Source organism: Rissa tridactyla, chromosome Z (assembly GCF_028500815.1).
Source record: "Rissa tridactyla isolate bRisTri1 chromosome Z, bRisTri1.patW.cur.20221130, whole genome shotgun sequence".
NCBI classification, from domain to species: domain Eukaryota; kingdom Metazoa; phylum Chordata; class Aves; order Charadriiformes; family Laridae; genus Rissa; species Rissa tridactyla.
Window position 1 is genome coordinate 39006663 of NC_071497.1, and position 278244 is coordinate 39284906.

Below are 278244 nucleotides of genomic sequence, written 5' to 3' on the forward strand. Positions count from 1 at the left end.
TGGTTCCTGCTTTTCAGTGCAGCTCTCACGTGAGTGTTAGCAAAGAGACAACCTGAGCAGCGAGAGCGGTTCCTTGAGACAGTGAGGAGAAGCCCCACTTTTCCCTCCTGGCTCTTTCTATGTGGGAGGAACCTCCAATGGTTCCTGCTTTTCAGTGCAGTTCTCACGTAAGTGTTAGCAAAGAGACAACCTGAGCAGCGAGAGCAGTTCCCAGAGACAGTGAGAACAAGGCCCACTTTTCCCTCCCGGCACTTTTTGTGTGGGAGCAACCTCCACACAGTTCCGGTTTTCAGTACAGCTCTAAAGAGAGTGTGAGCACACCAGTTCCCTGCACACTGAAAGCAGTTCCTAGAGACACTGAGAACAAGCCTTCCTTTTCCCTCCCGGGGCTTTCCATGTCGGAGATATCCCCAGATGTTTCTTTCTTTGTTTGTTGGTCTGTAGGACCAGGACCGCTCTCTGGAGAGGGTTAGCCCAGAACTGCCTGAACCAGTGAGAGCAGTTCCTAGAGACCCTGAGAAGAAGCCCTACATTTCCCTCCGGCCACTTTCCATATGGGAGCAATTTCCTTGTTTTGCTGCTTTTGTGTGCAGCTCTTTGCAGAGCGTAACAACTGAGGTTACTGGGACGGTGCAAGCCGTTCCTAGAGACAGTGGGAAGAAGCCCTACAAGTCCCTCTTGGCACTTCCCATGTGGGAGATCTAGCAAGGTGGTTGTTGGTTTTGCGCCTAGCTCCGAGGAGAGTGTAAGCAAAGTGAGAAGTGGAAGTAGTTTCTGGAGACAGCGAGAAGGAGATCCACTTTTCCCTCTTGGCACTTTCTGGAGGAGCCAGGAGGGAAAAGTGTGGCTTGTTCTAAAGCTCTCTGGGAGCGGCTTGCATGGCCCCACAGACCTTGGGGCTGCGCGTTTCCCTGCCGCCTCCGACCGCAAAAGTACCCATTCTCTCATGTCGAAGGACCCGTTTGAAAAATCGGCATCTATCCGGCAATCTGTTTTTAGGGCAGCTCTTCTGGGAGTGACAGCATAGATGTAGCTGGTGCAATTGGATAGAGTTTGCGGAGACAGTGAGGAGAAGCCCCACTTTTCCCTCCTGGCTCTTTCTATGTGGGAGGAACCTCCAATGGTTCCTGCTTTTCAGTGCAGCTCTCACGTGAGTGTTAGCAAAGAGACACCTGAGCAGCGAGAGCAGTTCCCAGAGACGGTGAGGAGAAGCCCCACTTTTCCCTCCCGGCACTTTTTGTGTGGGAGCAACCTCCACACAGTTCCGGTTTTCAATACAGCTCTAAAGAGAGTGTGAGCACACCAGTTCCCTGCACACTGAAAGCAGTTCCTAGAGACACTGAGAACAAGCCTTCCTTTTCCCTCCCGGGGCTTACCATGTGGCAGATATCCCCAGATGTTTCTTTCTTTGTTTGTTGGTCTGTAGGACCAGGACCGCTCTCTGGAGAGGGTTAGCCCAGAACTGCCTGAACCAGTGAGAGCAGTTCCTAGAGACCCTGAGAAGAAGGCCTACATTTCCCTCCGGCCACTTTCCATATGGGAGCACTTTCCTTGTTTTGCTGCTTTTGTGTGCAGCTCTTTGCAGAGCGTAACAACTGAGGTTACTGGGACGGTGCAAGCCGTTCCTAGAGACAGTGGGAAGAAGCCCTACAAGTCCCTCTTGGCACTTCCCATGTGGGAGATCTAGCAAGATGGTTGTTGGTTTTGCCTGAACCAGTGAGAGCAGTTCCTAGAGACACTGAGAACAAGCCTTCCTTTTCCCTCCCGGGGCTTACCATGTGGCAGATATCTCCAGATGTTTCTTTCTTTGTTTGTTGGTCTGTAGGACCAGGACCGCTCTCTGGAGAGGGTTAGCCCAGAACTGCCTGAACCAGTGAGAGCAGTTCCTAGAGACCCTGAGAAGAAGCCCTACATTTCCCTCCGGCCACTTTCCATATGGGAGCACTTTCCTTGTTTTGCTGCTTTTGTGTGCAGCTCTTTGCAGAGCGTAACAACTGAGTTTACTGGGACGGTGCAAGCCGTTCCTAGAGACAGTGGGAAGAAGCCCTACAAGTCCCTCTTGGCACTTCCCATGTGGGAGATCTAGCAAGATGGTTGTTGGTTTTGCCTGAACCAGTGAGAGCAGTTCCTAGAGACCCTGAGAAGAAGCCCTACATTTCCCTCCGGCCACTTTCCATATGGGAGCAATTTCCTTGTTGTGCTGCTTTTGTGTGCAGCTCTTTGCAGAGCGTAACAACTGAGGTTACTGGGACGAGGCAAGCCGTTCCTAGAGACAGTGGGAAGAAGCCCTACAAGTCCCTCTTGGCACTTCCCATGTGGGAGATCTAGCAAGATGGTTGTTGGTTTTGCGCCTAGCTCCGAGGAGAGTGTAAGCAAAGTGAGAAGTGGAAGTAGTTTCTGGAGACAGCGAGAAGGAGATCCACTTTTCCCTCTTGGCACTTTCTGGAGGAGCCAGGAGGGAAAAGTGTGGCTTGTTCTAAAGCTCTCTGGGAGCGGCTTGCATGGCCCCACAGACCTTGGGGCTGCGCGTTTCCCTGCCGCCTCCCACCTCAAAAGTACCCATTCTCTCATGTCGAAGGACCCGTTTGAAAAATCGGCATCTATCCGGCAATCTGTTTTTAGGGCAGCTGTTCTGGGAGTGATAGCATAGAGGTAACTGGTGCAATTGCATAGAGTTTGCGGAGACAGTGAGGAAAAGCCCCACTTTTCCCTCCTGGCTCTTTCTATGTGGGAGGAACCTCCAATGGTTCCTCCTTTTCAGTGCAGCTCTCACGTGAGTGTTAGCAAAGAGACAACCTGAGCAGCGAGAGCGGTTCCTTGAGACAGTGAGGAGAAGCCCCACTTTTCCCTCCTGGCTCTTTCTATGTGGGAGGAACCTCCAATGGTTCCTGCTTTTCAGTGCAGCTCTCACGTGAGTGTTAGCAAAGAGACACCTGAGCAGCGAGAGCAGTTCCCAGAGACAGTGAGAACAAGGCCCACTTTTCCCTCCCGGCACTTTTTGTGTGGGAGCAACCTCCACACAGTTCCGGTTTTCAGTACAGCTCTAAAGAGAGTGTGAGCACACCAGTTCCCTGCACACTGAAAGCTGTTCCTAGAGACACTGAGAACAAGCCTTCCTTTTCCCTCCCGGGGCTTTCCATGTGGCAGATATCTCCAGATGTTTCTTTCTTTGTTTGTTGGTCTGTAGGACCAGGACCGCTCTCTGGAGAGGGTTAGCCCAGAACTGCCTGAACCAGTGAGAGCAGTTCCTAGAGACCCTGAGAAGAAGCCCTACATTTCCCTCCGGCCACTTTCCATATGGGAGCACTTTCCTTGTTTTGCTGCTTTTGTGTGCAGCTCTTTGCAGAGCGTAACAACTGAGGTTACTGGGACGGTGCAAGCCGTTCCTAGAGACAGTGGGAAGAAGCCCTACAAGTCCCTCTTGGCACTTCCCATGTGGGAGATCTAGCAAGGTGGTTGTTGGTTTTGCGCCTACCTCCGAGGAGAGTGTAAGCAAAGTGAGAAGTGGAAGTAGTTTCTGGAGACAGCGAGAAGGAGATCCACTTTTCCCTCTTGGCACTTTCTGGAGGAGCCAGGAGGGAAAAGTGTGGCTTGTTCTAAAGCTCTCTGGGAGCGGCTTGCATGGCCCCACAGACCTTGGGGCTGCGCGTTTCCCTGCCGCCTCCGACCGCAAAAGTACCCATTCTCTCATGTCGAAGGACCCGTTTGAAAAATCGGCATCTATCCGGCAATCTGTTTTTAGGGCAGCTCTTCTGGGAGTGATAGCATAGAGGTAACTGGTGCAATTGCATAGAGTTTGCGGAGACAGTGAGGAAAAGCCCCACTTTTCCCTCCTGGCTCTTTCTATGTGGGAGGAACCTCCAATGGTTCCTGCTTTTCAGTGCAGCTCTCACGTGAGTGTTAGCAAAGAGACAACCTGAGCAGCGAGAGCAGTTCCCAGAGACAGTGAGAACAAGGCCCACTTTTCCCTCCCGGCACTTTTTGTGTGGGAGCAACCTCCACACAGTTCCGGTTTTCAGTACAGCTCTAAAGAGAGTGTGAGCACACCAGTTCCCTGCACACTGAAAGCAGTTCCTAGAGACACTGAGAACAAGCCTTCCTTTTCCCTCCCGGGGCTTTCCATGTCGGAGATATCCCCAGATGTTTCTTTCTTTGTTTGTTGGTCTGTAGGACCAGGACCGCTCTCTGGAGAGGGTTAGCCCAGAACTGCCTGAACCAGTGAGAGCAGTTCCTAGAGACCCTGAGAAGAAGCCCTACATTTCCCTCCGGCCACTTTCCATATGGGAGCAATTTCCTTGTTTTGCTGCTTTTGTGTGCAGCTCTTTGCAGAGCGTAACAACTGAGGTTACTGGGACGGTGCAAGCCGTTCCTAGAGACAGTGGGAAGAAGCCCTACAAGTCCCTCTTGGCACTTCCCATGTGGGAGATCTAGCAAGGTGGTTGTTGGTTTTGCGCCTAGCTCCGAGGAGAGTGTAAGCAAAGTGAGAAGTGGAAGTAGTTTCTGGAGACAGCGAGAAGGAGATCCACTTTTCCCTCTTGGCACTTTCTGGAGGAGCCAGGAGGGAAAAGTGTGGCTTGTTCTAAAGCTCTCTGGGAGCGGCTTGCATGGCCCCACAGACCTTGGGGCTGCGCGTTTCCCTGCCGCCTCCGACCGCAAAAGTACCCATTCTCTCATGTCGAAGGACCCGTTTGAAAAATCGGCATCTATCCGGCAATCTGTTTTTAGGGCAGCTCTTCTGGGAGTGACAGCATAGATGTAGCTGGTGCAATTGGATAGAGTTTGCGGAGACAGTGAGGAGAAGCCCCACTTTTCCCTCCTGGCTCTTTCTATGTGGGAGGAACCTCCAATGGTTCCTGCTTTTCAGTGCAGCTCTCACGTGAGTGTTAGCAAAGAGACACCTGAGCAGCGAGAGCAGTTCCCAGAGACGGTGAGGAGAAGCCCCACTTTTCCCTCCCGGCACTTTTTGTGTGGGAGCAACCTCCACACAGTTCCGGTTTTCAATACAGCTCTAAAGAGAGTGTGAGCACACCAGTTCCCTGCACACTGAAAGCAGTTCCTAGAGACACTGAGAACAAGCCTTCCTTTTCCCTCCCGGGGCTTACCATGTGGCAGATATCCCCAGATGTTTCTTTCTTTGTTTGTTGGTCTGTAGGACCAGGACCGCTCTCTGGAGAGGGTTAGCCCAGAACTGCCTGAACCAGTGAGAGCAGTTCCTAGAGACCCTGAGAAGAAGCCCTACATTTCCCTCCGGCCACTTTCCATATGGGAGCAATTTCCTTGTTTTGCTGCTTTTGTGTGCAGCTCTTTGCAGAGCGTAACAACTGAGGTTACTGGGACGAGGCAAGCCGTTCCTAGAGACAGTGGGAAGAAGCCCTACAAGTCCCTCTTGGCACTTCCCATGTGGGAGATCTAGCAAGATGGTTGTTGGTTTTGCGCCTAGCTCCGAGGAGAGTGTAAGCAAAGTGAGAAGTGGAAGTAGTTTCTGGAGACAGCGAGAAGGAGATCCACTTTTCCCTCTTGGCACTTTCTCGAGGAGCCAGGAGGGAAAAGTGTGGCTTGTTCTAAAGCTCTCTGGGAGCGGCTTGCATGGCCCCACAGACCTTGGGGCTGCGCGTTTCCCTGCCGCCTCCGACCGCAAAAGTACCCATTCTCTCATGTCGAAGGACCCGTTTGAAAAATCGGCATCTATCCGGCAATCTGTTTTTAGGGCAGCTCTTCTGGGAGTGACAGCATAGATGTAGCTGGTGCAATTGGATAGAGTTTGCGGAGACAGTGAGGAGAAGCCCCACTTTTCCCTCCTGGCTCTTTCTATGTGGGAGGAACCTCCAATGGTGCCTGCTTTTCAGTGCAGCTCTCACGTGAGTGTTAGCAAAGAGACACCTGAGCAGCGAGAGCAGTTCCCAGAGACGGTGAGAACAAGGCCCACTTTTCCCTCCCGGCACTTTTTGTGTGGGAGCAACCTCCACACAGTTCCGGTTTTCAGTACAGCTCTAAAGAGAGTGTGAGCACACCAGTTCCCTGCACACTGAAAGCAGTTCCTAGAGACACTGAGAACAAGCCTTCCTTTTCCCTCCTGGGGCTTACCATGTGGCAGATATCCCCAGATGTTTCTTTCTTTGTTTGTTGGTCTGTAGGACCAGGACCGCTCTCTGGAGAGGGTTAGCCCAGAACTGCCTGAACCAGTGAGAGCAGTTCCTAGAGACCCTGAGAAGAAGCCCTACATTTCCCTCCGGCCACTTTCCATATGGGAGCACTTTCCTTGTTTTGCTGCTTTTGTGTGCAGCTCTTTGCAGAGCGTAACAACTGAGGTTACTGGGACGGTGCAAGCCGTTCCTAGAGACAGTGGGAAGAAGCCCTACAAGTCCCTCTTGGCACTTCCCATGTGGGAGATCTAGCAAGATGGTTGTTGGTTTTGCCTGAACCAGTGAGAGCAGTTCCTAGAGACACTGAGAACAAGCCTTCCTTTTCCCTCCCGGGGCTTACCATGTGGCAGATATCTCCAGATGTTTCTTTCTTTGTTTGTTGGTCTGTAGGACCAGGACCGCTCTCTGGAGAGGGTTAGCCCAGAACTGCCTGAACCAGTGAGAGCAGTTCCTAGAGACCCTGAGAAGAAGCCCTACATTTCCCTCCGGCCACTTTCCATATGGGAGCACTTTCCTTGTTTTGCTGCTTTTGTGTGCAGCTCTTTGCAGAGCGTAACAACTGAGGTTACTGGGACGGTGCAAGCCGTTCCTAGAGACAGTGGGAAGAAGCCCTACAAGTCCCTCTTGGCACTTCCCATGTGGGAGATCTAGCAAGATGGTTGTTGGTTTTGCCTGAACCAGTGAGAGCAGTTCCTAGAGACCCTGAGAAGAAGCCCTACATTTCCCTCCGGCCACTTTCCATATGGGAGCAATTTCCTTGTTTTGCTGCTTTTGTGTGCAGCTCTTTGCAGAGCGTAACAACTGAGGTTACTGGGACGGTGCAAGCCGTTCCTAGAGACAGTGGGAAGAAGCCCTACAAGTCCCTCTTGGCAGTTCCCATGTGGGAGATCTAGCAAGATGGTTGTTGGTTTTGCCTGAACCAGTGAGAGCAGTTCCTAGAGACCCTGAGAAGAAGCCCTACATTTCCCTCCGGCCACTTTCCATATGGGAGCAATTTCCTTGTTTTGCTGCTTTTGTGTGCAGCTCTTTGCAGAGCGTAACAACTGAGGTTACTGGGACGAGGCAAGCCGTTCCTAGAGACAGTGGGAAGAAGCCCTACAAGTCCCTCTTGGCACTTCCCATGTGGGAGATCTAGCAAGGTGGTTGTTGGTTTTGCGCCTAGCTCCGAGGAGAGTGTAAGCAAAGTGAGAAGTGGAAGTAGTTTCTGGAGACAGCGAGAAGGAGATCCACTTTTCCCTCTTGGCACTTTCTGGAGGAGCCAGGAGGGAAAAGTGTGGCTTGTTCTAAAGCTCTCTGGGAGCGGCTTGCATGGCCCCACAGACCTTGGGGCTGCGCGTTTCCCTGCCGCCTCCGACCGCAAAAGTACCCATTCTCTCATGTCGAAGGACCCGTTTGAAAAATCGGCATCTATCCGGCAATCTGTTTTTAGGGCAGCTCTTCTGGGAGTGACAGCATAGATGTAGCTGGTGCAATTGGATAGAGTTTGCGGAGACAGTGAGGAGAAGCCCCACTTTTCCCTCCTGGCTCTTTCTATGTGGGAGGAACCTCCAATGGTTCCTGCTTTTCAGTGCAGCTCTCACGTGAGTGTTAGCAAAGAGACACCTGAGCAGCGAGAGCAGTTCCCAGAGACGGTGAGGAGAAGCCCCACTTTTCCCTCCCGGCACTTTTTGTGTGGGAGCAACCTCCACACAGTTCCGGTTTTCAATACAGCTCTAAAGAGAGTGTGAGCACACCAGTTCCCTGCACACTGAAAGCAGTTCCTAGAGACACTGAGAACAAGCCTTCCTTTTCCCTCCCGGGGCTTACCATGTGGCAGATATCCCCAGATGTTTCTTTCTTTGTTTGTTGGTCTGTAGGACCAGGACCGCTCTCTGGAGAGGGTTAGCCCAGAACTGCCTGAACCAGTGAGAGCAGTTCCTAGAGACCCTGAGAAGAAGCCCTACATTTCCCTCCGGCCACTTTCCATATGGGAGCAATTTCCTTGTTTTGCTGCTTTTGTGTGCAGCTCTTTGCAGAGCGTAACAACTGAGGTTACTGGGACGAGGCAAGCCGTTCCTAGAGACAGTGGGAAGAAGCCCTACAAGTCCCTCTTGGCACTTCCCATGTGGGAGATCTAGCAAGATGGTTGTTGGTTTTGCGCCTAGCTCCGAGGAGAGTGTAAGCAAAGTGAGAAGTGGAAGTAGTTTCTGGAGACAGCGAGAAGGAGATCCACTTTTCCCTCTTGGCACTTTCTCGAGGAGCCAGGAGGGAAAAGTGTGGCTTGTTCTAAAGCTCTCTGGGAGCGGCTTGCATGGCCCCACAGACCTTGGGGCTGCGCGTTTCCCTGCCGCCTCCGACCGCAAAAGTACCCATTCTCTCATGTCGAAGGACCCGTTTGAAAAATCGGCATCTATCCGGCAATCTGTTTTTAGGGCAGCTCTTCTGGGAGTGACAGCATAGATGTAGCTGGTGCAATTGGATAGAGTTTGCGGAGACAGTGAGGAGAAGCCCCACTTTTCCCTCCTGGCTCTTTCTATGTGGGAGGAACCTCCAATGGTGCCTGCTTTTCAGTGCAGCTCTCACGTGAGTGTTAGCAAAGAGACACCTGAGCAGCGAGAGCAGTTCCCAGAGACGGTGAGAACAAGGCCCACTTTTCCCTCCCGGCACTTTTTGTGTGGGAGCAACCTCCACACAGTTCCGGTTTTCAGTACAGCTCTAAAGAGAGTGTGAGCACACCAGTTCCCTGCACACTGAAAGCAGTTCCTAGAGACACTGAGAACAAGCCTTCCTTTTCCCTCCTGGGGCTTACCATGTGGCAGATATCCCCAGATGTTTCTTTCTTTGTTTGTTGGTCTGTAGGACCAGGACCGCTCTCTGGAGAGGGTTAGCCCAGAACTGCCTGAACCAGTGAGAGCAGTTCCTAGAGACCCTGAGAAGAAGGCCTACATTTCCCTCCGGCCACTTTCCATATGGGAGCACTTTCCTTGTTTTGCTGCTTTTGTGTGCAGCTCTTTGCAGAGCGTAACAACTGAGGTTACTGGGACGGTGCAAGCCGTTCCTAGAGACAGTGGGAAGAAGCCCTACAAGTCCCTCTTGGCACTTCCCATGTGGGAGATCTAGCAAGATGGTTGTTGGTTTTGCCTGAACCAGTGAGAGCAGTTCCTAGAGACACTGAGAACAAGCCTTCCTTTTCCCTCCCGGGGCTTACCATGTGGCAGATATCTCCAGATGTTTCTTTCTTTGTTTGTTGGTCTGTAGGACCAGGACCGCTCTCTGGAGAGGGTTAGCCCAGAACTGCCTGAACCAGTGAGAGCAGTTCCTAGAGACCCTGAGAAGAAGCCCTACATTTCCCTCCGGCCACTTTCCATATGGGAGCAATTTCCTTGTTTTGCTGCTTTTGTGTGCAGCTCTTTGCAGAGCGTAACAACTGAGGTTACTGGGACGGTGCAAGCCGTTCCTAGAGACAGTGGGAAGAAGCCCTACAAGTCCCTCTTGGCAGTTCCCATGTGGGAGATCTAGCAAGATGGTTGTTGGTTTTGCCTGAACCAGTGAGAGCAGTTCCTAGAGACCCTGAGAAGAAGCCCTACATTTCCCTCCGGCCACTTTCCATATGGGAGCAATTTCCTTGTTTTGCTGCTTTTGTGTGCAGCTCTTTGCAGAGCGTAACAACTGAGGTTACTGGGACGAGGCAAGCCGTTCCTAGAGACAGTGGGAAGAAGCCCTACAAGTCCCTCTTGGCACTTCCCATGTGGGAGATCTAGCAAGGTGGTTGTTGGTTTTGCGCCTAGCTCCGAGGAGAGTGTAAGCAAAGTGAGAAGTGGAAGTAGTTTCTGGAGACAGCGAGAAGGAGATCCACTTTTCCCTCTTGGCACTTTCTGGAGGAGCCAGGAGGGAAAAGTGTGGCTTGTTCTAAAGCTCTCTGGGAGCGGCTTGCATGGCCCCACAGACCTTGGGGCTGCGCGTTTCCCTGCCGCCTCCGACCGCAAAAGTACCCATTCTCTCATGTCGAAGGACCCGTTTGAAAAATCGGCATCTATCCGGCAATCTGTTTTTAGGGCAGCTCTTCTGGGAGTGACAGCATAGATGTAGCTGGTGCAATTGGATAGAGTTTGCGGAGACAGTGAGGAGAAGCCCCACTTTTCCCTCCTGGCTCTTTCTATGTGGGAGGAACCTCCAATGGTGCCTGCTTTTCAGTGCAGCTCTCACGTGAGTGTTAGCAAAGAGACACCTGAGCAGCGAGAGCAGTTCCCAGAGACGGTGAGAACAAGGCCCACTTTTCCCTCCTGGCACTTTTTGTGTGGGAGCAACCTCCACACAGTTCCGGTTTTCAGTACAGCTCTAAAGAGAGTGTGAGCACACCAGTTCCCTGCACACTGAAAGCAGTTCCTAGAGACACTGAGAACAAGCCTTCCTTTTCCCTCCTGGGGCTTACCATGTGGCAGATATCCCCAGATGTTTCTTTCTTTGTTTGTTGGTCTGTAGGACCAGGACCGCTCTCTGGAGAGGGTTAGCCCAGAACTGCCTGAACAAGTGAGAGCAGTTCCTAGAGACCCTGAGAAGAAGCCCTACATTTCCCTCCGGCCACTTTCCATATGGGAGCACTTTCCTTGTTTTGCTGCTTTTGTGTGCAGCTCTTTGCAGAGCGTAACAACTGAGGTTACTGGGACGGTGCAAGCCGTTCCTAGAGACAGTGGGAAGAAGCCCTACAAGTCCCTCTTGGCACTTCCCATGTGGGAGATCTAGCAAGATGGTTGTTGGTTTTGCGCCTAGCTCCGAGGAGAGTGTAAGCAAAGTGAGAAGTGGAAGTAGTTTCTGGAGACAGCGAGAAGGAGATCCACTTTTCCCTCTTGGCACTTTCTGGAGGAGCCAGGAGGGAAAAGTGTGGCTTGTTCTAAAGCTCTCTGGGAGCGGCTTGCATGGCCCCACAGACCTTGGGGCTGCGCGTTTCCCTGCCGCCTCCGACCGCAAAAGTACCCATTCTCTCATGTCGAAGGACCCGTTTGAAAAATCGGCATCTATCCGGCAATCTGTTTTTAGGGCAGCTCTTCTGGGAGTGATAGCATAGAGGTAACTGGTGCAATTGCATAGAGTTTGCGGAGACAGTGAGGAAAAGCCCCACTTTTCCCTCCTGGCTCTTTCTATGTGGGAGGAACCTCCAATGGTTCCTGCTTTTCAGTGCAGTTCTCACGTAAGTGTTAGCAAAGAGACAACCTGAGCAGCGAGAGCGGTTCCTTGAGACAGTGAGGAGAAGCCCCACTTTTCCCTCCTGGCTCTTTCTATGTGGGAGGAACCTCCAATGGTGCCTGCTTTTCAGTGCAGCTCTCACGTGAGTGTTAGCAAAGAGACACCTGAGCAGCGAGAGCAGTTCCCAGAGACGGTGAGAACAAGGCCCACTTTTCCCTCCCGGCACTTTTTGTGTGGGAGCAACCTCCACACAGTTCCGGTTTTCAGTACAGCTCTAAAGAGAGTGTGAGCACACCAGTTCCCTGCACACTGAAAGCAGTTCCTAGAGACACTGAGAACAAGCCTTCCTTTTCCCTCCCGGGGCTTACCATGTGGCAGATATCCCCAGATGTTTCTTTCTTTGTTTGTTGGTCTGTAGGACCAGGACCGCTCTCTGGAGAGGGTTAGCCCAGAACTGCCTGAACCAGTGAGAGCAGTTCCTAGAGACCCTGAGAAGAAGCCCTACATTTCCCTCCGGCCACTTTCCATATGGGAGCAATTTCCTTGTTTTGCTGCTTTTGTGTGCAGCTCTTTGCAGAGCGTAACAACTGAGGTTACTGGGACGAGGCAAGCCGTTCCTAGAGACAGTGGGAAGAAGCCCTACAAGTCCCTCTTGGCACTTCCCATGTGGGAGATCTAGCAAGATGGTTGTTGGTTTTGCGCCTAGCTCCGAGGAGAGTGTAAGCAAAGTGAGAAGTGGAAGTAGTTTCTGGAGACAGCGAGAAGGAGATCCACTTTTCCCTCTTGGCACTTTCTCGAGGAGCCAGGAGGGAAAAGTGTGGCTTGTTCTAAAGCTCTCTGGGAGCGGCTTGCATGGCCCCACAGACCTTGGGGCTGCGCATTTCCCTGCCGCCTCCGACCGCAAAAGTACCCATTCTCTCATGTCGAAGGACCCGTTTGAAAAATCGGCATCTATCCGGCAATCTGTTTTTAGGGCAGCTCTTCTGGGAGTGACAGCATAGATGTAGCTGGTGCAATTGGATAGAGTTTGCGGAGACAGTGAGGAGAAGCCCCACTTTTCCCTCCTGGCTCTTTCTATGTGGGAGGAACCTCCAATGGTGCCTGCTTTTCAGTGCAGCTCTCACGTGAGTGTTAGCAAAGAGACACCTGAGCAGCGAGAGCAGTTCCCAGAGACGGTGAGAACAAGGCCCACTTTTCCCTCCCGGCACTTTTTGTGTGGGAGCAACCTCCACACAGTTCCGGTTTTCAGTACAGCTCTAAAGAGAGTGTGAGCACACCAGTTCCCTGCACACTGAAAGCAGTTCCTAGAGACACTGAGAACAAGCCTTCCTTTTCCCTCCTGGGGCTTACCATGTGGCAGATATCCCCAGATGTTTCTTTCTTTGTTTGTTGGTCTGTAGGACCAGGACCGCTCTCTGGAGAGGGTTAGCCCAGAACTGCCTGAACCAGTGAGAGCAGTTCCTAGAGACCCTGAGAAGAAGGCCTACATTTCCCTCCGGCCACTTTCCATATGGGAGCACTTTCCTTGTTTTGCTGCTTTTGTGTGCAGCTCTTTGCAGAGCGTAACAACTGAGGTTACTGGGACGGTGCAAGCCGTTCCTAGAGACAGTGGGAAGAAGCCCTACAAGTCCCTCTTGGCACTTCCCATGTGGGAGATCTAGCAAGATGGTTGTTGGTTTTGCCTGAACCAGTGAGAGCAGTTCCTAGAGACACTGAGAACAAGCCTTCCTTTTCCCTCCCGGGGCTTACCATGTGGCAGATATCTCCAGATGTTTCTTTCTTTGTTTGTTGGTCTGTAGGACCAGGACCGCTCTCTGGAGAGGGTTAGCCCAGAACTGCCTGAACCAGTGAGAGCAGTTCCTAGAGACCCTGAGAAGAAGCCCTACATTTCCCTCCGGCCACTTTCCATATGGGAGCAATTTCCTTGTTTTGCTGCTTTTGTGTGCAGCTCTTTGCAGAGCGTAACAACTGAGGTTACTGGGACGGTGCAAGCCGTTCCTAGAGACAGTGGGAAGAAGCCCTACAAGTCCCTCTTGGCAGTTCCCATGTGGGAGATCTAGCAAGATGGTTGTTGGTTTTGCCTGAACCAGTGAGAGCAGTTCCTAGAGACCCTGAGAAGAAGCCCTACATTTCCCTCCGGCCACTTTCCATATGGGAGCAATTTCCTTGTTTTGCTGCTTTTGTGTGCAGCTCTTTGCAGAGCGTAACAACTGAGGTTACTGGGACGAGGCAAGCCGTTCCTAGAGACAGTGGGAAGAAGCCCTACAAGTCCCTCTTGGCACTTCCCATGTGGGAGATCTAGCAAGGTGGTTGTTGGTTTTGCGCCTAGCTCCGAGGAGAGTGTAAGCAAAGTGAGAAGTGGAAGTAGTTTCTGGAGACAGCGAGAAGGAGATCCACTTTTCCCTCTTGGCACTTTCTGGAGGAGCCAGGAGGGAAAAGTGTGGCTTGTTCTAAAGCTCTCTGGGAGCGGCTTGCATGGCCCCACAGACCTTGGGGCTGCGCGTTTCCCTGCCGCCTCCGACCGCAAAAGTACCCATTCTCTCATGTCGAAGGACCCGTTTGAAAAATCGGCATCTATCCGGCAATCTGTTTTTAGGGCAGCTCTTCTGGGAGTGACAGCATAGATGTAGCTGGTGCAATTGGATAGAGTTTGCGGAGACAGTGAGGAGAAGCCCCACTTTTCCCTCCTGGCTCTTTCTATGTGGGAGGAACCTCCAATGGTGCCTGCTTTTCAGTGCAGCTCTCACGTGAGTGTTAGCAAAGAGACACCTGAGCAGCGAGAGCAGTTCCCAGAGACGGTGAGAACAAGGCCCACTTTTCCCTCCTGGCACTTTTTGTGTGGGAGCAACCTCCACACAGTTCCGGTTTTCAGTACAGCTCTAAAGAGAGTGTGAGCACACCAGTTCCCTGCACACTGAAAGCAGTTCCTAGAGACACTGAGAACAAGCCTTCCTTTTCCCTCCTGGGGCTTACCATGTGGCAGATATCCCCAGATGTTTCTTTCTTTGTTTGTTGGTCTGTAGGACCAGGACCGCTCTCTGGAGAGGGTTAGCCCAGAACTGCCTGAACAAGTGAGAGCAGTTCCTAGAGACCCTGAGAAGAAGCCCTACATTTCCCTCCGGCCACTTTCCATATGGGAGCACTTTCCTTGTTTTGCTGCTTTTGTGTGCAGCTCTTTGCAGAGCGTAACAACTGAGGTTACTGGGACGGTGCAAGCCGTTCCTAGAGACAGTGGGAAGAAGCCCTACAAGTCCCTCTTGGCACTTCCCATGTGGGAGATCTAGCAAGATGGTTGTTGGTTTTGCGCCTAGCTCCGAGGAGAGTGTAAGCAAAGTGAGAAGTGGAAGTAGTTTCTGGAGACAGCGAGAAGGAGATCCACTTTTCCCTCTTGGCACTTTCTGGAGGAGCCAGGAGGGAAAAGTGTGGCTTGTTCTAAAGCTCTCTGGGAGCGGCTTGCATGGCCCCACAGACCTTGGGGCTGCGCGTTTCCCTGCCGCCTCCGACCGCAAAAGTACCCATTCTCTCATGTCGAAGGACCCGTTTGAAAAATCGGCATCTATCCGGCAATCTGTTTTTAGGGCAGCTCTTCTGGGAGTGATAGCATAGAGGTAACTGGTGCAATTGCATAGAGTTTGCGGAGACAGTGAGGAAAAGCCCCACTTTTCCCTCCTGGCTCTTTCTATGTGGGAGGAACCTCCAATGGTTCCTGCTTTTCAGTGCAGTTCTCACGTAAGTGTTAGCAAAGAGACAACCTGAGCAGCGAGAGCGGTTCCTTGAGACAGTGAGGAGAAGCCCCACTTTTCCCTCCTGGCTCTTTCTATGTGGGAGGAACCTCCAATGGTGCCTGCTTTTCAGTGCAGCTCTCACGTGAGTGTTAGCAAAGAGACACCTGAGCAGCGAGAGCAGTTCCCAGAGACGGTGAGAACAAGGCCCACTTTTCCCTCCCGGCACTTTTTGTGTGGGAGCAACCTCCACACAGTTCCGGTTTTCAGTACAGCTCTAAAGAGAGTGTGAGCACACCAGTTCCCTGCACACTGAAAGCAGTTCCTAGAGACACTGAGAACAAGCCTTCCTTTTCCCTCCTGGGGCTTACCATGTGGCAGATATCCCCAGATGTTTCTTTCTTTGTTTGTTGGTCTGTAGGACCAGGACCGCTCTCTGGAGAGGGTTAGCCCAGAACTGCCTGAACCAGTGAGAGCAGTTCCTAGAGACCCTGAGAAGAAGCCCTACATTTCCCTCCGGCCACTTTCCATATGGGAGCACTTTCCTTGTTTTGCTGCTTTTGTGTGCAGCTCTTGGCAGAGCGTAACAACTGAGGTTACTGGGACGGTGCAAGCCGTTCCTAGAGACAGTGGGAAGAAGCCCTACAAGTCCCTCTTGGCACTTCCCATGTGGGAGATCTAGCAAGATGGTTGTTGGTTTTGCGCCTAGCTCCGAGGAGAGTGTAAGCAAAGTGAGAAGTGGAAGTAGTTTCTGGAGACAGCGAGAAGGAGATCCACTTTTCCCTCTTGGCACTTTCTGGAGGAGCCAGGAGGGAAAAGTGTGGCTTGTTCTAAAGCTCTCTGGGAGCGGCTTGCATGGCCCCACAGACCTTGGGGCTGCGCGTTTCCCTGCCGCCTCCGACTGCAAAAGTACCCATTCTCTCATGTCGAAGGACCCGTTTGAAAAATCGGCATCTATCCGGCAATCTGTTTTTAGGGCAGCTGTTCTGGGAGTGATAGCATAGAGGTAACTGGTGCAATTGCATAGAGTTTGCGGAGACAGTGAGGAAAAGCCCCACTTTTCCCTCCTGGCTCTTTCTATGTGGGAGGAACCTCCAATGGTTCCTGCTTTTCAGTGCAGTTCTCACGTAAGTGTTAGCAAAGAGACAACCTGAGCAGCGAGAGCGGTTCCTTGAGACAGTGAGGAGAAGCCCCACTTTTCCCTCCTGGCTCTTTCTATGTGGGAGGAACCTCCAATGGTTCCTGCTTTTCAGTGCAGTTCTGACGTAAGTGTTAGCAAAGAGACAACTGGAGCAGCGAGAGCAGTTCCCAGAGACAGTGAGAACAAGGCCCACTTTTCCCTCCCGGCACTTTTTGTGTGGGAGCAACCTCCACACAGTTCCGGTTTTCAGTACAGCTCTAAAGAGAGTGTGAGCACACCAGTTCCCTGCACACTGAAAGCAGTTCCTAGAGACACTGAGAACAAGCCTTCCTTTTCCCTCCCGGGGCTTTCCATGTCGGAGATATCCCCAGATGTTTCTTTCTTTGTTTGTTGGTCTGTAGGACCAGGACCGCTCTCTGGAGAGGGTTAGCCCAGAACTGCCTGAACCAGTGAGAGCAGTTCCTAGAGACCCTGAGAAGAAGCCCTACATTTCCCTCCGGCCACTTTCCATATGGGAGCACTTTCCTTGTTTTGCTGCTTTTGTGTGCAGCTCTTTGCAGAGCGTAACAACTGAGGTTACTGGGACGGTGCAAGCCGTTCCTAGAGACAGTGGGAAGAAGCCCTACAAGTCCCTCTTGGCACTTCCCATGTGGGAGATCTAGCAAGATGGTTGTTGGTTTTGCCTGAACCAGTGAGAGCAGTTCCTAGAGACACTGAGAACAAGCCTTCCTTTTCCCTCCCGGGGCTTACCATGTGGCAGATATCTCCAGATGTTTCTTTCTTTGTTTGTTGGTCTGTAGGACCAGGACCGCTCTCTGGAGAGGGTTAGCCCAGAACTGCCTGAACCAGTGAGAGCAGTTCCTAGAGACCCTGAGAAGAAGCCCTACATTTCCCTCCGGCCACTTTCCATATGGGAGCAATTTCCTTGTTTTGCTGCTTTTGTGTGCAGCTCTTTGCAGAGCGTAACAACTGAGGTTACTGGGACGGTGCAAGCCGTTCCTAGAGACAGTGGGAAGAAGCCCTACAAGTCCCTCTTGGCACTTCCCATGTGGGAGATCTAGCAAGATGGTTGTTGGTTTTGCCTGAACCAGTGAGAGCAGTTCCTAGAGACCCTGAGAAGAAGCCCTACATTTCCCTCCGGCCACTTTCCATATGGGAGCAATTTCCTTGTTTTGCTGCTTTTGTGTGCAGCTCTTTGCAGAGCGTAACAACTGAGGTTACTGGGACGGTGCAAGCCGTTCCTAGAGACAGTGGGAAGAAGCCCTACAAGTCCCTCTTGGCACTTCCCATGTGGGAGATCTAGCAAGATGGTTGTTGGTTTTGCGCCTACCTCCGAGGAGAGTGTAAGCAAAGTGAGAAGTGGAAGTAGTTTCTGGAGACAGCGAGAAGGAGATCCACTTTTCCCTCTTGGCACTTTCTGGAGGAGCCAGGAGGGAAAAGTGTGGCTTGTTCTAAAGCTCTCTGGGAGCGGCTTGCATGGCCCCACAGACCTTGGGGCTGCGCGTTTCCCTGCCGCCTCCGACCTCAAAAGTACCCATTCTCTCATGTCGAAGGACCCGTTTGAAAAATCGGCATCTATCCGGCAATCTGTTTTTAGGGCAGCTCTTCTGGGAGTGACAGCATAGATGTAGCTGGTGCAATTGGATAGAGTTTGCGGAGACAGTGAGGAGAAGCCCCACTTTTCCCTCCTGGCTCTTTCTATGTGGGAGGAACCTCCAATGGTTCCTGCTTTTCAGTGCAGCTCTCACGTGAGTGTTAGCAAAGAGACAACCTGAGCAGCGAGAGCGGTTCCTTGAGACAGTGAGGAGAAGCCCCACTTTTCCCTCCTGGCACTTTTTGTGTGGGAGCAACCTCCACACAGTTCCGGTTTTCAGTACAGCTCTAAAGAGAGTGTGAGCACACCAGTTCCCTGCACACTGAAAGCAGTTCCTAGAGACACTGAGAACAAGCCTTCCTTTTCCCTCCCGGGGCTTACCATGTGGCAGATATCCCCAGATGTTTCTTTCTTTGTTTGTTGGTCTGTAGGACCAGGACCGCTCTCTGGAGAGGGTTAGCCCAGAACTGCCTGAACCAGTGAGAGCAGTTCCTAGAGACCCTGAGAAGAAGCCCTACATTTCCCTCCGGCCACTTTCCATATGGGAGCACTTTCCTTGTTTTGCTGCTTTTGTGTGCAGCTCTTTGCAGAGCGTAACAACTGAGGTTACTGGGACGGTGCAAGCCGTTCCTAGAGACAGTGGGAAGAAGCCCTACAAGTCCCTCTTGGCACTTTCTGGAGGAGCCAGGAGGGAAAAGTGTGGCTTGTTCTAAAGCTCTCTGGGAGCGGCTTGCATGGCCCCACAGACCTTGGGGCTGCGCGTTTCCCTGCCGCCTCCGACCGCAAAAGTACCCATTCTCTCATGTCGAAGGACCCGTTTGAAAAATCGGCATCTATCCGGCAATCTGTTTTTAGGGCAGCTCTTCTGGGAGTGATAGCATAGAGGTAACTGGTGCAATTGCATAGAGTTTGCGGAGACAGTGAGGAAAAGCCCCACTTTTCCCTCCTGGCTCTTTCTATGTGGGAGGAACCTCCAATGGTTCCTGCTTTTCAGTGCAGTTCTCACGTAAGTGTTAGCAAAGAGACAACCTGAGCAGCGAGAGCGGTTCCTTGAGACAGTGAGGAGAAGCCCCACTTTTCCCTCCTGGCTCTTTCTATGTGGGAGGAACCTCCAATGGTGCCTGCTTTTCAGTGCAGCTCTCACGTGAGTGTTAGCAAAGAGACACCTGAGCAGCGAGAGCAGTTCCCAGAGACGGTGAGAACAAGGCCCACTTTTCCCTCCCGGCACTTTTTGTGTGGGAGCAACCTCCACACAGTTCCGGTTTTCAGTACAGCTCTAAAGAGAGTGTGAGCACACCAGTTCCCTGCACACTGAAAGCAGTTCCTAGAGACACTGAGAACAAGCCTTCCTTTTCCCTCCTGGGGCTTACCATGTGGCAGATATCCCCAGATGTTTCTTTCTTTGTTTGTTGGTCTGTAGGACCAGGACCGCTCTCTGGAGAGGGTTAGCCCAGAACTGCCTGAACCAGTGAGAGCAGTTCCTAGAGACCCTGAGAAGAAGCCCTACATTTCCCTCCGGCCACTTTCCATATGGGAGCAATTTCCTTGTTTTGCTGCTTTTGTGTGCAGCTCTTTGCAGAGCGTAACAACTGCGGTTACTGGGACGGTGCAAGCCGTTCCTAGAGACAGTGGGAAGAAGCCCTACAAGTCCCTCTTGGCACTTCCCATGTGGGAGATCTAGCAAGATGGTTGTTGGTTTTGCGCCTACCTCCGAGGAGAGTGTAAGCAAAGTGAGAAGTGGAAGTAGTTTCTGGAGACAGCGAGAAGGAGATCCACTTTTCCCTCTTGGCACTTTCTGGAGGAGCCAGGAGGGAAAAGTGTGGCTTGTTCTAAAGCTCTCTGGGAGCGGCTTGCATGGCCCCACAGACCTTGGGGCTGCGCGTTTCCCTGCCGCCTCCGACCTCAAAAGTACCCATTCTCTCATGTCGAAGGACCCGTTTGAAAAATCGGCATCTATCCGGCAATCTGTTTTTAGGGCAGCTCTTCTGGGAGTGACAGCATAGATGTAGCTGGTGCAATTGGATAGAGTTTGCGGAGACAGTGAGGAGAAGCCCCACTTTTCCCTCCTGGCTCTTTCTATGTGGGAGGAACCTCCAATGGTTCCTGCTTTTCAGTGCAGCTCTCACGTGAGTGTTAGCAAAGAGACAACCTGAGCAGCGAGAGCGGTTCCTTGAGACAGTGAGGAGAAGCCCCACTTTTCCCTCCTGGCACTTTTTGTGTGGGAGCAACCTCCACACAGTTCCGGTTTTCAGTACAGCTCTAAAGAGAGTGTGAGCACACCAGTTCCCTGCACACTGAAAGCAGTTCCTAGAGACACTGAGAACAAGCCTTCCTTTTCCCTCCCGGGGCTTACCATGTGGCAGATATCCCCAGATGTTTCTTTCTTTGTTTGTTGGTCTGTAGGACCAGGACCGCTCTCTGGAGAGGGTTAGCCCAGAACTGCCTGAACCAGTGAGAGCAGTTCCTAGAGACCCTGAGAAGAAGCCCTACATTTCCCTCCGGCCACTTTCCATATGGGAGCACTTTCCTTGTTTTGCTGCTTTTGTGTGCAGCTCTTTGCAGAGCGTAACAACTGAGGTTACTGGGACGGTGCAAGCCGTTCCTAGAGACAGTGGGAAGAAGCCCTACAAGTCCCTCTTGGCACTTCCCATGTGGGAGATCTAGCAAGGTGGTTGTTGGTTTTGCCTGAACCAGTGAGAGCAGTTCCTAGAGACCCTGAGAAGAAGCCCTACATTTCCCTCCGGCCACTTTCCATATGGGAGCAATTTCCTTGTTTTGCTGCTTTTGTGTGCAGCTCTTTGCAGAGCGTAACAACTGAGGTTACTGGGACGGTGCAAGCCGTTCCTAGAGACAGTGGGAAGAAGCCCTACAAGTCCCTCTTGGCACTTCCCATGTGGGAGATCTAGCAAGGTGGTTGTTGGTTTTGCCTGAACCAGTGAGAGCAGTTCCTAGAGACCCTGAGAAGAAGCCCTACATTTCCCTCCGGCCACTTTCCATATGGGAGCAATTTCCTTGTTTTGCTGCTTTTGTGTGCAGCTCTTTGCAGAGCGTAACAACTGAGGTTACTGGGACGGTGCAAGCCGTTCCTAGAGACAGTGGGAAGAAGCCCTACAAGTCCCTCTTGGCACTTCCCATGTGGGAGATCTAGCAAGATGGTTGTTGGTTTTGCGCCTAGCTCCGAGGAGAGTGTAAGCAAAGTGAGAAGTGGAAGTAGTTTCTGGAGACAGCAAGAAGGAGATCCACTTTTCCCTCTTGGCACTTTCTCGAGGAGCCAGGAGGGAAAAGTGTGGCTTGTTCTAAAGCTCTCTGGGAGCGGCTTGCATGGCCCCACAGACCTTGGGGCTGCGCATTTCCCTGCCGCCTCCGACCGCAAAAGTACCCATTCTCTCATGTCGAAGGACCCGTTTGAAAAATCGGCATCTATCCGGCAATCTGTTTTTAGGGCAGCTCTTCTGGGAGTGATAGCATAGAGGTAACTGGTGCAATTGCATAGAGTTTGCGGAGACAGTGAGGAGAAGCCCCACTTTTCCCTCCTGGCTCTTTCTATGTGGGAGGAACCTCCAATGGTTCCTGCTTTTCAGTGCAGCTCTCACGTGAGTGTTAGCAAAGAGACACCTGAGCAGCGAGAGCAGTTCCCAGAGACAGTGAGAACAAGGCCCACTTTTCCCTCCCGGCACTTTTTGTGTGGGAGCAACCTCCACACAGTTCCGGTTTTCAGTACAGCTCTAAAGAGAGTGTGAGCACACCAGTTCCCTGGACAGTGAAAGCAGTTCCTAGAGACACTGAGAACAAGCCTTCCTTTTCCCTCCCGGGGCTTACCATGTGGCAGATATCCCCAGATGTTTCTTTCTTTGTTTGTTGGTCTGTAGGACCAGGACCGCTCTCTGGAGAGGGTTAGCCCAGAACTGCCTGAAACAGTGAGAGCAGTTCCTAGAGACCCTGAGAAGAAGCCCTACATTTCCCTCCGGCCACTTTCCATATGGGAGCACTTTCCTTGTTTTGCTGCTTTTGTGTGCAGCTCTTTGCAGAGCGTAACAACTGAGGTTACTGGGACGGTGCAAGCCGTTCCTAGAGACAGTGGGAAGAAGCCCTACAAGTCCCTCTTGGCACTTCCCATGTGGGAGATCTAGCAAGGTGGTTGTTGGTTTTGCCTGAACCAGTGAGAGCAGTTCCTAGAGACCCTGAGAAGAAGCCCTACATTTCCCTCCGGCCACTTTCCATATGGGAGCACTTTCCTTGTTTTGCTGCTTTTGTGTGCAGCTCTTTGCAGAGCGTAACAACTGAGGTTACTGGGACGGTGCAAGCCGTTCCTAGAGACAGTGGGAAGAAGCCCTACAAGTCCCTCTTGGCACTTTCTGGAGGAGCCAGGAGGGAAAAGTGTGGCTTGTTCTAAAGCTCTCTGGGAGCGGCTTGCATGGCCCCACAGACCTTGGGGCTGCGCGTTTCCCTGCCGCCTCCGACCGCAAAAGTACCCATTCTCTCATGTCGAAGGACCCGTTTGAAAAATCGGCATCTATCCGGCAATCTGTTTTTAGGGCAGCTCTTCTGGGAGTGATAGCATAGAGGTAACTGGTGCAATTGCATAGAGTTTGCGGAGACAGTGAGGAAAAGCCCCACTTTTCCCTCCTGGCTCTTTCTATGTGGGAGGAACCTCCAATGGTTCCTGCTTTTCAGTGCAGTTCTCACGTAAGTGTTAGCAAAGAGACAACCTGAGCAGCGAGAGCGGTTCCTTGAGACAGTGAGGAGAAGCCCCACTTTTCCCTCCTGGCTCTTTCTATGTGGGAGGAACCTCCAATGGTGCCTGCTTTTCAGTGCAGCTCTCACGTGAGTGTTAGCAAAGAGACACCTGAGCAGCGAGAGCAGTTCCCAGAGACGGTGAGAACAAGGCCCACTTTTCCCTCCCGGCACTTTTTGTGTGGGAGCAACCTCCACACAGTTCCGGTTTTCAGTACAGCTCTAAAGAGAGTGTGAGCACACCAGTTCCCTGCACACTGAAAGCAGTTCCTAGAGACACTGAGAACAAGCCTTCCTTTTCCCTCCTGGGGCTTACCATGTGGCAGATATCCCCAGATGTTTCTTTCTTTGTTTGTTGGTCTGTAGGACCAGGACCGCTCTCTGGAGAGGGTTAGCCCAGAACTGCCTGAACCAGTGAGAGCAGTTCCTAGAGACCCTGAGAAGAAGCCCTACATTTCCCTCCGGCCACTTTCCATATGGGAGCAATTTCCTTGTTTTGCTGCTTTTGTGTGCAGCTCTTTGCAGAGCGTAACAACTGCGGTTACTGGGACGGTGCAAGCCGTTCCTAGAGACAGTGGGAAGAAGCCCTACAAGTCCCTCTTGGCACTTCCCATGTGGGAGATCTAGCAAGATGGTTGTTGGTTTTGCGCCTACCTCCGAGGAGAGTGTAAGCAAAGTGAGAAGTGGAAGTAGTTTCTGGAGACAGCGAGAAGGAGATCCACTTTTCCCTCTTGGCACTTTCTCGAGGAGCCAGGAGGGAAAAGTGTGGCTTGTTCTAAAGCTCTCTGGGAGCGGCTTGCATGGCCCCACAGACCTTGGGGCTGCGCGTTTCCCTGCCGCCTCCGACCTCAAAAGTACCCATTCTCTCATGTCGAAGGACCCGTTTGAAAAATCGGCATCTATCCGGCAATCTGTTTTTAGGGCAGCTCTTCTGGGAGTGACAGCATAGATGTAGCTGGTGCAATTGGATAGAGTTTGCGGAGACAGTGAGGAGAAGCCCCACTTTTCCCTCCTGGCTCTTTCTATGTGGGAGGAACCTCCAATGGTTCCTGCTTTTCAGTGCAGCTCTCACGTGAGTGTTAGCAAAGAGACAACCTGAGCAGCGAGAGCGGTTCCTTGAGACAGTGAGGAGAAGCCCCACTTTTCCCTCCTGGCACTTTTTGTGTGGGAGCAACCTCCACACAGTTCCGGTTTTCAGTACAGCTCTAAAGAGAGTGTGAGCACACCAGTTCCCTGCACACTGAAAGCAGTTCCTAGAGACACTGAGAACAAGCCTTCCTTTTCCCTCCCGGGGCTTACCATGTGGCAGATATCCCCAGATGTTTCTTTCTTTGTTTGTTGGTCTGTAGGACCAGGACCGCTCTCTGGAGAGGGTTAGCCCAGAACTGCCTGAACCAGTGAGAGCAGTTCCTAGAGACCCTGAGAAGAAGCCCTACATTTCCCTCCGGCCACTTTCCATATGGGAGCACTTTCCTTGTTTTGCTGCTTTTGTGTGCAGCTCTTTGCAGAGCGTAACAACTGAGGTTACTGGGACGGTGCAAGCCGTTCCTAGAGACAGTGGGAAGAAGCCCTACAAGTCCCTCTTGGCACTTCCCATGTGGGAGATCTAGCAAGGTGGTTGTTGGTTTTGCCTGAACCAGTGAGAGCAGTTCCTAGAGACCCTGAGAAGAAGCCCTACATTTCCCTCCGGCCACTTTCCATATGGGAGCAATTTCCTTGTTTTGCTGCTTTTGTGTGCAGCTCTTTGCAGAGCGTAACAACTGAGGTTACTGGGACGGTGCAAGCCGTTCCTAGAGACAGTGGGAAGAAGCCCTACAAGTCCCTCTTGGCACTTCCCATGTGGGAGATCTAGCAAGGTGGTTGTTGGTTTTGCCTGAACCAGTGAGAGCAGTTCCTAGAGACCCTGAGAAGAAGCCCTACATTTCCCTCCGGCCACTTTCCATATGGGAGCAATTTCCTTGTTTTGCTGCTTTTGTGTGCAGCTCTTTGCAGAGCGTAACAACTGAGGTTACTGGGACGGTGCAAGCCGTTCCTAGAGACAGTGGGAAGAAGCCCTACAAGTCCCTCTTGGCACTTCCCATGTGGGAGATCTAGCAAGATGGTTGTTGGTTTTGCGCCTAGCTCCGAGGAGAGTGTAAGCAAAGTGAGAAGTGGAAGTAGTTTCTGGAGACAGCAAGAAGGAGATCCACTTTTCCCTCTTGGCACTTTCTCGAGGAGCCAGGAGGGAAAAGTGTGGCTTGTTCTAAAGCTCTCTGGGAGCGGCTTGCATGGCCCCACAGACCTTGGGGCTGCGCATTTCCCTGCCGCCTCCGACCGCAAAAGTACCCATTCTCTCATGTCGAAGGACCCGTTTGAAAAATCGGCATCTATCCGGCAATCTGTTTTTAGGGCAGCTCTTCTGGGAGTGATAGCATAGAGGTAACTGGTGCAATTGCATAGAGTTTGCGGAGACAGTGAGGAGAAGCCCCACTTTTCCCTCCTGGCTCTTTCTATGTGGGAGGAACCTCCAATGGTTCCTGCTTTTCAGTGCAGCTCTCACGTGAGTGTTAGCAAAGAGACACCTGAGCAGCGAGAGCAGTTCCCAGAGACAGTGAGAACAAGGCCCACTTTTCCCTCCCGGCACTTTTTGTGTGGGAGCAACCTCCACACAGTTCCGGTTTTCAGTACAGCTCTAAAGAGAGTGTGAGCACACCAGTTCCCTGGACAGTGAAAGCAGTTCCTAGAGACACTGAGAACAAGCCTTCCTTTTCCCTCCCGGGGCTTACCATGTGGCAGATATCCCCAGATGTTTCTTTCTTTGTTTGTTGGTCTGTAGGACCAGGACCGCTCTCTGGAGAGGGTTAGCCCAGAACTGCCTGAAACAGTGAGAGCAGTTCCTAGAGACCCTGAGAAGAAGCCCTACATTTCCCTCCGGCCACTTTCCATATGGGAGCACTTTCCTTGTTTTGCTGCTTTTGTGTGCAGCTCTTTGCAGAGCGTAACAACTGAGGTTACTGGGACGGTGCAAGCCGTTCCTAGAGACAGTGGGAAGAAGCCCTACAAGTCCCTCTTGGCACTTCCCATGTGGGAGATCTAGCAAGGTGGTTGTTGGTTTTGCCTGAACCAGTGAGAGCAGTTCCTAGAGACCCTGAGAAGAAGCCCTACATTTCCCTCCGGCCACTTTCCATATGGGAGCAATTTCCTTGTTTTGCTGCTTTTGTGTGCAGCTCTTTGCAGAGCGTAACAACTGAGGTTACTGGGACGGTGCAAGCCGTTCCTAGAGACAGTGGGAAGAAGCCCTACAAGTCCCTCTTGGCACTTCCCATGTGGGAGATCTAGCAAGGTGGTTGTTGGTTTTGCGCCTAGCTCCGAGGAGAGTGTAAGCAAAGTGAGAAGTGGAAGTAGTTTCTGGAGACAGCGAGAAGGAGATCCACTTTTCCCTCTTGGCACTTTCTCGAGGAGCCAGGAGGGAAAAGTGTGGCTTGTTCTAAAGCTCTCTGGGAGCGGCTTGCATGGCCCCACAGACCTTGGGGCTGCGCATTTCCCTGCCGCCTCCGACCGCAAAAGAACCCATTCTCTCATGTCGAAGGACCCGTTTGAAAAATCGGCATCTATCCGGCAATCTGTTTTTAGGGCAGCTCTTCTGGGAGTGATAGCATAGAGGTAACTGGTGCAATTGCATAGAGTTTGCGGAGACAGTGAGGAGAAGCCCCACTTTTCCCTCCTGGCTCTTTCTATGTGGGAGGAACCTCCAATGGTTCCTGCTTTTCAGTGCAGCTCTCACGTGAGTGTTAGCAAAGAGACACCTGAGCAGCGAGAGCAGTTCCCAGAGACAGTGAGAACAAGGCCCACTTTTCCCTCCCGGCACTTTTTGTGTGGGAGCAACCTCCACACAGTTCCGGTTTTCAGTACAGCTCTAAAGAGAGTGTGAGCACACCAGTTTCCTGGACAGTGAAAGCAGTTCCTAGAGACACTGAGAACAAGCCTTCCTTTTCCCTCCCGGGGCTTACCATGTGGCAGATATCCCCAGATGTTTCTTTCTTTGTTTGTTGGTCTGTAGGACCAGGACCGCTCTCTGGAGACGGTTAGCCCAGAACTGCCTGAACCAGTGAGAGCAGTTCCTAGAGACCCTGAGAAGAAGCCCTACATTTCCCTCCGGCCACTTTCCATATGGGAGCACTTTCCTTGTTTTGCTGCTTTTGTGTGCAGCTCTTTGCAGAGCGTAACAACTGAGGTTACTGGGACGGTGCAAGCCGTTCCTAGAGACAGTGGGAAGAAGCCCTACAAGTCCCTCTTGGCACTTCCCATGTGGGAGATCTAGCAAGATGGTTGTTGGTTTTGCCTGAACCAGTGAGAGCAGTTCCTAGAGACACTGAGAACAAGCCTTCCTTTTCCCTCCCGGGGCTTACCATGTGGCAGATATCTCCAGATGTTTCTTTCTTTGTTTGTTGGTCTGTAGGACCAGGACCGCTCTCTGGAGAGGGTTAGCCCAGAACTGCCTGAACCAGTGAGAGCAGTTCCTAGAGACCCTGAGAAGAAGCCCTACATTTCCCTCCGGCCACTTTCCATATGGGAGCAATTTCCTTGTTTTGCTGCTTTTGTGTGCAGCTCTTTGCAGAGCGTAACAACTGAGGTTACTGGGACGGTGCAAGCCGTTCCTAGAGACAGTGGGAAGAAGCCCTACAAGTCCCTCTTGGCACTTCCCATGTGGGAGATCTAGCAAGATGGTTGTTGGTTTTGCCTGAACCAGTGAGAGCAGTTCCTAGAGACCCTGAGAAGAAGCCCTACATTTCCCTCCGGCCACTTTCCATATGGGAGCAATTTCCTTGTTTTGCTGCTTTTGTGTGCAGCTCTTTGCAGAGCGTAACAACTGCGGTTACTGGGACGGTGCAAGCCGTTCCTAGAGACAGTGGGAAGAAGCCCTACAAGTCCCTCTTGGCACTTCCCATGTGGGAGATCTAGCAAGATGGTTGTTGGTTTTGCGCCTAGCTCCGAGGAGAGTGTAAGCAAAGTGAGAAGTGGAAGTAGTTTCTGGAGACAGCGAGAAGGAGATCCACTTTTCCCTCTTGGCACTTTCTGGAGGAGCCAGGAGGGAAAAGTGTGGCTTGTTCTAAAGCTCTCTGGGAGCGGCTTGCATGGCCCCACAGACCTTGGGGCTGCGCGTTTCCCTGCCGCCTCCGACCTCAAAAGTACCCATTCTCTCATGTCGAAGGACCCGTTTGAAAAATCGGCATCTATCCGGCAATCTGTTTTTAGGGCAGCTCTTCTGGGAGTGACAGCATAGATGTAGCTGGTGCAATTGGATAGAGTTTGCGGAGACAGTGAGGAGAAGCCCCACTTTTCCCTCCTGGCTCTTTCTATGTGGGAGGAACCTCCAATGGTTCCTGCTTTTCAGTGCAGCTCTCACGTGAGTGTTAGCAAAGAGACAACCTGAGCAGCGAGAGCGGTTCCTTGAGACAGTGAGGAGAAGCCCCACTTTTCCCTCCTGGCACTTTTTGTGTGGGAGCAACCTCCACACAGTTCCGGTTTTCAGTACAGCTCTAAAGAGAGTGTGAGCACACCAGTTCCCTGCACACTGAAAGCAGTTCCTAGAGACACTGAGAACAAGCCTTCCTTTTCCCTCCCGGGGCTTACCATGTGGCAGATATCCCCAGATGTTTCTTTCTTTGTTTGTTGGTCTGTAGGACCAGGACCGCTCTCTGGAGAGGGTTAGCCCAGAACTGCCTGAACCAGTGAGAGCAGTTCCTAGAGACCCTGAGAAGAAGCCCTACATTTCCCTCCGGCCACTTTCCATATGGGAGCACTTTCCTTGTTTTGCTGCTTTTGTGTGCAGCTCTTTGCAGAGCGTAACAACTGAGGTTACTGGGACGGTGCAAGCCGTTCCTAGAGACAGTGGGAAGAAGCCCTACAAGTCCCTCTTGGCACTTCCCATGTGGGAGATCTAGCAAGGTGGTTGTTGGTTTTGCCTGAACCAGTGAGAGCAGTTCCTAGAGACCCTGAGAAGAAGCCCTACATTTCCCTCCGGCCACTTTCCATATGGGAGCAATTTCCTTGTTTTGCTGCTTTTGTGTGCAGCTCTTTGCAGAGCGTAACAACTGAGGTTACTGGGACGGTGCAAGCCGTTCCTAGAGACAGTGGGAAGAAGCCCTACAAGTCCCTCTTGGCACTTCCCATGTGGGAGATCTAGCAAGGTGGTTGTTGGTTTTGCCTGAACCAGTGAGAGCAGTTCCTAGAGACCCTGAGAAGAAGCCCTACATTTCCCTCCGGCCACTTTCCATATGGGAGCAATTTCCTTGTTTTGCTGCTTTTGTGTGCAGCTCTTTGCAGAGCGTAACAACTGAGGTTACTGGGACGGTGCAAGCCGTTCCTAGAGACAGTGGGAAGAAGCCCTACAAGTCCCTCTTGGCACTTCCCATGTGGGAGATCTAGCAAGATGGTTGTTGGTTTTGCGCCTAGCTCCGAGGAGAGTGTAAGCAAAGTGAGAAGTGGAAGTAGTTTCTGGAGACAGCAAGAAGGAGATCCACTTTTCCCTCTTGGCACTTTCTCGAGGAGCCAGGAGGGAAAAGTGTGGCTTGTTCTAAAGCTCTCTGGGAGCGGCTTGCATGGCCCCACAGACCTTGGGGCTGCGCATTTCCCTGCCGCCTCCGACCGCAAAAGTACCCATTCTCTCATGTCGAAGGACCCGTTTGAAAAATCGGCATCTATCCGGCAATCTGTTTTTAGGGCAGCTCTTCTGGGAGTGATAGCATAGAGGTAACTGGTGCAATTGCATAGAGTTTGCGGAGACAGTGAGGAGAAGCCCCACTTTTCCCTCCTGGCTCTTTCTATGTGGGAGGAACCTCCAATGGTTCCTGCTTTTCAGTGCAGCTCTCACGTGAGTGTTAGCAAAGAGACACCTGAGCAGCGAGAGCAGTTCCCAGAGACAGTGAGAACAAGGCCCACTTTTCCCTCCCGGCACTTTTTGTGTGGGAGCAACCTCCACACAGTTCCGGTTTTCAGTACAGCTCTAAAGAGAGTGTGAGCACACCAGTTCCCTGGACAGTGAAAGCAGTTCCTAGAGACACTGAGAACAAGCCTTCCTTTTCCCTCCCGGGGCTTACCATGTGGCAGATATCCCCAGATGTTTCTTTCTTTGTTTGTTGGTCTGTAGGACCAGGACCGCTCTCTGGAGAGGGTTAGCCCAGAACTGCCTGAAACAGTGAGAGCAGTTCCTAGAGACCCTGAGAAGAAGCCCTACATTTCCCTCCGGCCACTTTCCATATGGGAGCACTTTCCTTGTTTTGCTGCTTTTGTGTGCAGCTCTTTGCAGAGCGTAACAACTGAGGTTACTGGGACGGTGCAAGCCGTTCCTAGAGACAGTGGGAAGAAGCCCTACAAGTCCCTCTTGGCACTTCCCATGTGGGAGATCTAGCAAGGTGGTTGTTGGTTTTGCCTGAACCAGTGAGAGCAGTTCCTAGAGACCCTGAGAAGAAGCCCTACATTTCCCTCCGGCCACTTTCCATATGGGAGCAATTTCCTTGTTTTGCTGCTTTTGTGTGCAGCTCTTTGCAGAGCGTAACAACTGAGGTTACTGGGACGGTGCAAGCCGTTCCTAGAGACAGTGGGAAGAAGCCCTACAAGTCCCTCTTGGCACTTCCCATGTGGGAGATCTAGCAAGGTGGTTGTTGGTTTTGCGCCTAGCTCCGAGGAGAGTGTAAGCAAAGTGAGAAGTGGAAGTAGTTTCTGGAGACAGCGAGAAGGAGATCCACTTTTCCCTCTTGGCACTTTCTCGAGGAGCCAGGAGGGAAAAGTGTGGCTTGTTCTAAAGCTCTCTGGGAGCGGCTTGCATGGCCCCACAGACCTTGGGGCTGCGCATTTCCCTGCCGCCTCCGACCGCAAAAGAACCCATTCTCTCATGTCGAAGGACCCGTTTGAAAAATCGGCATCTATCCGGCAATCTGTTTTTAGGGCAGCTCTTCTGGGAGTGATAGCATAGAGGTAACTGGTGCAATTGCATAGAGTTTGCGGAGACAGTGAGGAGAAGCCCCACTTTTCCCTCCTGGCTCTTTCTATGTGGGAGGAACCTCCAATGGTTCCTGCTTTTCAGTGCAGCTCTCACGTGAGTGTTAGCAAAGAGACACCTGAGCAGCGAGAGCAGTTCCCAGAGACAGTGAGAACAAGGCCCACTTTTCCCTCCCGGCACTTTTTGTGTGGGAGCAACCTCCACACAGTTCCGGTTTTCAGTACAGCTCTAAAGAGAGTGTGAGCACACCAGTTTCCTGGACAGTGAAAGCAGTTCCTAGAGACACTGAGAACAAGCCTTCCTTTTCCCTCCCGGGGCTTACCATGTGGCAGATATCCCCAGATGTTTCTTTCTTTGTTTGTTGGTCTGTAGGACCAGGACCGCTCTCTGGAGACGGTTAGCCCAGAACTGCCTGAACCAGTGAGAGCAGTTCCTAGAGACCCTGAGAAGAAGCCCTACATTTCCCTCCGGCCACTTTCCATATGGGAGCAATTTCCTTGTTTTGCTGCTTTTGTGTGCAGCTCTTTGCAGAGCGTAACAACTGCGGTTACTGGGACGGTGCAAGCCGTTCCTAGAGACAGTGGGAAGAAGCCCTACAAGTCCCTCTTGGCACTTCCCATGTGGGAGATCTAGCAAGGTGGTTGTTGGTTTTGCCTGAACCAGTGAGAGCAGTTCCTAGAGACCCTGAGAAGAAGCCCTACATTTCCCTCCGGCCACTTTCCATATGGGAGCAATTTCCTTGTTTTGCTGCTTTTGTGTGCAGCTCTTTGCAGAGCGTAACAACTGAGGTTACTGGGACGGTGCAAGCCGTTCCTAGAGACAGTGGGAAGAAGCCCTACAAGTCCCTCTTGGCACTTCCCATGTGGGAGATCTAGCAAGATGGTTGTTGGTTTTGCGCCTACCTCCGAGGAGAGTGTAAGCAAAGTGAGAAGTGGAAGTAGTTTCTGGAGACAGCGAGAAGGAGATCCACTTTTCCCTCTTGGCACTTTCTGGAGGAGCCAGGAGGGAAAAGTGTGGCTTGTTCTAAAGCTCTCTGGGAGCGGCTTGCATGGCCCCACAGACCTTGGGGCTGCGCGTTTCCCTGCCGCCTCCGACCGCAAAAGTACCCATTCTCTCATGTCGAAGGACCCGTTTGAAAAATCGGCATCTATCCGGCAATCTGTTTTTAGGGCAGCTCTTCTGGGAGTGATAGCATAGAGGTAACTGGTGCAATTGGATAGAGTTTGCGGAGACAGTGAGGAGAAGCCCCACTTTTCCCTCCTGGCTCTTTCTATGTGGGAGGAACCTCCAATGGTTCCTGCTTTTCAGTGCAGCTCTCACGTGAGTGTTAGCAAAGAGACAACCTGAGCAGCGAGAGCAGTTCCCAGAGACAGTGAGAACAAGGCCCACTTTTCCCTCCCGGCACTTTTTGTGTGGGAGCAACCTCCACACAGTTCCGGTTTTCAGTACAGCTCTAAAGAGAGTGTGAGCACACCAGTTTCCTGGACAGTGAAAGCAGTTCCTAGAGACACTGAGAACAAGCCTTCCTTTTCCCTCCCGGGGCTTACCATGTGGCAGATATCCCCAGATGTTTCTTTCTTTGTTTGTTGGTCTGTAGGACCAGGACCGCTCTCTGGAGAGGGTTAGCCCAGAACTGCCTGAACCAGTGAGAGCAGTTCCTAGAGACCCTGAGAAGAAGCCCTACATTTCCCTCCGGCCACTTTCCATATGGGAGCAATTTCCTTGTTTTGCTGCTTTTGTGTGCAGCTCTTTGCAGAGCGTAACAACTGAGGTTACTGGGACGGTGCAAGCCGTTCCTAGAGACAGTGGGAAGAAGCCCTACAAGTCCCTCTTGGCACTTCCCATGTGGGAGATCTAGCAAGGTGGTTGTTGGTTTTGCCTGAACCAGTGAGAGCAGTTCCTAGAGACCCTGAGAAGAAGCCCTACATTTCCCTCCGGCCACTTTCCATATGGGAGCAATTTCCTTGTTTTGCTGCTTTTGTGTGCAGCTCTTTGCAGAGCGTAACAACTGAGGTTACTGGGACGAGGCAAGCCGTTCCTAGAGACAGTGGGAAGAAGCCCTACAAGTCCCTCTTGGCACTTCCCATGTGGGAGATCTAGCAAGATGGTTGTTGGTTTTGCGCCTACCTCCGAGGAGAGTGTAAGCAAAGTGAGAAGTGGAAGTAGTTTCTGGAGACAGCGAGAAGGAGATCCACTTTTCCCTCTTGGCACTTTCTGGAGGAGCCAGGAGGGAAAAGTGTGGCTTGTTCTAAAGCTCTCTGGGAGCGGCTTGCATGGCCCCACAGACCTTGGGGCTGCGCGTTTCCCTGCCGCCTCCGACCGCAAAAGTACCCATTCTCTCATGTCGAAGGACCCGTTTGAAAAATCGGCATCTATCCGGCAATCTGTTTTTAGGGCAGCTCTTCTGGGAGTGATAGCATAGAGGTAGCTGGTGCCATTGCACAGAGTTTGCGGAGACAGTGAGGAGAAGCCCCACTTTTCCCTCCTGGCTCTTTCTATGTGGGAGGAACCTCCAATGGTTCCTGCTTTTCAGTGCAGCTCTCACGTGAGTGTTAGCAAAGAGACACCTGAGCAGCGAGAGCAGTTCCCAGAGACAGTGAGAACAAGGCCCACTTTTCCCTCCCGGCACTTTTTGTGTGGGAGCAACCTCCACACAGTTCCGGTTTTCAGTACAGCTCTAAAGAGAGTGTGAGCACACCAGTTCCCTGCACACTGAAAGCAGTTCCTAGAGACACTGAGAACAAGCCTTCCTTTTCCCTCCCGGGGCTTACCATGTGGCAGATATCCCCAGATGTTTCTTTTTTTGTTTGTTGGTCTGTAGGACCAGGACCGCTCTCTGGAGAGGGTTAGCCCAGAACTGCCTGAACCAGTGAGAGCAGTTCCTAGAGACCCTGAGAAGAAGCCCTACATTTCCCTCCGGCCACTTTCCATATGGGAGCAATTTCCTTGTTTTGCTGCTTTTGTGTGCAGCTCTTTGCAGAGCGTAACAACTGAGGTTACTGGGACGGTGCAAGCCGTTCCTAGAGACAGTGGGAAGAAGCCCTACAAGTCCCTCTTGGCACTTCCCATGTGGGAGATCTAGCAAGATGGTTGTTGGTCTTGCCTGAACCAGTGAGAGCAGTTCCTAGAGACCCTGAGAAGAAGCCCTACATTTCCCTCCGGCCACTTTCCATATGGGAGCAATTTCCTTGTTTTGCTGCTTTTGTGTGCAGCTCTTTGCAGAGCGTAACAACTGAGGTTACTGGGACGAGGCAAGCCGTTCCTAGAGACAGTGGGAAGAAGCCCTACAAGTCCCTCTTGGCACTTCCCATGTGGGAGATCTAGCAAGATGGTTGTTGGTTTTGCCTGAACCAGTGAGAGCAGTTCCTAGAGACCCTGAGAAGAAGCCCTACATTTCCCTCCGGCCACTTTCCATATGGGAGCAATTTCCTTGTTTTGCTGCTTTTGTGTGCAGCTCTTTGCAGAGCGTAACAACTGAGGTTACTGGGACGGTGCAAGCCGTTCCTAGAGACAGTGGGAAGAAGCCCTACAAGTCCCTCTTGGCACTTCCCATGTGGGAGATCTAGCAAGATGGTTGTTGGTTTTGCGCCTACCTCCGAGGAGAGTGTAAGCAAAGTGAGAAGTGGAAGTAGTTTCTGGAGACAGCGAGAAGGAGATCCACTTTTCCCTCTTGGCACTTTCTCGAGGAGCCAGGAGGGAAAAGTGTGGCTTGTTCTAAAGCTCTCTGGGAGCGGCTTGCATGGCCCCACAGACCTTGGGGCTGCGCATTTCCCTGCCGCCTCCGACCGCAAAAGTACCCATTCTCTCATGTCGAAGGACCCGTTTGAAAAATCGGCATCTATCCGGCAATCTGTTTTTAGGGCAGCTCTTCTGGGAGTGATAGCATAGAGGTAACTGGTGCAATTGCATAGAGTTTGCGGAGACAGTGAGGAGAAGCCCCACTTTTCCCTCCTGGCTCTTTCTATGTGGGAGGAACCTCCAATGGTTCCTGCTTTTCAGTGCAGCTCTCACGTGAGTGTTAGCAAAGAGACACCTGAGCAGCGAGAGCAGTTCCCAGAGACAGTGAGAACAAGGCCCACTTTTCCCTCCCGGCACTTTTTGTGTGGGAGCAACCTCCACACAGTTCCGGTTTTCAGTACAGCTCTAAAGAGAGTGTGAGCACACCAGTTCCCTGGACAGTGAAAGCAGTTCCTAGAGACACTGAGAACAAGCCTTCCTTTTCCCTCCCGGGGCTTACCATGTGGCAGATATCCCCAGATGTTTCTTTCTTTGTTTGTTGGTCTGTAGGACCAGGACCGCTCTCTGGAGAGGGTTAGCCCAGAACTGCCTGAACCAGTGAGAGCAGTTCCTAGAGACCCTGAGAAGAAGCCCTACATTTCCCTCCGGCCACTTTCCATATGGGAGCACTTTCCTTGTTTTGCTGCTTTTGTGTGCAGCTCTTTGCAGAGCGTAACAACTGAGGTTACTGGGACGGTGCAAGCCGTTCCTAGAGACAGTGGGAAGAAGCCCTACAAGTCCCTCTTGGCACTTCCCATGTGGGAGATCTAGCAAGATGGTTGTTGGTTTTGCCTGAACCAGTGAGAGCAGTTCCTAGAGACCCTGAGAAGAAGCCCTACATTTCCCTCCGGCCACTTTCCATATGGGAGCACTTTCCTTGTTTTGCTGCTTTTGTGTGCAGCTCTTTGCAGAGCGTAACAACTGAGGTTACTGGGACGGTGCAAGCCGTTCCTAGAGACAGTGGGAAGAAGCCCTACAAGTCCCTCTTGGCACTTCCCATGTGGGAGATCTAGCAAGATGGTTGTTGGTTTTGCGCCTAGCTCCGAGGAGAGTGTAAGCAAAGTGAGAAGTGGAAGTAGTTTCTGGAGACAGCGAGAAGGAGATCCACTTTTCCCTCTTGGCACTTTCTCGAGGAGCCAGGAGGGAAAAGTGTGGCTTGTTCTAAAGCTCTCTGGGAGCGGCTTGCATGGCCCCACAGACCTTGGGGCTGCGCATTTCCCTGCCGCCTCCCACCTCAAAAGTACCCATTCTCTCATGTCGAAGGACCCGTTTGAATAATCGGCATCTATCCGGCAATCTGTTTTTAGGGCAGCTCTTCTGGGAGTGACAGCATAGAGGTAGCTGGTGCAATTGGATGGAGTTTGCGGAGACAGTGAGGAGAAGCCCCACTTTTCCCTCCTGGCTCTTTCTATGTGGGAGGAACCTCCAATGGTTCCTGCTTTTCAGTGCAGCTCTCACGTGAGTGTTAGCAAAGAGACACCTGAGCAGCGAGAGCAGTTCCCAGAGACAGTGAGAACAAGGCCCACTTTTCCCTCCCGGCACTTTTTGTGTGGGAGCAACCTCCACACAGTTCCGGTTTTCAGTACAGCTCTAAAGAGAGTGTGAGCACACCAGTTCCCTGCACACTGAAAGCAGTTCCTAGAGACACTGAGAACAAGCCTTCCTTTTCCCTCCCGGGGCTTACCATGTGGCAGATATTCCCAGATGTTTCTTTCTTTGTTTGTTGGTCTGTAGGACCAGGACCGCTCTCTGGAGAGGGTTAGCCCAGAACTGCCTGAACCAGTGAGAGCAGTTCCTAGAGACCCTGAGAAGAAGCCCTACATTTCCCTCCGGCCACTTTCCATATGGGAGCACTTTCCTTGTTTTGCTGCTTTTGTGTGCAGCTCTTTGCAGAGCGTAACAACTGAGGTTACTGGGACGGTGCAAGCCGTTCCTAGAGACAGTGGGAAGAAGCCCTACAAGTCCCTCTTGGCACTTCCCATGTGGGAGATCTAGCAAGATGGTTGTTGGTTTTGCCTGAACCAGTGAGAGCAGTTCCTAGAGACCCTGAGAAGAAGCCCTACATTTCCCTCCGGCCACTTTCCATATGGGAGCACTTTCCTTGTTTTGCTGCTTTTGTGTGCAGCTCTTTGCAGAGCGTAACAACTGAGGTTACTGGGACGGTGCAAGCCGTTCCTAGAGACAGTGGGAAGAAGCCCTACAAGTCCCTCTTGGCACTTCCCATGTGGGAGATCTAGCAAGATGGTTGTTGGTTTTGCCTGAACCAGTGAGAGCAGTTCCTAGAGACCCTGAGAAGAAGCCCTACATTTCCCTCCGGCCACTTTCCATATGGGAGCACTTTCCTTGTTTTGCTGCTTTTGTGTGCAGCTCTTTGCAGAGCGTAACAACTGAGGTTACTGGGACGGTGCAAGCCGTTCCTAGAGACAGTGGGAAGAAGCCCTACAAGTCCCTCTTGGCACTTCCCATGTGGGAGATCTAGCAAGATGGTTGTTGGTTTTGCGCCTAGCTCCGAGGAGAGTGTAAGCAAAGTGAGAAGTGGAAGTAGTTTCTGGAGACAGCGAGAAGGAGATCCACTTTTCCCTCTTGGCACTTTCTCGAGGAGCCAGGAGGGAAAAGTGTGGCTTGTTCTAAAGCTCTCTGGGAGCGGCTTGCATGGCCCCACAGACCTTGGGGCTGCGCGTTTCCCTGCCGCCTCCCACCTCAAAAGTACCCATTCTCTCATGTCGAAGGACCCGTTTGAAAAATCGGCATCTATCCGGCAATCTGTTTTTAGGGCAGCTCTTCTGGGAGTGACAGCATAGAGGTAGCTGGTGCAATTGGATGGAGTTTGCGGAGACAGTGAGGAGAAGCCCCACTTTTCCCTCCTGGCTCTTTCTATGTGGGAGGAACCTCCAATGGTTCCTGCTTTTCAGTGCAGCTCTCACGTGAGTGTTAGCAAAGAGACACCTGAGCAGCGAGAGCAGTTCCCAGAGACAGTGAGAACAAGGCCCACTTTTCCCTCCCGGCACTTTTTGTGTGGGAGCAACCTCCACACAGTTCCGGTTTTCAGTACAGCTCTAAAGAGAGTGTGAGCACACCAGTTCCCTGCACACTGAAAGCAGTTCCTAGAGACACTGAGAACAAGCCTTCCTTTTCCCTCCCGGGGCTTACCATGTGGCAGATATTCCCAGATGTTTCTTTCTTTGTTTGTTGGTCTGTAGGACCAGGACCGCTCTCTGGAGAGGGTTAGCCCAGAACTGCCTGAACCAGTGAGAGCAGTTCCTAGAGACCCTGAGAAGAAGCCCTACATTTCCCTCCGGCCACTTTCCATATGGGAGCAATTTCCTTGTTTTGCTGCTTTTGTGTGCAGCTCTTTGCAGAGCGTAACAACTGAGGTTACTGGGACGGTGCAAGCCGTTCCTAGAGACAGTGGGAAGAAGCCCTACAAGTCCCTCTTGGCACTTCCCATGTGGGAGATCTAGCAAGATGGTTGTTGGTTTTGCCTGAACCAGTGAGAGCAGTTCCTAGAGACCCTGAGAAGAAGCCCTACATTTCCCTCCGGCCACTTTCCATATGGGAGCACTTTCCTTGTTTTGCTGCTTTTGTGTGCAGCTCTTTGCAGAGCGTAACAACTGAGGTTACTGGGACGGTGCAAGCCGTTCCTAGAGACAGTGGGAAGAAGCCCTACAAGTCCCTCTTGGCACTTCCCATGTGGGAGATCTAGCAAGATGGTTGTTGGTTTTGCGCCTAGCTCCGAGGAGAGTGTAAGCAAAGTGAGAAGTGGAAGTAGTTTCTGGAGACAGCGAGAAGGAGATCCCCTTTTCCCTCTTGGCACTTTCTCGAGGAGCCAGGAGGGAAAAGTGTGGCTTGTTCTAAAGCTCTCTGGGAGCAGCTTGCATGGCCCCACAGACCTTGGGGCTGCGCGTTTCCCTGCCGCCTCCCACCTCAAAAGTACCCATTCTCTCATGTCGAAGGACCCGTTTGAAAAATCGGCATCTATCCGGCAATCTGTTTTTAGGGCAGCTCTTCTGGGAGTGACAGCATAGAGGTAGCTGGTGCAATTGGATGGAGTTTGCGGAGACAGTGAGGAGAAGCCCCACTTTTCCCTCCTGGCTCTTTCTATGTGGGAGGAACCTCCAATGGTTCCTGCTTTTCAGTGCAGCTCTCACGTGAGTGTTAGCAAAGAGACACCTGAGCAGCGAGAGCAGTTCCCAGAGACAGTGAGAACAAGGCCCACTTTTCCCTCCCGGCACTTTTTGTGTGGGAGCAACCTCCACACAGTTCCGGTTTTCAGTACAGCTCTAAAGAGAGTGTGAGCACACCAGTTCCCTGCACACTGAAAGCAGTTCCTAGAGACACTGAGAACAAGCCTTCCTTTTCCCTCCCGGGGCTTACCATGTGGCAGATATCCCCAGATGTTTCTTTCTTTGTTTGTTGGTCTGTAGGACCAGGACCGCTCTCTGGAGAGGGTTAGCCCAGAACTGCTTGAACCAGTGAGAGCAGTTCCTAGAGACCCTGAGAAGAAGCCCTACATTTCCCTCCGGCCACTTTCCATATGGGAGCACTTTCCTTGTTTTGCTGCTTTTGTGTGCAGCTCTTTGCAGAGCGTAACAACTGAGGTTACTGGGACGGTGCAAGCCGTTCCTAGAGACAGTGGGAAGAAGCCCTACAAGTCCCTCTTGGCACTTCCCATGTGGGAGATCTAGCAAGATGGTTGTTGGTTTTGCCTGAACCAGTGAGAGCAGTTCCTAGAGACCCTGAGAAGAAGCCCTACATTTCCCTCCGGCCACTTTCCATATGGGAGCAATTTCCTTGTTTTGCTGCTTTTGTGTGCAGCTCTTTGCAGAGCGTAACAACTGAGGTTACTGGGACGGTGCAAGCCGTTCCTAGAGACAGTGGGAAGAAGCCCTACAAGTCCCTCTTGGCACTTCCCATGTGGGAGATCTAGCAAGATGGTTGTTGGTTTTGCGCCTAGCTCCGAGGAGAGTGTAAGCAAAGTGAGAAGTGGAAGTAGTTTCTGGAGACAGCGAGAAGGAGATCCACTTTTCCCTCTTGGCACTTTCTCGAGGAGCCAGGAGGGAAAAGTGTGGCTTGTTCTAAAGCTCTCTGGGAGCGGCTTGCATGGCCCCACAGACCTTGGGGCTGCGCATTTCCCTGCCGCCTCCCACCTCAAAAGTACCCATTCTCTCATGTCGAAGGACCCGTTTGAAAAATCGGCATCTATCCGGCAATCTGTTTTTAGGGCAGCTCTTCTGGGAGTGACAGCATAGAGGTAGCTGGTGCAATTGGATGGAGTTTGCGGAGACAGTGAGGAGAAGCCCCACTTTTCCCTCCTGGCTCTTTCTATGTGGGAGGAACCTCCAATGGTTCCTGCTTTTCAGTGCAGCTCTCACGTGAGTGTTAGCAAAGAGACACCTGAGCAGCGAGAGCAGTTCCCAGAGACAGTGAGAACAAGGCCCACTTTTCCCTCCCGGCACTTTTTGTGTGGGAGCAACCTCCACACAGTTCCGGTTTTCAGTACAGCTCTAAAGAGAGTGTGAGCACACCAGTTCCCTGCACACTGAAAGCAGTTCCTAGAGACACTGAGAACAAGCCTTCCTTTTCCCTCCCGGGGCTTACCATGTGGCAGATATTCCCAGATGTTTCTTTCTTTGTTTGTTGGTCTGTAGGACCAGGACCGCTCTCTGGAGAGGGTTAGCCCAGAACTGCCTGAACCAGTGAGAGCAGTTCCTAGAGACCCTGAGAAGAAGCCCTACATTTCCCTCCGGCCACTTTCCATATGGGAGCACTTTCCTTGTTTTGCTGCTTTTGTGTGCAGCTCTTTGCAGAGCGTAACAACTGAGGTTACTGGGACGGTGCAAGCCGTTCCTAGAGACAGTGGGAAGAAGCCCTACAAGTCCCTCTTGGCACTTCCCATGTGGGAGATCTAGCAAGATGGTTGTTGGTTTTGCCTGAACCAGTGAGAGCAGTTCCTAGAGACCCTGAGAAGAAGCCCTACATTTCCCTCCGGCCACTTTCCATATGGGAGCACTTTCCTTGTTTTGCTGCTTTTGTGTGCAGCTCTTTGCAGAGCGTAACAACTGAGGTTACTGGGACGGTGCAAGCCGTTCCTAGAGACAGTGGGAAGAAGCCCTACAAGTCCCTCTTGGCACTTCCCATGTGGGAGATCTAGCAAGATGGTTGTTGGTTTTGCGCCTAGCTCCGAGGAGAGTGTAAGCAAAGTGAGAAGTGGAAGTAGTTTCTGGAGACAGCGAGAAGGAGATCCCCTTTTCCCTCTTGGCACTTTCTCGAGGAGCCAGGAGGGAAAAGTGTGGCTTGTTCTAAAGCTCTCTGGGAGCAGCTTGCATGGCCCCACAGACCTTGGGGCTGCGCGTTTCCCTGCCGCCTCCCACCTCAAAAGTACCCATTCTCTCATGTCGAAGGACCCGTTTGAAAAATCGGCATCTATCCGGCAATCTGTTTTTAGGGCAGCTCTTCTGGGAGTGACAGCATAGAGGTAGCTGGTGCAATTGGATGGAGTTTGCGGAGACAGTGAGGAGAAGCCCCACTTTTCCCTCCTGGCTCTTTCTATGTGGGAGGAACCTCCAATGGTTCCTGCTTTTCAGTGCAGCTCTCACGTGAGTGTTAGCAAAGAGACACCTGAGCAGCGAGAGCAGTTCCCAGAGACAGTGAGAACAAGGCCCACTTTTCCCTCCCGGCACTTTTTGTGTGGGAGCAACCTCCACACAGTTCCGGTTTTCAGTACAGCTCTAAAGAGAGTGTGAGCACACCAGTTCCCTGCACACTGAAAGCAGTTCCTAGAGACACTGAGAACAAGCCTTCCTTTTCCCTCCCGGGGCTTACCATGTGGCAGATATTCCCAGATGTTTCTTTCTTTGTTTGTTGGTCTGTAGGACCAGGACCGCTCTCTGGAGAGGGTTAGCCCAGAACTGCCTGAACCAGTGAGAGCAGTTCCTAGAGACCCTGAGAAGAAGCCCTACATTTCCCTCCGGCCACTTTCCATATGGGAGCAATTTCCTTGTTTTGCTGCTTTTGTGTGCAGCTCTTTGCAGAGCGTAACAACTGCGGTTACTGGGACGGTGCAAGCCGTTCCTAGAGACAGTGGGAAGAAGCCCTACAAGTCCCTCTTGGCACTTCCCATGTGGGAGATCTAGCAAGGTGGTTGTTGGTTTTGCCTGAACCAGTGAGAGCAGTTCCTAGAGACCCTGAGAAGAAGCCCTACATTTCCCTCCGGCCACTTTCCATATGGGAGCAATTTCCTTGTTTTGCTGCTTTTGTGTGCAGCTCTTTGCAGAGCGTAACAACTGAGGTTACTGGGACGGTGCAAGCCGTTCCTAGAGACAGTGGGAAGAAGCCCTACAAGTCCCTCTTGGCACTTCCCATGTGGGAGATCTAGCAAGATGGTTGTTGGTTTTGCGCCTACCTCCGAGGAGAGTGTAAGCAAAGTGAGAAGTGGAAGTAGTTTCTGGAGACAGCGAGAAGGAGATCCACTTTTCCCTCTTGGCACTTTCTCGAGGAGCCAGGAGGGAAAAGTGTGGCTTGTTCTAAAGCTCTCTGGGAGCGGCTTGCATGGCCCCACAGACCTTGGGGCTGCGCGTTTCCCTGCCGCCTCCGACCGCAAAAGTACCCATTCTCTCATGTCGAAGGACCCGTTTGAAAAATCGGCATCTATCCGGCAATCTGTTTTTAGGGCAGCTCTTCTGGGAGTGATAGCATAGAGGTAACTGGTGCAATTGGATAGAGTTTGCGGAGACAGTGAGGAGAAGCCCCACTTTTCCCTCCTGGCTCTTTCTATGTGGGAGGAACCTCCAATGGTTCCTGCTTTTCAGTGCAGCTCTCACGTGAGTGTTAGCAAAGAGACAACCTGAGCAGCGAGAGCAGTTCCCAGAGACAGTGAGAACAAGGCCCACTTTTCCCTCCCGGCACTTTTTGTGTGGGAGCAACCTCCACACAGTTCCGGTTTTCAGTACAGCTCTAAAGAGAGTGTGAGCACACCAGTTTCCTGGACAGTGAAAGCAGTTCCTAGAGACACTGAGAACAAGCCTTCCTTTTCCCTCCCGGGGCTTACCATGTGGCAGATATCCCCAGATGTTTCTTTCTTTGTTTGTTGGTCTGTAGGACCAGGACCGCTCTCTGGAGAGGGTTAGCCCAGAACTGCCTGAACCAGTGAGAGCAGTTCCTAGAGACCCTGAGAAGAAGCCCTACATTTCCCTCCGGCCACTTTCCATATGGGAGCACTTTCCTTGTTTTGCTGCTTTTGTGTGCAGCTCTTTGCAGAGCGTAACAACTGAGGTTACTGGGACGGTGCAAGCCGTTCCTAGAGACAGTGGGAAGAAGCCCTACAAGTCCCTCTTGGCACTTCCCATGTGGGAGATCTAGCAAGATGGTTGTTGGTTTTGCCTGAACCAGTGAGAGCAGTTCCTAGAGACCCTGAGAAGAAGCCCTACATTTCCCTCCGGCCACTTTCCATATGGGAGCACTTTCCTTGTTTTGCTGCTTTTGTGTGCAGCTCTTTGCAGAGCGTAACAACTGAGGTTACTGGGACGGTGCAAGCCGTTCCTAGAGACAGTGGGAAGAAGCCCTACAAGTCCCTCTTGGCACTTCCCATGTGGGAGATCTAGCAAGATGGTTGTTGGTTTTGCGCCTAGCTCCGAGGAGAGTGTAAGCAAAGTGAGAAGTGGAAGTAGTTTCTGGAGACAGCGAGAAGGAGATCCCCTTTTCCCTCTTGGCACTTTCTCGAGGAGCCAGGAGGGAAAAGTGTGGCTTGTTCTAAAGCTCTCTGGGAGCAGCTTGCATGGCCCCACAGACCTTGGGGCTGCGCGTTTCCCTGCCGCCTCCCACCTCAAAAGTACCCATTCTCTCATGTCGAAGGACCCGTTTGAAAAATCGGCATCTATCCGGCAATCTGTTTTTAGGGCAGCTCTTCTGGGAGTGACAGCATAGAGGTAGCTGGTGCAATTGGATGGAGTTTGCGGAGACAGTGAGGAGAAGCCCCACTTTTCCCTCCTGGCTCTTTCTATGTGGGAGGAACCTCCAATGGTTCCTGCTTTTCAGTGCAGCTCTCACGTGAGTGTTAGCAAAGAGACACCTGAGCAGCGAGAGCAGTTCCCAGAGACAGTGAGAACAAGGCCCACTTTTCCCTCCCGGCACTTTTTGTGTGGGAGCAACCTCCACACAGTTCCGGTTTTCAGTACAGCTCTAAAGAGAGTGTGAGCACACCAGTTCCCTGCACACTGAAAGCAGTTCCTAGAGACACTGAGAACAAGCCTTCCTTTTCCCTCCCGGGGCTTACCATGTGGCAGATATCCCCAGATGTTTCTTTCTTTGTTTGTTGGTCTGTAGGACCAGGACCGCTCTCTGGAGAGGGTTAGCCCAGAACTGCTTGAACCAGTGAGAGCAGTTCCTAGAGACCCTGAGAAGAAGCCCTACATTTCCCTCCGGCCACTTTCCATATGGGAGCACTTTCCTTGTTTTGCTGCTTTTGTGTGCAGCTCTTTGCAGAGCGTAACAACTGAGGTTACTGGGACGGTGCAAGCCGTTCCTAGAGACAGTGGGAAGAAGCCCTACAAGTCCCTCTTGGCACTTCCCATGTGGGAGATCTAGCAAGATGGTTGTTGGTTTTGCCTGAACCAGTGAGAGCAGTTCCTAGAGACCCTGAGAAGAAGCCCTACATTTCCCTCCGGCCACTTTCCATATGGGAGCAATTTCCTTGTTTTGCTGCTTTTGTGTGCAGCTCTTTGCAGAGCGTAACAACTGAGGTTACTGGGACGGTGCAAGCCGTTCCTAGAGACAGTGGGAAGAAGCCCTACAAGTCCCTCTTGGCACTTCCCATGTGGGAGATCTAGCAAGATGGTTGTTGGTTTTGCGCCTAGCTCCGAGGAGAGTGTAAGCAAAGTGAGAAGTGGAAGTAGTTTCTGGAGACAGCGAGAAGGAGATCCACTTTTCCCTCTTGGCACTTTCTCGAGGAGCCAGGAGGGAAAAGTGTGGCTTGTTCTAAAGCTCTCTGGGAGCGGCTTGCATGGCCCCACAGACCTTGGGGCTGCGCATTTCCCTGCCGCCTCCCACCTCAAAAGTACCCATTCTCTCATGTCGAAGGACCCGTTTGAAAAATCGGCATCTATCCGGCAATCTGTTTTTAGGGCAGCTCTTCTGGGAGTGACAGCATAGAGGTAGCTGGTGCAATTGGATGGAGTTTGCGGAGACAGTGAGGAGAAGCCCCACTTTTCCCTCCTGGCTCTTTCTATGTGGGAGGAACCTCCAATGGTTCCTGCTTTTCAGTGCAGCTCTCACGTGAGTGTTAGCAAAGAGACACCTGAGCAGCGAGAGCAGTTCCCAGAGACAGTGAGAACAAGGCCCACTTTTCCCTCCCGGCACTTTTTGTGTGGGAGCAACCTCCACACAGTTCCGGTTTTCAGTACAGCTCTAAAGAGAGTGTGAGCACACCAGTTCCCTGCACACTGAAAGCAGTTCCTAGAGACACTGAGAACAAGCCTTCCTTTTCCCTCCCGGGGCTTACCATGTGGCAGATATTCCCAGATGTTTCTTTCTTTGTTTGTTGGTCTGTAGGACCAGGACCGCTCTCTGGAGAGGGTTAGCCCAGAACTGCCTGAACCAGTGAGAGCAGTTCCTAGAGACCCTGAGAAGAAGCCCTACATTTCCCTCCGGCCACTTTCCATATGGGAGCACTTTCCTTGTTTTGCTGCTTTTGTGTGCAGCTCTTTGCAGAGCGTAACAACTGAGGTTACTGGGACGGTGCAAGCCGTTCCTAGAGACAGTGGGAAGAAGCCCTACAAGTCCCTCTTGGCACTTCCCATGTGGGAGATCTAGCAAGATGGTTGTTGGTTTTGCCTGAACCAGTGAGAGCAGTTCCTAGAGACCCTGAGAAGAAGCCCTACATTTCCCTCCGGCCACTTTCCATATGGGAGCACTTTCCTTGTTTTGCTGCTTTTGTGTGCAGCTCTTTGCAGAGCGTAACAACTGAGGTTACTGGGACGGTGCAAGCCGTTCCTAGAGACAGTGGGAAGAAGCCCTACAAGTCCCTCTTGGCACTTCCCATGTGGGAGATCTAGCAAGATGGTTGTTGGTTTTGCGCCTAGCTCCGAGGAGAGTGTAAGCAAAGTGAGAAGTGGAAGTAGTTTCTGGAGACAGCGAGAAGGAGATCCCCTTTTCCCTCTTGGCACTTTCTCGAGGAGCCAGGAGGGAAAAGTGTGGCTTGTTCTAAAGCTCTCTGGGAGCAGCTTGCATGGCCCCACAGACCTTGGGGCTGCGCGTTTCCCTGCCACCTCCCACCTCAAAAGTACCCATTCTCTCATGTCGAAGGACCCGTTTGAAAAATCGGCATCTATCCGGCAATCTGTTTTTAGGGCAGCTCTTCTGGGAGTGACAGCATAGAGGTAGCTGGTGCAATTGGATGGAGTTTGCGGAGACAGTGAGGAGAAGCCCCACTTTTCCCTCCTGGCTCTTTCTATGTGGGAGGAACCTCCAATGGTTCCTGCTTTTCAGTGCAGCTCTCACGTGAGTGTTAGCAAAGAGACACCTGAGCAGCGAGAGCAGTTCCCAGAGACAGTGAGAACAAGGCCCACTTTTCCCTCCCGGCACTTTTTGTGTGGGAGCAACCTCCACACAGTTCCGGTTTTCAGTACAGCTCTAAAGAGAGTGTGAGCACACCAGTTCCCTGCACACTGAAAGCAGTTCCTAGAGACACTGAGAACAAGCCTTCCTTTTCCCTCCCGGGGCTTACCATGTGGCAGATATTCCCAGATGTTTCTTTCTTTGTTTGTTGGTCTGTAGGACCAGGACCGCTCTCTGGAGAGGGTTAGCCCAGAACTGCCTGAACCAGTGAGAGCAGTTCCTAGAGACCCTGAGAAGAAGCCCTACATTTCCCTCCGGCCACTTTCCATATGGGAGCAATTTCCTTGTTTTGCTGCTTTTGTGTGCAGCTCTTTGCAGAGCGTAACAACTGCGGTTACTGGGACGGTGCAAGCCGTTCCTAGAGACAGTGGGAAGAAGCCCTACAAGTCCCTCTTGGCACTTCCCATGTGGGAGATCTAGCAAGGTGGTTGTTGGTTTTGCCTGAACCAGTGAGAGCAGTTCCTAGAGACCCTGAGAAGAAGCCCTACATTTCCCTCCGGCCACTTTCCATATGGGAGCAATTTCCTTGTTTTGCTGCTTTTGTGTGCAGCTCTTTGCAGAGCGTAACAACTGAGGTTACTGGGACGGTGCAAGCCGTTCCTAGAGACAGTGGGAAGAAGCCCTACAAGTCCCTCTTGGCACTTCCCATGTGGGAGATCTAGCAAGATGGTTGTTGGTTTTGCGCCTACCTCCGAGGAGAGTGTAAGCAAAGTGAGAAGTGGAAGTAGTTTCTGGAGACAGCGAGAAGGAGATCCACTTTTCCCTCTTGGCACTTTCTCGAGGAGCCAGGAGGGAAAAGTGTGGCTTGTTCTAAAGCTCTCTGGGAGCGGCTTGCATGGCCCCACAGACCTTGGGGCTGCGCGTTTCCCTGCCGCCTCCGACCGCAAAAGTACCCATTCTCTCATGTCGAAGGACCCGTTTGAAAAATCGGCATCTATCCGGCAATCTGTTTTTAGGGCAGCTCTTCTGGGAGTGATAGCATAGAGGTAACTGGTGCAATTGGATAGAGTTTGCGGAGACAGTGAGGAGAAGCCCCACTTTTCCCTCCTGGCTCTTTCTATGTGGGAGGAACCTCCAATGGTTCCTGCTTTTCAGTGCAGCTCTCACGTGAGTGTTAGCAAAGAGACAACCTGAGCAGCGAGAGCAGTTCCCAGAGACAGTGAGAACAAGGCCCACTTTTCCCTCCCGGCACTTTTTGTGTGGGAGCAACCTCCACACAGTTCCGGTTTTCAGTACAGCTCTAAAGAGAGTGTGAGCACACCAGTTTCCTGGACAGTGAAAGCAGTTCCTAGAGACACTGAGAACAAGCCTTCCTTTTCCCTCCCGGGGCTTACCATGTGGCAGATATCCCCAGATGTTTCTTTCTTTGTTTGTTGGTCTGTAGGACCAGGACCGCTCTCTGGAGAGGGTTAGCCCAGAACTGCCTGAACCAGTGAGAGCAGTTCCTAGAGACCCTGAGAAGAAGCCCTACATTTCCCTCCGGCCACTTTCCATATGGGAGCAATTTCCTTGTTTTGCTGCTTTTGTGTGCAGCTCTTTGCAGAGCGTAACAACTGAGGTTACTGGGACGGTGCAAGCCGTTCCTAGAGACAGTGGGAAGAAGCCCTACAAGTCCCTCTTGGCACTTCCCATGTGGGAGATCTAGCAAGGTGGTTGTTGGTTTTGCCTGAACCAGTGAGAGCAGTTCCTAGAGACCCTGAGAAGAAGCCCTACATTTCCCTCCGGCCACTTTCCATATGGGAGCAATTTCCTTGTTTTGCTGCTTTTGTGTGCAGCTCTTTGCAGAGCGTAACAACTGAGGTTACTGGGACGAGGCAAGCCGTTCCTAGAGACAGTGGGAAGAAGCCCTACAAGTCCCTCTTGGCACTTCCCATGTGGGAGATCTAGCAAGATGGTTGTTGGTTTTGCGCCTACCTCCGAGGAGAGTGTAAGCAAAGTGAGAAGTGGAAGTAGTTTCTGGAGACAGCGAGAAGGAGATCCACTTTTCCCTCTTGGCACTTTCTGGAGGAGCCAGGAGGGAAAAGTGTGGCTTGTTCTAAAGCTCTCTGGGAGCGGCTTGCATGGCCCCACAGACCTTGGGGCTGCGCGTTTCCCTGCCGCCTCCGACCGCAAAAGTACCCATTCTCTCATGTCGAAGGACCCGTTTGAAAAATCGGCATCTATCCGGCAATCTGTTTTTAGGGCAGCTCTTCTGGGAGTGATAGCATAGAGGTAGCTGGTGCCATTGCACAGAGTTTGCGGAGACAGTGAGGAGAAGCCCCACTTTTCCCTCCTGGCTCTTTCTATGTGGGAGGAACCTCCAATGGTTCCTGCTTTTCAGTGCAGCTCTCACGTGAGTGTTAGCAAAGAGACACCTGAGCAGCGAGAGCAGTTCCCAGAGACAGTGAGAACAAGGCCCACTTTTCCCTCCCGGCACTTTTTGTGTGGGAGCAACCTCCACACAGTTCCGGTTTTCAGTACAGCTCTAAAGAGAGTGTGAGCACACCAGTTCCCTGCACACTGAAAGCAGTTCCTAGAGACACTGAGAACAAGCCTTCCTTTTCCCTCCCGGGGCTTACCATGTGGCAGATATCCCCAGATGTTTCTTTTTTTGTTTGTTGGTCTGTAGGACCAGGACCGCTCTCTGGAGAGGGTTAGCCCAGAACTGCCTGAACCAGTGAGAGCAGTTCCTAGAGACCCTGAGAAGAAGCCCTACATTTCCCTCCGGCCACTTTCCATATGGGAGCAATTTCCTTGTTTTGCTGCTTTTGTGTGCAGCTCTTTGCAGAGCGTAACAACTGAGGTTACTGGGACGGTGCAAGCCGTTCCTAGAGACAGTGGGAAGAAGCCCTACAAGTCCCTCTTGGCACTTCCCATGTGGGAGATCTAGCAAGATGGTTGTTGGTCTTGCCTGAACCAGTGAGAGCAGTTCCTAGAGACCCTGAGAAGAAGCCCTACATTTCCCTCCGGCCACTTTCCATATGGGAGCAATTTCCTTGTTTTGCTGCTTTTGTGTGCAGCTCTTTGCAGAGCGTAACAACTGAGGTTACTGGGACGAGGCAAGCCGTTCCTAGAGACAGTGGGAAGAAGCCCTACAAGTCCCTCTTGGCACTTCCCATGTGGGAGATCTAGCAAGATGGTTGTTGGTTTTGCCTGAACCAGTGAGAGCAGTTCCTAGAGACCCTGAGAAGAAGCCCTACATTTCCCTCCGGCCACTTTCCATATGGGAGCAATTTCCTTGTTTTGCTGCTTTTGTGTGCAGCTCTTTGCAGAGCGTAACAACTGAGGTTACTGGGACGGTGCAAGCCGTTCCTAGAGACAGTGGGAAGAAGCCCTACAAGTCCCTCTTGGCACTTCCCATGTGGGAGATCTAGCAAGATGGTTGTTGGTTTTGCGCCTACCTCCGAGGAGAGTGTAAGCAAAGTGAGAAGTGGAAGTAGTTTCTGGAGACAGCGAGAAGGAGATCCACTTTTCCCTCTTGGCACTTTCTCGAGGAGCCAGGAGGGAAAAGTGTGGCTTGTTCTAAAGCTCTCTGGGAGCGGCTTGCATGGCCCCACAGACCTTGGGGCTGCGCATTTCCCTGCCGCCTCCGACCGCAAAAGTACCCATTCTCTCATGTCGAAGGACCCGTTTGAAAAATCGGCATCTATCCGGCAATCTGTTTTTAGGGCAGCTCTTCTGGGAGTGATAGCATAGAGGTAACTGGTGCAATTGCATAGAGTTTGCGGAGACAGTGAGGAGAAGCCCCACTTTTCCCTCCTGGCTCTTTCTATGTGGGAGGAACCTCCAATGGTTCCTGCTTTTCAGTGCAGCTCTCACGTGAGTGTTAGCAAAGAGACACCTGAGCAGCGAGAGCAGTTCCCAGAGACAGTGAGAACAAGGCCCACTTTTCCCTCCCGGCACTTTTTGTGTGGGAGCAACCTCCACACAGTTCCGGTTTTCAGTACAGCTCTAAAGAGAGTGTGAGCACACCAGTTCCCTGGACAGTGAAAGCAGTTCCTAGAGACACTGAGAACAAGCCTTCCTTTTCCCTCCCGGGGCTTACCATGTGGCAGATATCCCCAGATGTTTCTTTCTTTGTTTGTTGGTCTGTAGGACCAGGACCGCTCTCTGGAGAGGGTTAGCCCAGAACTGCCTGAACCAGTGAGAGCAGTTCCTAGAGACCCTGAGAAGAAGCCCTACATTTCCCTCCGGCCACTTTCCATATGGGAGCACTTTCCTTGTTTTGCTGCTTTTGTGTGCAGCTCTTTGCAGAGCGTAACAACTGAGGTTACTGGGACGAGGCAAGCCGTTCCTAGAGACAGTGGGAAGAAGCCCTACAAGTCCCTCTTGGCACTTCCCATGTGGGAGATCTAGCAAGGTGGTTGTTGGTTTTGCGCCTACCTCCGAGGAGAGTGTAAGCAAAGTGAGAAGTGGAAGTAGTTTCTGGAGACAGCGAGAAGGAGATCCACTTTTCCCTCTTGGCACTTTCTCGAGGAGCCAGGAGGGAAAAGTGTGGCTTGTTCTAAAGCTCTCTGGGAGCGGCTTGCATGGCCACACAGACCTTGGGGCTGCGCGTTTCCCTGCCGCCTCCCACCTCAAAAGTACCCATTCTCTCATGTCGAAGGACCCGTTTGAAAAATCGGCATCTATCCGGCAATCTGTTTTTAGGGCAGCTCTTCTGGGAGTGACAGCATAGAGGTAACTGGTGCAATTGCATAGAGTTTGCGGAGACAGTGAGGAGAAGCCCCACTTTTCCCTCCTGGCTCTTTCTATGTGGGAGGAACCTCCAATGGTTCCTGCTTTTCAGTGCAGCTCTCACGTGAGTGTTAGCAAAGAGACAACCTGAGCAGCGAGAGCAGTTCCCAGAGACGGTGAGAACAAGGCCCACTTTTCCCTCCCGGCTTTTTTTGTGTGGGAGCAACCTCCACACAGTTCCGGTTTTCAGTACAGCTCTAAAGAGAGTGTGAGCACACCAGTTCCCTGCACACTGAAAGCAGTTCCTAGAGACACTGAGAACAAGCCTTCCTTTTCCCTCCCGGGGCTTACCATGTGGCAGATATCCCCAGATGTTTCTTTCTTTGTTTGTTGGTCTGTAGGACCAGGACCGCTCTCTGGAGAGGGTTAGCCCAGAACTGCCTGAACCAGTGAGAGCAGTTCCTAGAGACCCTGAGAAGAAGCCCTACATTTCCCTCCGGCCACTTTCCATATGGGAGCACTTTCCTTGTTTTGCTGCTTTTGTGTGCAGCTCTTTGCAGAGCGTAACAACTGAGGTTACTGGGACGGTGCAAGCCGTTCCTAGAGACAGTGGGAAGAAGCCCTACAAGTCCCTCTTGGCACTTCCCATGTGGGAGATCTAGCAAGATGGTTGTTGGTTTTGCCTGAACCAGTGAGAGCAGTTCCTAGAGACCCTGAGAAGAAGCCCTACATTTCCCTCCGGCCACTTTCCATATGGGAGCACTTTCCTTGTTTTGCTGCTTTTGTGTGCAGCTCTTTGCAGAGCGTAACAACTGAGGTTACTGGGACGGTGCAAGCCGTTCCTAGAGACAGTGGGAAGAAGCCCTACAAGTCCCTCTTGGCACTTCCCATGTGGGAGATCTAGCAAGATGGTTGTTGGTTTTGCCTGAACCAGTGAGAGCAGTTCCTAGAGACCCTGAGAAGAAGCCCTACATTTCCCTCCGGCCACTTTCCATATGGGAGCACTTTCCTTGTTTTGCTGCTTTTGTGTGCAGCTCTTTGCAGAGCGTAACAACTGAGGTTACTGGGACGGTGCAAGCCGTTCCTAGAGACAGTGGGAAGAAGCCCTACAAGTCCCTCTTGGCACTTCCCATGTGGGAGATCTAGCAAGATGGTTGTTGGTTTTGCGCCTAGCTCCGAGGAGAGTGTAAGCAAAGTGAGAAGTGGAAGTAGTTTCTGGAGACAGCGAGAAGGAGATCCACTTTTCCCTCTTGGCACTTTCTCGAGGAGCCAGGAGGGAAAAGTGTGGCTTGTTCTAAAGCTCTCTGGGAGCGGCTTGCATGGCCCCACAGACCTTGGGGCTGCGCGTTTCCCTGCCGCCTCCCACCTCAAAAGTACCCATTCTCTCATGTCGAAGGACCCGTTTGAAAAATCGGCATCTATCCGGCAATCTGTTTTTAGGGCAGCTCTTCTGGGAGTGACAGCATAGAGGTAGCTGGTGCAATTGGATGGAGTTTGCGGAGACAGTGAGGAGAAGCCCCACTTTTCCCTCCTGGCTCTTTCTATGTGGGAGGAACCTCCAATGGTTCCTGCTTTTCAGTGCAGCTCTCACGTGAGTGTTAGCAAAGAGACACCTGAGCAGCGAGAGCAGTTCCCAGAGACAGTGAGAACAAGGCCCACTTTTCCCTCCCGGCACTTTTTGTGTGGGAGCAACCTCCACACAGTTCCGGTTTTCAGTACAGCTCTAAAGAGAGTGTGAGCACACCAGTTCCCTGCACACTGAAAGCAGTTCCTAGAGACACTGAGAACAAGCCTTCCTTTTCCCTCCCGGGGCTTACCATGTGGCAGATATTCCCAGATGTTTCTTTCTTTGTTTGTTGGTCTGTAGGACCAGGACCGCTCTCTGGAGAGGGTTAGCCCAGAACTGCCTGAACCAGTGAGAGCAGTTCCTAGAGACCCTGAGAAGAAGCCCTACATTTCCCTCCGGCCACTTTCCATATGGGAGCACTTTCCTTGTTTTGCTGCTTTTGTGTGCAGCTCTTTGCAGAGCGTAACAACTGAGGTTACTGGGACGGTGCAAGCCGTTCCTAGAGACAGTGGGAAGAAGCCCTACAAGTCCCTCTTGGCACTTCCCATGTGGGAGATCTAGCAAGATGGTTGTTGGTTTTGCCTGAACCAGTGAGAGCAGTTCCTAGAGACCCTGAGAAGAAGCCCTACATTTCCCTCCGGCCACTTTCCATATGGGAGCACTTTCCTTGTTTTGCTGCTTTTGTGTGCAGCTCTTTGCAGAGCGTAACAACTGAGGTTACTGGGACGGTGCAAGCCGTTCCTAGAGACAGTGGGAAGAAGCCCTACAAGTCCCTCTTGGCACTTCCCATGTGGGAGATCTAGCAAGATGGTTGTTGGTTTTGCGCCTAGCTCCGAGGAGAGTGTAAGCAAAGTGAGAAGTGGAAGTAGTTTCTGGAGACAGCGAGAAGGAGATCCCCTTTTCCCTCTTGGCACTTTCTCGAGGAGCCAGGAGGGAAAAGTGTGGCTTGTTCTAAAGCTCTCTGGGAGCAGCTTGCATGGCCCCACAGACCTTGGGGCTGCGCGTTTCCCTGCCGCCTCCCACCTCAAAAGTACCCATTCTCTCATGTCGAAGGACCCGTTTGAAAAATCGGCATCTATCCGGCAATCTGTTTTTAGGGCAGCTCTTCTGGGAGTGACAGCATAGAGGTAGCTGGTGCAATTGGATGGAGTTTGCGGAGACAGTGAGGAGAAGCCCCACTTTTCCCTCCTGGCTCTTTCTATGTGGGAGGAACCTCCAATGGTTCCTGCTTTTCAGTGCAGCTCTCACGTGAGTGTTAGCAAAGAGACACCTGAGCAGCGAGAGCAGTTCCCAGAGACAGTGAGAACAAGGCCCACTTTTCCCTCCCGGCACTTTTTGTGTGGGAGCAACCTCCACACAGTTCCGGTTTTCAGTACAGCTCTAAAGAGAGTGTGAGCACACCAGTTCCCTGCACACTGAAAGCAGTTCCTAGAGACACTGAGAACAAGCCTTCCTTTTCCCTCCCGGGGCTTACCATGTGGCAGATATCCCCAGATGTTTCTTTCTTTGTTTGTTGGTCTGTAGGACCAGGACCGCTCTCTGGAGAGGGTTAGCCCAGAACTGCTTGAACCAGTGAGAGCAGTTCCTAGAGACCCTGAGAAGAAGCCCTACATTTCCCTCCGGCCACTTTCCATATGGGAGCACTTTCCTTGTTTTGCTGCTTTTGTGTGCAGCTCTTTGCAGAGCGTAACAACTGAGGTTACTGGGACGGTGCAAGCCGTTCCTAGAGACAGTGGGAAGAAGCCCTACAAGTCCCTCTTGGCACTTCCCATGTGGGAGATCTAGCAAGATGGTTGTTGGTTTTGCCTGAACCAGTGAGAGCAGTTCCTAGAGACCCTGAGAAGAAGCCCTACATTTCCCTCCGGCCACTTTCCATATGGGAGCACTTTCCTTGTTTTGCTGCTTTTGTGTGCAGCTCTTTGCAGAGCGTAACAACTGAGGTTACTGGGACGGTGCAAGCCGTTCCTAGAGACAGTGGGAAGAAGCCCTACAAGTCCCTCTTGGCACTTCCCATGTGGGAGATCTAGCAAGATGGTTGTTGGTTTTGCGCCTAGCTCCGAGGAGAGTGTAAGCAAAGTGAGAAGTGGAAGTAGTTTCTGGAGACAGCGAGAAGGAGATCCACTTTTCCCTCTTGGCACTTTCTCGAGGAGCCAGGAGGGAAAAGTGTGGCTTGTTCTAAAGCTCTCTGGGAGCGGCTTGCATGGCCCCACAGACCTTGGGGCTGCGCATTTCCCTGCCGCCTCCCACCTCAAAAGTACCCATTCTCTCATGTCGAAGGACCCGTTTGAAAAATCGGCATCTATCCGGCAATCTGTTTTTAGGGCAGCTCTTCTGGGAGTGACAGCATAGAGGTAGCTGGTGCAATTGGATGGAGTTTGCGGAGACAGTGAGGAGAAGCCCCACTTTTCCCTCCTGGCTCTTTCTATGTGGGAGGAACCTCCAATGGTTCCTGCTTTTCAGTGCAGCTCTCACGTGAGTGTTAGCAAAGAGACACCTGAGCAGCGAGAGCAGTTCCCAGAGACAGTGAGAACAAGGCCCACTTTTCCCTCCCGGCACTTTTTGTGTGGGAGCAACCTCCACACAGTTCCGGTTTTCAGTACAGCTCTAAAGAGAGTGTGAGCACACCAGTTCCCTGCACACTGAAAGCAGTTCCTAGAGACACTGAGAACAAGCCTTCCTTTTCCCTCCCGGGGCTTACCATGTGGCAGATATTCCCAGATGTTTCTTTCTTTGTTTGTTGGTCTGTAGGACCAGGACCGCTCTCTGGAGAGGGTTAGCCCAGAACTGCCTGAACCAGTGAGAGCAGTTCCTAGAGACCCTGAGAAGAAGCCCTACATTTCCCTCCGGCCACTTTCCATATGGGAGCACTTTCCTTGTTTTGCTGCTTTTGTGTGCAGCTCTTTGCAGAGCGTAACAACTGAGGTTACTGGGACGGTGCAAGCCGTTCCTAGAGACAGTGGGAAGAAGCCCTACAAGTCCCTCTTGGCACTTCCCATGTGGGAGATCTAGCAAGATGGTTGTTGGTTTTGCCTGAACCAGTGAGAGCAGTTCCTAGAGACCCTGAGAAGAAGCCCTACATTTCCCTCCGGCCACTTTCCATATGGGAGCACTTTCCTTGTTTTGCTGCTTTTGTGTGCAGCTCTTTGCAGAGCGTAACAACTGAGGTTACTGGGACGGTGCAAGCCGTTCCTAGAGACAGTGGGAAGAAGCCCTACAAGTCCCTCTTGGCACTTCCCATGTGGGAGATCTAGCAAGATGGTTGTTGGTTTTGCGCCTAGCTCCGAGGAGAGTGTAAGCAAAGTGAGAAGTGGAAGTAGTTTCTGGAGACAGCGAGAAGGAGATCCCCTTTTCCCTCTTGGCACTTTCTCGAGGAGCCAGGAGGGAAAAGTGTGGCTTGTTCTAAAGCTCTCTGGGAGCAGCTTGCATGGCCCCACAGACCTTGGGGCTGCGCGTTTCCCTGCCGCCTCCCACCTCAAAAGTACCCATTCTCTCATGTCGAAGGACCCGTTTGAAAAATCGGCATCTATCCGGCAATCTGTTTTTAGGGCAGCTCTTCTGGGAGTGACAGCATAGAGGTAGCTGGTGCAATTGGATGGAGTTTGCGGAGACAGTGAGGAGAAGCCCCACTTTTCCCTCCTGGCTCTTTCTATGTGGGAGGAACCTCCAATGGTTCCTGCTTTTCAGTGCAGCTCTCACGTGAGTGTTAGCAAAGAGACACCTGAGCAGCGAGAGCAGTTCCCAGAGACAGTGAGAACAAGGCCCACTTTTCCCTCCCGGCACTTTTTGTGTGGGAGCAACCTCCACACAGTTCCGGTTTTCAGTACAGCTCTAAAGAGAGTGTGAGCACACCAGTTCCCTGCACACTGAAAGCAGTTCCTAGAGACACTGAGAACAAGCCTTCCTTTTCCCTCCCGGGGCTTACCATGTGGCAGATATTCCCAGATGTTTCTTTCTTTGTTTGTTGGTCTGTAGGACCAGGACCGCTCTCTGGAGAGGGTTAGCCCAGAACTGCCTGAACCAGTGAGAGCAGTTCCTAGAGACCCTGAGAAGAAGCCCTACATTTCCCTCCGGCCACTTTCCATATGGGAGCACTTTCCTTGTTTTGCTGCTTTTGTGTGCAGCTCTTTGCAGAGCGTAACAACTGAGGTTACTGGGACGGTGCAAGCCGTTCCTAGAGACAGTGGGAAGAAGCCCTACAAGTCCCTCTTGGCACTTCCCATGTGGGAGATCTAGCAAGATGGTTGTTGGTTTTGCGCCTACCTCCGAGGAGAGTGTAAGCAAAGTGAGAAGTGGAAGTAGTTTCTGGAGACAGCGAGAAGGAGATCCCCTTTTCCCTCTTGGCACTTTCTCGAGGAGCCAGGAGGGAAAAGTGTGGCTTGTTCTAAAGCTCTCTGGGAGCAGCTTGCATGGCCCCACAGACCTTGGGGCTGCGCGTTTCCCTGCCGCCTCCCACCTCAAAAGTACCCATTCTCTCATGTCGAAGGACCCGTTTGAAAAATCGGCATCTATCCGGCAATCTGTTTTTAGGGCAGCTCTTCTGGGAGTGACAGCATAGAGGTAGCTGGTGCAATTGGATGGAGTTTGCGGAGACAGTGAGGAGAAGCCCCACTTTTCCCTCCTGGCTCTTTCTATGTGGGAGGAACCTCCAATGGTTCCTGCTTTTCAGTGCAGCTCTCACGTGAGTGTTAGCAAAGAGACACCTGAGCAGCGAGAGCAGTTCCCAGAGACAGTGAGAACAAGGCCCACTTTTCCCTCCCGGCACTTTTTGTGTGGGAGCAACCTCCACACAGTTCCGGTTTTCAGTACAGCTCTAAAGAGAGTGTGAGCACACCAGTTCCCTGCACACTGAAAGCAGTTCCTAGAGACACTGAGAACAAGCCTTCCTTTTCCCTCCCGGGGCTTACCATGTGGCAGATATCCCCAGATGTTTCTTTCTTTGTTTGTTGGTCTGTAGGACCAGGACCGCTCTCTGGAGAGGGTTAGCCCAGAACTGCTTGAACCAGTGAGAGCAGTTCCTAGAGACCCTGAGAAGAAGCCCTACATTTCCCTCCGGCCACTTTCCATATGGGAGCACTTTCCTTGTTTTGCTGCTTTTGTGTGCAGCTCTTTGCAGAGCGTAACAACTGAGGTTACTGGGACGGTGCAAGCCGTTCCTAGAGACAGTGGGAAGAAGCCCTACAAGTCCCTCTTGGCACTTCCCATGTGGGAGATCTAGCAAGATGGTTGTTGGTTTTGCGCCTAGCTCCGAGGAGAGTGTAAGCAAAGTGAGAAGTGGAAGTAGTTTCTGGAGACAGCGAGAAGGAGATCCACTTTTCCCTCTTGGCACTTTCTCGAGGAGCCAGGAGGGAAAAGTGTGGCTTGTTCTAAAGCTCTCTGGGAGCGGCTTGCATGGCCCCACAGACCTTGGGGCTGCGCATTTCCCTGCCGCCTCCGACCGCAAAAGTACCCATTCTCTCATGTCGAAGGACCCGTTTGAAAAATCGGCATCTATCCGGCAATCTGTTTTTAGGGCAGCTCTTCTGGGAGTGATAGCATAGAGGTAGCTGGTGCAATTGGATAGAGTTTGCGGAGACAGTGAGGAGAAGCCCCACTTTTCCCTCCTGGCTCTTTCTATGTGGGAGGAACCTCCAATGGTTCCTGCTTTTCAGTGCAGCTCTCACGTGAGTGTTAGCAAAGAGACAACCTGAGCAGCGAGAGCAGTTCCCAGAGACAGTGAGAACAAGGCCCACTTTTCCCTCCCGGCACTTTTTGTGTGGGAGCAACCTCCACACAGTTCCGGTTTTCAGTACAGCTCTAAAGAGAGTGTGAGCACACCAGTTTCCTGGACAGTGAAAGCAGTTCCTAGAGACACTGAGAACAAGCCTTCCTTTTCCCTCCCGGGGCTTACCATGTGGCAGATATCCCCAGATGTTTCTTTCTTTGTTTGTTGGTCTGTAGGACCAGGACCGCTCTCTGGAGAGGGTTAGCCCAGAACTGCCTGAACCAGTGAGAGCAGTTCCTAGAGACCCTGAGAAGAAGCCCTACATTTCCCTCCGGCCACTTTCCATATGGGAGCAATTTCCTTGTTTTGCTGCTTTTGTGTGCAGCTCTTTGCAGAGCGTAACAACTGAGGTTACTGGGACGGTGCAAGCCGTTCCTAGAGACAGTGGGAAGAAGCCCTACAAGTCCCTCTTGGCACTTCCCATGTGGGAGATCTAGCAAGATGGTTGTTGGTTTTGCCTGAACCAGTGAGAGCAGTTCCTAGAGACCCTGAGAAGAAGGCCTACATTTCCCTCCGGCCACTTTCCATATGGGAGCAATTTCCTTGTTTTGCTGCTTTTGTGTGCAGCTCTTTGCAGAGCGTAACAACTGAGGTTACTGGGACGAGGCAAGCCGTTCCTAGAGACAGTGGGAAGAAGCCCTACAAGTCCCTCTTGGCACTTCCCATGTGGGAGATCTAGCAAGATGGTTGTTGGTTTTGCGCCTACCTCCGAGGAGAGTGTAAGCAAAGTGAGAAGTGGAAGTAGTTTCTGGAGACAGCGAGAAGGAGATCCACTTTTCCCTCTTGGCACTTTCTGGAGGAGCCAGGAGGGAAAAGTGTGGCTTGTTCTAAAGCTCTCTGGGAGCGGCTTGCATGGCCCCACAGACCTTGGGGCTGCGCGTTTCCCTGCCGCCTCCGACCGCAAAAGTACCCATTCTCTCATGTCGAAGGACCCGTTTGAAAAATCGGCATCTATCCGGCAATCTGTTTTTAGGGCAGCTCTTCTGGGAGTGATAGCATAGAGGTAGCTGGTGCCATTGGACAGAGTTTGCGGAGACAGTGAGGAGAAGCCCCACTTTTCCCTCCTGGCTCTTTCTATGTGGGAGGAACCTCCAATGGTTCCTGCTTTTCAGTGCAGCTCTCACGTGAGTGTTAGCAAAGAGACACCTGAGCAGCGAGAGCAGTTCCCAGAGACAGTGAGAACAAGGCCCACTTTTCCCTCCCGGCACTTTTTGTGTGGGAGCAACCTCCACACAGTTCCGGTTTTCAGTACAGCTCTAAAGAGAGTGTGAGCACACCAGTTCCCTGGACAGTGAAAGCAGTTCCTAGAGACACTGAGAACAAGCCTTCCTTTTCCCTCCCGGGGCTTACCATGTGGCAGATATCCCCAGATGTTTCTTTTTTTGTTTGTTGGTCTGTAGGACCAGGACCGCTCTCTGGAGAGGGTTAGCCCAGAACTGCCTGAACCAGTGAGAGCAGTTCCTAGAGACCCTGAGAAGAAGCCCTACATTTCCCTCCGGCCACTTTCCATATGGGAGCAATTTCCTTGTTTTGCTGCTTTTGTGTGCAGCTCTTTGCAGAGCGTAACAACTGAGGTTACTGGGACGGTGCAAGCCGTTCCTAGAGACAGTGGGAAGAAGCCCTACAAGTCCCTCTTGGCACTTCCCATGTGGGAGATCTAGCAAGGTGGTTGTTGGTTTTGCCTGAACCAGTGAGAGCAGTTCCTAGAGACCCTGAGAAGAAGCCCTACATTTCCCTCCGGCCACTTTCCATATGGGAGCAATTTCCTTGTTTTGCTGCTTTTGTGTGCAGCTCTTTGCAGAGCGTAACAACTGAGGTTACTGGGACGGTGCAAGCCGTTCCTAGAGACAGTGGGAAGAAGCCCTACAAGTCCCTCTTGGCACTTCCCATGTGGGAGATCTAGCAAGATGGTTGTTGGTTTTGCGCCTACCTCCGAGGAGAGTGTAAGCAAAGTGAGAAGTGGAAGTAGTTTCTGGAGACAGCGAGAAGGAGATCCACTTTTCCCTCTTGGCACTTTCTGGAGGAGCCAGGAGGGAAAAGTGTGGCTTGTTCTAAAGCTCTCTGGGAGCGGCTTGCATGGCCACACAGACCTTGGGGCTGCGCGTTTCCCTGCCGCCTCCGACCGCAAAAGTACCCATTCTCTCATGTCGAAGGACCCGTTTGAAAAATCGGCATCTATCCGGCAATCTGTTTTTAGGGCAGCTCTTCTGGGAGTGACAGCATAGAGGTAGCTGGTGCAATTGGATAGAGTTTGCGGAGACAGTGAGGAGAAGCCCCACTTTTCCCTCCTGGCTCTTTCTATGTGGGAGGAACCTCCAATGGTTCCTGCTTTTCAGTGCAGCTCTCACGTGAGTGTTAGCAAAGAGACACCTGAGCAGCGAGAGCAGTTCCCAGAGACAGTGAGAACAAGGCCCACTTTTCCCTCCCGGCACTTTTTGTGTGGGAGCAACCTCCACACAGTTCCGGTTTTCAGTACAGCTCTAAAGAGAGTGTGAGCACACCAGTTCCCTGCACACTGAAAGCAGTTCCTAGAGACACTGAGAACAAGCCTTCCTTTTCCCTCCCGGGGCTTACCATGTGGCAGATATCCCCAGATGTTTCTTTTTTTGTTTGTTGGTCTGTAGGACCAGGACCGCTCTCTGGAGAGGGTTAGCCCAGAACTGCCTGAACCAGTGAGAGCAGTTCCTAGAGACCCTGAGAAGAAGCCCTACATTTCCCTCCGGCCACTTTCCATATGGGAGCAATTTCCTTGTTTTGCTGCTTTTGTGTGCAGCTCTTTGCAGAGCGTAACAACTGAGGTTACTGGGACGGTGCAAGCCGTTCCTAGAGACAGTGGGAAGAAGCCCTACAAGTCCCTCTTGGCACTTCCCATGTGGGAGATCTAGCAAGATGGTTGTTGGTCTTGCCTGAACCAGTGAGAGCAGTTCCTAGAGACCCTGAGAAGAAGCCCTACATTTCCCTCCGGCCACTTTCCATATGGGAGCAATTTCCTTGTTTTGCTGCTTTTGTGTGCAGCTCTTTGCAGAGCGTAACAACTGAGGTTACTGGGACGGTGCAAGCCGTTCCTAGAGACAGTGGGAAGAAGCCCTACAAGTCCCTCTTGGCACTTCCCATGTGGGAGATCTAGCAAGGTGGTTGTTGGTTTTGCCTGAACCAGTGAGAGCAGTTCCTAGAGACCCTGAGAAGAAGCCCTACATTTCCCTCCGGCCACTTTCCATATGGGAGCAATTTCCTTGTTTTGCTGCTTTTGTGTGCAGCTCTTTGCAGAGCGTAACAACTGAGGTTACTGGGACGGTGCAAGCCGTTCCTAGAGACAGTGGGAAGAAGCCCTACAAGTCCCTCTTGGCACTTCCCATGTGGGAGATCTAGCAAGATGGTTGTTGGTTTTGCGCCTACCTCCGAGGAGAGTGTAAGCAAAGTGAGAAGTGGAAGTAGTTTCTGGAGACAGCGAGAAGGAGATCCACTTTTCCCTCTTGGCACTTTCTCGAGGAGCCAGGAGGGAAAAGTGTGGCTTGTTCTAAAGCTCTCTGGGAGCGGCTTGCATGGCCCCACAGACCTTGGGGCTGCGCGTTTCCCTGCCGCCTCCGACCGCAAAAGTACCCATTCTCTCATGTCGAAGGACCCGTTTGAAAAATCGGCATCTATCCGGCAATCTGTTTTTAGGGCAGCTCTTCTGGGAGTGATAGCATAGAGGTAACTGGTGCAATTGCATAGAGTTTGCGGAGACAGTGAGGAGAAGCCCCACTTTTCCCTCCTGGCTCTTTCTATGTGGGAGGAACCTCCAATGGTTCCTGCTTTTCAGTGCAGCTCTCACGTGAGTGTTAGCAAAGAGACACCTGAGCAGCGAGAGCAGTTCCCAGAGACAGTGAGAACAAGGCCCACTTTTCCCTCCCGGCACTTTTTGTGTGGGAGCAACCTCCACACAGTTCCGGTTTTCAGTACAGCTCTAAAGAGAGTGTGAGCACACCAGTTCCCTGCACACTGAAAGCAGTTCCTAGAGACACTGAGAACAAGCCTTCCTTTTCCCTCCCGGGGCTTACCATGTGGCAGATATCCCCAGATGTTTCTTTTTTTGTTTGTTGGTCTGTAGGACCAGGACCGCTCTCTGGAGAGGGTTAGCCCAGAACTGCCTGAACCAGTGAGAGCAGTTCCTAGAGACCCTGAGAAGAAGCCCTACATTTCCCTCCGGCCACTTTCCATATGGGAGCAATTTCCTTGTTTTGCTGCTTTTGTGTGCAGCTCTTTGCAGAGCGTAACAACTGAGGTTACTGGGACGGTGCAAGCCGTTCCTAGAGACAGTGGGAAGAAGCCCTACAAGTCCCTCTTGGCACTTCTCATGTGGGAGATCTAGCAAGATGGTTGTTGGTCTTGCCTGAACCAGTGAGAGCAGTTCCTAGAGGCCCTGAGAAGAAGCCCTACATTTCCCTCCGGCCACTTTCCATATGGGAGCAATTTCCTTGTTTTGCTGCTTTTGTGTGCAGCTCTTTGCAGAGCGTAACAACTGAGGTTACTGGGACGGTGCAAGCCGTTCCTAGAGACAGTGGGAAGAAGCCCTACAAGTCCCTCTTGGCACTTCCCATGTGGGAGATCTAGCAAGATGGTTGTTGGTTTTGCCTGAACCAGTGAGAGCAGTTCCTAGAGACCCTGAGAAGAAGCCCTACATTTCCCTCCGGCCACTTTCCATATGGGAGCAATTTCCTTCTTTTGCTGCTTTTGTGTGCAGCTCTTTGCAGAGCGTAACAACTGAGGTTACTGGGACGGTGCAAGCCGTTCCTAGAGACAGTGGGAAGAAGCCCTACAAGTCCCTCTTGGCACTTCCCATGTGGGAGATCTAGCAAGATGGTTGTTGGTTTTGCGCCTAGCTCCGAGGAGAGTGTAAGCAAAGTGAGAAGTGGAAGTAGTTTCTGGAGACAGCGAGAAGGAGATCCACTTTTCCCTCTTGGCACTTTCTCGAGGAGCCAGGAGGGAAAAGTGTGGCTTGTTCTAAAGCTCTCTGGGAGCGGCTTGCATGGCCCCACAGACCTTGGGGCTGCGCGTTTCCCTGCCGCCTCCCACCTCAAAAGTACCCATTCTCTCATGTCGAAGGACCCGTTTGAAAAATCGGCATCTATCCGGCAATCTGTTTTTAGGGCAGCTCTTCTGGGAGTGACAGCATAGAGGTAGCTGGTGCAATTGGATGGAGTTTGCGGAGACAGTGAGGAGAAGCCCCACTTTTCCCTCCTGGCTCTTTCTATGTGGGAGGAACCTCCAATGGTTCCTGCTTTTCAGTGCAGCTCTCACGTGAGTGTTAGCAAAGAGACACCTGAGCAGCGAGAGCAGTTCCCAGAGACAGTGAGAACAAGGCCCACTTTTCCCTCCCGGCACTTTTTGTGTGGGAGCAACCTCCACACAGTTCCGGTTTTCAGTACAGCTCTAAAGAGAGTGTGAGCACACCAGTTTCCTGGACAGTGAAAGCAGTTCCTAGAGGCACTGAGAACAAGCCTTCCTTTTCCCTCCCGGGGCTTACCATGTGGCAGATATCCCCAGATGTTTCTTTCTTTGTTTGTTGGTCTGTAGGACCAGGACCGCTCTCTGGAGAGGGTTAGCCCAGAACTGCCTGAACCAGTGAGAGCAGTTCCTAGAGACCCTGAGAAGAAGCCCTACATTTCCCTCCGGCCACTTTCCATATGGGAGCACTTTCCTTGTTTTGCTGCTTTTGTGTGCAGCTCTTTGCAGAGCGTAACAACTGAGGTTACTGGGACGGTGCAAGCCGTTCCTAGAGACAGTGGGAAGAAGCCCTACAAGTCCCTCTTGGCACTTCCCATGTGGGAGATCTAGCAAGATGGTTGTTGGTTTTGCCTGAACCAGTGAGAGCAGTTCCTAGAGACCCTGAGAAGAAGCCCTACATTTCCCTCCGGCCACTTTCCATATGGGAGCAATTTCCTTCTTTTGCTGCTTTTGTGTGCAGCTCTTTGCAGAGCGTAACAACTGAGGTTACTGGGACGGTGCAAGCCGTTCCTAGAGACAGTGGGAAGAAGCCCTACAAGTCCCTCTTGGCACTTCCCATGTGGGAGATCTAGCAAGATGGTTGTTGGTTTTGCGCCTAGCTCCGAGGAGAGTGTAAGCAAAGTGAGAAGTGGAAGTAGTTTCTGGAGACAGCGAGAAGGAGATCCACTTTTCCCTCTTGGCACTTTCTCGAGGAGCCAGGAGGGAAAAGTGTGGCTTGTTCTAAAGCTCTCTGGGAGCGGCTTGCATGGCCCCACAGACCTTGGGGCTGCGCGTTTCCCTGCCGCCTCCCACCTCAAAAGTACCCATTCTCTCATGTCGAAGGACCCGTTTGAAAAATCGGCATCTATCCGGCAATCTGTTTTTAGGGCAGCTCTTCTGGGAGTGACAGCATAGAGGTAGCTGGTGCAATTGGATGGAGTTTGCGGAGACAGTGAGGAGAAGCCCCACTTTTCCCTCCTGGCTCTTTCTATGTGGGAGGAACCTCCAATGGTTCCTGCTTTTCAGTGCAGCTCTCACGTGAGTGTTAGCAAAGAGACAACCTGAGCAGCGAGAGCAGTTCCCAGAGACGGTGAGAACAAGGCCCACTTTTCCCTCCCGGCTTTTTTTGTGTGGGAGCAACCTCCACACAGTTCCGGTTTTCAGTACAGCTCTAAAGAGAGTGTGAGCACACCAGTTCCCTGCACACTGAAAGCAGTTCCTAGAGACACTGAGAACAAGCCTTCCTTTTCCCTCCCGGGGCTTACCATGTGGCAGATATCCCCAGATGTTTCTTTCTTTGTTTGTTGGTCTGTAGGACCAGGACCGCTCTCTGGAGAGGGTTAGCCCAGAACTGCCTGAACCAGTGAGAGCAGTTCCTAGAGACCCTGAGAAGAAGCCCTACATTTCCCTCCGGCCACTTTCCATATGGGAGCAATTTCCTTGTTTTGCTGCTTTTGTGTGCAGCTCTTTGCAGAGCGTAACAACTGAGGTTACTGGGACGGTGCAAGCCGTTCCTAGAGACAGTGGGAAGAAGCCCTACAAGTCCCTCTTGGCACTTCCCATGTGGGAGATCTAGCAAGATGGTTGTTGGTCTTGCCTGAACCAGTGAGAGCAGTTCCTAGAGACCCTGAGAAGAAGCCCTACATTTCCCTCCGGCCACTTTCCATATGGGAGCAATTTCCTTGTTTTGCTGCTTTTGTGTGCAGCTCTTTGCAGAGCGTAACAACTGAGGTTACTGGGACGGTGCAAGCCGTTCCTAGAGACAGTGGGAAGAAGCCCTACAAGTCCCTCTTGGCACTTCCCATGTGGGAGATCTAGCAAGATGGTTGTTGGTTTTGCGCCTACCTCCGAGGAGAGTGTAAGCAAAGTGAGAAGTGGAAGTAGTTTCTGGAGACAGCGAGAAGGAGATCCACTTTTCCCTCTTGGCACTTTCTGGAGGAGCCAGGAGGGAAAAGTGTGGCTTGTTCTAAAGCTCTCTGGGAGCGGCTTGCATGGCCACACAGACCTTGGGGCTGCGCGTTTCCCTGCCGCCTCCGACCGCAAAAGTACCCATTCTCTCATGTCGAAGGACCTGTTTGAAAAATCGGCATCTATCCGGCAATCTGTTTTTAGGGCAGCTCTTCTGGGAGTGACAGCATAGAGGTAGCTGGTGCAATTGGATAGAGTTTGCGGAGACAGTGAGGAAAAGCCCCACTTTTCCCTCCTGGCTCTTTCTATGTGGGAGGAACCTCCAATGGTTCCTGCTTTTCAGTGCAGCTCTCACGTGAGTGTTAGCAAAGAGACACCTGAGCAGCGAGAGCAGTTCCCAGAGACAGTGAGAACAAGGCCCACTTTTCCCTCCCGGCACTTTTTGTGTGGGAGCAACCTCCACACAGTTCCGGTTTTCAGTACAGCTCTAAAGAGAGTGTGAGCACACCAGTTCCCTGCACACTGAAAGCAGTTCCTAGAGACACTGAGAACAAGCCTTCCTTTTCCCTCCCGGGGCTTACCATGTGGCAGATATCCCCAGATGTTTCTTTTTTTGTTTGTTGGTCTGTAGGACCAGGACCGCTCTCTGGAGAGGGTTAGCCCAGAACTGCCTGAAACAGTGAGAGCAGTTCCTAGAGACCCTGAGAAGAAGCCCTACATTTCCCTCCGGCCACTTTCCATATGGGAGCACTTTCCTTGTTTTGCTGCTTTTGTGTGCAGCTCTTTGCAGAGCGTAACAACTGAGGTTACTGGGACGGTGCAAGCCGTTCCTAGAGACAGTGGGAAGAAGCCCTACAAGTCCCTCTTGGCACTTCCCATGTGGGAGATCTAGCAAGATGGTTGTTGGTTTTGCGCCTAGCTCCGAGGAGAGTGTAAGCAAAGTGAGAAGTGGAAGTAGTTTCTGGAGACAGCGAGAAGGAGATCCACTTTTCCCTCTTGGCACTTTCTCGAGGAGCCAGGAGGGAAAAGTGTGGCTTGTTCTAAAGCTCTCTGGGAGCGGCTTGCATGGCCCCACAGACCTTGGGGCTGCGCATTTCCCTGCCGCCTCCGACCGCAAAAGAACCCATTCTCTCATGTCGAAGGACCCGTTTGAAAAATCGGCATCTATCCGGCAATCTGTTTTTAGGGCAGCTCTTCTGGGAGTGATAGCATAGAGGTAACTGGTGCAATTGCATAGAGTTTGCGGAGACAGTGAGGAGAAGCCCCACTTTTCCCTCCTGGCTCTTTCTATGTGGGAGGAACCTCCAATGGTTCCTGCTTTTCAGTGCAGCTCTCACGTGAGTGTTAGCAAAGAGACACCTGAGCAGCGAGAGCAGTTCCCAGAGACAGTGAGAACAAGGCCCACTTTTCCCTCCCGGCACTTTTTGTGTGGGAGCAACCTCCACACAGTTCCGGTTTTCAGTACAGCTCTAAAGAGAGTGTGAGCACACCAGTTTCCTGGACAGTGAAAGCAGTTCCTAGAGACACTGAGAACAAGCCTTCCTTTTCCCTCCCGGGGCTTACCATGTGGCAGATATCCCCAGATGTTTCTTTCTTTGTTTGTTGGTCTGTAGGACCAGGACCGCTCTCTGGAGACGGTTAGCCCAGAACTGCCTGAACCAGTGAGAGCAGTTCCTAGAGACCCTGAGAAGAAGCCCTACATTTCCCTCCGGCCACTTTCCATATGGGAGCAATTTCCTTGTTTTGCTGCTTTTGTGTGCAGCTCTTTGCAGAGCGTAACAACTGCGGTTACTGGGACGGTGCAAGCCGTTCCTAGAGACAGTGGGAAGAAGCCCTACAAGTCCCTCTTGGCACTTCCCATGTGGGAGATCTAGCAAGGTGGTTGTTGGTTTTGCCTGAACCAGTGAGAGCAGTTCCTAGAGACCCTGAGAAGAAGCCCTACATTTCCCTCCGGCCACTTTCCATATGGGAGCAATTTCCTTGTTTTGCTGCTTTTGTGTGCAGCTCTTTGCAGAGCGTAACAACTGAGGTTACTGGGACGGTGCAAGCCGTTCCTAGAGACAGTGGGAAGAAGCCCTACAAGTCCCTCTTGGCACTTCCCATGTGGGAGATCTAGCAAGATGGTTGTTGGTTTTGCGCCTACCTCCGAGGAGAGTGTAAGCAAAGTGAGAAGTGGAAGTAGTTTCTGGAGACAGCGAGAAGGAGATCCACTTTTCCCTCTTGGCACTTTCTCGAGGAGCCAGGAGGGAAAAGTGTGGCTTGTTCTAAAGCTCTCTGGGAGCGGCTTGCATGGCCCCACAGACCTTGGGGCTGCGCGTTTCCCTGCCGCCTCCGACCGCAAAAGTACCCATTCTCTCATGTCGAAGGACCCGTTTGAAAAATCGGCATCTATCCGGCAATCTGTTTTTAGGGCAGCTCTTCTGGGAGTGATAGCATAGAGGTAACTGGTGCAATTGGATAGAGTTTGCGGAGACAGTGAGGAGAAGCCCCACTTTTCCCTCCTGGCTCTTTCTATGTGGGAGGAACCTCCAATGGTTCCTGCTTTTCAGTGCAGCTCTCACGTGAGTGTTAGCAAAGAGACAACCTGAGCAGCGAGAGCAGTTCCCAGAGACAGTGAGAACAAGGCCCACTTTTCCCTCCCGGCACTTTTTGTGTGGGAGCAACCTCCACACAGTTCCGGTTTTCAGTACAGCTCTAAAGAGAGTGTGAGCACACCAGTTTCCTGGACAGTGAAAGCAGTTCCTAGAGACACTGAGAACAAGCCTTCCTTTTCCCTCCCGGGGCTTACCATGTGGCAGATATCCCCAGATGTTTCTTTCTTTGTTTGTTGGTCTGTAGGACCAGGACCGCTCTCTGGAGAGGGTTAGCCCAGAACTGCCTGAACCAGTGAGAGCAGTTCCTAGAGACCCTGAGAAGAAGCCCTACATTTCCCTCCGGCCACTTTCCATATGGGAGCAATTTCCTTGTTTTGCTGCTTTTGTGTGCAGCTCTTTGCAGAGCGTAACAACTGAGGTTACTGGGACGGTGCAAGCCGTTCCTAGAGACAGTGGGAAGAAGCCCTACAAGTCCCTCTTGGCACTTCCCATGTGGGAGATCTAGCAAGGTGGTTGTTGGTTTTGCCTGAACCAGTGAGAGCAGTTCCTAGAGACCCTGAGAAGAAGCCCTACATTTCCCTCCGGCCACTTTCCATATGGGAGCAATTTCCTTGTTTTGCTGCTTTTGTGTGCAGCTCTTTGCAGAGCGTAACAACTGAGGTTACTGGGACGAGGCAAGCCGTTCCTAGAGACAGTGGGAAGAAGCCCTACAAGTCCCTCTTGGCACTTCCCATGTGGGAGATCTAGCAAGATGGTTGTTGGTTTTGCGCCTACCTCCGAGGAGAGTGTAAGCAAAGTGAGAAGTGGAAGTAGTTTCTGGAGACAGCGAGAAGGAGATCCACTTTTCCCTCTTGGCACTTTCTGGAGGAGCCAGGAGGGAAAAGTGTGGCTTGTTCTAAAGCTCTCTGGGAGCGGCTTGCATGGCCCCACAGACCTTGGGGCTGCGCGTTTCCCTGCCGCCTCCGACCGCAAAAGTACCCATTCTCTCATGTCGAAGGACCCGTTTGAAAAATCGGCATCTATCCGGCAATCTGTTTTTAGGGCAGCTCTTCTGGGAGTGATAGCATAGAGGTAGCTGGTGCCATTGCACAGAGTTTGCGGAGACAGTGAGGAGAAGCCCCACTTTTCCCTCCTGGCTCTTTCTATGTGGGAGGAACCTCCAATGGTTCCTGCTTTTCAGTGCAGCTCTCACGTGAGTGTTAGCAAAGAGACACCTGAGCAGCGAGAGCAGTTCCCAGAGACAGTGAGAACAAGGCCCACTTTTCCCTCCCGGCACTTTTTGTGTGGGAGCAACCTCCACACAGTTCCGGTTTTCAGTACAGCTCTAAAGAGAGTGTGAGCACACCAGTTCCCTGCACACTGAAAGCAGTTCCTAGAGACACTGAGAACAAGCCTTCCTTTTCCCTCCCGGGGCTTACCATGTGGCAGATATCCCCAGATGTTTCTTTTTTTGTTTGTTGGTCTGTAGGACCAGGACCGCTCTCTGGAGAGGGTTAGCCCAGAACTGCCTGAACCAGTGAGAGCAGTTCCTAGAGACCCTGAGAAGAAGCCCTACATTTCCCTCCGGCCACTTTCCATATGGGAGCAATTTCCTTGTTTTGCTGCTTTTGTGTGCAGCTCTTTGCAGAGCGTAACAACTGAGGTTACTGGGACGGTGCAAGCCGTTCCTAGAGACAGTGGGAAGAAGCCCTACAAGTCCCTCTTGGCACTTCCCATGTGGGAGATCTAGCAAGATGGTTGTTGGTCTTGCCTGAACCAGTGAGAGCAGTTCCTAGAGACCCTGAGAAGAAGCCCTACATTTCCCTCCGGCCACTTTCCATATGGGAGCAATTTCCTTGTTTTGCTGCTTTTGTGTGCAGCTCTTTGCAGAGCGTAACAACTGAGGTTACTGGGACGAGGCAAGCCGTTCCTAGAGACAGTGGGAAGAAGCCCTACAAGTCCCTCTTGGCACTTCCCATGTGGGAGATCTAGCAAGATGGTTGTTGGTTTTGCCTGAACCAGTGAGAGCAGTTCCTAGAGACCCTGAGAAGAAGCCCTACATTTCCCTCCGGCCACTTTCCATATGGGAGCAATTTCCTTGTTTTGCTGCTTTTGTGTGCAGCTCTTTGCAGAGCGTAACAACTGAGGTTACTGGGACGGTGCAAGCCGTTCCTAGAGACAGTGGGAAGAAGCCCTACAAGTCCCTCTTGGCACTTCCCATGTGGGAGATCTAGCAAGATGGTTGTTGGTTTTGCGCCTACCTCCGAGGAGAGTGTAAGCAAAGTGAGAAGTGGAAGTAGTTTCTGGAGACAGCGAGAAGGAGATCCACTTTTCCCTCTTGGCACTTTCTCGAGGAGCCAGGAGGGAAAAGTGTGGCTTGTTCTAAAGCTCTCTGGGAGCGGCTTGCATGGCCCCACAGACCTTGGGGCTGCGCATTTCCCTGCCGCCTCCGACCGCAAAAGTACCCATTCTCTCATGTCGAAGGACCCGTTTGAAAAATCGGCATCTATCCGGCAATCTGTTTTTAGGGCAGCTCTTCTGGGAGTGATAGCATAGAGGTAACTGGTGCAATTGCATAGAGTTTGCGGAGACAGTGAGGAGAAGCCCCACTTTTCCCTCCTGGCTCTTTCTATGTGGGAGGAACCTCCAATGGTTCCTGCTTTTCAGTGCAGCTCTCACGTGAGTGTTAGCAAAGAGACACCTGAGCAGCGAGAGCAGTTCCCAGAGACAGTGAGAACAAGGCCCACTTTTCCCTCCCGGCACTTTTTGTGTGGGAGCAACCTCCACACAGTTCCGGTTTTCAGTACAGCTCTAAAGAGAGTGTGAGCACACCAGTTCCCTGGACAGTGAAAGCAGTTCCTAGAGACACTGAGAACAAGCCTTCCTTTTCCCTCCCGGGGCTTACCATGTGGCAGATATCCCCAGATGTTTCTTTCTTTGTTTGTTGGTCTGTAGGACCAGGACCGCTCTCTGGAGAGGGTTAGCCCAGAACTGCCTGAACCAGTGAGAGCAGTTCCTAGAGACCCTGAGAAGAAGCCCTACATTTCCCTCCGGCCACTTTCCATATGGGAGCACTTTCCTTGTTTTGCTGCTTTTGTGTGCAGCTCTTTGCAGAGCGTAACAACTGAGGTTACTGGGACGAGGCAAGCCGTTCCTAGAGACAGTGGGAAGAAGCCCTACAAGTCCCTCTTGGCACTTCCCATGTGGGAGATCTAGCAAGGTGGTTGTTGGTTTTGCGCCTACCTCCGAGGAGAGTGTAAGCAAAGTGAGAAGTGGAAGTAGTTTCTGGAGACAGCGAGAAGGAGATCCACTTTTCCCTCTTGGCACTTTCTGGAGGAGCCAGGAGGGAAAAGTGTGGCTTGTTCTAAAGCTCTCTGGGAGCGGCTTGCATGGCCACACAGACCTTGGGGCTGCGCGTTTCCCTGCCGCCTCTGACCTCAAAAGTACCCATTCTCTCATGTCGAAGGACCCGTTTGAAAAATCGGCATCTATCCGGCAATCTGTTTTTAGGGCAGCTCTTCTGGGAGTGACAGCATAGAGGTAACTGGTGCAATTGCATAGAGTTTGCGGAGACAGTGAGGAGAAGCCCCACTTTTCCCTCCTGGCTCTTTCTATGTGGGAGGAACCTCCAATGGTTCCTGCTTTTCAGTGCAGCTCTCACGTGAGTGTTAGCAAAGAGACACCTGAGCAGCGAGAGCAGTTCCCAGAGACAGTGAGAACAAGGCCCACTTTTCCCTCCCGGCACTTTTTGTGTGGGAGCAACCTCCACACAGTTCCGGTTTTCAGTACAGCTCTAAAGAGAGTGTGAGCACACCAGTTCCCTGCACACTGAAAGCAGTTCCTAGAGACACTGAGAACAAGCCTTCCTTTTCCCTCCCGGGGCTTACCATGTGGCAGATATCCCCAGATGTTTCTTTTTTTGTTTGTTGGTCTGTAGGACCAGGACCGCTCTCTGGAGAGGGTTAGCCCAGAACTGCCTGAACCAGTGAGAGCAGTTCCTAGAGACCCTGAGAAGAAGCCCTACATTTCCCTCCGGCCACTTTCCATATGGGAGCAATTTCCTTGTTTTGCTGCTTTTGTGTGCAGCTCTTTGCAGAGCGTAACAACTGAGGTTACTGGGACGGTGCAAGCCGTTCCTAGAGACAGTGGGAAGAAGCCCTACAAGTCCCTCTTGGCACTTCCCATGTGGGAGATCTAGCAAGATGGTTGTTGGTCTTGCCTGAACCAGTGAGAGCAGTTCCTAGAGACCCTGAGAAGAAGCCCTACATTTCCCTCCGGCCACTTTCCATATGGGAGCAATTTCCTTGTTTTGCTGCTTTTGTGTGCAGCTCTTTGCAGAGCGTAACAACTGAGGTTACTGGGACGGTGCAAGCCGTTCCTAGAGACAGTGGGAAGAAGCCCTACAAGTCCCTCTTGGCACTTCCCATGTGGGAGATCTAGCAAGATGGTTGTTGGTTTTGCCTGAACCAGTGAGAGCAGTTCCTAGAGACCCTGAGAAGAAGCCCTACATTTCCCTCCGGCCACTTTCCATATGGGAGCAATTTCCTTGTTTTGCTGCTTTTGTGTGCAGCTCTTTGCAGAGCGTAACAACTGAGGTTACTGGGACGGTGCAAGCCGTTCCTAGAGACAGTGGGAAGAAGCCCTACAAGTCCCTCTTGGCACTTCCCATGTGGGAGATCTAGCAAGATGGTTGTTGGTTTTGCGCCTACCTCCGAGGAGAGTGTAAGCAAAGTGAGAAGTGGAAGTAGTTTCTGGAGACAGCGAGAAGGAGATCCACTTTTCCCTCTTGGCACTTTCTCGAGGAGCCAGGAGGGAAAAGTGTGGCTTGTTCTAAAGCTCTCTGGGAGCGGCTTGCATGGCCCCACAGACCTTGGGGCTGCGCGTTTCCCTGCCGCCTCCCACCTCAAAAGTACCCATTCTCTCATGTCGAAGGACCCGTTTGAAAAATCGGCATCTATCCGGCAATCTGTTTTTAGGGCAGCTCTTCTGGGAGTGACAGCATAGAGGTAGCTGGTGCAATTGGATGGAGTTTGCGGAGACAGTGAGGAGAAGCCCCACTTTTCCCTCCTGGCTCTTTCTATGTGGGAGGAACCTCCAATGGTTCCTGCTTTTCAGTGCAGCTCTCACGTGAGTGTTAGCAAAGAGACAACCTGAGCAGCGAGAGCAGTTCCCAGAGACGGTGAGAACAAGGCCCACTTTTCCCTCCCGGCTTTTTTTGTGTGGGAGCAACCTCCACACAGTTCCGGTTTTCAGTACAGCTCTAAAGAGAGTGTGAGCACACCAGTTCCCTGCACACTGAAAGCAGTTCCTAGAGACACTGAGAACAAGCCTTCCTTTTCCCTCCCGGGGCTTACCATGTGGCAGATATCCCCAGATGTTTCTTTCTTTGTTTGTTGGTCTGTAGGACCAGGACCGCTCTCTGGAGAGGGTTAGCCCAGAACTGCCTGAACCAGTGAGAGCAGTTCCTAGAGACCCTGAGAAGAAGCCCTACATTTCCCTCCGGCCACTTTCCATATGGGAGCACTTTCCTTGTTTTGCTGCTTTTGTGTGCAGCTCTTTGCAGAGCGTAACAACTGAGGTTACTGGGACGGTGCAAGCCGTTCCTAGAGACAGTGGGAAGAAGCCCTACAAGTCCCTCTTGGCACTTCCCATGTGGGAGATCTAGCAAGATGGTTGTTGGTTTTGCCTGAACCAGTGAGAGCAGTTCCTAGAGACCCTGAGAAGAAGCCCTACATTTCCCTCCGGCCACTTTCCATATGGGAGCACTTTCCTTGTTTTGCTGCTTTTGTGTGCAGCTCTTTGCAGAGCGTAACAACTGAGGTTACTGGGACGGTGCAAGCCGTTCCTAGAGACAGTGGGAAGAAGCCCTACAAGTCCCTCTTGGCACTTCCCATGTGGGAGATCTAGCAAGATGGTTGTTGGTTTTGCCTGAACCAGTGAGAGCAGTTCCTAGAGACCCTGAGAAGAAGCCCTACATTTCCCTCCGGCCACTTTCCATATGGGAGCACTTTCCTTGTTTTGCTGCTTTTGTGTGCAGCTCTTTGCAGAGCGTAACAACTGAGGTTACTGGGACGGTGCAAGCCGTTCCTAGAGACAGTGGGAAGAAGCCCTACAAGTCCCTCTTGGCACTTCCCATGTGGGAGATCTAGCAAGATGGTTGTTGGTTTTGCGCCTAGCTCCGAGGAGAGTGTAAGCAAAGTGAGAAGTGGAAGTAGTTTCTGGAGACAGCGAGAAGGAGATCCACTTTTCCCTCTTGGCACTTTCTCGAGGAGCCAGGAGGGAAAAGTGTGGCTTGTTCTAAAGCTCTCTGGGAGCGGCTTGCATGGCCCCACAGACCTTGGGGCTGCGCGTTTCCCTGCCGCCTCCCACCTCAAAAGTACCCATTCTCTCATGTCGAAGGACCCGTTTGAAAAATCGGCATCTATCCGGCAATCTGTTTTTAGGGCAGCTCTTCTGGGAGTGACAGCATAGAGGTAGCTGGTGCAATTGGATGGAGTTTGCGGAGACAGTGAGGAGAAGCCCCACTTTTCCCTCCTGGCTCTTTCTATGTGGGAGGAACCTCCAATGGTTCCTGCTTTTCAGTGCAGCTCTCACGTGAGTGTTAGCAAAGAGACACCTGAGCAGCGAGAGCAGTTCCCAGAGACAGTGAGAACAAGGCCCACTTTTCCCTCCCGGCACTTTTTGTGTGGGAGCAACCTCCACACAGTTCCGGTTTTCAGTACAGCTCTAAAGAGAGTGTGAGCACACCAGTTCCCTGCACACTGAAAGCAGTTCCTAGAGACACTGAGAACAAGCCTTCCTTTTCCCTCCCGGGGCTTACCATGTGGCAGATATTCCCAGATGTTTCTTTCTTTGTTTGTTGGTCTGTAGGACCAGGACCGCTCTCTGGAGAGGGTTAGCCCAGAACTGCCTGAACCAGTGAGAGCAGTTCCTAGAGACCCTGAGAAGAAGCCCTACATTTCCCTCCGGCCACTTTCCATATGGGAGCACTTTCCTTGTTTTGCTGCTTTTGTGTGCAGCTCTTTGCAGAGCGTAACAACTGAGGTTACTGGGACGGTGCAAGCCGTTCCTAGAGACAGTGGGAAGAAGCCCTACAAGTCCCTCTTGGCACTTCCCATGTGGGAGATCTAGCAAGATGGTTGTTGGTTTTGCCTGAACCAGTGAGAGCAGTTCCTAGAGACCCTGAGAAGAAGCCCTACATTTCCCTCCGGCCACTTTCCATATGGGAGCACTTTCCTTGTTTTGCTGCTTTTGTGTGCAGCTCTTTGCAGAGCGTAACAACTGAGGTTACTGGGACGGTGCAAGCCGTTCCTAGAGACAGTGGGAAGAAGCCCTACAAGTCCCTCTTGGCACTTCCCATGTGGGAGATCTAGCAAGATGGTTGTTGGTTTTGCGCCTAGCTCCGAGGAGAGTGTAAGCAAAGTGAGAAGTGGAAGTAGTTTCTGGAGACAGCGAGAAGGAGATCCCCTTTTCCCTCTTGGCACTTTCTCGAGGAGCCAGGAGGGAAAAGTGTGGCTTGTTCTAAAGCTCTCTGGGAGCAGCTTGCATGGCCCCACAGACCTTGGGGCTGCGCGTTTCCCTGCCGCCTCCCACCTCAAAAGTACCCATTCTCTCATGTCGAAGGACCCGTTTGAAAAATCGGCATCTATCCGGCAATCTGTTTTTAGGGCAGCTCTTCTGGGAGTGACAGCATAGAGGTAGCTGGTGCAATTGGATGGAGTTTGCGGAGACAGTGAGGAGAAGCCCCACTTTTCCCTCCTGGCTCTTTCTATGTGGGAGGAACCTCCAATGGTTCCTGCTTTTCAGTGCAGCTCTCACGTGAGTGTTAGCAAAGAGACACCTGAGCAGCGAGAGCAGTTCCCAGAGACAGTGAGAACAAGGCCCACTTTTCCCTCCCGGCACTTTTTGTGTGGGAGCAACCTCCACACAGTTCCGGTTTTCAGTACAGCTCTAAAGAGAGTGTGAGCACACCAGTTCCCTGCACACTGAAAGCAGTTCCTAGAGACACTGAGAACAAGCCTTCCTTTTCCCTCCCGGGGCTTACCATGTGGCAGATATCCCCAGATGTTTCTTTCTTTGTTTGTTGGTCTGTAGGACCAGGACCGCTCTCTGGAGAGGGTTAGCCCAGAACTGCTTGAACCAGTGAGAGCAGTTCCTAGAGACCCTGAGAAGAAGCCCTACATTTCCCTCCGGCCACTTTCCATATGGGAGCACTTTCCTTGTTTTGCTGCTTTTGTGTGCAGCTCTTTGCAGAGCGTAACAACTGAGGTTACTGGGACGGTGCAAGCCGTTCCTAGAGACAGTGGGAAGAAGCCCTACAAGTCCCTCTTGGCACTTCCCATGTGGGAGATCTAGCAAGATGGTTGTTGGTTTTGCCTGAACCAGTGAGAGCAGTTCCTAGAGACCCTGAGAAGAAGCCCTACATTTCCCTCCGGCCACTTTCCATATGGGAGCACTTTCCTTGTTTTGCTGCTTTTGTGTGCAGCTCTTTGCAGAGCGTAACAACTGAGGTTACTGGGACGGTGCAAGCCGTTCCTAGAGACAGTGGGAAGAAGCCCTACAAGTCCCTCTTGGCACTTCCCATGTGGGAGATCTAGCAAGATGGTTGTTGGTTTTGCGCCTAGCTCCGAGGAGAGTGTAAGCAAAGTGAGAAGTGGAAGTAGTTTCTGGAGACAGCGAGAAGGAGATCCACTTTTCCCTCTTGGCACTTTCTCGAGGAGCCAGGAGGGAAAAGTGTGGCTTGTTCTAAAGCTCTCTGGGAGCGGCTTGCATGGCCCCACAGACCTTGGGGCTGCGCATTTCCCTGCCGCCTCCCACCTCAAAAGTACCCATTCTCTCATGTCGAAGGACCCGTTTGAAAAATCGGCATCTATCCGGCAATCTGTTTTTAGGGCAGCTCTTCTGGGAGTGACAGCATAGAGGTAGCTGGTGCAATTGGATGGAGTTTGCGGAGACAGTGAGGAGAAGCCCCACTTTTCCCTCCTGGCTCTTTCTATGTGGGAGGAACCTCCAATGGTTCCTGCTTTTCAGTGCAGCTCTCACGTGAGTGTTAGCAAAGAGACACCTGAGCAGCGAGAGCAGTTCCCAGAGACAGTGAGAACAAGGCCCACTTTTCCCTCCCGGCACTTTTTGTGTGGGAGCAACCTCCACACAGTTCCGGTTTTCAGTACAGCTCTAAAGAGAGTGTGAGCACACCAGTTCCCTGCACACTGAAAGCAGTTCCTAGAGACACTGAGAACAAGCCTTCCTTTTCCCTCCCGGGGCTTACCATGTGGCAGATATTCCCAGATGTTTCTTTCTTTGTTTGTTGGTCTGTAGGACCAGGACCGCTCTCTGGAGAGGGTTAGCCCAGAACTGCCTGAACCAGTGAGAGCAGTTCCTAGAGACCCTGAGAAGAAGCCCTACATTTCCCTCCGGCCACTTTCCATATGGGAGCACTTTCCTTGTTTTGCTGCTTTTGTGTGCAGCTCTTTGCAGAGCGTAACAACTGAGGTTACTGGGACGGTGCAAGCCGTTCCTAGAGACAGTGGGAAGAAGCCCTACAAGTCCCTCTTGGCACTTCCCATGTGGGAGATCTAGCAAGATGGTTGTTGGTTTTGCCTGAACCAGTGAGAGCAGTTCCTAGAGACCCTGAGAAGAAGCCCTACATTTCCCTCCGGCCACTTTCCATATGGGAGCACTTTCCTTGTTTTGCTGCTTTTGTGTGCAGCTCTTTGCAGAGCGTAACAACTGAGGTTACTGGGACGGTGCAAGCCGTTCCTAGAGACAGTGGGAAGAAGCCCTACAAGTCCCTCTTGGCACTTCCCATGTGGGAGATCTAGCAAGATGGTTGTTGGTTTTGCGCCTAGCTCCGAGGAGAGTGTAAGCAAAGTGAGAAGTGGAAGTAGTTTCTGGAGACAGCGAGAAGGAGATCCCCTTTTCCCTCTTGGCACTTTCTCGAGGAGCCAGGAGGGAAAAGTGTGGCTTGTTCTAAAGCTCTCTGGGAGCAGCTTGCATGGCCCCACAGACCTTGGGGCTGCGCGTTTCCCTGCCGCCTCCCACCTCAAAAGTACCCATTCTCTCATGTCGAAGGACCCGTTTGAAAAATCGGCATCTATCCGGCAATCTGTTTTTAGGGCAGCTCTTCTGGGAGTGACAGCATAGAGGTAGCTGGTGCAATTGGATGGAGTTTGCGGAGACAGTGAGGAGAAGCCCCACTTTTCCCTCCTGGCTCTTTCTATGTGGGAGGAACCTCCAATGGTTCCTGCTTTTCAGTGCAGCTCTCACGTGAGTGTTAGCAAAGAGACACCTGAGCAGCGAGAGCAGTTCCCAGAGACAGTGAGAACAAGGCCCACTTTTCCCTCCCGGCACTTTTTGTGTGGGAGCAACCTCCACACAGTTCCGGTTTTCAGTACAGCTCTAAAGAGAGTGTGAGCACACCAGTTCCCTGCACACTGAAAGCAGTTCCTAGAGACACTGAGAACAAGCCTTCCTTTTCCCTCCCGGGGCTTACCATGTGGCAGATATTCCCAGATGTTTCTTTCTTTGTTTGTTGGTCTGTAGGACCAGGACCGCTCTCTGGAGAGGGTTAGCCCAGAACTGCCTGAACCAGTGAGAGCAGTTCCTAGAGACCCTGAGAAGAAGCCCTACATTTCCCTCCGGCCACTTTCCATATGGGAGCACTTTCCTTGTTTTGCTGCTTTTGTGTGCAGCTCTTTGCAGAGCGTAACAACTGAGGTTACTGGGACGGTGCAAGCCGTTCCTAGAGACAGTGGGAAGAAGCCCTACAAGTCCCTCTTGGCACTTCCCATGTGGGAGATCTAGCAAGATGGTTGTTGGTTTTGCCTGAACCAGTGAGAGCAGTTCCTAGAGACCCTGAGAAGAAGCCCTACATTTCCCTCCGGCCACTTTCCATATGGGAGCACTTTCCTTGTTTTGCTGCTTTTGTGTGCAGCTCTTTGCAGAGCGTAACAACTGAGGTTACTGGGACGGTGCAAGCCGTTCCTAGAGACAGTGGGAAGAAGCCCTACAAGTCCCTCTTGGCACTTCCCATGTGGGAGATCTAGCAAGATGGTTGTTGGTTTTGCGCCTAGCTCCGAGGAGAGTGTAAGCAAAGTGAGAAGTGGAAGTAGTTTCTGGAGACAGCGAGAAGGAGATCCCCTTTTCCCTCTTGGCACTTTCTCGAGGAGCCAGGAGGGAAAAGTGTGGCTTGTTCTAAAGCTCTCTGGGAGCAGCTTGCATGGCCCCACAGACCTTGGGGCTGCGCGTTTCCCTGCCGCCTCCCACCTCAAAAGTACCCATTCTCTCATGTCGAAGGACCCGTTTGAAAAATCGGCATCTATCCGGCAATCTGTTTTTAGGGCAGCTCTTCTGGGAGTGACAGCATAGAGGTAGCTGGTGCAATTGGATGGAGTTTGCGGAGACAGTGAGGAGAAGCCCCACTTTTCCCTCCTGGCTCTTTCTATGTGGGAGGAACCTCCAATGGTTCCTGCTTTTCAGTGCAGCTCTCACGTGAGTGTTAGCAAAGAGACAACCTGAGCAGCGAGAGCAGTTCCCAGAGACGGTGAGAACAAGGCCCACTTTTCCCTCCCGGCTTTTTTTGTGTGGGAGCAACCTCCACACAGTTCCGGTTTTCAGTACAGCTCTAAAGAGAGTGTGAGCACACCAGTTCCCTGCACACTGAAAGCAGTTCCTAGAGACACTGAGAACAAGCCTTCCTTTTCCCTCCCGGGGCTTACCATGTGGCAGATATCCCCAGATGTTTCTTTCTTTGTTTGTTGGTCTGTAGGACCAGGACCGCTCTCTGGAGAGGGTTAGCCCAGAACTGCCTGAACCAGTGAGAGCAGTTCCTAGAGACCCTGAGAAGAAGCCCTACATTTCCCTCCGGCCACTTTCCATATGGGAGCACTTTCCTTGTTTTGCTGCTTTTGTGTGCAGCTCTTTGCAGAGCGTAACAACTGAGGTTACTGGGACGGTGCAAGCCGTTCCTAGAGACAGTGGGAAGAAGCCCTACAAGTCCCTCTTGGCACTTCCCATGTGGGAGATCTAGCAAGATGGTTGTTGGTTTTGCCTGAACCAGTGAGAGCAGTTCCTAGAGACCCTGAGAAGAAGCCCTACATTTCCCTCCGGCCACTTTCCATATGGGAGCACTTTCCTTGTTTTGCTGCTTTTGTGTGCAGCTCTTTGCAGAGCGTAACAACTGAGGTTACTGGGACGGTGCAAGCCGTTCCTAGAGACAGTGGGAAGAAGCCCTACAAGTCCCTCTTGGCACTTCCCATGTGGGAGATCTAGCAAGATGGTTGTTGGTTTTGCCTGAACCAGTGAGAGCAGTTCCTAGAGACCCTGAGAAGAAGCCCTACATTTCCCTCCGGCCACTTTCCATATGGGAGCACTTTCCTTGTTTTGCTGCTTTTGTGTGCAGCTCTTTGCAGAGCGTAACAACTGAGGTTACTGGGACGGTGCAAGCCGTTCCTAGAGACAGTGGGAAGAAGCCCTACAAGTCCCTCTTGGCACTTCCCATGTGGGAGATCTAGCAAGATGGTTGTTGGTTTTGCGCCTAGCTCCGAGGAGAGTGTAAGCAAAGTGAGAAGTGGAAGTAGTTTCTGGAGACAGCGAGAAGGAGATCCACTTTTCCCTCTTGGCACTTTCTCGAGGAGCCAGGAGGGAAAAGTGTGGCTTGTTCTAAAGCTCTCTGGGAGCGGCTTGCATGGCCCCACAGACCTTGGGGCTGCGCGTTTCCCTGCCGCCTCCCACCTCAAAAGTACCCATTCTCTCATGTCGAAGGACCCGTTTGAAAAATCGGCATCTATCCGGCAATCTGTTTTTAGGGCAGCTCTTCTGGGAGTGACAGCATAGAGGTAGCTGGTGCAATTGGATGGAGTTTGCGGAGACAGTGAGGAGAAGCCCCACTTTTCCCTCCTGGCTCTTTCTATGTGGGAGGAACCTCCAATGGTTCCTGCTTTTCAGTGCAGCTCTCACGTGAGTGTTAGCAAAGAGACACCTGAGCAGCGAGAGCAGTTCCCAGAGACAGTGAGAACAAGGCCCACTTTTCCCTCCCGGCACTTTTTGTGTGGGAGCAACCTCCACACAGTTCCGGTTTTCAGTACAGCTCTAAAGAGAGTGTGAGCACACCAGTTCCCTGCACACTGAAAGCAGTTCCTAGAGACACTGAGAACAAGCCTTCCTTTTCCCTCCCGGGGCTTACCATGTGGCAGATATTCCCAGATGTTTCTTTCTTTGTTTGTTGGTCTGTAGGACCAGGACCGCTCTCTGGAGAGGGTTAGCCCAGAACTGCCTGAACCAGTGAGAGCAGTTCCTAGAGACCCTGAGAAGAAGCCCTACATTTCCCTCCGGCCACTTTCCATATGGGAGCACTTTCCTTGTTTTGCTGCTTTTGTGTGCAGCTCTTTGCAGAGCGTAACAACTGAGGTTACTGGGACGGTGCAAGCCGTTCCTAGAGACAGTGGGAAGAAGCCCTACAAGTCCCTCTTGGCACTTCCCATGTGGGAGATCTAGCAAGATGGTTGTTGGTTTTGCCTGAACCAGTGAGAGCAGTTCCTAGAGACCCTGAGAAGAAGCCCTACATTTCCCTCCGGCCACTTTCCATATGGGAGCACTTTCCTTGTTTTGCTGCTTTTGTGTGCAGCTCTTTGCAGAGCGTAACAACTGAGGTTACTGGGACGGTGCAAGCCGTTCCTAGAGACAGTGGGAAGAAGCCCTACAAGTCCCTCTTGGCACTTCCCATGTGGGAGATCTAGCAAGATGGTTGTTGGTTTTGCGCCTAGCTCCGAGGAGAGTGTAAGCAAAGTGAGAAGTGGAAGTAGTTTCTGGAGACAGCGAGAAGGAGATCCCCTTTTCCCTCTTGGCACTTTCTCGAGGAGCCAGGAGGGAAAAGTGTGGCTTGTTCTAAAGCTCTCTGGGAGCAGCTTGCATGGCCCCACAGACCTTGGGGCTGCGCGTTTCCCTGCCGCCTCCCACCTCAAAAGTACCCATTCTCTCATGTCGAAGGACCCGTTTGAAAAATCGGCATCTATCCGGCAATCTGTTTTTAGGGCAGCTCTTCTGGGAGTGACAGCATAGAGGTAGCTGGTGCAATTGGATGGAGTTTGCGGAGACAGTGAGGAGAAGCCCCACTTTTCCCTCCTGGCTCTTTCTATGTGGGAGGAACCTCCAATGGTTCCTGCTTTTCAGTGCAGCTCTCACGTGAGTGTTAGCAAAGAGACACCTGAGCAGCGAGAGCAGTTCCCAGAGACAGTGAGAACAAGGCCCACTTTTCCCTCCCGGCACTTTTTGTGTGGGAGCAACCTCCACACAGTTCCGGTTTTCAGTACAGCTCTAAAGAGAGTGTGAGCACACCAGTTCCCTGCACACTGAAAGCAGTTCCTAGAGACACTGAGAACAAGCCTTCCTTTTCCCTCCCGGGGCTTACCATGTGGCAGATATCCCCAGATGTTTCTTTCTTTGTTTGTTGGTCTGTAGGACCAGGACCGCTCTCTGGAGAGGGTTAGCCCAGAACTGCTTGAACCAGTGAGAGCAGTTCCTAGAGACCCTGAGAAGAAGCCCTACATTTCCCTCCGGCCACTTTCCATATGGGAGCACTTTCCTTGTTTTGCTGCTTTTGTGTGCAGCTCTTTGCAGAGCGTAACAACTGAGGTTACTGGGACGGTGCAAGCCGTTCCTAGAGACAGTGGGAAGAAGCCCTACAAGTCCCTCTTGGCACTTCCCATGTGGGAGATCTAGCAAGATGGTTGTTGGTTTTGCCTGAACCAGTGAGAGCAGTTCCTAGAGACCCTGAGAAGAAGCCCTACATTTCCCTCCGGCCACTTTCCATATGGGAGCACTTTCCTTGTTTTGCTGCTTTTGTGTGCAGCTCTTTGCAGAGCGTAACAACTGAGGTTACTGGGACGGTGCAAGCCGTTCCTAGAGACAGTGGGAAGAAGCCCTACAAGTCCCTCTTGGCACTTCCCATGTGGGAGATCTAGCAAGATGGTTGTTGGTTTTGCGCCTAGCTCCGAGGAGAGTGTAAGCAAAGTGAGAAGTGGAAGTAGTTTCTGGAGACAGCGAGAAGGAGATCCACTTTTCCCTCTTGGCACTTTCTCGAGGAGCCAGGAGGGAAAAGTGTGGCTTGTTCTAAAGCTCTCTGGGAGCGGCTTGCATGGCCCCACAGACCTTGGGGCTGCGCATTTCCCTGCCGCCTCCCACCTCAAAAGTACCCATTCTCTCATGTCGAAGGACCCGTTTGAAAAATCGGCATCTATCCGGCAATCTGTTTTTAGGGCAGCTCTTCTGGGAGTGACAGCATAGAGGTAGCTGGTGCAATTGGATGGAGTTTGCGGAGACAGTGAGGAGAAGCCCCACTTTTCCCTCCTGGCTCTTTCTATGTGGGAGGAACCTCCAATGGTTCCTGCTTTTCAGTGCAGCTCTCACGTGAGTGTTAGCAAAGAGACACCTGAGCAGCGAGAGCAGTTCCCAGAGACAGTGAGAACAAGGCCCACTTTTCCCTCCCGGCACTTTTTGTGTGGGAGCAACCTCCACACAGTTCCGGTTTTCAGTACAGCTCTAAAGAGAGTGTGAGCACACCAGTTCCCTGCACACTGAAAGCAGTTCCTAGAGACACTGAGAACAAGCCTTCCTTTTCCCTCCCGGGGCTTACCATGTGGCAGATATTCCCAGATGTTTCTTTCTTTGTTTGTTGGTCTGTAGGACCAGGACCGCTCTCTGGAGAGGGTTAGCCCAGAACTGCCTGAACCAGTGAGAGCAGTTCCTAGAGACCCTGAGAAGAAGCCCTACATTTCCCTCCGGCCACTTTCCATATGGGAGCACTTTCCTTGTTTTGCTGCTTTTGTGTGCAGCTCTTTGCAGAGCGTAACAACTGAGGTTACTGGGACGGTGCAAGCCGTTCCTAGAGACAGTGGGAAGAAGCCCTACAAGTCCCTCTTGGCACTTCCCATGTGGGAGATCTAGCAAGATGGTTGTTGGTTTTGCCTGAACCAGTGAGAGCAGTTCCTAGAGACCCTGAGAAGAAGCCCTACATTTCCCTCCGGCCACTTTCCATATGGGAGCACTTTCCTTGTTTTGCTGCTTTTGTGTGCAGCTCTTTGCAGAGCGTAACAACTGAGGTTACTGGGACGGTGCAAGCCGTTCCTAGAGACAGTGGGAAGAAGCCCTACAAGTCCCTCTTGGCACTTCCCATGTGGGAGATCTAGCAAGATGGTTGTTGGTTTTGCGCCTAGCTCCGAGGAGAGTGTAAGCAAAGTGAGAAGTGGAAGTAGTTTCTGGAGACAGCGAGAAGGAGATCCCCTTTTCCCTCTTGGCACTTTCTCGAGGAGCCAGGAGGGAAAAGTGTGGCTTGTTCTAAAGCTCTCTGGGAGCAGCTTGCATGGCCCCACAGACCTTGGGGCTGCGCGTTTCCCTGCCGCCTCCCACCTCAAAAGTACCCATTCTCTCATGTCGAAGGACCCGTTTGAAAAATCGGCATCTATCCGGCAATCTGTTTTTAGGGCAGCTCTTCTGGGAGTGACAGCATAGAGGTAGCTGGTGCAATTGGATGGAGTTTGCGGAGACAGTGAGGAGAAGCCCCACTTTTCCCTCCTGGCTCTTTCTATGTGGGAGGAACCTCCAATGGTTCCTGCTTTTCAGTGCAGCTCTCACGTGAGTGTTAGCAAAGAGACACCTGAGCAGCGAGAGCAGTTCCCAGAGACAGTGAGAACAAGGCCCACTTTTCCCTCCCGGCACTTTTTGTGTGGGAGCAACCTCCACACAGTTCCGGTTTTCAGTACAGCTCTAAAGAGAGTGTGAGCACACCAGTTCCCTGCACACTGAAAGCAGTTCCTAGAGACACTGAGAACAAGCCTTCCTTTTCCCTCCCGGGGCTTACCATGTGGCAGATATTCCCAGATGTTTCTTTCTTTGTTTGTTGGTCTGTAGGACCAGGACCGCTCTCTGGAGAGGGTTAGCCCAGAACTGCCTGAACCAGTGAGAGCAGTTCCTAGAGACCCTGAGAAGAAGCCCTACATTTCCCTCCGGCCACTTTCCATATGGGAGCACTTTCCTTGTTTTGCTGCTTTTGTGTGCAGCTCTTTGCAGAGCGTAACAACTGAGGTTACTGGGACGGTGCAAGCCGTTCCTAGAGACAGTGGGAAGAAGCCCTACAAGTCCCTCTTGGCACTTCCCATGTGGGAGATCTAGCAAGATGGTTGTTGGTTTTGCCTGAACCAGTGAGAGCAGTTCCTAGAGACCCTGAGAAGAAGCCCTACATTTCCCTCCGGCCACTTTCCATATGGGAGCACTTTCCTTGTTTTGCTGCTTTTGTGTGCAGCTCTTTGCAGAGCGTAACAACTGAGGTTACTGGGACGGTGCAAGCCGTTCCTAGAGACAGTGGGAAGAAGCCCTACAAGTCCCTCTTGGCACTTCCCATGTGGGAGATCTAGCAAGATGGTTGTTGGTTTTGCGCCTACCTCCGAGGAGAGTGTAAGCAAAGTGAGAAGTGGAAGTAGTTTCTGGAGACAGCGAGAAGGAGATCCCCTTTTCCCTCTTGGCACTTTCTCGAGGAGCCAGGAGGGAAAAGTGTGGCTTGTTCTAAAGCTCTCTGGGAGCAGCTTGCATGGCCCCACAGACCTTGGGGCTGCGCGTTTCCCTGCCGCCTCCCACCTCAAAAGTACCCATTCTCTCATGTCGAAGGACCCGTTTGAAAAATCGGCATCTATCCGGCAATCTGTTTTTAGGGCAGCTCTTCTGGGAGTGACAGCATAGAGGTAGCTGGTGCAATTGGATGGAGTTTGCGGAGACAGTGAGGAGAAGCCCCACTTTTCCCTCCTGGCTCTTTCTATGTGGGAGGAACCTCCAATGGTTCCTGCTTTTCAGTGCAGCTCTCACGTGAGTGTTAGCAAAGAGACACCTGAGCAGCGAGAGCAGTTCCCAGAGACAGTGAGAACAAGGCCCACTTTTCCCTCCCGGCACTTTTTGTGTGGGAGCAACCTCCACACAGTTCCGGTTTTCAGTACAGCTCTAAAGAGAGTGTGAGCACACCAGTTCCCTGCACACTGAAAGCAGTTCCTAGAGACACTGAGAACAAGCCTTCCTTTTCCCTCCCGGGGCTTACCATGTGGCAGATATCCCCAGATGTTTCTTTCTTTGTTTGTTGGTCTGTAGGACCAGGACCGCTCTCTGGAGAGGGTTAGCCCAGAACTGCTTGAACCAGTGAGAGCAGTTCCTAGAGACCCTGAGAAGAAGCCCTACATTTCCCTCCGGCCACTTTCCATATGGGAGCACTTTCCTTGTTTTGCTGCTTTTGTGTGCAGCTCTTTGCAGAGCGTAACAACTGAGGTTACTGGGACGGTGCAAGCCGTTCCTAGAGACAGTGGGAAGAAGCCCTACAAGTCCCTCTTGGCACTTCCCATGTGGGAGATCTAGCAAGATGGTTGTTGGTTTTGCGCCTAGCTCCGAGGAGAGTGTAAGCAAAGTGAGAAGTGGAAGTAGTTTCTGGAGACAGCGAGAAGGAGATCCACTTTTCCCTCTTGGCACTTTCTCGAGGAGCCAGGAGGGAAAAGTGTGGCTTGTTCTAAAGCTCTCTGGGAGCGGCTTGCATGGCCCCACAGACCTTGGGGCTGCGCATTTCCCTGCCGCCTCCGACCGCAAAAGTACCCATTCTCTCATGTCGAAGGACCCGTTTGAAAAATCGGCATCTATCCGGCAATCTGTTTTTAGGGCAGCTCTTCTGGGAGTGATAGCATAGAGGTAGCTGGTGCAATTGGATAGAGTTTGCGGAGACAGTGAGGAGAAGCCCCACTTTTCCCTCCTGGCTCTTTCTATGTGGGAGGAACCTCCAATGGTTCCTGCTTTTCAGTGCAGCTCTCACGTGAGTGTTAGCAAAGAGACAACCTGAGCAGCGAGAGCAGTTCCCAGAGACAGTGAGAACAAGGCCCACTTTTCCCTCCCGGCACTTTTTGTGTGGGAGCAACCTCCACACAGTTCCGGTTTTCAGTACAGCTCTAAAGAGAGTGTGAGCACACCAGTTTCCTGGACAGTGAAAGCAGTTCCTAGAGACACTGAGAACAAGCCTTCCTTTTCCCTCCCGGGGCTTACCATGTGGCAGATATCCCCAGATGTTTCTTTCTTTGTTTGTTGGTCTGTAGGACCAGGACCGCTCTCTGGAGAGGGTTAGCCCAGAACTGCCTGAACCAGTGAGAGCAGTTCCTAGAGACCCTGAGAAGAAGCCCTACATTTCCCTCCGGCCACTTTCCATATGGGAGCAATTTCCTTGTTTTGCTGCTTTTGTGTGCAGCTCTTTGCAGAGCGTAACAACTGAGGTTACTGGGACGGTGCAAGCCGTTCCTAGAGACAGTGGGAAGAAGCCCTACAAGTCCCTCTTGGCACTTCCCATGTGGGAGATCTAGCAAGATGGTTGTTGGTTTTGCCTGAACCAGTGAGAGCAGTTCCTAGAGACCCTGAGAAGAAGGCCTACATTTCCCTCCGGCCACTTTCCATATGGGAGCAATTTCCTTGTTTTGCTGCTTTTGTGTGCAGCTCTTTGCAGAGCGTAACAACTGAGGTTACTGGGACGAGGCAAGCCGTTCCTAGAGACAGTGGGAAGAAGCCCTACAAGTCCCTCTTGGCACTTCCCATGTGGGAGATCTAGCAAGATGGTTGTTGGTTTTGCGCCTACCTCCGAGGAGAGTGTAAGCAAAGTGAGAAGTGGAAGTAGTTTCTGGAGACAGCGAGAAGGAGATCCACTTTTCCCTCTTGGCACTTTCTGGAGGAGCCAGGAGGGAAAAGTGTGGCTTGTTCTAAAGCTCTCTGGGAGCGGCTTGCATGGCCCCACAGACCTTGGGGCTGCGCGTTTCCCTGCCGCCTCCGACCGCAAAAGTACCCATTCTCTCATGTCGAAGGACCCGTTTGAAAAATCGGCATCTATCCGGCAATCTGTTTTTAGGGCAGCTCTTCTGGGAGTGATAGCATAGAGGTAGCTGGTGCCATTGGACAGAGTTTGCGGAGACAGTGAGGAGAAGCCCCACTTTTCCCTCCTGGCTCTTTCTATGTGGGAGGAACCTCCAATGGTTCCTGCTTTTCAGTGCAGCTCTCACGTGAGTGTTAGCAAAGAGACACCTGAGCAGCGAGAGCAGTTCCCAGAGACAGTGAGAACAAGGCCCACTTTTCCCTCCCGGCACTTTTTGTGTGGGAGCAACCTCCACACAGTTCCGGTTTTCAGTACAGCTCTAAAGAGAGTGTGAGCACACCAGTTCCCTGGACAGTGAAAGCAGTTCCTAGAGACACTGAGAACAAGCCTTCCTTTTCCCTCCTGGGGCTTACCATGTGGCAGATATCCCCAGATGTTTCTTTTTTTGTTTGTTGGTCTGTAGGACCAGGACCGCTCTCTGGAGAGGGTTAGCCCAGAACTGCCTGAACCAGTGAGAGCAGTTCCTAGAGACCCTGAGAAGAAGCCCTACATTTCCCTCCGGCCACTTTCCATATGGGAGCAATTTCCTTGTTTTGCTGCTTTTGTGTGCAGCTCTTTGCAGAGCGTAACAACTGAGGTTACTGGGACGAGGCAAGCCGTTCCTAGAGACAGTGGGAAGAAGCCCTACAAGTCCCTCTTGGCACTTCCCATGTGGGAGATCTAGCAAGATGGTTGTTGGTTTTGCCTGAACCAGTGAGAGCAGTTCCTAGAGACCCTGAGAAGAAGCCCTACATTTCCCTCCGGCCACTTTCCATATGGGAGCAATTTCCTTGTTTTGCTGCTTTTGTGTGCAGCTCTTTGCAGAGCGTAACAACTGAGGTTACTGGGACGGTGCAAGCCGTTCCTAGAGACAGTGGGAAGAAGCCCTACAAGTCCCTCTTGGCACTTCCCATGTGGGAGATCTAGCAAGATGGTTGTTGGTTTTGCGCCTACCTCCGAGGAGAGTGTAAGCAAAGTGAGAAGTGGAAGTAGTTTCTGGAGACAGCGAGAAGGAGATCCACTTTTCCCTCTTGGCACTTTCTCGAGGAGCCAGGAGGGAAAAGTGTGGCTTGTTCTAAAGCTCTCTGGGAGCGGCTTGCATGGCCCCACAGACCTTGGGGCTGCGCATTTCCCTGCCGCCTCCGACCGCAAAAGTACCCATTCTCTCATGTCGAAGGACCCGTTTGAAAAATCGGCATCTATCCGGCAATCTGTTTTTAGGGCAGCTCTTCTGGGAGTGATAGCATAGAGGTAACTGGTGCAATTGCATAGAGTTTGCGGAGACAGTGAGGAGAAGCCCCACTTTTCCCTCCTGGCTCTTTCTATGTGGGAGGAACCTCCAATGGTTCCTGCTTTTCAGTGCAGCTCTCACGTGAGTGTTAGCAAAGAGACACCTGAGCAGCGAGAGCAGTTCCCAGAGACAGTGAGAACAAGGCCCACTTTTCCCTCCCGGCACTTTTTGTGTGGGAGCAACCTCCACACAGTTCCGGTTTTCAGTACAGCTCTAAAGAGAGTGTGAGCACACCAGTTCCCTGCACACTGAAAGCAGTTCCTAGAGACACTGAGAACAAGCCTTCCTTTTCCCTCCCGGGGCTTACCATGTGGCAGATATCCCCAGATGTTTCTTTCTTTGTTTGTTGGTCTGTAGGACCAGGACCGCTCTCTGGAGAGGGTTAGCCCAGAACTGCCTGAACCAGTGAGAGCAGTTCCTAGAGACCCTGAGAAGAAGCCCTACATTTCCCTCCGGCCACTTTCCATATGGGAGCACTTTCCTTGTTTTGCTGCTTTTGTGTGCAGCTCTTTGCAGAGCGTAACAACTGAGGTTACTGGGACGAGGCAAGCCGTTCCTAGAGACAGTGGGAAGAAGCCCTACAAGTCCCTCTTGGCACTTCCCATGTGGGAGATCTAGCAAGGTGGTTGTTGGTTTTGCGCCTACCTCCGAGGAGAGTGTAAGCAAAGTGAGAAGTGGAAGTAGTTTCTGGAGACAGCGAGAAGGAGATCCACTTTTCCCTCTTGGCACTTTCTGGAGGAGCCAGGAGGGAAAAGTGTGGCTTGTTCTAAAGCTCTCTGGGAGCGGCTTGCATGGCCACACAGACCTTGGGGCTGCGCGTTTCCCTGCCGCCTCTGACCTCAAAAGTACCCATTCTCTCATGTCGAAGGACCCGTTTGAAAAATCGGCATCTATCCGGCAATCTGTTTTTAGGGCAGCTCTTCTGGGAGTGACAGCATAGAGGTAACTGGTGCAATTGCATAGAGTTTGCGGAGACAGTGAGGAGAAGCCCCACTTTTCCCTCCTGGCTCTTTCTATGTGGGAGGAACCTCCAATGGTTCCTGCTTTTCAGTGCAGCTCTCACGTGAGTGTTAGCAAAGAGACACCTGAGCAGCGAGAGCAGTTCCCAGAGACAGTGAGAACAAGGCCCACTTTTCCCTCCCGGCACTTTTTGTGTGGGAGCAACCTCCACACAGTTCCGGTTTTCAGTACAGCTCTAAAGAGAGTGTGAGCACACCAGTTCCCTGCACACTGAAAGCAGTTCCTAGAGACACTGAGAACAAGCCTTCCTTTTCCCTCCCGGGGCTTACCATGTGGCAGATATCCCCAGATGTTTCTTTTTTTGTTTGTTGGTCTGTAGGACCAGGACCGCTCTCTGGAGAGGGTTAGCCCAGAACTGCCTGAACCAGTGAGAGCAGTTCCTAGAGACCCTGAGAAGAAGCCCTACATTTCCCTCCGGCCACTTTCCATATGGGAGCAATTTCCTTGTTTTGCTGCTTTTGTGTGCAGCTCTTTGCAGAGCGTAACAACTGAGGTTACTGGGACGGTGCAAGCCGTTCCTAGAGACAGTGGGAAGAAGCCCTACAAGTCCCTCTTGGCACTTCTCATGTGGGAGATCTAGCAAGATGGTTGTTGGTCTTGCCTGAACCAGTGAGAGCAGTTCCTAGAGGCCCTGAGAAGAAGCCCTACATTTCCCTCCGGCCACTTTCCATATGGGAGCAATTTCCTTGTTTTGCTGCTTTTGTGTGCAGCTCTTTGCAGAGCGTAACAACTGAGGTTACTGGGACGGTGCAAGCCGTTCCTAGAGACAGTGGGAAGAAGCCCTACAAGTCCCTCTTGGCACTTCCCATGTGGGAGATCTAGCAAGATGGTTGTTGGTTTTGCCTGAACCAGTGAGAGCAGTTCCTAGAGACCCTGAGAAGAAGCCCTACATTTCCCTCCGGCCACTTTCCATATGGGAGCAATTTCCTTCTTTTGCTGCTTTTGTGTGCAGCTCTTTGCAGAGCGTAACAACTGAGGTTACTGGGACGGTGCAAGCCGTTCCTAGAGACAGTGGGAAGAAGCCCTACAAGTCCCTCTTGGCACTTCCCATGTGGGAGATCTAGCAAGATGGTTGTTGGTTTTGCGCCTAGCTCCGAGGAGAGTGTAAGCAAAGTGAGAAGTGGAAGTAGTTTCTGGAGACAGCGAGAAGGAGATCCACTTTTCCCTCTTGGCACTTTCTCGAGGAGCCAGGAGGGAAAAGTGTGGCTTGTTCTAAAGCTCTCTGGGAGCGGCTTGCATGGCCCCACAGACCTTGGGGCTGCGCGTTTCCCTGCCGCCTCCCACCTCAAAAGTACCCATTCTCTCATGTCGAAGGACCCGTTTGAAAAATCGGCATCTATCCGGCAATCTGTTTTTAGGGCAGCTCTTCTGGGAGTGACAGCATAGAGGTAGCTGGTGCAATTGGATGGAGTTTGCGGAGACAGTGAGGAGAAGCCCCACTTTTCCCTCCTGGCTCTTTCTATGTGGGAGGAACCTCCAATGGTTCCTGCTTTTCAGTGCAGCTCTCACGTGAGTGTTAGCAAAGAGACACCTGAGCAGCGAGAGCAGTTCCCAGAGACAGTGAGAACAAGGCCCACTTTTCCCTCCCGGCACTTTTTGTGTGGGAGCAACCTCCACACAGTTCCGGTTTTCAGTACAGCTCTAAAGAGACTGTGAGCACAACAGTTCCCTGCACACTGAAAGCAGTTCCTAGAGGCACTGAGAACAAGCCTTCCTTTTCCCTCCCGGGGCTTACCATGTGGCAGATATCCCCAGATGTTTCTTTCTTTGTTTGTTGGTCTGTAGGACCAGGACCGCTCTCTGGAGAGGGTTAGCCCAGAACTGCCTGAACCAGTGAGAGCAGTTCCTAGAGACCCTGAGAAGAAGCCCTACATTTCCCTCCGGCCACTTTCCATATGGGAGCACTTTCCTTGTTTTGCTGCTTTTGTGTGCAGCTCTTTGCAGAGCGTAACAACTGAGGTTACTGGGACGGTGCAAGCCGTTCCTAGAGACAGTGGGAAGAAGCCCTACAAGTCCCTCTTGGCACTTCCCATGTGGGAGATCTAGCAAGATGGTTGTTGGTTTTGCCTGAACCAGTGAGAGCAGTTCCTAGAGACCCTGAGAAGAAGCCCTACATTTCCCTCCGGCCACTTTCCATATGGGAGCAATTTCCTTCTTTTGCTGCTTTTGTGTGCAGCTCTTTGCAGAGCGTAACAACTGAGGTTACTGGGACGGTGCAAGCCGTTCCTAGAGACAGTGGGAAGAAGCCCTACAAGTCCCTCTTGGCACTTCCCATGTGGGAGATCTAGCAAGATGGTTGTTGGTTTTGCGCCTAGCTCCGAGGAGAGTGTAAGCAAAGTGAGAAGTGGAAGTAGTTTCTGGAGACAGCGAGAAGGAGATCCACTTTTCCCTCTTGGCACTTTCTCGAGGAGCCAGGAGGGAAAAGTGTGGCTTGTTCTAAAGCTCTCTGGGAGCGGCTTGCATGGCCCCACAGACCTTGGGGCTGCGCGTTTCCCTGCCGCCTCCCACCTCAAAAGTACCCATTCTCTCATGTCGAAGGACCCGTTTGAAAAATCGGCATCTATCCGGCAATCTGTTTTTAGGGCAGCTCTTCTGGGAGTGACAGCATAGAGGTAGCTGGTGCAATTGGATGGAGTTTGCGGAGACAGTGAGGAGAAGCCCCACTTTTCCCTCCTGGCTCTTTCTATGTGGGAGGAACCTCCAATGGTTCCTGCTTTTCAGTGCAGCTCTCACGTGAGTGTTAGCAAAGAGACAACCTGAGCAGCGAGAGCAGTTCCCAGAGACGGTGAGAACAAGGCCCACTTTTCCCTCCCGGCTTTTTTTGTGTGGGAGCAACCTCCACACAGTTCCGGTTTTCAGTACAGCTCTAAAGAGAGTGTGAGCACACCAGTTCCCTGCACACTGAAAGCAGTTCCTAGAGACACTGAGAACAAGCCTTCCTTTTCCCTCCCGGGGCTTACCATGTGGCAGATATCCCCAGATGTTTCTTTCTTTGTTTGTTGGTCTGTAGGACCAGGACCGCTCTCTGGAGAGGGTTAGCCCAGAACTGCCTGAACCAGTGAGAGCAGTTCCTAGAGACCCTGAGAAGAAGCCCTACATTTCCCTCCGGCCACTTTCCATATGGGAGCAATTTCCTTGTTTTGCTGCTTTTGTGTGCAGCTCTTTGCAGAGCGTAACAACTGAGGTTACTGGGACGGTGCAAGCCGTTCCTAGAGACAGTGGGAAGAAGCCCTACAAGTCCCTCTTGGCACTTCCCATGTGGGAGATCTAGCAAGATGGTTGTTGGTCTTGCCTGAACCAGTGAGAGCAGTTCCTAGAGACCCTGAGAAGAAGCCCTACATTTCCCTCCGGCCACTTTCCATATGGGAGCAATTTCCTTGTTTTGCTGCTTTTGTGTGCAGCTCTTTGCAGAGCGTAACAACTGAGGTTACTGGGACGGTGCAAGCCGTTCCTAGAGACAGTGGGAAGAAGCCCTACAAGTCCCTCTTGGCACTTCCCATGTGGGAGATCTAGCAAGATGGTTGTTGGTCTTGCCTGAACCAGTGAGAGCAGTTCCTAGAGACCCTGAGAAGAAGCCCTACATTTCCCTCCGGCCACTTTCCATATGGGAGCAATTTCCTTGTTTTGCTGCTTTTGTGTGCAGCTCTTTGCAGAGCGTAACAACTGAGGTTACTGGGACGAGGCAAGCCGTTCCTAGAGACAGTGGGAAGAAGCCCTACAAGTCCCTCTTGGCACTTCCCATGTGGGAGATCTAGCAAGATGGTTGTTGGTTTTGCCTGAACCAGTGAGAGCAGTTCCTAGAGACCCTGAGAAGAAGCCCTACATTTCCCTCCGGCCACTTTCCATATGGGAGCAATTTCCTTGTTTTGCTGCTTTTGTGTGCAGCTCTTTGCAGAGCGTAACAACTGAGGTTACTGGGACGGTGCAAGCCGTTCCTAGAGACAGTGGGAAGAAGCCCTACAAGTCCCTCTTGGCACTTCCCATGTGGGAGATCTAGCAAGATGGTTGTTGGTTTTGCGCCTACCTCCGAGGAGAGTGTAAGCAAAGTGAGAAGTGGAAGTAGTTTCTGGAGACAGCGAGAAGGAGATCCACTTTTCCCTCTTGGCACTTTCTCGAGGAGCCAGGAGGGAAAAGTGTGGCTTGTTCTAAAGCTCTCTGGGAGCGGCTTGCATGGCCCCACAGACCTTGGGGCTGCGCGTTTCCCTGCCGCCTCCGACCGCAAAAGTACCCATTCTCTCATGTCGAAGGACCCGTTTGAAAAATCGGCATCTATCCGGCAATCTGTTTTTAGGGCAGCTCTTCTGGGAGTGATAGCATAGAGGTAACTGGTGCAATTGCATAGAGTTTGCGGAGACAGTGAGGAGAAGCCCCACTTTTCCCTCCTGGCTCTTTCTATGTGGGAGGAACCTCCAATGGTTCCTGCTTTTCAGTGCAGCTCTCACGTGAGTGTTAGCAAAGAGACACCTGAGCAGCGAGAGCAGTTCCCAGAGACAGTGAGAACAAGGCCCACTTTTCCCTCCCGGCACTTTTTGTGTGGGAGCAACCTCCACACAGTTCCGGTTTTCAGTACAGCTCTAAAGAGAGTGTGAGCACACCAGTTCCCTGCACACTGAAAGCAGTTCCTAGAGACACTGAGAACAAGCCTTCCTTTTCCCTCCCGGGGCTTACCATGTGGCAGATATCCCCAGATGTTTCTTTTTTTGTTTGTTGGTCTGTAGGACCAGGACCGCTCTCTGGAGAGGGTTAGCCCAGAACTGCCTGAACCAGTGAGAGCAGTTCCTAGAGACCCTGAGAAGAAGCCCTACATTTCCCTCCGGCCACTTTCCATATGGGAGCACTTTCCTTGTTTTGCTGCTTTTGTGTGCAGCTCTTTGCAGAGCGTAACAACTGAGGTTACTGGGACGGTGCAAGCCGTTCCTAGAGACAGTGGGAAGAAGCCCTACAAGTCCCTCTTGGCACTTCTCATGTGGGAGATCTAGCAAGATGGTTGTTGGTCTTGCCTGAACCAGTGAGAGCAGTTCCTAGAGGCCCTGAGAAGAAGCCCTACATTTCCCTCCGGCCACTTTCCATATGGGAGCAATTTCCTTGTTTTGCTGCTTTTGTGTGCAGCTCTTTGCAGAGCGTAACAACTGAGGTTACTGGGACGGTGCAAGCCGTTCCTAGAGACAGTGGGAAGAAGCCCTACAAGTCCCTCTTGGCACTTCCCATGTGGGAGATCTAGCAAGATGGTTGTTGGTTTTGCCTGAACCAGTGAGAGCAGTTCCTAGAGACCCTGAGAAGAAGCCCTACATTTCCCTCCGGCCACTTTCCATATGGGAGCAATTTCCTTCTTTTGCTGCTTTTGTGTGCAGCTCTTTGCAGAGCGTAACAACTGAGGTTACTGGGACGGTGCAAGCCGTTCCTAGAGACAGTGGGAAGAAGCCCTACAAGTCCCTCTTGGCACTTCCCATGTGGGAGATCTAGCAAGATGGTTGTTGGTTTTGCGCCTAGCTCCGAGGAGAGTGTAAGCAAAGTGAGAAGTGGAAGTAGTTTCTGGAGACAGCGAGAAGGAGATCCACTTTTCCCTCTTGGCACTTTCTCGAGGAGCCAGGAGGGAAAAGTGTGGCTTGTTCTAAAGCTCTCTGGGAGCGGCTTGCATGGCCCCACAGACCTTGGGGCTGCGCGTTTCCCTGCCGCCTCCCACCTCAAAAGTACCCATTCTCTCATGTCGAAGGACCCGTTTGAAAAATCGGCATCTATCCGGCAATCTGTTTTTAGGGCAGCTCTTCTGGGAGTGACAGCATAGAGGTAGCTGGTGCAATTGGATGGAGTTTGCGGAGACAGTGAGGAGAAGCCCCACTTTTCCCTCCTGGCTCTTTCTATGTGGGAGGAACCTCCAATGGTTCCTGCTTTTCAGTGCAGCTCTCACGTGAGTGTTAGCAAAGAGACACCTGAGCAGCGAGAGCAGTTCCCAGAGACAGTGAGAACAAGGCCCACTTTTCCCTCCCGGCACTTTTTGTGTGGGAGCAACCTCCACACAGTTCCGGTTTTCAGTACAGCTCTAAAGAGACTGTGAGCACACCAGTTCCCTGCACACTGAAAGCAGTTCCTAGAGGCACTGAGAACAAGCCTTCCTTTTCCCTCCCGGGGCTTACCATGTGGCAGATATCCCCAGATGTTTCTTTCTTTGTTTGTTGGTCTGTAGGACCAGGACCGCTCTCTGGAGAGGGTTAGCCCAGAACTGCCTGAACCAGTGAGAGCAGTTCCTAGAGACCCTGAGAAGAAGCCCTACATTTCCCTCCGGCCACTTTCCATATGGGAGCAATTTCCTTGTTTTGCTGCTTTTGTGTGCAGCTCTTTGCAGAGCGTAACAACTGAGGTTACTGGGACGGTGCAAGCCGTTCCTAGAGACAGTGGGAAGAAGCCCTACAAGTCCCTCTTGGCACTTCCCATGTGGGAGATCTAGCAAGATGGTTGTTGGTCTTGCCTGAACCAGTGAGAGCAGTTCCTAGAGACCCTGAGAAGAAGCCCTACATTTCCCTCCGGCCACTTTCCATATGGGAGCAATTTCCTTGTTTTGCTGCTTTTGTGTGCAGCTCTTTGCAGAGCGTAACAACTGAGGTTACTGGGACGGTGCAAGCCGTTCCTAGAGACAGTGGGAAGAAGCCCTACAAGTCCCTCTTGGCACTTCCCATGTGGGAGATCTAGCAAGATGGTTGTTGGTTTTGCGCCTACCTCCGAGGAGAGTGTAAGCAAAGTGAGAAGTGGAAGTAGTTTCTGGAGACAGCGAGAAGGAGATCCACTTTTCCCTCTTGGCACTTTCTGGAGGAGCCAGGAGGGAAAAGTGTGGCTTGTTCTAAAGCTCTCTGGGAGCGGCTTGCATGGCCACACAGACCTTGGGGCTGCGCGTTTCCCTGCCGCCTCCGACCGCAAAAGTACCCATTCTCTCATGTCGAAGGACCCGTTTGAAAAATCGGCATCTATCCGGCAATCTGTTTTTAGGGCAGCTCTTCTGGGAGTGACAGCATAGAGGTAGCTGGTGCAATTGGATAGAGTTTGCGGAGACAGTGAGGAAAAGCCCCACTTTTCCCTCCTGGCTCTTTCTATGTGGGAGGAACCTCCAATGGTTCCTGCTTTTCAGTGCAGCTCTCACGTGAGTGTTAGCAAAGAGACACCTGAGCAGCGAGAGCAGTTCCCAGAGACAGTGAGAACAAGGCCCACTTTTCCCTCCCGGCACTTTTTGTGTGGGAGCAACCTCCACACAGTTCCGGTTTTCAGTACAGCTCTAAAGAGAGTGTGAGCACACCAGTTCCCTGCACACTGAAAGCAGTTCCTAGAGACACTGAGAACAAGCCTTCCTTTTCCCTCCCGGGGCTTACCATGTGGCAGATATCCCCAGATGTTTCTTTTTTTGTTTGTTGGTCTGTAGGACCAGGACCGCTCTCTGGAGAGGGTTAGCCCAGAACTGCCTGAACCAGTGAGAGCAGTTCCTAGAGACCCTGAGAAGAAGCCCTACATTTCCCTCCGGCCACTTTCCATATGGGAGCAATTTCCTTGTTTTGCTGCTTTTGTGTGCAGCTCTTTGCAGAGCGTAACAACTGAGGTTACTGGGACGGTGCAAGCCGTTCCTAGAGACAGTGGGAAGAAGCCCTACAAGTCCCTCTTGGCACTTCCCATGTGGGAGATCTAGCAAGATGGTTGTTGGTCTTGCCTGAACCAGTGAGAGCAGTTCCTAGAGACCCTGAGAAGAAGCCCTACATTTCCCTCCGGCCACTTTCCATATGGGAGCAATTTCCTTGTTTTGCTGCTTTTGTGTGCAGCTCTTTGCAGAGCGTAACAACTGAGGTTACTGGGACGAGGCAAGCCGTTCCTAGAGACAGTGGGAAGAAGCCCTACAAGTCCCTCTTGGCACTTCCCATGTGGGAGATCTAGCAAGATGGTTGTTGGTTTTGCCTGAACCAGTGAGAGCAGTTCCTAGAGACCCTGAGAAGAAGCCCTACATTTCCCTCCGGCCACTTTCCATATGGGAGCAATTTCCTTGTTTTGCTGCTTTTGTGTGCAGCTCTTTGCAGAGTGTAACAACTGAGGTTACTGGGACGGTGCAAGCCGTTCCTAGAGACAGTGGGAAGAAGCCCTACAAGTCCCTCTTGGCACTTCCCATGTGGGAGATCTAGCAAGATGGTTGTTGGTTTTGCGCCTACCTCCGAGGAGAGTGTAAGCAAAGTGAGAAGTGGAAGTAGTTTCTGGAGACAGCGAGAAGGAGATCCACTTTTCCCTCTTGGCACTTTCTCGAGGAGCCAGGAGGGAAAAGTGTGGCTTGTTCTAAAGCTCTCTGGGAGCGGCTTGCATGGCCCCACAGACCTTGGGGCTGCGCATTTCCCTGCCGCCTCCGACCGCAAAAGTACCCATTCTCTCATGTCGAAGGACCCGTTTGAAAAATCGGCATCTATCCGGCAATCTGTTTTTAGGGCAGCTCTTCTGGGAGTGATAGCATAGAGGTAACTGGTGCAATTGCATAGAGTTTGCGGAGACAGTGAGGAGAAGCCCCACTTTTCCCTCCTGGCTCTTTCTATGTGGGAGGAACCTCCAATGGTTCCTGCTTTTCAGTGCAGCTCTCACGTGAGTGTTAGCAAAGAGACACCTGAGCAGCGAGAGCAGTTCCCAGAGACAGTGAGAACAAGGCCCACTTTTCCCTCCCGGCACTTTTTGTGTGGGAGCAACCTCCACACAGTTCCGGTTTTCAGTACAGCTCTAAAGAGAGTGTGAGCACACCAGTTCCCTGCACACTGAAAGCAGTTCCTAGAGACACTGAGAACAAGCCTTCCTTTTCCCTCCCGGGGCTTACCATGTGGCAGATATCCCCAGATGTTTCTTTCTTTGTTTGTTGGTCTGTAGGACCAGGACCGCTCTCTGGAGAGGGTTAGCCCAGAACTGCCTGAACCAGTGAGAGCAGTTCCTAGAGACCCTGAGAAGAAGCCCTACATTTCCCTCCGGCCACTTTCCATATGGGAGCACTTTCCTTGTTTTGCTGCTTTTGTGTGCAGCTCTTTGCAGAGCGTAACAACTGAGGTTACTGGGACGAGGCAAGCCGTTCCTAGAGACAGTGGGAAGAAGCCCTACAAGTCCCTCTTGGCACTTCCCATGTGGGAGATCTAGCAAGGTGGTTGTTGGTTTTGCGCCTACCTCCGAGGAGAGTGTAAGCAAAGTGAGAAGTGGAAGTAGTTTCTGGAGACAGCGAGAAGGAGATCCACTTTTCCCTCTTGGCACTTTCTGGAGGAGCCAGGAGGGAAAAGTGTGGCTTGTTCTAAAGCTCTCTGGGAGCGGCTTGCATGGCCCCACAGACCTTGGGGCTGCGCGTTTCCCTGCCGCCTCTGACCTCAAAAGTACCCATTCTCTCATGTCGAAGGACCCGTTTGAAAAATCGGCATCTATCCGGCAATCTGTTTTTAGGGCAGCTCTTCTGGGAGTGACAGCATAGAGGTAACTGGTGCAATTGCATAGAGTTTGCGGAGACAGTGAGGAGAAGCCCCACTTTTCCCTCCTGGCTCTTTCTATGTGGGAGGAACCTCCAATGGTTCCTGCTTTTCAGTGCAGCTCTCACGTGAGTGTTAGCAAAGAGACACCTGAGCAGCGAGAGCAGTTCCCAGAGACAGTGAGAACAAGGCCCACTTTTCCCTCCCGGCACTTTTTGTGTGGGAGCAACCTCCACACAGTTCCGGTTTTCAGTACAGCTCTAAAGAGAGTGTGAGCACACCAGTTCCCTGCACACTGAAAGCAGTTCCTAGAGACACTGAGAACAAGCCTTCCTTTTCCCTCCCGGGGCTTACCATGTGGCAGATATCCCCAGATGTTTCTTTTTTTGTTTGTTGGTCTGTAGGACCAGGACCGCTCTCTGGAGAGGGTTAGCCCAGAACTGCCTGAACCAGTGAGAGCAGTTCCTAGAGACCCTGAGAAGAAGCCCTACATTTCCCTCCGGCCACTTTCCATATGGGAGCAATTTCCTTGTTTTGCTGCTTTTGTGTGCAGCTCTTTGCAGAGCGTAACAACTGAGGTTACTGGGACGGTGCAAGCCGTTCCTAGAGACAGTGGGAAGAAGCCCTACAAGTCCCTCTTGGCACTTCCCATGTGGGAGATCTAGCAAGATGGTTGTTGGTCTTGCCTGAACCAGTGAGAGCAGTTCCTAGAGACCCTGAGAAGAAGCCCTACATTTCCCTCCGGCCACTTTCCATATGGGAGCAATTTCCTTGTTTTGCTGCTTTTGTGTGCAGCTCTTTGCAGAGCGTAACAACTGAGGTTACTGGGACGAGGCAAGCCGTTCCTAGAGACAGTGGGAAGAAGCCCTACAAGTCCCTCTTGGCACTTCCCATGTGGGAGATCTAGCAAGATGGTTGTTGGTTTTGCCTGAACCAGTGAGAGCAGTTCCTAGAGACCCTGAGAAGAAGCCCTACATTTCCCTCCGGCCACTTTCCATATGGGAGCAATTTCCTTGTTTTGCTGCTTTTGTGTGCAGCTCTTTGCAGAGCGTAACAACTGAGGTTACTGGGACGGTGCAAGCCGTTCCTAGAGACAGTGGGAAGAAGCCCTACAAGTCCCTCTTGGCACTTCCCATGTGGGAGATCTAGCAAGATGGTTGTTGGTTTTGCGCCTACCTCCGAGGAGAGTGTAAGCAAAGTGAGAAGTGGAAGTAGTTTCTGGAGACAGCGAGAAGGAGATCCACTTTTCCCTCTTGGCACTTTCTCGAGGAGCCAGGAGGGAAAAGTGTGGCTTGTTCTAAAGCTCTCTGGGAGCGGCTTGCATGGCCCCACAGACCTTGGGGCTGCGCGTTTCCCTGCCGCCTCCGACCGCAAAAGTACCCATTCTCTCATGTCGAAGGACCCGTTTGAAAAATCGGCATCTATCCGGCAATCTGTTTTTAGGGCAGCTCTTCTGGGAGTGATAGCATAGAGGTAACTGGTGCAATTGCATAGAGTTTGCGGAGACAGTGAGGAGAAGCCCCACTTTTCCCTCCTGGCTCTTTCTATGTGGGAGGAACCTCCAATGGTTCCTGCTTTTCAGTGCAGCTCTCACGTGAGTGTTAGCAAAGAGACACCTGAGCAGCGAGAGCAGTTCCCAGAGACAGTGAGAACAAGGCCCACTTTTCCCTCCCGGCACTTTTTGTGTGGGAGCAACCTCCACACAGTTCCGGTTTTCAGTACAGCTCTAAAGAGAGTGTGAGCACACCAGTTCCCTGCACACTGAAAGCAGTTCCTAGAGACACTGAGAACAAGCCTTCCTTTTCCCTCCCGGGGCTTACCATGTGGCAGATATCCCCAGATGTTTCTTTTTTTGTTTGTTGGTCTGTAGGACCAGGACCGCTCTCTGGAGAGGGTTAGCCCAGAACTGCCTGAACCAGTGAGAGCAGTTCCTAGAGACCCTGAGAAGAAGCCCTACATTTCCCTCCGGCCACTTTCCATATGGGAGCACTTTCCTTGTTTTGCTGCTTTTGTGTGCAGCTCTTTGCAGAGCGTAACAACTGAGGTTACTGGGACGGTGCAAGCCGTTCCTAGAGACAGTGGGAAGAAGCCCTACAAGTCCCTCTTGGCACTTCTCATGTGGGAGATCTAGCAAGATGGTTGTTGGTCTTGCCTGAACCAGTGAGAGCAGTTCCTAGAGGCCCTGAGAAGAAGCCCTACATTTCCCTCCGGCCACTTTCCATATGGGAGCAATTTCCTTGTTTTGCTGCTTTTGTGTGCAGCTCTTTGCAGAGCGTAACAACTGAGGTTACTGGGACGGTGCAAGCCGTTCCTAGAGACAGTGGGAAGAAGCCCTACAAGTCCCTCTTGGCACTTCCCATGTGGGAGATCTAGCAAGATGGTTGTTGGTTTTGCCTGAACCAGTGAGAGCAGTTCCTAGAGACCCTGAGAAGAAGCCCTACATTTCCCTCCGGCCACTTTCCATATGGGAGCAATTTCCTTCTTTTGCTGCTTTTGTGTGCAGCTCTTTGCAGAGCGTAACAACTGAGGTTACTGGGACGGTGCAAGCCGTTCCTAGAGACAGTGGGAAGAAGCCCTACAAGTCCCTCTTGGCACTTCCCATGTGGGAGATCTAGCAAGATGGTTGTTGGTTTTGCGCCTAGCTCCGAGGAGAGTGTAAGCAAAGTGAGAAGTGGAAGTAGTTTCTGGAGACAGCGAGAAGGAGATCCACTTTTCCCTCTTGGCACTTTCTCGAGGAGCCAGGAGGGAAAAGTGTGGCTTGTTCTAAAGCTCTCTGGGAGCGGCTTGCATGGCCCCACAGACCTTGGGGCTGCGCGTTTCCCTGCCGCCTCCCACCTCAAAAGTACCCATTCTCTCATGTCGAAGGACCCGTTTGAAAAATCGGCATCTATCCGGCAATCTGTTTTTAGGGCAGCTCTTCTGGGAGTGACAGCATAGAGGTAGCTGGTGCAATTGGATGGAGTTTGCGGAGACAGTGAGGAGAAGCCCCACTTTTCCCTCCTGGCTCTTTCTATGTGGGAGGAACCTCCAATGGTTCCTGCTTTTCAGTGCAGCTCTCACGTGAGTGTTAGCAAAGAGACACCTGAGCAGCGAGAGCAGTTCCCAGAGACAGTGAGAACAAGGCCCACTTTTCCCTCCCGGCACTTTTTGTGTGGGAGCAACCTCCACACAGTTCCGGTTTTCAGTACAGCTCTAAAGAGACTGTGAGCACACCAGTTCCCTGCACACTGAAAGCAGTTCCTAGAGGCACTGAGAACAAGCCTTCCTTTTCCCTCCCGGGGCTTACCATGTGGCAGATATCCCCAGATGTTTCTTTCTTTGTTTGTTGGTCTGTAGGACCAGGACCGCTCTCTGGAGAGGGTTAGCCCAGAACTGCCTGAACCAGTGAGAGCAGTTCCTAGAGACCCTGAGAAGAAGCCCTACATTTCCCTCCGGCCACTTTCCATATGGGAGCACTTTCCTTGTTTTGCTGCTTTTGTGTGCAGCTCTTTGCAGAGCGTAACAACTGAGGTTACTGGGACGGTGCAAGCCGTTCCTAGAGACAGTGGGAAGAAGCCCTACAAGTCCCTCTTGGCACTTCCCATGTGGGAGATCTAGCAAGATGGTTGTTGGTTTTGCCTGAACCAGTGAGAGCAGTTCCTAGAGACCCTGAGAAGAAGCCCTACATTTCCCTCCGGCCACTTTCCATATGGGAGCAATTTCCTTCTTTTGCTGCTTTTGTGTGCAGCTCTTTGCAGAGCGTAACAACTGAGGTTACTGGGACGGTGCAAGCCGTTCCTAGAGACAGTGGGAAGAAGCCCTACAAGTCCCTCTTGGCACTTCCCATGTGGGAGATCTAGCAAGATGGTTGTTGGTTTTGCGCCTAGCTCCGAGGAGAGTGTAAGCAAAGTGAGAAGTGGAAGTAGTTTCTGGAGACAGCGAGAAGGAGATCCACTTTTCCCTCTTGGCACTTTCTCGAGGAGCCAGGAGGGAAAAGTGTGGCTTGTTCTAAAGCTCTCTGGGAGCGGCTTGCATGGCCCCACAGACCTTGGGGCTGCGCGTTTCCCTGCCGCCTCCCACCTCAAAAGTACCCATTCTCTCATGTCGAAGGACCCGTTTGAAAAATCGGCATCTATCCGGCAATCTGTTTTTAGGGCAGCTCTTCTGGGAGTGACAGCATAGAGGTAGCTGGTGCAATTGGATGGAGTTTGCGGAGACAGTGAGGAGAAGCCCCACTTTTCCCTCCTGGCTCTTTCTATGTGGGAGGAACCTCCAATGGTTCCTGCTTTTCAGTGCAGCTCTCACGTGAGTGTTAGCAAAGAGACAACCTGAGCAGCGAGAGCAGTTCCCAGAGACGGTGAGAACAAGGCCCACTTTTCCCTCCCGGCTTTTTTTGTGTGGGAGCAACCTCCACACAGTTCCGGTTTTCAGTACAGCTCTAAAGAGAGTGTGAGCACACCAGTTCCCTGCACACTGAAAGCAGTTCCTAGAGACACTGAGAACAAGCCTTCCTTTTCCCTCCCGGGGCTTACCATGTGGCAGATATCCCCAGATGTTTCTTTTTTTGTTTGTTGGTCTGTAGGACCAGGACCGCTCTCTGGAGAGGGTTAGCCCAGAACTGCCTGAACCAGTGAGAGCAGTTCCTAGAGACCCTGAGAAGAAGCCCTACATTTCCCTCCGGCCACTTTCCATATGGGAGCAATTTCCTTGTTTTGCTGCTTTTGTGTGCAGCTCTTTGCAGAGCGTAACAACTGAGGTTACTGGGACGGTGCAAGCCGTTCCTAGAGACAGTGGGAAGAAGCCCTACAAGTCCCTCTTGGCACTTCCCATGTGGGAGATCTAGCAAGATGGTTGTTGGTTTTGCCTGAACCAGTGAGAGCAGTTCCTAGAGACCCTGAGAAGAAGCCCTACATTTCCCTCCGGCCACTTTCCATATGGGAGCAATTTCCTTCTTTTGCTGCTTTTGTGTGCAGCTCTTTGCAGAGCGTAACAACTGAGGTTACTGGGACGGTGCAAGCCGTTCCTAGAGACAGTGGGAAGAAGCCCTACAAGTCCCTCTTGGCACTTCCCATGTGGGAGATCTAGCAAGATGGTTGTTGGTTTTGCGCCTAGCTCCGAGGAGAGTGTAAGCAAAGTGAGAAGTGGAAGTAGTTTCTGGAGACAGCGAGAAGGAGATCCACTTTTCCCTCTTGGCACTTTCTCGAGGAGCCAGGAGGGAAAAGTGTGGCTTGTTCTAAAGCTCTCTGGGAGCGGCTTGCATGGCCCCACAGACCTTGGGGCTGCGCGTTTCCCTGCCGCCTCCCACCTCAAAAGTACCCATTCTCTCATGTCGAAGGACCCGTTTGAAAAATCGGCATCTATCCGGCAATCTGTTTTTAGGGCAGCTCTTCTGGGAGTGACAGCATAGAGGTAGCTGGTGCAATTGGATGGAGTTTGCGGAGACAGTGAGGAGAAGCCCCACTTTTCCCTCCTGGCTCTTTCTATGTGGGAGGAACCTCCAATGGTTCCTGCTTTTCAGTGCAGCTCTCACGTGAGTGTTAGCAAAGAGACACCTGAGCAGCGAGAGCAGTTCCCAGAGACAGTGAGAACAAGGCCCACTTTTCCCTCCCGGCACTTTTTGTGTGGGAGCAACCTCCACACAGTTCCGGTTTTCAGTACAGCTCTAAAGAGACTGTGAGCACACCAGTTCCCTGCACACTGAAAGCAGTTCCTAGAGGCACTGAGAACAAGCCTTCCTTTTCCCTCCCGGGGCTTACCATGTGGCAGATATCCCCAGATGTTTCTTTCTTTGTTTGTTGGTCTGTAGGACCAGGACCGCTCTCTGGAGAGGGTTAGCCCAGAACTGCCTGAACCAGTGAGAGCAGTTCCTAGAGACCCTGAGAAGAAGCCCTACATTTCCCTCCGGCCACTTTCCATATGGGAGCACTTTCCTTGTTTTGCTGCTTTTGTGTGCAGCTCTTTGCAGAGCGTAACAACTGAGGTTACTGGGACGGTGCAAGCCGTTCCTAGAGACAGTGGGAAGAAGCCCTACAAGTCCCTCTTGGCACTTCCCATGTGGGAGATCTAGCAAGATGGTTGTTGGTTTTGCCTGAACCAGTGAGAGCAGTTCCTAGAGACCCTGAGAAGAAGCCCTACATTTCCCTCCGGCCACTTTCCATATGGGAGCAATTTCCTTCTTTTGCTGCTTTTGTGTGCAGCTCTTTGCAGAGCGTAACAACTGAGGTTACTGGGACGGTGCAAGCCGTTCCTAGAGACAGTGGGAAGAAGCCCTACAAGTCCCTCTTGGCACTTCCCATGTGGGAGATCTAGCAAGATGGTTGTTGGTTTTGCGCCTAGCTCCGAGGAGAGTGTAAGCAAAGTGAGAAGTGGAAGTAGTTTCTGGAGACAGCGAGAAGGAGATCCACTTTTCCCTCTTGGCACTTTCTCGAGGAGCCAGGAGGGAAAAGTGTGGCTTGTTCTAAAGCTCTCTGGGAGCGGCTTGCATGGCCCCACAGACCTTGGGGCTGCGCGTTTCCCTGCCGCCTCCCACCTCAAAAGTACCCATTCTCTCATGTCGAAGGACCCGTTTGAAAAATCGGCATCTATCCGGCAATCTGTTTTTAGGGCAGCTCTTCTGGGAGTGACAGCATAGAGGTAGCTGGTGCAATTGGATGGAGTTTGCGGAGACAGTGAGGAGAAGCCCCACTTTTCCCTCCTGGCTCTTTCTATGTGGGAGGAACCTCCAATGGTTCCTGCTTTTCAGTGCAGCTCTCACGTGAGTGTTAGCAAAGAGACAACCTGAGCAGCGAGAGCAGTTCCCAGAGACGGTGAGAACAAGGCCCACTTTTCCCTCCCGGCTTTTTTTGTGTGGGAGCAACCTCCACACAGTTCCGGTTTTCAGTACAGCTCTAAAGAGAGTGTGAGCACACCAGTTCCCTGCACACTGAAAGCAGTTCCTAGAGACACTGAGAACAAGCCTTCCTTTTCCCTCCCGGGGCTTACCATGTGGCAGATATCCCCAGATGTTTCTTTCTTTGTTTGTTGGTCTGTAGGACCAGGACCGCTCTCTGGAGAGGGTTAGCCCAGAACTGCCTGAACCAGTGAGAGCAGTTCCTAGAGACCCTGAGAAGAAGCCCTACATTTCCCTCCGGCCACTTTCCATATGGGAGCAATTTCCTTGTTTTGCTGCTTTTGTGTGCAGCTCTTTGCAGAGCGTAACAACTGAGGTTACTGGGACGGTGCAAGCCGTTCCTAGAGACAGTGGGAAGAAGCCCTACAAGTCCCTCTTGGCACTTCCCATGTGGGAGATCTAGCAAGATGGTTGTTGGTCTTGCCTGAACCAGTGAGAGCAGTTCCTAGAGACCCTGAGAAGAAGCCCTACATTTCCCTCCGGCCACTTTCCATATGGGAGCAATTTCCTTGTTTTGCTGCTTTTGTGTGCAGCTCTTTGCAGAGCGTAACAACTGAGGTTACTGGGACGGTGCAAGCCGTTCCTAGAGACAGTGGGAAGAAGCCCTACAAGTCCCTCTTGGCACTTCCCATGTGGGAGATCTAGCAAGGTGGTTGTTGGTTTTGCCTGAACCAGTGAGAGCAGTTCCTAGAGACCCTGAGAAGAAGCCCTACATTTCCCTCCGGCCACTTTCCATATGGGAGCAATTTCCTTGTTTTGCTGCTTTTGTGTGCAGCTCTTTGCAGAGCGTAACAACTGAGGTTACTGGGACGGTGCAAGCCGTTCCTAGAGACAGTGGGAAGAAGCCCTACAAGTCCCTCTTGGCACTTCCCATGTGGGAGATCTAGCAAGATGGTTGTTGGTTTTGCGCCTACCTCCGAGGAGAGTGTAAGCAAAGTGAGAAGTGGAAGTAGTTTCTGGAGACAGCGAGAAGGAGATCCACTTTTCCCTCTTGGCACTTTCTGGAGGAGCCAGGAGGGAAAAGTGTGGCTTGTTCTAAAGCTCTCTGGGAGCGGCTTGCATGGCCCCACAGACCTTGGGGCTGCGCGTTTCCCTGCCGCCTCCGACCGCAAAAGTACCCATTCTCTCATGTCGAAGGACCCGTTTGAAAAATCGGCATCTATCCGGCAATCTGTTTTTAGGGCAGCTCTTCTGGGAGTGATAGCATAGAGGTAGCTGGTGCCATTGGACAGAGTTTGCGGAGACAGTGAGGAGAAGCCCCACTTTTCCCTCCTGGCTCTTTCTATGTGGGAGGAACCTCCAATGGTTCCTGCTTTTCAGTGCAGCTCTCACGTGAGTGTTAGCAAAGAGACAACCTGAGCAGCGAGAGCAGTTCCCAGAGACAGTGAGAACAAGGCCCACTTTTCCCTCCCGGCACTTTTTGTGTGGGAGCAACCTCCACACAGTTCCGGTTTTCAGTACAGCTCTAAAGAGAGTGTGAGCACACCAGTTCCCTGCACACTGAAAGCAGTTCCTAGAGACACTGAGAACAAGCCTTCCTTTTCCCTCCCGGGGCTTACCATGTGGCAGATATCCCCAGATGTTTCTTTTTTTGTTTGTTGGTCTGTAGGACCAGGACCGCTCTCTGGAGAGGGTTAGCCCAGAACTGCCTGAACCAGTGAGAGCAGTTCCTAGAGACCCTGAGAAGAAGCCCTACATTTCCCTCCGGCCACTTTCCATATGGGAGCAATTTCCTTGTTTTGCTGCTTTTGTGTGCAGCTCTTTGCAGAGCGTAACAACTGAGGTTACTGGGACGGTGCAAGCCGTTCCTAGAGACAGTGGGAAGAAGCCCTACAAGTCCCTCTTGGCACTTCCCATGTGGGAGATCTAGCAAGGTGGTTGTTGGTTTTGCCTGAACCAGTGAGAGCAGTTCCTAGAGACCCTGAGAAGAAGCCCTACATTTCCCTCCGGCCACTTTCCATATGGGAGCAATTTCCTTGTTTTGCTGCTTTTGTGTGCAGCTCTTTGCAGAGCGTAACAACTGAGGTTACTGGGACGGTGCAAGCCGTTCCTAGAGACAGTGGGAAGAAGCCCTACAAGTCCCTCTTGGCACTTCCCATGTGGGAGATCTAGCAAGATGGTTGTTGGTCTTGCCTGAACCAGTGAGAGCAGTTCCTAGAGACCCTGAGAAGAAGCCCTACATTTCCCTCCGGCCACTTTCCATATGGGAGCAATTTCCTTGTTTTGCTGCTTTTGTGTGCAGCTCTTTGCAGAGCGTAACAACTGAGGTTACTGGGACGGTGCAAGCCGTTCCTAGAGACAGTGGGAAGAAGCCCTACAAGTCCCTCTTGGCACTTCCCATGTGGGAGATCTAGCAAGATGGTTGTTGGTTTTGCGCCTAGCTCCGAGGAGAGTGTAAGCAAAGTGAGAAGTGGAAGTAGTTTCTGGAGACAGCGAGAAGGAGATCCACTTTTCCCTCTTGGCACTTTCTCGAGGAGCCAGGAGGGAAAAGTGTGGCTTGTTCTAAAGCTCTCTGGGAGCGGCTTGCATGGCCCCACAGACCTTGGGGCTGCGCGTTTCCCTGCCGCCTCCGACCGCAAAAGTACCCATTCTCTCATGTCGAAGGACCCGTTTGAAAAATCGGCATCTATCCGGCAATCTGTTTTTAGGGCAGCTCTTCTGGGAGTGATAGCATAGAGGTAGCTGGTGCCATTGGACAGAGTTTGCGGAGACAGTGAGGAGAAGCCCCACTTTTCCCTCCTGGCTCTTTCTATGTGGGAGGAACCTCCAATGGTTCCTGCTTTTCAGTGCAGCTCTCACGTGAGTGTTAGCAAAGAGACAACCTGAGCAGCGAGAGCAGTTCCCAGAGACAGTGAGAACAAGGCCCACTTTTCCCTCCCGGCACTTTTTGTGTGGGAGCAACCTCCACACAGTTCCGGTTTTCAGTACAGCTCTAAAGAGAGTGTGAGCACACCAGTTCCCTGCACACTGAAAGCAGTTCCTAGAGACACTGAGAACAAGCCTTCCTTTTCCCTCCCGGGGCTTACCATGTGGCAGATATCCCCAGATGTTTCTTTTTTTGTTTGTTGGTCTGTAGGACCAGGACCGCTCTCTGGAGAGGGTTAGCCCAGAACTGCCTGAACCAGTGAGAGCAGTTCCTAGAGACCCTGAGAAGAAGCCCTACATTTCCCTCCGGCCACTTTCCATATGGGAGCAATTTCCTTGTTTTGCTGCTTTTGTGTGCAGCTCTTTGCAGAGCGTAACAACTGAGGTTACTGGGACGGTGCAAGCCGTTCCTAGAGACAGTGGGAAGAAGCCCTACAAGTCCCTCTTGGCACTTCCCATGTGGGAGATCTAGCAAGGTGGTTGTTGGTTTTGCCTGAACCAGTGAGAGCAGTTCCTAGAGACCCTGAGAAGAAGCCCTACATTTCCCTCCGGCCACTTTCCATATGGGAGCAATTTCCTTGTTTTGCTGCTTTTGTGTGCAGCTCTTTGCAGAGCGTAACAACTGAGGTTACTGGGACGGTGCAAGCCGTTCCTAGAGACAGTGGGAAGAAGCCCTACAAGTCCCTCTTGGCACTTCCCATGTGGGAGATCTAGCAAGATGGTTGTTGGTCTTGCCTGAACCAGTGAGAGCAGTTCCTAGAGACCCTGAGAAGAAGCCCTACATTTCCCTCCGGCCACTTTCCATATGGGAGCAATTTCCTTGTTTTGCTGCTTTTGTGTGCAGCTCTTTGCAGAGCGTAACAACTGAGGTTACTGGGACGGTGCAAGCCGTTCCTAGAGACAGTGGGAAGAAGCCCTACAAGTCCCTCTTGGCACTTCCCATGTGGGAGATCTAGCAAGATGGTTGTTGGTTTTGCGCCTAGCTCCGAGGAGAGTGTAAGCAAAGTGAGAAGTGGAAGTAGTTTCTGGAGACAGCGAGAAGGAGATCCACTTTTCCCTCTTGGCACTTTCTCGAGGAGCCAGGAGGGAAAAGTGTGGCTTGTTCTAAAGCTCTCTGGGAGCGGCTTGCATGGCCCCACAGACCTTGGGGCTGCGCATTTCCCTGCCGCCTCCGACCGCAAAAGTACCCATTCTCTCATGTCGAAGGACCCGTTTGAAAAATCAGCATCTATCCGGCAATCTGTTTTTAGGGCAGCTCTTCTGGGAGTGATAGCATAGAGGTAACTGGTGCAATTGCATAGAGTTTGCGGAGACAGTGAGGAGAAGCCCCACTTTTCCCTCCTGGCTCTTTCTATGTGGGAGGAACCTCCAATGGTTCCTGCTTTTCAGTGCAGCTCTCACGTGAGTGTTAGCAAAGAGACACCTGAGCAGCGAGAGCAGTTCCCAGAGACAGTGAGAACAAGGCCCACTTTTCCCTCCCGGCACTTTTTGTGTGGGAGCAACCTCCACACAGTTCCGGTTTTCAGTAAAGCTCTAAAGAGAGTGTGAGCACACCAGTTCCCTGGACAGTGAAAGCAGTTCCTAGAGACACTGAGAACAAGCCTTCCTTTTCCCTCCCGGGGCTTACCATGTGGCAGATATCCCCAGATGTTTCTTTCTTTGTTTGTTGGTCTGTAGGACCAGGACCGCTCTCTGGAGAGGGTTAGCCCAGAACTGCCTGAACCAGTGAGAGCAGTTCCTAGAGACCCTGAGAAGAAGCCCTACATTTCCCTCCGGCCACTTTCCATATGGGAGCACTTTCCTTGTTTTGCTGCTTTTGTGTGCAGCTCTTTGCAGAGCGTAACAACTGAGGTTACTGGGACGAGGCAAGCCGTTCCTAGAGACAGTGGGAAGAAGCCCTACAAGTCCCTCTTGGCACTTCCCATGTGGGAGATCTAGCAAGGTGGTTGTTGGTTTTGCGCCTACCTCCGAGGAGAGTGTAAGCAAAGTGAGAAGTGGAAGTAGTTTCTGGAGACAGCGAGAAGGAGATCCACTTTTCCCTCTTGGCACTTTCTGGAGGAGCCAGGAGGGAAAAGTGTGGCTTGTTCTAAAGCTCTCTGGGAGCGGCTTGCATGGCCACACAGACCTTGGGGCTGCGCGTTTCCCTGCCGCCTCTGACCTCAAAAGTACCCATTCTCTCATGTCGAAGGACCCGTTTGAAAAATCGGCATCTATCCGGCAATCTGTTTTTAGGGCAGCTCTTCTGGGAGTGACAGCATAGAGGTAACTGGTGCAATTGCATAGAGTTTGCGGAGACAGTGAGGAGAAGCCCCACTTTTCCCTCCTGGCTCTTTCTATGTGGGAGGAACCTCCAATGGTTCCTGCTTTTCAGTGCAGCTCTCACGTGAGTGTTAGCAAAGAGACACCTGAGCAGCGAGAGCAGTTCCCAGAGACAGTGAGAACAAGGCCCACTTTTCCCTCCCGGCACTTTTTGTGTGGGAGCAACCTCCACACAGTTCCGGTTTTCAGTACAGCTCTAAAGAGAGTGTGAGCACACCAGTTCCCTGCACACTGAAAGCAGTTCCTAGAGACACTGAGAACAAGCCTTCCTTTTCCCTCCCGGGGCTTACCATGTGGCAGATATCCCCAGATGTTTCTTTTTTTGTTTGTTGGTCTGTAGGACCAGGACCGCTCTCTGGAGAGGGTTAGCCCAGAACTGCCTGAACCAGTGAGAGCAGTTCCTAGAGACCCTGAGAAGAAGCCCTACATTTCCCTCCGGCCACTTTCCATATGGGAGCAATTTCCTTGTTTTGCTGCTTTTGTGTGCAGCTCTTTGCAGAGCGTAACAACTGAGGTTACTGGGACGGTGCAAGCCGTTCCTAGAGACAGTGGGAAGAAGCCCTACAAGTCCCTCTTGGCACTTCCCATGTGGGAGATCTAGCAAGATGGTTGTTGGTCTTGCCTGAACCAGTGAGAGCAGTTCCTAGAGACCCTGAGAAGAAGGCCTACATTTCCCTCCGGCCACTTTCCATATGGGAGCAATTTCCTTGTTTTGCTGCTTTTGTGTGCAGCTCTTTGCAGAGCGTAACAACTGAGGTTACTGGGACGAGGCAAGCCGTTCCTAGAGACAGTGGGAAGAAGCCCTACAAGTCCCTCTTGGCACTTCCCATGTGGGAGATCTAGCAAGATGGTTGTTGGTTTTGCCTGAACCAGTGAGAGCAGTTCCTAGAGACCCTGAGAAGAAGCCCTACATTTCCCTCCGGCCACTTTCCATATGGGAGCAATTTCCTTGTTTTGCTGCTTTTGTGTGCAGCTCTTTGCAGAGCGTAACAACTGAGGTTACTGGGACGGTGCAAGCCGTTCCTAGAGACAGTGGGAAGAAGCCCTACAAGTCCCTCTTGGCACTTCCCATGTGGGAGATCTAGCAAGATGGTTGTTGGTTTTGCGCCTACCTCCGAGGAGAGTGTAAGCAAAGTGAGAAGTGGAAGTAGTTTCTGGAGACAGCGAGAAGGAGATCCACTTTTCCCTCTTGGCACTTTCTCGAGGAGCCAGGAGGGAAAAGTGTGGCTTGTTCTAAAGCTCTCTGGGAGCGGCTTGCATGGCCCCACAGACCTTGGGGCTGCGCGTTTCCCTGCCGCCTCCGACCGCAAAAGTACCCATTCTCTCATGTCGAAGGACCCGTTTGAAAAATCGGCATCTATCCGGCAATCTGTTTTTAGGGCAGCTCTTCTGGGAGTGATAGCATAGAGGTAACTGGTGCAATTGCATAGAGTTTGCGGAGACAGTGAGGAGAAGCCCCACTTTTCCCTCCTGGCTCTTTCTATGTGGGAGGAACCTCCAATGGTTCCTGCTTTTCAGTGCAGCTCTCACGTGAGTGTTAGCAAAGAGACACCTGAGCAGCGAGAGCAGTTCCCAGAGACAGTGAGAACAAGGCCCACTTTTCCCTCCCGGCACTTTTTGTGTGGGAGCAACCTCCACACAGTTCCGGTTTTCAGTACAGCTCTAAAGAGAGTGTGAGCACACCAGTTCCCTGCACACTGAAAGCAGTTCCTAGAGACACTGAGAACAAGCCTTCCTTTTCCCTCCCGGGGCTTACCATGTGGCAGATATCCCCAGATGTTTCTTTTTTTGTTTGTTGGTCTGTAGGACCAGGACCGCTCTCTGGAGAGGGTTAGCCCAGAACTGCCTGAACCAGTGAGAGCAGTTCCTAGAGACCCTGAGAAGAAGCCCTACATTTCCCTCCGGCCACTTTCCATATGGGAGCAATTTCCTTGTTTTGCTGCTTTTGTGTGCAGCTCTTTGCAGAGCGTAACAACTGAGGTTACTGGGACGGTGCAAGCCGTTCCTAGAGACAGTGGGAAGAAGCCCTACAAGTCCCTCTTGGCACTTCTCATGTGGGAGATCTAGCAAGATGGTTGTTGGTCTTGCCTGAACCAGTGAGAGCAGTTCCTAGAGGCCCTGAGAAGAAGCCCTACATTTCCCTCCGGCCACTTTCCATATGGGAGCACTTTCCTTGTTTTGCTGCTTTTGTGTGCAGCTCTTTGCAGAGCGTAACAACTGAGGTTACTGGGACGGTGCAAGCCGTTCCTAGAGACAGTGGGAAGAAGCCCTACAAGTCCCTCTTGGCACTTCCCATGTGGGAGATCTAGCAAGATGGTTGTTGGTTTTGCCTGAACCAGTGAGAGCAGTTCCTAGAGACCCTGAGAAGAAGCCCTACATTTCCCTCCGGCCACTTTCCATATGGGAGCAATTTCCTTCTTTTGCTGCTTTTGTGTGCAGCTCTTTGCAGAGCGTAACAACTGAGGTTACTGGGACGGTGCAAGCCGTTCCTAGAGACAGTGGGAAGAAGCCCTACAAGTCCCTCTTGGCACTTCCCATGTGGGAGATCTAGCAAGATGGTTGTTGGTTTTGCGCCTACCTCCGAGGAGAGTGTAAGCAAAGTGAGAAGTGGAAGTAGTTTCTGGAGACAGCGAGAAGGAGATCCACTTTTCCCTCTTGGCACTTTCTCGAGGAGCCAGGAGGGAAAAGTGTGGCTTGTTCTAAAGCTCTCTGGGAGCGGCTTGCATGGCCCCACAGACCTTGGGGCTGCGCGTTTCCCTGCCGCCTCCCACCTCAAAAGTACCCATTCTCTCATGTCGAAGGACCCGTTTGAAAAATCGGCATCTATCCGGCAATCTGTTTTTAGGGCAGCTCTTCTGGGAGTGACAGCATAGAGGTAGCTGGTGCAATTGGATGGAGTTTGCGGAGACAGTGAGGAGAAGCCCCACTTTTCCCTCCTGGCTCTTTCTATGTGGGAGGAACCTCCAATGGTTCCTGCTTTTCAGTGCAGCTCTCACGTGAGTGTTAGCAAAGAGACACCTGAGCAGCGAGAGCAGTTCCCAGAGACAGTGAGAACAAGGCCCACTTTTCCCTCCCGGCACTTTTTGTGTGGGAGCAACCTCCACACAGTTCCGGTTTTCAGTACAGCTCTAAAGAGACTGTGAGCACACCAGTTCCCTGCACACTGAAAGCAGTTCCTAGAGGCACTGAGAACAAGCCTTCCTTTTCCCTCCCGGGGCTTACCATGTGGCAGATATCCCCAGATGTTTCTTTCTTTGTTTGTTGGTCTGTAGGACCAGGACCGCTCTCTGGAGAGGGTTAGCCCAGAACTGCCTGAACCAGTGAGAGCAGTTCCTAGAGACCCTGAGAAGAAGCCCTACATTTCCCTCCGGCCACTTTCCATATGGGAGCACTTTCCTTGTTTTGCTGCTTTTGTGTGCAGCTCTTTGCAGAGCGTAACAACTGAGGTTACTGGGACGGTGCAAGCCGTTCCTAGAGACAGTGGGAAGAAGCCCTACAAGTCCCTCTTGGCACTTCCCATGTGGGAGATCTAGCAAGATGGTTGTTGGTTTTGCCTGAACCAGTGAGAGCAGTTCCTAGAGACCCTGAGAAGAAGCCCTACATTTCCCTCCGGCCACTTTCCATATGGGAGCAATTTCCTTCTTTTGCTGCTTTTGTGTGCAGCTCTTTGCAGAGCGTAACAACTGAGGTTACTGGGACGGTGCAAGCCGTTCCTAGAGACAGTGGGAAGAAGCCCTACAAGTCCCTCTTGGCACTTCCCATGTGGGAGATCTAGCAAGATGGTTGTTGGTTTTGCGCCTAGCTCCGAGGAGAGTGTAAGCAAAGTGAGAAGTGCAAGTAGTTTCTGGAGACAGCGAGAAGGAGATCCACTTTTCCCTCTTGGCACTTTCTGGAGGAGCCAGGAGGGAAAAGTGTGGCTTGTTCTAAAGCTCTCTGGGAGCGGCTTGCATGGCCCCACAGACCTTGGGGCTGCGCGTTTCCCTGCCGCCTCCCACCTCAAAAGTACCCATTCTCTCATGTCGAAGGACCCGTTTGAAAAATCGGCATCTATCCGGCAATCTGTTTTTAGGGCAGCTCTTCTGGGAGTGACAGCATAGAGGTAGCTGGTGCAATTGGATGGAGTTTGCGGAGACAGTGAGGAGAAGCCCCACTTTTCCCTCCTGGCTCTTTCTATGTGGGAGGAACCTCCAATGGTTCCTGCTTTTCAGTGCAGCTCTCACGTGAGTGTTAGCAAAGAGACAACCTGAGCAGCGAGAGCAGTTCCCAGAGACGGTGAGAACAAGGCCCACTTTTCCCTCCCGGCTTTTTTTGTGTGGGAGCAACCTCCACACAGTTCCGGTTTTCAGTACAGCTCTAAAGAGAGTGTGAGCACACCAGTTCCCTGCACACTGAAAGCAGTTCCTAGAGACACTGAGAACAAGCCTTCCTTTTCCCTCCCGGGGCTTACCATGTGGCAGATATCCCCAGATGTTTCTTTCTTTGTTTGTTGGTCTGTAGGACCAGGACCGCTCTCTGGAGAGGGTTAGCCCAGAACTGCCTGAACCAGTGAGAGCAGTTCCTAGAGACCCTGAGAAGAAGCCCTACATTTCCCTCCGGCCACTTTCCATATGGGAGCAATTTCCTTGTTTTGCTGCTTTTGTGTGCAGCTCTTTGCAGAGCGTAACAACTGAGGTTACTGGGACGGTGCAAGCCGTTCCTAGAGACAGTGGGAAGAAGCCCTACAAGTCCCTCTTGGCACTTCCCATGTGGGAGATCTAGCAAGGTGGTTGTTGGTTTTGCCTGAACCAGTGAGAGCAGTTCCTAGAGACCCTGAGAAGAAGCCCTACATTTCCCTCCGGCCACTTTCCATATGGGAGCAATTTCCTTGTTTTGCTGCTTTTGTGTGCAGCTCTTTGCAGAGCGTAACAACTGAGGTTACTGGGACGGTGCAAGCCGTTCCTAGAGACAGTGGGAAGAAGCCCTACAAGTCCCTCTTGGCACTTCCCATGTGGGAGATCTAGCAAGATGGTTGTTGGTCTTGCCTGAACCAGTGAGAGCAGTTCCTAGAGACCCTGAGAAGAAGCCCTACATTTCCCTCCGGCCACTTTCCATATGGGAGCAATTTCCTTGTTTTGCTGCTTTTGTGTGCAGCTCTTTGCAGAGCGTAACAACTGAGGTTACTGGGACGGTGCAAGCCGTTCCTAGAGACAGTGGGAAGAAGCCCTACAAGTCCCTCTTGGCACTTCCCATGTGGGAGATCTAGCAAGATGGTTGTTGGTTTTGCGCCTAGCTCCGAGGAGAGTGTAAGCAAAGTGAGAAGTGGAAGTAGTTTCTGGAGACAGCGAGAAGGAGATCCACTTTTCCCTCTTGGCACTTTCTCGAGGAGCCAGGAGGGAAAAGTGTGGCTTGTTCTAAAGCTCTCTGGGAGCGGCTTGCATGGCCCCACAGACCTTGGGGCTGCGCGTTTCCCTGCCGCCTCCGACCGCAAAAGTACCCATTCTCTCATGTCGAAGGACCCGTTTGAAAAATCGGCATCTATCCGGCAATCTGTTTTTAGGGCAGCTCTTCTGGGAGTGATAGCATAGAGGTAGCTGGTGCCATTGGACAGAGTTTGCGGAGACAGTGAGGAGAAGCCCCACTTTTCCCTCCTGGCTCTTTCTATGTGGGAGGAACCTCCAATGGTTCCTGCTTTTCAGTGCAGCTCTCACGTGAGTGTTAGCAAAGAGACAACCTGAGCAGCGAGAGCAGTTCCCAGAGACAGTGAGAACAAGGCCCACTTTTCCCTCCCGGCACTTTTTGTGTGGGAGCAACCTCCACACAGTTCCGGTTTTCAGTACAGCTCTAAAGAGAGTGTGAGCACACCAGTTCCCTGCACACTGAAAGCAGTTCCTAGAGACACTGAGAACAAGCCTTCCTTTTCCCTCCCGGGGCTTACCATGTGGCAGATATCCCCAGATGTTTCTTTTTTTGTTTGTTGGTCTGTAGGACCAGGACCGCTCTCTGGAGAGGGTTAGCCCAGAACTGCCTGAACCAGTGAGAGCAGTTCCTAGAGACCCTGAGAAGAAGCCCTACATTTCCCTCCGGCCACTTTCCATATGGGAGCAATTTCCTTGTTTTGCTGCTTTTGTGTGCAGCTCTTTGCAGAGCGTAACAACTGAGGTTACTGGGACGGTGCAAGCCGTTCCTAGAGACAGTGGGAAGAAGCCCTACAAGTCCCTCTTGGCACTTCCCATGTGGGAGATCTAGCAAGGTGGTTGTTGGTTTTGCCTGAACCAGTGAGAGCAGTTCCTAGAGACCCTGAGAAGAAGCCCTACATTTCCCTCCGGCCACTTTCCATATGGGAGCAATTTCCTTGTTTTGCTGCTTTTGTGTGCAGCTCTTTGCAGAGCGTAACAACTGAGGTTACTGGGACGGTGCAAGCCGTTCCTAGAGACAGTGGGAAGAAGCCCTACAAGTCCCTCTTGGCACTTCCCATGTGGGAGATCTAGCAAGATGGTTGTTGGTCTTGCCTGAACCAGTGAGAGCAGTTCCTAGAGACCCTGAGAAGAAGCCCTACATTTCCCTCCGGCCACTTTCCATATGGGAGCAATTTCCTTGTTTTGCTGCTTTTGTGTGCAGCTCTTTGCAGAGCGTAACAACTGAGGTTACTGGGACGGTGCAAGCCGTTCCTAGAGACAGTGGGAAGAAGCCCTACAAGTCCCTCTTGGCACTTCCCATGTGGGAGATCTAGCAAGATGGTTGTTGGTTTTGCGCCTAGCTCCGAGGAGAGTGTAAGCAAAGTGAGAAGTGGAAGTAGTTTCTGGAGACAGCGAGAAGGAGATCCACTTTTCCCTCTTGGCACTTTCTCGAGGAGCCAGGAGGGAAAAGTGTGGCTTGTTCTAAAGCTCTCTGGGAGCGGCTTGCATGGCCCCACAGACCTTGGGGCTGCGCATTTCCCTGCCGCCTCCGACCGCAAAAGTACCCATTCTCTCATGTCGAAGGACCCGTTTGAAAAATCAGCATCTATCCGGCAATCTGTTTTTAGGGCAGCTCTTCTGGGAGTGATAGCATAGAGGTAACTGGTGCAATTGCATAGAGTTTGCGGAGACAGTGAGGAGAAGCCCCACTTTTCCCTCCTGGCTCTTTCTATGTGGGAGGAACCTCCAATGGTTCCTGCTTTTCAGTGCAGCTCTCACGTGAGTGTTAGCAAAGAGACACCTGAGCAGCGAGAGCAGTTCCCAGAGACAGTGAGAACAAGGCCCACTTTTCCCTCCCGGCACTTTTTGTGTGGGAGCAACCTCCACACAGTTCCGGTTTTCAGTACAGCTCTAAAGAGAGTGTGAGCACACCAGTTCCCTGGACAGTGAAAGCAGTTCCTAGAGACACTGAGAACAAGCCTTCCTTTTCCCTCCCGGGGCTTACCATGTGGCAGATATCCCCAGATGTTTCTTTCTTTGTTTGTTGGTCTGTAGGACCAGGACCGCTCTCTGGAGAGGGTTAGCCCAGAACTGCCTGAACCAGTGAGAGCAGTTCCTAGAGACCCTGAGAAGAAGCCCTACATTTCCCTCCGGCCACTTTCCATATGGGAGCACTTTCCTTGTTTTGCTGCTTTTGTGTGCAGCTCTTTGCAGAGCGTAACAACTGAGGTTACTGGGACGAGGCAAGCCGTTCCTAGAGACAGTGGGAAGAAGCCCTACAAGTCCCTCTTGGCACTTCCCATGTGGGAGATCTAGCAAGGTGGTTGTTGGTTTTGCGCCTACCTCCGAGGAGAGTGTAAGCAAAGTGAGAAGTGGAAGTAGTTTCTGGAGACAGCGAGAAGGAGATCCACTTTTCCCTCTTGGCACTTTCTGGAGGAGCCAGGAGGGAAAAGTGTGGCTTGTTCTAAAGCTCTCTGGGAGCGGCTTGCATGGCCACACAGACCTTGGGGCTGCGCGTTTCCCTGCCGCCTCTGACCTCAAAAGTACCCATTCTCTCATGTCGAAGGACCCGTTTGAAAAATCGGCATCTATCCGGCAATCTGTTTTTAGGGCAGCTCTTCTGGGAGTGACAGCATAGAGGTAACTGGTGCAATTGCATAGAGTTTGCGGAGACAGTGAGGAGAAGCCCCACTTTTCCCTCCTGGCTCTTTCTATGTGGGAGGAACCTCCAATGGTTCCTGCTTTTCAGTGCAGCTCTCACGTGAGTGTTAGCAAAGAGACACCTGAGCAGCGAGAGCAGTTCCCAGAGACAGTGAGAACAAGGCCCACTTTTCCCTCCCGGCACTTTTTGTGTGGGAGCAACCTCCACACAGTTCCGGTTTTCAGTACAGCTCTAAAGAGAGTGTGAGCACACCAGTTCCCTGCACACTGAAAGCAGTTCCTAGAGACACTGAGAACAAGCCTTCCTTTTCCCTCCCGGGGCTTACCATGTGGCAGATATCCCCAGATGTTTCTTTTTTTGTTTGTTGGTCTGTAGGACCAGGACCGCTCTCTGGAGAGGGTTAGCCCAGAACTGCCTGAACCAGTGAGAGCAGTTCCTAGAGACCCTGAGAAGAAGCCCTACATTTCCCTCCGGCCACTTTCCATATGGGAGCAATTTCCTTGTTTTGCTGCTTTTGTGTGCAGCTCTTTGCAGAGCGTAACAACTGAGGTTACTGGGACGGTGCAAGCCGTTCCTAGAGACAGTGGGAAGAAGCCCTACAAGTCCCTCTTGGCACTTCCCATGTGGGAGATCTAGCAAGATGGTTGTTGGTCTTGCCTGAACCAGTGAGAGCAGTTCCTAGAGACCCTGAGAAGAAGCCCTACATTTCCCTCCGGCCACTTTCCATATGGGAGCAATTTCCTTGTTTTGCTGCTTTTGTGTGCAGCTCTTTGCAGAGCGTAACAACTGAGGTTACTGGGACGAGGCAAGCCGTTCCTAGAGACAGTGGGAAGAAGCCCTACAAGTCCCTCTTGGCACTTCCCATGTGGGAGATCTAGCAAGATGGTTGTTGGTTTTGCCTGAACCAGTGAGAGCAGTTCCTAGAGACCCTGAGAAGAAGCCCTACATTTCCCTCCGGCCACTTTCCATATGGGAGCAATTTCCTTGTTTTGCTGCTTTTGTGTGCAGCTCTTTGCAGAGCGTAACAACTGAGGTTACTGGGACGGTGCAAGCCGTTCCTAGAGACAGTGGGAAGAAGCCCTACAAGTCCCTCTTGGCACTTCCCATGTGGGAGATCTAGCAAGATGGTTGTTGGTTTTGCGCCTAGCTCCGAGGAGAGTGTAAGCAAAGTGAGAAGTGGAAGTAGTTTCTGGAGACAGCGAGAAGGAGATCCACTTTTCCCTCTTGGCACTTTCTGGAGGAGCCAGGAGGGAAAAGTGTGGCTTGTTCTAAAGCTCTCTGGGAGCGGCTTGCATGGCCCCACAGACCTTGGGGCTGCGCGTTTCCCTGCCGCCTCCGACCGCAAAAGTACCCATTCTCTCATGTCGAAGGACCCGTTTGAAAAATCGGCATCTATCCGGCAATCTGTTTTTAGGGCAGCTCTTCTGGGAGTGATAGCATAGAGGTAACTGGTGCAATTGCATAGAGTTTGCGGAGACAGTGAGGAGAAGCCCCACTTTTCCCTCCTGGCTCTTTCTATGTGGGAGGAACCTCCAATGGTTCCTGCTTTTCAGTGCAGCTCTCACGTGAGTGTTAGCAAAGAGACACCTGAGCAGCGAGAGCAGTTCCCAGAGACAGTGAGAACAAGGCCCACTTTTCCCTCCCGGCACTTTTTGTGTGGGAGCAACCTCCACACAGTTCCGGTTTTCAGTACAGCTCTAAAGAGAGTGTGAGCACACCAGTTCCCTGCACACTGAAAGCAGTTCCTAGAGACACTGAGAACAAGCCTTCCTTTTCCCTCCCGGGGCTTACCATGTGGCAGATATCCCCAGATGTTTCTTTTTTTGTTTGTTGGTCTGTAGGACCAGGACCGCTCTCTGGAGAGGGTTAGCCCAGAACTGCCTGAACCAGTGAGAGCAGTTCCTAGAGACCCTGAGAAGAAGCCCTACATTTCCCTCCGGCCACTTTCCATATGGGAGCAATTTCCTTGTTTTGCTGCTTTTGTGTGCAGCTCTTTGCAGAGCGTAACAACTGAGGTTACTGGGACGGTGCAAGCCGTTCCTAGAGACAGTGGGAAGAAGCCCTACAAGTCCCTCTTGGCACTTCTCATGTGGGAGATCTAGCAAGATGGTTGTTGGTCTTGCCTGAACCAGTGAGAGCAGTTCCTAGAGGCCCTGAGAAGAAGCCCTACATTTCCCTCCGGCCACTTTCCATATGGGAGCAATTTCCTTGTTTTGCTGCTTTTGTGTGCAGCTCTTTGCAGAGCGTAACAACTGAGGTTACTGGGACGGTGCAAGCCGTTCCTAGAGACAGTGGGAAGAAGCCCTACAAGTCCCTCTTGGCACTTCCCATGTGGGAGATCTAGCAAGATGGTTGTTGGTTTTGCCTGAACCAGTGAGAGCAGTTCCTAGAGACCCTGAGAAGAAGCCCTACATTTCCCTCCGGCCACTTTCCATATGGGAGCAATTTCCTTCTTTTGCTGCTTTTGTGTGCAGCTCTTTGCAGAGCGTAACAACTGAGGTTACTGGGACGGTGCAAGCCGTTCCTAGAGACAGTGGGAAGAAGCCCTACAAGTCCCTCTTGGCACTTCCCATGTGGGAGATCTAGCAAGATGGTTGTTGGTTTTGCGCCTAGCTCCGAGGAGAGTGTAAGCAAAGTGAGAAGTGGAAGTAGTTTCTGGAGACAGCGAGAAGGAGATCCACTTTTCCCTCTTGGCACTTTCTCGAGGAGCCAGGAGGGAAAAGTGTGGCTTGTTCTAAAGCTCTCTGGGAGCGGCTTGCATGGCCCCACAGACCTTGGGGCTGCGCGTTTCCCTGCCGCCTCCCACCTCAAAAGTACCCATTCTCTCATGTCGAAGGACCCGTTTGAAAAATCGGCATCTATCCGGCAATCTGTTTTTAGGGCAGCTCTTCTGGGAGTGACAGCATAGAGGTAGCTGGTGCAATTGGATGGAGTTTGCGGAGACAGTGAGGAGAAGCCCCACTTTTCCCTCCTGGCTCTTTCTATGTGGGAGGAACCTCCAATGGTTCCTGCTTTTCAGTGCAGCTCTCACGTGAGTGTTAGCAAAGAGACACCTGAGCAGCGAGAGCAGTTCCCAGAGACAGTGAGAACAAGGCCCACTTTTCCCTCCCGGCACTTTTTGTGTGGGAGCAACCTCCACACAGTTCCGGTTTTCAGTACAGCTCTAAAGAGACTGTGAGCACACCAGTTCCCTGCACACTGAAAGCAGTTCCTAGAGGCACTGAGAACAAGCCTTCCTTTTCCCTCCCGGGGCTTACCATGTGGCAGATATCCCCAGATGTTTCTTTCTTTGTTTGTTGGTCTGTAGGACCAGGACCGCTCTCTGGAGAGGGTTAGCCCAGAACTGCCTGAACCAGTGAGAGCAGTTCCTAGAGACCCTGAGAAGAAGCCCTACATTTCCCTCCGGCCACTTTCCATATGGGAGCACTTTCCTTGTTTTGCTGCTTTTGTGTGCAGCTCTTTGCAGAGCGTAACAACTGAGGTTACTGGGACGGTGCAAGCCGTTCCTAGAGACAGTGGGAAGAAGCCCTACAAGTCCCTCTTGGCACTTCCCATGTGGGAGATCTAGCAAGATGGTTGTTGGTTTTGCCTGAACCAGTGAGAGCAGTTCCTAGAGACCCTGAGAAGAAGCCCTACATTTCCCTCCGGCCACTTTCCATATGGGAGCAATTTCCTTCTTTTGCTGCTTTTGTGTGCAGCTCTTTGCAGAGCGTAACAACTGAGGTTACTGGGACGGTGCAAGCCGTTCCTAGAGACAGTGGGAAGAAGCCCTACAAGTCCCTCTTGGCACTTCCCATGTGGGAGATCTAGCAAGATGGTTGTTGGTTTTGCGCCTAGCTCCGAGGAGAGTGTAAGCAAAGTGAGAAGTGGAAGTAGTTTCTGGAGACAGCGAGAAGGAGATCCACTTTTCCCTCTTGGCACTTTCTCGAGGAGCCAGGAGGGAAAAGTGTGGCTTGTTCTAAAGCTCTCTGGGAGCGGCTTGCATGGCCCCACAGACCTTGGGGCTGCGCGTTTCCCTGCCGCCTCCCACCTCAAAAGTACCCATTCTCTCATGTCGAAGGACCCGTTTGAAAAATCGGCATCTATCCGGCAATCTGTTTTTAGGGCAGCTCTTCTGGGAGTGACAGCATAGAGGTAGCTGGTGCAATTGGATGGAGTTTGCGGAGACAGTGAGGAGAAGCCCCACTTTTCCCTCCTGGCTCTTTCTATGTGGGAGGAACCTCCAATGGTTCCTGCTTTTCAGTGCAGCTCTCACGTGAGTGTTAGCAAAGAGACAACCTGAGCAGCGAGAGCAGTTCCCAGAGACGGTGAGAACAAGGCCCACTTTTCCCTCCCGGCTTTTTTTGTGTGGGAGCAACCTCCACACAGTTCCGGTTTTCAGTACAGCTCTAAAGAGAGTGTGAGCACACCAGTTCCCTGCACACTGAAAGCAGTTCCTAGAGACACTGAGAACAAGCCTTCCTTTTCCCTCCCGGGGCTTACCATGTGGCAGATATCCCCAGATGTTTCTTTCTTTGTTTGTTGGTCTGTAGGACCAGGACCGCTCTCTGGAGAGGGTTAGCCCAGAACTGCCTGAACCAGTGAGAGCAGTTCCTAGAGACCCTGAGAAGAAGCCCTACATTTCCCTCCGGCCACTTTCCATATGGGAGCAATTTCCTTGTTTTGCTGCTTTTGTGTGCAGCTCTTTGCAGAGCGTAACAACTGAGGTTACTGGGACGGTGCAAGCCGTTCCTAGAGACAGTGGGAAGAAGCCCTACAAGTCCCTCTTGGCACTTCCCATGTGGGAGATCTAGCAAGATGGTTGTTGGTCTTGCCTGAACCAGTGAGAGCAGTTCCTAGAGACCCTGAGAAGAAGCCCTACATTTCCCTCCGGCCACTTTCCATATGGGAGCAATTTCCTTGTTTTGCTGCTTTTGTGTGCAGCTCTTTGCAGAGCGTAACAACTGAGGTTACTGGGACGGTGCAAGCCGTTCCTAGAGACAGTGGGAAGAAGCCCTACAAGTCCCTCTTGGCACTTCCCATGTGGGAGATCTAGCAAGGTGGTTGTTGGTTTTGCCTGAACCAGTGAGAGCAGTTCCTAGAGACCCTGAGAAGAAGCCCTACATTTCCCTCCGGCCACTTTCCATATGGGAGCAATTTCCTTGTTTTGCTGCTTTTGTGTGCAGCTCTTTGCAGAGCGTAACAACTGAGGTTACTGGGACGGTGCAAGCCGTTCCTAGAGACAGTGGGAAGAAGCCCTACAAGTCCCTCTTGGCACTTCCCATGTGGGAGATCTAGCAAGATGGTTGTTGGTTTTGCGCCTACCTCCGAGGAGAGTGTAAGCAAAGTGAGAAGTGGAAGTAGTTTCTGGAGACAGCGAGAAGGAGATCCACTTTTCCCTCTTGGCACTTTCTGGAGGAGCCAGGAGGGAAAAGTGTGGCTTGTTCTAAAGCTCTCTGGGAGCGGCTTGCATGGCCCCACAGACCTTGGGGCTGCGCGTTTCCCTGCCGCCTCCGACCGCAAAAGTACCCATTCTCTCATGTCGAAGGACCCGTTTGAAAAATCGGCATCTATCCGGCAATCTGTTTTTAGGGCAGCTCTTCTGGGAGTGATAGCATAGAGGTAGCTGGTGCCATTGGACAGAGTTTGCGGAGACAGTGAGGAGAAGCCCCACTTTTCCCTCCTGGCTCTTTCTATGTGGGAGGAACCTCCAATGGTTCCTGCTTTTCAGTGCAGCTCTCACGTGAGTGTTAGCAAAGAGACAACCTGAGCAGCGAGAGCAGTTCCCAGAGACAGTGAGAACAAGGCCCACTTTTCCCTCCCGGCACTTTTTGTGTGGGAGCAACCTCCACACAGTTCCGGTTTTCAGTACAGCTCTAAAGAGAGTGTGAGCACACCAGTTCCCTGCACACTGAAAGCAGTTCCTAGAGACACTGAGAACAAGCCTTCCTTTTCCCTCCCGGGGCTTACCATGTGGCAGATATCCCCAGATGTTTCTTTTTTTGTTTGTTGGTCTGTAGGACCAGGACCGCTCTCTGGAGAGGGTTAGCCCAGAACTGCCTGAACCAGTGAGAGCAGTTCCTAGAGACCCTGAGAAGAAGCCCTACATTTCCCTCCGGCCACTTTCCATATGGGAGCAATTTCCTTGTTTTGCTGCTTTTGTGTGCAGCTCTTTGCAGAGCGTAACAACTGAGGTTACTGGGACGGTGCAAGCCGTTCCTAGAGACAGTGGGAAGAAGCCCTACAAGTCCCTCTTGGCACTTCCCATGTGGGAGATCTAGCAAGATGGTTGTTGGTCTTGCCTGAACCAGTGAGAGCAGTTCCTAGAGACCCTGAGAAGAAGCCCTACATTTCCCTCCGGCCACTTTCCATATGGGAGCAATTTCCTTGTTTTGCTGCTTTTGTGTGCAGCTCTTTGCAGAGCGTAACAACTGAGGTTACTGGGACGGTGCAAGCCGTTCCTAGAGACAGTGGGAAGAAGCCCTACAAGTCCCTCTTGGCACTTCCCATGTGGGAGATCTAGCAAGATGGTTGTTGGTTTTGCGCCTAGCTCCGAGGAGAGTGTAAGCAAAGTGAGAAGTGGAAGTAGTTTCTGGAGACAGCGAGAAGGAGATCCACTTTTCCCTCTTGGCACTTTCTCGAGGAGCCAGGAGGGAAAAGTGTGGCTTGTTCTAAAGCTCTCTGGGAGCGGCTTGCATGGCCCCACAGACCTTGGGGCTGCGCGTTTCCCTGCCGCCTCCGACCGCAAAAGTACCCATTCTCTCATGTCGAAGGACCCGTTTGAAAAATCGGCATCTATCCGGCAATCTGTTTTTAGGGCAGCTCTTCTGGGAGTGATAGCATAGAGGTAGCTGGTGCCATTGGACAGAGTTTGCGGAGACAGTGAGGAGAAGCCCCACTTTTCCCTCCTGGCTCTTTCTATGTGGGAGGAACCTCCAATGGTTCCTGCTTTTCAGTGCAGCTCTCACGTGAGTGTTAGCAAAGAGACAACCTGAGCAGCGAGAGCAGTTCCCAGAGACAGTGAGAACAAGGCCCACTTTTCCCTCCCGGCACTTTTTGTGTGGGAGCAACCTCCACACAGTTCCGGTTTTCAGTACAGCTCTAAAGAGACTGTGAGCACACCAGTTCCCTGCACACTGAAAGCAGTTCCTAGAGACACTGAGAACAAGCCTTCCTTTTCCCTCCCGGGGCTTACCATGTGGCAGATATCCCCAGATGTTTCTTTTTTTGTTTGTTGGTCTGTAGGACCAGGACCGCTCTCTGGAGAGGGTTAGCCCAGAACTGCCTGAACCAGTGAGAGCAGTTCCTAGAGACCCTGAGAAGAAGCCCTACATTTCCCTCCGGCCACTTTCCATATGGGAGCAATTTCCTTGTTTTGCTGCTTTTGTGTGCAGCTCTTTGCAGAGCGTAACAACTGAGGTTACTGGGACGGTGCAAGCCGTTCCTAGAGACAGTGGGAAGAAGCCCTACAAGTCCCTCTTGGCACTTCCCATGTGGGAGATCTAGCAAGGTGGTTGTTGGTTTTGCCTGAACCAGTGAGAGCAGTTCCTAGAGACCCTGAGAAGAAGCCCTACATTTCCCTCCGGCCACTTTCCATATGGGAGCAATTTCCTTGTTTTGCTGCTTTTGTGTGCAGCTCTTTGCAGAGCGTAACAACTGAGGTTACTGGGACGGTGCAAGCCGTTCCTAGAGACAGTGGGAAGAAGCCCTACAAGTCCCTCTTGGCACTTCCCATGTGGGAGATCTAGCAAGATGGTTGTTGGTCTTGCCTGAACCAGTGAGAGCAGTTCCTAGAGACCCTGAGAAGAAGCCCTACATTTCCCTCCGGCCACTTTCCATATGGGAGCAATTTCCTTGTTTTGCTGCTTTTGTGTGCAGCTCTTTGCAGAGCGTAACAACTGAGGTTACTGGGACGGTGCAAGCCGTTCCTAGAGACAGTGGGAAGAAGCCCTACAAGTCCCTCTTGGCACTTCCCATGTGGGAGATCTAGCAAGATGGTTGTTGGTTTTGCGCCTAGCTCCGAGGAGAGTGTAAGCAAAGTGAGAAGTGGAAGTAGTTTCTGGAGACAGCGAGAAGGAGATCCACTTTTCCCTCTTGGCACTTTCTCGAGGAGCCAGGAGGGAAAAGTGTGGCTTGTTCTAAAGCTCTCTGGGAGCGGCTTGCATGGCCCCACAGACCTTGGGGCTGCGCATTTCCCTGCCGCCTCCGACCGCAAAAGTACCCATTCTCTCATGTCGAAGGACCCGTTTGAAAAATCAGCATCTATCCGGCAATCTGTTTTTAGGGCAGCTCTTCTGGGAGTGATAGCATAGAGGTAACTGGTGCAATTGCATAGAGTTTGCGGAGACAGTGAGGAGAAGCCCCACTTTTCCCTCCTGGCTCTTTCTATGTGGGAGGAACCTCCAATGGTTCCTGCTTTTCAGTGCAGCTCTCACGTGAGTGTTAGCAAAGAGACACCTGAGCAGCGAGAGCAGTTCCCAGAGACAGTGAGAACAAGGCCCACTTTTCCCTCCCGGCACTTTTTGTGTGGGAGCAACCTCCACACAGTTCCGGTTTTCAGTACAGCTCTAAAGAGAGTGTGAGCACACCAGTTCCCTGCACACTGAAAGCAGTTCCTAGAGACACTGAGAACAAGCCTTCCTTTTCCCTCCCGGGGCTTACCATGTGGCAGATATCCCCAGATGTTTCTTTCTTTGTTTGTTGGTCTGTAGGACCAGGACCGCTCTCTGGAGAGGGTTAGCCCAGAACTGCCTGAACCAGTGAGAGCAGTTCCTAGAGACCCTGAGAAGAAGCCCTACATTTCCCTCCGGCCACTTTCCATATGGGAGCACTTTCCTTGTTTTGCTGCTTTTGTGTGCAGCTCTTTGCAGAGCGTAACAACTGAGGTTACTGGGACGGTGCAAGCCGTTCCTAGAGACAGTGGGAAGAAGCCCTACAAGTCCCTCTTGGCACTTCCCATGTGGGAGATCTAGCAAGATGGTTGTTGGTCTTGCCTGAACCAGTGAGAGCAGTTCCTAGAGGCCCTGAGAAGAAGCCCTACATTTCCCTCCGGCCACTTTCCATATGGGAGCAATTTCCTTGTTTTGCTGCTTTTGTGTGCAGCTCTTTGCAGAGCGTAACAACTGAGGTTACTGGGACGAGGCAAGCCGTTCCTAGAGACAGTGGGAAGAAGCCCTACAAGTCCCTCTTGGCACTTCCCATGTGGGAGATCTAGCAAGATGGTTGTTGGTTTTGCGCCTAGCTCCGAGGAGAGTGTAAGCAAAGTGAGAAGTGGAAGTAGTTTCTGGAGACAGCGAGAAGGAGATCCACTTTTCCCTCTTGGCACTTTCTGGAGGAGCCAGGAGGGAAAAGTGTGGCTTGTTCTAAAGCTCTCTGGGAGCGGCTTGCATGGCCACACAGACCTTGGGGCTGCGCGTTTCCCTGCCGCCTCCAACCGCAAAAGTACCCATTCTCTCATGTCGAAGGACCCGTTTGAAAAATCGGCATCTATCCGGCAATCTGTTTTTAGGGCAGCTCTTCTGGGAGTGACAGCATAGAGGTAGCTGGTGCAATTGGATAGAGTTTGCGGAGACAGTGAGGAAAAGCCCCACTTTTCCCTCCTGGCTCTTTCTATGTGGGAGGAACCTCCAATGGTTCCTGCTTTTCAGTGCAGCTCTCACGTGAGTGTTAGCAAAGAGACACCTGAGCAGCGAGAGCAGTTCCCAGAGACAGTGAGAACAAGGCCCACTTTTCCCTCCCGGCACTTTTTGTGTGGGAGCAACCTCCACACAGTTCCGGTTTTCAGTACAGCTCTAAAGAGAGTGTGAGCACACCAGTTCCCTGCACACTGAAAGCAGTTCCTAGAGACACTGAGAACAAGCCTTCCTTTTCCCTCCCGGGGCTTACCATGTGGCAGATATCCCCAGATGTTTCTTTTTTTGTTTGTTGGTCTGTAGGACCAGGACCGCTCTCTGGAGAGGGTTAGCCCAGAACTGCCTGAACCAGTGAGAGCAGTTCCTAGAGACCCTGAGAAGAAGCCCTACATTTCCCTCCGGCCACTTTCCATATGGGAGCAATTTCCTTGTTTTGCTGCTTTTGTGTGCAGCTCTTTGCAGAGCGTAACAACTGAGGTTACTGGGACGGTGCAAGCCGTTCCTAGAGACAGTGGGAAGAAGCCCTACAAGTCCCTCTTGGCACTTCCCATGTGGGAGATCTAGCAAGATGGTTGTTGGTCTTGCCTGAACCAGTGAGAGCAGTTCCTAGAGACCCTGAGAAGAAGCCCTACATTTCCCTCCGGCCACTTTCCATATGGGAGCAATTTCCTTGTTTTGCTGCTTTTGTGTGCAGCTCTTTGCAGAGCGTAACAACTGAGGTTACTGGGACGAGGCAAGCCGTTCCTAGAGACAGTGGGAAGAAGCCCTACAAGTCCCTCTTGGCACTTCCCATGTGGGAGATCTAGCAAGATGGTTGTTGGTTTTGCCTGAACCAGTGAGAGCAGTTCCTAGAGACCCTGAGAAGAAGCCCTACATTTCCCTCCGGCCACTTTCCATATGGGAGCAATTTCCTTGTTTTGCTGCTTTTGTGTGCAGCTCTTTGCAGAGCGTAACAACTGAGGTTACTGGGACGGTGCAAGCCGTTCCTAGAGACAGTGGGAAGAAGCCCTACAAGTCCCTCTTGGCACTTCCCATGTGGGAGATCTAGCAAGATGGTTGTTGGTTTTGCGCCTACCTCCGAGGAGAGTGTAAGCAAAGTGAGAAGTGGAAGTAGTTTCTGGAGACAGCGAGAAGGAGATCCACTTTTCCCTCTTGGCACTTTCTCGAGGAGCCAGGAGGGAAAAGTGTGGCTTGTTCTAAAGCTCTCTGGGAGCGGCTTGCATGGCCCCACAGACCTTGGGGCTGCGCATTTCCCTGCCGCCTCCGACCGCAAAAGTACCCATTCTCTCATGTCGAAGGACCCGTTTGAAAAATCGGCATCTATCCGGCAATCTGTTTTTAGGGCAGCTCTTCTGGGAGTGATAGCATAGAGGTAACTGGTGCAATTGCATAGAGTTTGCGGAGACAGTGAGGAGAAGCCCCACTTTTCCCTCCTGGCTCTTTCTATGTGGGAGGAACCTCCAATGGTTCCTGCTTTTCAGTGCAGCTCTCACGTGAGTGTTAGCAAAGAGACACCTGAGCAGCGAGAGCAGTTCCCAGAGACAGTGAGAACAAGGCCCACTTTTCCCTCCCGGCACTTTTTGTGTGGGAGCAACCTCCACACAGTTCCGGTTTTCAGTACAGCTCTAAAGAGAGTGTGAGCACACCAGTTCCCTGGACAGTGAAAGCAGTTCCTAGAGACACTGAGAACAAGCCTTCCTTTTCCCTCCCGGGGCTTACCATGTGGCAGATATCCCCAGATGTTTCTTTCTTTGTTTGTTGGTCTGTAGGACCAGGACCGCTCTCTGGAGAGGGTTAGCCCAGAACTGCCTGAACCAGTGAGAGCAGTTCCTAGAGACCCTGAGAAGAAGCCCTACATTTCCCTCCGGCCACTTTCCATATGGGAGCACTTTCCTTGTTTTGCTGCTTTTGTGTGCAGCTCTTTGCAGAGCGTAACAACTGAGGTTACTGGGACGAGGCAAGCCGTTCCTAGAGACAGTGGGAAGAAGCCCTACAAGTCCCTCTTGGCACTTCCCATGTGGGAGATCTAGCAAGGTGGTTGTTGGTTTTGCGCCTACCTCCGAGGAGAGTGTAAGCAAAGTGAGAAGTGGAAGTAGTTTCTGGAGACAGCGAGAAGGAGATCCACTTTTCCCTCTTGGCACTTTCTGGAGGAGCCAGGAGGGAAAAGTGTGGCTTGTTCTAAAGCTCTCTGGGAGCGGCTTGCATGGCCACACAGACCTTGGGGCTGCGCGTTTCCCTGCCGCCTCTGACCTCAAAAGTACCCATTCTCTCATGTCGAAGGACCCGTTTGAAAAATCGGCATCTATCCGGCAATCTGTTTTTAGGGCAGCTCTTCTGGGAGTGACAGCATAGAGGTAACTGGTGCAATTGCATAGAGTTTGCGGAGACAGTGAGGAGAAGCCCCACTTTTCCCTCCTGGCTCTTTCTATGTGGGAGGAACCTCCAATGGTTCCTGCTTTTCAGTGCAGCTCTCACGTGAGTGTTAGCAAAGAGACACCTGAGCAGCGAGAGCAGTTCCCAGAGACAGTGAGAACAAGGCCCACTTTTCCCTCCCGGCACTTTTTGTGTGGGAGCAACCTCCACACAGTTCCGGTTTTCAGTACAGCTCTAAAGAGAGTGTGAGCACACCAGTTCCCTGCACACTGAAAGCAGTTCCTAGAGACACTGAGAACAAGCCTTCCTTTTCCCTCCCGGGGCTTACCATGTGGCAGATATCCCCAGATGTTTCTTTTTTTGTTTGTTGGTCTGTAGGACCAGGACCGCTCTCTGGAGAGGGTTAGCCCAGAACTGCCTGAACCAGTGAGAGCAGTTCCTAGAGACCCTGAGAAGAAGCCCTACATTTCCCTCCGGCCACTTTCCATATGGGAGCAATTTCCTTGTTTTGCTGCTTTTGTGTGCAGCTCTTTGCAGAGCGTAACAACTGAGGTTACTGGGACGGTGCAAGCCGTTCCTAGAGACAGTGGGAAGAAGCCCTACAAGTCCCTCTTGGCACTTCCCATGTGGGAGATCTAGCAAGATGGTTGTTGGTCTTGCCTGAACCAGTGAGAGCAGTTCCTAGAGACCCTGAGAAGAAGCCCTACATTTCCCTCCGGCCACTTTCCATATGGGAGCAATTTCCTTGTTTTGCTGCTTTTGTGTGCAGCTCTTTGCAGAGCGTAACAACTGAGGTTACTGGGACGAGGCAAGCCGTTCCTAGAGACAGTGGGAAGAAGCCCTACAAGTCCCTCTTGGCACTTCCCATGTGGGAGATCTAGCAAGATGGTTGTTGGTCTTGCCTGAACCAGTGAGAGCAGTTCCTAGAGACCCTGAGAAGAAGCCCTACATTTCCCTCCGGCCACTTTCCATATGGGAGCAATTTCCTTGTTTTGCTGCTTTTGTGTGCAGCTCTTTGCAGAGCGTAACAACTGAGGTTACTGGGACGAGGCAAGCCGTTCCTAGAGACAGTGGGAAGAAGCCCTACAAGTCCCTCTTGGCACTTCCCATGTGGGAGATCTAGCAAGATGGTTGTTGGTTTTGCGCCTACCTCCGAGGAGAGTGTAAGCAAAGTGAGAAGTGGAAGTAGTTTCTGGAGACAGCGAGAAGGAGATCCACTTTTCCCTCTTGGCACTTTCTCGAGGAGCCAGGAGGGAAAAGTGTGGCTTGTTCTAAAGCTCTCTGGGAGCGGCTTGCATGGCCCCACAGACCTTGGGGCTGCGCGTTTCCCTGCCGCCTCCGACCGCAAAAGTACCCATTCTCTCATGTCGAAGGACCCGTTTGAAAAATCGGCATCTATCCGGCAATCTGTTTTTAGGGCAGCTCTTCTGGGAGTGATAGCATAGAGGTAACTGGTGCAATTGCATAGAGTTTGCGGAGACAGTGAGGAGAAGCCCCACTTTTCCCTCCTGGCTCTTTCTATGTGGGAGGAACCTCCAATGGTTCCTGCTTTTCAGTGCAGCTCTCACGTGAGTGTTAGCAAAGAGACACCTGAGCAGCGAGAGCAGTTCCCAGAGACAGTGAGAACAAGGCCCACTTTTCCCTCCCGGCACTTTTTGTGTGGGAGCAACCTCCACACAGTTCCGGTTTTCAGTACAGCTCTAAAGAGAGTGTGAGCACACCAGTTCCCTGCACACTGAAAGCAGTTCCTAGAGACACTGAGAACAAGCCTTCCTTTTCCCTCCCGGGGCTTACCATGTGGCAGATATCCCCAGATGTTTCTTTTTTTGTTTGTTGGTCTGTAGGACCAGGACCGCTCTCTGGAGAGGGTTAGCCCAGAACTGCCTGAACCAGTGAGAGCAGTTCCTAGAGACCCTGAGAAGAAGCCCTACATTTCCCTCCGGCCACTTTCCATATGGGAGCAATTTCCTTGTTTTGCTGCTTTTGTGTGCAGCTCTTTGCAGAGCGTAACAACTGAGGTTACTGGGACGGTGCAAGCCGTTCCTAGAGACAGTGGGAAGAAGCCCTACAAGTCCCTCTTGGCACTTCTCATGTGGGAGATCTAGCAAGATGGTTGTTGGTCTTGCCTGAACCAGTGAGAGCAGTTCCTAGAGGCCCTGAGAAGAAGCCCTACATTTCCCTCCGGCCACTTTCCATATGGGAGCAATTTCCTTGTTTTGCTGCTTTTGTGTGCAGCTCTTTGCAGAGCGTAACAACTGAGGTTACTGGGACGGTGCAAGCCGTTCCTAGAGACAGTGGGAAGAAGCCCTACAAGTCCCTCTTGGCACTTCCCATGTGGGAGATCTAGCAAGATGGTTGTTGGTTTTGCCTGAACCAGTGAGAGCAGTTCCTAGAGACCCTGAGAAGAAGCCCTACATTTCCCTCCGGCCACTTTCCATATGGGAGCAATTTCCTTCTTTTGCTGCTTTTGTGTGCAGCTCTTTGCAGAGCGTAACAACTGAGGTTACTGGGACGGTGCAAGCCGTTCCTAGAGACAGTGGGAAGAAGCCCTACAAGTCCCTCTTGGCACTTCCCATGTGGGAGATCTAGCAAGATGGTTGTTGGTTTTGCGCCTACCTCCGAGGAGAGTGTAAGCAAAGTGAGAAGTGGAAGTAGTTTCTGGAGACAGCGAGAAGGAGATCCACTTTTCCCTCTTGGCACTTTCTCGAGGAGCCAGGAGGGAAAAGTGTGGCTTGTTCTAAAGCTCTCTGGGAGCGGCTTGCATGGCCCCACAGACCTTGGGGCTGCGCGTTTCCCTGCCGCCTCCCACCTCAAAAGTACCCATTCTCTCATGTCGAAGGACCCGTTTGAAAAATCGGCATCTATCCGGCAATCTGTTTTTAGGGCAGCTCTTCTGGGAGTGACAGCATAGAGGTAGCTGGTGCAATTGGATGGAGTTTGCGGAGACAGTGAGGAGAAGCCCCACTTTTCCCTCCTGGCTCTTTCTATGTGGGAGGAACCTCCAATGGTTCCTGCTTTTCAGTGCAGCTCTCACGTGAGTGTTAGCAAAGAGACACCTGAGCAGCGAGAGCAGTTCCCAGAGACAGTGAGAACAAGGCCCACTTTTCCCTCCCGGCACTTTTTGTGTGGGAGCAACCTCCACACAGTTCCGGTTTTCAGTACAGCTCTAAAGAGACTGTGAGCACACCAGTTCCCTGCACACTGAAAGCAGTTCCTAGAGGCACTGAGAACAAGCCTTCCTTTTCCCTCCCGGGGCTTACCATGTGGCAGATATCCCCAGATGTTTCTTTCTTTGTTTGTTGGTCTGTAGGACCAGGACCGCTCTCTGGAGAGGGTTAGCCCAGAACTGCCTGAACCAGTGAGAGCAGTTCCTAGAGACCCTGAGAAGAAGCCCTACATTTCCCTCCGGCCACTTTCCATATGGGAGCACTTTCCTTGTTTTGCTGCTTTTGTGTGCAGCTCTTTGCAGAGCGTAACAACTGAGGTTACTGGGACGGTGCAAGCCGTTCCTAGAGACAGTGGGAAGAAGCCCTACAAGTCCCTCTTGGCACTTCCCATGTGGGAGATCTAGCAAGATGGTTGTTGGTTTTGCCTGAACCAGTGAGAGCAGTTCCTAGAGACCCTGAGAAGAAGCCCTACATTTCCCTCCGGCCACTTTCCATATGGGAGCAATTTCCTTCTTTTGCTGCTTTTGTGTGCAGCTCTTTGCAGAGCGTAACAACTGAGGTTACTGGGACGGTGCAAGCCGTTCCTAGAGACAGTGGGAAGAAGCCCTACAAGTCCCTCTTGGCACTTCCCATGTGGGAGATCTAGCAAGATGGTTGTTGGTTTTGCGCCTAGCTCCGAGGAGAGTGTAAGCAAAGTGAGAAGTGGAAGTAGTTTCTGGAGACAGCGAGAAGGAGATCCACTTTTCCCTCTTGGCACTTTCTCGAGGAGCCAGGAGGGAAAAGTGTGGCTTGTTCTAAAGCTCTCTGGGAGCGGCTTGCATGGCCCCACAGACCTTGGGGCTGCGCGTTTCCCTGCCGCCTCCCACCTCAAAAGTACCCATTCTCTCATGTCGAAGGACCCGTTTGAAAAATCGGCATCTATCCGGCAATCTGTTTTTAGGGCAGCTCTTCTGGGAGTGACAGCATAGAGGTAGCTGGTGCAATTGGATGGAGTTTGCGGAGACAGTGAGGAGAAGCCCCACTTTTCCCTCCTGGCTCTTTCTATGTGGGAGGAACCTCCAATGGTTCCTGCTTTTCAGTGCAGCTCTCACGTGAGTGTTAGCAAAGAGACAACCTGAGCAGCGAGAGCAGTTCCCAGAGACGGTGAGAACAAGGCCCACTTTTCCCTCCCGGCTTTTTTTGTGTGGGAGCAACCTCCACACAGTTCCGGTTTTCAGTACAGCTCTAAAGAGAGTGTGAGCACACCAGTTCCCTGCACACTGAAAGCAGTTCCTAGAGACACTGAGAACAAGCCTTCCTTTTCCCTCCCGGGGCTTACCATGTGGCAGATATCCCCAGATGTTTCTTTCTTTGTTTGTTGGTCTGTAGGACCAGGACCGCTCTCTGGAGAGGGTTAGCCCAGAACTGCCTGAACCAGTGAGAGCAGTTCCTAGAGACCCTGAGAAGAAGCCCTACATTTCCCTCCGGCCACTTTCCATATGGGAGCAATTTCCTTGTTTTGCTGCTTTTGTGTGCAGCTCTTTGCAGAGCGTAACAACTGAGGTTACTGGGACGGTGCAAGCCGTTCCTAGAGACAGTGGGAAGAAGCCCTACAAGTCCCTCTTGGCACTTCCCATGTGGGAGATCTAGCAAGATGGTTGTTGGTCTTGCCTGAACCAGTGAGAGCAGTTCCTAGAGACCCTGAGAAGAAGCCCTACATTTCCCTCCGGCCACTTTCCATATGGGAGCAATTTCCTTGTTTTGCTGCTTTTGTGTGCAGCTCTTTGCAGAGCGTAACAACTGAGGTTACTGGGACGGTGCAAGCCGTTCCTAGAGACAGTGGGAAGAAGCCCTACAAGTCCCTCTTGGCACTTCCCATGTGGGAGATCTAGCAAGGTGGTTGTTGGTTTTGCCTGAACCAGTGAGAGCAGTTCCTAGAGACCCTGAGAAGAAGCCCTACATTTCCCTCCGGCCACTTTCCATATGGGAGCAATTTCCTTGTTTTGCTGCTTTTGTGTGCAGCTCTTTGCAGAGCGTAACAACTGAGGTTACTGGGACGGTGCAAGCCGTTCCTAGAGACAGTGGGAAGAAGCCCTACAAGTCCCTCTTGGCACTTCCCATGTGGGAGATCTAGCAAGATGGTTGTTGGTTTTGCGCCTACCTCCGAGGAGAGTGTAAGCAAAGTGAGAAGTGGAAGTAGTTTCTGGAGACAGCGAGAAGGAGATCCACTTTTCCCTCTTGGCACTTTCTGGAGGAGCCAGGAGGGAAAAGTGTGGCTTGTTCTAAAGCTCTCTGGGAGCGGCTTGCATGGCCCCACAGACCTTGGGGCTGCGCGTTTCCCTGCCGCCTCCGACCGCAAAAGTACCCATTCTCTCATGTCGAAGGACCCGTTTGAAAAATCGGCATCTATCCGGCAATCTGTTTTTAGGGCAGCTCTTCTGGGAGTGATAGCATAGAGGTAGCTGGTGCCACTGGACAGAGTTTGCGGAGACAGTGAGGAGAAGCCCCACTTTTCCCTCCTGGCTCTTTCTATGTGGGAAGAACCTCCAATGGTTCCTGCTTTTCAGTGCAGCTCTCACGTGAGTGTTAGCAAAGAGACAACCTGAGCAGCGAGAGCAGTTCCCAGAGACAGTGAGAACAAGGCCCACTTTTCCCTCCCGGCACTTTTTGTGTGGGAGCAACCTCCACACAGTTCCGGTTTTCAGTACAGCTCTAAAGAGAGTGTGAGCACACCAGTTCCCTGCACACTGAAAGCAGTTCCTAGAGACACTGAGAACAAGCCTTCCTTTTCCCTCCCGGGGCTTACCATGTGGCAGATATCCCCAGATGTTTCTTTTTTTGTTTGTTGGTCTGTAGGACCAGGACCGCTCTCTGGAGAGGGTTAGCCCAGAACTGCCTGAACCAGTGAGAGCAGTTCCTAGAGACCCTGAGAAGAAGCCCTACATTTCCCTCCGGCCACTTTCCATATGGGAGCAATTTCCTTGTTTTGCTGCTTTTGTGTGCAGCTCTTTGCAGAGCGTAACAACTGAGGTTACTGGGACGGTGCAAGCCGTTCCTAGAGACAGTGGGAAGAAGCCCTACAAGTCCCTCTTGGCACTTCCCATGTGGGAGATCTAGCAAGGTGGTTGTTGGTTTTGCCTGAACCAGTGAGAGCAGTTCCTAGAGACCCTGAGAAGAAGCCCTACATTTCCCTCCGGCCACTTTCCATATGGGAGCAATTTCCTTGTTTTGCTGCTTTTGTGTGCAGCTCTTTGCAGAGCGTAACAACTGAGGTTACTGGGACGGTGCAAGCCGTTCCTAGAGACAGTGGGAAGAAGCCCTACAAGTCCCTCTTGGCACTTCCCATGTGGGAGATCTAGCAAGATGGTTGTTGGTCTTGCCTGAACCAGTGAGAGCAGTTCCTAGAGACCCTGAGAAGAAGCCCTACATTTCCCTCCGGCCACTTTCCATATGGGAGCAATTTCCTTGTTTTGCTGCTTTTGTGTGCAGCTCTTTGCAGAGCGTAACAACTGAGGTTACTGGGACGGTGCAAGCCGTTCCTAGAGACAGTGGGAAGAAGCCCTACAAGTCCCTCTTGGCACTTCCCATGTGGGAGATCTAGCAAGATGGTTGTTGGTTTTGCGCCTAGCTCCGAGGAGAGTGTAAGCAAAGTGAGAAGTGGAAGTAGTTTCTGGAGACAGCGAGAAGGAGATCCACTTTTCCCTCTTGGCACTTTCTCGAGGAGCCAGGAGGGAAAAGTGTGGCTTGTTCTAAAGCTCTCTGGGAGCGGCTTGCATGGCCCCACAGACCTTGGGGCTGCGCATTTCCCTGCCGCCTCCGACCGCAAAAGTACCCATTCTCTCATGTCGAAGGACCCGTTTGAAAAATCGGCATCTATCCGGCAATCTGTTTTTAGGGCAGCTCTTCTGGGAGTGATAGCATAGAGGTAACTGGTGCAATTGCATAGAGTTTGCGGAGACAGTGAGGAGAAGCCCCACTTTTCCCTCCTGGCTCTTTCTATGTGGGAGGAACCTCCAATGGTTCCTGCTTTTCAGTGCAGCTCTCACGTGAGTGTTAGCAAAGAGACACCTGAGCAGCGAGAGCAGTTCCCAGAGACAGTGAGAACAAGGCCCACTTTTCCCTCCCGGCACTTTTTGTGTGGGAGCAACCTCCACACAGTTCCGGTTTTCAGTACAGCTCTAAAGAGAGTGTGAGCACACCAGTTCCCTGCACACTGAAAGCAGTTCCTAGAGACACTGAGAACAAGCCTTCCTTTTCCCTCCCGGGGCTTACCATGTGGCAGATATCCCCAGATGTTTCTTTCTTTGTTTGTTGGTCTGTAGGACCAGGACCGCTCTCTGGAGAGGGTTAGCCCAGAACTGCCTGAACCAGTGAGAGCAGTTCCTAGAGACCCTGAGAAGAAGCCCTACATTTCCCTCCGGCCACTTTCCATATGGGAGCACTTTCCTTGTTTTGCTGCTTTTGTGTGCAGCTCTTTGCAGAGCGTAACAACTGAGGTTACTGGGACGGTGCAAGCCGTTCCTAGAGACAGTGGGAAGAAGCCCTACAAGTCCCTCTTGGCACTTCCCATGTGGGAGATCTAGCAAGATGGTTGTTGGTCTTGCCTGAACCAGTGAGAGCAGTTCCTAGAGGCCCTGAGAAGAAGCCCTACATTTCCCTCCGGCCACTTTCCATATGGGAGCAATTTCCTTGTTTTGCTGCTTTTGTGTGCAGCTCTTTGCAGAGCGTAACAACTGAGGTTACTGGGACGAGGCAAGCCGTTCCTAGAGACAGTGGGAAGAAGCCCTACAAGTCCCTCTTGGCACTTCCCATGTGGGAGATCTAGCAAGATGGTTGTTGGTTTTGCGCCTAGCTCCGAGGAGAGTGTAAGCAAAGTGAGAAGTGGAAGTAGTTTCTGGAGACAGCGAGAAGGAGATCCCCTTTTCCCTCTTGGCACTTTCTCGAGGAGCCAGGAGGGAAAAGTGTGGCTTGTTCTAAAGCTCTCTGGGAGCGGCTTGCATGGCCCCACAGACCTTGGGGCTGCGCGTTTCCCTGCCGCCTCCCACCTCAAAAGTACCCATTCTCTCATGTCGAAGGACCCGTTTGAAAAATCGGCATCTATCCGGCAATCTGTTTTTAGGGCAGCTCTTCTGGGAGTGACAGCATAGAGGTAGCTGGTGCAATTGGATGGAGTTTGCGGAGACAGTGAGGAGAAGCCCCACTTTTCCCTCCTGGCTCTTTCTATGTGGGAGGAACCTCCAATGGTTCCTGCTTTTCAGTGCAGCTCTCACGTGAGTGTTAGCAAAGAGACACCTGAGCAGCGAGAGCAGTTCCCAGAGACAGTGAGAACAAGGCCCACTTTTCCCTCCCGGCACTTTTTGTGTGGGAGCAACCTCCACACAGTTCCGGTTTTCAGTACAGCTCTAAAGAGAGTGTGAGCACACCAGTTCCCTGCACACTGAAAGCAGTTCCTAGAGACACTGAGAACAAGCCTTCCTTTTCCCTCCCGGGGCTTACCATGTGGCAGATATCCCCAGATGTTTCTTTCTTTGTTTGTTGGTCTGTAGGACCAGGACCGCTCTCTGGAGAGGGTTAGCCCAGAACTGCCTGAACCAGTGAGAGCAGTTCCTAGAGACCCTGAGAAGAAGCCCTACATTTCCCTCCGGCCACTTTCCATATGGGAGCACTTTCCTTGTTTTGCTGCTTTTGTGTGCAGCTCTTTGCAGAGCGTAACAACTGAGGTTACTGGGACGGTGCAAGCCGTTCCTAGAGACAGTGGGAAGAAGCCCTACAAGTCCCTCTTGGCACTTCCCATGTGGGAGATCTAGCAAGATGGTTGTTGGTTTTGCCTGAACCAGTGAGAGCAGTTCCTAGAGACCCTGAGAAGAAGCCCTACATTTCCCTCCGGCCACTTTCCATATGGGAGCACTTTCCTTGTTTTGCTGCTTTTGTGTGCAGCTCTTTGCAGAGCGTAACAACTGAGGTTACTGGGACGGTGCAAGCCGTTCCTAGAGACAGTGGGAAGAAGCCCTACAAGTCCCTCTTGGCACTTCCCATGTGGGAGATCTAGCAAGATGGTTGTTGGTTTTGCGCCTAGCTCCGAGGAGAGTGTAAGCAAAGTGAGAAGTGGAAGTAGTTTCTGGAGACAGCGAGAAGGAGATCCCCTTTTCCCTCTTGGCACTTTCTGGAGGAGCCAGGAGGGAAAAGTGTGGCTTGTTCTAAAGCTCTCTGGGAGCGGCTTGCATGGCCCCACAGACCTTGGGGCTGCGCGTTTCCCTGCCGCCTCCCACCTCAAAAGTACCCATTCTCTCATGTCGAAGGACCCGTTTGAAAAATCGGCATCTATCCGGCAATCTGTTTTTAGGGCAGCTCTTCTGGGAGTGACAGCATAGAGGTAGCTGGTGCAATTGGATGGAGTTTGCGGAGACAGTGAGGAGAAGCCCCACTTTTCCCTCCTGGCTCTTTCTATGTGGGAGGAACCTCCAATGGTTCCTGCTTTTCAGTGCAGCTCTCACGTGAGTGTTAGCAAAGAGACACCTGAGCAGCGAGAGCAGTTCCCAGAGACAGTGAGAACAAGGCCCACTTTTCCCTCCCGGCACTTTTTGTGTGGGAGCAACCTCCACACAGTTCCGGTTTTCAGTACAGCTCTAAAGAGAGTGTGAGCACACCAGTTCCCTGCACACTGAAAGCAGTTCCTAGAGACACTGAGAACAAGCCTTCCTTTTCCCTCCCGGGGCTTACCATGTGGCAGATATCCCCAGATGTTTCTTTCTTTGTTTGTTGGTCTGTAGGACCAGGACCGCTCTCTGGAGAGGGTTAGCCCAGAACTGCCTGAACCAGTGAGAGCAGTTCCTAGAGACCCTGAGAAGAAGCCCTACATTTCCCTCCGGCCACTTTCCATATGGGAGCACTTTCCTTGTTTTGCTGCTTTTGTGTGCAGCTCTTTGCAGAGCGTAACAACTGAGGTTACTGGGACGGTGCAAGCCGTTCCTAGAGACAGTGGGAAGAAGCCCTACAAGTCCCTCTTGGCACTTCCCATGTGGGAGATCTAGCAAGATGGTTGTTGGTTTTGCCTGAACCAGTGAGAGCAGTTCCTAGAGACCCTGAGAAGAAGCCCTACATTTCCCTCCGGCCACTTTCCATATGGGAGCACTTTCCTTGTTTTGCTGCTTTTGTGTGCAGCTCTTTGCAGAGCGTAACAACTGAGGTTACTGGGACGGTGCAAGCCGTTCCTAGAGACAGTGGGAAGAAGCCCTACAAGTCCCTCTTGGCACTTCCCATGTGGGAGATCTAGCAAGATGGTTGTTGGTTTTGCGCCTAGCTCCGAGGAGAGTGTAAGCAAAGTGAGAAGTGGAAGTAGTTTCTGGAGACAGCGAGAAGGAGATCCCCTTTTCCCTCTTGGCACTTTCTGGAGGAGCCAGGAGGGAAAAGTGTGGCTTGTTCTAAAGCTCTCTGGGAGCGGCTTGCATGGCCCCACAGACCTTGGGGCTGCGCGTTTCCCTGCCGCCTCCCACCTCAAAAGTACCCATTCTCTCATGTCGAAGGACCCGTTTGAAAAATCGGCATCTATCCGGCAATCTGTTTTTAGGGCAGCTCTTCTGGGAGTGACAGCATAGAGGTAGCTGGTGCAATTGGATGGAGTTTGCGGAGACAGTGAGGAGAAGCCCCACTTTTCCCTCCTGGCTCTTTCTATGTGGGAGGAACCTCCAATGGTTCCTGCTTTTCAGTGCAGCTCTCACGTGAGTGTTAGCAAAGAGACACCTGAGCAGCGAGAGCAGTTCCCAGAGACAGTGAGAACAAGGCCCACTTTTCCCTCCCGGCACTTTTTGTGTGGGAGCAACCTCCACACAGTTCCGGTTTTCAGTACAGCTCTAAAGAGAGTGTGAGCACACCAGTTCCCTGCACACTGAAAGCAGTTCCTAGAGACACTGAGAACAAGCCTTCCTTTTCCCTCCCGGGGCTTACCATGTGGCAGATATCCCCAGATGTTTCTTTCTTTGTTTGTTGGTCTGTAGGACCAGGACCGCTCTCTGGAGAGGGTTAGCCCAGAACTGCCTGAACCAGTGAGAGCAGTTCCTAGAGACCCTGAGAAGAAGCCCTACATTTCCCTCCGGCCACTTTCCATATGGGAGCACTTTCCTTGTTTTGCTGCTTTTGTGTGCAGCTCTTTGCAGAGCGTAACAACTGAGGTTACTGGGACGGTGCAAGCCGTTCCTAGAGACAGTGGGAAGAAGCCCTACAAGTCCCTCTTGGCACTTCCCATGTGGGAGATCTAGCAAGATGGTTGTTGGTTTTGCCTGAACCAGTGAGAGCAGTTCCTAGAGACCCTGAGAAGAAGCCCTACATTTCCCTCCGGCCACTTTCCATATGGGAGCACTTTCCTTGTTTTGCTGCTTTTGTGTGCAGCTCTTTGCAGAGCGTAACAACTGAGGTTACTGGGACGGTGCAAGCCGTTCCTAGAGACAGTGGGAAGAAGCCCTACAAGTCCCTCTTGGCACTTCCCATGTGGGAGATCTAGCAAGATGGTTGTTGGTTTTGCCTGAACCAGTGAGAGCAGTTCCTAGAGACCCTGAGAAGAAGCCCTACATTTCCCTCCGGCCACTTTCCATATGGGAGCACTTTCCTTGTTTTGCTGCTTTTGTGTGCAGCTCTTTGCAGAGCGTAACAACTGAGGTTACTGGGACGGTGCAAGCCGTTCCTAGAGACAGTGGGAAGAAGCCCTACAAGTCCCTCTTGGCACTTCCCATGTGGGAGATCTAGCAAGATGGTTGTTGGTTTTGCGCCTACCTCCGAGGAGAGTGTAAGCAAAGTGAGAAGTGGAAGTAGTTTCTGGAGACAGCGAGAAGGAGATCCACTTTTCCCTCTTGGCACTTTCTCGAGGAGCCAGGAGGGAAAAGTGTGGCTTGTTCTAAAGCTCTCTGGGAGCGGCTTGCATGGCCCCACAGACCTTGGGGCTGCGCGTTTCCCTGCCGCCTCCCACCTCAAAAGTACCCATTCTCTCATGTCGAAGGACCCGTTTGAAAAATCGGCATCTATCCGGCAATCTGTTTTTAGGGCAGCTCTTCTGGGAGTGACAGCATAGAGGTAGCTGGTGCAATTGGATGGAGTTTGCGGAGACAGTGAGGAGAAGCCCCACTTTTCCCTCCTGGCTCTTTCTATGTGGGAGGAACCTCCAATGGTTCCTGCTTTTCAGTGCAGCTCTCACGTGAGTGTTAGCAAAGAGACACCTGAGCAGCGAGAGCAGTTCCCAGAGACAGTGAGAACAAGGCCCACTTTTCCCTCCCGGCACTTTTTGTGTGGGAGCAACCTCCACACAGTTCCGGTTTTCAGTACAGCTCTAAAGAGAGTGTGAGCACACCAGTTCCCTGCACACTGAAAGCAGTTCCTAGAGACACTGAGAACAAGCCTTCCTTTTCCCTCCCGGGGCTTACCATGTGGCAGATATCCCCAGATGTTTCTTTCTTTGTTTGTTGGTCTGTAGGACCAGGACCGCTCTCTGGAGAGGGTTAGCCCAGAACTGCCTGAACCAGTGAGAGCAGTTCCTAGAGACCCTGAGAAGAAGCCCTACATTTCCCTCCGGCCACTTTCCATATGGGAGCACTTTCCTTGTTTTGCTGCTTTTGTGTGCAGCTCTTTGCAGAGCGTAACAACTGAGGTTACTGGGACGGTGCAAGCCGTTCCTAGAGACAGTGGGAAGAAGCCCTACAAGTCCCTCTTGGCACTTCCCATGTGGGAGATCTAGCAAGATGGTTGTTGGTCTTGCCTGAACCAGTGAGAGCAGTTCCTAGAGGCCCTGAGAAGAAGCCCTACATTTCCCTCCGGCCACTTTCCATATGGGAGCAATTTCCTTGTTTTGCTGCTTTTGTGTGCAGCTCTTTGCAGAGCGTAACAACTGAGGTTACTGGGACGAGGCAAGCCGTTCCTAGAGACAGTGGGAAGAAGCCCTACAAGTCCCTCTTGGCACTTCCCATGTGGGAGATCTAGCAAGATGGTTGTTGGTTTTGCGCCTAGCTCCGAGGAGAGTGTAAGCAAAGTGAGAAGTGGAAGTAGTTTCTGGAGACAGCGAGAAGGAGATCCCCTTTTCCCTCTTGGCACTTTCTGGAGGAGCCAGGAGGGAAAAGTGTGGCTTGTTCTAAAGCTCTCTGGGAGCGGCTTGCATGGCCCCACAGACCTTGGGGCTGCGCGTTTCCCTGCCGCCTCCCACCTCAAAAGTACCCATTCTCTCATGTCGAAGGACCCGTTTGAAAAATCGGCATCTATCCGGCAATCTGTTTTTAGGGCAGCTCTTCTGGGAGTGACAGCATAGAGGTAGCTGGTGCAATTGGATGGAGTTTGCGGAGACAGTGAGGAGAAGCCCCACTTTTCCCTCCTGGCTCTTTCTATGTGGGAGGAACCTCCAATGGTTCCTGCTTTTCAGTGCAGCTCTCACGTGAGTGTTAGCAAAGAGACACCTGAGCAGCGAGAGCAGTTCCCAGAGACAGTGAGAACAAGGCCCACTTTTCCCTCCCGGCACTTTTTGTGTGGGAGCAACCTCCACACAGTTCCGGTTTTCAGTACAGCTCTAAAGAGAGTGTGAGCACACCAGTTCCCTGCACACTGAAAGCAGTTCCTAGAGACACTGAGAACAAGCCTTCCTTTTCCCTCCCGGGGCTTACCATGTGGCAGATATCCCCAGATGTTTCTTTCTTTGTTTGTTGGTCTGTAGGACCAGGACCGCTCTCTGGAGAGGGTTAGCCCAGAACTGCCTGAACCAGTGAGAGCAGTTCCTAGAGACCCTGAGAAGAAGCCCTACATTTCCCTCCGGCCACTTTCCATATGGGAGCACTTTCCTTGTTTTGCTGCTTTTGTGTGCAGCTCTTTGCAGAGCGTAACAACTGAGGTTACTGGGACGGTGCAAGCCGTTCCTAGAGACAGTGGGAAGAAGCCCTACAAGTCCCTCTTGGCACTTCCCATGTGGGAGATCTAGCAAGATGGTTGTTGGTTTTGCCTGAACCAGTGAGAGCAGTTCCTAGAGACCCTGAGAAGAAGCCCTACATTTCCCTCCGGCCACTTTCCATATGGGAGCACTTTCCTTGTTTTGCTGCTTTTGTGTGCAGCTCTTTGCAGAGCGTAACAACTGAGGTTACTGGGACGGTGCAAGCCGTTCCTAGAGACAGTGGGAAGAAGCCCTACAAGTCCCTCTTGGCACTTCCCATGTGGGAGATCTAGCAAGATGGTTGTTGGTTTTGCGCCTAGCTCCGAGGAGAGTGTAAGCAAAGTGAGAAGTGGAAGTAGTTTCTGGAGACAGCGAGAAGGAGATCCCCTTTTCCCTCTTGGCACTTTCTCGAGGAGCCAGGAGGGAAAAGTGTGGCTTGTTCTAAAGCTCTCTGGGAGCAGCTTGCATGGCCCCACAGACCTTGGGGCTGCGCGTTTCCCTGCCGCCTCCCACCTCAAAAGTACCCATTCTCTCATGTCGAAGGACCCGTTTGAAAAATCGGCATCTATCCGGCAATCTGTTTTTAGGGCAGCTCTTCTGGGAGTGACAGCATAGAGGTAGCTGGTGCAATTGGATGGAGTTTGCGGAGACAGTGAGGAGAAGCCCCACTTTTCCCTCCTGGCTCTTTCTATGTGGGAGGAACCTCCAATGGTTCCTGCTTTTCAGTGCAGCTCTCACGTGAGTGTTAGCAAAGAGACACCTGAGCAGCGAGAGCAGTTCCCAGAGACAGTGAGAACAAGGCCCACTTTTCCCTCCCGGCACTTTTTGTGTGGGAGCAACCTCCACACAGTTCCGGTTTTCAGTACAGCTCTAAAGAGAGTGTGAGCACACCAGTTCCCTGCACACTGAAAGCAGTTCCTAGAGACACTGAGAACAAGCCTTCCTTTTCCCTCCCGGGGCTTACCATGTGGCAGATATCCCCAGATGTTTCTTTCTTTGTTTGTTGGTCTGTAGGACCAGGACCGCTCTCTGGAGAGGGTTAGCCCAGAACTGCCTGAACCAGTGAGAGCAGTTCCTAGAGACCCTGAGAAGAAGCCCTACATTTCCCTCCGGCCACTTTCCATATGGGAGCACTTTCCTTGTTTTGCTGCTTTTGTGTGCAGCTCTTTGCAGAGCGTAACAACTGAGGTTACTGGGACGGTGCAAGCCGTTCCTAGAGACAGTGGGAAGAAGCCCTACAAGTCCCTCTTGGCACTTCCCATGTGGGAGATCTAGCAAGATGGTTGTTGGTTTTGCCTGAACCAGTGAGAGCAGTTCCTAGAGACCCTGAGAAGAAGCCCTACATTTCCCTCCGGCCACTTTCCATATGGGAGCACTTTCCTTGTTTTGCTGCTTTTGTGTGCAGCTCTTTGCAGAGCGTAACAACTGAGGTTACTGGGACGGTGCAAGCCGTTCCTAGAGACAGTGGGAAGAAGCCCTACAAGTCCCTCTTGGCACTTCCCATGTGGGAGATCTAGCAAGATGGTTGTTGGTTTTGCGCCTAGCTCCGAGGAGAGTGTAAGCAAAGTGAGAAGTGGAAGTAGTTTCTGGAGACAGCGAGAAGGAGATCCCCTTTTCCCTCTTGGCACTTTCTGGAGGAGCCAGGAGGGAAAAGTGTGGCTTGTTCTAAAGCTCTCTGGGAGCGGCTTGCATGGCCCCACAGACCTTGGGGCTGCGCGTTTCCCTGCCGCCTCCCACCTCAAAAGTACCCATTCTCTCATGTCGAAGGACCCGTTTGAAAAATCGGCATCTATCCGGCAATCTGTTTTTAGGGCAGCTCTTCTGGGAGTGAGAGCATAGAGGTAGCTGGTGCAATTGGATGGAGTTTGCGGAGACAGTGAGGAGAAGCCCCACTTTTCCCTCCTGGCTCTTTCTATGTGGGAGGAACCTCCAATGGTTCCTGCTTTTCAGTGCAGCTCTCACGTGAGTGTTAGCAAAGAGACACCTGAGCAGCGAGAGCAGTTCCCAGAGACAGTGAGAACAAGGCCCACTTTTCCCTCCCGGCACTTTTTGTGTGGGAGCAACCTCCACACAGTTCCGGTTTTCAGTACAGCTCTAAAGAGAGTGTGAGCACACCAGTTCCCTGCACACTGAAAGCAGTTCCTAGAGACACTGAGAACAAGCCTTCCTTTTCCCTCCCGGGGCTTACCATGTGGCAGATATTCCCAGATGTTTCTTTCTTTGTTTGTTGGTCTGTAGGACCAGGACCGCTCTCTGGAGAGGGTTAGCCCAGAACTGCCTGAACCAGTGAGAGCAGTTCCTAGAGACCCTGAGAAGAAGCCCTACATTTCCCTCCGGCCACTTTCCATATGGGAGCACTTTCCTTGGTTTGCTGCTTTTGTGTGCAGCTCTTTGCAGAGCGTAACAACTGAGGTTACTGGGACGGTGCAAGCCGTTCCTAGAGACAGTGGGAAGAAGCCCTACAAGTCCCTCTTGGCACTTCCCATGTGGGAGATCTAGCAAGATGGTTGTTGGTTTTGCCTGAACCAGTGAGAGCAGTTCCTAGAGACCCTGAGAAGAAGCCCTACATTTCCCTCCGGCCACTTTCCATATGGGAGCACTTTCCTTGTTTTGCTGCTTTTGTGTGCAGCTCTTTGCAGAGCGTAACAACTGAGGTTACTGGGACGGTGCAAGCCGTTCCTAGAGACAGTGGGAAGAAGCCCTACAAGTCCCTCTTGGCACTTCCCATGTGGGAGATCTAGCAAGATGGTTGTTGGTTTTGCGCCTAGCTCCGAGGAGAGTGTAAGCAAAGTGAGAAGTGGAAGTAGTTTCTGGAGACAGCGAGAAGGAGATCCCCTTTTCCCTCTTGGCACTTTCTGGAGGAGCCAGGAGGGAAAAGTGTGGCTTGTTCTAAAGCTCTCTGGGAGCGGCTTGCATGGCCCCACAGACCTTGGGGCTGCGCGTTTCCCTGCCGCCTCCGACCGCAAAAGTACCCATTCTCTCATGTCGAAGGACCCGTTTGAAAAATCGGCATCTATCCGGCAATCTGTTTTTAGGGCAGCTCTTCTGGGAGTGACAGCATAGAGGTAGCTGGTGCAATTGGATGGAGTTTGCGGAGACAGTGAGGAGAAGCCCCACTTTTCCCTCCTGGCTCTTTCTATGTGGGAGGAACCTCCAATGGTTCCTGCTTTTCAGTGCAGCTCTCACGTGAGTGTTAGCAAAGAGACACCTGAGCAGCGAGAGCAGTTCCCAGAGACAGTGAGAACAAGGCCCACTTTTCCCTCCCGGCACTTTTTGTGTGGGAGCAACCTCCACACAGTTCCGGTTTTCAGTACAGCTCTAAAGAGAGTGTGAGCACACCAGTTCCCTGCACACTGAAAGCAGTTCCTAGAGACACTGAGAACAAGCCTTCCTTTTCCCTCCCGGGGCTTACCATGTGGCAGATATCCCCAGATGTTTCTTTGTTTGTTGGTCTGTAGGACCAGGACCGCTCTCTGGAGAGGGTTAGCCCAGAACTGCCTGAACCAGTGAGAGCAGTTCCTAGAGACCCTGAGAAGAAGCCCTACATTTCCCTCCGGCCACTTTCCATATGGGAGCACTTTCCTTGTTTTGCTGCTTTTGTGTGCAGCTCTTTGCAGAGCGTAACAACTGAGGTTACTGGGACGGTGCAAGCCGTTCCTAGAGACAGTGGGAAGAAGCCCTACAAGTCCCTCTTGGCACTTCCCATGTGGGAGATCTAGCAAGATGGTTGTTGGTTTTGCCTGAACCAGTGAGAGCAGTTCCTAGAGACCCTGAGAAGAAGCCCTACATTTCCCTCCGGCCACTTTCCATATGGGAGCACTTTCCTTGTTTTGCTGCTTTTGTGTGCAGCTCTTTGCAGAGCGTAACAACTGAGGTTACTGGGACGGTGCAAGCCGTTCCTAGAGACAGTGGGAAGAAGCCCTACAAGTCCCTCTTGGCACTTCCCATGTGGGAGATCTAGCAAGATGGTTGTTGGTTTTGCGCCTAGCTCCGAGGAGAGTGTAAGCAAAGTGAGAAGTGGAAGTAGTTTCTGGAGACAGCGAGAAGGAGATCCCCTTTTCCCTCTTGGCACTTTCTCGAGGAGCCAGGAGGGAAAAGTGTGGCTTGTTCTAAAGCTCTCTGGGAGCAGCTTGCATGGCCCCACAGACCTTGGGGCTGCGCGTTTCCCTGCCGCCTCCCACCTCAAAAGTACCCATTCTCTCATGTCGAAGGACCCGTTTGAAAAATCGGCATCTATCCGGCAATCTGTTTTTAGGGCAGCTCTTCTGGGAGTGAGAGCATAGAGGTAGCTGGTGCAATTGGATGGAGTTTGCGGAGACAGTGAGGAGAAGCCCCACTTTTCCCTCCTGGCTCTTTCTATGTGGGAGGAACCTCCAATGGTTCCTGCTTTTCAGTGCAGCTCTCACGTGAGTGTTAGCAAAGAGACACCTGAGCAGCGAGAGCAGTTCCCAGAGACAGTGAGAACAAGGCCCACTTTTCCCTCCCGGCACTTTTTGTGTGGGAGCAACCTCCACACAGTTCCGGTTTTCAGTACAGCTCTAAAGAGAGTGTGAGCACACCAGTTCCCTGCACACTGAAAGCAGTTCCTAGAGACACTGAGAACAAGCCTTCCTTTTCCCTCCCGGGGCTTACCATGTGGCAGATATCCCCAGATGTTTCTTTCTTTGTTTGTTGGTCTGTAGGACCAGGACCGCTCTCTGGAGAGGGTTAGCCCAGAACTGCCTGAACCAGTGAGAGCAGTTCCTAGAGACCCTGAGAAGAAGCCCTACATTTCCCTCCGGCCACTTTCCATATGGGAGCACTTTCCTTGTTTTGCTGCTTTTGTGTGCAGCTCTTTGCAGAGCGTAACAACTGAGGTTACTGGGACGGTGCAAGCCGTTCCTAGAGACAGTGGGAAGAAGCCCTACAAGTCCCTCTTGGCACTTCCCATGTGGGAGATCTAGCAAGATGGTTGTTGGTTTTGCGCCTAGCTCCGAGGAGAGTGTAAGCAAAGTGAGAAGTGGAAGTAGTTTCTGGAGACAGCGAGAAGGAGATCCCCTTTTCCCTCTTGGCACTTTCTGGAGGAGCCAGGAGGGAAAAGTGTGGCTTGTTCTAAAGCTCTCTGGGAGCGGCTTGCATGGCCCCACAGACCTTGGGGCTGCGCGTTTCCCTGCCGCCTCCCACCTCAAAAGTACCCATTCTCTCATGTCGAAGGACCCGTTTGAAAAATCGGCATCTATCCGGCAATCTGTTTTTAGGGCAGCTCTTCTGGGAGTGACAGCATAGAGGTAGCTGGTGCAATTGGATGGAGTTTGCGGAGACAGTGAGGAGAAGCCCCACTTTTCCCTCCTGGCTCTTTCTATGTGGGAGGAACCTCCAATGGTTCCTGCTTTTCAGTGCAGCTCTCACGTGAGTGTTAGCAAAGAGACAACTGGAGCAGCGAGAGCAGTTCCCAGAGACAGTGAGAACAAGGCCCACTTTTCCCTCCCGGCACTTTTTGTGTGGGAGCAACCTCCACACAGTTCCGGTTTTCAGTACAGCTCTAAAGAGAGTGTGAGCACACCAGTTCCCTGCACACTGAAAGCAGTTCCTAGAGACACTGAGAACAAGCCTTCCTTTTCCCTCCCGGGGCTTACCATGTGGCAGATATCCCCAGATGTTTCTTTCTTTGTTTGTTGGTCTGTAGGACCAGGACCGCTCTCTGGAGAGGGTTAGCCCAGAACTGCCTGAACCAGTGAGAGCAGTTCCTAGAGACCCTGAGAAGAAGCCCTACATTTCCCTCCGGCCACTTTCCATATGGGAGCACTTTCCTTGTTTTGCTGCTTTTGTGTGCAGCTCTTTGCAGAGCGTAACAACTGAGGTTACTGGGACGGTGCAAGCCGTTCCTAGAGACAGTGGGAAGAAGCCCTACAAGTCCCTCTTGGCACTTCCCATGTGGGAGATCTAGCAAGATGGTTGTTGGTCTTGCCTGAACCAGTGAGAGCAGTTCCTAGAGGCCCTGAGAAGAAGCCCTACATTTCCCTCCGGCCACTTTCCATATGGGAGCACTTTCCTTGTTTTGCTGCTTTTGTGTGCAGCTCTTTGCAGAGCGTAACAACTGAGGTTACTGGGACGGTGCAAGCCGTTCCTAGAGACAGTGGGAAGAAGCCCTACAAGTCCCTCTTGGCACTTCCCATGTGGGAGATCTAGCAAGATGGTTGTTGGTTTTGCGCCTAGCTCCGAGGAGAGTGTAAGCAAAGTGAGAAGTGGAAGTAGTTTCTGGAGACAGCGAGAAGGAGATCCCCTTTTCCCTCTTGGCACTTTCTCGAGGAGCCAGGAGGGAAAAGTGTGGCTTGTTCTAAAGCTCTCTGGGAGCGGCTTGCATGGCCCCACAGACCTTGGGGCTGCGCGTTTCCCTGCCGCCTCCCACCTCAAAAGTACCCATTCTCTCATGTCGAAGGACCCGTTTGAAAAATCGGCATCTATCCGGCAATCTGTTTTTAGGGCAGCTCTTCTGGGAGTGACAGCATAGAGGTAGCTGGTGCAATTGGATGGAGTTTGCGGAGACAGTGAGGAGAAGCCCCACTTTTCCCTCCTGGCTCTTTCTATGTGGGAGGAACCTCCAATGGTTCCTGCTTTTCAGTGCAGCTCTCACGTGAGTGTTAGCAAAGAGACACCTGAGCAGCGAGAGCAGTTCCCAGAGACAGTGAGAACAAGGCCCACTTTTCCCTCCCGGCACTTTTTGTGTGGGAGCAACCTCCACACAGTTCCGGTTTTCAGTACAGCTCTAAAGAGAGTGTGAGCACACCAGTTCCCTGCACACTGAAAGCAGTTCCTAGAGACACTGAGAACAAGCCTTCCTTTTCCCTCCCGGGGCTTACCATGTGGCAGATATCCCCAGATGTTTCTTTCTTTGTTTGTTGGTCTGTAGGACCAGGACCGCTCTCTGGAGAGGGTTAGCCCAGAACTGCCTGAACCAGTGAGAGCAGTTCCTAGAGACCCTGAGAAGAAGCCCTACATTTCCCTCCGGCCACTTTCCATATGGGAGCACTTTCCTTGTTTTGCTGCTTTTGTGTGCAGCTCTTTGCAGAGCGTAACAACTGAGGTTACTGGGACGGTGCAAGCCGTTCCTAGAGACAGTGGGAAGAAGCCCTACAAGTCCCTCTTGGCACTTCCCATGTGGGAGATCTAGCAAGATGGTTGTTGGTCTTGCCTGAACCAGTGAGAGCAGTTCCTAGAGGCCCTGAGAAGAAGCCCTACATTTCCCTCCGGCCACTTTCCATATGGGAGCACTTTCCTTGTTTTGCTGCTTTTGTGTGCAGCTCTTTGCAGAGCGTAACAACTGAGGTTACTGGGACGGTGCAAGCCGTTCCTAGAGACAGTGGGAAGAAGCCCTACAAGTCCCTCTTGGCACTTCCCATGTGGGAGATCTAGCAAGATGGTTGTTGGTTTTGCGCCTAGCTCCGAGGAGAGTGTAAGCAAAGTGAGAAGTGGAAGTAGTTTCTGGAGACAGCGAGAAGGAGATCCCCTTTTCCCTCTTGGCACTTTCTCGAGGAGCCAGGAGGGAAAAGTGTGGCTTGTTCTAAAGCTCTCTGGGAGCGGCTTGCATGGCCCCACAGACCTTGGGGCTGCGCGTTTCCCTGCCGCCTCCCACCTCAAAAGTACCCATTCTCTCATGTCGAAGGACCCGTTTGAAAAATCGGCATCTATCCGGCAATCTGTTTTTAGGGCAGCTCTTCTGGGAGTGACAGCATAGAGGTAGCTGGTGCAATTGGATGGAGTTTGCGGAGACAGTGAGGAGAAGCCCCACTTTTCCCTCCTGGCTCTTTCTATGTGGGAGGAACCTCCAATGGTTCCTGCTTTTCAGTGCAGCTCTCACGTGAGTGTTAGCAAAGAGACACCTGAGCAGCGAGAGCAGTTCCCAGAGACAGTGAGAACAAGGCCCACTTTTCCCTCCCGGCACTTTTTGTGTGGGAGCAACCTCCACACAGTTCCGGTTTTCAGTACAGCTCTAAAGAGAGTGTGAGCACACCAGTTCCCTGCACACTGAAAGCAGTTCCTAGAGACACTGAGAACAAGCCTTCCTTTTCCCTCCCGGGGCTTACCATGTGGCAGATATCCCCAGATGTTTCTTTCTTTGTTTGTTGGTCTGTAGGACCAGGACCGCTCTCTGGAGAGGGTTAGCCCAGAACTGCCTGAACCAGTGAGAGCAGTTCCTAGAGACCCTGAGAAGAAGCCCTACATTTCCCTCCGGCCACTTTCCATATGGGAGCACTTTCCTTGTTTTGCTGCTTTTGTGTGCAGCTCTTTGCAGAGCGTAACAACTGAGGTTACTGGGACGGTGCAAGCCGTTCCTAGAGACAGTGGGAAGAAGCCCTACAAGTCCCTCTTGGCACTTCCCATGTGGGAGATCTAGCAAGATGGTTGTTGGTTTTGCCTGAACCAGTGAGAGCAGTTCCTAGAGACCCTGAGAAGAAGCCCTACATTTCCCTCCGGCCACTTTCCATATGGGAGCACTTTCCTTGTTTTGCTGCTTTTGTGTGCAGCTCTTTGCAGAGCGTAACAACTGAGGTTACTGGGACGGTGCAAGCCGTTCCTAGAGACAGTGGGAAGAAGCCCTACAAGTCCCTCTTGGCACTTCCCATGTGGGAGATCTAGCAAGATGGTTGTTGGTTTTGCGCCTAGCTCCGAGGAGAGTGTAAGCAAAGTGAGAAGTGGAAGTAGTTTCTGGAGACAGCGAGAAGGAGATCCCCTTTTCCCTCTTGGCACTTTCTGGAGGAGCCAGGAGGGAAAAGTGTGGCTTGTTCTAAAGCTCTCTGGGAGCGGCTTGCATGGCCCCACAGACCTTGGGGCTGCGCGTTTCCCTGCCGCCTCCCACCTCAAAAGTACCCATTCTCTCATGTCGAAGGACCCGTTTGAAAAATCGGCATCTATCCGGCAATCTGTTTTTAGGGCAGCTCTTCTGGGAGTGACAGCATAGAGGTAGCTGGTGCAATTGGATGGAGTTTGCGGAGACAGTGAGGAGAAGCCCCACTTTTCCCTCCTGGCTCTTTCTATGTGGGAGGAACCTCCAATGGTTCCTGCTTTTCAGTGCAGCTCTCACGTGAGTGTTAGCAAAGAGACACCTGAGCAGCGAGAGCAGTTCCCAGAGACAGTGAGAACAAGGCCCACTTTTCCCTCCCGGCACTTTTTGTGTGGGAGCAACCTCCACACAGTTCCGGTTTTCAGTACAGCTCTAAAGAGAGTGTGAGCACACCAGTTCCCTGCACACTGAAAGCAGTTCCTAGAGACACTGAGAACAAGCCTTCCTTTTCCCTCCCGGGGCTTACCATGTGGCAGATATCCCCAGATGTTTCTTTGTTTGTTGGTCTGTAGGACCAGGACCGCTCTCTGGAGAGGGTTAGCCCAGAACTGCCTGAACCAGTGAGAGCAGTTCCTAGAGACCCTGAGAAGAAGCCCTACATTTCCCTCCGGCCACTTTCCATATGGGAGCACTTTCCTTGTTTTGCTGCTTTTGTGTGCAGCTCTTTGCAGAGCGTAACAACTGAGGTTACTGGGACGGTGCAAGCCGTTCCTAGAGACAGTGGGAAGAAGCCCTACAAGTCCCTCTTGGCACTTCCCATGTGGGAGATCTAGCAAGATGGTTGTTGGTTTTGCGCCTACCTCCGAGGAGAGTGTAAGCAAAGTGAGAAGTGGAAGTAGTTTCTGGAGACAGCGAGAAGGAGATCCCCTTTTCCCTCTTGGCACTTTCTGGAGGAGCCAGGAGGGAAAAGTGTGGCTTGTTCTAAAGCTCTCTGGGAGCGGCTTGCATGGCCCCACAGACCTTGGGGCTGCGCGTTTCCCTGCCGCCTCCCACCTCAAAAGTACCCATTCTCTCATGTCGAAGGACCCGTTTGAAAAATCGGCATCTATCCGGCAATCTGTTTTTAGGGCAGCTCTTCTGGGAGTGACAGCATAGAGGTAGCTGGTGCAATTGGATGGAGTTTGCGGAGACAGTGAGGAGAAGCCCCACTTTTCCCTCCTGGCTCTTTCTATGTGGGAGGAACCTCCAATGGTTCCTGCTTTTCAGTGCAGCTCTCACGTGAGTGTTAGCAAAGAGACACCTGAGCAGCGAGAGCAGTTCCCAGAGACAGTGAGAACAAGGCCCACTTTTCCCTCCCGGCACTTTTTGTGTGGGAGCAACCTCCACACAGTTCCGGTTTTCAGTACAGCTCTAAAGAGAGTGTGAGCACACCAGTTCCCTGCACACTGAAAGCAGTTCCTAGAGACACTGAGAACAAGCCTTCCTTTTCCCTCCCGGGGCTTACCATGTGGCAGATATCCCCAGATGTTTCTTTCTTTGTTTGTTGGTCTGTAGGACCAGGACCGCTCTCTGGAGAGGGTTAGCCCAGAACTGCCTGAACCAGTGAGAGCAGTTCCTAGAGACCCTGAGAAGAAGCCCTACATTTCCCTCCGGCCACTTTCCATATGGGAGCACTTTCCTTGTTTTGCTGCTTTTGTGTGCAGCTCTTTGCAGAGCGTAACAACTGAGGTTACTGGGACGGTGCAAGCCGTTCCTAGAGACAGTGGGAAGAAGCCCTACAAGTCCCTCTTGGCACTTCCCATGTGGGAGATCTAGCAAGATGGTTGTTGGTCTTGCCTGAACCAGTGAGAGCAGTTCCTAGAGGCCCTGAGAAGAAGCCCTACATTTCCCTCCGGCCACTTTCCATATGGGAGCACTTTCCTTGTTTTGCTGCTTTTGTGTGCAGCTCTTTGCAGAGCGTAACAACTGAGGTTACTGGGACGGTGCAAGCCGTTCCTAGAGACAGTGGGAAGAAGCCCTACAAGTCCCTCTTGGCACTTCCCATGTGGGAGATCTAGCAAGATGGTTGTTGGTTTTGCGCCTAGCTCCGAGGAGAGTGTAAGCAAAGTGAGAAGTGGAAGTAGTTTCTGGAGACAGCGAGAAGGAGATCCCCTTTTCCCTCTTGGCACTTTCTCGAGGAGCCAGGAGGGAAAAGTGTGGCTTGTTCTAAAGCTCTCTGGGAGCGGCTTGCATGGCCCCACAGACCTTGGGGCTGCGCGTTTCCCTGCCGCCTCCCACCTCAAAAGTACCCATTCTCTCATGTCGAAGGACCCGTTTGAAAAATCGGCATCTATCCGGCAATCTGTTTTTAGGGCAGCTCTTCTGGGAGTGACAGCATAGAGGTAGCTGGTGCAATTGGATGGAGTTTGCGGAGACAGTGAGGAGAAGCCCCACTTTTCCCTCCTGGCTCTTTCTATGTGGGAGGAACCTCCAATGGTTCCTGCTTTTCAGTGCAGCTCTCACGTGAGTGTTAGCAAAGAGACACCTGAGCAGCGAGAGCAGTTCCCAGAGACAGTGAGAACAAGGCCCACTTTTCCCTCCCGGCACTTTTTGTGTGGGAGCAACCTCCACACAGTTCCGGTTTTCAGTACAGCTCTAAAGAGAGTGTGAGCACACCAGTTCCCTGCACACTGAAAGCAGTTCCTAGAGACACTGAGAACAAGCCTTCCTTTTCCCTCCCGGGGCTTACCATGTGGCAGATATCCCCAGATGTTTCTTTCTTTGTTTGTTGGTCTGTAGGACCAGGACCGCTCTCTGGAGAGGGTTAGCCCAGAACTGCCTGAACCAGTGAGAGCAGTTCCTAGAGACCCTGAGAAGAAGCCCTACATTTCCCTCCGGCCACTTTCCATATGGGAGCACTTTCCTTGTTTTGCTGCTTTTGTGTGCAGCTCTTTGCAGAGCGTAACAACTGAGGTTACTGGGACGGTGCAAGCCGTTCCTAGAGACAGTGGGAAGAAGCCCTACAAGTCCCTCTTGGCACTTCCCATGTGGGAGATCTAGCAAGATGGTTGTTGGTCTTGCCTGAACCAGTGAGAGCAGTTCCTAGAGGCCCTGAGAAGAAGCCCTACATTTCCCTCCGGCCACTTTCCATATGGGAGCACTTTCCTTGTTTTGCTGCTTTTGTGTGCAGCTCTTTGCAGAGCGTAACAACTGAGGTTACTGGGACGGTGCAAGCCGTTCCTAGAGACAGTGGGAAGAAGCCCTACAAGTCCCTCTTGGCACTTCCCATGTGGGAGATCTAGCAAGATGGTTGTTGGTTTTGCGCCTAGCTCCGAGGAGAGTGTAAGCAAAGTGAGAAGTGGAAGTAGTTTCTGGAGACAGCGAGAAGGAGATCCCCTTTTCCCTCTTGGCACTTTCTCGAGGAGCCAGGAGGGAAAAGTGTGGCTTGTTCTAAAGCTCTCTGGGAGCGGCTTGCATGGCCCCACAGACCTTGGGGCTGCGCGTTTCCCTGCCGCCTCCCACCTCAAAAGTACCCATTCTCTCATGTCGAAGGACCCGTTTGAAAAATCGGCATCTATCCGGCAATCTGTTTTTAGGGCAGCTCTTCTGGGAGTGACAGCATAGAGGTAGCTGGTGCAATTGGATGGAGTTTGCGGAGACAGTGAGGAGAAGCCCCACTTTTCCCTCCTGGCTCTTTCTATGTGGGAGGAACCTCCAATGGTTCCTGCTTTTCAGTGCAGCTCTCACGTGAGTGTTAGCAAAGAGACACCTGAGCAGCGAGAGCAGTTCCCAGAGACAGTGAGAACAAGGCCCACTTTTCCCTCCCGGCACTTTTTGTGTGGGAGCAACCTCCACACAGTTCCGGTTTTCAGTACAGCTCTAAAGAGAGTGTGAGCACACCAGTTCCCTGCACACTGAAAGCAGTTCCTAGAGACACTGAGAACAAGCCTTCCTTTTCCCTCCCGGGGCTTACCATGTGGCAGATATCCCCAGATGTTTCTTTCTTTGTTTGTTGGTCTGTAGGACCAGGACCGCTCTCTGGAGAGGGTTAGCCCAGAACTGCCTGAACCAGTGAGAGCAGTTCCTAGAGACCCTGAGAAGAAGCCCTACATTTCCCTCCGGCCACTTTCCATATGGGAGCACTTTCCTTGTTTTGCTGCTTTTGTGTGCAGCTCTTTGCAGAGCGTAACAACTGAGGTTACTGGGACGGTGCAAGCCGTTCCTAGAGACAGTGGGAAGAAGCCCTACAAGTCCCTCTTGGCACTTCCCATGTGGGAGATCTAGCAAGATGGTTGTTGGTTTTGCCTGAACCAGTGAGAGCAGTTCCTAGAGACCCTGAGAAGAAGCCCTACATTTCCCTCCGGCCACTTTCCATATGGGAGCACTTTCCTTGTTTTGCTGCTTTTGTGTGCAGCTCTTTGCAGAGCGTAACAACTGAGGTTACTGGGACGGTGCAAGCCGTTCCTAGAGACAGTGGGAAGAAGCCCTACAAGTCCCTCTTGGCACTTCCCATGTGGGAGATCTAGCAAGATGGTTGTTGGTTTTGCGCCTAGCTCCGAGGAGAGTGTAAGCAAAGTGAGAAGTGGAAGTAGTTTCTGGAGACAGCGAGAAGGAGATCCCCTTTTCCCTCTTGGCACTTTCTCGAGGAGCCAGGAGGGAAAAGTGTGGCTTGTTCTAAAGCTCTCTGGGAGCAGCTTGCATGGCCCCACAGACCTTGGGGCTGCGCGTTTCCCTGCCGCCTCCCACCTCAAAAGTACCCATTCTCTCATGTCGAAGGACCCGTTTGAAAAATCGGCATCTATCCGGCAATCTGTTTTTAGGGCAGCTCTTCTGGGAGTGAGAGCATAGAGGTAGCTGGTGCAATTGGATGGAGTTTGCGGAGACAGTGAGGAGAAGCCCCACTTTTCCCTCCTGGCTCTTTCTATGTGGGAGGAACCTCCAATGGTTCCTGCTTTTCAGTGCAGCTCTCACGTGAGTGTTAGCAAAGAGACACCTGAGCAGCGAGAGCAGTTCCCAGAGACAGTGAGAACAAGGCCCACTTTTCCCTCCCGGCACTTTTTGTGTGGGAGCAACCTCCACACAGTTCCGGTTTTCAGTACAGCTCTAAAGAGAGTGTGAGCACACCAGTTCCCTGCACACTGAAAGCAGTTCCTAGAGACACTGAGAACAAGCCTTCCTTTTCCCTCCCGGGGCTTACCATGTGGCAGATATCCCCAGATGTTTCTTTCTTTGTTTGTTGGTCTGTAGGACCAGGACCGCTCTCTGGAGAGGGTTAGCCCAGAACTGCCTGAACCAGTGAGAGCAGTTCCTAGAGACCCTGAGAAGAAGCCCTACATTTCCCTCCGGCCACTTTCCATATGGGAGCACTTTCCTTGTTTTGCTGCTTTTGTGTGCAGCTCTTTGCAGAGCGTAACAACTGAGGTTACTGGGACGGTGCAAGCCGTTCCTAGAGACAGTGGGAAGAAGCCCTACAAGTCCCTCTTGGCACTTCCCATGTGGGAGATCTAGCAAGATGGTTGTTGGTTTTGCGCCTAGCTCCGAGGAGAGTGTAAGCAAAGTGAGAAGTGGAAGTAGTTTCTGGAGACAGCGAGAAGGAGATCCCCTTTTCCCTCTTGGCACTTTCTGGAGGAGCCAGGAGGGAAAAGTGTGGCTTGTTCTAAAGCTCTCTGGGAGCGGCTTGCATGGCCCCACAGACCTTGGGGCTGCGCGTTTCCCTGCCGCCTCCCACCTCAAAAGTACCCATTCTCTCATGTCGAAGGACCCGTTTGAAAAATCGGCATCTATCCGGCAATCTGTTTTTAGGGCAGCTCTTCTGGGAGTGACAGCATAGAGGTAGCTGGTGCAATTGGATGGAGTTTGCGGAGACAGTGAGGAGAAGCCCCACTTTTCCCTCCTGGCTCTTTCTATGTGGGAGGAACCTCCAATGGTTCCTGCTTTTCAGTGCAGCTCTCACGTGAGTGTTAGCAAAGAGACACCTGAGCAGCGAGAGCAGTTCCCAGAGACAGTGAGAACAAGGCCCACTTTTCCCTCCCGGCACTTTTTGTGTGGGAGCAACCTCCACACAGTTCCGGTTTTCAGTACAGCTCTAAAGAGAGTGTGAGCACACCAGTTCCCTGCACACTGAAAGCAGTTCCTAGAGACACTGAGAACAAGCCTTCCTTTTCCCTCCCGGGGCTTACCATGTGGCAGATATCCCCAGATGTTTCTTTCTTTGTTTGTTGGTCTGTAGGACCAGGACCGCTCTCTGGAGAGGGTTAGCCCAGAACTGCCTGAACCAGTGAGAGCAGTTCCTAGAGACCCTGAGAAGAAGCCCTACATTTCCCTCCGGCCACTTTCCATATGGGAGCACTTTCCTTGTTTTGCTGCTTTTGTGTGCAGCTCTTTGCAGAGCGTAACAACTGAGGTTACTGGGACGGTGCAAGCCGTTCCTAGAGACAGTGGGAAGAAGCCCTACAAGTCCCTCTTGGCACTTCCCATGTGGGAGATCTAGCAAGATGGTTGTTGGTCTTGCCTGAACCAGTGAGAGCAGTTCCTAGAGGCCCTGAGAAGAAGCCCTACATTTCCCTCCGGCCACTTTCCATATGGGAGCACTTTCCTTGTTTTGCTGCTTTTGTGTGCAGCTCTTTGCAGAGCGTAACAACTGAGGTTACTGGGACGGTGCAAGCCGTTCCTAGAGACAGTGGGAAGAAGCCCTACAAGTCCCTCTTGGCACTTCCCATGTGGGAGATCTAGCAAGATGGTTGTTGGTTTTGCGCCTAGCTCCGAGGAGAGTGTAAGCAAAGTGAGAAGTGGAAGTAGTTTCTGGAGACAGCGAGAAGGAGATCCCCTTTTCCCTCTTGGCACTTTCTCGAGGAGCCAGGAGGGAAAAGTGTGGCTTGTTCTAAAGCTCTCTGGGAGCGGCTTGCATGGCCCCACAGACCTTGGGGCTGCGCGTTTCCCTGCCGCCTCCCACCTCAAAAGTACCCATTCTCTCATGTCGAAGGACCCGTTTGAAAAATCGGCATCTATCCGGCAATCTGTTTTTAGGGCAGCTCTTCTGGGAGTGACAGCATAGAGGTAGCTGGTGCAATTGGATGGAGTTTGCGGAGACAGTGAGGAGAAGCCCCACTTTTCCCTCCTGGCTCTTTCTATGTGGGAGGAACCTCCAATGGTTCCTGCTTTTCAGTGCAGCTCTCACGTGAGTGTTAGCAAAGAGACACCTGAGCAGCGAGAGCAGTTCCCAGAGACAGTGAGAACAAGGCCCACTTTTCCCTCCCGGCACTTTTTGTGTGGGAGCAACCTCCACACAGTTCCGGTTTTCAGTACAGCTCTAAAGAGAGTGTGAGCACACCAGTTCCCTGCACACTGAAAGCAGTTCCTAGAGACACTGAGAACAAGCCTTCCTTTTCCCTCCCGGGGCTTACCATGTGGCAGATATCCCCAGATGTTTCTTTCTTTGTTTGTTGGTCTGTAGGACCAGGACCGCTCTCTGGAGAGGGTTAGCCCAGAACTGCCTGAACCAGTGAGAGCAGTTCCTAGAGACCCTGAGAAGAAGCCCTACATTTCCCTCCGGCCACTTTCCATATGGGAGCACTTTCCTTGTTTTGCTGCTTTTGTGTGCAGCTCTTTGCAGAGCGTAACAACTGAGGTTACTGGGACGGTGCAAGCCGTTCCTAGAGACAGTGGGAAGAAGCCCTACAAGTCCCTCTTGGCACTTCCCATGTGGGAGATCTAGCAAGATGGTTGTTGGTCTTGCCTGAACCAGTGAGAGCAGTTCCTAGAGGCCCTGAGAAGAAGCCCTACATTTCCCTCCGGCCACTTTCCATATGGGAGCACTTTCCTTGTTTTGCTGCTTTTGTGTGCAGCTCTTTGCAGAGCGTAACAACTGAGGTTACTGGGACGGTGCAAGCCGTTCCTAGAGACAGTGGGAAGAAGCCCTACAAGTCCCTCTTGGCACTTCCCATGTGGGAGATCTAGCAAGATGGTTGTTGGTTTTGCGCCTAGCTCCGAGGAGAGTGTAAGCAAAGTGAGAAGTGGAAGTAGTTTCTGGAGACAGCGAGAAGGAGATCCCCTTTTCCCTCTTGGCACTTTCTCGAGGAGCCAGGAGGGAAAAGTGTGGCTTGTTCTAAAGCTCTCTGGGAGCGGCTTGCATGGCCCCACAGACCTTGGGGCTGCGCGTTTCCCTGCCGCCTCCCACCTCAAAAGTACCCATTCTCTCATGTCGAAGGACCCGTTTGAAAAATCGGCATCTATCCGGCAATCTGTTTTTAGGGCAGCTCTTCTGGGAGTGACAGCATAGAGGTAGCTGGTGCAATTGGATGGAGTTTGCGGAGACAGTGAGGAGAAGCCCCACTTTTCCCTCCTGGCTCTTTCTATGTGGGAGGAACCTCCAATGGTTCCTGCTTTTCAGTGCAGCTCTCACGTGAGTGTTAGCAAAGAGACACCTGAGCAGCGAGAGCAGTTCCCAGAGACAGTGAGAACAAGGCCCACTTTTCCCTCCCGGCACTTTTTGTGTGGGAGCAACCTCCACACAGTTCCGGTTTTCAGTACAGCTCTAAAGAGAGTGTGAGCACACCAGTTCCCTGCACACTGAAAGCAGTTCCTAGAGACACTGAGAACAAGCCTTCCTTTTCCCTCCCGGGGCTTACCATGTGGCAGATATCCCCAGATGTTTCTTTCTTTGTTTGTTGGTCTGTAGGACCAGGACCGCTCTCTGGAGAGGGTTAGCCCAGAACTGCCTGAACCAGTGAGAGCAGTTCCTAGAGACCCTGAGAAGAAGCCCTACATTTCCCTCCGGCCACTTTCCATATGGGAGCACTTTCCTTGTTTTGCTGCTTTTGTGTGCAGCTCTTTGCAGAGCGTAACAACTGAGGTTACTGGGACGGTGCAAGCCGTTCCTAGAGACAGTGGGAAGAAGCCCTACAAGTCCCTCTTGGCACTTCCCATGTGGGAGATCTAGCAAGATGGTTGTTGGTTTTGCCTGAACCAGTGAGAGCAGTTCCTAGAGACCCTGAGAAGAAGCCCTACATTTCCCTCCGGCCACTTTCCATATGGGAGCACTTTCCTTGTTTTGCTGCTTTTGTGTGCAGCTCTTTGCAGAGCGTAACAACTGAGGTTACTGGGACGGTGCAAGCCGTTCCTAGAGACAGTGGGAAGAAGCCCTACAAGTCCCTCTTGGCACTTCCCATGTGGGAGATCTAGCAAGATGGTTGTTGGTTTTGCGCCTAGCTCCGAGGAGAGTGTAAGCAAAGTGAGAAGTGGAAGTAGTTTCTGGAGACAGCGAGAAGGAGATCCCCTTTTCCCTCTTGGCACTTTCTGGAGGAGCCAGGAGGGAAAAGTGTGGCTTGTTCTAAAGCTCTCTGGGAGCGGCTTGCATGGCCCCACAGACCTTGGGGCTGCGCGTTTCCCTGCCGCCTCCCACCTCAAAAGTACCCATTCTCTCATGTCGAAGGACCCGTTTGAAAAATCGGCATCTATCCGGCAATCTGTTTTTAGGGCAGCTCTTCTGGGAGTGACAGCATAGAGGTAGCTGGTGCAATTGGATGGAGTTTGCGGAGACAGTGAGGAGAAGCCCCACTTTTCCCTCCTGGCTCTTTCTATGTGGGAGGAACCTCCAATGGTTCCTGCTTTTCAGTGCAGCTCTCACGTGAGTGTTAGCAAAGAGACACCTGAGCAGCGAGAGCAGTTCCCAGAGACAGTGAGAACAAGGCCCACTTTTCCCTCCCGGCACTTTTTGTGTGGGAGCAACCTCCACACAGTTCCGGTTTTCAGTACAGCTCTAAAGAGAGTGTGAGCACACCAGTTCCCTGCACACTGAAAGCAGTTCCTAGAGACACTGAGAACAAGCCTTCCTTTTCCCTCCCGGGGCTTACCATGTGGCAGATATCCCCAGATGTTTCTTTCTTTGTTTGTTGGTCTGTAGGACCAGGACCGCTCTCTGGAGAGGGTTAGCCCAGAACTGCCTGAACCAGTGAGAGCAGTTCCTAGAGACCCTGAGAAGAAGCCCTACATTTCCCTCCGGCCACTTTCCATATGGGAGCACTTTCCTTGTTTTGCTGCTTTTGTGTGCAGCTCTTTGCAGAGCGTAACAACTGAGGTTACTGGGACGGTGCAAGCCGTTCCTAGAGACAGTGGGAAGAAGCCCTACAAGTCCCTCTTGGCACTTCCCATGTGGGAGATCTAGCAAGATGGTTGTTGGTTTTGCCTGAACCAGTGAGAGCAGTTCCTAGAGACCCTGAGAAGAAGCCCTACATTTCCCTCCGGCCACTTTCCATATGGGAGCACTTTCCTTGTTTTGCTGCTTTTGTGTGCAGCTCTTTGCAGAGCGTAACAACTGAGGTTACTGGGACGGTGCAAGCCGTTCCTAGAGACAGTGGGAAGAAGCCCTACAAGTCCCTCTTGGCACTTCCCATGTGGGAGATCTAGCAAGATGGTTGTTGGTTTTGCGCCTAGCTCCGAGGAGAGTGTAAGCAAAGTGAGAAGTGGAAGTAGTTTCTGGAGACAGCGAGAAGGAGATCCACTTTTCCCTCTTGGCACTTTCTTGAGGAGCCAGGAGGGAAAAGTGTGGCTTGTTCTAAAGCTCTCTGGGAGCGGCTTGCATGGCCCCACAGACCTTGGGGCTGCGCGTTTCCCTGCCGCCTCCCACCTCAAAAGTACCCATTCTCTCATGTCGAAGGACCCGTTTGAAAAATCGGCATCTATCCGGCAATCTGTTTTTAGGGCAGCTCTTCTGGGAGTGACAGCATAGAGGTAGCTGGTGCAATTGGATGGAGTTTGCGGAGACAGTGAGGAGAAGCCCCACTTTTCCCTCCTGGCTCTTTCTATGTGGGAGGAACCTCCAATGGTTCCTGCTTTTCAGTGCAGCTCTCACGTGAGTGTTAGCAAAGAGACAACTGGAGCAGCGAGAGCAGTTCCCAGAGACAGTGAGAACAAGGCCCACTTTTCCCTCCCGGCACTTTTTGTGTGGGAGCAACCTCCACACAGTTCCGGTTTTCAGTACAGCTCTAAAGAGAGTGTGAGCACACCAGTTCCCTGCACACTGAAAGCAGTTCCTAGAGACACTGAGAACAAGCCTTCCTTTTCCCTCCCGGGGCTTACCATGTGGCAGATATCCCCAGATGTTTCTTTCTTTGTTTGTTGGTCTGTAGGACCAGGACCGCTCTCTGGAGAGGGTTAGCCCAGAACTGCCTGAACCAGTGAGAGCAGTTCCTAGAGACCCTGAGAAGAAGCCCTACATTTCCCTCCGGCCACTTTCCATATGGGAGCACTTTCCTTGTTTTGCTGCTTTTGTGTGCAGCTCTTTGCAGAGCGTAACAACTGAGGTTACTGGGACGGTGCAAGCCGTTCCTAGAGACAGTGGGAAGAAGCCCTACAAGTCCCTCTTGGCACTTCCCATGTGGGAGATCTAGCAAGATGGTTGTTGGTTTTGCCTGAACCAGTGAGAGCAGTTCCTAGAGACCCTGAGAAGAAGCCCTACATTTCCCTCCGGCCACTTTCCATATGGGAGCAATTTCCTTCTTTTGCTGCTTTTGTGTGCAGCTCTTTGCAGAGCGTAACAACTGAGGTTACTGGGACGGTGCAAGCCGTTCCTAGAGACAGTGGGAAGAAGCCCTACAAGTCCCTCTTGGCACTTCCCATGTGGGAGATCTAGCAAGATGGTTGTTGGTTTTGCGCCTAGCTCCGAGGAGAGTGTAAGCAAAGTGAGAAGTGGAAGTAGTTTCTGGAGACAGCGAGAAGGAGATCCACTTTTCCCTCTTGGCACTTTCTCGAGGAGCCAGGAGGGAAAAGTGTGGCTTGTTCTAAAGCTCTCTGGGAGCGGCTTGCATGGCCCCACAGACCTTGGGGCTGCGCGTTTCCCTGCCGCCTCCCACCTCAAAAGTACCCATTCTCTCATGTCGAAGGACCCGTTTGAAAAATCGGCATCTATCCGGCAATCTGTTTTTAGGGCAGCTCTTCTGGGAGTGACAGCATAGATGTAGCTGGTGCAATTGGATGGAGTTTGCGGAGACAGTGAGGAGAAGCCCCACTTTTCCCTCCTGGCTCTTTCTATGTGGGAGGAACCTCCAATGGTTCCTGCTTTTCAGTGCAGCTCTCACGTGAGTGTTAGCAAAGAGACACCTGAGCAGCGAGAGCAGTTCCCAGAGACAGTGAGAACAAGGCCCACTTTTCCCTCCCGGCACTTTTTGTGTGGGAGCAACCTCCACACAGTTCCGGTTTTCAGTACAGCTCTAAAGAGACTGTGAGCACACCAGTTCCCTGCACACTGAAAGCAGTTCCTAGAGACACTGAGAACAAGCCTTCCTTTTCCCTCCCGGGGCTTACCATGTGGCAGATATCCCCAGATGTTTCTTTCTTTGTTTGTTGGTCTGTAGGACCAGGACCGCTCTCTGGAGAGGGTTAGCCCAGAACTGCCTGAACCAGTGAGAGCAGTTCCTAGAGACCCTGAGAAGAAGCCCTACATTTCCCTCCGGCCACTTTCCATATGGGAGCACTTTCCTTGTTTTGCTGCTTTTGTGTGCAGCTCTTTGCAGAGCGTAACAACTGAGGTTACTGGGACGGTGCAAGCCGTTCCTAGAGACAGTGGGAAGAAGCCCTACAAGTCCCTCTTGGCACTTCCCATGTGGGAGATCTAGCAAGATGGTTGTTGGTTTTGCCTGAACCAGTGAGAGCAGTTCCTAGAGACCCTGAGAAGAAGCCCTACATTTCCCTCCGGCCACTTTCCATATGGGAGCAATTTCCTTCTTTTGCTGCTTTTGTGTGCAGCTCTTTGCAGAGCGTAACAACTGAGGTTACTGGGACGAGGCAAGCCGTTCCTAGAGACAGTGGGAAGAAGCCCTACAAGTCCCTCTTGGCACTTCCCATGTGGGAGATCTAGCAAGATGGTTGTTGGTTTTGCGCCTAGCTCCGAGGAGAGTGTAAGCAAAGTGAGAAGTGGAAGTAGTTTCTGGAGACAGCGAGAAGGAGATCCCCTTTTCCCTCTTGGCACTTTCTGGAGGAGCCAGGAGGGAAAAGTGTGGCTTGTTCTAAAGCTCTCTGGGAGCAGCTTGCATGGCCCCACAGACCTTGGGGCTGCGCGTTTCCCTGCCGCCTCCCACCTCAAAAGTACCCATTCTCTCATGTCGAAGGACCCGTTTGAAAAATCGGCATCTATCCGGCAATCTGTTTTTAGGGCAGCTCTTCTGGGAGTGACAGCATAGAGGTAGCTGGTGCAATTGGATGGAGTTTGCGGAGACAGTGAGGAGAAGCCCCACTTTTCCCTCCTGGCTCTTTCTATGTGGGAGGAACCTCCAATGGTTCCTGCTTTTCAGTGCAGCTCTCACGTGAGTGTTAGCAAAGAGACAACTGGAGCAGCGAGAGCAGTTCCCAGAGACAGTGAGAACAAGGCCCACTTTTCCCTCCCGGCACTTTTTGTGTGGGAGCAACCTCCACACAGTTCCGGTTTTCAGTACAGCTCTAAAGAGAGTGTGAGCACACCAGTTCCCTGCACACTGAAAGCAGTTCCTAGAGACACTGAGAACAAGCCTTCCTTTTCCCTCCCGGGGCTTACCATGTGGCAGATATCTCCAGATGTTTCTTTCTTTGTTTGTTGGTCTGTAGGACCAGGACCGCTCTCTGGAGAGGGTTAGCCCAGAACTGCCTGAACCAGTGAGAGCAGTTCCTAGAGACCCTGAGAAGAAGCCCTACATTTCCCTCCGGCCACTTTCCATATGGGAGCACTTTCCTTGTTTTGCTGCTTTTGTGTGCAGCTCTTTGCAGAGCGTAACAACTGAGGTTACTGGGACGGTGCAAGCCGTTCCTAGAGACAGTGGGAAGAAGCCCTACAAGTCCCTCTTGGCACTTCCCATGTGGGAGATCTAGCAAGATGGTTGTTGGTTTTGCCTGAACCAGTGAGAGCAGTTCCTAGAGACCCTGAGAAGAAGCCCTACATTTCCCTCCGGCCACTTTCCATATGGGAGCACTTTCCTTGTTTTGCTGCTTTTGTGTGCAGCTCTTTGCAGAGCGTAACAACTGAGGTTACTGGGACGGTGCAAGCCGTTCCTAGAGACAGTGGGAAGAAGCCCTACAAGTCCCTCTTGGCACTTCCCATGTGGGAGATCTAGCAAGATGGTTGTTGGTTTTGCGCCTAGCTCCGAGGAGAGTGTAAGCAAAGTGAGAAGTGGAAGTAGTTTCTGGAGACAGCGAGAAGGAGATCCACTTTTCCCTCTTGGCACTTTCTTGAGGAGCCAGGAGGGAAAAGTGTGGCTTGTTCTAAAGCTCTCTGGGAGCGGCTTGCATGGCCCCACAGACCTTGGGGCTGCGCGTTTCCCTGCCGCCTCCCACCTCAAAAGTACCCATTCTCTCATGTCGAAGGACCCGTTTGAAAAATCGGCATCTATCCGGCAATCTGTTTTTAGGGCAGCTCTTCTGGGAGTGACAGCATAGAGGTAGCTGGTGCAATTGGATGGAGTTTGCGGAGACAGTGAGGAGAAGCCCCACTTTTCCCTCCTGGCTCTTTCTATGTGGGAGGAACCTCCAATGGTTCCTGCTTTTCAGTGCAGCTCTCACGTGAGTGTTAGCAAAGAGACACCTGAGCAGCGAGAGCAGTTCCCAGAGACAGTGAGAACAAGGCCCACTTTTCCCTCCCGGCACTTTTTGTGTGGGAGCAACCTCCACACAGTTCCGGTTTTCAGTACAGCTCTAAAGAGAGTGTGAGCACACCAGTTCCCTGCACACTGAAAGCAGTTCCTAGAGACACTGAGAACAAGCCTTCCTTTTCCCTCCCGGGGCTTACCATGTGGCAGATATCCCCAGATGTTTCTTTCTTTGTTTGTTGGTCTGTAGGACCAGGACCGCTCTCTGGAGAGGGTTAGCCCAGAACTGCCTGAACCAGTGAGAGCAGTTCCTAGAGACCCTGAGAAGAAGCCCTACATTTCCCTCCGGCCACTTTCCATATGGGAGCACTTTCCTTGTTTTGCTGCTTTTGTGTGCAGCTCTTTGCAGAGCGTAACAACTGAGGTTACTGGGACGGTGCAAGCCGTTCCTAGAGACAGTGGGAAGAAGCCCTACAAGTCCCTCTTGGCACTTCCCATGTGGGAGATCTAGCAAGATGGTTGTTGGTTTTGCGCCTAGCTCCGAGGAGAGTGTAAGCAAAGTGAGAAGTGGAAGTAGTTTCTGGAGACAGCGAGAAGGAGATCCACTTTTCCCTCTTGGCACTTTCTCGAGGAGCCAGGAGGGAAAAGTGTGGCTTGTTCTAAAGCTCTCTGGGAGCGGCTTGCATGGCCCCACAGACCTTGGGGCTGCGCGTTTCCCTGCCGCCTCCCACCTCAAAAGTACCCATTCTCTCATGTCGAAGGACCCGTTTGAAAAATCGGCATCTATCCGGCAATCTGTTTTTAGGGCAGCTCTTCTGGGAGTGACAGCATAGAGGTAGCTGGTGCAATTGGATGGAGTTTGCGGAGACAGTGAGGAGAAGCCCCACTTTTCCCTCCTGGCTCTTTCTATGTGGGAGGAACCTCCAATGGTTCCTGCTTTTCAGTGCAGCTCTCACGTGAGTGTTAGCAAAGAGACACCTGAGCAGCGAGAGCAGTTCCCAGAGACAGTGAGAACAAGGCCCACTTTTCCCTCCCGGCACTTTTTGTGTGGGAGCAACCTCCACACAGTTCCGGTTTTCAGTACAGCTCTAAAGAGAGTGTGAGCACACCAGTTCCCTGCACACTGAAAGCAGTTCCTAGAGACACTGAGAACAAGCCTTCCTTTTCCCTCCCGGGGCTTACCATGTGGCAGATATCCCCAGATGTTTCTTTCTTTGTTTGTTGCTCTGTAGGACCAGGACCGCTCTCTGGAGAGGGTTAGCCCAGAACTGCCTGAACCAGTGAGAGCAGTTCCTAGAGACCCTGAGAAGAAGCCCTACATTTCCCTCCGGCCACTTTCCATATGGGAGCACTTTCCTTGTTTTGCTGCTTTTGTGTGCAGCTCTTTGCAGAGCGTAACAACTGAGGTTACTGGGACGGTGCAAGCCGTTCCTAGAGACAGTGGGAAGAAGCCCTACAAGTCCCTCTTGGCACTTCCCATGTGGGAGATCTAGCAAGATGGTTGTTGGTTTTGCGCCTAGCTCCGAGGAGAGTGTAAGCAAAGTGAGAAGTGGAAGTAGTTTCTGGAGACAGCGAGAAGGAGATCCACTTTTCCCTCTTGGCACTTTCTCGAGGAGCCAGGAGGGAAAAGTGTGGCTTGTTCTAAAGCTCTCTGGGAGCGGCTTGCATGGCCCCACAGACCTTGGGGCTGCGCGTTTCCCTGCCGCCTCCCACCTCAAAAGTACCCATTCTCTCATGTCGAAGGACCCGTTTGAAAAATCGGCATCTATCCGGCAATCTGTTTTTAGGGCAGCTCTTCTGGGAGTGACAGCATAGAGGTAGCTGGTGCAATTGGATGGAGTTTGCGGAGACAGTGAGGAGAAGCCCCACTTTTCCCTCCTGGCTCTTTCTATGTGGGAGGAACCTCCAATGGTTCCTGCTTTTCAGTGCAGCTCTCACGTGAGTGTTAGCAAAGAGACACCTGAGCAGCGAGAGCAGTTCCCAGAGACAGTGAGAACAAGGCCCACTTTTCCCTCCCGGCACTTTTTGTGTGGGAGCAACCTCCACACAGTTCCGGTTTTCAGTACAGCTCTAAAGAGAGTGTGAGCACACCAGTTCCCTGCACACTGAAAGCAGTTCCTAGAGACACTGAGAACAAGCCTTCCTTTTCCCTCCCGGGGCTTACCATGTGGCAGATATCCCCAGATGTTTCTTTCTTTGTTTGTTGGTCTGTAGGACCAGGACCGCTCTCTGGAGAGGCTTAGCCCAGAACTGCCTGAACCAGTGAGAGCAGTTCCTAGAGACCCTGAGAAGAAGCCCTACATTTCCCTCCGGCCACTTTCCATATGGGAGCAATTTCCTTGTTTTGCTGCTTTTGTGTGCAGCTCTTTGCAGAGCGTAACAACTGAGGTTACTGGGACGGTGCAAGCCGTTCCTAGAGACAGTGGGAAGAAGCCCTACAAGTCCCTCTTGGCACTTCTCATGTGGGAGATCTAGCAAGGTGGTTGTTGGTTTTGCGCCTAGCTCCGAGGAGAGTGTAAGCAAAGTGAGAAGTGGAAGTAGTTTCTGGAGACAGCGAGAAGGAGATCCACTTTTCCCTCTTGGCACTTTCTCGAGGAGCCAGGAGGGAAAAGTGTGGCTTGTTCTAAAGCTCTCTGGGAGCGGCTTGCATGGCCCCACAGACCTTGGGGCTGCGCATTTCCCTGCCGCCTCCGACCGCAAAAGTACCCATTCTCTCATGTCGAAGGACCCGTTTGAAAAATCGGCATCTATCCGGCAATCTGTTTTTAGGGCAGCTCTTCTGGGAGTGATAGCATAGAGGTAACTGGTGCAATTGCATAGAGTTTGCGGAGACAGTGAGGAGAAGCCCCACTTTTCCCTCCTGGCTCTTTCTATGTGGGAGGAACCTCCAATGGTTCCTGCTTTTCAGTGCAGCTCTCACGTGAGTGTTAGCAAAGAGACACCTGAGCAGCGAGAGCAGTTCCCAGAGACAGTGAGAACAAGGCCCACTTTTCCCTCCCGGCACTTTTTGTGTGGGAGCAACCTCCACACAGTTCCGGTTTTCAGTACAGCTCTAAAGAGAGTGTGAGCACACCAGTTCCCTGCACACTGAAAGCAGTTCCTAGAGACACTGAGAACAAGCCTTCCTTTTCCCTCCCGGGGCTTACCATGTGGCAGATATCCCCAGATGTTTCTTTCTTTGTTTGTTGGTCTGTAGGACCAGGACCGCTCTCTGGAGAGGGTTAGCCCAGAACTGCCTGAACCAGTGAGAGCAGTTCCTAGAGACCCTGAGAAGAAGCCCTACATTTCCCTCCGGCCACTTTCCATATGGGAGCACTTTCCTTGTTTTGCTGCTTTTGTGTGCAGCTCTTTGCAGAGCGTAACAACTGAGGTTACTGGGACGGTGCAAGCCGTTCCTAGAGACAGTGGGAAGAAGCCCTACAAGTCCCTCTTGGCACTTCCCATGTGGGAGATCTAGCAAGATGGTTGTTGGTTTTGCGCCTAGCTCCGAGGAGAGTGTAAGCAAAGTGAGAAGTGGAAGTAGTTTCTGGAGACAGCGAGAAGGAGATCCACTTTTCCCTCTTGGCACTTTCTCGAGGAGCCAGGAGGGAAAAGTGTGGCTTGTTCTAAAGCTCTCTGGGAGCGGCTTGCATGGCCCCACAGACCTTGGGGCTGCGCGTTTCCCTGCCGCCTCCCACCTCAAAAGTACCCATTCTCTCATGTCGAAGGACCCGTTTGAAAAATCGGCATCTATCCGGCAATCTGTTTTTAGGGCAGCTCTTCTGGGAGTGACAGCATAGAGGTAGCTGGTGCAATTGGATGGAGTTTGCGGAGACAGTGAGGAGAAGCCCCACTTTTCCCTCCTGGCTCTTTCTATGTGGGAGGAACCTCCAATGGTTCCTGCTTTTCAGTGCAGCTCTCACGTGAGTGTTAGCAAAGAGACACCTGAGCAGCGAGAGCAGTTCCCAGAGACAGTGAGAACAAGGCCCACTTTTCCCTCCCGGCACTTTTTGTGTGGGAGCAACCTCCACACAGTTCCGGTTTTCAGTACAGCTCTAAAGAGAGTGTGAGCACACCAGTTCCCTGCACACTGAAAGCAGTTCCTAGAGACACTGAGAACAAGCCTTCCTTTTCCCTCCCGGGGCTTACCATGTGGCAGATATCCCCAGATGTTTCTTTCTTTGTTTGTTGGTCTGTAGGACCAGGACCGCTCTCTGGAGAGGCTTAGCCCAGAACTGCCTGAACCAGTGAGAGCAGTTCCTAGAGACCCTGAGAAGAAGCCCTACATTTCCCTCCGGCCACTTTCCATATGGGAGCAATTTCCTTGTTTTGCTGCTTTTGTGTGCAGCTCTTTGCAGAGCGTAACAACTGAGGTTACTGGGACGGTGCAAGCCGTTCCTAGAGACAGTGGGAAGAAGCCCTACAAGTCCCTCTTGGCACTTCTCATGTGGGAGATCTAGCAAGGTGGTTGTTGGTTTTGCGCCTAGCTCCGAGGAGAGTGTAAGCAAAGTGAGAAGTGGAAGTAGTTTCTGGAGACAGCGAGAAGGAGATCCACTTTTCCCTCTTGGCACTTTCTCGAGGAGCCAGGAGGGAAAAGTGTGGCTTGTTCTAAAGCTCTCTGGGAGCGGCTTGCATGGCCCCACAGACCTTGGGGCTGCGCATTTCCCTGCCGCCTCCGACCGCAAAAGTACCCATTCTCTCATGTCGAAGGACCCGTTTGAAAAATCGGCATCTATCCGGCAATCTGTTTTTAGGGCAGCTCTTCTGGGAGTGATAGCATAGAGGTAACTGGTGCAATTGCATAGAGTTTGCGGAGACAGTGAGGAGAAGCCCCACTTTTCCCTCCTGGCTCTTTCTATGTGGGAGGAACCTCCAATGGTTCCTGCTTTTCAGTGCAGCTCTCACGTGAGTGTTAGCAAAGAGACACCTGAGCAGCGAGAGCAGTTCCCAGAGACAGTGAGAACAAGGCCCACTTTTCCCTCCCGGCACTTTTTGTGTGGGAGCAACCTCCACACAGTTCCGGTTTTCAGTACAGCTCTAAAGAGAGTGTGAGCACACCAGTTCCCTGCACACTGAAAGCAGTTCCTAGAGACACTGAGAACAAGCCTTCCTTTTCCCTCCCGGGGCTTACCATGTGGCAGATATCCCCAGATGTTTCTTTCTTTGTTTGTTGGTCTGTAGGACCAGGACCGCTCTCTGGAGAGGGTTAGCCCAGAACTGCCTGAACCAGTGAGAGCAGTTCCTAGAGACCCTGAGAAGAAGCCCTACATTTCCCTCCGGCCACTTTCCATATGGGAGCACTTTCCTTGTTTTGCTGCTTTTGTGTGCAGCTCTTTGCAGAGCGTAACAACTGAGGTTACTGGGACGGTGCAAGCCGTTCCTAGAGACAGTGGGAAGAAGCCCTACAAGTCCCTCTTGGCACTTCCCATGTGGGAGATCTAGCAAGATGGTTGTTGGTTTTGCGCCTAGCTCCGAGGAGAGTGTAAGCAAAGTGAGAAGTGGAAGTAGTTTCTGGAGACAGCGAGAAGGAGATCCACTTTTCCCTCTTGGCACTTTCTGGAGGAGCCAGGAGGGAAAAGTGTGGCTTGTTCTAAAGCTCTCTGGGAGCGGCTTGCATGGCCCCACAGACCTTGGGGCTGCGCGTTTCCCTGCCGCCTCCCACCTCAAAAGTACCCATTCTCTCATGTCGAAGGACCCGTTTGAAAAATCGGCATCTATCCGGCAATCTGTTTTTAGGGCAGCTCTTCTGGGAGTGACAGCATAGAGGTAGCTGGTGCAATTGGATGGAGTTTGCGGAGACAGTGAGGAGAAGCCCCACTTTTCCCTCCTGGCTCTTTCTATGTGGGAGGAACCTCCAATGGTTCCTGCTTTTCAGTGCAGCTCTCACGTGAGTGTTAGCAAAGAGACAACTGGAGCAGTGAGAGCAGTTCCCAGAGACAGTGAGAACAAGGCCCACTTTTCCCTCCCGGCACTTTTTGTGTGGGAGCAACCTCCACACAGTTCCGGTTTTCAGTACAGCTCTAAAGAGAGTGTGAGCACACCAGTTCCCTGCACACTGAAAGCAGTTCCTAGAGACACTGAGAACAAGCCTTCCTTTTCCCTCCCGGGGCTTACCATGTGGCAGATATCCCCAGATGTTTCTTTCTTTGTTTGTTGGTCTGTAGGACCAGGACCGCTCTCTGGAGAGGGTTAGCCCAGAACTGCCTGAACCAGTGAGAGCAGTTCCTAGAGACCCTGAGAAGAAGCCCTACATTTCCCTCCGGCCACTTTCCATATGGGAGCACTTTCCTTGTTTTGCTGCTTTTGTGTGCAGCTCTTTGCAGAGCGTAACAACTGAGGTTACTGGGACGGTGCAAGCCGTTCCTAGAGACAGTGGGAAGAAGCCCTACAAGTCCCTCTTGGCACTTCCCATGTGGGAGATCTAGCAAGATGGTTGTTGGTTTTGCCTGAACCAGTGAGAGCAGTTCCTAGAGACCCTGAGAAGAAGCCCTACATTTCCCTCCGGCCACTTTCCATATGGGAGCACTTTCCTTGTTTTGCTGCTTTTGTGTGCAGCTCTTTGCAGAGCGTAACAACTGAGGTTACTGGGACAGTGCAAGCCGTTCCTAGAGACAGTGGGAAGAAGCCCTACAAGTCCCTCTTGGCACTTCCCATGTGGGAGATCTAGCAAGATGGTTGTTGGTTTTGCGCCTAGCTCCGAGGAGAGTGTAAGCAAAGTGAGAAGTGGAAGTAGTTTCTGGAGACAGCGAGAAGGAGATCCACTTTTCCCTCTTGGCACTTTCTCGAGGAGCCAGGAGGGAAAAGTGTGGCTTGTTCTAAAGCTCTCTGGGAGCGGCTTGCATGGCCCCACAGACCTTGGGGCTGCGCGTTTCCCTGCCGCCTCCCACCTCAAAAGTACCCATTCTCTCATGTCGAAGGACCCGTTTGAAAAATCGGCATCTATCCGGCAATCTGTTTTTAGGGCAGCTCTTCTGGGAGTGACAGCATAGATGTAGCTGGTGCAATTGGATGGAGTTTGCGGAGACAGTGAGGAGAAGCCCCACTTTTCCCTCCTGGCTCTTTCTATGTGGGAGGAACCTCCAATGGTTCCTGCTTTTCAGTGCAGCTCTCACGTGAGTGTTAGCAAAGAGACACCTGAGCAGCGAGAGCAGTTCCCAGAGACAGTGAGAACAAGGCCCACTTTTCCCTCCCGGCACTTTTTGTGTGGGAGCAACCTCCACACAGTTCCGGTTTTCAGTACAGCTCTAAAGAGACTGTGAGCACACCAGTTCCCTGCACACTGAAAGCAGTTCCTAGAGACACTGAGAACAAGCCTTCCTTTTCCCTCCCGGGGCTTACCATGTGGCAGATATCCCCAGATGTTTCTTTCTTTGTTTGTTGGTCTGTAGGACCAGGACCGCTCTCTGGAGAGGGTTAGCCCAGAACTGCCTGAACCAGTGAGAGCAGTTCCTAGAGACCCTGAGAAGAAGCCCTACATTTCCCTCCGGCCACTTTCCATATGGGAGCACTTTCCTTGTTTTGCTGCTTTTGTGTGCAGCTCTTTGCAGAGCGTAACAACTGAGGTTACTGGGACGGTGCAAGCCGTTCCTAGAGACAGTGGGAAGAAGCCCTACAAGTCCCTCTTGGCACTTCCCATGTGGGAGATCTAGCAAGATGGTTGTTGGTTTTGCCTGAACCAGTGAGAGCAGTTCCTAGAGACCCTGAGAAGAAGCCCTACATTTCCCTCCGGCCACTTTCCATATGGGAGCAATTTCCTTCTTTTGCTGCTTTTGTGTGCAGCTCTTTGCAGAGCGTAACAACTGAGGTTACTGGGACGAGGCAAGCCGTTCCTAGAGACAGTGGGAAGAAGCCCTACAAGTCCCTCTTGGCACTTCCCATGTGGGAGATCTAGCAAGATGGTTGTTGGTTTTGCGCCTAGCTCCGAGGAGAGTGTAAGCAAAGTGAGAAGTGGAAGTAGTTTCTGGAGACAGCGAGAAGGAGATCCCCTTTTCCCTCTTGGCACTTTCTGGAGGAGCCAGGAGGGAAAAGTGTGGCTTGTTCTAAAGCTCTCTGGGAGCAGCTTGCATGGCCCCACAGACCTTGGGGCTGCGCGTTTCCCTGCCGCCTCCCACCTCAAAAGTACCCATTCTCTCATGTCGAAGGACCCGTTTGAAAAATCGGCATCTATCCGGCAATCTGTTTTTAGGGCAGCTCTTCTGGGAGTGACAGCATAGAGGTAGCTGGTGCAATTGGATGGAGTTTGCGGAGACAGTGAGGAGAAGCCCCACTTTTCCCTCCTGGCTCTTTCTATGTGGGAGGAACCTCCAATGGTTCCTGCTTTTCAGTGCAGCTCTCACGTGAGTGTTAGCAAAGAGACAACTGGAGCAGCGAGAGCAGTTCCCAGAGACAGTGAGAACAAGGCCCACTTTTCCCTCCCGGCACTTTTTGTGTGGGAGCAACCTCCACACAGTTCCGGTTTTCAGTACAGCTCTAAAGAGAGTGTGAGCACACCAGTTCCCTGCACACTGAAAGCAGTTCCTAGAGACACTGAGAACAAGCCTTCCTTTTCCCTCCCGGGGCTTACCATGTGGCAGATATCTCCAGATGTTTCTTTCTTTGTTTGTTGGTCTGTAGGACCAGGACCGCTCTCTGGAGAGGGTTAGCCCAGAACTGCCTGAACCAGTGAGAGCAGTTCCTAGAGACCCTGAGAAGAAGCCCTACATTTCCCTCCGGCCACTTTCCATATGGGAGCACTTTCCTTGTTTTGCTGCTTTTGTGTGCAGCTCTTTGCAGAGCGTAACAACTGAGGTTACTGGGACGGTGCAAGCCGTTCCTAGAGACAGTGGGAAGAAGCCCTACAAGTCCCTCTTGGCACTTCCCATGTGGGAGATCTAGCAAGATGGTTGTTGGTTTTGCCTGAACCAGTGAGAGCAGTTCCTAGAGACCCTGAGAAGAAGCCCTACATTTCCCTCCGGCCACTTTCCATATGGGAGCACTTTCCTTGTTTTGCTGCTTTTGTGTGCAGCTCTTTGCAGAGCGTAACAACTGAGGTTACTGGGACGGTGCAAGCCGTTCCTAGAGACAGTGGGAAGAAGCCCTACAAGTCCCTCTTGGCACTTCCCATGTGGGAGATCTAGCAAGATGGTTGTTGGTTTTGCGCCTAGCTCCGAGGAGAGTGTAAGCAAAGTGAGAAGTGGAAGTAGTTTCTGGAGACAGCGAGAAGGAGATCCACTTTTCCCTCTTGGCACTTTCTCGAGGAGCCAGGAGGGAAAAGTGTGGCTTGTTCTAAAGCTCTCTGGGAGCGGCTTGCATGGCCCCACAGACCTTGGGGCTGCGCGTTTCCCTGCCGCCTCCCACCTCAAAAGTACCCATTCTCTCATGTCGAAGGACCCGTTTGAAAAATCGGCATCTATCCGGCAATCTGTTTTTAGGGCAGCTCTTCTGGGAGTGACAGCATAGAGGTAGCTGGTGCAATTGGATGGAGTTTGCGGAGACAGTGAGGAGAAGCCCCACTTTTCCCTCCTGGCTCTTTCTATGTGGGAGGAACCTCCAATGGTTCCTGCTTTTCAGTGCAGCTCTCACGTGAGTGTTAGCAAAGAGACACCTGAGCAGCGAGAGCAGTTCCCAGAGACAGTGAGAACAAGGCCCACTTTTCCCTCCCGGCACTTTTTGTGTGGGAGCAACCTCCACACAGTTCCGGTTTTCAGTACAGCTCTAAAGAGAGTGTGAGCACACCAGTTCCCTGCACACTGAAAGCAGTTCCTAGAGACACTGAGAACAAGCCTTCCTTTTCCCTCCCGGGGCTTACCATGTGGCAGATATCCCCAGATGTTTCTTTCTTTGTTTGTTGGTCTGTAGGACCAGGACCGCTCTCTGGAGAGGCTTAGCCCAGAACTGCCTGAACCAGTGAGAGCAGTTCCTAGAGACCCTGAGAAGAAGCCCTACATTTCCCTCCGGCCACTTTCCATATGGGAGCAATTTCCTTGTTTTGCTGCTTTTGTGTGCAGCTCTTTGCAGAGCGTAACAACTGAGGTTACTGGGACGGTGCAAGCCGTTCCTAGAGACAGTGGGAAGAAGCCCTACAAGTCCCTCTTGGCACTTCTCATGTGGGAGATCTAGCAAGGTGGTTGTTGGTTTTGCGCCTAGCTCCGAGGAGAGTGTAAGCAAAGTGAGAAGTGGAAGTAGTTTCTGGAGACAGCGAGAAGGAGATCCACTTTTCCCTCTTGGCACTTTCTCGAGGAGCCAGGAGGGAAAAGTGTGGCTTGTTCTAAAGCTCTCTGGGAGCGGCTTGCATGGCCCCACAGACCTTGGGGCTGCGCATTTCCCTGCCGCCTCCGACCGCAAAAGTACCCATTCTCTCATGTCGAAGGACCCGTTTGAAAAATCGGCATCTATCCGGCAATCTGTTTTTAGGGCAGCTCTTCTGGGAGTGATAGCATAGAGGTAACTGGTGCAATTGCATAGAGTTTGCGGAGACAGTGAGGAGAAGCCCCACTTTTCCCTCCTGGCTCTTTCTATGTGGGAGGAACCTCCAATGGTTCCTGCTTTTCAGTGCAGCTCTCACGTGAGTGTTAGCAAAGAGACACCTGAGCAGCGAGAGCAGTTCCCAGAGACAGTGAGAACAAGGCCCACTTTTCCCTCCCGGCACTTTTTGTGTGGGAGCAACCTCCACACAGTTCCGGTTTTCAGTACAGCTCTAAAGAGAGTGTGAGCACACCAGTTCCCTGCACACTGAAAGCAGTTCCTAGAGACACTGAGAACAAGCCTTCCTTTTCCCTCCCGGGGCTTACCATGTGGCAGATATCCCCAGATGTTTCTTTCTTTGTTTGTTGGTCTGTAGGACCAGGACCGCTCTCTGGAGAGGGTTAGCCCAGAACTGCCTGAACCAGTGAGAGCAGTTCCTAGAGACCCTGAGAAGAAGCCCTACATTTCCCTCCGGCCACTTTCCATATGGGAGCACTTTCCTTGTTTTGCTGCTTTTGTGTGCAGCTCTTTGCAGAGCGTAACAACTGAGGTTACTGGGACGGTGCAAGCCGTTCCTAGAGACAGTGGGAAGAAGCCCTACAAGTCCCTCTTGGCACTTCCCATGTGGGAGATCTAGCAAGATGGTTGTTGGTTTTGCGCCTAGCTCCGAGGAGAGTGTAAGCAAAGTGAGAAGTGGAAGTAGTTTCTGGAGACAGCGAGAAGGAGATCCACTTTTCCCTCTTGGCACTTTCTCGAGGAGCCAGGAGGGAAAAGTGTGGCTTGTTCTAAAGCTCTCTGGGAGCGGCTTGCATGGCCCCACAGACCTTGGGGCTGCGCGTTTCCCTGCCGCCTCCCACCTCAAAAGTACCCATTCTCTCATGTCGAAGGACCCGTTTGAAAAATCGGCATCTATCCGGCAATCTGTTTTTAGGGCAGCTCTTCTGGGAGTGACAGCATAGAGGTAGCTGGTGCAATTGGATGGAGTTTGCGGAGACAGTGAGGAGAAGCCCCACTTTTCCCTCCTGGCTCTTTCTATGTGGGAGGAACCTCCAATGGTTCCTGCTTTTCAGTGCAGCTCTCACGTGAGTGTTAGCAAAGAGACACCTGAGCAGCGAGAGCAGTTCCCAGAGACAGTGAGAACAAGGCCCACTTTTCCCTCCCGGCACTTTTTGTGTGGGAGCAACCTCCACACAGTTCCGGTTTTCAGTACAGCTCTAAAGAGAGTGTGAGCACACCAGTTCCCTGCACACTGAAAGCAGTTCCTAGAGACACTGAGAACAAGCCTTCCTTTTCCCTCCCGGGGCTTACCATGTGGCAGATATCCCCAGATGTTTCTTTCTTTGTTTGTTGGTCTGTAGGACCAGGACCGCTCTCTGGAGAGGCTTAGCCCAGAACTGCCTGAACCAGTGAGAGCAGTTCCTAGAGACCCTGAGAAGAAGCCCTACATTTCCCTCCGGCCACTTTCCATATGGGAGCAATTTCCTTGTTTTGCTGCTTTTGTGTGCAGCTCTTTGCAGAGCGTAACAACTGAGGTTACTGGGACGGTGCAAGCCGTTCCTAGAGACAGTGGGAAGAAGCCCTACAAGTCCCTCTTGGCACTTCTCATGTGGGAGATCTAGCAAGGTGGTTGTTGGTTTTGCGCCTAGCTCCGAGGAGAGTGTAAGCAAAGTGAGAAGTGGAAGTAGTTTCTGGAGACAGCGAGAAGGAGATCCACTTTTCCCTCTTGGCACTTTCTCGAGGAGCCAGGAGGGAAAAGTGTGGCTTGTTCTAAAGCTCTCTGGGAGCGGCTTGCATGGCCCCACAGACCTTGGGGCTGCGCATTTCCCTGCCGCCTCCGACCGCAAAAGTACCCATTCTCTCATGTCGAAGGACCCGTTTGAAAAATCGGCATCTATCCGGCAATCTGTTTTTAGGGCAGCTCTTCTGGGAGTGATAGCATAGAGGTAACTGGTGCAATTGCATAGAGTTTGCGGAGACAGTGAGGAGAAGCCCCACTTTTCCCTCCTGGCTCTTTCTATGTGGGAGGAACCTCCAATGGTTCCTGCTTTTCAGTGCAGCTCTCACGTGAGTGTTAGCAAAGAGACACCTGAGCAGCGAGAGCAGTTCCCAGAGACAGTGAGAACAAGGCCCACTTTTCCCTCCCGGCACTTTTTGTGTGGGAGCAACCTCCACACAGTTCCGGTTTTCAGTACAGCTCTAAAGAGAGTGTGAGCACACCAGTTCCCTGCACACTGAAAGCAGTTCCTAGAGACACTGAGAACAAGCCTTCCTTTTCCCTCCCGGGGCTTACCATGTGGCAGATATCCCCAGATGTTTCTTTCTTTGTTTGTTGGTCTGTAGGACCAGGACCGCTCTCTGGAGAGGGTTAGCCCAGAACTGCCTGAACCAGTGAGAGCAGTTCCTAGAGACCCTGAGAAGAAGCCCTACATTTCCCTCCGGCCACTTTCCATATGGGAGCACTTTCCTTGTTTTGCTGCTTTTGTGTGCAGCTCTTTGCAGAGCGTAACAACTGAGGTTACTGGGACGGTGCAAGCCGTTCCTAGAGACAGTGGGAAGAAGCCCTACAAGTCCCTCTTGGCACTTCCCATGTGGGAGATCTAGCAAGATGGTTGTTGGTTTTGCGCCTAGCTCCGAGGAGAGTGTAAGCAAAGTGAGAAGTGGAAGTAGTTTCTGGAGACAGCGAGAAGGAGATCCACTTTTCCCTCTTGGCACTTTCTCGAGGAGCCAGGAGGGAAAAGTGTGGCTTGTTCTAAAGCTCTCTGGGAGCGGCTTGCATGGCCCCACAGACCTTGGGGCTGCGCGTTTCCCTGCCGCCTCCCACCTCAAAAGTACCCATTCTCTCATGTCGAAGGACCCGTTTGAAAAATCGGCATCTATCCGGCAATCTGTTTTTAGGGCAGCTCTTCTGGGAGTGACAGCATAGAGGTAGCTGGTGCAATTGGATGGAGTTTGCGGAGACAGTGAGGAGAAGCCCCACTTTTCCCTCCTGGCTCTTTCTATGTGGGAGGAACCTCCAATGGTTCCTGCTTTTCAGTGCAGCTCTCACGTGAGTGTTAGCAAAGAGACAACTGGAGCAGTGAGAGCAGTTCCCAGAGACAGTGAGAACAAGGCCCACTTTTCCCTCCCGGCACTTTTTGTGTGGGAGCAACCTCCACACAGTTCCGGTTTTCAGTACAGCTCTAAAGAGAGTGTGAGCACACCAGTTCCCTGCACACTGAAAGCAGTTCCTAGAGACACTGAGAACAAGCCTTCCTTTTCCCTCCCGGGGCTTACCATGTGGCAGATATCCCCAGATGTTTCTTTCTTTGTTTGTTGGTCTGTAGGACCAGGACCGCTCTCTGGAGAGGGTTAGCCCAGAACTGCCTGAACCAGTGAGAGCAGTTCCTAGAGACCCTGAGAAGAAGCCCTACATTTCCCTCCGGCCACTTTCCATATGGGAGCACTTTCCTTGTTTTGCTGCTTTTGTGTGCAGCTCTTTGCAGAGCGTAACAACTGAGGTTACTGGGACGGTGCAAGCCGTTCCTAGAGACAGTGGGAAGAAGCCCTACAAGTCCCTCTTGGCACTTCCCATGTGGGAGATCTAGCAAGATGGTTGTTGGTTTTGCCTGAACCAGTGAGAGCAGTTCCTAGAGACCCTGAGAAGAAGGCCTACATTTCCCTCCGGCCACTTTCCATATGGGAGCAATTTCCTTGTTTTGCTGCTTTTGTGTGCAGCTCTTTGCAGAGCGTAACAACTGAGGTTACTGGGACGAGGCAAGCCGTTCCTAGAGACAGTGGGAAGAAGCCCTACAAGTCCCTCTTGGCACTTCCCATGTGGGAGATCTAGCAAGATGGTTGTTGGTTTTGCGCCTAGCTCCGAGGAGAGTGTAAGCAAAGTGAGAAGTGGAAGTAGTTTCTGGAGACAGCGAGAAGGAGATCCACTTTTCCCTCTTGGCACTTTCTGGAGGAGCCAGGAGGGAAAAGTGTGGCTTGTTCTAAAGCTCTCTGGGAGCGGCTTGCATGGCCCCACAGACCTTGGGGCTGCGCGTTTCCCTGCCGCCTCCCACCTCAAAAGTACCCATTCTCTCATGTCGAAGGACCCGTTTGAAAAATCGGCATCTATCCGGCAATCTGTTTTTAGGGCAGCTCTTCTGGGAGTGAGAGCATAGAGGTAGCTGGTGCAATTGGATGGAGTTTGCGGAGACAGTGAGGAGAAGCCCCACTTTTCCCTCCTGGCTCTTTCTATGTGGGAGGAACCTCCAATGGTTCCTGCTTTTCAGTGCAGCTCTCACGTGAGTGTTAGCAAAGAGACACCTGAGCAGCGAGAGCAGTTCCCAGAGACAGTGAGAACAAGGCCCACTTTTCCCTCCCGGCACTTTTTGTGTGGGAGCAACCTCCACACAGTTCCGGTTTTCAGTACAGCTCTAAAGAGAGTGTGAGCACACCAGTTCCCTGGACAGTGAAAGCAGTTCCTAGAGACACTGAGAACAAGCCTTCCTTTTCCCTCCCGGGGCTTACCATGTGGCAGATATCCCCAGATGTTTCTTTCTTTGTTTGTTGCTCTGTAGGACCAGGACCGCTCTCTGGAGAGGGTTAGCCCAGAACTGCCTGAACCAGTGAGAGCAGTTCCTAGAGACCCTGAGAAGAAGCCCTACATTTCCCTCCGGCCACTTTCCATATGGGAGCAATTTCCTTGTTTTGCTGCTTTTGTGTGCAGCTCTTTGCAGAGCGTAACAACTGAGGTTACTGGGACGAGGCAAGCCGTTCCTAGAGACAGTGGGAAGAAGCCCTACAAGTCCCTCTTGGCACTTCCCATGTGGGAGATCTAGCAAGATGGTTGTTGGTTTTGCGCCTAGCTCCGAGGAGAGTGTAAGCAAAGTGAGAAGTGGAAGTAGTTTCTGGAGACAGCGAGAAGGAGATCCACTTTTCCCTCTTGGCACTTTCTTGAGGAGCCAGGAGGGAAAAGTGTGGCTTGTTCTAAAGCTCTCTGGGAGCGGCTTGCATGGCCCCACAGACCTTGGGGCTGCGCGTTTCCCTGCCGCCTCCCACCTCAAAAGTACCCATTCTCTCATGTCGAAGGACCCGTTTGAAAAATCGGCATCTATCCGGCAATCTGTTTTTAGGGCAGCTCTTCTGGGAGTGACAGCATAGAGGTAGCTGGTGCAATTGGATGGAGTTTGCGGAGACAGTGAGGAGAAGCCCCACTTTTCCCTCCTGGCTCTTTCTATGTGGGAGGAACCTCCAATGGTTCCTGCTTTTCAGTGCAGCTCTCACGTGAGTGTTAGCAAAGAGACACCTGAGCAGCGAGAGCAGTTCCCAGAGACAGTGAGAACAAGGCCCACTTTTCCCTCCCGGCACTTTTTGTGTGGGAGCAACCTCCACACAGTTCCGGTTTTCAGTACAGCTCTAAAGAGAGTGTGAGCACACCAGTTCCCTGCACACTGAAAGCAGTTCCTAGAGACACTGAGAACAAGCCTTCCTTTTCCCTCCCGGGGCTTACCATGTGGCAGATATCCCCAGATGTTTCTTTCTTTGTTTGTTGGTCTGTAGGACCAGGACCGCTCTCTGGAGAGGGTTAGCCCAGAACTGCCTGAACCAGTGAGAGCAGTTCCTAGAGACCCTGAGAAGAAGCCCTACATTTCCCTCCGGCCACTTTCCATATGGGAGCACTTTCCTTGTTTTGCTGCTTTTGTGTGCAGCTCTTTGCAGAGCGTAACAACTGAGGTTACTGGGACGGTGCAAGCCGTTCCTAGAGACAGTGGGAAGAAGCCCTACAAGTCCCTCTTGGCACTTCCCATGTGGGAGATCTAGCAAGATGGTTGTTGGTTTTGCCTGAACCAGTGAGAGCAGTTCCTAGAGACCCTGAGAAGAAGCCCTACATTTCCCTCCGGCCACTTTCCATATGGGAGCAATTTCCTTGTTTTGCTGCTTTTGTGTGCAGCTCTTTGCAGAGCGTAACAACTGAGGTTACTGGGACGGTGCAAGCCGTTCCTAGAGACAGTGGGAAGAAGCCCTACAAGTCCCTCTTGGCACTTCTCATGTGGGAGATCTAGCAAGGTGGTTGTTGGTTTTGCGCCTAGCTCCGAGGAGAGTGTAAGCAAAGTGAGAAGTGGAAGTAGTTTCTGGAGACAGCGAGAAGGAGATCCACTTTTCCCTCTTGGCACTTTCTCGAGGAGCCAGGAGGGAAAAGTGTGGCTTGTTCTAAAGCTCTCTGGGAGCGGCTTGCATGGCCCCACAGACCTTGGGGCTGCGCATTTCCCTGCCGCCTCCGACCGCAAAAGTACGCATTCTCTCATGTCGAAGGACCCGTTTGAAAAATCGGCATCTATCCAGCAATCTGTTTTTAGGGCAGCTCTTCTGGGAGTGATAGCATAGAGGTAGCTGGTGCAATTGGATGGAGTTTGCGGAGACAGTGAGGAGAAGCCCCACTTTTCCCTCCTGGCTCTTTCTATGTGGGAGGAACCTCCAATGGTTCCTGCTTTTCAGTGCAGCTCTCACGTGAGTGTTAGCAAAGAGACACCTGAGCAGCGAGAGCAGTTCCCAGAGACAGTGAGAACAAGGCCCACTTTTCCCTCCCGGCACTTTTTGTGTGGGAGCAACCTCCACACAGTTCCGGTTTTCAGTACAGCTCTAAAGAGAGTGTGAGCACACCAGTTCCCTGCACACTGAAAGCAGTTCCTAGAGACACTGAGAACAAGCCTTCCTTTTCCCTCCCGGGGCTTACCATGTGGCAGATATCCCCAGATGTTTCTTTCTTTGTTTGTTGGTCTGTAGGACCAGGACCGCTCTCTGGAGAGGGTTAGCCCAGAACTGCCTGAACCAGTGAGAGCAGTTCCTAGAGACCCTGAGAAGAAGCCCTACATTTCCCTCCGGCCACTTTCCATATGGGAGCACTTTCCTTGTTTTGCTGCTTTTGTGTGCAGCTCTTTGCAGAGCGTAACAACTGAGGTTACTGGGACGGTGCAAGCCGTTCCTAGAGACAGTGGGAAGAAGCCCTACAAGTCCCTCTTGGCACTTCCCATGTGGGAGATCTAGCAAGATGGTTGTTGGTCTTGCCTGAACCAGTGAGAGCAGTTCCTAGAGACCCTGAGAAGAAGCCCTACATTTCCCTCCGGCCACTTTCCATATGGGAGCAATTTCCTTGTTTTGCTGCTTTTGTGTGCAGCTCTTTGCAGAGCGTAACAACTGAGGTTACTGGGACGGTGCAAGCCGTTCCTAGAGACAGTGGGAAGAAGCCCTACAAGTCCCTCTTGGCACTTCCCATGTGGGAGATCTAGCAAGATGGTTGTTGGTTTTGCGCCTAGCTCCGAGGAGAGTGTAAGCAAAGTGAGAAGTGGAAGTAGTTTCTGGAGACAGCGAGAAGGAGATCCACTTTTCCCTCTTGGCACTTTCTTGAGGAGCCAGGAGGGAAAAGTGTGGCTTGTTCTAAAGCTCTCTGGGAGCGGCTTGCATGGCCCCACAGACCTTGGGGCTGCGCGTTTCCCTGCCGCCTCCCACCTCAAAAGTACCCATTCCCTCATGTCGAAGGACCCGTTTGAAAAATCGGCATCTATCCGGCAATCTGTTTTTAGGGCAGCTCTTCTGGGAGTGACAGCATAGATGTAGCTGGTGCAATTGGATGGAGTTTGCGGAGACAGTGAGGAGAAGCCCCACTTTTCCCTCCTGGCTCTTTCTATGTGGGAGGAACCTCCAATGGTTCCTGCTTTTCAGTGCAGCTCTCACGTGAGTGTTAGCAAAGAGACACCTGAGCAGCGAGAGCAGTTCCCAGAGACAGTGAGAACAAGGCCCACTTTTCCCTCCCGGCACTTTTTGTGTGGGAGCAACCTCCACACAGTTCCGGTTTTCAGTACAGCTCTAAAGAGAGTGTGAGCACACCAGTTCCCTGCACACTGAAAGCAGTTCCTAGAGACACTGAGAACAAGCCTTCCTTTTCCCTCCCGGGGCTTACCATGTGGCAGATATCCCCAGATGTTTCTTTCTTTGTTTGTTGGTCTGTAGGACCAGGACCGCTCTCTGGAGAGGGTTAGCCCAGAACTGCCTGAACCAGTGAGAGCAGTTCCTAGAGACCCTGAGAAGAAGCCCTACATTTCCCTCCGGCCACTTTCCATATGGGAGCACTTTCCTTGTTTTGCTGCTTTTGTGTGCAGCTCTTTGCAGAGCGTAACAACTGAGGTTACTGGGACGGTGCAAGCCGTTCCTAGAGACAGTGGGAAGAAGCCCTACAAGTCCCTCTTGGCACTTCCCATGTGGGAGATCTAGCAAGATGGTTGTTGGTTTTGCGCCTAGCTCCGAGGAGAGTGTAAGCAAAGTGAGAAGTGGAAGTAGTTTCTGGAGACAGCGAGAAGGAGATCCACTTTTCCCTCTTGGCACTTTCTGGAGGAGCCAGGAGGGAAAAGTGTGGCTTGTTCTAAAGCTCTCTGGGAGCGGCTTGCATGGCCCCACAGACCTTGGGGCTGCGCGTTTCCCTGCCGCCTCCCACCTCAAAAGTACCCATTCTCTCATGTCGAAGGACCCGTTTGAAAAATCGGCATCTATCCGGCAATCTGTTTTTAGGGCAGCTCTTCTGGGAGTGACAGCATAGAGGTAGCTGGTGCAATTGGATGGAGTTTGCGGAGACAGTGAGGAGAAGCCCCACTTTTCCCTCCTGGCTCTTTCTATGTGGGAGGAACCTCCAATGGTTCCTGCTTTTCAGTGCAGCTCTCACGTGAGTGTTAGCAAAGAGACAACCTGAGCAGCGAGAGCAGTTCCCAGAGACAGTGAGAACAAGGCCCACTTTTCCCTCCCGGCACTTTTTGTGTGGGAGCAACCTCCACACAGTTCCGGTTTTCAGTACAGCTCTAAAGAGAGTGTGAGCACACCAGTTCCCTGCACACTGAAAGCAGTTCCTAGAGACACTGAGAACAAGCCTTCCTTTTCCCTCCCGGGGCTTACCATGTGGCAGATATCCCCAGATGTTTCTTTCTTTGTTTGTTGGTCTGTAGGACCAGGACCGCTCTCTGGAGAGGGTTAGCCCAGAACTGCCTGAACCAGTGAGAGCAGTTCCTAGAGACCCTGAGAAGAAGCCCTACATTTCCCTCCGGCCACTTTCCATATGGGAGCACTTTCCTTGTTTTGCTGCTTTTGTGTGCAGCTCTTTGCAGAGCGTAACAACTGAGGTTACTGGGACGGTGCAAGCCGTTCCTAGAGACAGTGGGAAGAAGCCCTACAAGTCCCTCTTGGCACTTCCCATGTGGGAGATCTAGCAAGATGGTTGTTGGTCTTGCCTGAACCAGTGAGAGCAGTTCCTAGAGGCCCTGAGAAGAAGCCCTACATTTCCCTCCGGCCACTTTCCATATGGGAGCACTTTCCTTGTTTTGCTGCTTTTGTGTGCAGCTCTTTGCAGAGCGTAACAACTGAGGTTACTGGGACGAGGCAAGCCGTTCCTAGAGACAGTGGGAAGAAGCCCTACAAGTCCCTCTTGGCACTTCCCATGTGGGAGATCTAGCAAGATGGTTGTTGGTTTTGCGCCTAGCTCCGAGGAGAGTGTAAGCAAAGTGAGAAGTGGAAGTAGTTTCTGGAGACAGCGAGAAGGAGATCCACTTTTCCCTCTTGGCACTTTCTTGAGGAGCCAGGAGGGAAAAGTGTGGCTTGTTCTAAAGCTCTCTGGGAGCGGCTTGCATGGCCCCACAGACCTTGGGGCTGCGCGTTTCCCTGCCGCCTCCCACCTCAAAAGTACCCATTCTCTCATGTCGAAGGACCCGTTTGAAAAATCGGCATCTATCCGGCAATCTGTTTTTAGGGCAGCTCTTCTGGGAGTGAGAGCATAGAGGTAGCTGGTGCAATTGGATGGAGTTTGCGGAGACAGTGAGGAGAAGCCCCACTTTTCCCTCCTGGCTCTTTCTATGTGGGAGGAACCTCCAATGGTTCCTGCTTTTCAGTGCAGCTCTCACGTGAGTGTTAGCAAAGAGACACCTGAGCAGCGAGAGCAGTTCCCAGAGACAGTGAGAACAAGGCCCACTTTTCCCTCCCGGCACTTTTTGTGTGGGAGCAACCTCCACACAGTTCCGGTTTTCAGTACAGCTCTAAAGAGAGTGTGAGCACACCAGTTCCCTGGACAGTGAAAGCAGTTCCTAGAGACACTGAGAACAAGCCTTCCTTTTCCCTCCCGGGGCTTACCATGTGGCAGATATCCCCAGATGTTTCTTTCTTTGTTTGTTGCTCTGTAGGACCAGGACCGCTCTCTGGAGAGGGTTAGCCCAGAACTGCCTGAACCAGTGAGAGCAGTTCCTAGAGACCCTGAGAAGAAGCCCTACATTTCCCTCCGGCCACTTTCCATATGGGAGCACTTTCCTTGTTTTGCTGCTTTTGTGTGCAGCTCTTTGCAGAGCGTAACAACTGAGGTTACTGGGACGGTGCAAGCCGTTCCTAGAGACAGTGGGAAGAAGCCCTACAAGTCCCTCTTGGCACTTCCCATGTGGGAGATCTAGCAAGATGGTTGTTGGTTTTGCCTGAACCAGTGAGAGCAGTTCCTAGAGACCCTGAGAAGAAGCCCTACATTTCCCTCCGGCCACTTTCCATATGGGAGCAATTTCCTTGTTTTGCTGCTTTTGTGTGCAGCTCTTTGCAGAGCGTAACAACTGAGGTTACTGGGACGGTGCAAGCCGTTCCTAGAGACAGTGGGAAGAAGCCCTACAAGTCCCTCTTGGCACTTCCCATGTGGGAGATCTAGCAAGATGGTTGTTGGTTTTGCGCCTAGCTCCGAGGAGAGTGTAAGCAAAGTGAGAAGTGGAAGTAGTTTCTGGAGACAGCGAGAAGGAGATCCACTTTTCCCTCTTGGCACTTTCTTGAGGAGCCAGGAGGGAAAAGTGTGGCTTGTTCTAAAGCTCTCTGGGAGCGGCTTGCATGGCCCCACAGACCTTGGGGCTGCGCGTTTCCCTGCCGCCTCCCACCTCAAAAGTACCCATTCTCTCATGTCGAAGGACCCGTTTGAAAAATCGGCATCTATCCGGCAATCTGTTTTTAGGGCAGCTCTTCTGGGAGTGACAGCATAGAGGTAGCTGGTGCAATTGGATGGAGTTTGCGGAGACAGTGAGGAGAAGCCCCACTTTTCCCTCCTGGCTCTTTCTATGTGGGAGGAACCTCCAATGGTTCCTGCTTTTCAGTGCAGCTCTCACGTGAGTGTTAGCAAAGAGACACCTGAGCAGCGAGAGCAGTTCCCAGAGACAGTGAGAACAAGGCCCACTTTTCCCTCCCGGCACTTTTTGTGTGGGAGCAACCTCCACACAGTTCCGGTTTTCAGTACAGCTCTAAAGAGAGTGTGAGCACACCAGTTCCCTGCACACTGAAAGCAGTTCCTAGAGACACTGAGAACAAGCCTTCCTTTTCCCTCCCGGGGCTTACCATGTGGCAGATATCCCCAGATGTTTCTTTCTTTGTTTGTTGGTCTGTAGGACCAGGACCGCTCTCTGGAGAGGGTTAGCCCAGAACTGCCTGAACCAGTGAGAGCAGTTCCTAGAGACCCTGAGAAGAAGCCCTACATTTCCCTCCGGCCACTTTCCATATGGGAGCACTTTCCTTGTTTTGCTGCTTTTGTGTGCAGCTCTTTGCAGAGCGTAACAACTGAGGTTACTGGGACGGTGCAAGCCGTTCCTAGAGACAGTGGGAAGAAGCCCTACAAGTCCCTCTTGGCACTTCCCATGTGGGAGATCTAGCAAGATGGTTGTTGGTTTTGCCTGAACCAGTGAGAGCAGTTCCTAGAGACCCTGAGAAGAAGCCCTACATTTCCCTCCGGCCACTTTCCATATGGGAGCAATTTCCTTGTTTTGCTGCTTTTGTGTGCAGCTCTTTGCAGAGCGTAACAACTGAGGTTACTGGGACGGTGCAAGCCGTTCCTAGAGACAGTGGGAAGAAGCCCTACAAGTCCCTCTTGGCACTTCTCATGTGGGAGATCTAGCAAGGTGGTTGTTGGTTTTGCGCCTAGCTCCGAGGAGAGTGTAAGCAAAGTGAGAAGTGGAAGTAGTTTCTGGAGACAGCGAGAAGGAGATCCACTTTTCCCTCTTGGCACTTTCTCGAGGAGCCAGGAGGGAAAAGTGTGGCTTGTTCTAAAGCTCTCTGGGAGCGGCTTGCATGGCCCCACAGACCTTGGGGCTGCGCATTTCCCTGCCGCCTCCGACCGCAAAAGTACGCATTCTCTCATGTCGAAGGACCCGTTTGAAAAATCGGCATCTATCCAGCAATCTGTTTTTAGGGCAGCTCTTCTGGGAGTGATAGCATAGAGGTAGCTGGTGCAATTGGATGGAGTTTGCGGAGACAGTGAGGAGAAGCCCCACTTTTCCCTCCTGGCTCTTTCTATGTGGGAGGAACCTCCAATGGTTCCTGCTTTTCAGTGCAGCTCTCACGTGAGTGTTAGCAAAGAGACACCTGAGCAGCGAGAGCAGTTCCCAGAGACAGTGAGAACAAGGCCCACTTTTCCCTCCCGGCACTTTTTGTGTGGGAGCAACCTCCACACAGTTCCGGTTTTCAGTACAGCTCTAAAGAGAGTGTGAGCACACCAGTTCCCTGCACACTGAAAGCAGTTCCTAGAGACACTGAGAACAAGCCTTCCTTTTCCCTCCCGGGGCTTACCATGTGGCAGATATCCCCAGATGTTTCTTTCTTTGTTTGTTGGTCTGTAGGACCAGGACCGCTCTCTGGAGAGGGTTAGCCCAGAACTGCCTGAACCAGTGAGAGCAGTTCCTAGAGACCCTGAGAAGAAGCCCTACATTTCCCTCCGGCCACTTTCCATATGGGAGCACTTTCCTTGTTTTGCTGCTTTTGTGTGCAGCTCTTTGCAGAGCGTAACAACTGAGGTTACTGGGACGGTGCAAGCCGTTCCTAGAGACAGTGGGAAGAAGCCCTACAAGTCCCTCTTGGCACTTCCCATGTGGGAGATCTAGCAAGATGGTTGTTGGTCTTGCCTGAACCAGTGAGAGCAGTTCCTAGAGACCCTGAGAAGAAGCCCTACATTTCCCTCCGGCCACTTTCCATATGGGAGCAATTTCCTTGTTTTGCTGCTTTTGTGTGCAGCTCTTTGCAGAGCGTAACAACTGAGGTTACTGGGACGGTGCAAGCCGTTCCTAGAGACAGTGGGAAGAAGCCCTACAAGTCCCTCTTGGCACTTCCCATGTGGGAGATCTAGCAAGATGGTTGTTGGTTTTGCGCCTAGCTCCGAGGAGAGTGTAAGCAAAGTGAGAAGTGGAAGTAGTTTCTGGAGACAGCGAGAAGGAGATCCACTTTTCCCTCTTGGCACTTTCTGGAGGAGCCAGGAGGGAAAGTGTGGCTTGTTCTAAAGCTCTCTGGGAGCGGCTTGCATGGCCCCACAGACCTTGGGGCTGCGCGTTTCCCTGCCGCCTCCCACCTCAAAAGTACCCATTCCCTCATGTCGAAGGACCCGTTTGAAAAATCGGCATCTATCCGGCAATCTGTTTTTAGGGCAGCTCTTCTGGGAGTGACAGCATAGATGTAGCTGGTGCAATTGGATGGAGTTTGCGGAGACAGTGAGGAGAAGCCCCACTTTTCCCTCCTGGCTCTTTCTATGTGGGAGGAACCTCCAATGGTTCCTGCTTTTCAGTGCAGCTCTCACGTGAGTGTTAGCAAAGAGACACCTGAGCAGCGAGAGCAGTTCCCAGAGACAGTGAGAACAAGGCCCACTTTTCCCTCCCGGCACTTTTTGTGTGGGAGCAACCTCCACACAGTTCCGGTTTTCAGTACAGCTCTAAAGAGAGTGTGAGCACACCAGTTCCCTGCACACTGAAAGCAGTTCCTAGAGACACTGAGAACAAGCCTTCCTTTTCCCTCCCGGGGCTTACCATGTGGCAGATATCCCCAGATGTTTCTTTCTTTGTTTGTTGGTCTGTAGGACCAGGACCGCTCTCTGGAGAGGGTTAGCCCAGAACTGCCTGAACCAGTGAGAGCAGTTCCTAGAGACCCTGAGAAGAAGCCCTACATTTCCCTCCGGCCACTTTCCATATGGGAGCAATTTCCTTGTTTTGCTGCTTTTGTGTGCAGCTCTTTGCAGAGCGTAACAACTGAGGTTACTGGGACGGTGCAAGCCGTTCCTAGAGACAGTGGGAAGAAGCCCTACAAGTCCCTCTTGGCACTTCCCATGTGGGAGATCTAGCAAGATGGTTGTTGGTCTTGCCTGAACCAGTGAGAGCAGTTCCTAGAGGCCCTGAGAAGAAGCCCTACATTTCCCTCCGGCCACTTTCCATATGGGAGCACTTTCCTTGTTTTGCTGCTTTTGTGTGCAGCTCTTTGCAGAGCGTAACAACTGAGGTTACTGGGACGAGGCAAGCCGTTCCTAGAGACAGTGGGAAGAAGCCCTACAAGTCCCTCTTGGCACTTCCCATGTGGGAGATCTAGCAAGATGGTTGTTGGTTTTGCGCCTAGCTCCGAGGAGAGTGTAAGCAAAGTGATAAGTGGAAGTAGTTTCTGGAGACAGCGAGAAGGAGATCCACTTTTCCCTCTTGGCACTTTCTGGAGGAGCCAGGAGGGAAAAGTGTGGCTTGTTCTAAAGCTCTCTGGGAGCGGCTTGCATGGCCCCACAGACCTTGGGGCTGCGCGTTTCCCTGCCGCCTCCCACCTCAAAAGTACCCATTCTCTCATGTCGAAGGACCCGTTTGAAAAATCGGCATCTATCCGGCAATCTGTTTTTAGGGCAGCTCTTCTGGGAGTGACAGCATAGAGGTAGCTGGTGCAATTGGATGGAGTTTGCGGAGACAGTGAGGAGAAGCCCCACTTTTCCCTCCTGGCTCTTTCTATGTGGGAGGAACCTCCAATGGTTCCTGCTTTTCAGTGCAGCTCTCACGTGAGTGTTAGCAAAGAGACACCTGAGCAGCGAGAGCAGTTCCCAGAGACAGTGAGAACAAGGCCCACTTTTCCCTCCCGGCACTTTTTGTGTGGGAGCAACCTCCACACAGTTCCGGTTTTCAGTACAGCTCTAAAGAGAGTGTGAGCACACCAGTTCCCTGCACACTGAAAGCAGTTCCTAGAGACACTGAGAACAAGCCTTCCTTTTCCCTCCCGGGGCTTACCATGTGGCAGATATCCCCAGATGTTTCTTTCTTTGTTTGTTGGTCTGTAGGACCAGGACCGCTCTCTGGAGAGGGTTAGCCCAGAACTGCCTGAACCAGTGAGAGCAGTTCCTAGAGACCCTGAGAAGAAGCCCTACATTTCCCTCCGGCCACTTTCCATATGGGAGCACTTTCCTTGTTTTGCTGCTTTTGTGTGCAGCTCTTTGCAGAGCGTAACAACTGAGGTTACTGGGACGGTGCAAGCCGTTCCTAGAGACAGTGGGAAGAAGCCCTACAAGTCCCTCTTGGCACTTCCCATGTGGGAGATCTAGCAAGATGGTTGTTGGTCTTGCCTGAACCAGTGAGAGCAGTTCCTAGAGACCCTGAGAAGAAGCCCTACATTTCCCTCCGGCCACTTTCCATATGGGAGCAATTTCCTTGTTTTGCTGCTTTTGTGTGCAGCTCTTTGCAGAGCGTAACAACTGAGGTTACTGGGACGGTGCAAGCCGTTCCTAGAGACAGTGGGAAGAAGCCCTACAAGTCCCTCTTGGCACTTCCCATGTGGGAGATCTAGCAAGATGGTTGTTGGTTTTGCGCCTAGCTCCGAGGAGAGTGTAAGCAAAGTGAGAAGTGGAAGTAGTTTCTGGAGACAGCGAGAAGGAGATCCACTTTTCCCTCTTGGCACTTTCTTGAGGAGCCAGGAGGGAAAAGTGTGGCTTGTTCTAAAGCTCTCTGGGAGCGGCTTGCATGGCCCCACAGACCTTGGGGCTGCGCGTTTCCCTGCCGCCTCCCACCTCAAAAGTACCCATTCTCTCATGTCGAAGGACCCGTTTGAAAAATCGGCATCTATCCGGCAATCTGTTTTTAGGGCAGCTCTTCTGGGAGTGACAGCATAGATGTAGCTGGTGCAATTGGATGGAGTTTGCGGAGACAGTGAGGAGAAGCCCCACTTTTCCCTCCTGGCTCTTTCTATGTGGGAGGAACCTCCAATGGTTCCTGCTTTTCAGTGCAGCTCTCACGTGAGTGTTAGCAAAGAGACACCTGAGCAGCGAGAGCAGTTCCCAGAGACAGTGAGAACAAGGCCCACTTTTCCCTCCCGGCACTTTTTGTGTGGGAGCAACCTCCACACAGTTCCGGTTTTCAGTACAGCTCTAAAGAGAGTGTGAGCACACCAGTTCCCTGCACACTGAAAGCAGTTCCTAGAGACACTGAGAACAAGCCTTCCTTTTCCCTCCCGGGGCTTACCATGTGGCAGATATCCCCAGATGTTTCTTTCTTTGTTTGTTGGTCTGTAGGACCAGGACCGCTCTCTGGAGAGGGTTAGCCCAGAACTGCCTGAACCAGTGAGAGCAGTTCCTAGAGACCCTGAGAAGAAGCCCTACATTTCCCTCCGGCCACTTTCCATATGGGAGCACTTTCCTTGTTTTGCTGCTTTTGTGTGCAGCTCTTTGCAGAGCGTAACAACTGAGGTTACTGGGACGGTGCAAGCCGTTCCTAGAGACAGTGGGAAGAAGCCCTACAAGTCCCTCTTGGCACTTCCCATGTGGGAGATCTAGCAAGATGGTTGTTGGTTTTGCCTGAACCAGTGAGAGCAGTTCCTAGAGACCCTGAGAAGAAGGCCTACATTTCCCTCCGGCCACTTTCCATATGGGAGCAATTTCCTTCTTTTGCTGCTTTTGTGTGCAGCTCTTTGCAGAGCGTAACAACTGAGGTTACTGGGACGAGGCAAGCCGTTCCTAGAGACAGTGGGAAGAAGCCCTACAAGTCCCTCTTGGCACTTCCCATGTGGGAGATCTAGCAAGATGGTTGTTGGTTTTGCGCCTAGCTCCGAGGAGAGTGTAAGCAAAGTGAGAAGTGGAAGTAGTTTCTGGAGACAGCGAGAAGGAGATCCCCTTTTCCCTCTTGGCACTTTCTTGAGGAGCCAGGAGGGAAAAGTGTGGCTTGTTCTAAAGCTCTCTGGGAGCAGCTTGCATGGCCCCACAGACCTTGGGGCTGCGCGTTTCCCTGCCGCCTCCCACCTCAAAAGTACCCATTCTCTCATGTCGAAGGACCCGTTTGAAAAATCGGCATCTATCCGGCAATCTGTTTTTAGGGCAGCTCTTCTGGGAGTGACAGCATAGAGGTAGCTGGTGCAATTGGATGGAGTTTGCGGAGACAGTGAGGAGAAGCCCCACTTTTCCCTCCTGGCTCTTTCTATGTGGGAGGAACCTCCAATGGTTCCTGCTTTTCAGTGCAGCTCTCACGTGAGTGTTAGCAAAGAGACACCTGAGCAGCGAGAGCAGTTCCCAGAGACAGTGAGAACAAGGCCCACTTTTCCCTCCCGGCACTTTTTGTGTGGGAGCAACCTCCACACAGTTCCGGTTTTCAGTACAGCTCTAAAGAGAGTGTGAGCACACCAGTTCCCTGCACACTGAAAGCAGTTCCTAGAGACACTGAGAACAAGCCTTCCTTTTCCCTCCCGGGGCTTACCATGTGGCAGATATCCCCAGATGTTTCTTTCTTTGTTTGTTGGTCTGTAGGACCAGGACCGCTCTCTGGAGAGGGTTAGCCCAGAACTGCCTGAACCAGTGAGAGCAGTTCCTAGAGACCCTGAGAAGAAGCCCTACATTTCCCTCCGGCCACTTTCCATATGGGAGCACTTTCCTTGTTTTGCTGCTTTTGTGTGCAGCTCTTTGCAGAGCGTAACAACTGAGGTTACTGGGACGGTGCAAGCCGTTCCTAGAGACAGTGGGAAGAAGCCCTACAAGTCCCTCTTGGCACTTCCCATGTGGGAGATCTAGCAAGATGGTTGTTGGTCTTGCCTGAACCAGTGAGAGCAGTTCCTAGAGACCCTGAGAAGAAGCCCTACATTTCCCTCCGGCCACTTTCCATATGGGAGCAATTTCCTTGTTTTGCTGCTTTTGTGTGCAGCTCTTTGCAGAGCGTAACAACTGAGGTTACTGGGACGAGGCAAGCCGTTCCTAGAGACAGTGGGAAGAAGCCCTACAAGTCCCTCTTGGCACTTCCCATGTGGGAGATCTAGCAAGATGGTTGTTGGTTTTGCGCCTAGCTCCGAGGAGAGTGTAAGCAAAGTGAGAAGTGGAAGTAGTTTCTGGAGACAGCGAGAAGGAGATCCCCTTTTCCCTCTTGGCACTTTCTCGAGGAGCCAGGAGGGAAAAGTGTGGCTTGTTCTAAAGCTCTCTGGGAGCAGCTTGCATGGCCCCACAGACCTTGGGGCTGCGCGTTTCCCTGCCGCCTCCCACCTCAAAAGTACCCATTCTCTCATGTCGAAGGACCCGTTTGAAAAATCGGCATCTATCCGGCAATCTGTTTTTAGGGCAGCTCTTCTGGGAGTGACAGCATAGAGGTAGCTGGTGCAATTGGATGGAGTTTGCGGAGACAGTGAGGAGAAGCCCCACTTTTCCCTCCTGGCTCTTTCTATGTGGGAGGAACCTCCAATGGTTCCTGCTTTTCAGTGCAGCTCTCACGTGAGTGTTAGCAAAGAGACACCTGAGCAGCGAGAGCAGTTCCCAGAGACAGTGAGAACAAGGCCCACTTTTCCCTCCCGGCACTTTTTGTGTGGGAGCAACCTCCACACAGTTCCGGTTTTCAGTACAGCTCTAAAGAGAGTGTGAGCACACCAGTTCCCTGCACACTGAAAGCAGTTCCTAGAGACACTGAGAACAAGCCTTCCTTTTCCCTCCCGGGGCTTACCATGTGGCAGATATCCCCAGATGTTTCTTTCTTTGTTTGTTGGTCTGTAGGACCAGGACCGCTCTCTGGAGAGGGTTAGCCCAGAACTGCCTGAACCAGTGAGAGCAGTTCCTAGAGACCCTGAGAAGAAGCCCTACATTTCCCTCCGGCCACTTTCCATATGGGAGCACTTTCCTTGTTTTGCTGCTTTTGTGTGCAGCTCTTTGCAGAGCGTAACAACTGAGGTTACTGGGACGGTGCAAGCCGTTCCTAGAGACAGTGGGAAGAAGCCCTACAAGTCCCTCTTGGCACTTCCCATGTGGGAGATCTAGCAAGATGGTTGTTGGTCTTGCCTGAACCAGTGAGAGCAGTTCCTAGAGACCCTGAGAAGAAGCCCTACATTTCCCTCCGGCCACTTTCCATATGGGAGCAATTTCCTTGTTTTGCTGCTTTTGTGTGCAGCTCTTTGCAGAGCGTAACAACTGAGGTTACTGGGACGGTGCAAGCCGTTCCTAGAGACAGTGGGAAGAAGCCCTACAAGTCCCTCTTGGCACTTCCCATGTGGGAGATCTAGCAAGATGGTTGTTGGTTTTGCGCCTAGCTCCGAGGAGAGTGTAAGCAAAGTGAGAAGTGGAAGTAGTTTCTGGAGACAGCGAGAAGGAGATCCACTTTTCCCTCTTGGCACTTTCTTGAGGAGCCAGGAGGGAAAAGTGTGGCTTGTTCTAAAGCTCTCTGGGAGCGGCTTGCATGGCCCCACAGACCTTGGGGCTGCGCGTTTCCCTGCCGCCTCCCACCTCAAAAGTACCCATTCTCTCATGTCGAAGGACCCGTTTGAAAAATCGGCATCTATCCGGCAATCTGTTTTTAGGGCAGCTCTTCTGGGAGTGACAGCATAGATGTAGCTGGTGCAATTGGATGGAGTTTGCGGAGACAGTGAGGAGAAGCCCCACTTTTCCCTCCTGGCTCTTTCTATGTGGGAGGAACCTCCAATGGTTCCTGCTTTTCAGTGCAGCTCTCACGTGAGTGTTAGCAAAGAGACACCTGAGCAGCGAGAGCAGTTCCCAGAGACAGTGAGAACAAGGCCCACTTTTCCCTCCCGGCACTTTTTGTGTGGGAGCAACCTCCACACAGTTCCGGTTTTCAGTACAGCTCTAAAGAGAGTGTGAGCACACCAGTTCCCTGCACACTGAAAGCAGTTCCTAGAGACACTGAGAACAAGCCTTCCTTTTCCCTCCCGGGGCTTACCATGTGGCAGATATCCCCAGATGTTTCTTTCTTTGTTTGTTGGTCTGTAGGACCAGGACCGCTCTCTGGAGAGGGTTAGCCCAGAACTGCCTGAACCAGTGAGAGCAGTTCCTAGAGACCCTGAGAAGAAGCCCTACATTTCCCTCCGGCCACTTTCCATATGGGAGCACTTTCCTTGTTTTGCTGCTTTTGTGTGCAGCTCTTTGCAGAGCGTAACAACTGAGGTTACTGGGACGGTGCAAGCCGTTCCTAGAGACAGTGGGAAGAAGCCCTACAAGTCCCTCTTGGCACTTCCCATGTGGGAGATCTAGCAAGATGGTTGTTGGTTTTGCCTGAACCAGTGAGAGCAGTTCCTAGAGACCCTGAGAAGAAGCCCTACATTTCCCTCCGGCCACTTTCCATATGGGAGCAATTTCCTTCTTTTGCTGCTTTTGTGTGCAGCTCTTTGCAGAGCGTAACAACTGAGGTTACTGGGACGAGGCAAGCCGTTCCTAGAGACAGTGGGAAGAAGCCCTACAAGTCCCTCTTGGCACTTCCCATGTGGGAGATCTAGCAAGATGGTTGTTGGTTTTGCGCCTAGCTCCGAGGAGAGTGTAAGCAAAGTGAGAAGTGGAAGTAGTTTCTGGAGACAGCGAGAAGGAGATCCCCTTTTCCCTCTTGGCACTTTCTTGAGGAGCCAGGAGGGAAAAGTGTGGCTTGTTCTAAAGCTCTCTGGGAGCAGCTTGCATGGCCCCACAGACCTTGGGGCTGCGCGTTTCCCTGCCGCCTCCCACCTCAAAAGTACCCATTCTCTCATGTCGAAGGACCCGTTTGAAAAATCGGCATCTATCCGGCAATCTGTTTTTAGGGCAGCTCTTCTGGGAGTGACAGCATAGAGGTAGCTGGTGCAATTGGATGGAGTTTGCGGAGACAGTGAGGAGAAGCCCCACTTTTCCCTCCTGGCTCTTTCTATGTGGGAGGAACCTCCAATGGTTCCTGCTTTTCAGTGCAGCTCTCACGTGAGTGTTAGCAAAGAGACACCTGAGCAGCGAGAGCAGTTCCCAGAGACAGTGAGAACAAGGCCCACTTTTCCCTCCCGGCACTTTTTGTGTGGGAGCAACCTCCACACAGTTCCGGTTTTCAGTACAGCTCTAAAGAGAGTGTGAGCACACCAGTTCCCTGCACACTGAAAGCAGTTCCTAGAGACACTGAGAACAAGCCTTCCTTTTCCCTCCCGGGGCTTACCATGTGGCAGATATCCCCAGATGTTTCTTTCTTTGTTTGTTGGTCTGTAGGACCAGGACCGCTCTCTGGAGAGGGTTAGCCCAGAACTGCCTGAACCAGTGAGAGCAGTTCCTAGAGACCCTGAGAAGAAGCCCTACATTTCCCTCCGGCCACTTTCCATATGGGAGCACTTTCCTTGTTTTGCTGCTTTTGTGTGCAGCTCTTTGCAGAGCGTAACAACTGAGGTTACTGGGACGGTGCAAGCCGTTCCTAGAGACAGTGGGAAGAAGCCCTACAAGTCCCTCTTGGCACTTCCCATGTGGGAGATCTAGCAAGATGGTTGTTGGTCTTGCCTGAACCAGTGAGAGCAGTTCCTAGAGACCCTGAGAAGAAGCCCTACATTTCCCTCCGGCCACTTTCCATATGGGAGCAATTTCCTTGTTTTGCTGCTTTTGTGTGCAGCTCTTTGCAGAGCGTAACAACTGAGGTTACTGGGACGAGGCAAGCCGTTCCTAGAGACAGTGGGAAGAAGCCCTACAAGTCCCTCTTGGCACTTCCCATGTGGGAGATCTAGCAAGATGGTTGTTGGTTTTGCGCCTAGCTCCGAGGAGAGTGTAAGCAAAGTGAGAAGTGGAAGTAGTTTCTGGAGACAGCGAGAAGGAGATCCCCTTTTCCCTCTTGGCACTTTCTCGAGGAGCCAGGAGGGAAAAGTGTGGCTTGTTCTAAAGCTCTCTGGGAGCAGCTTGCATGGCCCCACAGACCTTGGGGCTGCGCGTTTCCCTGCCGCCTCCCACCTCAAAAGTACCCATTCTCTCATGTCGAAGGACCCGTTTGAAAAATCGGCATCTATCCGGCAATCTGTTTTTAGGGCAGCTCTTCTGGGAGTGACAGCATAGAGGTAGCTGGTGCAATTGGATGGAGTTTGCGGAGACAGTGAGGAGAAGCCCCACTTTTCCCTCCTGGCTCTTTCTATGTGGGAGGAACCTCCAATGGTTCCTGCTTTTCAGTGCAGCTCTCACGTGAGTGTTAGCAAAGAGACACCTGAGCAGCGAGAGCAGTTCCCAGAGACAGTGAGAACAAGGCCCACTTTTCCCTCCCGGCACTTTTTGTGTGGGAGCAACCTCCACACAGTTCCGGTTTTCAGTACAGCTCTAAAGAGAGTGTGAGCACACCAGTTCCCTGCACACTGAAAGCAGTTCCTAGAGACACTGAGAACAAGCCTTCCTTTTCCCTCCCGGGGCTTACCATGTGGCAGATATCCCCAGATGTTTCTTTCTTTGTTTGTTGGTCTGTAGGACCAGGACCGCTCTCTGGAGAGGGTTAGCCCAGAACTGCCTGAACCAGTGAGAGCAGTTCCTAGAGACCCTGAGAAGAAGCCCTACATTTCCCTCCGGCCACTTTCCATATGGGAGCACTTTCCTTGTTTTGCTGCTTTTGTGTGCAGCTCTTTGCAGAGCGTAACAACTGAGGTTACTGGGACGGTGCAAGCCGTTCCTAGAGACAGTGGGAAGAAGCCCTACAAGTCCCTCTTGGCACTTCCCATGTGGGAGATCTAGCAAGATGGTTGTTGGTTTTGCGCCTAGCTCCGAGGAGAGTGTAAGCAAAGTGAGAAGTGGAAGTAGTTTCTGGAGACAGCGAGAAGGAGATCCACTTTTCCCTCTTGGCACTTTCTCGAGGAGCCAGGAGGGAAAAGTGTGGCTTGTTCTAAAGCTCTCTGGGAGCGGCTTGCATGGCCCCACAGACCTTGGGGCTGCGCATTTCCCTGCCGCCTCCGACCGCAAAAGTACCCATTCTCTCATGTCGAAGGACCCGTTTGAAAAATCGGCATCTATCCGGCAATCTGTTTTTAGGGCAGCTCTTCTGGGAGTGATAGCATAGAGGTAACTGGTGCAATTGCATAGAGTTTGCGGAGACAGTGAGGAGAAGCCCCACTTTTCCCTCCTGGCTCTTTCTATGTGGGAGGAACCTCCAATGGTTCCTGCTTTTCAGTGCAGCTCTCACGTGAGTGTTAGCAAAGAGACACCTGAGCAGCGAGAGCAGTTCCCAGAGACAGTGAGAACAAGGCCCACTTTTCCCTCCCGGCACTTTTTGTGTGGGAGCAACCTCCACACAGTTCCGGTTTTCAGTACAGCTCTAAAGAGAGTGTGAGCACACCAGTTCCCTGCACACTGAAAGCAGTTCCTAGAGACACTGAGAACAAGCCTTCCTTTTCCCTCCCGGGGCTTACCATGTGGCAGATATCCCCAGATGTTTCTTTCTTTGTTTGTTGGTCTGTAGGACCAGGACCGCTCTCTGGAGAGGGTTAGCCCAGAACTGCCTGAACCAGTGAGAGCAGTTCCTAGAGACCCTGAGAAGAAGCCCTACATTTCCCTCCGGCCACTTTCCATATGGGAGCACTTTCCTTGTTTTGCTGCTTTTGTGTGCAGCTCTTTGCAGAGCGTAACAACTGAGGTTACTGGGACGGTGCAAGCCGTTCCTAGAGACAGTGGGAAGAAGCCCTACAAGTCCCTCTTGGCACTTCCCATGTGGGAGATCTAGCAAGATGGTTGTTGGTTTTGCGCCTAGCTCCGAGGAGAGTGTAAGCAAAGTGAGAAGTGGAAGTAGTTTCTGGAGACAGCGAGAAGGAGATCCACTTTTCCCTCTTGGCACTTTCTCGAGGAGCCAGGAGGGAAAAGTGTGGCTTGTTCTAAAGCTCTCTGGGAGCGGCTTGCATGGCCCCACAGACCTTGGGGCTGCGCGTTTCCCTGCCGCCTCCCACCTCAAAAGTACCCATTCTCTCATGTCGAAGGACCCGTTTGAAAAATCGGCATCTATCCGGCAATCTGTTTTTAGGGCAGCTCTTCTGGGAGTGACAGCATAGAGGTAGCTGGTGCAATTGGATGGAGTTTGCGGAGACAGTGAGGAGAAGCCCCACTTTTCCCTCCTGGCTCTTTCTATGTGGGAGGAACCTCCAATGGTTCCTGCTTTTCAGTGCAGCTCTCACGTGAGTGTTAGCAAAGAGACAACTGGAGCAGCGAGAGCAGTTCCCAGAGACAGTGAGAACAAGGCCCACTTTTCCCTCCCGGCACTTTTTGTGTGGGAGCAACCTCCACACAGTTCCGGTTTTCAGTACAGCTCTAAAGAGAGTGTGAGCACACCAGTTCCCTGCACACTGAAAGCAGTTCCTAGAGACACTGAGAACAAGCCTTCCTTTTCCCTCCCGGGGCTTACCATGTGGCAGATATCCCCAGATGTTTCTTTCTTTGTTTGTTGGTCTGTAGGACCAGGACCGCTCTCTGGAGAGGGTTAGCCCAGAACTGCCTGAACCAGTGAGAGCAGTTCCTAGAGACCCTGAGAAGAAGCCCTACATTTCCCTCCGGCCACTTTCCATATGGGAGCACTTTCCTTGTTTTGCTGCTTTTGTGTGCAGCTCTTTGCAGAGCGTAACAACTGAGGTTACTGGGACGGTGCAAGCCGTTCCTAGAGACAGTGGGAAGAAGCCCTACAAGTCCCTCTTGGCACTTCCCATGTGGGAGATCTAGCAAGATGGTTGTTGGTTTTGCCTGAACCAGTGAGAGCAGTTCCTAGAGACCCTGAGAAGAAGGCCTACATTTCCCTCCGGCCACTTTCCATATGGGAGCAATTTCCTTGTTTTGCTGCTTTTGTGTGCAGCTCTTTGCAGAGCGTAACAACTGAGGTTACTGGGACGAGGCAAGCCGTTCCTAGAGACAGTGGGAAGAAGCCCTACAAGTCCCTCTTGGCACTTCCCATGTGGGAGATCTAGCAAGATGGTTGTTGGTTTTGCGCCTAGCTCCGAGGAGAGTGTAAGCAAAGTGAGAAGTGGAAGTAGTTTCTGGAGACAGCGAGAAGGAGATCCACTTTTCCCTCTTGGCACTTTCTTGAGGAGCCAGGAGGGAAAAGTGTGGCTTGTTCTAAAGCTCTCTGGGAGCGGCTTGCATGGCCCCACAGACCTTGGGGCTGCGCGTTTCCCTGCCGCCTCCCACCTCAAAAGTACCCATTCTCTCATGTCGAAGGACCCGTTTGAAAAATCGGCATCTATCCGGCAATCTGTTTTTAGGGCAGCTCTTCTGGGAGTGAGAGCATAGAGGTAGCTGGTGCAATTGGATGGAGTTTGCGGAGACAGTGAGGAGAAGCCCCACTTTTCCCTCCTGGCTCTTTCTATGTGGGAGGAACCTCCAATGGTTCCTGCTTTTCAGTGCAGCTCTCACGTGAGTGTTAGCAAAGAGACACCTGAGCAGCGAGAGCAGTTCCCAGAGACAGTGAGAACAAGGCCCACTTTTCCCTCCCGGCACTTTTTGTGTGGGAGCAACCTCCACACAGTTCCGGTTTTCAGTACAGCTCTAAAGAGAGTGTGAGCACACCAGTTCCCTGCACACTGAAAGCAGTTCCTAGAGACACTGAGAACAAGCCTTCCTTTTCCCTCCCGGGGCTTACCATGTGGCAGATATCCCCAGATGTTTCTTTCTTTGTTTGTTGGTCTGTAGGACCAGGACCGCTCTCTGGAGAGGGTTAGCCCAGAACTGCCTGAACCAGTGAGAGCAGTTCCTAGAGACCCTGAGAAGAAGCCCTACATTTCCCTCCGGCCACTTTCCATATGGGAGCACTTTCCTTGTTTTGCTGCTTTTGTGTGCAGCTCTTTGCAGAGCGTAACAACTGAGGTTACTGGGACGGTGCAAGCCGTTCCTAGAGACAGTGGGAAGAAGCCCTACAAGTCCCTCTTGGCACTTCCCATGTGGGAGATCTAGCAAGATGGTTGTTGGTTTTGCGCCTAGCTCCGAGGAGAGTGTAAGCAAAGTGAGAAGTGGAAGTAGTTTCTGGAGACAGCGAGAAGGAGATCCACTTTTCCCTCTTGGCACTTTCTCGAGGAGCCAGGAGGGAAAAGTGTGGCTTGTTCTAAAGCTCTCTGGGAGCGGCTTGCATGGCCCCACAGACCTTGGGGCTGCGCGTTTCCCTGCCGCCTCCCACCTCAAAAGTACCCATTCTCTCATGTCGAAGGACCCGTTTGAAAAATCGGCATCTATCCGGCAATCTGTTTTTAGGGCAGCTCTTCTGGGAGTGAGAGCATAGAGGTAGCTGGTGCAATTGGATGGAGTTTGCGGAGACAGTGAGGAGAAGCCCCACTTTTCCCTCCTGGCTCTTTCTATGTGGGAGGAACCTCCAATGGTTCCTGCTTTTCAGTGCAGCTCTCACGTGAGTGTTAGCAAAGAGACACCTGAGCAGCGAGAGCAGTTCCCAGAGACAGTGAGAACAAGGCCCACTTTTCCCTCCCGGCACTTTTTGTGTGGGAGCAACCTCCACACAGTTCCGGTTTTCAGTACAGCTCTAAAGAGAGTGTGAGCACACCAGTTCCCTGGACAGTGAAAGCAGTTCCTAGAGACACTGAGAACAAGCCTTCCTTTTCCCTCCCGGGGCTTACCATGTGGCAGATATCCCCAGATGTTTCTTTCTTTGTTTGTTGCTCTGTAGGACCAGGACCGCTCTCTGGAGAGGGTTAGCCCAGAACTGCCTGAACCAGTGAGAGCAGTTCCTAGAGACCCTGAGAAGAAGCCCTACATTTCCCTCCGGCCACTTTCCATATGGGAGCACTTTCCTTGTTTTGCTGCTTTTGTGTGCAGCTCTTTGCAGAGCGTAACAACTGAGGTTACTGGGACGGTGCAAGCCGTTCCTAGAGACAGTGGGAAGAAGCCCTACAAGTCCCTCTTGGCACTTCCCATGTGGGAGATCTAGCAAGATGGTTGTTGGTTTTGCCTGAACCAGTGAGAGCAGTTCCTAGAGACCCTGAGAAGAAGGCCTACATTTCCCTCCGGCCACTTTCCATATGGGAGCAATTTCCTTGTTTTGCTGCTTTTGTGTGCAGCTCTTTGCAGAGCGTAACAACTGAGGTTACTGGGACGAGGCAAGCCGTTCCTAGAGACAGTGGGAAGAAGCCCTACAAGTCCCTCTTGGCACTTCCCATGTGGGAGATCTAGCAAGATGGTTGTTGGTTTTGCGCCTAGCTCCGAGGAGAGTGTAAGCAAAGTGAGAAGTGGAAGTAGTTTCTGGAGACAGCGAGAAGGAGATCCACTTTTCCCTCTTGGCACTTTCTTGAGGAGCCAGGAGGGAAAAGTGTGGCTTGTTCTAAAGCTCTCTGGGAGCGGCTTGCATGGCCCCACAGACCTTGGGGCTGCGCGTTTCCCTGCCGCCTCCCACCTCAAAAGTACCCATTCTCTCATGTCGAAGGACCCGTTTGAAAAATCGGCATCTATCCGGCAATCTGTTTTTAGGGCAGCTCTTCTGGGAGTGAGAGCATAGAGGTAGCTGGTGCAATTGGATGGAGTTTGCGGAGACAGTGAGGAGAAGCCCCACTTTTCCCTCCTGGCTCTTTCTATGTGGGAGGAACCTCCAATGGTTCCTGCTTTTCAGTGCAGCTCTCACGTGAGTGTTAGCAAAGAGACACCTGAGCAGCGAGAGCAGTTCCCAGAGACAGTGAGAACAAGGCCCACTTTTCCCTCCCGGCACTTTTTGTGTGGGAGCAACCTCCACACAGTTCCGGTTTTCAGTACAGCTCTAAAGAGAGTGTGAGCACACCAGTTCCCTGGACAGTGAAAGCAGTTTCTAGAGACACTGAGAACAAGCCTTCCTTTTCCCTCCCGGGGCTTACCATGTGGCAGATATCCCCAGATGTTTCTTTCTTTGTTTGTTGGTCTGTAGGACCAGGACCGCTCTCTGGAGAGGGTTAGCCCAGAACTGCCTGAACCAGTGAGAGCAGTTCCTAGAGACCCTGAGAAGAAGCCCTACATTTCCCTCCGGCCACTTTCCATATGGGAGCACTTTCCTTGTTTTGCTGCTTTTGTGTGCAGCTCTTTGCAGAGCGTAACAACTGAGGTTACTGGGACGGTGCAAGCCGTTCCTAGAGACAGTGGGAAGAAGCCCTACAAGTCCCTCTTGGCACTTCCCATGTGGGAGATCTAGCAAGATGGTTGTTGGTTTTGCCTGAACCAGTGAGAGCAGTTCCTAGAGACCCTGAGAAGAAGCCCTACATTTCCCTCCGGCCACTTTCCATATGGGAGCAATTTCCTTGTTTTGCTGCTTTTGTGTGCAGCTCTTTGCAGAGCGTAACAACTGAGGTTACTGGGACGAGGCAAGCCGTTCCTAGAGACAGTGGGAAGAAGCCCTACAAGTCCCTCTTGGCACTTCCCATGTGGGAGATCTAGCAAGATGGTTGTTGGTTTTGCGCCTAGCTCCGAGGAGAGTGTAAGCAAAGTGAGAAGTGGAAGTAGTTTCTGGAGACAGCGAGAAGGAGATCCACTTTTCCCTCTTGGCACTTTCTTGAGGAGCCAGGAGGGAAAAGTGTGGCTTGTTCTAAAGCTCTCTGGGAGCGGCTTGCATGGCCCCACAGACCTTGGGGCTGCGCGTTTCCCTGCCGCCTCCCACCTCAAAAGTACCCATTCTCTCATGTCGAAGGACCCGTTTGAAAAATCGGCATCTATCCGGCAATCTGTTTTTAGGGCAGCTCTTCTGGGAGTGACAGCATAGAGGTAGCTGGTGCAATTGGATGGAGTTTGCGGAGACAGTGAGGAGAAGCCCCACTTTTCCCTCCTGGCTCTTTCTATGTGGGAGGAACCTCCAATGGTTCCTGCTTTTCAGTGCAGCTCTCACGTGAGTGTTAGCAAAGAGACACCTGAGCAGCGAGAGCAGTTCCCAGAGACAGTGAGAACAAGGCCCACTTTTCCCTCCCGGCACTTTTTGTGTGGGAGCAACCTCCACACAGTTCCGGTTTTCAGTACAGCTCTAAAGAGAGTGTGAGCACACCAGTTCCCTGCACACTGAAAGCAGTTCCTAGAGACACTGAGAACAAGCCTTCCTTTTCCCTCCCGGGGCTTACCATGTGGCAGATATCCCCAGATGTTTCTTTCTTTGTTTGTTGGTCTGTAGGACCAGGACCGCTCTCTGGAGAGGGTTAGCCCAGAACTGCCTGAACCAGTGAGAGCAGTTCCTAGAGACCCTGAGAAGAAGCCCTACATTTCCCTCCGGCCACTTTCCATATGGGAGCACTTTCCTTGTTTTGCTGCTTTTGTGTGCAGCTCTTTGCAGAGCGTAACAACTGAGGTTACTGGGACGGTGCAAGCCGTTCCTAGAGACAGTGGGAAGAAGCCCTACAAGTCCCTCTTGGCACTTCCCATGTGGGAGATCTAGCAAGATGGTTGTTGGTTTTGCCTGAACCAGTGAGAGCAGTTCCTAGAGACCCTGAGAAGAAGCCCTACATTTCCCTCCGGCCACTTTCCATATGGGAGCAATTTCCTTGTTTTGCTGCTTTTGTGTGCAGCTCTTTGCAGAGCGTAACAACTGAGGTTACTGGGACGGTGCAAGCCGTTCCTAGAGACAGTGGGAAGAAGCCCTACAAGTCCCTCTTGGCACTTCTCATGTGGGAGATCTAGCAAGGTGGTTGTTGGTTTTGCGCCTAGCTCCGAGGAGAGTGTAAGCAAAGTGAGAAGTGGAAGTAGTTTCTGGAGACAGCGAGAAGGAGATCCACTTTTCCCTCTTGGCACTTTCTCGAGGAGCCAGGAGGGAAAAGTGTGGCTTGTTCTAAAGCTCTCTGGGAGCGGCTTGCATGGCCCCACAGACCTTGGGGCTGCGCATTTCCCTGCCGCCTCCGACCGCAAAAGTACGCATTCTCTCATGTCGAAGGACCCGTTTGAAAAATCGGCATCTATCCGGCAATCTGTTTTTAGGGCAGCTCTTCTGGGAGTGATAGCATAGAGGTAACTGGTGCAATTGCATAGAGTTTGCGGAGACAGTGAGGAAAAGCCCCACTTTTCCCTCCTGGCTCTTTCTATGTGGGAGGAACCTCCAATGGTTCCTGCTTTTCAGTGCAGCTCTCACGTGAGTGTTAGCAAAGAGACAACTGGAGCAGCGAGAGCAGTTCCCAGAGACGGTGAGAACAAGGCCCACTTTTCCCTCCCAGCACTTTTTGTGTGGGAGCAACCTCCACACAGTTCCGGTTTTCAGTACAGCTCTAAAGAGAGTGTGAGCACACCAGTTCCCTGCACACTGAAAGCAGTTCCTAGAGACACTGAGAACAAGCCTTCCTTTTCCCTCCCGGGGCTTACCATGTGGCAGATATCCCCAGATGTTTCTTTCTTTGTTTGTTGGTCTGTAGGACCAGGACCGCTCTCTGGAGAGGGTTAGCCCAGAACTGCCTGAACCAGTGAGAGCAGTTCCTAGAGACCCTGAGAAGAAGCCCTACATTTCCCTCCGGCCACTTTCCATATGGGAGCACTTTCCTTGTTTTGCTGCTTTTGTGTGCAGCTCTTTGCAGAGCGTAACAACTGAGGTTACTGGGACGGTGCAAGCCGTTCCTAGAGACAGTGGGAAGAAGCCCTACAAGTCCCTCTTGGCACTTCCCATGTGGGAGATCTAGCAAGATGGTTGTTGGTTTTGCCTGAACCAGTGAGAGCAGTTCCTAGAGACCCCGAGAAGAAGCCCTACATTTCCCTCCGGCCACTTTCCATATGGGAGCAATTTCCTTGTTTTGCTGCTTTTGTGTGCAGCTCTTTGCAGAGCGTAACAACTGAGGTTACTGGGACGAGGCAAGCCGTTCCTAGAGACAGTGGGAAGAAGCCCTACAAGTCCCTCTTGGCACTTCCCATGTGGGAGATCTAGCAAGATGGTTGTTGGTTTTGCGCCTAGCTCCGAGGAGAGTGTAAGCAAAGTGAGAAGTGGAAGTAGTTTCTGGAGACAGCGAGAAGGAGATCCACTTTTCCCTCTTGGCACTTTCTGGAGGAGCCAGGAGGGAAAAGTGTGGCTTGTTCTAAAGCTCTCTGGGAGCGGCTTGCATGGCCCCACAGACCTTGGGGCTGCGCGTTTCCCTGCCGCCTCCCACCTCAAAAGTACCCATTCTCTCATGTCGAAGGACCCGTTTGAAAAATCGGCATCTATCCGGCAATCTGTTTTTAGGGCAGCTCTTCTGGGAGTGACAGCATAGAGGTAGCTGGTGCAATTGGATGGAGTTTGCGGAGACAGTGAGGAGAAGCCCCACTTTTCCCTCCTGGCTCTTTCTATGTGGGAGGAACCTCCAATGGTTCCTGCTTTTCAGTGCAGCTCTCACGTGAGTGTTAGCAAAGAGACAACTGGAGCAGCGAGAGCAGTTCCCAGAGACAGTGAGAACAAGGCCCACTTTTCCCTCCCGGCACTTTTTGTGTGGGAGCAACCTCCACACAGTTCCGGTTTTCAGTACAGCTCTAAAGAGAGTGTGAGCACACCAGTTCCCTGCACACTGAAAGCAGTTCCTAGAGACACTGAGAACAAGCCTTCCTTTTCCCTCCCGGGGCTTACCATGTGGCAGATATCCCCAGATGTTTCTTTCTTTGTTTGTTGGTCTGTAGGACCAGGACCGCTCTCTGGAGAGGGTTAGCCCAGAACTGCCTGAACCAGTGAGAGCAGTTCCTAGAGACCCTGAGAAGAAGCCCTACATTTCCCTCCGGCCACTTTCCATATGGGAGCACTTTCCTTGTTTTGCTGCTTTTGTGTGCAGCTCTTTGCAGAGCGTAACAACTGAGGTTACTGGGACGGTGCAAGCCGTTCCTAGAGACAGTGGGAAGAAGCCCTACAAGTCCCTCTTGGCACTTCCCATGTGGGAGATCTAGCAAGATGGTTGTTGGTTTTGCCTGAACCAGTGAGAGCAGTTCCTAGAGACCCTGAGAAGAAGGCCTACATTTCCCTCCGGCCACTTTCCATATGGGAGCAATTTCCTTGTTTTGCTGCTTTTGTGTGCAGCTCTTTGCAGAGCGTAACAACTGAGGTTACTGGGACGAGGCAAGCCGTTCCTAGAGACAGTGGGAAGAAGCCCTACAAGTCCCTCTTGGCACTTCCCATGTGGGAGATCTAGCAAGATGGTTGTTGGTTTTGCGCCTAGCTCCGAGGAGAGTGTAAGCAAAGTGAGAAGTGGAAGTAGTTTCTGGAGACAGCGAGAAGGAGATCCACTTTTCCCTCTTGGCACTTTCTTGAGGAGCCAGGAGGGAAAAGTGTGGCTTGTTCTAAAGCTCTCTGGGAGCGGCTTGCATGGCCCCACAGACCTTGGGGCTGCGCGTTTCCCTGCCGCCTCCCACCTCAAAAGTACCCATTCTCTCATGTCGAAGGACCCGTTTGAAAAATCGGCATCTATCCGGCAATCTGTTTTTAGGGCAGCTCTTCTGGGAGTGAGAGCATAGAGGTAGCTGGTGCAATTGGATGGAGTTTGCGGAGACAGTGAGGAGAAGCCCCACTTTTCCCTCCTGGCTCTTTCTATGTGGGAGGAACCTCCAATGGTTCCTGCTTTTCAGTGCAGCTCTCACGTGAGTGTTAGCAAAGAGACACCTGAGCAGCGAGAGCAGTTCCCAGAGACAGTGAGAACAAGGCCCACTTTTCCCTCCCGGCACTTTTTGTGTGGGAGCAACCTCCACACAGTTCCGGTTTTCAGTACAGCTCTAAAGAGAGTGTGAGCACACCAGTTCCCTGGACAGTGAAAGCAGTTCCTAGAGACACTGAGAACAAGCCTTCCTTTTCCCTCCCGGGGCTTACCATGTGGCAGATATCCCCAGATGTTTCTTTCTTTGTTTGTTGCTCTGTAGGACCAGGACCGCTCTCTGGAGAGGCTTAGCCCAGAACTGCCTGAACCAGTGAGAGCAGTTCCTAGAGACCCTGAGAAGAAGCCCTACATTTCCCTCCGGCCACTTTCCATATGGGAGCAATTTCCTTGTTTTGCTGCTTTTGTGTGCAGCTCTTTGCAGAGCGTAACAACTGAGGTTACTGGGACGAGGCAAGCCGTTCCTAGAGACAGTGGGAAGAAGCCCTACAAGTCCCTCTTGGCACTTCCCATGTGGGAGATCTAGCAAGATGGTTGTTGGTTTTGCGCCTAGCTCCGAGGAGAGTGTAAGCAAAGTGAGAAGTGGAAGTAGTTTCTGGAGACAGCGAGAAGGAGATCCACTTTTCCCTCTTGGCACTTTCTTGAGGAGCCAGGAGGGAAAAGTGTGGCTTGTTCTAAAGCTCTCTGGGAGCGGCTTGCATGGCCCCACAGACCTTGGGGCTGCGCGTTTCCCTGCCGCCTCCCACCTCAAAAGTACCCATTCTCTCATGTCGAAGGACCCGTTTGAAAAATCGGCATCTATCCGGCAATCTGTTTTTAGGGCAGCTCTTCTGGGAGTGAGAGCATAGAGGTAGCTGGTGCAATTGGATGGAGTTTGCGGAGACAGTGAGGAGAAGCCCCACTTTTCCCTCCTGGCTCTTTCTATGTGGGAGGAACCTCCAATGGTTCCTGCTTTTCAGTGCAGCTCTCACGTGAGTGTTAGCAAAGAGACACCTGAGCAGCGAGAGCAGTTCCCAGAGACAGTGAGAACAAGGCCCACTTTTCCCTCCCGGCACTTTTTGTGTGGGAGCAACCTCCACACAGTTCCGGTTTTCAGTACAGCTCTAAAGAGAGTGTGAGCACACCAGTTCCCTGGACAGTGAAAGCAGTTTCTAGAGACACTGAGAACAAGCCTTCCTTTTCCCTCCCGGGGCTTACCATGTGGCAGATATCCCCAGATGTTTCTTTCTTTGTTTGTTGGTCTGTAGGACCAGGACCGCTCTCTGGAGAGGGTTAGCCCAGAACTGCCTGAACCAGTGAGAGCAGTTCCTAGAGACCCTGAGAAGAAGCCCTACATTTCCCTCCGGCCACTTTCCATATGGGAGCACTTTCCTTGTTTTGCTGCTTTTGTGTGCAGCTCTTTGCAGAGCGTAACAACTGAGGTTACTGGGACGGTGCAAGCCGTTCCTAGAGACAGTGGGAAGAAGCCCTACAAGTCCCTCTTGGCACTTCCCATGTGGGAGATCTAGCAAGATGGTTGTTGGTTTTGCCTGAACCAGTGAGAGCAGTTCCTAGAGACCCCGAGAAGAAGCCCTACATTTCCCTCCGGCCACTTTCCATATGGGAGCAATTTCCTTGTTTTGCTGCTTTTGTGTGCAGCTCTTTGCAGAGCGTAACAACTGAGGTTACTGGGACGAGGCAAGCCGTTCCTAGAGACAGTGGGAAGAAGCCCTACAAGTCCCTCTTGGCACTTCCCATGTGGGAGATCTAGCAAGATGGTTGTTGGTTTTGCGCCTAGCTCCGAGGAGAGTGTAAGCAAAGTGAGAAGTGGAAGTAGTTTCTGGAGACAGCGAGAAGGAGATCCACTTTTCCCTCTTGGCACTTTCTGGAGGAGCCAGGAGGGAAAAGTGTGGCTTGTTCTAAAGCTCTCTGGGAGCGGCTTGCATGGCCCCACAGACCTTGGGGCTGCGCGTTTCCCTGCCGCCTCCCACCTCAAAAGTACCCATTCTCTCATGTCGAAGGACCCGTTTGAAAAATCGGCATCTATCCGGCAATCTGTTTTTAGGGCAGCTCTTCTGGGAGTGACAGCATAGAGGTAGCTGGTGCAATTGGATGGAGTTTGCGGAGACAGTGAGGAGAAGCCCCACTTTTCCCTCCTGGCTCTTTCTATGTGGGAGGAACCTCCAATGGTTCCTGCTTTTCAGTGCAGCTCTCACGTGAGTGTTAGCAAAGAGACAACTGGAGCAGCGAGAGCAGTTCCCAGAGACAGTGAGAACAAGGCCCACTTTTCCCTCCCGGCACTTTTTGTGTGGGAGCAACCTCCACACAGTTCCGGTTTTCAGTACAGCTCTAAAGAGAGTGTGAGCACACCAGTTCCCTGCACACTGAAAGCAGTTCCTAGAGACACTGAGAACAAGCCTTCCTTTTCCCTCCCGGGGCTTACCATGTGGCAGATATCCCCAGATGTTTCTTTCTTTGTTTGTTGGTCTGTAGGACCAGGACCGCTCTCTGGAGAGGGTTAGCCCAGAACTGCCTGAACCAGTGAGAGCAGTTCCTAGAGACCCTGAGAAGAAGCCCTACATTTCCCTCCGGCCACTTTCCATATGGGAGCACTTTCCTTGTTTTGCTGCTTTTGTGTGCAGCTCTTTGCAGAGCGTAACAACTGAGGTTACTGGGACGGTGCAAGCCGTTCCTAGAGACAGTGGGAAGAAGCCCTACAAGTCCCTCTTGGCACTTCCCATGTGGGAGATCTAGCAAGATGGTTGTTGGTTTTGCCTGAACCAGTGAGAGCAGTTCCTAGAGACCCTGAGAAGAAGGCCTACATTTCCCTCCGGCCACTTTCCATATGGGAGCAATTTCCTTGTTTTGCTGCTTTTGTGTGCAGCTCTTTGCAGAGCGTAACAACTGAGGTTACTGGGACGAGGCAAGCCGTTCCTAGAGACAGTGGGAAGAAGCCCTACAAGTCCCTCTTGGCACTTCCCATGTGGGAGATCTAGCAAGATGGTTGTTGGTTTTGCGCCTAGCTCCGAGGAGAGTGTAAGCAAAGTGAGAAGTGGAAGTAGTTTCTGGAGACAGCGAGAAGGAGATCCACTTTTCCCTCTTGGCACTTTCTTGAGGAGCCAGGAGGGAAAAGTGTGGCTTGTTCTAAAGCTCTCTGGGAGCGGCTTGCATGGCCCCACAGACCTTGGGGCTGCGCGTTTCCCTGCCGCCTCCCACCTCAAAAGTACCCATTCTCTCATGTCGAAGGACCCGTTTGAAAAATCGGCATCTATCCGGCAATCTGTTTTTAGGGCAGCTCTTCTGGGAGTGAGAGCATAGAGGTAGCTGGTGCAATTGGATGGAGTTTGCGGAGACAGTGAGGAGAAGCCCCACTTTTCCCTCCTGGCTCTTTCTATGTGGGAGGAACCTCCAATGGTTCCTGCTTTTCAGTGCAGCTCTCACGTGAGTGTTAGCAAAGAGACACCTGAGCAGCGAGAGCAGTTCCCAGAGACAGTGAGAACAAGGCCCACTTTTCCCTCCCGGCACTTTTTGTGTGGGAGCAACCTCCACACAGTTCCGGTTTTCAGTACAGCTCTAAAGAGAGTGTGAGCACACCAGTTCCCTGGACAGTGAAAGCAGTTCCTAGAGACACTGAGAACAAGCCTTCCTTTTCCCTCCCGGGGCTTACCATGTGGCAGATATCCCCAGATGTTTCTTTCTTTGTTTGTTGCTCTGTAGGACCAGGACCGCTCTCTGGAGAGGCTTAGCCCAGAACTGCCTGAACCAGTGAGAGCAGTTCCTAGAGACCCTGAGAAGAAGCCCTACATTTCCCTCCGGCCACTTTCCATATGGGAGCAATTTCCTTGTTTTGCTGCTTTTGTGTGCAGCTCTTTGCAGAGCGTAACAACTGAGGTTACTGGGATGGTGCAAGCCGTTCCTAGAGACAGTGGGAAGAAGCCCTACAAGTCCCTCTTGGCACTTCCCATGTGGGAGATCTAGCAAGATGGTTGTTGGTTTTGCGCCTAGCTCCGAGGAGAGTGTAAGCAAAGTGAGAAGTGGAAGTAGTTTCTGGAGACAGCGAGAAGGAGATCCACTTTTCCCTCTTGGCACTTTCTGGAGGAGCCAGGAGGGAAAAGTGTGGCTTGTTCTAAAGCTCTCTGGGAGCGGCTTGCATGGCCCCACGGACCTTGGGGCTGCGCGTTTCCCTGCCGCCTCCCACCTCAAAAGTACCCATTCTCTCATGTCGAAGGACCCGTTTGAAAAATCGGCATCTATCCGGCAATCTGTTTTTAGGGCAGCTCTTCTGGGAGTGAGAGCATAGAGGTAGCTGGTGCAATTGGATGGAGTTTGCGGAGACAGTGAGGAGAAGCCCCACTTTTCCCTCCTGGCTCTTTCTATGTGGGAGGAACCTCCAATGGTTCCTGCTTTTCAGTGCAGCTCTCACGTGAGTGTTAGCAAAGAGACACCTGAGCAGCGAGAGCAGTTCCCAGAGACAGTGAGAACAAGGCCCACTTTTCCCTCCCGGCACTTTTTGTGTGGGAGCAACCTCCACACAGTTCCGGTTTTCAGTACAGCTCTAAAGAGAGTGTGAGCACACCAGTTCCCTGGACAGTGAAAGCAGTTTCTAGAGACACTGAGAACAAGCCTTCCTTTTCCCTCCCGGGGCTTACCATGTGGCAGATATCCCCAGATGTTTCTTTCTTTGTTTGTTGGTCTGTAGGACCAGGACCGCTCTCTGGAGAGGGTTAGCCCAGAACTGCCTGAACCAGTGAGAGCAGTTCCTAGAGACCCTGAGAAGAAGCCCTACATTTCCCTCCGGCCACTTTCCATATGGGAGCACTTTCCTTGTTTTGCTGCTTTTGTGTGCAGCTCTTTGCAGAGCGTAACAACTGAGGTTACTGGGACGGTGCAAGCCGTTCCTAGAGACAGTGGGAAGAAGCCCTACAAGTCCCTCTTGGCACTTCCCATGTGGGAGATCTAGCAAGATGGTTGTTGGTTTTGCCTGAACCAGTGAGAGCAGTTCCTAGAGACCCTGAGAAGAAGCCCTACATTTCCCTCCGGCCACTTTCCATATGGGAGCAATTTCCTTGTTTTGCTGCTTTTGTGTGCAGCTCTTTGCAGAGCGTAACAACTGAGGTTACTGGGACGAGGCAAGCCGTTCCTAGAGACAGTGGGAAGAAGCCCTACAAGTCCCTCTTGGCACTTCCCATGTGGGAGATCTAGCAAGATGGTTGTTGGTTTTGCGCCTAGCTCCGAGGAGAGTGTAAGCAAAGTGAGAAGTGGAAGTAGTTTCTGGAGACAGCGAGAAGGAGATCCACTTTTCCCTCTTGGCACTTTCTCGAGGAGCCAGGAGGGAAAAGTGTGGCTTGTTCTAAAGCTCTCTGGGAGCGGCTTGCATGGCCCCACAGACCTTGGGGCTGCGCATTTCCCTGCCGCCTCCGACCGCAAAAGTACGCATTCTCTCATGTCGAAGGACCCGTTTGAAAAATCGGCATCTATCCGGCAATCTGTTTTTAGGGCAGCTCTTCTGGGAGTGATAGCATAGAGGTAACTGGTGCAATTGCATAGAGTTTGCGGAGACAGTGAGGAAAAGCCCCACTTTTCCCTCCTGGCTCTTTCTATGTGGGAGGAACCTCCAATGGTTCCTGCTTTTCAGTGCAGCTCTCACGTGAGTGTTAGCAAAGAGACAACTGGAGCAGCGAGAGCAGTTCCCAGAGACGGTGAGAACAAGGCCCACTTTTCCCTCCCGGCACTTTTTGTGTGGGAGCAACCTCCACACAGTTCCGGTTTTCAGTACAGCTCTAAAGAGAGTGTGAGCACACCAGTTCCCTGCACACTGAAAGCAGTTCCTAGAGACACTGAGAACAAGCCTTCCTTTTCCCTCCCGGGGCTTACCATGTGGCAGATATCCCCAGATGTTTCTTTCTTTGTTTGTTGGTCTGTAGGACCAGGACCGCTCTCTGGAGAGGGTTAGCCCAGAACTGCCTGAACCAGTGAGAGCAGTTCCTAGAGACCCTGAGAAGAAGCCCTACATTTCCCTCCGGCCACTTTCCATATGGGAGCACTTTCCTTGTTTTGCTGCTTTTGTGTGCAGCTCTTTGCAGAGCGTAACAACTGAGGTTACTGGGACGGTGCAAGCCGTTCCTAGAGACAGTGGGAAGAAGCCCTACAAGTCCCTCTTGGCACTTCCCATGTGGGAGATCTAGCAAGATGGTTGTTGGTTTTGCCTGAACCAGTGAGAGCAGTTCCTAGAGACCCCGAGAAGAAGCCCTACATTTCCCTCCGGCCACTTTCCATATGGGAGCAATTTCCTTGTTTTGCTGCTTTTGTGTGCAGCTCTTTGCAGAGCGTAACAACTGAGGTTACTGGGACGAGGCAAGCCGTTCCTAGAGACAGTGGGAAGAAGCCCTACAAGTCCCTCTTGGCACTTCCCATGTGGGAGATCTAGCAAGATGGTTGTTGGTTTTGCGCCTAGCTCCGAGGAGAGTGTAAGCAAAGTGAGAAGTGGAAGTAGTTTCTGGAGACAGCGAGAAGGAGATCCACTTTTCCCTCTTGGCACTTTCTGGAGGAGCCAGGAGGGAAAAGTGTGGCTTGTTCTAAAGCTCTCTGGGAGCGGCTTGCATGGCCCCACAGACCTTGGGGCTGCGCGTTTCCCTGCCGCCTCCCACCTCAAAAGTACCCATTCTCTCATGTCGAAGGACCCGTTTGAAAAATCGGCATCTATCCGGCAATCTGTTTTTAGGGCAGCTCTTCTGGGAGTGACAGCATAGAGGTAGCTGGTGCAATTGGATGGAGTTTGCGGAGACAGTGAGGAGAAGCCCCACTTTTCCCTCCTGGCTCTTTCTATGTGGGAGGAACCTCCAATGGTTCCTGCTTTTCAGTGCAGCTCTCACGTGAGTGTTAGCAAAGAGACAACTGGAGCAGCGAGAGCAGTTCCCAGAGACAGTGAGAACAAGGCCCACTTTTCCCTCCCGGCACTTTTTGTGTGGGAGCAACCTCCACACAGTTCCGGTTTTCAGTACAGCTCTAAAGAGAGTGTGAGCACACCAGTTCCCTGCACACTGAAAGCAGTTCCTAGAGACACTGAGAACAAGCCTTCCTTTTCCCTCCCGGGGCTTACCATGTGGCAGATATCCCCAGATGTTTCTTTCTTTGTTTGTTGGTCTGTAGGACCAGGACCGCTCTCTGGAGAGGGTTAGCCCAGAACTGCCTGAACCAGTGAGAGCAGTTCCTAGAGACCCTGAGAAGAAGCCCTACATTTCCCTCCGGCCACTTTCCATATGGGAGCACTTTCCTTGTTTTGCTGCTTTTGTGTGCAGCTCTTTGCAGAGCGTAACAACTGAGGTTACTGGGACGGTGCAAGCCGTTCCTAGAGACAGTGGGAAGAAGCCCTACAAGTCCCTCTTGGCACTTCCCATGTGGGAGATCTAGCAAGATGGTTGTTGGTTTTGCCTGAACCAGTGAGAGCAGTTCCTAGAGACCCTGAGAAGAAGGCCTACATTTCCCTCCGGCCACTTTCCATATGGGAGCAATTTCCTTGTTTTGCTGCTTTTGTGTGCAGCTCTTTGCAGAGCGTAACAACTGAGGTTACTGGGACGAGGCAAGCCGTTCCTAGAGACAGTGGGAAGAAGCCCTACAAGTCCCTCTTGGCACTTCCCATGTGGGAGATCTAGCAAGATGGTTGTTGGTTTTGCGCCTAGCTCCGAGGAGAGTGTAAGCAAAGTGAGAAGTGGAAGTAGTTTCTGGAGACAGCGAGAAGGAGATCCACTTTTCCCTCTTGGCACTTTCTTGAGGAGCCAGGAGGGAAAAGTGTGGCTTGTTCTAAAGCTCTCTGGGAGCGGCTTGCATGGCCCCACAGACCTTGGGGCTGCGCGTTTCCCTGCCGCCTCCCACCTCAAAAGTACCCATTCTCTCATGTCGAAGGACCCGTTTGAAAAATCGGCATCTATCCGGCAATCTGTTTTTAGGGCAGCTCTTCTGGGAGTGAGAGCATAGAGGTAGCTGGTGCAATTGGATGGAGTTTGCGGAGACAGTGAGGAGAAGCCCCACTTTTCCCTCCTGGCTCTTTCTATGTGGGAGGAACCTCCAATGGTTCCTGCTTTTCAGTGCAGCTCTCACGTGAGTGTTAGCAAAGAGACACCTGAGCAGCGAGAGCAGTTCCCAGAGACAGTGAGAACAAGGCCCACTTTTCCCTCCCGGCACTTTTTGTGTGGGAGCAACCTCCACACAGTTCCGGTTTTCAGTACAGCTCTAAAGAGAGTGTGAGCACACCAGTTCCCTGGACAGTGAAAGCAGTTCCTAGAGACACTGAGAACAAGCCTTCCTTTTCCCTCCCGGGGCTTACCATGTGGCAGATATCCCCAGATGTTTCTTTCTTTGTTTGTTGCTCTGTAGGACCAGGACCGCTCTCTGGAGAGGCTTAGCCCAGAACTGCCTGAACCAGTGAGAGCAGTTCCTAGAGACCCTGAGAAGAAGCCCTACATTTCCCTCCGGCCACTTTCCATATGGGAGCAATTTCCTTGTTTTGCTGCTTTTGTGTGCAGCTCTTTGCAGAGCGTAACAACTGAGGTTACTGGGACGAGGCAAGCCGTTCCTAGAGACAGTGGGAAGAAGCCCTACAAGTCCCTCTTGGCACTTCCCATGTGGGAGATCTAGCAAGATGGTTGTTGGTTTTGCGCCTAGCTCCGAGGAGAGTGTAAGCAAAGTGAGAAGTGGAAGTAGTTTCTGGAGACAGCGAGAAGGAGATCCACTTTTCCCTCTTGGCACTTTCTTGAGGAGCCAGGAGGGAAAAGTGTGGCTTGTTCTAAAGCTCTCTGGGAGCGGCTTGCATGGCCCCACAGACCTTGGGGCTGCGCGTTTCCCTGCCGCCTCCCACCTCAAAAGTACCCATTCTCTCATGTCGAAGGACCCGTTTGAAAAATCGGCATCTATCCGGCAATCTGTTTTTAGGGCAGCTCTTCTGGGAGTGAGAGCATAGAGGTAGCTGGTGCAATTGGATGGAGTTTGCGGAGACAGTGAGGAGAAGCCCCACTTTTCCCTCCTGGCTCTTTCTATGTGGGAGGAACCTCCAATGGTTCCTGCTTTTCAGTGCAGCTCTCACGTGAGTGTTAGCAAAGAGACACCTGAGCAGCGAGAGCAGTTCCCAGAGACAGTGAGAACAAGGCCCACTTTTCCCTCCCGGCACTTTTTGTGTGGGAGCAACCTCCACACAGTTCCGGTTTTCAGTACAGCTCTAAAGAGAGTGTGAGCACACCAGTTCCCTGGACAGTGAAAGCAGTTCCTAGAGACACTGAGAACAAGCCTTCCTTTTCCCTCCCGGGGCTTACCATGTGGCAGATATCCCCAGATGTTTCTTTCTTTGTTTGTTGCTCTGTAGGACCAGGACCGCTCTCTGGAGAGGCTTAGCCCAGAACTGCCTGAACCAGTGAGAGCAGTTCCTAGAGACCCTGAGAAGAAGCCCTACATTTCCCTCCGGCCACTTTCCATATGGGAGCAATTTCCTTGTTTTGCTGCTTTTGTGTGCAGCTCTTTGCAGAGCGTAACAACTGAGGTTACTGGGACGAGGCAAGCCGTTCCTAGAGACAGTGGGAAGAAGCCCTACAAGTCCCTCTTGGCACTTCCCATGTGGGAGATCTAGCAAGATGGTTGTTGGTTTTGCGCCTAGCTCCGAGGAGAGTGTAAGCAAAGTGAGAAGTGGAAGTAGTTTCTGGAGACAGCGAGAAGGAGATCCACTTTTCCCTCTTGGCACTTTCTTGAGGAGCCAGGAGGGAAAAGTGTGGCTTGTTCTAAAGCTCTCTGGGAGCGGCTTGCATGGCCCCACAGACCTTGGGGCTGCGCGTTTCCCTGCCGCCTCCCACCTCAAAAGTACCCATTCTCTCATGTCGAAGGACCCGTTTGAAAAATCGGCATCTATCCGGCAATCTGTTTTTAGGGCAGCTCTTCTGGGAGTGAGAGCATAGAGGTAGCTGGTGCAATTGGATGGAGTTTGCGGAGACAGTGAGGAGAAGCCCCACTTTTCCCTCCTGGCTCTTTCTATGTGGGAGGAACCTCCAATGGTTCCTGCTTTTCAGTGCAGCTCTCACGTGAGTGTTAGCAAAGAGACACCTGAGCAGCGAGAGCAGTTCCCAGAGACAGTGAGAACAAGGCCCACTTTTCCCTCCCGGCACTTTTTGTGTGGGAGCAACCTCCACACAGTTCCGGTTTTCAGTACAGCTCTAAAGAGAGTGTGAGCACACCAGTTCCCTGGACAGTGAAAGCAGTTTCTAGAGACACTGAGAACAAGCCTTCCTTTTCCCTCCCGGGGCTTACCATGTGGCAGATATCCCCAGATGTTTCTTTCTTTGTTTGTTGGTCTGTAGGACCAGGACCGCTCTCTGGAGAGGGTTAGCCCAGAACTGCCTGAACCAGTGAGAGCAGTTCCTAGAGACCCTGAGAAGAAGCCCTACATTTCCCTCCGGCCACTTTCCATATGGGAGCACTTTCCTTGTTTTGCTGCTTTTGTGTGCAGCTCTTTGCAGAGCGTAACAACTGAGGTTACTGGGACGGTGCAAGCCGTTCCTAGAGACAGTGGGAAGAAGCCCTACAAGTCCCTCTTGGCACTTCCCATGTGGGAGATCTAGCAAGATGGTTGTTGGTTTTGCCTGAACCAGTGAGAGCAGTTCCTAGAGACCCTGAGAAGAAGCCCTACATTTCCCTCCGGCCACTTTCCATATGGGAGCAATTTCCTTGTTTTGCTGCTTTTGTGTGCAGCTCTTTGCAGAGCGTAACAACTGAGGTTACTGGGACGAGGCAAGCCGTTCCTAGAGACAGTGGGAAGAAGCCCTACAAGTCCCTCTTGGCACTTCCCATGTGGGAGATCTAGCAAGATGGTTGTTGGTTTTGCGCCTAGCTCCGAGGAGAGTGTAAGCAAAGTGAGAAGTGGAAGTAGTTTCTGGAGACAGCGAGAAGGAGATCCACTTTTCCCTCTTGGCACTTTCTTGAGGAGCCAGGAGGGAAAAGTGTGGCTTGTTCTAAAGCTCTCTGGGAGCGGCTTGCATGGCCCCACAGACCTTGGGGCTGCGCGTTTCCCTGCCGCCTCCCACCTCAAAAGTACCCATTCTCTCATGTCGAAGGACCCGTTTGAAAAATCGGCATCTATCCGGCAATCTGTTTTTAGGGCAGCTCTTCTGGGAGTGACAGCATAGAGGTAGCTGGTGCAATTGGATGGAGTTTGCGGAGACAGTGAGGAGAAGCCCCACTTTTCCCTCCTGGCTCTTTCTATGTGGGAGGAACCTCCAATGGTTCCTGCTTTTCAGTGCAGCTCTCACGTGAGTGTTAGCAAAGAGACACCTGAGCAGCGAGAGCAGTTCCCAGAGACAGTGAGAACAAGGCCCACTTTTCCCTCCCGGCACTTTTTGTGTGGGAGCAACCTCCACACAGTTCCGGTTTTCAGTACAGCTCTAAAGAGAGTGTGAGCACACCAGTTCCCTGCACACTGAAAGCAGTTCCTAGAGACACTGAGAACAAGCCTTCCTTTTCCCTCCCGGGGCTTACCATGTGGCAGATATCCCCAGATGTTTCTTTCTTTGTTTGTTGGTCTGTAGGACCAGGACCGCTCTCTGGAGAGGGTTAGCCCAGAACTGCCTGAACCAGTGAGAGCAGTTCCTAGAGACCCTGAGAAGAAGCCCTACATTTCCCTCCGGCCACTTTCCATATGGGAGCACTTTCCTTGTTTTGCTGCTTTTGTGTGCAGCTCTTTGCAGAGCGTAACAACTGAGGTTACTGGGACGGTGCAAGCCGTTCCTAGAGACAGTGGGAAGAAGCCCTACAAGTCCCTCTTGGCACTTCCCATGTGGGAGATCTAGCAAGATGGTTGTTGGTTTTGCCTGAACCAGTGAGAGCAGTTCCTAGAGACCCTGAGAAGAAGCCCTACATTTCCCTCCGGCCACTTTCCATATGGGAGCAATTTCCTTGTTTTGCTGCTTTTGTGTGCAGCTCTTTGCAGAGCGTAACAACTGAGGTTACTGGGACGGTGCAAGCCGTTCCTAGAGACAGTGGGAAGAAGCCCTACAAGTCCCTCTTGGCACTTCTCATGTGGGAGATCTAGCAAGGTGGTTGTTGGTTTTGCGCCTAGCTCCGAGGAGAGTGTAAGCAAAGTGAGAAGTGGAAGTAGTTTCTGGAGACAGCGAGAAGGAGATCCACTTTTCCCTCTTGGCACTTTCTCGAGGAGCCAGGAGGGAAAAGTGTGGCTTGTTCTAAAGCTCTCTGGGAGCGGCTTGCATGGCCCCACAGACCTTGGGGCTGCGCATTTCCCTGCCGCCTCCGACCGCAAAAGTACGCATTCTCTCATGTCGAAGGACCCGTTTGAAAAATCGGCATCTATCCGGCAATCTGTTTTTAGGGCAGCTCTTCTGGGAGTGATAGCATAGAGGTAACTGGTGCAATTGCATAGAGTTTGCGGAGACAGTGAGGAAAAGCCCCACTTTTCCCTCCTGGCTCTTTCTATGTGGGAGGAACCTCCAATGGTTCCTGCTTTTCAGTGCAGCTCTCACGTGAGTGTTAGCAAAGAGACAACTGGAGCAGCGAGAGCAGTTCCCAGAGACGGTGAGAACAAGGCCCACTTTTCCCTCCCGGCACTTTTTGTGTGGGAGCAACCTCCACACAGTTCCGGTTTTCAGTACAGCTCTAAAGAGAGTGTGAGCACACCAGTTCCCTGCACACTGAAAGCAGTTCCTAGAGACACTGAGAACAAGCCTTCCTTTTCCCTCCCGGGGCTTACCATGTGGCAGATATCCCCAGATGTTTCTTTCTTTGTTTGTTGGTCTGTAGGACCAGGACCGCTCTCTGGAGAGGGTTAGCCCAGAACTGCCTGAACCAGTGAGAGCAGTTCCTAGAGACCCTGAGAAGAAGCCCTACATTTCCCTCCGGCCACTTTCCATATGGGAGCACTTTCCTTGTTTTGCTGCTTTTGTGTGCAGCTCTTTGCAGAGCGTAACAACTGAGGTTACTGGGACGGTGCAAGCCGTTCCTAGAGACAGTGGGAAGAAGCCCTACAAGTCCCTCTTGGCACTTCCCATGTGGGAGATCTAGCAAGATGGTTGTTGGTTTTGCCTGAACCAGTGAGAGCAGTTCCTAGAGACCCCGAGAAGAAGCCCTACATTTCCCTCCGGCCACTTTCCATATGGGAGCAATTTCCTTGTTTTGCTGCTTTTGTGTGCAGCTCTTTGCAGAGCGTAACAACTGAGGTTACTGGGACGAGGCAAGCCGTTCCTAGAGACAGTGGGAAGAAGCCCTACAAGTCCCTCTTGGCACTTCCCATGTGGGAGATCTAGCAAGATGGTTGTTGGTTTTGCGCCTAGCTCCGAGGAGAGTGTAAGCAAAGTGAGAAGTGGAAGTAGTTTCTGGAGACAGCGAGAAGGAGATCCACTTTTCCCTCTTGGCACTTTCTGGAGGAGCCAGGAGGGAAAAGTGTGGCTTGTTCTAAAGCTCTCTGGGAGCGGCTTGCATGGCCCCACAGACCTTGGGGCTGCGCGTTTCCCTGCCGCCTCCCACCTCAAAAGTACCCATTCTCTCATGTCGAAGGACCCGTTTGAAAAATCGGCATCTATCCGGCAATCTGTTTTTAGGGCAGCTCTTCTGGGAGTGACAGCATAGAGGTAGCTGGTGCAATTGGATGGAGTTTGCGGAGACAGTGAGGAGAAGCCCCACTTTTCCCTCCTGGCTCTTTCTATGTGGGAGGAACCTCCAATGGTTCCTGCTTTTCAGTGCAGCTCTCACGTGAGTGTTAGCAAAGAGACACCTGAGCAGCGAGAGCAGTTCCCAGAGACAGTGAGAACAAGGCCCACTTTTCCCTCCCGGCACTTTTTGTGTGGGAGCAACCTCCACACAGTTCCGGTTTTCAGTACAGCTCTAAAGAGAGTGTGAGCACACCAGTTCCCTGCACACTGAAAGCAGTTCCTAGAGACACTGAGAACAAGCCTTCCTTTTCCCTCCCGGGGCTTACCATGTGGCAGATATCCCCAGATGTTTCTTTCTTTGTTTGTTGGTCTGTAGGACCAGGACCGCTCTCTGGAGAGGGTTAGCCCAGAACTGCCTGAACCAGTGAGAGCAGTTCCTAGAGACCCTGAGAAGAAGCCCTACATTTCCCTCCGGCCACTTTCCATATGGGAGCACTTTCCTTGTTTTGCTGCTTTTGTGTGCAGCTCTTTGCAGAGCGTAACAACTGAGGTTACTGGGACGGTGCAAGCCGTTCCTAGAGACAGTGGGAAGAAGCCCTACAAGTCCCTCTTGGCACTTCCCATGTGGGAGATCTAGCAAGATGGTTGTTGGTTTTGCCTGAACCAGTGAGAGCAGTTCCTAGAGACCCTGAGAAGAAGCCCTACATTTCCCTCCGGCCACTTTCCATATGGGAGCAATTTCCTTGTTTTGCTGCTTTTGTGTGCAGCTCTTTGCAGAGCGTAACAACTGAGGTTACTGGGACGGTGCAAGCCGTTCCTAGAGACAGTGGGAAGAAGCCCTACAAGTCCCTCTTGGCACTTCTCATGTGGGAGATCTAGCAAGGTGGTTGTTGGTTTTGCGCCTAGCTCCGAGGAGAGTGTAAGCAAAGTGAGAAGTGGAAGTAGTTTCTGGAGACAGCGAGAAGGAGATCCACTTTTCCCTCTTGGCACTTTCTCGAGGAGCCAGGAGGGAAAAGTGTGGCTTGTTCTAAAGCTCTCTGGGAGCGGCTTGCATGGCCCCACAGACCTTGGGGCTGCGCATTTCCCTGCCGCCTCCGACCGCAAAAGTACGCATTCTCTCATGTCGAAGGACCCGTTTGAAAAATCGGCATCTATCCGGCAATCTGTTTTTAGGGCAGCTCTTCTGGGAGTGATAGCATAGAGGTAACTGGTGCAATTGCATAGAGTTTGCGGAGACAGTGAGGAAAAGCCCCACTTTTCCCTCCTGGCTCTTTCTATGTGGGAGGAACCTCCAATGGTTCCTGCTTTTCAGTGCAGCTCTCACGTGAGTGTTAGCAAAGAGACAACTGGAGCAGCGAGAGCAGTTCCCAGAGACGGTGAGAACAAGGCCCACTTTTCCCTCCCGGCACTTTTTGTGTGGGAGCAACCTCCACACAGTTCCGGTTTTCAGTACAGCTCTAAAGAGAGTGTGAGCACACCAGTTCCCTGCACACTGAAAGCAGTTCCTAGAGACACTGAGAACAAGCCTTCCTTTTCCCTCCCGGGGCTTACCATGTGGCAGATATCCCCAGATGTTTCTTTCTTTGTTTGTTGGTCTGTAGGACCAGGACCGCTCTCTGGAGAGGGTTAGCCCAGAACTGCCTGAACCAGTGAGAGCAGTTCCTAGAGACCCTGAGAAGAAGCCCTACATTTCCCTCCGGCCACTTTCCATATGGGAGCACTTTCCTTGTTTTGCTGCTTTTGTGTGCAGCTCTTTGCAGAGCGTAACAACTGAGGTTACTGGGACGGTGCAAGCCGTTCCTAGAGACAGTGGGAAGAAGCCCTACAAGTCCCTCTTGGCACTTCCCATGTGGGAGATCTAGCAAGATGGTTGTTGGTTTTGCGCCTAGCTCCGAGGAGAGTGTAAGCAAAGTGAGAAGTGGAAGTAGTTTCTGGAGACAGCGAGAAGGAGATCCACTTTTCCCTCTTGGCACTTTCTGGAGGAGCCAGGAGGGAAAAGTGTGGCTTGTTCTAAAGCTCTCTGGGAGCGGCTTGCATGGCCCCACAGACCTTGGGGCTGCGCGTTTCCCTGCCGCCTCCCACCTCAAAAGTACCCATTCTCTCATGTCGAAGGACCCGTTTGAAAAATCGGCATCTATCCGGCAATCTGTTTTTAGGGCAGCTCTTCTGGGAGTGACAGCATAGAGGTAGCTGGTGCAATTGGATGGAGTTTGCGGAGACAGTGAGGAGAAGCCCCACTTTTCCCTCCTGGCTCTTTCTATGTGGGAGGAACCTCCAATGGTTCCTGCTTTTCAGTGCAGCTCTCACGTGAGTGTTAGCAAAGAGACACCTGAGCAGCGAGAGCAGTTCCCAGAGACAGTGAGAACAAGGCCCACTTTTCCCTCCCGGCACTTTTTGTGTGGGAGCAACCTCCACACAGTTCCGGTTTTCAGTACAGCTCTAAAGAGAGTGTGAGCACACCAGTTCCCTGCACACTGAAAGCAGTTCCTAGAGACACTGAGAACAAGCCTTCCTTTTCCCTCCCGGGGCTTACCATGTGGCAGATATCCCCAGATGTTTCTTTCTTTGTTTGTTGGTCTGTAGGACCAGGACCGCTCTCTGGAGAGGGTTAGCCCAGAACTGCCTGAACCAGTGAGAGCAGTTCCTAGAGACCCTGAGAAGAAGCCCTACATTTCCCTCCGGCCACTTTCCATATGGGAGCACTTTCCTTGTTTTGCTGCTTTTGTGTGCAGCTCTTTGCAGAGCGTAACAACTGAGGTTACTGGGACGGTGCAAGCCGTTCCTAGAGACAGTGGGAAGAAGCCCTACAAGTCCCTCTTGGCACTTCCCATGTGGGAGATCTAGCAAGATGGTTGTTGGTCTTGCCTGAACCAGTGAGAGCAGTTCCTAGAGACACTGAGAAGAAGCCCTACATTTCCCTCCGGCCACTTTCCATATGGGAGCAATTTCCTTCTTTTGCTGCTTTTGTGTGCAGCTCTTTGCAGAGCGTAACAACTGAGGTTACTGGGACGAGGCAAGCCGTTCCTAGAGACAGTGGGAAGAAGCCCTACAAGTCCCTCTTGGCACTTCCCATGTGGGAGATCTAGCAAGATGGTTGTTGGTTTTGCGCCTAGCTCCGAGGAGAGTGTAAGCAAAGTGAGAAGTGGAAGTAGTTTCTGGAGACAGCGAGAAGGAGATCCACTTTTCCCTCTTGGCACTTTCTTGAGGAGCCAGGAGGGAAAAGTGTGGCTTGTTCTAAAGCTCTCTGGGAGCGGCTTGCATGGCCCCACAGACCTTGGGGCTGCGCGTTTCCCTGCCGCCTCCCACCTCAAAAGTACCCATTCTCTCATGTCGAAGGACCCGTTTGAAAAATCGGCATCTATCCGGCAATCTGTTTTTAGGGCAGCTCTTCTGGGAGTGACAGCATAGAGGTAGCTGGTGCAATTGGATGGAGTTTGCGGAGACAGTGAGGAGAAGCCCCACTTTTCCCTCCTGGCTCTTTCTATGTGGGAGGAACCTCCAATGGTTCCTGCTTTTCAGTGCAGCTCTCACGTGAGTGTTAGCAAAGAGACACCTGAGCAGCGAGAGCAGTTCCCAGAGACAGTGAGAACAAGGCCCACTTTTCCCTCCCGGCACTTTTTGTGTGGGAGCAACCTCCACACAGTTCCGGTTTTCAGTACAGCTCTAAAGAGAGTGTGAGCACACCAGTTCCCTGCACACTGAAAGCAGTTCCTAGAGACACTGAGAACAAGCCTTCCTTTTCCCTCCCGGGGCTTACCATGTGGCAGATATCCCCAGATGTTTCTTTCTTTGTTTGTTGGTCTGTAGGACCAGGACCGCTCTCTGGAGAGGGTTAGCCCAGAACTGCCTGAACCAGTGAGAGCAGTTCCTAGAGACCCTGAGAAGAAGCCCTACATTTCCCTCCGGCCACTTTCCATATGGGAGCACTTTCCTTGTTTTGCTGCTTTTGTGTGCAGCTCTTTGCAGAGCGTAACAACTGAGGTTACTGGGACGGTGCAAGCCGTTCCTAGAGACAGTGGGAAGAAGCCCTACAAGTCCCTCTTGGCACTTCCCATGTGGGAGATCTAGCAAGATGGTTGTTGGTTTTGCGCCTAGCTCCGAGGAGAGTGTAAGCAAAGTGAGAAGTGGAAGTAGTTTCTGGAGACAGCGAGAAGGAGATCCACTTTTCCCTCTTGGCACTTTCTCGAGGAGCCAGGAGGGAAAAGTGTGGCTTGTTCTAAAGCTCTCTGGGAGCGGCTTGCATGGCCCCACAGACCTTGGGGCTGCGCGTTTCCCTGCCGCCTCCCACCTCAAAAGTACCCATTCTCTCATGTCGAAGGACCCGTTTGAAAAATCGGCATCTATCCGGCAATCTGTTTTTAGGGCAGCTCTTCTGGGAGTGACAGCATAGAGGTAGCTGGTGCAATTGGATGGAGTTTGCGGAGACAGTGAGGAGAAGCCCCACTTTTCCCTCCTGGCTCTTTCTATGTGGGAGGAACCTCCAATGGTTCCTGCTTTTCAGTGCAGCTCTCACGTGAGTGTTAGCAAAGAGACAACTGGAGCAGTGAGAGCAGTTCCCAGAGACAGTGAGAACAAGGCCCACTTTTCCCTCCCGGCACTTTTTGTGTGGGAGCAACCTCCACACAGTTCCGGTTTTCAGTACAGCTCTAAAGAGAGTGTGAGCACACCAGTTCCCTGCACACTGAAAGCAGTTCCTAGAGACACTGAGAACAAGCCTTCCTTTTCCCTCCCGGGGCTTACCATGTGGCAGATATCCCCAGATGTTTCTTTCTTTGTTTGTTGCTCTGTAGGACCAGGACCGCTCTCTGGAGAGGCTTAGCCCAGAACTGCCTGAACCAGTGAGAGCAGTTCCTAGAGACCCTGAGAAGAAGCCCTACATTTCCCTCCGGCCACTTTCCATATGGGAGCACTTTCCTTGTTTTGCTGCTTTTGTGTGCAGCTCTTTGCAGAGCGTAACAACTGAGGTTACTGGGACGGTGCAAGCCGTTCCTAGAGACAGTGGGAAGAAGCCCTACAAGTCCCTCTTGGCACTTCCCATGTGGGAGATCTAGCAAGATGGTTGTTGGTTTTGCCTGAACCAGTGAGAGCAGTTCCTAGAGACCCTGAGAAGAAGGCCTACATTTCCCTCCGGCCACTTTCCATATGGGAGCAATTTCCTTGTTTTGCTGCTTTTGTGTGCAGCTCTTTGCAGAGCGTAACAACTGAGGTTACTGGGACGAGGCAAGCCGTTCCTAGAGACAGTGGGAAGAAGCCCTACAAGTCCCTCTTGGCACTTCCCATGTGGGAGATCTAGCAAGATGGTTGTTGGTTTTGCGCCTAGCTCCGAGGAGAGTGTAAGCAAAGTGAGAAGTGGAAGTAGTTTCTGGAGACAGCGAGAAGGAGATCCACTTTTCCCTCTTGGCACTTTCTTGAGGAGCCAGGAGGGAAAAGTGTGGCTTGTTCTAAAGCTCTCTGGGAGCGGCTTGCATGGCCCCACAGACCTTGGGGCTGCGCGTTTCCCTGCCGCCTCCCACCTCAAAAGTACCCATTCTCTCATGTCGAAGGACCCGTTTGAAAAATCGGCATCTATCCGGCAATCTGTTTTTAGGGCAGCTCTTCTGGGAGTGACAGCATAGAGGTAGCTGGTGCAATTGCATAGAGTTTGCGGAGACAGTGAGGAGAAGCCCCACTTTTCCCTCCTGGCTCTTTCTATGTGGGAGGAACCTCCAATGGTTCCTGCTTTTCAGTGCAGCTCTCACGTGAGTGTTAGCAAAGAGACACCTGAGCAGCGAGAGCAGTTCCCAGAGACAGTGAGAACAAGGCCCACTTTTCCCTCCCGGCACTTTTTGTGTGGGAGCAACCTCCACACAGTTCCGGTTTTCAGTACAGCTCTAAAGAGAGTGTGAGCACACCAGTTCCCTGCACACTGAAAGCAGTTCCTAGAGACACTGAGAACAAGCCTTCCTTTTCCCTCCCGGGGCTTACCATGTGGCAGATATCCCCAGATGTTTCTTTCTTTGTTTGTTGGTCTGTAGGACCAGGACCGCTCTCTGGAGAGGGTTAGCCCAGAACTGCCTGAACCAGTGAGAGCAGTTCCTAGAGACCCTGAGAAGAAGCCCTACATTTCCCTCCGGCCACTTTCCATATGGGAGCACTTTCCTTGTTTTGCTGCTTTTGTGTGCAGCTCTTTGCAGAGCGTAACAACTGAGGTTACTGGGACGGTGCAAGCCGTTCCTAGAGACAGTGGGAAGAAGCCCTACAAGTCCCTCTTGGCACTTCCCATGTGGGAGATCTAGCAAGATGGTTGTTGGTTTTGCGCCTAGCTCCGAGGAGAGTGTAAGCAAAGTGAGAAGTGGAAGTAGTTTCTGGAGACAGCGAGAAGGAGATCCACTTTTCCCTCTTGGCACTTTCTCGAGGAGCCAGGAGGGAAAAGTGTGGCTTGTTCTAAAGCTCTCTGGGAGCGGCTTGCATGGCCCCACAGACCTTGGGGCTGCGCGTTTCCCTGCCGCCTCCCACCTCAAAAGTACCCATTCTCTCATGTCGAAGGACCCGTTTGAAAAATCGGCATCTATCCGGCAATCTGTTTTTAGGGCAGCTCTTCTGGGAGTGAGAGCATAGAGGTAGCTGGTGCAATTGGATGGAGTTTGCGGAGACAGTGAGGAGAAGCCCCACTTTTCCCTCCTGGCTCTTTCTATGTGGGAGGAACCTCCAATGGTTCCTGCTTTTCAGTGCAGCTCTCACGTGAGTGTTAGCAAAGAGACAACTGGAGCAGTGAGAGCAGTTCCCAGAGACAGTGAGAACAAGGCCCACTTTTCCCTCCCGGCACTTTTTGTGTGGGAGCAACCTCCACACAGTTCCGGTTTTCAGTACAGCTCTAAAGAGAGTGTGAGCACACCAGTTCCCTGCACACTGAAAGCAGTTCCTAGAGACACTGAGAACAAGCCTTCCTTTTCCCTCCCGGGGCTTACCATGTGGCAGATATCCCCAGATGTTTCTTTCTTTGTTTGTTGCTCTGTAGGACCAGGACCGCTCTCTGGAGAGGCTTAGCCCAGAACTGCCTGAACCAGTGAGAGCAGTTCCTAGAGACCCTGAGAAGAAGCCCTACATTTCCCTCCGGCCACTTTCCATATGGGAGCACTTTCCTTGTTTTGCTGCTTTTGTGTGCAGCTCTTTGCAGAGCGTAACAACTGAGGTTACTGGGACGGTGCAAGCCGTTCCTAGAGACAGTGGGAAGAAGCCCTACAAGTCCCTCTTGGCACTTCCCATGTGGGAGATCTAGCAAGATGGTTGTTGGTTTTGCCTGAACCAGTGAGAGCAGTTCCTAGAGACCCTGAGAAGAAGGCCTACATTTCCCTCCGGCCACTTTCCATATGGGAGCAATTTCCTTGTTTTGCTGCTTTTGTGTGCAGCTCTTTGCAGAGCGTAACAACTGAGGTTACTGGGACGAGGCAAGCCGTTCCTAGAGACAGTGGGAAGAAGCCCTACAAGTCCCTCTTGGCACTTCCCATGTGGGAGATCTAGCAAGATGGTTGTTGGTTTTGCGCCTAGCTCCGAGGAGAGTGTAAGCAAAGTGAGAAGTGGAAGTAGTTTCTGGAGACAGCGAGAAGGAGATCCACTTTTCCCTCTTGGCACTTTCTTGAGGAGCCAGGAGGGAAAAGTGTGGCTTGTTCTAAAGCTCTCTGGGAGCGGCTTGCATGGCCCCACAGACCTTGGGGCTGCGCGTTTCCCTGCCGCCTCCCACCTCAAAAGTACCCATTCTCTCATGTCGAAGGACCCGTTTGAAAAATCGGCATCTATCCGGCAATCTGTTTTTAGGGCAGCTCTTCTGGGAGTGAGAGCATAGAGGTAGCTGGTGCAATTGGATGGAGTTTGCGGAGACAGTGAGGAGAAGCCCCACTTTTCCCTCCTGGCTCTTTCTATGTGGGAGGAACCTCCAATGGTTCCTGCTTTTCAGTGCAGCTCTCACGTGAGTGTTAGCAAAGAGACACCTGAGCAGCGAGAGCAGTTCCCAGAGACAGTGAGAACAAGGCCCACTTTTCCCTCCCGGCACTTTTTGTGTGGGAGCAACCTCCACACAGTTCCGGTTTTCAGTACAGCTCTAAAGAGAGTGTGAGCACACCAGTTCCCTGGACAGTGAAAGCAGTTCCTAGAGACACTGAGAACAAGCCTTCCTTTTCCCTCCCGGGGCTTACCATGTGGCAGATATCCCCAGATGTTTCTTTCTTTGTTTGTTGGTCTGTAGGACCAGGACCGCTCTCTGGAGAGGCTTAGCCCAGAACTGCCTGAACCAGTGAGAGCAGTTCCTAGAGACCCTGAGAAGAAGCCCTACATTTCCCTCCGGCCACTTTCCATATGGGAGCAATTTCCTTGTTTTGCTGCTTTTGTGTGCAGCTCTTTGCAGAGCGTAACAACTGAGGTTACTGGGACGAGGCAAGCCGTTCCTAGAGACAGTGGGAAGAAGCCCTACAAGTCCCTCTTGGCACTTCCCATGTGGGAGATCTAGCAAGATGGTTGTTGGTTTTGCGCCTAGCTCCGAGGAGAGTGTAAGCAAAGTGAGAAGTGGAAGTAGTTTCTGGAGACAGCGAGAAGGAGATCCACTTTTCCCTCTTGGCACTTTCTTGAGGAGCCAGGAGGGAAAAGTGTGGCTTGTTCTAAAGCTCTCTGGGAGCGGCTTGCATGGCCCCACAGACCTTGGGGCTGCGCGTTTCCCTGCCGCCTCCCACCTCAAAAGTACCCATTCTCTCATGTCGAAGGACCCGTTTGAAAAATCGGCATCTATCCGGCAATCTGTTTTTAGGGCAGCTCTTCTGGGAGTGAGAGCATAGAGGTAGCTGGTGCAATTGGATGGAGTTTGCGGAGACAGTGAGGAGAAGCCCCACTTTTCCCTCCTGGCTCTTTCTATGTGGGAGGAACCTCCAATGGTTCCTGCTTTTCAGTGCAGCTCTCACGTGAGTGTTAGCAAAGAGACACCTGAGCAGCGAGAGCAGTTCCCAGAGACAGTGAGAACAAGGCCCACTTTTCCCTCCCGGCACTTTTTGTGTGGGAGCAACCTCCACACAGTTCCGGTTTTCAGTACAGCTCTAAAGAGAGTGTGAGCACACCAGTTCCCTGCACACTGATAGCACTTCCTAGAGACACTGAGAACAAGCCTTCCTTTTCCCTCCCGGGGCTTACCATGTGGCAGATATCCCCAGATGTTTCTTTCTTTGTTTGTTGGTCTGTAGGACCAGGACCGCTCTCTGGAGAGGGTTAGCCCAGAACTGCCTGAACCAGTGAGAGCAGTTCCTAGAGACCCTGAGAAGAAGCCCTACATTTCCCTCCGGCCACTTTCCATATGGGAGCACTTTCCTTGTTTTGCTGCTTTTGTGTGCAGCTCTTTGCAGAGCGTAACAACTGAGGTTACTGGGACGGTGCAAGCCGTTCCTAGAGACAGTGGGAAGAAGCCCTACAAGTCCCTCTTGGCACTTCCCATGTGGGAGATCTAGCAAGATGGTTGTTGGTTTTGCCTGAACCAGTGAGAGCAGTTCCTAGAGACCCTGAGAAGAAGCCCTACATTTCCCTCCGGCCACTTTCCATATGGGAGCAATTTCCTTGTTTTGCTGCTTTTGTGTGCAGCTCTTTGCAGAGCGTAACAACTGAGGTTACTGGGACGAGGCAAGCCGTTCCTAGAGACAGTGGGAAGAAGCCCTACAAGTCCCTCTTGGCACTTCCCATGTGGGAGATCTAGCAAGATGGTTGTTGGTTTTGCGCCTAGCTCCGAGGAGAGTGTAAGCAAAGTGAGAAGTGGAAGTAGTTTCTGGAGACAGCGAGAAGGAGATCCACTTTTCCCTCTTGGCACTTTCTTGAGGAGCCAGGAGGGAAAAGTGTGGCTTGTTCTAAAGCTCTCTGGGAGCGGCTTGCATGGCCCCACAGACCTTGGGGCTGCGCGTTTCCCTGCCGCCTCCCACCTCAAAAGTACCCATTCTCTCATGTCGAAGGACCCGTTTGAAAAATCGGCATCTATCCGGCAATCTGTTTTTAGGGCAGCTCTTCTGGGAGTGACAGCATAGAGGTAGCTGGTGCAATTGGATGGAGTTTGCGGAGACAGTGAGGAGAAGCCCCACTTTTCCCTCCTGGCTCTTTCTATGTGGGAGGAACCTCCAATGGTTCCTGCTTTTCAGTGCAGCTCTCACGTGAGTGTTAGCAAAGAGACACCTGAGCAGCGAGAGCAGTTCCCAGAGACAGTGAGAACAAGGCCCACTTTTCCCTCCCGGCACTTTTTGTGTGGGAGCAACCTCCACACAGTTCCGGTTTTCAGTACAGCTCTAAAGAGAGTGTGAGCACACCAGTTCCCTGCACACTGAAAGCAGTTCCTAGAGACACTGAGAACAAGCCTTCCTTTTCCCTCCCGGGGCTTACCATGTGGCAGATATCCCCAGATGTTTCTTTCTTTGTTTGTTGGTCTGTAGGACCAGGACCGCTCTCTGGAGAGGGTTAGCCCAGAACTGCCTGAACCAGTGAGAGCAGTTCCTAGAGACCCTGAGAAGAAGCCCTACATTTCCCTCCGGCCACTTTCCATATGGGAGCACTTTCCTTGTTTTGCTGCTTTTGTGTGCAGCTCTTTGCAGAGCGTAACAACTGAGGTTACTGGGACGGTGCAAGCCGTTCCTAGAGACAGTGGGAAGAAGCCCTACAAGTCCCTCTTGGCACTTCCCATGTGGGAGATCTAGCAAGATGGTTGTTGGTTTTGCCTGAACCAGTGAGAGCAGTTCCTAGAGACCCTGAGAAGAAGCCCTACATTTCCCTCCGGCCACTTTCCATATGGGAGCAATTTCCTTGTTTTGCTGCTTTTGTGTGCAGCTCTTTGCAGAGCGTAACAACTGAGGTTACTGGGACGGTGCAAGCCGTTCCTAGAGACAGTGGGAAGAAGCCCTACAAGTCCCTCTTGGCACTTCTCATGTGGGAGATCTAGCAAGGTGGTTGTTGGTTTTGCGCCTAGCTCCGAGGAGAGTGTAAGCAAAGTGAGAAGTGGAAGTAGTTTCTGGAGACAGCGAGAAGGAGATCCACTTTTCCCTCTTGGCACTTTCTTGAGGAGCCAGGAGGGAAAAGTGTGGCTTGTTCTAAAGCTCTCTGGGAGCGGCTTGCATGGCCCCACAGACCTTGGGGCTGCGCGTTTCCCTGCCGCCTCCCACCTCAAAAGTACCCATTCTCTCATGTCGAAGGACCCGTTTGAAAAATCGGCATCTATCCGGCAATCTGTTTTTAGGGCAGCTCTTCTGGGAGTGATAGCATAGAGGTAACTGGTGCAATTGCATAGAGTTTGCGGAGACAGTGAGGAAAAGCCCCACTTTTCCCTCCTGGCTCTTTCTATGTGGGAGGAACCTCCAATGGTTCCTGCTTTTCAGTGCAGCTCTCACGTGAGTGTTAGCAAAGAGACAACTGGAGCAGCGAGAGCAGTTCCCAGAGACGGTGAGAACAAGGCCCACTTTTCCCTCCCGGCACTTTTTGTGTGGGAGCAACCTCCACACAGTTCCGGTTTTCAGTACAGCTCTAAAGAGAGTGTGAGCACACCAGTTCCCTGCACACTGAAAGCAGTTCCTAGAGACACTGAGAACAAGCCTTCCTTTTCCCTCCCGGGGCTTACCATGTGGCAGATATCCCCAGATGTTTCTTTCTTTGTTTGTTGGTCTGTAGGACCAGGACCGCTCTCTGGAGAGGGTTAGCCCAGAACTGCCTGAACCAGTGAGAGCAGTTCCTAGAGACCCTGAGAAGAAGCCCTACATTTCCCTCCGGCCACTTTCCATATGGGAGCACTTTCCTTGTTTTGCTGCTTTTGTGTGCAGCTCTTTGCAGAGCGTAACAACTGAGGTTACTGGGACGGTGCAAGCCGTTCCTAGAGACAGTGGGAAGAAGCCCTACAAGTCCCTCTTGGCACTTCCCATGTGGGAGATCTAGCAAGATGGTTGTTGGTTTTGCGCCTAGCTCCGAGGAGAGTGTAAGCAAAGTGAGAAGTGGAAGTAGTTTCTGGAGACAGCGAGAAGGAGATCCACTTTTCCCTCTTGGCACTTTCTTGAGGAGCCAGGAGGGAAAAGTGTGGCTTGTTCTAAAGCTCTCTGGGAGCGGCTTGCATGGCCCCACAGACCTTGGGGCTGCGCGTTTCCCTGCCGCCTCCCACCTCAAAAGTACCCATTCTCTCATGTCGAAGGACCCGTTTGAAAAATCGGCATCTATCCGGCAATCTGTTTTTAGGGCAGCTCTTCTGGGAGTGACAGCATAGAGGTAGCTGGTGCAATTGGATGGAGTTTGCGGAGACAGTGAGGAGAAGCCCCACTTTTCCCTCCTGGCTCTTTCTATGTGGGAGGAACCTCCAATGGTTCCTGCTTTTCAGTGCAGCTCTCACGTGAGTGTTAGCAAAGAGACACCTGAGCAGCGAGAGCAGTTCCCAGAGACAGTGAGAACAAGGCCCACTTTTCCCTCCCGGCACTTTTTGTGTGGGAGCAACCTCCACACAGTTCCGGTTTTCAGTACAGCTCTAAAGAGAGTGTGAGCACACCAGTTCCCTGCACACTGAAAGCAGTTCCTAGAGACACTGAGAACAAGCCTTCCTTTTCCCTCCCGGGGCTTACCATGTGGCAGATATCCCCAGATGTTTCTTTCTTTGTTTGTTGGTCTGTAGGACCAGGACCGCTCTCTGGAGAGGGTTAGCCCAGAACTGCCTGAACCAGTGAGAGCAGTTCCTAGAGACCCTGAGAAGAAGCCCTACATTTCCCTCCGGCCACTTTCCATATGGGAGCACTTTCCTTGTTTTGCTGCTTTTGTGTGCAGCTCTTTGCAGAGCGTAACAACTGAGGTTACTGGGACGGTGCAAGCCGTTCCTAGAGACAGTGGGAAGAAGCCCTACAAGTCCCTCTTGGCACTTCCCATGTGGGAGATCTAGCAAGATGGTTGTTGGTTTTGCCTGAACCAGTGAGAGCAGTTCCTAGAGACCCTGAGAAGAAGCCCTACATTTCCCTCCGGCCACTTTCCATATGGGAGCAATTTCCTTGTTTTGCTGCTTTTGTGTGCAGCTCTTTGCAGAGCGTAACAACTGAGGTTACTGGGACGGTGCAAGCCGTTCCTAGAGACAGTGGGAAGAAGCCCTACAAGTCCCTCTTGGCACTTCTCATGTGGGAGATCTAGCAAGGTGGTTGTTGGTTTTGCGCCTAGCTCCGAGGAGAGTGTAAGCAAAGTGAGAAGTGGAAGTAGTTTCTGGAGACAGCGAGAAGGAGATCCACTTTTCCCTCTTGGCACTTTCTCGAGGAGCCAGGAGGGAAAAGTGTGGCTTGTTCTAAAGCTCTCTGGGAGCGGCTTGCATGGCCCCACAGACCTTGGGGCTGCGCATTTCCCTGCCGCCTCCGACCGCAAAAGTACGCATTCTCTCATGTCGAAGGACCCGTTTGAAAAATCGGCATCTATCCGGCAATCTGTTTTTAGGGCAGCTCTTCTGGGAGTGATAGCATAGAGGTAACTGGTGCAATTGCATAGAGTTTGCGGAGACAGTGAGGAAAAGCCCCACTTTTCCCTCCTGGCTCTTTCTATGTGGGAGGAACCTCCAATGGTTCCTGCTTTTCAGTGCAGCTCTCACGTGAGTGTTAGCAAAGAGACAACTGGAGCAGCGAGAGCAGTTCCCAGAGACGGTGAGAACAAGGCCCACTTTTCCCTCCCGGCACTTTTTGTGTGGGAGCAACCTCCACACAGTTCCGGTTTTCAGTACAGCTCTAAAGAGAGTGTGAGCACACCAGTTTCCTGGACAGTGAAAGCAGTTCCTAGAGGCACTGAGAACAAGCCTTCCTTTTCCCTCCCGGGGCTTACCATGTGGCAGATATCCCCAGATGTTTCTTTCTTTGTTTGTTGGTCTGTAGGACCAGGACCGCTCTCTGGAGAGGGTTAGCCCAGAACTGCCTGAACCAGTGAGAGCAGTTCCTAGAGACCCTGAGAAGAAGCCCTACATTTCCCTCCGGCCACTTTCCATATGGGAGCACTTTCCTTGTTTTGCTGCTTTTGTGTGCAGCTCTTTGCAGAGCGTAACAACTGAGGTTACTGGGACGGTGCAAGCCGTTCCTAGAGACAGTGGGAAGAAGCCCTACAAGTCCCTCTTGGCACTTCCCATGTGGGAGATCTAGCAAGATGGTTGTTGGTTTTGCGCCTAGCTCCGAGGAGAGTGTAAGCAAAGTGAGAAGTGGAAGTAGTTTCTGGAGACAGCGAGAAGGAGATCCACTTTTCCCTCTTGGCACTTTCTTGAGGAGCCAGGAGGGAAAAGTGTGGCTTGTTCTAAAGCTCTCTGGGAGCGGCTTGCATGGCCCCACAGACCTTGGGGCTGCGCGTTTCCCTGCCGCCTCCCACCTCAAAAGTACCCATTCTCTCATGTCGAAGGACCCGTTTGAAAAATCGGCATCTATCCGGCAATCTGTTTTTAGGGCAGCTCTTCTGGGAGTGAGAGCATAGAGGTAGCTGGTGCAATTGGATGGAGTTTGCGGAGACAGTGAGGAGAAGCCCCACTTTTCCCTCCTGGCTCTTTCTATGTGGGAGGAACCTCCAATGGTTCCTGCTTTTCAGTGCAGCTCTCACGTGAGTGTTAGCAAAGAGACACCTGAGCAGCGAGAGCAGTTCCCAGAGACAGTGAGAACAAGGCCCACTTTTCCCTCCCGGCACTTTTTGTGTGGGAGCAACCTCCACACAGTTCCGGTTTTCAGTACAGCTCTAAAGAGAGTGTGAGCACACCAGTTCCCTGCACACTGATAGCACTTCCTAGAGACACTGAGAACAAGCCTTCCTTTTCCCTCCCGGGGCTTACCATGTGGCAGATATCCCCAGATGTTTCTTTCTTTGTTTGTTGGTCTGTAGGACCAGGACCGCTCTCTGGAGAGGGTTAGCCCAGAACTGCCTGAACCAGTGAGAGCAGTTCCTAGAGACTCTGAGAAGAAGCCCTACATTTCCCTCCGGCCACTTTCCATATGGGAGCACTTTCCTTGTTTTGCTGCTTTTGTGTGCAGCTCTTTGCAGAGCGTAACAACTGAGGTTACTGGGACGGTGCAAGCCGTTCCTAGAGACAGTGGGAAGAAGCCCTACAAGTCCCTCTTGGCACTTCCCATGTGGGAGATCTAGCAAGATGGTTGTTGGTTTTGCCTGAACCAGTGAGAGCAGTTCCTAGAGACCCTGAGAAGAAGCCCTACATTTCCCTCCGGCCACTTTCCATATGGGAGCAATTTCCTTGTTTTGCTGCTTTTGTGTGCAGCTCTTTGCAGAGCGTAACAACTGAGGTTACTGGGACGGTGCAAGCCGTTCCTAGAGACAGTGGGAAGAAGCCCTACAAGTCCCTCTTGGCACTTCCCATGTGGGAGATCTAGCAAGATGGTTGTTGGTTTTGCGCCTAGCTCCGAGGAGAGTGTAAGCAAAGTGAGAAGTGGAAGTAGTTTCTGGAGACAGCGAGAAGGAGATCCACTTTTCCCTCTTGGCACTTTCTTGAGGAGCCAGGAGGGAAAAGTGTGGCTTGTTCTAAAGCTCTCTGGGAGCGGCTTGCATGGCCCCACAGACCTTGGGGCTGCGCGTTTCCCTGCCGCCTCCCACCTCAAAAGTACCCATTCTCTCATGTCGAAGGACCCGTTTGAAAAATCGGCATCTATCCGGCAATCTGTTTTTAGGGCAGCTCTTCTGGGAGTGACAGCATAGAGGTAGCTGGTGCAATTGGATGGAGTTTGCGGAGACAGTGAGGAGAAGCCCCACTTTTCCCTCCTGGCTCTTTCTATGTGGGAGGAACCTCCAATGGTTCCTGCTTTTCAGTGCAGCTCTCACGTGAGTGTTAGCAAAGAGACACCTGAGCAGCGAGAGCAGTTCCCAGAGACAGTGAGAACAAGGCCCACTTTTCCCTCCCGGCACTTTTTGTGTGGGAGCAACCTCCACACAGTTCCGGTTTTCAGTACAGCTCTAAAGAGAGTGTGAGCACACCAGTTCCCTGCACACTGAAAGCAGTTCCTAGAGACACTGAGAACAAGCCTTCCTTTTCCCTCCCGGGGCTTACCATGTGGCAGATATCCCCAGATGTTTCTTTCTTTGTTTGTTGGTCTGTAGGACCAGGACCGCTCTCTGGAGAGGGTTAGCCCAGAACTGCCTGAACCAGTGAGAGCAGTTCCTAGAGACCCTGAGAAGAAGCCCTACATTTCCCTCCGGCCACTTTCCATATGGGAGCACTTTCCTTGTTTTGCTGCTTTTGTGTGCAGCTCTTTGCAGAGCGTAACAACTGAGGTTACTGGGACGGTGCAAGCCGTTCCTAGAGACAGTGGGAAGAAGCCCTACAAGTCCCTCTTGGCACTTCCCATGTGGGAGATCTAGCAAGATGGTTGTTGGTTTTGCCTGAACCAGTGAGAGCAGTTCCTAGAGACCCTGAGAAGAAGCCCTACATTTCCCTCCGGCCACTTTCCATATGGGAGCAATTTCCTTGTTTTGCTGCTTTTGTGTGCAGCTCTTTGCAGAGCGTAACAACTGAGGTTACTGGGACGGTGCAAGCCGTTCCTAGAGACAGTGGGAAGAAGCCCTACAAGTCCCTCTTGGCACTTCTCATGTGGGAGATCTAGCAAGGTGGTTGTTGGTTTTGCGCCTAGCTCCGAGGAGAGTGTAAGCAAAGTGAGAAGTGGAAGTAGTTTCTGGAGACAGCGAGAAGGAGATCCACTTTTCCCTCTTGGCACTTTCTCGAGGAGCCAGGAGGGAAAAGTGTGGCTTGTTCTAAAGCTCTCTGGGAGCGGCTTGCATGGCCCCACAGACCTTGGGGCTGCGCATTTCCCTGCCGCCTCCGACCGCAAAAGTACGCATTCTCTCATGTCGAAGGACCCGTTTGAAAAATCGGCATCTATCCGGCAATCTGTTTTTAGGGCAGCTCTTCTGGGAGTGATAGCATAGAGGTAACTGGTGCAATTGCATAGAGTTTGCGGAGACAGTGAGGAAAAGCCCCACTTTTCCCTCCTGGCTCTTTCTATGTGGGAGGAACCTCCAATGGTTCCTGCTTTTCAGTGCAGCTCTCACGTGAGTGTTAGCAAAGAGACAACTGGAGCAGCGAGAGCAGTTCCCAGAGACGGTGAGAACAAGGCCCACTTTTCCCTCCCGGCACTTTTTGTGTGGGAGCAACCTCCACACAGTTCCGGTTTTCAGTACAGCTCTAAAGAGAGTGTGAGCACACCAGTTCCCTGCACACTGAAAGCAGTTCCTAGAGACACTGAGAACAAGCCTTCCTTTTCCCTCCCGGGGCTTACCATGTGGCAGATATCCCCAGATGTTTCTTTCTTTGTTTGTTGGTCTGTAGGACCAGGACCGCTCTCTGGAGAGGGTTAGCCCAGAACTGCCTGAACCAGTGAGAGCAGTTCCTAGAGACCCTGAGAAGAAGCCCTACATTTCCCTCCGGCCACTTTCCATATGGGAGCACTTTCCTTGTTTTGCTGCTTTTGTGTGCAGCTCTTTGCAGAGCGTAACAACTGAGGTTACTGGGACGGTGCAAGCCGTTCCTAGAGACAGTGGGAAGAAGCCCTACAAGTCCCTCTTGGCACTTCCCATGTGGGAGATCTAGCAAGATGGTTGTTGGTTTTGCCTGAACCAGTGAGAGCAGTTCCTAGAGACCCTGAGAAGAAGGCCTACATTTCCCTCCGGCCACTTTCCATATGGGAGCAATTTCCTTGTTTTGCTGCTTTTGTGTGCAGCTCTTTGCAGAGCGTAACAACTGAGGTTACTGGGACGAGGCAAGCCGTTCCTAGAGACAGTGGGAAGAAGCCCTACAAGTCCCTCTTGGCACTTCCCATGTGGGAGATCTAGCAAGATGGTTGTTGGTTTTGCGCCTAGCTCCGAGGAGAGTGTAAGCAAAGTGAGAAGTGGAAGTAGTTTCTGGAGACAGCGAGAAGGAGATCCACTTTTCCCTCTTGGCACTTTCTTGAGGAGCCAGGAGGGAAAAGTGTGGCTTGTTCTAAAGCTCTCTGGGAGCGGCTTGCATGGCCCCACAGACCTTGGGGCTGCGCGTTTCCCTGCCGCCTCCCACCTCAAAAGTACCCATTCTCTCATGTCGAAGGACCCGTTTGAAAAATCGGCATCTATCCGGCAATCTGTTTTTAGGGCAGCTCTTCTGGGAGTGACAGCATAGAGGTAGCTGGTGCAATTGGATGGAGTTTGCGGAGACAGTGAGGAGAAGCCCCACTTTTCCCTCCTGGCTCTTTCTATGTGGGAGGAACCTCCAATGGTTCCTGCTTTTCAGTGCAGCTCTCACGTGAGTGTTAGCAAAGAGACACCTGAGCAGCGAGAGCAGTTCCCAGAGACAGTGAGAACAAGGCCCACTTTTCCCTCCCGGCACTTTTTGTGTGGGAGCAACCTCCACACAGTTCCGGTTTTCAGTACAGCTCTAAAGAGAGTGTGAGCACACCAGTTCCCTGGACAGTGAAAGCAGTTCCTAGAGACACTGAGAACAAGCCTTCCTTTTCCCTCCCGGGGCTTACCATGTGGCAGATATCCCCAGATGTTTCTTTCTTTGTTTGTTGGTCTGTAGGACCAGGACCGCTCTCTGGAGAGGGTTAGCCCAGAACTGCCTGAACCAGTGAGAGCAGTTCCTAGAGACCCTGAGAAGAAGCCCTACATTTCCCTCCGGCCACTTTCCATATGGGAGCACTTTCCTTGTTTTGCTGCTTTTGTGTGCAGCTCTTTGCAGAGCGTAACAACTGAGGTTACTGGGACGGTGCAAGCCGTTCCTAGAGACAGTGGGAAGAAGCCCTACAAGTCCCTCTTGGCACTTCCCATGTGGGAGATCTAGCAAGATGGTTGTTGGTTTTGCCTGAACCAGTGAGAGCAGTTCCTAGAGACCCTGAGAAGAAGCCCTACATTTCCCTCCGGCCACTTTCCATATGGGAGCAATTTCCTTGTTTTGCTGCTTTTGTGTGCAGCTCTTTGCAGAGCGTAACAACTGAGGTTACTGGGACGAGGCAAGCCGTTCCTAGAGACAGTGGGAAGAAGCCCTACAAGTCCCTCTTGGCACTTCCCATGTGGGAGATCTAGCAAGATGGTTGTTGGTTTTGCGCCTAGCTCCGAGGAGAGTGTAAGCAAAGTGAGAAGTGGAAGTAGTTTCTGGAGACAGCGAGAAGGAGATCCACTTTTCCCTCTTGGCACTTTCTTGAGGAGCCAGGAGGGAAAAGTGTGGCTTGTTCTAAAGCTCTCTGGGAGCGGCTTGCATGGCCCCACAGACCTTGGGGCTGCGCGTTTCCCTGCCGCCTCCCACCTCAAAAGTACCCATTCTCTCATGTCGAAGGACCCGTTTGAAAAATCGGCATCTATCCGGCAATCTGTTTTTAGGGCAGCTCTTCTGGGAGTGACAGCATAGAGGTAGCTGGTGCAATTGGATGGAGTTTGCGGAGACAGTGAGGAGAAGCCCCACTTTTCCCTCCTGGCTCTTTCTATGTGGGAGGAACCTCCAATGGTTCCTGCTTTTCAGTGCAGCTCTCACGTGAGTGTTAGCAAAGAGACACCTGAGCAGCGAGAGCAGTTCCCAGAGACAGTGAGAACAAGGCCCACTTTTCCCTCCCGGCACTTTTTGTGTGGGAGCAACCTCCACACAGTTCCGGTTTTCAGTACAGCTCTAAAGAGAGTGTGAGCACACCAGTTCCCTGCACACTGAAAGCAGTTCCTAGAGACACTGAGAACAAGCCTTCCTTTTCCCTCCCGGGGCTTACCATGTGGCAGATATCCCCAGATGTTTCTTTCTTTGTTTGTTGGTCTGTAGGACCAGGACCGCTCTCTGGAGAGGGTTAGCCCAGAACTGCCTGAACCAGTGAGAGCAGTTCCTAGAGACCCTGAGAAGAAGCCCTACATTTCCCTCCGGCCACTTTCCATATGGGAGCACTTTCCTTGTTTTGCTGCTTTTGTGTGCAGCTCTTTGCAGAGCGTAACAACTGAGGTTACTGGGACGGTGCAAGCCGTTCCTAGAGACAGTGGGAAGAAGCCCTACAAGTCCCTCTTGGCACTTCCCATGTGGGAGATCTAGCAAGATGGTTGTTGGTTTTGCCTGAACCAGTGAGAGCAGTTCCTAGAGACCCTGAGAAGAAGCCCTACATTTCCCTCCGGCCACTTTCCATATGGGAGCAATTTCCTTGTTTTGCTGCTTTTGTGTGCAGCTCTTTGCAGAGCGTAACAACTGAGGTTACTGGGACGGTGCAAGCCGTTCCTAGAGACAGTGGGAAGAAGCCCTACAAGTCCCTCTTGGCACTTCTCATGTGGGAGATCTAGCAAGGTGGTTGTTGGTTTTGCGCCTAGCTCCGAGGAGAGTGTAAGCAAAGTGAGAAGTGGAAGTAGTTTCTGGAGACAGCGAGAAGGAGATCCACTTTTCCCTCTTGGCACTTTCTCGAGGAGCCAGGAGGGAAAAGTGTGGCTTGTTCTAAAGCTCTCTGGGAGCGGCTTGCATGGCCCCACAGACCTTGGGGCTGCGCATTTCCCTGCCGCCTCCGACCGCAAAAGTACCCATTCTCTCATGTCGAAGGACCCGTTTGAAAAATCGGCATCTATCCGGCAATCTGTTTTTAGGGCAGCTCTTCTGGGAGTGATAGCATAGAGGTAACTGGTGCAATTGCATAGAGTTTGCGGAGACAGTGAGGAAAAGCCCCACTTTTCCCTCCTGGCTCTTTCTATGTGGGAGGAACCTCCAATGGTTCCTGCTTTTCAGTGCAGCTCTCACGTGAGTGTTAGCAAAGAGACAACTGGAGCAGCGAGAGCAGTTCCCAGAGACGGTGAGAACAAGGCCCACTTTTCCCTCCCGGCACTTTTTGTGTGGGAGCAACCTCCACACAGTTCCGGTTTTCAGTACAGCTCTAAAGAGAGTGTGAGCACACCAGTTCCCTGCACACTGAAAGCAGTTCCTAGAGACACTGAGAACAAGCCTTCCTTTTCCCTCCCGGGGCTTACCATGTGGCAGATATCCCCAGATGTTTCTTTCTTTGTTTGTTGGTCTGTAGGACCAGGACCGCTCTCTGGAGAGGGTTAGCCCAGAACTGCCTGAACCAGTGAGAGCAGTTCCTAGAGACCCTGAGAAGAAGCCCTACATTTCCCTCCGGCCACTTTCCATATGGGAGCACTTTCCTTGTTTTGCTGCTTTTGTGTGCAGCTCTTTGCAGAGCGTAACAACTGAGGTTACTGGGACGGTGCAAGCCGTTCCTAGAGACAGTGGGAAGAAGCCCTACAAGTCCCTCTTGGCACTTCCCATGTGGGAGATCTAGCAAGATGGTTGTTGGTTTTGCGCCTAGCTCCGAGGAGAGTGTAAGCAAAGTGAGAAGTGGAAGTAGTTTCTGGAGACAGCGAGAAGGAGATCCACTTTTCCCTCTTGGCACTTTCTCGAGGAGCCAGGAGGGAAAAGTGTGGCTTGTTCTAAAGCTCTCTGGGAGCGGCTTGCATGGCCCCACAGACCTTGGGGCTGCGCGTTTCCCTGCCGCCTCCCACCTCAAAAGTACCCATTCTCTCATGTCGAAGGACCCGTTTGAAAAATCGGCATCTATCCGGCAATCTGTTTTTAGGGCAGCTCTTCTGGGAGTGAGAGCATAGAGGTAGCTGGTGCAATTGGATGGAGTTTGCGGAGACAGTGAGGAGAAGCCCCACTTTTCCCTCCTGGCTCTTTCTATGTGGGAGGAACCTCCAATGGTTCCTGCTTTTCAGTGCAGCTCTCACGTGAGTGTTAGCAAAGAGACAACTGGAGCAGTGAGAGCAGTTCCCAGAGACAGTGAGAACAAGGCCCACTTTTCCCTCCCGGCACTTTTTGTGTGGGAGCAACCTCCACACAGTTCCGGTTTTCAGTACAGCTCTAAAGAGAGTGTGAGCACACCAGTTCCCTGCACACTGAAAGCAGTTCCTAGAGACACTGAGAACAAGCCTTCCTTTTCCCTCCCGGGGCTTACCATGTGGCAGATATCCCCAGATGTTTCTTTCTTTGTTTGTTGGTCTGTAGGACCAGGACCGCTCTCTGGAGAGGGTTAGCCCAGAACTGCCTGAACCAGTGAGAGCAGTTCCTAGAGACCCTGAGAAGAAGCCCTACATTTCCCTCCGGCCACTTTCCATATGGGAGCACTTTCCTTGTTTTGCTGCTTTTGTGTGCAGCTCTTTGCAGAGCGTAACAACTGAGGTTACTGGGACGGTGCAAGCCGTTCCTAGAGACAGTGGGAAGAAGCCCTACAAGTCCCTCTTGGCACTTCCCATGTGGGAGATCTAGCAAGATGGTTGTTGGTTTTGCGCCTAGCTCCGAGGAGAGTGTAAGCAAAGTGAGAAGTGGAAGTAGTTTCTGGAGACAGCGAGAAGGAGATCCACTTTTCCCTCTTGGCACTTTCTTGAGGAGCCAGGAGGGAAAAGTGTGGCTTGTTCTAAAGCTCTCTGGGAGCGGCTTGCATGGCCCCACAGACCTTGGGGCTGCGCGTTTCCCTGCCGCCTCCCACCTCAAAAGTACCCATTCTCTCATGTCGAAGGACCCGTTTGAAAAATCGGCATCTATCCGGCAATCTGTTTTTAGGGCAGCTCTTCTGGGAGTGACAGCATAGAGGTAGCTGGTGCAATTGGATGGAGTTTGCGGAGACAGTGAGGAGAAGCCCCACTTTTCCCTCCTGGCTCTTTCTATGTGGGAGGAACCTCCAATGGTTCCTGCTTTTCAGTGCAGCTCTCACGTGAGTGTTAGCAAAGAGACACCTGAGCAGCGAGAGCAGTTCCCAGAGACAGTGAGAACAAGGCCCACTTTTCCCTCCCGGCACTTTTTGTGTGGGAGCAACCTCCACACAGTTCCGGTTTTCAGTACAGCTCTAAAGAGAGTGTGAGCACACCAGTTCCCTGCACACTGATAGCACTTCCTAGAGACACTGAGAACAAGCCTTCCTTTTCCCTCCCGGGGCTTACCATGTGGCAGATATCCCCAGATGTTTCTTTCTTTGTTTGTTGGTCTGTAGGACCAGGACCGCTCTCTGGAGAGGGTTAGCCCAGAACTGCCTGAACCAGTGAGAGCAGTTCCTAGAGACCCTGAGAAGAAGCCCTACATTTCCCTCCGGCCACTTTCCATATGGGAGCACTTTCCTTGTTTTGCTGCTTTTGTGTGCAGCTCTTTGCAGAGCGTAACAACTGAGGTTACTGGGACGGTGCAAGCCGTTCCTAGAGACAGTGGGAAGAAGCCCTACAAGTCCCTCTTGGCACTTCCCATGTGGGAGATCTAGCAAGATGGTTGTTGGTTTTGCCTGAACCAGTGAGAGCAGTTCCTAGAGACCCTGAGAAGAAGCCCTACATTTCCCTCCGGCCACTTTCCATATGGGAGCAATTTCCTTGTTTTGCTGCTTTTGTGTGCAGCTCTTTGCAGAGCGTAACAACTGAGGTTACTGGGACGAGGCAAGCCGTTCCTAGAGACAGTGGGAAGAAGCCCTACAAGTCCCTCTTGGCACTTCCCATGTGGGAGATCTAGCAAGATGGTTGTTGGTTTTGCGCCTAGCTCCGAGGAGAGTGTAAGCAAAGTGAGAAGTGGAAGTAGTTTCTGGAGACAGCGAGAAGGAGATCCACTTTTCCCTCTTGGCACTTTCTTGAGGAGCCAGGAGGGAAAAGTGTGGCTTGTTCTAAAGCTCTCTGGGAGCGGCTTGCATGGCCCCACAGACCTTGGGGCTGCGCGTTTCCCTGCCGCCTCCCACCTCAAAAGTACCCATTCTCTCATGTCGAAGGACCCGTTTGAAAAATCGGCATCTATCCGGCAATCTGTTTTTAGGGCAGCTCTTCTGGGAGTGACAGCATAGAGGTAGCTGGTGCAATTGGATGGAGTTTGCGGAGACAGTGAGGAGAAGCCCCACTTTTCCCTCCTGGCTCTTTCTATGTGGGAGGAACCTCCAATGGTTCCTGCTTTTCAGTGCAGCTCTCACGTGAGTGTTAGCAAAGAGACACCTGAGCAGCGAGAGCAGTTCCCAGAGACAGTGAGAACAAGGCCCACTTTTCCCTCCCGGCACTTTTTGTGTGGGAGCAACCTCCACACAGTTCCGGTTTTCAGTACAGCTCTAAAGAGAGTGTGAGCACACCAGTTCCCTGCACACTGAAAGCAGTTCCTAGAGACACTGAGAACAAGCCTTCCTTTTCCCTCCCGGGGCTTACCATGTGGCAGATATCCCCAGATGTTTCTTTCTTTGTTTGTTGGTCTGTAGGACCAGGACCGCTCTCTGGAGAGGGTTAGCCCAGAACTGCCTGAACCAGTGAGAGCAGTTCCTAGAGACCCTGAGAAGAAGCCCTACATTTCCCTCCGGCCACTTTCCATATGGGAGCACTTTCCTTGTTTTGCTGCTTTTGTGTGCAGCTCTTTGCAGAGCGTAACAACTGAGGTTACTGGGACGGTGCAAGCCGTTCCTAGAGACAGTGGGAAGAAGCCCTACAAGTCCCTCTTGGCACTTCCCATGTGGGAGATCTAGCAAGATGGTTGTTGGTTTTGCCTGAACCAGTGAGAGCAGTTCCTAGAGACCCTGAGAAGAAGCCCTACATTTCCCTCCGGCCACTTTCCATATGGGAGCAATTTCCTTGTTTTGCTGCTTTTGTGTGCAGCTCTTTGCAGAGCGTAACAACTGAGGTTACTGGGACGGTGCAAGCCGTTCCTAGAGACAGTGGGAAGAAGCCCTACAAGTCCCTCTTGGCACTTCTCATGTGGGAGATCTAGCAAGGTGGTTGTTGGTTTTGCGCCTAGCTCCGAGGAGAGTGTAAGCAAAGTGAGAAGTGGAAGTAGTTTCTGGAGACAGCGAGAAGGAGATCCACTTTTCCCTCTTGGCACTTTCTTGAGGAGCCAGGAGGGAAAAGTGTGGCTTGTTCTAAAGCTCTCTGGGAGCGGCTTGCATGGCCCCACAGACCTTGGGGCTGCGCGTTTCCCTGCCGCCTCCCACCTCAAAAGTACCCATTCTCTCATGTCGAAGGACCCGTTTGAAAAATCGGCATCTATCCGGCAATCTGTTTTTAGGGCAGCTCTTCTGGGAGTGATAGCATAGAGGTAACTGGTGCAATTGCATAGAGTTTGCGGAGACAGTGAGGAAAAGCCCCACTTTTCCCTCCTGGCTCTTTCTATGTGGGAGGAACCTCCAATGGTTCCTGCTTTTCAGTGCAGCTCTCACGTGAGTGTTAGCAAAGAGACAACTGGAGCAGCGAGAGCAGTTCCCAGAGACGGTGAGAACAAGGCCCACTTTTCCCTCCCGGCACTTTTTGTGTGGGAGCAACCTCCACACAGTTCCGGTTTTCAGTACAGCTCTAAAGAGAGTGTGAGCACACCAGTTCCCTGCACACTGAAAGCAGTTCCTAGAGACACTGAGAACAAGCCTTCCTTTTCCCTCCCGGGGCTTACCATGTGGCAGATATCCCCAGATGTTTCTTTCTTTGTTTGTTGGTCTGTAGGACCAGGACCGCTCTCTGGAGAGGGTTAGCCCAGAACTGCCTGAACCAGTGAGAGCAGTTCCTAGAGACCCTGAGAAGAAGCCCTACATTTCCCTCCGGCCACTTTCCATATGGGAGCACTTTCCTTGTTTTGCTGCTTTTGTGTGCAGCTCTTTGCAGAGCGTAACAACTGAGGTTACTGGGACGGTGCAAGCCGTTCCTAGAGACAGTGGGAAGAAGCCCTACAAGTCCCTCTTGGCACTTCCCATGTGGGAGATCTAGCAAGATGGTTGTTGGTTTTGCGCCTAGCTCCGAGGAGAGTGTAAGCAAAGTGAGAAGTGGAAGTAGTTTCTGGAGACAGCGAGAAGGAGATCCACTTTTCCCTCTTGGCACTTTCTTGAGGAGCCAGGAGGGAAAAGTGTGGCTTGTTCTAAAGCTCTCTGGGAGCGGCTTGCATGGCCCCACAGACCTTGGGGCTGCGCGTTTCCCTGCCGCCTCCCACCTCAAAAGTACCCATTCTCTCATGTCGAAGGACCCGTTTGAAAAATCGGCATCTATCCGGCAATCTGTTTTTAGGGCAGCTCTTCTGGGAGTGACAGCATAGAGGTAGCTGGTGCAATTGGATGGAGTTTGCGGAGACAGTGAGGAGAAGCCCCACTTTTCCCTCCTGGCTCTTTCTATGTGGGAGGAACCTCCAATGGTTCCTGCTTTTCAGTGCAGCTCTCACGTGAGTGTTAGCAAAGAGACACCTGAGCAGCGAGAGCAGTTCCCAGAGACAGTGAGAACAAGGCCCACTTTTCCCTCCCGGCACTTTTTGTGTGGGAGCAACCTCCACACAGTTCCGGTTTTCAGTACAGCTCTAAAGAGAGTGTGAGCACACCAGTTCCCTGCACACTGAAAGCAGTTCCTAGAGACACTGAGAACAAGCCTTCCTTTTCCCTCCCGGGGCTTACCATGTGGCAGATATCCCCAGATGTTTCTTTCTTTGTTTGTTGGTCTGTAGGACCAGGACCGCTCTCTGGAGAGGGTTAGCCCAGAACTGCCTGAACCAGTGAGAGCAGTTCCTAGAGACCCTGAGAAGAAGCCCTACATTTCCCTCCGGCCACTTTCCATATGGGAGCACTTTCCTTGTTTTGCTGCTTTTGTGTGCAGCTCTTTGCAGAGCGTAACAACTGAGGTTACTGGGACGGTGCAAGCCGTTCCTAGAGACAGTGGGAAGAAGCCCTACAAGTCCCTCTTGGCACTTCCCATGTGGGAGATCTAGCAAGATGGTTGTTGGTTTTGCCTGAACCAGTGAGAGCAGTTCCTAGAGACCCTGAGAAGAAGCCCTACATTTCCCTCCGGCCACTTTCCATATGGGAGCAATTTCCTTGTTTTGCTGCTTTTGTGTGCAGCTCTTTGCAGAGCGTAACAACTGAGGTTACTGGGACGGTGCAAGCCGTTCCTAGAGACAGTGGGAAGAAGCCCTACAAGTCCCTCTTGGCACTTCTCATGTGGGAGATCTAGCAAGGTGGTTGTTGGTTTTGCGCCTAGCTCCGAGGAGAGTGTAAGCAAAGTGAGAAGTGGAAGTAGTTTCTGGAGACAGCGAGAAGGAGATCCACTTTTCCCTCTTGGCACTTTCTCGAGGAGCCAGGAGGGAAAAGTGTGGCTTGTTCTAAAGCTCTCTGGGAGCGGCTTGCATGGCCCCACAGACCTTGGGGCTGCGCATTTCCCTGCCGCCTCCGACCGCAAAAGTACGCATTCTCTCATGTCGAAGGACCCGTTTGAAAAATCGGCATCTATCTGGCAATCTGTTTTTAGGGCAGCTCTTCTGGGAGTGATAGCATAGAGGTAACTGGTGCAATTGCATAGAGTTTGCGGAGACAGTGAGGAAAAGCCCCACTTTTCCCTCCTGGCTCTTTCTATGTGGGAGGAACCTCCAATGGTTCCTGCTTTTCAGTGCAGCTCTCACGTGAGTGTTAGCAAAGAGACAACTGGAGCAGCGAGAGCAGTTCCCAGAGACGGTGAGAACAAGGCCCACTTTTCCCTCCCGGCACTTTTTGTGTGGGAGCAACCTCCACACAGTTCCGGTTTTCAGTACAGCTCTAAAGAGAGTGTGAGCACACCAGTTCCCTGCACACTGAAAGCAGTTCCTAGAGACACTGAGAACAAGCCTTCCTTTTCCCTCCCGGGGCTTACCATGTGGCAGATATCCCCAGATGTTTCTTTCTTTGTTTGTTGGTCTGTAGGACCAGGACCGCTCTCTGGAGAGGGTTAGCCCAGAACTGCCTGAACCAGTGAGAGCAGTTCCTAGAGACCCTGAGAAGAAGCCCTACATTTCCCTCCGGCCACTTTCCATATGGGAGCACTTTCCTTGTTTTGCTGCTTTTGTGTGCAGCTCTTTGCAGAGCGTAACAACTGAGGTTACTGGGACGGTGCAAGCCGTTCCTAGAGACAGTGGGAAGAAGCCCTACAAGTCCCTCTTGGCACTTCCCATGTGGGAGATCTAGCAAGATGGTTGTTGGTTTTGCGCCTAGCTCCGAGGAGAGTGTAAGCAAAGTGAGAAGTGGAAGTAGTTTCTGGAGACAGCGAGAAGGAGATCCACTTTTCCCTCTTGGCACTTTCTTGAGGAGCCAGGAGGGAAAAGTGTGGCTTGTTCTAAAGCTCTCTGGGAGCGGCTTGCATGGCCCCACAGACCTTGGGGCTGCGCGTTTCCCTGCCGCCTCCCACCTCAAAAGTACCCATTCTCTCATGTCGAAGGACCCGTTTGAAAAATCGGCATCTATCCGGCAATCTGTTTTTAGGGCAGCTCTTCTGGGAGTGACAGCATAGAGGTAGCTGGTGCAATTGGATGGAGTTTGCGGAGACAGTGAGGAGAAGCCCCACTTTTCCCTCCTGGCTCTTTCTATGTGGGAGGAACCTCCAATGGTTCCTGCTTTTCAGTGCAGCTCTCACGTGAGTGTTAGCAAAGAGACACCTGAGCAGCGAGAGCAGTTCCCAGAGACAGTGAGAACAAGGCCCACTTTTCCCTCCCGGCACTTTTTGTGTGGGAGCAACCTCCACACAGTTCCGGTTTTCAGTACAGCTCTAAAGAGAGTGTGAGCACACCAGTTCCCTGCACACTGAAAGCAGTTCCTAGAGACACTGAGAACAAGCCTTCCTTTTCCCTCCCGGGGCTTACCATGTGGCAGATATCCCCAGATGTTTCTTTCTTTGTTTGTTGGTCTGTAGGACCAGGACCGCTCTCTGGAGAGGGTTAGCCCAGAACTGCCTGAACCAGTGAGAGCAGTTCCTAGAGACCCTGAGAAGAAGCCCTACATTTCCCTCCGGCCACTTTCCATATGGGAGCACTTTCCTTGTTTTGCTGCTTTTGTGTGCAGCTCTTTGCAGAGCGTAACAACTGAGGTTACTGGGACGGTGCAAGCCGTTCCTAGAGACAGTGGGAAGAAGCCCTACAAGTCCCTCTTGGCACTTCCCATGTGGGAGATCTAGCAAGATGGTTGTTGGTTTTGCCTGAACCAGTGAGAGCAGTTCCTAGAGACCCTGAGAAGAAGCCCTACATTTCCCTCCGGCCACTTTCCATATGGGAGCAATTTCCTTGTTTTGCTGCTTTTGTGTGCAGCTCTTTGCAGAGCGTAACAACTGAGGTTACTGGGACGGTGCAAGCCGTTCCTAGAGACAGTGGGAAGAAGCCCTACAAGTCCCTCTTGGCACTTCTCATGTGGGAGATCTAGCAAGGTGGTTGTTGGTTTTGCGCCTAGCTCCGAGGAGAGTGTAAGCAAAGTGAGAAGTGGAAGTAGTTTCTGGAGACAGCGAGAAGGAGATCCACTTTTCCCTCTTGGCACTTTCTCGAGGAGCCAGGAGGGAAAAGTGTGGCTTGTTCTAAAGCTCTCTGGGAGCGGCTTGCATGGCCCCACAGACCTTGGGGCTGCGCATTTCCCTGCCGCCTCCGACCGCAAAAGTACGCATTCTCTCATGTCGAAGGACCCGTTTGAAAAATCGGCATCTATCCGGCAATCTGTTTTTAGGGCAGCTCTTCTGGGAGTGATAGCATAGAGGTAACTGGTGCAATTGCATAGAGTTTGCGGAGACAGTGAGGAAAAGCCCCACTTTTCCCTCCTGGCTCTTTCTATGTGGGAGGAACCTCCAATGGTTCCTGCTTTTCAGTGCAGCTCTCACGTGAGTGTTAGCAAAGAGACAACTGGAGCAGCGAGAGCAGTTCCCAGAGACGGTGAGAACAAGGCCCACTTTTCCCTCCCGGCACTTTTTGTGTGGGAGCAACCTCCACACAGTTCCGGTTTTCAGTACAGCTCTAAAGAGAGTGTGAGCACACCAGTTCCCTGCACACTGAAAGCAGTTCCTAGAGACACTGAGAACAAGCCTTCCTTTTCCCTCCCGGGGCTTACCATGTGGCAGATATCCCCAGATGTTTCTTTCTTTGTTTGTTGGTCTGTAGGACCAGGACCGCTCTCTGGAGAGGGTTAGCCCAGAACTGCCTGAACCAGTGAGAGCAGTTCCTAGAGACCCTGAGAAGAAGCCCTACATTTCCCTCCGGCCACTTTCCATATGGGAGCACTTTCCTTGTTTTGCTGCTTTTGTGTGCAGCTCTTTGCAGAGCGTAACAACTGAGGTTACTGGGACGGTGCAAGCCGTTCCTAGAGACAGTGGGAAGAAGCCCTACAAGTCCCTCTTGGCACTTCCCATGTGGGAGATCTAGCAAGATGGTTGTTGGTTTTGCCTGAACCAGTGAGAGCAGTTCCTAGAGACCCTGAGAAGAAGGCCTACATTTCCCTCCGGCCACTTTCCATATGGGAGCAATTTCCTTGTTTTGCTGCTTTTGTGTGCAGCTCTTTGCAGAGCGTAACAACTGAGGTTACTGGGACGAGGCAAGCCGTTCCTAGAGACAGTGGGAAGAAGCCCTACAAGTCCCTCTTGGCACTTCCCATGTGGGAGATCTAGCAAGATGGTTGTTGGTTTTGCGCCTAGCTCCGAGGAGAGTGTAAGCAAAGTGAGAAGTGGAAGTAGTTTCTGGAGACAGCGAGAAGGAGATCCACTTTTCCCTCTTGGCACTTTCTTGAGGAGCCAGGAGGGAAAAGTGTGGCTTGTTCTAAAGCTCTCTGGGAGCGGCTTGCATGGCCCCACAGACCTTGGGGCTGCGCGTTTCCCTGCCGCCTCCCACCTCAAAAGTACCCATTCTCTCATGTCGAAGGACCCGTTTGAAAAATCGGCATCTATCCGGCAATCTGTTTTTAGGGCAGCTCTTCTGGGAGTGACAGCATAGAGGTAGCTGGTGCAATTGGATGGAGTTTGCGGAGACAGTGAGGAGAAGCCCCACTTTTCCCTCCTGGCTCTTTCTATGTGGGAGGAACCTCCAATGGTTCCTGCTTTTCAGTGCAGCTCTCACGTGAGTGTTAGCAAAGAGACACCTGAGCAGCGAGAGCAGTTCCCAGAGACAGTGAGAACAAGGCCCACTTTTCCCTCCCGGCACTTTTTGTGTGGGAGCAACCTCCACACAGTTCCGGTTTTCAGTACAGCTCTAAAGAGAGTGTGAGCACACCAGTTCCCTGGACAGTGAAAGCAGTTCCTAGAGACACTGAGAACAAGCCTTCCTTTTCCCTCCCGGGGCTTACCATGTGGCAGATATCCCCAGATGTTTCTTTCTTTGTTTGTTGGTCTGTAGGACCAGGACCGCTCTCTGGAGAGGGTTAGCCCAGAACTGCCTGAACCAGTGAGAGCAGTTCCTAGAGACCCTGAGAAGAAGCCCTACATTTCCCTCCGGCCACTTTCCATATGGGAGCACTTTCCTTGTTTTGCTGCTTTTGTGTGCAGCTCTTTGCAGAGCGTAACAACTGAGGTTACTGGGACGGTGCAAGCCGTTCCTAGAGACAGTGGGAAGAAGCCCTACAAGTCCCTCTTGGCACTTCCCATGTGGGAGATCTAGCAAGATGGTTGTTGGTTTTGCCTGAACCAGTGAGAGCAGTTCCTAGAGACCCTGAGAAGAAGCCCTACATTTCCCTCCGGCCACTTTCCATATGGGAGCAATTTCCTTGTTTTGCTGCTTTTGTGTGCAGCTCTTTGCAGAGCGTAACAACTGAGGTTACTGGGACGAGGCAAGCCGTTCCTAGAGACAGTGGGAAGAAGCCCTACAAGTCCCTCTTGGCACTTCCCATGTGGGAGATCTAGCAAGATGGTTGTTGGTTTTGCGCCTAGCTCCGAGGAGAGTGTAAGCAAAGTGAGAAGTGGAAGTAGTTTCTGGAGACAGCGAGAAGGAGATCCACTTTTCCCTCTTGGCACTTTCTTGAGGAGCCAGGAGGGAAAAGTGTGGCTTGTTCTAAAGCTCTCTGGGAGCGGCTTGCATGGCCCCACAGACCTTGGGGCTGCGCGTTTCCCTGCCGCCTCCCACCTCAAAAGTACCCATTCTCTCATGTCGAAGGACCCGTTTGAAAAATCGGCATCTATCCGGCAATCTGTTTTTAGGGCAGCTCTTCTGGGAGTGACAGCATAGAGGTAGCTGGTGCAATTGGATGGAGTTTGCGGAGACAGTGAGGAGAAGCCCCACTTTTCCCTCCTGGCTCTTTCTATGTGGGAGGAACCTCCAATGGTTCCTGCTTTTCAGTGCAGCTCTCACGTGAGTGTTAGCAAAGAGACACCTGAGCAGCGAGAGCAGTTCCCAGAGACAGTGAGAACAAGGCCCACTTTTCCCTCCCGGCACTTTTTGTGTGGGAGCAACCTCCACACAGTTCCGGTTTTCAGTACAGCTCTAAAGAGAGTGTGAGCACACCAGTTCCCTGCACACTGAAAGCAGTTCCTAGAGACACTGAGAACAAGCCTTCCTTTTCCCTCCCGGGGCTTACCATGTGGCAGATATCCCCAGATGTTTCTTTCTTTGTTTGTTGGTCTGTAGGACCAGGACCGCTCTCTGGAGAGGGTTAGCCCAGAACTGCCTGAACCAGTGAGAGCAGTTCCTAGAGACCCTGAGAAGAAGCCCTACATTTCCCTCCGGCCACTTTCCATATGGGAGCACTTTCCTTGTTTTGCTGCTTTTGTGTGCAGCTCTTTGCAGAGCGTAACAACTGAGGTTACTGGGACGGTGCAAGCCGTTCCTAGAGACAGTGGGAAGAAGCCCTACAAGTCCCTCTTGGCACTTCCCATGTGGGAGATCTAGCAAGATGGTTGTTGGTTTTGCCTGAACCAGTGAGAGCAGTTCCTAGAGACCCTGAGAAGAAGCCCTACATTTCCCTCCGGCCACTTTCCATATGGGAGCAATTTCCTTGTTTTGCTGCTTTTGTGTGCAGCTCTTTGCAGAGCGTAACAACTGAGGTTACTGGGACGGTGCAAGCCGTTCCTAGAGACAGTGGGAAGAAGCCCTACAAGTCCCTCTTGGCACTTCTCATGTGGGAGATCTAGCAAGGTGGTTGTTGGTTTTGCGCCTAGCTCCGAGGAGAGTGTAAGCAAAGTGAGAAGTGGAAGTAGTTTCTGGAGACAGCGAGAAGGAGATCCACTTTTCCCTCTTGGCACTTTCTCGAGGAGCCAGGAGGGAAAAGTGTGGCTTGTTCTAAAGCTCTCTGGGAGCGGCTTGCATGGCCCCACAGACCTTGGGGCTGCGCATTTCCCTGCCGCCTCCGACCGCAAAAGTACCCATTCTCTCATGTCGAAGGACCCGTTTGAAAAATCGGCATCTATCCGGCAATCTGTTTTTAGGGCAGCTCTTCTGGGAGTGATAGCATAGAGGTAACTGGTGCAATTGCATAGAGTTTGCGGAGACAGTGAGGAAAAGCCCCACTTTTCCCTCCTGGCTCTTTCTATGTGGGAGGAACCTCCAATGGTTCCTGCTTTTCAGTGCAGCTCTCACGTGAGTGTTAGCAAAGAGACAACTGGAGCAGCGAGAGCAGTTCCCAGAGACGGTGAGAACAAGGCCCACTTTTCCCTCCCGGCACTTTTTGTGTGGGAGCAACCTCCACACAGTTCCGGTTTTCAGTACAGCTCTAAAGAGAGTGTGAGCACACCAGTTCCCTGCACACTGAAAGCAGTTCCTAGAGACACTGAGAACAAGCCTTCCTTTTCCCTCCCGGGGCTTACCATGTGGCAGATATCCCCAGATGTTTCTTTCTTTGTTTGTTGGTCTGTAGGACCAGGACCGCTCTCTGGAGAGGGTTAGCCCAGAACTGCCTGAACCAGTGAGAGCAGTTCCTAGAGACCCTGAGAAGAAGCCCTACATTTCCCTCCGGCCACTTTCCATATGGGAGCACTTTCCTTGTTTTGCTGCTTTTGTGTGCAGCTCTTTGCAGAGCGTAACAACTGAGGTTACTGGGACGGTGCAAGCCGTTCCTAGAGACAGTGGGAAGAAGCCCTACAAGTCCCTCTTGGCACTTCCCATGTGGGAGATCTAGCAAGATGGTTGTTGGTTTTGCGCCTAGCTCCGAGGAGAGTGTAAGCAAAGTGAGAAGTGGAAGTAGTTTCTGGAGACAGCGAGAAGGAGATCCACTTTTCCCTCTTGGCACTTTCTCGAGGAGCCAGGAGGGAAAAGTGTGGCTTGTTCTAAAGCTCTCTGGGAGCGGCTTGCATGGCCCCACAGACCTTGGGGCTGCGCGTTTCCCTGCCGCCTCCCACCTCAAAAGTACCCATTCTCTCATGTCGAAGGACCCGTTTGAAAAATCGGCATCTATCCGGCAATCTGTTTTTAGGGCAGCTCTTCTGGGAGTGAGAGCATAGAGGTAGCTGGTGCAATTGGATGGAGTTTGCGGAGACAGTGAGGAGAAGCCCCACTTTTCCCTCCTGGCTCTTTCTATGTGGGAGGAACCTCCAATGGTTCCTGCTTTTCAGTGCAGCTCTCACGTGAGTGTTAGCAAAGAGACAACTGGAGCAGTGAGAGCAGTTCCCAGAGACAGTGAGAACAAGGCCCACTTTTCCCTCCCGGCACTTTTTGTGTGGGAGCAACCTCCACACAGTTCCGGTTTTCAGTACAGCTCTAAAGAGAGTGTGAGCACACCAGTTCCCTGCACACTGAAAGCAGTTCCTAGAGACACTGAGAACAAGCCTTCCTTTTCCCTCCCGGGGCTTACCATGTGGCAGATATCCCCAGATGTTTCTTTCTTTGTTTGTTGGTCTGTAGGACCAGGACCGCTCTCTGGAGAGGGTTAGCCCAGAACTGCCTGAACCAGTGAGAGCAGTTCCTAGAGACCCTGAGAAGAAGCCCTACATTTCCCTCCGGCCACTTTCCATATGGGAGCACTTTCCTTGTTTTGCTGCTTTTGTGTGCAGCTCTTTGCAGAGCGTAACAACTGAGGTTACTGGGACGGTGCAAGCCGTTCCTAGAGACAGTGGGAAGAAGCCCTACAAGTCCCTCTTGGCACTTCCCATGTGGGAGATCTAGCAAGATGGTTGTTGGTTTTGCGCCTAGCTCCGAGGAGAGTGTAAGCAAAGTGAGAAGTGGAAGTAGTTTCTGGAGACAGCGAGAAGGAGATCCACTTTTCCCTCTTGGCACTTTCTTGAGGAGCCAGGAGGGAAAAGTGTGGCTTGTTCTAAAGCTCTCTGGGAGCGGCTTGCATGGCCCCACAGACCTTGGGGCTGCGCGTTTCCCTGCCGCCTCCCACCTCAAAAGTACCCATTCTCTCATGTCGAAGGACCCGTTTGAAAAATCGGCATCTATCCGGCAATCTGTTTTTAGGGCAGCTCTTCTGGGAGTGACAGCATAGAGGTAGCTGGTGCAATTGGATGGAGTTTGCGGAGACAGTGAGGAGAAGCCCCACTTTTCCCTCCTGGCTCTTTCTATGTGGGAGGAACCTCCAATGGTTCCTGCTTTTCAGTGCAGCTCTCACGTGAGTGTTAGCAAAGAGACACCTGAGCAGCGAGAGCAGTTCCCAGAGACAGTGAGAACAAGGCCCACTTTTCCCTCCCGGCACTTTTTGTGTGGGAGCAACCTCCACACAGTTCCGGTTTTCAGTACAGCTCTAAAGAGAGTGTGAGCACACCAGTTCCCTGGACAGTGAAAGCAGTTCCTAGAGACACTGAGAACAAGCCTTCCTTTTCCCTCCCGGGGCTTACCATGTGGCAGATATCCCCAGATGTTTCTTTCTTTGTTTGTTGCTCTGTAGGACCAGGACCGCTCTCTGGAGAGGCTTAGCCCAGAACTGCCTGAACCAGTGAGAGCAGTTCCTAGAGACCCTGAGAAGAAGCCCTACATTTCCCTCCGGCCACTTTCCATATGGGAGCACTTTCCTTGTTTTGCTGCTTTTGTGTGCAGCTCTTTGCAGAGCGTAACAACTGAGGTTACTGGGACGAGGCAAGCCGTTCCTAGAGACAGTGGGAAGAAGCCCTACAAGTCCCTCTTGGCACTTCCCATGTGGGAGATCTAGCAAGATGGTTGTTGGTTTTGCGCCTAGCTCCGAGGAGAGTGTAAGCAAAGTGAGAAGTGGAAGTAGTTTCTGGAGACAGCGAGAAGGAGATCCACTTTTCCCTCTTGGCACTTTCTTGAGGAGCCAGGAGGGAAAAGTGTGGCTTGTTCTAAAGCTCTCTGGGAGCGGCTTGCATGGCCCCACAGACCTTGGGGCTGCGCGTTTCCCTGCCGCCTCCCACCTCAAAAGTACCCATTCTCTCATGTCGAAGGACCCGTTTGAAAAATCGGCATCTATCCGGCAATCTGTTTTTAGGGCAGCTCTTCTGGGAGTGACAGCATAGAGGTAGCTGGTGCAATTGGATGGAGTTTGCGGAGACAGTGAGGAGAAGCCCCACTTTTCCCTCCTGGCTCTTTCTATGTGGGAGGAACCTCCAATGGTTCCTGCTTTTCAGTGCAGCTCTCACGTGAGTGTTAGCAAAGAGACACCTGAGCAGCGAGAGCAGTTCCCAGAGACAGTGAGAACAAGGCCCACTTTTCCCTCCCGGCACTTTTTGTGTGGGAGCAACCTCCACACAGTTCCGGTTTTCAGTACAGCTCTAAAGAGAGTGTGAGCACACCAGTTCCCTGCACACTGAAAGCAGTTCCTAGAGACACTGAGAACAAGCCTTCCTTTTCCCTCCCGGGGCTTACCATGTGGCAGATATCCCCAGATGTTTCTTTCTTTGTTTGTTGGTCTGTAGGACCAGGACCGCTCTCTGGAGAGGGTTAGCCCAGAACTGCCTGAACCAGTGAGAGCAGTTCCTAGAGACCCTGAGAAGAAGCCCTACATTTCCCTCCGGCCACTTTCCATATGGGAGCACTTTCCTTGTTTTGCTGCTTTTGTGTGCAGCTCTTTGCAGAGCGTAACAACTGAGGTTACTGGGACGGTGCAAGCCGTTCCTAGAGACAGTGGGAAGAAGCCCTACAAGTCCCTCTTGGCACTTCCCATGTGGGAGATCTAGCAAGATGGTTGTTGGTTTTGCCTGAACCAGTGAGAGCAGTTCCTAGAGACCCTGAGAAGAAGCCCTACATTTCCCTCCGGCCACTTTCCATATGGGAGCAATTTCCTTGTTTTGCTGCTTTTGTGTGCAGCTCTTTGCAGAGCGTAACAACTGAGGTTACTGGGACGGTGCAAGCCGTTCCTAGAGACAGTGGGAAGAAGCCCTACAAGTCCCTCTTGGCACTTCTCATGTGGGAGATCTAGCAAGGTGGTTGTTGGTTTTGCGCCTAGCTCCGAGGAGAGTGTAAGCAAAGTGAGAAGTGGAAGTAGTTTCTGGAGACAGCGAGAAGGAGATCCACTTTTCCCTCTTGGCACTTTCTCGAGGAGCCAGGAGGGAAAAGTGTGGCTTGTTCTAAAGCTCTCTGGGAGCGGCTTGCATGGCCCCACAGACCTTGGGGCTGCGCATTTCCCTGCCGCCTCCGACCGCAAAAGTACGCATTCTCTCATGTCGAAGGACCCGTTTGAAAAATCGGCATCTATCCGGCAATCTGTTTTTAGGGCAGCTCTTCTGGGAGTGATAGCATAGAGGTAACTGGTGCAATTGCATAGAGTTTGCGGAGACAGTGAGGAAAAGCCCCACTTTTCCCTCCTGGCTCTTTCTATGTGGGAGGAACCTCCAATGGTTCCTGCTTTTCAGTGCAGCTCTCACGTGAGTGTTAGCAAAGAGACAACTGGAGCAGCGAGAGCAGTTCCCAGAGACGGTGAGAACAAGGCCCACTTTTCCCTCCCGGCACTTTTTGTGTGGGAGCAACCTCCACACAGTTCCGGTTTTCAGTACAGCTCTAAAGAGAGTGTGAGCACACCAGTTCCCTGCACACTGAAAGCAGTTCCTAGAGACACTGAGAACAAGCCTTCCTTTTCCCTCCCGGGGCTTACCATGTGGCAGATATCCCCAGATGTTTCTTTCTTTGTTTGTTGGTCTGTAGGACCAGGACCGCTCTCTGGAGAGGGTTAGCCCAGAACTGCCTGAACCAGTGAGAGCAGTTCCTAGAGACCCTGAGAAGAAGCCCTACATTTCCCTCCGGCCACTTTCCATATGGGAGCACTTTCCTTGTTTTGCTGCTTTTGTGTGCAGCTCTTTGCAGAGCGTAACAACTGAGGTTACTGGGACGGTGCAAGCCGTTCCTAGAGACAGTGGGAAGAAGCCCTACAAGTCCCTCTTGGCACTTCCCATGTGGGAGATCTAGCAAGATGGTTGTTGGTTTTGCCTGAACCAGTGAGAGCAGTTCCTAGAGACCCTGAGAAGAAGGCCTACATTTCCCTCCGGCCACTTTCCATATGGGAGCAATTTCCTTGTTTTGCTGCTTTTGTGTGCAGCTCTTTGCAGAGCGTAACAACTGAGGTTACTGGGACGAGGCAAGCCGTTCCTAGAGACAGTGGGAAGAAGCCCTACAAGTCCCTCTTGGCACTTCCCATGTGGGAGATCTAGCAAGATGGTTGTTGGTTTTGCGCCTAGCTCCGAGGAGAGTGTAAGCAAAGTGAGAAGTGGAAGTAGTTTCTGGAGACAGCGAGAAGGAGATCCACTTTTCCCTCTTGGCACTTTCTTGAGGAGCCAGGAGGGAAAAGTGTGGCTTGTTCTAAAGCTCTCTGGGAGCGGCTTGCATGGCCCCACAGACCTTGGGGCTGCGCGTTTCCCTGCCGCCTCCCACCTCAAAAGTACCCATTCTCTCATGTCGAAGGACCCGTTTGAAAAATCGGCATCTATCCGGCAATCTGTTTTTAGGGCAGCTCTTCTGGGAGTGACAGCATAGAGGTAGCTGGTGCAATTGGATGGAGTTTGCGGAGACAGTGAGGAGAAGCCCCACTTTTCCCTCCTGGCTCTTTCTATGTGGGAGGAACCTCCAATGGTTCCTGCTTTTCAGTGCAGCTCTCACGTGAGTGTTAGCAAAGAGACACCTGAGCAGCGAGAGCAGTTCCCAGAGACAGTGAGAACAAGGCCCACTTTTCCCTCCCGGCACTTTTTGTGTGGGAGCAACCTCCACACAGTTCCGGTTTTCAGTACAGCTCTAAAGAGAGTGTGAGCACACCAGTTCCCTGGACAGTGAAAGCAGTTCCTAGAGACACTGAGAACAAGCCTTCCTTTTCCCTCCCGGGGCTTACCATGTGGCAGATATCCCCAGATGTTTCTTTCTTTGTTTGTTGGTCTGTAGGACCAGGACCGCTCTCTGGAGAGGGTTAGCCCAGAACTGCCTGAACCAGTGAGAGCAGTTCCTAGAGACCCTGAGAAGAAGCCCTACATTTCCCTCCGGCCACTTTCCATATGGGAGCACTTTCCTTGTTTTGCTGCTTTTGTGTGCAGCTCTTTGCAGAGCGTAACAACTGAGGTTACTGGGACGGTGCAAGCCGTTCCTAGAGACAGTGGGAAGAAGCCCTACAAGTCCCTCTTGGCACTTCCCATGTGGGAGATCTAGCAAGATGGTTGTTGGTTTTGCCTGAACCAGTGAGAGCAGTTCCTAGAGACCCTGAGAAGAAGCCCTACATTTCCCTCCGGCCACTTTCCATATGGGAGCAATTTCCTTGTTTTGCTGCTTTTGTGTGCAGCTCTTTGCAGAGCGTAACAACTGAGGTTACTGGGACGAGGCAAGCCGTTCCTAGAGACAGTGGGAAGAAGCCCTACAAGTCCCTCTTGGCACTTCCCATGTGGGAGATCTAGCAAGATGGTTGTTGGTTTTGCGCCTAGCTCCGAGGAGAGTGTAAGCAAAGTGAGAAGTGGAAGTAGTTTCTGGAGACAGCGAGAAGGAGATCCACTTTTCCCTCTTGGCACTTTCTTGAGGAGCCAGGAGGGAAAAGTGTGGCTTGTTCTAAAGCTCTCTGGGAGCGGCTTGCATGGCCCCACAGACCTTGGGGCTGCGCGTTTCCCTGCCGCCTCCCACCTCAAAAGTACCCATTCTCTCATGTCGAAGGACCCGTTTGAAAAATCGGCATCTATCCGGCAATCTGTTTTTAGGGCAGCTCTTCTGGGAGTGACAGCATAGAGGTAGCTGGTGCAATTGGATGGAGTTTGCGGAGACAGTGAGGAGAAGCCCCACTTTTCCCTCCTGGCTCTTTCTATGTGGGAGGAACCTCCAATGGTTCCTGCTTTTCAGTGCAGCTCTCACGTGAGTGTTAGCAAAGAGACACCTGAGCAGCGAGAGCAGTTCCCAGAGACAGTGAGAACAAGGCCCACTTTTCCCTCCCGGCACTTTTTGTGTGGGAGCAACCTCCACACAGTTCCGGTTTTCAGTACAGCTCTAAAGAGAGTGTGAGCACACCAGTTCCCTGCACACTGAAAGCAGTTCCTAGAGACACTGAGAACAAGCCTTCCTTTTCCCTCCCGGGGCTTACCATGTGGCAGATATCCCCAGATGTTTCTTTCTTTGTTTGTTGGTCTGTAGGACCAGGACCGCTCTCTGGAGAGGGTTAGCCCAGAACTGCCTGAACCAGTGAGAGCAGTTCCTAGAGACCCTGAGAAGAAGCCCTACATTTCCCTCCGGCCACTTTCCATATGGGAGCACTTTCCTTGTTTTGCTGCTTTTGTGTGCAGCTCTTTGCAGAGCGTAACAACTGAGGTTACTGGGACGGTGCAAGCCGTTCCTAGAGACAGTGGGAAGAAGCCCTACAAGTCCCTCTTGGCACTTCCCATGTGGGAGATCTAGCAAGATGGTTGTTGGTTTTGCCTGAACCAGTGAGAGCAGTTCCTAGAGACCCTGAGAAGAAGCCCTACATTTCCCTCCGGCCACTTTCCATATGGGAGCAATTTCCTTGTTTTGCTGCTTTTGTGTGCAGCTCTTTGCAGAGCGTAACAACTGAGGTTACTGGGACGGTGCAAGCCGTTCCTAGAGACAGTGGGAAGAAGCCCTACAAGTCCCTCTTGGCACTTCTCATGTGGGAGATCTAGCAAGGTGGTTGTTGGTTTTGCGCCTAGCTCCGAGGAGAGTGTAAGCAAAGTGAGAAGTGGAAGTAGTTTCTGGAGACAGCGAGAAGGAGATCCACTTTTCCCTCTTGGCACTTTCTCGAGGAGCCAGGAGGGAAAAGTGTGGCTTGTTCTAAAGCTCTCTGGGAGCGGCTTGCATGGCCCCACAGACCTTGGGGCTGCGCATTTCCCTGCCGCCTCCGACCGCAAAAGTACCCATTCTCTCATGTCGAAGGACCCGTTTGAAAAATCGGCATCTATCCGGCAATCTGTTTTTAGGGCAGCTCTTCTGGGAGTGATAGCATAGAGGTAACTGGTGCAATTGCATAGAGTTTGCGGAGACAGTGAGGAAAAGCCCCACTTTTCCCTCCTGGCTCTTTCTATGTGGGAGGAACCTCCAATGGTTCCTGCTTTTCAGTGCAGCTCTCACGTGAGTGTTAGCAAAGAGACAACTGGAGCAGCGAGAGCAGTTCCCAGAGACGGTGAGAACAAGGCCCACTTTTCCCTCCCGGCACTTTTTGTGTGGGAGCAACCTCCACACAGTTCCGGTTTTCAGTACAGCTCTAAAGAGAGTGTGAGCACACCAGTTCCCTGCACACTGAAAGCAGTTCCTAGAGACACTGAGAACAAGCCTTCCTTTTCCCTCCCGGGGCTTACCATGTGGCAGATATCCCCAGATGTTTCTTTCTTTGTTTGTTGGTCTGTAGGACCAGGACCGCTCTCTGGAGAGGGTTAGCCCAGAACTGCCTGAACCAGTGAGAGCAGTTCCTAGAGACCCTGAGAAGAAGCCCTACATTTCCCTCCGGCCACTTTCCATATGGGAGCACTTTCCTTGTTTTGCTGCTTTTGTGTGCAGCTCTTTGCAGAGCGTAACAACTGAGGTTACTGGGACGGTGCAAGCCGTTCCTAGAGACAGTGGGAAGAAGCCCTACAAGTCCCTCTTGGCACTTCCCATGTGGGAGATCTAGCAAGATGGTTGTTGGTTTTGCGCCTAGCTCCGAGGAGAGTGTAAGCAAAGTGAGAAGTGGAAGTAGTTTCTGGAGACAGCGAGAAGGAGATCCACTTTTCCCTCTTGGCACTTTCTCGAGGAGCCAGGAGGGAAAAGTGTGGCTTGTTCTAAAGCTCTCTGGGAGCGGCTTGCATGGCCCCACAGACCTTGGGGCTGCGCGTTTCCCTGCCGCCTCCCACCTCAAAAGTACCCATTCTCTCATGTCGAAGGACCCGTTTGAAAAATCGGCATCTATCCGGCAATCTGTTTTTAGGGCAGCTCTTCTGGGAGTGAGAGCATAGAGGTAGCTGGTGCAATTGGATGGAGTTTGCGGAGACAGTGAGGAGAAGCCCCACTTTTCCCTCCTGGCTCTTTCTATGTGGGAGGAACCTCCAATGGTTCCTGCTTTTCAGTGCAGCTCTCACGTGAGTGTTAGCAAAGAGACAACTGGAGCAGTGAGAGCAGTTCCCAGAGACAGTGAGAACAAGGCCCACTTTTCCCTCCCGGCACTTTTTGTGTGGGAGCAACCTCCACACAGTTCCGGTTTTCAGTACAGCTCTAAAGAGAGTGTGAGCACACCAGTTCCCTGCACACTGAAAGCAGTTCCTAGAGACACTGAGAACAAGCCTTCCTTTTCCCTCCCGGGGCTTACCATGTGGCAGATATCCCCAGATGTTTCTTTCTTTGTTTGTTGGTCTGTAGGACCAGGACCGCTCTCTGGAGAGGGTTAGCCCAGAACTGCCTGAACCAGTGAGAGCAGTTCCTAGAGACCCTGAGAAGAAGCCCTACATTTCCCTCCGGCCACTTTCCATATGGGAGCACTTTCCTTGTTTTGCTGCTTTTGTGTGCAGCTCTTTGCAGAGCGTAACAACTGAGGTTACTGGGACGGTGCAAGCCGTTCCTAGAGACAGTGGGAAGAAGCCCTACAAGTCCCTCTTGGCACTTCCCATGTGGGAGATCTAGCAAGATGGTTGTTGGTTTTGCGCCTAGCTCCGAGGAGAGTGTAAGCAAAGTGAGAAGTGGAAGTAGTTTCTGGAGACAGCGAGAAGGAGATCCACTTTTCCCTCTTGGCACTTTCTTGAGGAGCCAGGAGGGAAAAGTGTGGCTTGTTCTAAAGCTCTCTGGGAGCGGCTTGCATGGCCCCACAGACCTTGGGGCTGCGCGTTTCCCTGCCGCCTCCCACCTCAAAAGTACCCATTCTCTCATGTCGAAGGACCCGTTTGAAAAATCGGCATCTATCCGGCAATCTGTTTTTAGGGCAGCTCTTCTGGGAGTGACAGCATAGAGGTAGCTGGTGCAATTGGATGGAGTTTGCGGAGACAGTGAGGAGAAGCCCCACTTTTCCCTCCTGGCTCTTTCTATGTGGGAGGAACCTCCAATGGTTCCTGCTTTTCAGTGCAGCTCTCACGTGAGTGTTAGCAAAGAGACAACTGGAGCAGTGAGAGCAGTTCCCAGAGACAGTGAGAACAAGGCCCACTTTTCCCTCCCGGCACTTTTTGTGTGGGAGCAACCTCCACACAGTTCCGGTTTTCAGTACAGCTCTAAAGAGAGTGTGAGCACACCAGTTCCCTGGACAGTGAAAGCAGTTCCTAGAGACACTGAGAACAAGCCTTCCTTTTCCCTCCCGGGGCTTACCATGTGGCAGATATCCCCAGATGTTTCTTTCTTTGTTTGTTGCTCTGTAGGACCAGGACCGCTCTCTGGAGAGGCTTAGCCCAGAACTGCCTGAACCAGTGAGAGCAGTTCCTAGAGACCCTGAGAAGAAGCCCTACATTTCCCTCCGGCCACTTTCCATATGGGAGCAATTTCCTTGTTTTGCTGCTTTTGTGTGCAGCTCTTTGCAGAGCGTAACAACTGAGGTTACTGGGACGAGGCAAGCCGTTCCTAGAGACAGTGGGAAGAAGCCCTACAAGTCCCTCTTGGCACTTCCCATGTGGGAGATCTAGCAAGATGGTTGTTGGTTTTGCGCCTAGCTCCGAGGAGAGTGTAAGCAAAGTGAGAAGTGGAAGTAGTTTCTGGAGACAGCGAGAAGGAGATCCACTTTTCCCTCTTGGCACTTTCTTGAGGAGCCAGGAGGGAAAAGTGTGGCTTGTTCTAAAGCTCTCTGGGAGCGGCTTGCATGGCCCCACAGACCTTGGGGCTGCGCGTTTCCCTGCCGCCTCCCACCTCAAAAGTACCCATTCTCTCATGTCGAAGGACCCGTTTGAAAAATCGGCATCTATCCGGCAATCTGTTTTTAGGGCAGCTCTTCTGGGAGTGAGAGCATAGAGGTAGCTGGTGCAATTGGATGGAGTTTGCGGAGACAGTGAGGAGAAGCCCCACTTTTCCCTCCTGGCTCTTTCTATGTGGGAGGAACCTCCAATGGTTCCTGCTTTTCAGTGCAGCTCTCACGTGAGTGTTAGCAAAGAGACACCTGAGCAGCGAGAGCAGTTCCCAGAGACAGTGAGAACAAGGCCCACTTTTCCCTCCCGGCACTTTTTGTGTGGGAGCAACCTCCACACAGTTCCGGTTTTCAGTACAGCTCTAAAGAGAGTGTGAGCACACCAGTTCCCTGGACAGTGAAAGCAGTTTCTAGAGACACTGAGAACAAGCCTTCCTTTTCCCTCCCGGGGCTTACCATGTGGCAGATATCCCCAGATGTTTCTTTCTTTGTTTGTTGGTCTGTAGGACCAGGACCGCTCTCTGGAGAGGGTTAGCCCAGAACTGCCTGAACCAGTGAGAGCAGTTCCTAGAGACCCTGAGAAGAAGCCCTACATTTCCCTCCGGCCACTTTCCATATGGGAGCACTTTCCTTGTTTTGCTGCTTTTGTGTGCAGCTCTTTGCAGAGCGTAACAACTGAGGTTACTGGGACGGTGCAAGCCGTTCCTAGAGACAGTGGGAAGAAGCCCTACAAGTCCCTCTTGGCACTTCCCATGTGGGAGATCTAGCAAGATGGTTGTTGGTTTTGCCTGAACCAGTGAGAGCAGTTCCTAGAGACCCTGAGAAGAAGCCCTACATTTCCCTCCGGCCACTTTCCATATGGGAGCAATTTCCTTGTTTTGCTGCTTTTGTGTGCAGCTCTTTGCAGAGCGTAACAACTGAGGTTACTGGGACGAGGCAAGCCGTTCCTAGAGACAGTGGGAAGAAGCCCTACAAGTCCCTCTTGGCACTTCCCATGTGGGAGATCTAGCAAGATGGTTGTTGGTTTTGCGCCTAGCTCCGAGGAGAGTGTAAGCAAAGTGAGAAGTGGAAGTAGTTTCTGGAGACAGCGAGAAGGAGATCCACTTTTCCCTCTTGGCACTTTCTTGAGGAGCCAGGAGGGAAAAGTGTGGCTTGTTCTAAAGCTCTCTGGGAGCGGCTTGCATGGCCCCACAGACCTTGGGGCTGCGCGTTTCCCTGCCGCCTCCCACCTCAAAAGTACCCATTCTCTCATGTCGAAGGACCCGTTTGAAAAATCGGCATCTATCCGGCAATCTGTTTTTAGGGCAGCTCTTCTGGGAGTGACAGCATAGAGGTAGCTGGTGCAATTGGATGGAGTTTGCGGAGACAGTGAGGAGAAGCCCCACTTTTCCCTCCTGGCTCTTTCTATGTGGGAGGAACCTCCAATGGTTCCTGCTTTTCAGTGCAGCTCTCACGTGAGTGTTAGCAAAGAGACACCTGAGCAGCGAGAGCAGTTCCCAGAGACAGTGAGAACAAGGCCCACTTTTCCCTCCCGGCACTTTTTGTGTGGGAGCAACCTCCACACAGTTCCGGTTTTCAGTACAGCTCTAAAGAGAGTGTGAGCACACCAGTTCCCTGCACACTGAAAGCAGTTCCTAGAGACACTGAGAACAAGCCTTCCTTTTCCCTCCCGGGGCTTACCATGTGGCAGATATCCCCAGATGTTTCTTTCTTTGTTTGTTGGTCTGTAGGACCAGGACCGCTCTCTGGAGAGGGTTAGCCCAGAACTGCCTGAACCAGTGAGAGCAGTTCCTAGAGACCCTGAGAAGAAGCCCTACATTTCCCTCCGGCCACTTTCCATATGGGAGCACTTTCCTTGTTTTGCTGCTTTTGTGTGCAGCTCTTTGCAGAGCGTAACAACTGAGGTTACTGGGACGGTGCAAGCCGTTCCTAGAGACAGTGGGAAGAAGCCCTACAAGTCCCTCTTGGCACTTCCCATGTGGGAGATCTAGCAAGATGGTTGTTGGTTTTGCCTGAACCAGTGAGAGCAGTTCCTAGAGACCCTGAGAAGAAGCCCTACATTTCCCTCCGGCCACTTTCCATATGGGAGCAATTTCCTTGTTTTGCTGCTTTTGTGTGCAGCTCTTTGCAGAGCGTAACAACTGAGGTTACTGGGACGGTGCAAGCCGTTCCTAGAGACAGTGGGAAGAAGCCCTACAAGTCCCTCTTGGCACTTCTCATGTGGGAGATCTAGCAAGGTGGTTGTTGGTTTTGCGCCTAGCTCCGAGGAGAGTGTAAGCAAAGTGAGAAGTGGAAGTAGTTTCTGGAGACAGCGAGAAGGAGATCCACTTTTCCCTCTTGGCACTTTCTCGAGGAGCCAGGAGGGAAAAGTGTGGCTTGTTCTAAAGCTCTCTGGGAGCGGCTTGCATGGCCCCACAGACCTTGGGGCTGCGCATTTCCCTGCCGCCTCCGACCGCAAAAGTACGCATTCTCTCATGTCGAAGGACCCGTTTGAAAAATCGGCATCTATCCGGCAATCTGTTTTTAGGGCAGCTCTTCTGGGAGTGATAGCATAGAGGTAACTGGTGCAATTGCATAGAGTTTGCGGAGACAGTGAGGAAAAGCCCCACTTTTCCCTCCTGGCTCTTTCTATGTGGGAGGAACCTCCAATGGTTCCTGCTTTTCAGTGCAGCTCTCACGTGAGTGTTAGCAAAGAGACAACTGGAGCAGCGAGAGCAGTTCCCAGAGACAGTGAGAACAAGGCCCACTTTTCCCTCCCGGCACTTTTTGTGTGGGAGCAACCTCCACACAGTTCCGGTTTTCAGTACAGCTCTAAAGAGAGTGTGAGCACACCAGTTCCCTGCACACTGAAAGCAGTTCCTAGAGACACTGAGAACAAGCCTTCCTTTTCCCTCCCGGGGCTTACCATGTGGCAGATATCCCCAGATGTTTCTTTCTTTGTTTGTTGGTCTGTAGGACCAGGACCGCTCTCTGGAGAGGGTTAGCCCAGAACTGCCTGAACCAGTGAGAGCAGTTCCTAGAGACCCTGAGAAGAAGCCCTACATTTCCCTCCGGCCACTTTCCATATGGGAGCACTTTCCTTGTTTTGCTGCTTTTGTGTGCAGCTCTTTGCAGAGCGTAACAACTGAGGTTACTGGGACGGTGCAAGCCGTTCCTAGAGACAGTGGGAAGAAGCCCTACAAGTCCCTCTTGGCACTTCCCATGTGGGAGATCTAGCAAGATGGTTGTTGGTTTTGCCTGAACCAGTGAGAGCAGTTCCTAGAGACCCCGAGAAGAAGCCCTACATTTCCCTCCGGCCACTTTCCATATGGGAGCAATTTCCTTGTTTTGCTGCTTTTGTGTGCAGCTCTTTGCAGAGCGTAACAACTGAGGTTACTGGGACGAGGCAAGCCGTTCCTAGAGACAGTGGGAAGAAGCCCTACAAGTCCCTCTTGGCACTTCCCATGTGGGAGATCTAGCAAGATGGTTGTTGGTTTTGCGCCTAGCTCCGAGGAGAGTGTAAGCAAAGTGAGAAGTGGAAGTAGTTTCTGGAGACAGCGAGAAGGAGATCCACTTTTCCCTCTTGGCACTTTCTTGAGGAGCCAGGAGGGAAAAGTGTGGCTTGTTCTAAAGCTCTCTGGGAGCGGCTTGCATGGCCCCACAGACCTTGGGGCTGCGCGTTTCCCTGCCGCCTCCCACCTCAAAAGTACCCATTCTCTCATGTCGAAGGACCCGTTTGAAAAATCGGCATCTATCCGGCAATCTGTTTTTAGGGCAGCTCTTCTGGGAGTGACAGCATAGAGGTAGCTGGTGCAATTGGATGGAGTTTGCGGAGACAGTGAGGAGAAGCCCCACTTTTCCCTCCTGGCTCTTTCTATGTGGGAGGAACCTCCAATGGTTCCTGCTTTTCAGTGCAGCTCTCACGTGAGTGTTAGCAAAGAGACACCTGAGCAGCGAGAGCAGTTCCCAGAGACAGTGAGAACAAGGCCCACTTTTCCCTCCCGGCACTTTTTGTGTGGGAGCAACCTCCACACAGTTCCGGTTTTCAGTACAGCTCTAAAGAGAGTGTGAGCACACCAGTTCCCTGCACACTGAAAGCAGTTCCTAGAGACACTGAGAACAAGCCTTCCTTTTCCCTCCCGGGGCTTACCATGTGGCAGATATCCCCAGATGTTTCTTTCTTTGTTTGTTGGTCTGTAGGACCAGGACCGCTCTCTGGAGAGGGTTAGCCCAGAACTGCCTGAACCAGTGAGAGCAGTTCCTAGAGACCCTGAGAAGAAGCCCTACATTTCCCTCCGGCCACTTTCCATATGGGAGCACTTTCCTTGTTTTGCTGCTTTTGTGTGCAGCTCTTTGCAGAGCGTAACAACTGAGGTTACTGGGACGGTGCAAGCCGTTCCTAGAGACAGTGGGAAGAAGCCCTACAAGTCCCTCTTGGCACTTCCCATGTGGGAGATCTAGCAAGATGGTTGTTGGTTTTGCGCCTAGCTCCGAGGAGAGTGTAAGCAAAGTGAGAAGTGGAAGTAGTTTCTGGAGACAGCGAGAAGGAGATCCACTTTTCCCTCTTGGCACTTTCTCGAGGAGCCAGGAGGGAAAAGTGTGGCTTGTTCTAAAGCTCTCTGGGAGCGGCTTGCATGGCCCCACAGACCTTGGGGCTGCGCGTTTCCCTGCCGCCTCCCACCTCAAAAGTACCCATTCTCTCATGTCGAAGGACCCGTTTGAAAAATCGGCATCTATCCGGCAATCTGTTTTTAGGGCAGCTCTTCTGGGAGTGAGAGCATAGAGGTAGCTGGTGCAATTGGATGGAGTTTGCGGAGACAGTGAGGAGAAGCCCCACTTTTCCCTCCTGGCTCTTTCTATGTGGGAGGAACCTCCAATGGTTCCTGCTTTTCAGTGCAGCTCTCACGTGAGTGTTAGCAAAGAGACAACTGGAGCAGTGAGAGCAGTTCCCAGAGACAGTGAGAACAAGGCCCACTTTTCCCTCCCGGCACTTTTTGTGTGGGAGCAACCTCCACACAGTTCCGGTTTTCAGTACAGCTCTAAAGAGAGTGTGAGCACACCAGTTCCCTGCACACTGAAAGCAGTTCCTAGAGACACTGAGAACAAGCCTTCCTTTTCCCTCCCGGGGCTTACCATGTGGCAGATATCCCCAGATGTTTCTTTCTTTGTTTGTTGCTCTGTAGGACCAGGACCGCTCTCTGGAGAGGCTTAGCCCAGAACTGCCTGAACCAGTGAGAGCAGTTCCTAGAGACCCTGAGAAGAAGCCCTACATTTCCCTCCGGCCACTTTCCATATGGGAGCACTTTCCTTGTTTTGCTGCTTTTGTGTGCAGCTCTTTGCAGAGCGTAACAACTGAGGTTACTGGGACGGTGCAAGCCGTTCCTAGAGACAGTGGGAAGAAGCCCTACAAGTCCCTCTTGGCACTTCCCATGTGGGAGATCTAGCAAGATGGTTGTTGGTTTTGCCTGAACCAGTGAGAGCAGTTCCTAGAGACCCTGAGAAGAAGGCCTACATTTCCCTCCGGCCACTTTCCATATGGGAGCAATTTCCTTGTTTTGCTGCTTTTGTGTGCAGCTCTTTGCAGAGCGTAACAACTGAGGTTACTGGGACGAGGCAAGCCGTTCCTAGAGACAGTGGGAAGAAGCCCTACAAGTCCCTCTTGGCACTTCCCATGTGGGAGATCTAGCAAGATGGTTGTTGGTTTTGCGCCTAGCTCCGAGGAGAGTGTAAGCAAAGTGAGAAGTGGAAGTAGTTTCTGGAGACAGCGAGAAGGAGATCCACTTTTCCCTCTTGGCACTTTCTTGAGGAGCCAGGAGGGAAAAGTGTGGCTTGTTCTAAAGCTCTCTGGGAGCGGCTTGCATGGCCCCACAGACCTTGGGGCTGCGCGTTTCCCTGCCGCCTCCCACCTCAAAAGTACCCATTCTCTCATGTCGAAGGACCCGTTTGAAAAATCGGCATCTATCCGGCAATCTGTTTTTAGGGCAGCTCTTCTGGGAGTGAGAGCATAGAGGTAGCTGGTGCAATTGGATGGAGTTTGCGGAGACAGTGAGGAGAAGCCCCACTTTTCCCTCCTGGCTCTTTCTATGTGGGAGGAACCTCCAATGGTTCCTGCTTTTCAGTGCAGCTCTCACGTGAGTGTTAGCAAAGAGACACCTGAGCAGCGAGAGCAGTTCCCAGAGACAGTGAGAACAAGGCCCACTTTTCCCTCCCGGCACTTTTTGTGTGGGAGCAACCTCCACACAGTTCCGGTTTTCAGTACAGCTCTAAAGAGAGTGTGAGCACACCAGTTCCCTGGACAGTGAAAGCAGTTCCTAGAGACACTGAGAACAAGCCTTCCTTTTCCCTCCCGGGGCTTACCATGTGGCAGATATCCCCAGATGTTTCTTTCTTTGTTTGTTGGTCTGTAGGACCAGGACCGCTCTCTGGAGAGGCTTAGCCCAGAACTGCCTGAACCAGTGAGAGCAGTTCCTAGAGACCCTGAGAAGAAGCCCTACATTTCCCTCCGGCCACTTTCCATATGGGAGCAATTTCCTTGTTTTGCTGCTTTTGTGTGCAGCTCTTTGCAGAGCGTAACAACTGAGGTTACTGGGACGAGGCAAGCCGTTCCTAGAGACAGTGGGAAGAAGCCCTACAAGTCCCTCTTGGCACTTCCCATGTGGGAGATCTAGCAAGATGGTTGTTGGTTTTGCGCCTAGCTCCGAGGAGAGTGTAAGCAAAGTGAGAAGTGGAAGTAGTTTCTGGAGACAGCGAGAAGGAGATCCACTTTTCCCTCTTGGCACTTTCTTGAGGAGCCAGGAGGGAAAAGTGTGGCTTGTTCTAAAGCTCTCTGGGAGCGGCTTGCATGGCCCCACAGACCTTGGGGCTGCGCGTTTCCCTGCCGCCTCCCACCTCAAAAGTACCCATTCTCTCATGTCGAAGGACCCGTTTGAAAAATCGGCATCTATCCGGCAATCTGTTTTTAGGGCAGCTCTTCTGGGAGTGACAGCATAGAGGTAGCTGGTGCAATTGGATGGAGTTTGCGGAGACAGTGAGGAGAAGCCCCACTTTTCCCTCCTGGCTCTTTCTATGTGGGAGGAACCTCCAATGGTTCCTGCTTTTCAGTGCAGCTCTCACGTGAGTGTTAGCAAAGAGACACCTGAGCAGCGAGAGCAGTTCCCAGAGACAGTGAGAACAAGGCCCACTTTTCCCTCCCGGCACTTTTTGTGTGGGAGCAACCTCCACACAGTTCCGGTTTTCAGTACAGCTCTAAAGAGAGTGTGAGCACACCAGTTCCCTGCACACTGAAAGCAGTTCCTAGAGACACTGAGAACAAGCCTTCCTTTTCCCTCCCGGGGCTTACCATGTGGCAGATATCCCCAGATGTTTCTTTCTTTGTTTGTTGGTCTGTAGGACCAGGACCGCTCTCTGGAGAGGGTTAGCCCAGAACTGCCTGAACCAGTGAGAGCAGTTCCTAGAGACCCTGAGAAGAAGCCCTACATTTCCCTCCGGCCACTTTCCATATGGGAGCACTTTCCTTGTTTTGCTGCTTTTGTGTGCAGCTCTTTGCAGAGCGTAACAACTGAGGTTACTGGGACGGTGCAAGCCGTTCCTAGAGACAGTGGGAAGAAGCCCTACAAGTCCCTCTTGGCACTTCCCATGTGGGAGATCTAGCAAGATGGTTGTTGGTTTTGCCTGAACCAGTGAGAGCAGTTCCTAGAGACCCTGAGAAGAAGCCCTACATTTCCCTCCGGCCACTTTCCATATGGGAGCAATTTCCTTGTTTTGCTGCTTTTGTGTGCAGCTCTTTGCAGAGCGTAACAACTGAGGTTACTGGGACGGTGCAAGCCGTTCCTAGAGACAGTGGGAAGAAGCCCTACAAGTCCCTCTTGGCACTTCTCATGTGGGAGATCTAGCAAGGTGGTTGTTGGTTTTGCGCCTAGCTCCGAGGAGAGTGTAAGCAAAGTGAGAAGTGGAAGTAGTTTCTGGAGACAGCGAGAAGGAGATCCACTTTTCCCTCTTGGCACTTTCTTGAGGAGCCAGGAGGGAAAAGTGTGGCTTGTTCTAAAGCTCTCTGGGAGCGGCTTGCATGGCCCCACAGACCTTGGGGCTGCGCGTTTCCCTGCCGCCTCCCACCTCAAAAGTACCCATTCTCTCATGTCGAAGGACCCGTTTGAAAAATCGGCATCTATCCGGCAATCTGTTTTTAGGGCAGCTCTTCTGGGAGTGATAGCATAGAGGTAACTGGTGCAATTGCATAGAGTTTGCGGAGACAGTGAGGAAAAGCCCCACTTTTCCCTCCTGGCTCTTTCTATGTGGGAGGAACCTCCAATGGTTCCTGCTTTTCAGTGCAGCTCTCACGTGAGTGTTAGCAAAGAGACAACTGGAGCAGCGAGAGCAGTTCCCAGAGACGGTGAGAACAAGGCCCACTTTTCCCTCCCGGCACTTTTTGTGTGGGAGCAACCTCCACACAGTTCCGGTTTTCAGTACAGCTCTAAAGAGAGTGTGAGCACACCAGTTCCCTGCACACTGAAAGCAGTTCCTAGAGACACTGAGAACAAGCCTTCCTTTTCCCTCCCGGGGCTTACCATGTGGCAGATATCCCCAGATGTTTCTTTCTTTGTTTGTTGGTCTGTAGGACCAGGACCGCTCTCTGGAGAGGGTTAGCCCAGAACTGCCTGAACCAGTGAGAGCAGTTCCTAGAGACCCTGAGAAGAAGCCCTACATTTCCCTCCGGCCACTTTCCATATGGGAGCACTTTCCTTGTTTTGCTGCTTTTGTGTGCAGCTCTTTGCAGAGCGTAACAACTGAGGTTACTGGGACGGTGCAAGCCGTTCCTAGAGACAGTGGGAAGAAGCCCTACAAGTCCCTCTTGGCACTTCCCATGTGGGAGATCTAGCAAGATGGTTGTTGGTTTTGCGCCTAGCTCCGAGGAGAGTGTAAGCAAAGTGAGAAGTGGAAGTAGTTTCTGGAGACAGCGAGAAGGAGATCCACTTTTCCCTCTTGGCACTTTCTTGAGGAGCCAGGAGGGAAAAGTGTGGCTTGTTCTAAAGCTCTCTGGGAGCGGCTTGCATGGCCCCACAGACCTTGGGGCTGCGCGTTTCCCTGCCGCCTCCCACCTCAAAAGTACCCATTCTCTCATGTCGAAGGACCCGTTTGAAAAATCGGCATCTATCCGG